General features: G+C 39.3%; 2 protein-coding genes across 2 annotated transcripts; one reads left to right on the top strand and one right to left on the bottom strand.

Annotated features, from left to right (window-relative positions):
* Window positions 1-3,669: 3,669 nt before the first annotated feature.
* pdia5 (protein disulfide isomerase family A, member 5) lies at window positions 3,670-65,474 on the bottom strand. Its single transcript, XM_018696554.2, has 17 exons — window positions 65,319-65,474; window positions 53,418-53,544; window positions 49,788-49,875; window positions 39,578-39,661; window positions 39,384-39,429; window positions 34,851-34,943; window positions 32,738-32,798; window positions 31,750-31,817; window positions 28,862-28,953; window positions 25,581-25,652; window positions 22,606-22,742; window positions 16,841-16,911; window positions 15,965-16,128; window positions 15,288-15,418; window positions 11,473-11,543; window positions 6,344-6,478; window positions 3,670-6,146 (listed from the first exon to the last, which is right to left on the bottom strand). Exons 1-17 carry the CDS (start codon window positions 65,457-65,459, stop codon window positions 6,066-6,068), a joined length of 1,662 nt encoding a protein of 553 aa, XP_018552070.1. The 5' UTR covers window positions 65,460-65,474; the 3' UTR covers window positions 3,670-6,065.
* Window positions 65,475-66,301: 827 nt separating this feature from the next.
* On the top strand, window positions 66,302-236,010 carry sema5ba (sema domain, seven thrombospondin repeats (type 1 and type 1-like), transmembrane domain (TM) and short cytoplasmic domain, (semaphorin) 5Ba). Its single transcript, XM_018696536.2, is given in 25 exon segments — window positions 66,302-66,607; window positions 109,626-109,690; window positions 139,393-139,617; window positions 152,887-152,986; window positions 153,514-153,559; window positions 182,123-182,185; window positions 183,011-183,109; window positions 183,256-183,469; window positions 188,699-188,984; window positions 200,370-200,505; window positions 201,357-201,564; window positions 201,676-201,883; window positions 212,575-212,692; window positions 213,159-213,343; window positions 215,204-215,347; window positions 215,771-215,918; window positions 216,959-217,184; window positions 218,605-218,714; window positions 218,716-218,742; window positions 218,744-218,819; window positions 222,778-222,948; window positions 224,913-225,050; window positions 226,865-226,909; window positions 227,954-228,159; window positions 233,234-236,010. Coding segments are annotated over 23 exon segments (3,309 nt in total). The 5' UTR covers window positions 66,302-66,607; window positions 109,626-109,690; window positions 139,393-139,439; the 3' UTR covers window positions 233,411-236,010.
* Window positions 236,011-251,412: the final 15,402 nt, after the last annotated feature.

Raw genomic sequence — 251,412 nt, forward strand, 5'->3', positions numbered from 1 at the left:
CAGGATTTTGACATTTTTCTTGGAAATTTAATGAAATGTATTTTTTTACAGTCTTGGGCAAGAACCAATATGTTTCATTCATTACACAATCCAGTAGCAAAGTGAGAGCTTAAACAATATACACCCACTGTTGCTTGAAGTATTGTTTGTGTCGAGGATAGTGGTAAATGCCTGTGAAATCATCAAAAATCACCCTCTGGAGAACATGAAAACCAAAACAAAATGTTATGCCAATGTGTCTGGTGGCCGTTTACATACTCTGACCCAAAATGTAGGACAAATAAGAGAAAATTGACAGACATTGCAATTCGATACATATCAATCTAATGTATTTGCTTTATTTGAAGTCAAACAGGCTAGAAGACCCCGTATTAATGGAGAAAACGCAAATTTTACAAGATCAGTTTAGTACTCACGTAGACCACTTCTCAGGCTGTGAAAACAGTGATGAAGACAATAATTTCTTATTTGGCTCTGGAGGAGCTTTGTCTAGTATGAAAAAACACTATCCGGCCAAAAATATGTGACTGAGTCCACATTCTCTTGCCTGGTGCAGTTTCTCAGTTTCATTGTTGTTCCAATGAAGGGAAATCTTAATGTTCCAGCATACAATGATATTTTACACAATAGAGAATACAACTATCACATGTACAAAGCAAGGTCCATGAAGACAGTTTGGCACAGAGGAAATTGGAGTGCCTGCACAGAAAGTTCCCTCATCCAACAACTTTGGGATGAACTGGAACCTAGACTGTGAGCCACTTCTTATCACCCATCATCAGTTGGATCTCACTAATGTTCTTGTGACTGAATGCTCTTGTGACTGAATGTTCTTGTCTCTTCAGCCAGGCTCCAAAATGGAAAGCCTGAAATCAGAAGACTGGAGGCTGTTGCACTCATGGTTTGGAAACAGTATGATTAAAAATCAAATACGGGTGTAATAGGTGTCCACATAATTTTTGATTCAAGACTATAACAGAGTCTTTAACAGAGACCTTGCATTATAAACTTGGGGCTTGAAGTTTGAATGATATATACATTTACCAGACACAATGGTGAAAGTCTTATCAAAGTACATTATGGGAAGTGCATGATCTAGTGTTTTTGGAGCTTGAGCCATAAATGTCAGTGTATCTTAGCACTGACCATTCTTTTCTAAATATATCTCTTGTAAGTCCTCCAATCTAATAAAAATAATTAATAATTGGAGTGTTCTTTTAACTATTGACTTTTGCTAATGTGGTGTGCTGCAAACATGTTGTTCTCTCTTTTTAATCAACAACTAAATATTTTTTTAAAATAGATCGAATTCTGTTGTCTGTAGAGAATCCAGAAAAGCATTTTTCTTAGATAAAATCTAAAATGAGAAACCTATTCTAGTCATTAGTCCATGGGGAGTGGTGGAGTCAGTGATGTCAGAGTGTGACACAAAATGACAAATGAGACCTGATATAGCATCTTCAGCATAAGTGAGACTAGGGTCTTGAAAAGAATTGATCATAAATAATTGACAGTAAATGTCTTGAAATCATAATCAGCTGTACATATTCATGTAAACTTGAGTCAAATAAGATTAAATATAAAGAAAAAATACATTTTTTACCTTAAAAGTCATTTCCACCAGAAACACAGACAGCAGCCAACTGTTCATTCAGAGGTCTATTCAGCCTTCACCAGTCAATCAAGAGTCAGGATTTGACATTTTCATGGTACAGATCTGATGGATTTCCTAAATTATAATCAGCAATATCATAAAAGCAGTGCTGTTCTTCTCAGTGTTGACTGACAGCTCCACTGAATGTCACAGAAAGTGAATATATGGATCTTTCAGCAAAGAATGCAAATCATTTTGATTACTGCCCCATGAGTAACAAGCTAAAGAAAATCTTTATTTAAATGTTGTGGGGTTTGGACCAATTTGTCAGCATATTGAACAGCAAAAACTTGGGATGGGACTACAGTATGTACAGAAAAGATCAACAAAATCAACAACAGGTAGTTGCTTTTTAAGGATGCATGTGAAAAAAGAAAGTGTTATGTGTGGAATTGAATATAAAATGAACAAAGGTGACTCAAAGAAGTTTAAGTGAGGTAGAGGGCAAGCAGGTGGATGAAGGCAAAGTGCAGACTGACATCACAGAGATAAAATCCTGAAGAGCTCAAAAACACAATTATCCATAAAGGGAAAATGGCTTCTGTTAAGGGCACTTGAGTTGGAGTAGACCTTGACTTTGTATTAACAACCCTCCATTTCTTATGCTCATTTTCCACAGGTTAAAATGCTTGTTCCTCCCCTCCATGAAAACCCACAAAGAAGCAATGAAGCAAAGCTCCCAGGCATGAAAAATGCTCTGCCCCTCTGAAAATCCTCTAAAGTGAAATTGGGATTGAGAGTATTTCTGCTTGTGCTCACAGGCCTTAATCAGCCTGCTATGGCTCAACGCCGCATGCATCCCAACAACAGCACTTTATCTAAGCAGACCTACGTGACCTTGCAAATACTGAACCCAAGAAACTTAAGTCTCAAAGTCACTCCTCAACTTAGGCCGAACCTTGAGGTGGAAGCTGTGAGGACTTGACTCCACACAGGTTTCTCAGGACTTTGATCCTAAAAAGTAATTCTCTGTCTAATAATTGACATGCTTGTCATCTTTGAAACACAGAAGTTCAGACAGTGGAGCTCTGACAGTTGCTTTCACTGACGTCACCATGAGTGGGGGTCACTTTTAGGCCCCATGCCATTTTCTAGCCATTTCTCATAATAAAGCCATCAGTGTCAGATCTGCTGAGTGCTGCTCATGGTCCATTTGTTTCCTGTCTGAGACGCATAACTGAGAAAATGTCAAAAATAAATAGTCCAAAAAAAAAAAAAAAAAAAAAAATGCTTTCACCAGGACTGTCCATTAGTCCAGTGACCCCACAAGGTCAACCTCTTATCTATTTCATTGTGCCAACAGTGGAGCCTGGTGCTGCTTGGGTGTTTAAAAAAACATTTTCTCAAATTCTGGATATTCCTCAGTGCTGTCTCAGTGAACAAATGATCACGTGTGTGTCTATATTGTCTTTGTTTAGTTTATTGTTTTAACAATGTTTAGACACAGAAAGAGTTGTGATATTCAGAACAGGACAAAGATCCATAAAGGGAAAATGGATCGATGATTGATATGGATGAGGCACCACAATTGATTATTTACTACAAAAATGCTTTACTAGTTTCTTAGTAACATAAATGTTGTTTAATGCTTTTAACCCTGATCCCTAATAAATTAACAAGACTAAAACTCATCAGTCACGTTAGCTCCTCTATACTAGCACAGCAGTGCTTTGGGCTAAAAGCATGTTAACATGTTCATGATGACATTAACATGTATAATGGCTACTGTTACCATGTTCACTATCTTAGTTTTGTATGTTAGCATGCTAACATTCATTAGCACAAAATACAAAGTATAGCTGTGTGTGTACCAAATTGTATGGCAATCCATCTGCTAGTTGTGGAGGCATATCATTGTCAATTAAAGCGGTGGACCAATTGACTAAACACTGCCATCCATGGAGCGACAAGTCAAACTTGGCTCAATGATTATTCAATTAAAAATTATTGTAAGACAACACAAACACAGCAGAGATGTGTACAATGTATTAAACAAAAGGGAGAAAAATTCTGGAAACGCTTTATTTATTTTTTTATTTTACCTTGCAAGGTTTTTACTGCAAGGGGCAAAACTGTACATATGGCTGGGCACAGAAAAATCAACAAAGGCAACAATGACTTCTTGGCATAAGTGTGACAAATTCAAAACATGGATACCTTTGGGATAAGACAGAGGTGGTCCTTCTATTATTCAACAAATGTGTGATGTCACTGTAGAGGTTTCTACAAAAAACAAATGGACACAGCAATCAAAGGTAATTGCTTCATCGTAAGAAGAGAATGAACATCTAAATACACATACCAACACCTATCTGTATAAAGAACTCTTTCAAAACGCTCTTGCATACCATTAAATGTTAATAGTCACATTGAACAGTGAACACAAAAAAGTGTTTGGTGCCAGCCAGAACATTTCAAGACAGTTTCACTTGGAATTAGTCCATTAAGAGTCACAACGTTATGTGTCTGAAGAGAAATGGTAAGTAACGTCTACTGACAATTATTCAATACATGATGTTCTGATATAACACAGAAAAAGGACAATTCAATATTTTTTCTTGGGATACAAACAATATTTAATTTGGTGACCTAAGGGCTCAAAATTATTCAGCTGGAATGCAAAGTTACAAACTAGTTCCCTTTAATTGTGTTTCGCTATCCCTGAGAACAGTAGTTATAATGATGAAAGAAACCAAAGTCTTGAATAATAAAACAAGTTCAGCTACAGATAAGCCTTTAAATATTTATAGCGGCTGAAGTGCGGGAGTTGAAAACACACAGCATAAACAAAAAAGAGCCACAGAGGTAATAGTAATGATGGCTCCAAATCAATGATGATGTTATGCCAGGAGAAGCGGGAGGGGGTCTGGAGACTTCACTAATTTTACATTTAATTACTCCTAGGATGTGAGGTCATTCCTTTGAATATGATGGAAGGCGTGGGAGAGCACTGTCCGAGCTAAGTGGAGCTGAGCAACACCAAGGAATGGCAGGCAGATGCAGATTGGGGTGAAACTGGCCAGAGTGTTGTCATTTTACTCTGGGATCCTCGGAGTTGTTCAGTTCAGCAGAAAGTGGTAGAAACATTTGGGCATAAAACACTGGGTAAACTTAAACCAAAACCCTGAATGCCCGAAGTGTAAACCAGACATCTGAATTATTTCAGCCTCTCCCTGAACAATGTGTGAACATAGAGAGGATTATAAGATATTGGCTGATATTTAAACTGGACAGAAGGAAGATTCGTGTTTTGGATATTTTATGATCAACGTGCAATATACTTGAGTATCTCCCATGCTTATGTTAATGAGCCCTACCCTTGTTAAGACATTGATGAAATCCCATTCTGAATAAACAAAGGAGGTACAATGGGTGTAATATCAGTACAGCTGTGAATGTTAATATTTAGAAATGTACAAAGCATGAATATCAAGGGCAATGCGCAGTAATATTTGGCATTTCATGTTTTTACTTGTTTTTTTTTTTTTTGTTGCCTTGACTTGCTCTTGTCCATGACTTACTTGAAGGAATTGCAAGGCTTCTGATTCCCCTCCACTTATCATTTTTTATTTCTGCAATTCCAGCATTTCTTTTATTTTTATATCTGTAAGGCCACAGTTTTGAGCAAACAAAAATGTATAAGTCCTTTAAAAGTAAAACTAATCATTAAAGCCTGGAAGCATACACAATATTGAACTTTGGGCATGATTTCATCTGCCTCACATCACTATAGTACCTGATTACCTACAATAGCACTTCTCACAGCTTTGGGCTGTTTTACAAGTTAGTGTTGAATGTAATTATCTTCCAACTGATCTGTGAGGATAACAAAGCAATATTCTGCATGGTTGTGGACTTGAGACATAAAGATTCTGTACAAAAATACTGGAACAGGTGTATGTCAGTAATCAGCATGTGTCTCTTTTTTGAGACAGAGCAGGGTTGATGGGACTGGATTAAGACCCCTGTGGAGTGACAGACAGTGTAGCCTCCATCTTTAATGATGCTCACCATCACCCACCATGGGTGTCAGTCAGTCACACAGACCCCCACAGGGCTAAGCAGGGGTTGGTATTGCATAGATACTATATAGGGTGTAGCTTTTCACATATGCAGTCACAGTGTTTGGGCAAAAAAAGAGAACAAAAGAAAAAAAATGATATCACTTTTTTTTTTTTGTGTATTTTCTGCCCGTTAGAATATCCATAAAAAAGAAGTCTCAAGTGGTCGGTCTGAATGTAGGTACTCTGTTGGTATTATTACAAACGTGATCACCACAATATAAAAAAATAGCCTTTCGCTGAGGTCATCAAGTCTCCCATGTCAGTGCAGATAGGGCCCTTGCCAGGGTCAAGGGTCACAGTGCAATGACAAACTGTGCAGTGCAACACCCCCTCCCTACACCTCATTCTCAAAGCTCATCCTTTCTCTTGACAACCTTTTCCTGGTCACGTCCTCTTAGGCTGCGCATGAAACCTGTGAAGCCCGCCTCCTGTGGAAAGAGGGGTAGTTACTGAGTCACTAAAGTACAAGTTTTAGTCATTTCACAACTTTATTCACAAATTTATCAGTCTTGAAATGCCTTCTTATAATCTAATATCAGAATCTCATCATTGAACATTATCTGAACTTGGCAGTATGTGACACAAATTAAATATGAGAGCAGGTGAGGTATGTAGTAGAACTTACCCCACGATCTCCATTGTATTTTTCCACAAACTTGCCATAATTGTAGTAGTTGAATGTTGGATAACCCTCCACCCCTTCCTGCTTACAAAGCTCATGGTTCTGTCCTTTAGTACAGTCCACAGCAGCATAAACAATCTGAAGAACAACAATAAACAAAGAATAAGAACAAGGAATTTGTCAACTTTATTATTAATTTTATATAATGTTATAAAATGTAAAAAAAAACATGTCTTTATTAATTTTAAGTCATAAATAGTAAAATCTCAAACTCAACAAATTAATTTGTAACAAATATGTTAAGCATGTTAACATGCTTCCCACCGTGCTTTGTATATGGGTTAAACTCTATGGGAAGCCTTCTTTAATCTGTATTTATGTGTATTTTGGCATGTTATGAACAGGTGCAGTTAATTTCTCTGACAATAAAAACAATTTTGATTATGATGAAGTTTGATGTAAGTACTTTGTCCTGCCTGTGGATATAAAAGTTGGCAAAATCTGCAACATGTCTTGCCTCCTAAATGCTTCTGAAAGTAAATTTATTTATGATTTGTTTCACATGATAATATTTCTCTGTTTTATTATTCTATGAAAATGATTCATGTCCCACATTTTTTCATTGTTTGGGTTCACTTAGTTATTGTTTCTGTGTCTCTGAAGTAATCAATATATATTTGAGAGCAAATAAACTTTAGAGTAATTGTAGATCAATTCTATAAACATGTACACACGGGATATTACAAGAAAAAGTAATAGAGAACTCAATATTTATCCACTAAAAACGGGCATTTACAACAAGAGCTTAAATGTATTCAGCTGCTCTGGCTATCAGCAGGCTGAACACACTTGTCTCGTCCAAATTTACGCCACTACTTTCTCTCTCCAGGTTACAAAAAAAAAAAGAATGATGTATAGCTTTTCAGCAAAACTGTTTGGAGTGTGTGGTGGAGAAAAAAATCCCACAACAGTCACTCCTACATAAAAACAACAAGGGAGATTTATGTTGCGAGGCTGTTGCATCGATTAGCGACAAGCCGCCAAATGAGGCGTAAATGCCGCCTCACTGATACATGGCTCACTCAGCGTGTCCTTTTGGACAGCTAAAATGTCACCCTCTCTCAGGGTGCTGAACGCTGCACATTGAACTTGTCAACATCAAATAATCGCTCTCTGTCCATCTGTCTGCTCAGGCTGAATGTGGAAATGACAGATCTGCTGCGGAAGGAAAACAAAGTAGACACTTTCTCTGCGCGCCCCTACCGTGAAGTGACACTCAAAATTTCTTGTTCTAATTACAAAATACAAGTGCCTCTTTTTTTGTTCTTATGCAAATACAAATACTCAAATGTTGAGAAGCACCAACATACTGTTAGATGAGAACACTGTTATTGAGTGGTGGCTTCCTCTGCATCAGCAGCAAAGACATCTGTGAACGCAAAGGGAGGAATGGGCAAAAATTGAATCTACTATACAGAACCTGTAAAGGGATATTGTTCTTCTACCAGTCTGTTAAACAAGTGACTTAGGCCTCTATGTGCCTTCTCAACATCAGGATTTCACAGACTTGCTGCAAGCTGTGTTTATTTAGCAGGACTGAGGTGTTTCACCTTTGAGAAAGCAAAACAGTCAACAGAAATTTAGCTGCATAAAAATGTACTTGACCAGTTCACAAAATTTCACAGCCTTTTTTACCACCTCTGAGTAGTGACAGTCTGAGATACATAGAGTACTTTAAGCAGCAGCAGAAGCAGCACCACCACCAAGGGACATTATGTAACTACAGACTCCATCCGACTGTTCATGTGTAATCAATCAGAGTTGCTGTGACAGGATGAAATGAAGTTGTAGAGACGTTGTTCTTCAAAGTCCACAGCCAGTTCCATTATTGATCCATCTTCAAGTGACAGAAAACCACATATCATGTCATTGATCCAATGGCAAAATTTCTGAGGAGCAGCATATTACCAGTTGACTTGATCTCAATCCACCACCGTCACACTGAAGAGTAGAGTGGTAATCAAACTATACAGATAACACTCAGAACATGCTCTGTTCTCACAACAAAGATCCTATACTTTATACTGCTAAATATGGAGGTCTCTGAGCTGGTCTACAATACTGTTACTACAGTAAATCTATCCATCCATCCATTATCTATACCACTTATCCTAAAGGGTCACAGAGGGGCTGAAGCCAATCCCAGCTGACATTGGGCAAGAGGCGGGGTACACCCTGGACAGATCACCAGTCCATGGCAGGGCCAACACATATAGACAAACAACCATTCATACTGACATTCATACCTACGGGCAATTTAAATTTACCAGTTAACCTACCATGCATCTTTGGACTGTGGGAGGAAACCAGAGCGACCCAGAGAGAATCCACACATACAAAGGGAGAACATGCAAACTCCACATAGAAAAGCCCCAGATGAACCGGGTTCAAACTTGGAACCTTCTTGCTGTGGGGCGATAATGCTGACCACTGCACCCATGTAACTAGAAATATTTTAATTGATTAGTGTCAGTTGAGACAATGTATATCTGAAATAAGAAGTACTGTAACACACTCCCTCTTTTATGTTACTTATTTATCCCTGCATTATAATACATATCAAAGCTGTGATATAGGCCCCTTTTTTGCTCAAATACATCACAGGAATACACTGAAACAGCATGTCACTGAGACAAAACTTTCTTTACTTTCAAAAGACAAGAGATATTTCCTGCAAGCTAAATAAATAAAGAACCAAAAACAATGTTATTATATTTGTAATTGGTATTTATGGAATTTTTATGGTTTGTACACAGCTCTCAGAGAAACTTTCCTAAAAAAAAAAATTTTTTTTAAAAATCTATAAATGCTGTATCCAGTTCTCCTTACTAAATCCATGGTCCTTGTGCATGTGCACAGGATTAACACTACTAGAGATCTACAGTAAAACTCCACAGTCATTGTTATCCAGAATGTGACATTGTTACAGTAAGCCTCCATTAAATGGGGTATTTAAGCGTGTACTGTGCAGCTGCCTCATGTACAAAATACAATGTGTAGCTGGTAGAAACTCCATATCGCTACATACTCAGTTTTAAATAGGTGAAATTGTGTTCTCATTGCAGTGGCAACAGACAGCTTTTGGAAAAATGCAGCTCCAGCCAGTGTGCACCTTTAATGCTGATATTGATTTGACTTTGGAGAAAAGGCAAACAGCTCAGAACAAACCCTGTACACAGCTCCCCCACTGTCATACAGCACAGAATGCAGAGTTTTAACTGTTTGTGTCTTCAAAGCCAGAGCTAAGCTTGTGTTTGTCTTTGGTAAATGAAGCAAGGGCAGCTAATAGACTGTGATCAACAACGGTCTGGTACAATACACTGGGGCTGAGCCTTACGAAACACACAGCATAATGTGTTTGCCACACAGCACATGTGTTTGCCAAACAAACACGTCAAGCTCTCAGATTTTCTCCTGCTCAAACACAACTTCACACCTCCACTGGCCACTGGGGGGAAAACAACAGGGAAGAGATCTTCTGCACTGACATAACCTTCGCAGATATAAGGGTCCCCTGGTTTGGCAGCTTGTGGAGGTTTCACCATGAAGGACACTGATCCAAACACCACAGCTGATGGTGAAGCAATGCCAAAGTGCCTTAAGCTGTTGTGGCACTAGATACTGGATCGCAAAAAGTTTCTGACTGTTTTGAAGTTCCATTAAGGATATATATCAAAGCTGTTATTTTGACTGATCTGTGTCAATAATAGTCTACTAGTCAAACATTTTTTATAGTCTGTTTATATTATGGAGGACATACTGTAATTTTACTGCTGATGGCATATTGATATATTTCAGTGTTTACTCTAAGAATCAACAAAGTAATGTGCAAGTTAAATAAGTTGTAGCTGGGGCCCCACTCAGACTTGTACAAAAACATTTCCAGCTCATCTGTTGAGATTTAATGCTATGGGGAATTTTACAAAGGATTGCCTCAGAAAAATGGATGACTAAATTGTTGAGGACATGTCACGGTTTCATACCATCTGACAATGATTTTGAAAAATTCCAAACAAATGAGGGAGCAACACTGCCTGAGCACTTTTGGAACAATGTGCAGTTAAAAAGTCAAGGATTTGATGTTTTTTTTTTTTTTGATGAGAAGATGAGTGTCACTTTGAGATGATAAATTATACCTCAGAGTTTCGCCAGACACGTGTCCACATTTTTTAGTGTATGTGTGAGTCACACAGTTAAGGAGGCTTGGAAATATTGAGCCCTGCAGTCAGAGGGTATTAACAGGGAAGAGCAGGAGTGGGAGGGTGCCAGGACACAAGTCCTGAGGGAGAAGGAATGAGAGGGAGTGGAGATGATGGAGGATGAGGATGAGTGTGTCCTGTTGTGACTGCATGAACCTCCAATAACCCCAAAGCCCCATGTGAGCCGAGTATTTGATGAGATTGTGTTGGCTTTAGGTAAGTGGTCAAATTCCTGTCACTGGGAGACAAATAGTAGGAATGAGGAGGAAGGAGTTCTAAGTTTTAACTTACCACTGTTATGTTAAGTTCTTATCAGATACGCTGAGTTTTAAATATGAGTGCAATCACTCTGCAGGGCTTATTGCTAATTTCAGATTGCCCGCTCATTTTATGAAACTCAAAAAAGTTTAAAAAGTATGTGCGTGGAGTACAAAGTTGAATTAATAGAGTGTCACAAATTTTGAACATTTGACACCACATACAGAATCTAAAGTGAGTGGTCCATATTTCACGTGATGAATATGTAGTGCTATTAGGTTTCATGCATGCAGGTTTCAAGAATGCTCTTACATTTTGGGAAATATGCTTGTTTGCTTTCTTAGCCAGAGTCACATGAGAAGACTGAATTTCCCCTCTGTGAGTCCAGTGCTGTGCAAAAGTTTTAGGCACTTTAGATGTTTCAACTTGTATCTGTTCATACAATATGTATGCTCTTTAAGCTAGGCTATATACATCCCAGCGTTAAACTGCACTGAACACACAGAGGTATAATCCATTTTCATGACAGACAACTAGCATTGTTACTTGAAGAGTCAGCTTGAGCTTTGCCATGCCACCTTGTGTAAATGTGTGTATTCAAAAAGCAACACTAACCTTACGGTCTTCTTTGAAGAGCTCTGCTGCTGTGGTGAAGTGGGGGACAGCGTTTTTACAATGTGGACACCCTGCAAGAGGAGAAAATACAGGTGGGACATTATTACAGCTCATCACGCTACATTTTAAACCTCAACATCTAACTTCACATCCTATACAGCACCACAGCGCGGCACACATGATGCCACTAAAATGCACAGGTTCACAGATACGGCCAAAATTACTTTAATACATCATTGACTCAGTCTCAATCATGTTCATAAAACATGGTGTCACAATCCTGCAGTTATTTAGAGTCTTACACCATATTAGAGATGGTTCGCTTGTATGTTATGAGACTGTAAATCTCTTTATTGCTGCCATAAACACAACCTCCCTGGAGCTTTCTCTGCTCCAGTGTCCATCCATTTACAGTATGTCAATATTACACAAATACACTCCTAGGTACTGCAACTACAGATGATGTTTAGAGACAGCAGATTATATGGTAAATATTAATCTGTGAGGGAAGATTTTCTGATCCTTGCTTCATCTTACAATGGAGGGAAAGATGTGTTTTTGTACAGAAGTGGCAATCAAGTGATTGCTGTTATGACATCTTTTCCTTTGATTTTCTGTTGACACTTGTCTTGCTCTTTTGTTGGTAATGTCAAGTACCAAGCTCTTCTGTTCATTTCAATCAAATGGTTGTTACCACTGTTAGAAATAGATTTTTTTTACTGGAAAGGTGAATAATGGAAAACACTACACTTCATGTAGTGACAAACAGATTTTCCAAAAGGAAAAAAAAAAAAAAAAACGTTTGTCAGCGGGTGATAAAAGCTGCAGGATTGTAGTGAAATGACCAGTCCATCAGCCCAAGAGTCACAAATGAACAATATTTTTAAGAAGGTATGCAGATTGTTACTTAGATTTTTTGTTACTTAGATTCTTTTTTTAGGGAGTGTCTTTGACTCACAAGTCATCTGTGAAAATTTTCCCATAAGTTTACTAATGCTAATTCTGATGCAAGAGATGCTACAAGCTAACCGTAGATAGAGTGCTAATCGTTAAGCTGGTCAGTGTTCAGTGGCTAAAAATATGCAGATATCCAAACATTATACCCATCTGTGATTGTTGAACATGTTATTCCAAAATCAGGGGCATTAATCTGCTGCTGTGAGAGCCTCTAGTCTTCTGGTTTCAGGATTTGCACCAAATTTTGGAAACTGGTTGCTAGGATTTGCCTGCATTAAGCCATTAGTGAGGTCAAGCGCTAATCTTTGGTGCTAAGGCCTGGCTTGCAGTCGGAGTTCCAGTTGATGAAGCTGAGGTGTTGCTTGCACACCAAACTGGGAAAAAATAAAATATATGGACCTGGCTTTGTGCATCCATACACTGTCATGTTGAAAAAGAAATTGGCTGAACATGAACTGCTGCCACACAGGAATACTATTGTCTAAAATGTTGCACTATTATGATTTCACTTAATTCGTCATGAAATGTGCTTGCTTTAAGTAAGATTAAAGCCATTATGTAGATCACCCATATAGTATAACAGACTATTAAAGCATAAATGAAAAGTATTATCAAACTGTACAAAACAAAATACATTCAATTACCTGCTGTTGACACTGGCCCTGTTATAACTAAGATCTCAGGATTTGTTCCCATGATTCATTAACAATATTAACATAATAATCCCACTGTAAATGGATTTTACAGGCCACAAGTGCACTGACTGATGGTGGCCACAGTTATAATGAAATATTTTACTGTTGTGTGTATGCCCACAAGCATTCACATACACATAGAGTAACTCTACCTTCAACTCAATTATACATCAACTCTGCAACCGTCCATTTATCTTCCTTTCCAAAGCCACTTCTCTAAGCCTGCATTCAGCACAGCTCAGAAAACCATTTCCTGCTGAAGTTCCCTTTAGCTACAACATTAAATGGCCTTCAAAGGTTCTGTCGCAACTCTAAAACTGATATTTCACAAAAAGCAGCACAGATGCCTATGCTATGTTTTTTCAACTCACTCGAAGACAACAGACTGATCAGACAGGTCAGTGTAACTGCTCAGAGATTGCCAAACAATGGAGACAGAGAAGAAAACTAAATAAAGGGGCAAGTGGCATCTTACTGCACACCAAGTACTGTATAGGAATATTTTAGTTTTCATATCTCATATGCCTGTCATCCAAGCTGCTTAAATGCAGCTGAAAAGGTAGGTTGGCTGTTGATAATGAGAACCACCACTCTCATTTCTCTCCTCTACCTGCACAGACACTTTCACTTGTCTTTCTCATAATTACCAACTGAAACAGACAGTGAAGTAGAGAAAACAGCAGACAAAGAGACTGCCAGGTGGATGTACTGTAGCAGCCTTGATTCTGTGCAAACTACAGAAGTAAGCAAGACCTGGTAAGAATAAGAAGATATGACAGCATTTAGTTTAATTTCAATTGTGCTAAAAGTTAATAACCCAAACCTCTTGATTGTTCTGTCTGATGTATCTCCAGCCTTGATGCCTTAGCAAGCAGCTGTAACTAATCAAATGCTCTATTAGACGCAAGCTCCCTCTTTGATACAGTGAGACACCAGTAAGCAGCATGCAGATGGGGTGGGAGGGCAGCAGGTTGCTGTTGCCTAATGTGCATCTGGAGCATCTCTGTATAGAATCAAGCTCCAAAGAGCCCAACAGAGGCAGCAACCTAACCATTGTACCCTGTCTGGCTTTGAAGCCATCATCAGACACAAAGTGCAAAAAAAACAAACCAGGGACAGAGGTGCATATGTCTATGTGTGTATTGATAATTAAGCATGTTAACTGCTACGTATTCCTCCTGCATCTCTGTTTTGTTTGAGAACTCAGATAGAGTGTGTCACAGCACTGGGTCCCTACATTTTCCAAGGAATCATTTCAAAAACAGGTTCAATGATAGACACTCTCCTTTCTCTCTATGGAAGAAAGGTGAGTGAATAAAAGCTGCTCCAGTAGTCAGACATACCCAGTTACCCAGATGAATTCAGTTTAGGTTTATGGTGCCTTTTAAAGCAGCTATATTCATATGTTGGATACTTAGAAGCAGGAGAACTCCACAACAAATTACAAAAACAATTAGTTTATTATTTACATGGATTTACTTTGTTCCCAACTGGAAGATTGTAAGTCTATTTAGTTTTAAGAAAAATGAGCTGGAAAAAATATTTGGCTCTTTTGCTGCTAGATTTCTTCCTATTTTCCTTCACCAAATAGCCATTAATTTATCTGTCTGCGTGTGTGTGGTGGTGGTGGTGGGGGGCAAACAGCAAAATAAAGCTAATTTTGTTGGCAATTAAAACATTTAAAAGGACAGAGATTTATTGGTCAAGTTTGCTTCTGTTTAGGGCTAAACTATAAAGCTGAATTATAGAAATTAACGTCTTCTCTGAAATATGAAGTGGGACACTGATTTGTTCTTTTTTTTTTAACCTGAACAAATCTATTCTCAGTCATGAGTTATTCCTCAGTGTCCCTATGGCTTAGGTGGAGTTTATTTACTGTGTGATGAGGAGCTTGGCAAGCTGTTCTGAGTTACATATGCACACTGTTTAGACCCAGGATATGATCATACAAAGCTCAACTGAGCAGGACTGTGATCACACTTGGTTGCAAAAACTTCACACACACTTAATATTTAGATTAAAACAGCCAAGCACATGGAATTCAGCAGTTTGTGAAAACTGCCTTGTGCCAATTAAAAATGACCCTTTCAGGAGTAATTCCAGACCTTTGTGGAGGGTTATTTAACAGGTGTTAAGTAGTGTTATTATAAATTAAGCTCTTACAGGGAGCGTAGAACATGACCAGAGCATGTTTTTTCTTTTTCAGTGCCTCTCGGAAATCCTCTGATCCAAGATGGCTGACACTGGAGGGCTTCTCTTCCCAAGACTGCTCTGGTGGAGGAGGTGCCTGGGGACTAGAGACATGAGACAGCACAACAATATTAATGATGTATTCAATATGGAGTGAAAAACACCGACTTTAAATTTATTGTAGGTGGTAAACATAGTGTAAATAGACATACATAGTAGGCATATATAGTATGGCTGTTTCTGGAAAAGAAAAATGGTCTCATGTGAATAGTAGTGATGTAATAGAATACTCAATAAGTGAGACTTTATGTCAGCTTTATATAAAGTGATGTCTGTTGACCTCTGGTCACAGACTTTGCCTTTACAGACTCTGTAATTGCCACAGCTGGACTGACGTCATCACAAGTTATTTTTCACAGTGACCCTTTCCAAAGATTAATCTATTACACTGGGAAGAAGTTATTTCAAAAATATTGCAGCTAATCAATAGAGACAAAAAAGAGTGCAGATAAAATGTTAAAGCTAAGGACTAAACTATTGCAATGTACATGAGTTTGAGTTTGTGTCTAACTGTGTTAACTTTGCATGGGCAACATGTGTTGGACATAGGTAAAGAAGTGATTGAGCTACCTGTTAAGTGTGTGACTCACTTGTGCATGAACTCGATGATTTTGTCTTTGCTTCGGAGTTGTGGCAGTGTATACTTCTCCTCGGCTTTCTCAAAATACTTAACAGTTGGGAAGCCAGAGATCTTGAAGCGATCCCCAACAGCCTTGTGCACTGTGGCATCCACTGCTGCCAACACACCTGGACTCTGTGGAAAAACAGCAATAGTAAATGCCAAGTCACATGGGACTTTGGTAAAATAATCACTATAGAGGGATCTGTCTAATGAGACCAGAAAAGACCCCCTTTACATGACACCAATTAACACCACCTACTTCAGAAACCTTTGCAGACAAGCACACAGAGCGTTTTGTGTATGTAAAAGCCCTGCATTAAAAAACACGAGCAGAGAAGCGAGGCAGAGAAAAATAAATGATATGCTGGGCCTTAAGGGGTCAGGGTGAGAGAGGCTCTAGTCCATCCATATTAAATAATGTCCATGCTTTTCCCATTGACCTCAAGTGCTGGGCAAAGAGCCACAAGGAGAAGGTCCAAGTGTCGGGCCGGGGGGAATCTCATCGATGAGATAATTCTGACAGTCACCAGGCTGGAGTTTTATAGGCCCTGCCCCTGGCCGGGGAGTGTTACATTACCACAGAGGACCGAATAGCGGAGAGGAGAGGTGAGGAACACACCCAACTAATCAGAAACACATCGAGAGCTGGGCTGTTGGACAGACTAACCAGCGTTTCAGTTGCATCAGCCAACAGCCTCCAAGCCAAGAGGAGGGATTATGGTATTATGATCTGTTACTGAGGTATTGCTACACCCGTGTAGTTCTGTACATATCAAAGTGTGAGATATGGAAATAAACAAAACACTGTGCACACATAAACACAAGCAAAGGTCATGAAACTTACGTCTGCACCCCTGTTGAGTATTTCAGCGGCTTCATCATACTCTGGCTTCATCTTCTTGCAGTGGCCACACCCTAAAAGATTAAAATCATACATTAAAGCCTGACCGATGGACAGATTTCTGAGGCTTATATCAATATTACTATTTGAGATGCAAAAAACTGATAATACCATGTCTGCCAAAAAAGTTCTTATTAAAAACATTTTTGGTAATAATCTCTTACAACTTGTTATTTAAATATTGGCACAATGATAATGAACTGAAGCAGGATATCTTAATGAATATACATTTTGAATGGTAAAGTTCATTCCTTATACATAAAAACTGAAGTAAAAATAAAACAAAATGTCAACAAAAAAAGTACTGAAAACTATATTCATATCCAATACCAGCTGATAATATCAGTTTGCTATCGAAAACAATCAGTGATAATAAATAAGAGAGAAGAGGGAATCACCTCTCAATCTTGAAGAACATATAGACAAGAAATAACTATTTATTTCTGAGGAAATTATTTCCATAAAACCAACGCTAGGGGCTATCTTGGAATCTTACAATCTTTGCACAATATTACATCCACAGAGCTGTCATGCTGAATCAAGGCATGAACAGTTATAATTCTCTGGTGTCTTGCTGTTTAACCCTCGTTTGGCAGGGTTTTACTGCTGGCATGCTGAGGGTGAAACTGTAAATGAAATGACAAGAGTCTCTCATGTTTACCAGGAGAGTTAAGTCATGTTTGATTGCTTACTACATGTTTCACTCTCAGGCACGGGTGTGTGTTTGCATCTGAGTAAGCATGGTAGAAACAGACTGAGCTGGGTGTGAGTAGGTGATGAAACAAACTGGTGGAGGTGTTGGTAGAGCGGGGCGATGTGGTTGAAATCAATATTATGACTTCTCATGGTAATACCAATATAGCAAGACAATTTTATTATGTACTCATTTACATAACATACATAATGCATAACTAAGTAACTAAGTATGGCAGTAACAAGCGTAGTAGAGACTGAAAGCAAAACTACTGATGGCTCTGCTGCAGAAGAGTTCCTTCCAAAAAAATATAGTGACTTTGGTACAGCGAAAATGTTTTGTATTTTAACTATACAACTATATATACTACTATACAACTGTCAGATTTAAAATAAACCATGACAATAAATAAATAGTGTGAGAAGACTGTAACAGTAAATGGTGGCTAAACATCAAATTTATTTCATCATCTCAAACAGAAGCACTACCTGAGTACAAAGAGAGCAGGAAATCAAAGTGAAATAGGTGATGTGAGGTCTAATCAACCAAAGAGAGAAACTACAGTGGCATAACCTAACACAACCGAATCGTTTGTGACTTGTACTCTTTGACAGAGAAAGCAGAAGTTGGAAAGAAATTTCTGAGGTAGTCATGTTTTGTTTGGTTACTGATATGTTGGCAATTCAAGTAGTGAAAAGGGAAGGCTTCAAACCTGGACTGTAAATATAATATCCCTAAAAGCAATTAAAAAAAGACATAAATGAAGAATATTGTGATAACACAGCAGCTACATGATCTTCTGTGCACTACTGCACCTTGACTACAGATGTGCATGTGGTAAATGGTACACAGACTTTTTATTTATATAGGCCTTCTAGTATATTGACCACTCAGTGGTCTACAATGTATGTCTCATTTACCCATTCACACTCACATTCAGACACTGATGGAGCAGGAGCAGTTGTGGGTTCAGTGTCTTGCTCAAAGACACTACAACACACTTTCTAGTAGGGCTGAATGATTTATTGAATCTTAACCGAATTCGCGAATTAAACTAATATAATTTGCAAATCACAAAGATTGTGATTATTTTTACAACAGCATATCAGAGGATTCGTAACACTTTTTTTTAAAGCTGCCTCTCAGTTTACACACAGAGCACTGCAGGAGCAACAGAGAGACAGGCTGTAAACTTTACAACCAAATCTTATCTTAAAATGATCAAACCACAAAACTAACTGTGGAGTTAGATACTTAATGAAAACGGAGGGCAGAGTGACAGCGTGATACAGGCAGTGTGAGTTCCACCTGCCTTCGGAGACCTGCAGGCCCATCGGTGTTACCACCGGTGTTATGACGAGTTAAAACCAGCTGAAATTGTCAGCACACCAGCAAAAGAGATAACTGAGCTATCACCAAGATGTCAACTTTATGTCTGCAGCGTTTCCGTTATTTTGTAGCAGTGGAGAAAATTATTGCAAAATACCCTGTTGCACCAAGGAGAGAGAGAAAAAGAGGAGAAATAAAGAGAGAAAATGGTAGAATGAACTAGCTAACATTAAGTCAGATTTGTATCTGTATTTTGTATTTTCTTCCGGCAGATACGATAGAGTTCTTATTGGCTGTGTCTGTCTCTACCGACTCTCTGTGTGCCTGTCAATCTCCTGTTATTCACAGCATTTGAAAAATCACCAAAGGCAGCAGTATGACGAATGTAAAGTTACTGCAACATAGTGCTACTGTTTGTTTTGTAAGAACTGTTGTATGGTTCATTATGTGCATATTTTATACCATTATTCATTAGAATAAACATTTTGGATTCATATATTATACATATACTGCCAACCATTGTCCAGTCGATGTAACTCTAACACAAATTTCTCAAAACAACAGGTGGACTGGTGGATGGCCAGAAATGCTGAGCAGCCTGAGAATATCCTGCCAATCCTTCTGTAGAAGGAGGCCCCTGCAGGTAAAAAAAAAATTGATAACACCAAGTGACATCTAAGGAATAATGCTATTGTTAAAATTTACAAATATTGATTTTATACTAGGAAATTACAATTAATCATCTGTTTACTAGATTGGACATCATGTATCACTGGCTATACTTGAACTGCACTATACAAATACTTTATCTGCAGTATCTGTTTTGGCTGTGAATCAACTGCTTAATGTTATTAGAATGTAACTTGCAGTTTTTGTAACAAAAACAAAATTGTATGCAGATTAGTTCCATTATGAAAGCAACAGTTAGCGTCTTTTGATGAATGGCTGCAGAAAAGAAGTACTGACAAATGCTAGCAGTAGTGACAGTGGAGCTGAGGATGCTGAGAGAACTGAGGATACTGAGAATCTAAGGAGTCAGGAGCAAAGTTCAATGTTTTTACATTGCGCTGAAGTGTATTAAAATATGTGAACACATTAGTTTAACATTATTAGAAATTCATATTATTCTATAATTTTAACATAATATATAATTTTATTGGTTGGTTTGTTAAATACATAGCTCTTCAACTGAAAACTCAAATGCATGCAGTCCCCCAAGTGGAAATGTGAGAAACTCCTTGAAAAAATTGTCTTTTAAAAAAATGTTCAAATTTTTTTGTGCCTAAAGGATAAAAACACTTAGGAAAAAAGTCCTGACTGTGAATTTCATAATTCATGCCTGAAAGGGTTAATTGAGGAACAGGAAGATCGTTAGTGGTATTCTTGCTCTGTAGAACTCTGTATTATCTGGAGGTAGTGGTGTCTGTATGCGTGTGCCTGTATGTGTGAGCTAAAACAAATCTGTTTGAGGTCAAAGCATCACGAATAAACTCTATGTTTGGTGTGTGTTTAATATTGCATGAGCAAACTGGCAAACATTTTATGTTTGAATCTAAAATGACTTTCAAATACATAAAACAATATTCATCTCACACAATGTACAAGATGTTTTGTCTTAAGATGTAATAAATATGCTGTTTGATCAGGGATGAGCAGCGTGCGTGCATGTGTGTGTGTGTGTGAGTGCTCACAGCACTGCTGTGCACAGATGCATGAAACAAACTTGGTACATTTCCAAACCTGGTAAATTGCCCTTGTCATAACAGTTCAGGAATTCCTTTCTTCAATATATAATGCAGTGCTGGCGTAGGCTATAAATCTAGGGTGATATGCCTCATCGAAAAAAAAGCTGCTTCTCTTTCAACTCAGTCACTGTAGTGTGTGATCATGCAGATTGTGTTGAGGCTGAACAGTGAAACAGAGTGACTAAAAGGACTTTGTCCGACCCTTCAAAGTGATGAGTAAGAAAGAAAATCAAATGTCTGTCCTGTGCTCTGCATCAGCCCTGCTGCGCATTCAGAACAAGTGGTGCATTAGGGGCATGGACGGTGTGTGTGTGTGTGGTGTGAGGGAGGGAGGGGCACGAGGATGGGATGGGGGGTTCAGAAACACACTGAAACATTGCTGATTCAGACTGAGTGTGGGGGAGGAGAGATCAGAATCAGGAGAATGAACAAACTGGCCACACACCACTGTAGCTGTAATAAAAACTGATGCACACTAGAAAGTAAAAAGCCTGGTAAGTTCAGCTGTGGCTCAGGAGGTAGAGCACTAACCCACCCACCACCCAACCAAAGATCAGTGGTTTGATTCCCAGCTCCTCCGGTCCACATGCCGAAGTATCCTTGGGCAAGATACTGAACCCCAAATTGCCTCAGATGTGTGTCATCGGTGTGTGTATGTGTGTGTCTACGTTAGAAAGCACATTGTATAGGACAAGTGCTGTATAAATGTGTGTGTGAATGGGGTGAATGTGATCTGTAGTGTGAAGTGCTTTGAGTGGTCGAAAAGACTAGAAAAGCACTAGATAAGTACAGTCCGTTTACCATTCCATTTCCCTCTGCTTTACAGCAAATGTTGGGTGTTAGGATGTTGTGAGGACATCTTCTCTGGGTGCCACTGCAGCAGTAAGCTGAGCGTGTGGCTACTTGCTAAGTGACCAGTTAAGAGAGATGTTAAAATCAGATCTAATAACTTCTTGATTCACCAACTGCAGCCCAACCATAAACATTTAGGGATCAAACACTGACACTTACAGCAATACCTGCTAGAGCAACATTCTGGAATCAAAATTTTGCCGTGCTGTGAACTTTTGTTTTGGCCCAGGCCATCATGAGGTTCACCATGGGAAATGTTGTTCAGTTGGAGGTTTTGTCACTGTATGGAGCTGCACGCAAATAAGCTCCACTGAGCGCTGTTGAGAGGAAGGTGAGAATGGCTGTGCTGAGTGGTGGACAAAAATGCAGGCTGATGGTGGTGGTTGGGAGACCATTAATCTCACTCTGACAGCAGAGCCATTAAGAAACTGCACTGAAGCAGCAAGGCTGGGCATCTGTGTGTGTGTGTGTGAGAGGCAGATAGAGAGAGATACGCAGTGTAATTGTGTGCAATAAATGCTTGTGTCATGGTGTGAAATATGTGTTTGATATGTCACCGGGGTACGTGTGTGTTTGCATTTGTAAGTGTGTGTTTGTGTGTGCAAGTTGAAAATATTTGATGCAGCTTGTTTCAGCTGACTGCCCTTGACTTGAGTGAGTGGGTGACTGGCTACTGTCCGCAGGCTGAGTCAACTGCAGGACAAGCATCTTAGAAGCCTCAATACTGACACTACCCACTTTTTTATGCTGTTGAGAGGATTCACTGAATAGAGTATTAGTCGACTGACTGGAAAGTGATCACCAACAATTCTGATAATTAATTAATGACTTTAGAAACTAATTTGCCAAACATTTGCTGGTTTCGGATTTTCAAATGTGTGAAATTTGCTGCTTTTGTCTCATTCTACATAATTGTAAAATTAATCTCTTTTCAGTTTTGGGTTGTTGGTTGGATAAAACAAGCAAGACATTATTTTGGCTTTGAGTTTTGATGTTCATTTTTTGACGCTGTAAAGATCAAATAATTGATTGATTATGAAAATAATCATCTGTCCTGCTCTTTTTCTTTTTTTTGCTTTCTTACTCACAAGGGGCATAGAACATGACCAGTGCTGTGGGATGTTCCTCCAGAAAGCTGTCAAAGGACTCATCGGTCAGGTGGAACACTGGGGAGTCCGTCTCTGACCACGGCACCTCAGGGGTCTTTGGCTGGGGGGGCTGAGGGCTGAAACAGGAAGGAGAGACAGAAAGGGAAACAGAGGTGAGGGACGTTTAAAAAGCAGACAAATTCCAGCTGGCGTGTAATCTGTATGGAGCAAAAATCAGACACAGCTGTAACCCACACTCCACCCAATATGTCTCACACACACATGCACAAACATACATCTGGACTGAAGCAGCCCCGCCTTGATGACGGAGCACAGTGGTGCATTGCCAAGAACGAGTGGACACAGATATAAACAAGTACACATTCCCTGCACTTGTGCATGCATACACAGACAAGTCATCTAAAAGACACATGTACAGAAACACTCCCCTCCTGCAATCTTTTCTCATCATCACAAATTGTGGCCTGAGCCAACCTGTTGAAGCCACATAAGACTAGATTTCTTTTAAATACACTAGATTTGTGCAACTGGTATGCTGCGAAATGCTGCTTTTCCTCCAGACACTTATTTTTTATCCAGAATGTGATCTGTTTAATACAAATTTCTTTGATACATACAAATTGCAGGATCAGGGTTTATCAGGGACTGAAGTTACACTTATGTCTTATCAGATGACATCTTTGGTTGCTCCTCTGCAACATGAGGTGCTGTTCCCTCCTGTCACCATGCAACCACACCATTTTTGCTGTACCCCATTATTGGTGTAACACTGCTGCAGAGGATTGATATGATCATCAAGGATACTGACTCTTCCCTGTACATCCATGTCGATTTACTGCCTTAAAACTAGACTCTAGGGTAAGGACGTAAGGATCAGTATCAAGTAGATGTCATGTTATTAGGGCTTGGTACGAAACTTTGGTTCTTTTATGGCACCGACTGAAATGCTTCGATGCTTCCCGGTATTGAAAGATGCTTTGTTTTTTGTTTCGATACCAAGGAGTTAATCACGTGATAATGCTGCCGGTGATTGGCTGTAACGTTACACGCAGTAGAGGCATGCAGGAAAAATACTTATGTGGTTATGTCCACAGACGAGGTTCACGTGTATCTGTGTTGTGAACTACAGTGTGTGTGTGTGTATGTGTGTGTGTGTGTGTGTGTGTGTGTGTGTGTGTTGAAGCGGTTAAAAAATGTGACCAAGGTCAAAAGCGTGGCTCCATTTTAGCAAGATTGATACTATATTATAGATAGTGCGCAATGCAATATTTGCAAAAAGGACATCGTTGCTAAGGCTGGCAACACGGCCAATTTGATGAAGCATTTGAACACGCACTGAATTAATTTAAGAGCAGAAAGTTGCTCCGTGTTCAACTGCACGAAGATTTAAAGGTCCTTAGTATGCAGAAGTGAGCATTAGACACTGACTTGTCACTTTTGCACTCACAGTTCTTTTCCACTGAAACTTATTTGTTGTATATTTTTTGTTAGAAAACTGCTTTGAGTGGAAAAATGCCAAAGCTGAAAAATAAAACTCAAGATTTGTAACATAATATGTAATGTCATTTTCTTTGTTAGAATTGATCTTATAAAACTGGTATCAAAGAAGTATCGTTCAGGAACCAGTATCAAAGTCAAGGTATTGGTATCAGTACCGGTATCAAAAAAGTTTGAACGATACCCAGACCTACACGTTATAATGCACAAGACACAAAAGCAAAGGAGCAAAGTATTTCAGTAGCATGGTTTGACAGTAACTGTCAGAATCTGGTCTCTATTGTTCCCGCTAGGAAAAAATAAATAAATAATTAGGCCAGTGAAACTGGATTAAACAACTGAAACTGAGTGGGTAATCAAAAAATTGAAACAGCTGAATCTTAACATAAGAGAAACTTCAGCAATAAATGAGGGAGAAGAGATAAATCTAAATATGAATGCAGCAAATTAGACTATTCTGGAAAAATCTTTCACCACTTTACTTCAAAAAACCTTTTCAGCTTTCCCCCATCTGCAGCATCTCCAGATGAAAAAAGACGTGACAAACTGCAGATGTGATGAGGCTAGCAGGAGGCTGGTCCTCTGTCTTTTTACCATATGGAACATTTTTGTGCAAATTAACAATATAAATTTAATGGTCTAAGGTCAGTCCATTCATGTCAAAATTATGTTTTGCTTTGTGCCGGAAAGAGGGGGAGAAATGGATAAAAGAAAACAAAAATGTATGTTTGTTAGACTAAACTGCCACTTTAAAAAACTGAAATATAAGGTGCAATTATACTCAGCATTATCACTCAGTTTGAAACATGTAACCATTCTGTCAGTTTGATTGCCTAATTCCCAGACAACTACTTCTAAATTATACTGCTCGGCCCTGAATAAGCAGAGTAGTAAAAGCTTAGGACTGGGGAGGGAGTTGTTTTGCCTTTGGGCTAAAGAGACTGCTGGAATGCATCCTCTGCCTGTCTTGCTCCGTTTCCTGTGATAGCTGTGAAAGCCCTGCTCTGTGCCCTCTGGCTGCAACCTTGCGGACAGTCGTGGCTTTTCTGCCAGGCCCTTAATGCAAGTGGAAAGGGAGGTGGAGGAGAACGGGAAACAAGAGAGCCAAGCTGAGGAGAAACACAGGGAGTTATGGGCAGAAAACGTGAGGCAAGGTGAGAAAGAAAAATGAGACAAGAGCAGAGCGGGTGTAGATTGATGACACAGTGCCAAGGTGATTCAGGGTGAGGAGACAGGGAAAGGTGTGATGAAGACCACAGAGAAAGAAAAAGGTGATACCCGACATTTAAGGTGAGATGTACAAGCAGTTTACTTATTGTAGTAGAAAGAAGGCAGAATGTGACTTGGAAGCTCAGTTTAGTTTAGTTTTTTATGTGCTAAAAACAAAACAGTACTGGACATAAACAGCTTGAATTCAATACTTGATAGAAGGTGAAAGTGATTAGGACCATACTCACTTCTTCATCCAGTCAGCGATATCCTTGGCTGTAGCGCCATAGTTTTCATAGTGATGAAGGAACTTCCCCTTCCTGAGAGACAACAGAGAGCAAAACAAGATGATTTCTAAACCATCTGTCTGCAGTGGACACAGTTATGGCCTGGTGCTGTTCTGGAGTTTTAAACAACCATTATGGTAATTGTCATTTGATAGAAAATAACAAAAAAGGATTACTCCACTGAGAAGACTCCTTTTGAGTAGCAAAAACTTGCTACCTATAGCATTGAAAGATGAATCAGAGAAGTTTGCAGCAGGTACAGTTAGCTTACACATTTTTAAAACTACTCCTGTAGCATTATACACTTCTAAACTGACCCACATAATGGATGTTCAGTATGTTACACTACTTCCAGCTGAGATCTGGAGATATGAGGAGGTAACACTGCAACACAAAAGCAGTGTCTAAACAGTTTTATTTGCAAAGAATCATTGTTCTAAATCTAATCAAAATAAGAACCCACAATAGTGGAGCGGACAATGCTGCACAAGTGGTTTGTGGTTTCTATGGAAGTTTTTTCTCCAGGAAACCGAGTCACAGTTGGAATCCATTGTTACTGTTGTTAATGAAAGCTGACTACAGCTGCCGTCCTCCAAAGAGCCATCTTTCCAAGCCTACAGAGGGTGAATAAATAAAATGTTATTCCAAAAAGATTAATTTTCAGTGGAGTATTCCTTTAACAAAACTGAAATACAAGTATGTAATATTATTATCAAAAATCTGAGCATAAATGATCAAAAAATTAAAAAGCAAGCCTAAGAATCTGACCAAGGATTTGATGCCTTACAGTTATTTTCATTTGATGCAATGGACGTATCTCAGTCAGTATTCAAAAAGCAGTGATGTTCAATTTCTTGTCACTTTCTGCAGAACTGACATTGAAGAAACCCAGTAATCTAGGTCATTTGTGATGGACAAAGAGACACGATCGTAGACACAATCAAAGCAAGTTTCTACAACAAAGAGCTGGGTCAGACTCCTGAGAAACAGAGCAGTTCCAATGCATATAAGAAAATGCCAGTAGCCCATTGTAATGCATTTGAAATGAGCTAAAGGCATCTTCTCAGCTTTACAGGCTGAAAAGATTCAAAACATAAGCAGATTTTCTTCATAGGAATGACTTTATCTACTCTATTTGCTGTGACTAAATGAAGGCTGGAAAGTGGATGTGGTGTCTCAGCCCAGTGCAGAAGGATCAGTGTCAGTAGTAACCGGCTCCGGGCAGCGTGATCCTGCAAACACAGAGGGTGAGGACGACCAGCAGTTATAGCTCCTGAGATACAGTGGACACTATCAAAGGTAATACATGATTACACACACTGGATTTGAAGCTTAAAACTTGCATTTTAAGTGAACTGACTACTGTGGCGGAGAGTGGCTGCTTGGAATTCAATCAGTGAGATTTATGACCAACTCTATATTTGTCTACTTTATTTCTGCTGCAGTTGAGTACACCAAAACCTTGTAAAATCAAGTTAAGGAAATATGAAATAAATATCATCTAACATCTGACAGTTTTGAGTGTTTCTCTTTGTTAAAGTCAAGTCAAGTCAAGTCAAATTTTATTTATATAGCGCCAATTCACAACAGAAGTTATCTCGAGACAAAGGCACTGAAACAGTTTTACTTTTATTGTTTGTTTAATTGACAGAAAGCTGAGGTGCGGTGCTGTGTTTCAGTACTAAGGTTCTTAATCTGCAAGACAGAAAAGGTAAAAGACCTTGAACACTTGGTCTTACAGCGGGTGCAACAGTGAGATAACTCCAGCGTTGTTGATGCCGATTTACCCTGCAGTGATTAGCTGCTGTTTATCAGTGAGGGGCTCATTACTGAAGCCAATGGGCTTGGATGGTCGTTAGCTAGCCCTGCGCTGACACTAATGTACTCCTGGCAAACAGACTCTGGCTCAGCTACACATCAGTGCATAGGCATGTGTGTGCGTGCCCACATTCACATAATACACACAAGAAAGAAGTGTGCACACACACTGACTAACCACAGGGACACTTAATCAGTCCCGGTCTAATTAAAAGGCCAGACTGGAATGAGAGAGTGTTTAATGTGAAAATGGGGTTGATAAAGCTGGTGCAGGAGGAATAAGAAGTGGACAGAGTGTGAGCTCTAGCACCAGCACACAGTTAACAACGCTGTAAATATGAGGACAGTGCAGGGATGCTCTGGCTTGGGGGTCTGCATTAACAAATACTATCACTTACACACTTAGCCCCTACTGTATGTGGGTTCAAGCTCTGAGTTTGCGTGTATGAGAGTCTGTATGCATATTAAGACAGTAGACACTAGGACTTAACAGTAAACTGAAATTATCAGATTACCAACATCTTAAATTTGTTCCACAAAATAAAAAGAAATGCATAGGCCAAGCGCTAAATCAATGTCACATGCAGCCTTAAGGTGTTCTTGAAGATAAAAAAAACTTGGGTACAGTAAATTAAAAGCCTTTACTTAGTCTGGCATATTAATAATTAAAACCACTGACTCATTTAGAGACTTCAGGCAAACAACAGCTCTGCATGAAAAAAAAAAAAAAAATGCAGCCTCCTCATTCATTTCAGTGAGGCACAGTATGGTTCCTGAAGCAGGGTGCTCTGGCAAATAAAACACAGGATTGTTCAGCAAAAAGCTAAACTTTGCTCAGCTTTTGCCACAGTACATTGCCTTGTCTCTGGCAAAGCACTGCACTGGCCAGTCTAAGTTGCTCATTTTGTCCAAACAAAACCAATGCTAAATATTCAGTTTACTTTCAAAACTGACAAAGAAAAGCAGCAAATCCTCACAACTGAGGAGCTGAGATGAGGGGCCGTTTGGCATTTTTGTTTGAAAAATGACTTAAACATCAATAATCAGTCAGTGTCAACTCCACTAATTGTTTCAGCTCTACCTCATAGCCAACCATACAACACCACTTGTGAGTCTATCACACTCCTCCGATGACAGCAACCAGCTGCACCCACCATCCTTGACCCCCTCCTGTGAGTTTACTTCCTTCAAAGAGAATACCAGAGGATCCCAAAGCTTGTCAGAAACTTTCTTCTTTCCACCTGGCATCAAGTTCTGAACCTTAAGGGTCACCTTTGCAAGCTTTAAGTTTGCCACCATCATGTCTGCTGGTTTTTCAGAGGCCTGGACTGCACTTTCTGTTTGAAGTGGCCGTACTCTTATGTTGTGAGACTTGGAAGTGAGGAATGAGCCTGAAGTGAGACAGATGAGAGGACTCCACTCACTCAAAGTAGCAGAGGGTTGGGTAGCCTTTGACGTTGTACTCCTGCTTAAGGCCATCAAACTCAGCCGGGTGCACATTCATCCCCGCCAGTACCTTAAAAAATAAATTAATTAAAAAATACAACAAAATAAAGGAGAAAAGGAGGCATGATTTGTCAATGAGGTAAAGAAAAGTGAAGTCAGAGAGACAATAAAGAGAAAGGACATCAAACATCAAAACAGGTTAGTCATCATCAAAGGGCTCCAAAATAAAAAGATGGATTACTCAAAGTATGAAAAGAGACTGTACTGCACTGCAGCACAGATAAAATGATTGTTGATTCATTATATCTGCTGTATTCACTCACTTTTTATGATCAGCCAGAACAAATTTGAGAATTTGAGAAATTTGCTTCAGCCACATGTCCTGCTCATTTCACTGCAAAAACATCACTCAAGGGATGACTTTTAGATTTTGCAAACATCTGAGACAAAAAAACTATTGTTTTTTTATTGATTGTCCTAAATATGGCACCAGAGGAACAGCTATATTGTTAACTAAATACAAAGCACTTATCCATTGTAAAGTGGCTGTTTTAGAGAATCTAATGCTAAGCTCTTCCCTCCATTTATGTTGGATTCTCAGCCTCACCTGTACTTTGAATATTGGAACGTTAATGTTGGCATTCTGGTCAATGCAATGCTAATTTTAGCCTGATAATCTCTTGCCTCAAAGCAAGAAGGTTCAAGGTTCAATGTAAGCTGGGATTGGCTCCAGCCCCCTTACAGATAAGCAATAATGGAAAGATGGATATTCTGTATAAATGTTTGGGATGTTAGTTTGTTAAAATGCTGACATAACTTTGCTAACATGTCTGAGTGGTTAGCATATTAAAATATGGTATATGTGTTTAGCATTTAATGTTTAGCATGATATCATGTGTCCATTTACTCAATGTATACTGTATATATGCATGCAGCACCAATGTTAAGCATGTTTGCAGTGGGCATCGTATATTAGCATTACAATTAAGTAGAGTTCAGCATGACAAAAATTCAGCCATTAGCTTTGGACATATTTTGTCATGTACTAAGGTTTTGGGCAGTCCAAGTTGAAATATGTCACTCTGGACCAAACTGTTGGACTGGAAGTAGAAATATTGATAGAAAGAGACAATATCAAGTCCCAAAATGATTTCTACAAAGGCAGGGCCTGAGGTATTTGTTTTGCTGTCCAGTGATATGACAGAATCATATGTTTTTCAATGATCGGTGGTCTTCCAGTCATAAAATTATATCCTGAGTATGAGTCAGCAAGGTACAGTTACACCAGCAACTTCGACAAAGCTAACAGTGAAAAATCCAAAGCCTCCACCACTGCTTTGTAGGGAAATAAATGATGAATATGGGGAAATATTCTTCTAATACAGACATTTCTTTGATATAAATCAAACAACTGCAACTTCCCAGGTTCCCTCTGAGGAGATATCTAAGAGCATGTCCATGAGTCATGACAAGCTCTCTGTGCCTTCTCCACCTATTTAAAGTTGACAGTGTGCTTCAACCATATGTGTCATTGGTGTTTAGAGAGAACACTGGATAAAAAAAGCATAAATGATGCAATCAAAACAAGCGTTTTTTCAGCTATTTTAGCCTGACGAGATGCAACACTTCAGAAATCGGCATTACACCTTCCTGTGTCCATGACACTGAGGCCAGAAATATGTTCACAAGTTTACAGATTGGCTGACCGCCAATACAGTATTCAACTTTTCACTTCTCAGCAGCAATACTAATCTCTTGCAATAACAGGCACACTCCCTAGAATCTATCTCAGCCTTACACACACACACAAACCCCTCTACTCAGACGAACATGCAGTTAATTATCTTTTCATTCATTTCCAGCTTCATGTGAGGCAAACATGATTGCTGATTCACTGAAACATGATTCACTGCTCTACTTTGCTGTCTCCTCAGGCAGCTGCCTCCCTCTGCTCTCATTGTACAGGATGTTCGCCCTATGACTTCTTCTGGTTCTTGAGGAGGAGTGTTTATGAACACAAAAGATTTGTTTCCCTAGATGATCACACATGCCTCTGGTTGCTTTTGTGTGTGCTTCTCTCCAGTGCTGTTAAAAACCATTTCAACAGCTGGGAACGGAGATACCCTCCTCCCCACCACCCTCCCAAGTTACAAAGTTTGCTTGATTGTAATGCTTTCTGTTTGCAAACCAACAAAATGGGTCTATAGGGGACCCATAAGACCTGGGTGGAGAAGAAAATACGATGAAAACAGGAGGAAAGAAAAGGTAGGGGGTAAACACCAGACTAAAGACTAAACTGACATTTAATCTATACAGAGGTGGTGAACTTCAGCTTCAGCTTAATTGGGGCTGCAGGTACCAGGTAAAAACCAAGTAAGAAACACATTTAATATAGTCTCTGATTACAGATCTGCACTATATTGTGAATAACTGAAATCATTAAACCAAGATTGCTGGGCAAGGCTGGTAGGATTTTGAATGAACCACTGTCATTGCTGTGATGTGTTGATACAAACCAAAACTCAGATAAAATATAAATCAAGCCCAGCAGTTAGTGGATCAGGGCTCCTGAACTTCCTTTAAAGGCCATCTGGGTCGTTTTCCTGATGAATCAAAACCTATGGCAACAGTTGCTGAGGTACTCGTGAGAAGTTTCGTAAGAAATACAACTAAGGATAGCTTTCATTTAGGTCAGACTGACAGATTGCACTCTTGCAGATTGCCAAGGTAACCATCTATGCATTCACTGCTGACAAAGCTCATCTAATCTAATCAAACATCAGAAAAGGATGGCAGCAGATCAGACACAGTTAAGGCAATAAGACAGATGACCAAGTGTGCAGGGAGGAAGATTCAGCAGACTTACATATTTTCCTTTTGTCTCTGTGGCTGCTTGCTGAAAGATGGGCTGCATTCTCTTGCATACGCCACACCCTGCAACCAAAACACAAAACAGGACACATGTTGTACAGAGAACTCAATATTAACCAATTCTCTGCTGGTATGACAGCATCCATATGACTTTCCCATTATCTGCCAGGGGAATTGTTTTTTTGTCAACAGCAGCTTGTAGTGTGTTGTGAACGATATGAGGTACTGAAAATCACTGACCATAATAACTGAACACAAAACATGGAAAAGCCCATATAAAGTATTGACTATTGACAAACAACAAGAAATAAGACAAATAAGTCCTCACTGACAAAACATGACTTTGTTCTTTAAGTGTTGTTTAGTGTGTTGAAACAATCAGAAGTTTGGTCATTTAGCCAAAAGAAATTAATTGCCTACAGTTTAAGTGATCAGTTCATTCTTTAAGTCATTCCACTGTTTCCAGTTCAGAGGTTGTGAGGATTTCCAGTTCAGAGGTTGTGAGGATTTTCTGTTTCATATTACTGTAAATGGAATGTCCTTGTGTTTGGACTGTTGGTCAAACAAAACAAGCAATTTGAAGATGTCACTCAGGCATCTTTCACAAGAATTTTTTGAAGTTAATGATTAACTGAGGACATAATTGAGAGATTAATCAGTAATAAAAAATGATCATTAGTACTCATTAGAAAAACTGTACAATATATTTAAAGATGCAAAAGTGTGTTACTAGGGATGATGAACATAGAAAAACTCATCTCAGTGTTGACTATGTTTATTGATCTAGTCTATGCACTGTATACACTCTCTTCAAATGAGCCATCTTGGTTAAATTAATTGCATACTTTCTTGACAATAATATCTGCTGTCAGTTCCTCCTGGTACACTGTCATCCGATCACAATGAATCTGGCAAGGAAATCAATACTTGTCCCTGGTACTATGAGCAACTCAACATATAATAAAGATGATAAAAAGACTCACAAGGAGCATAGAACATCATGAGGATCGGCCTCTCCTCCCTCTTCAGCAGCTTCCTGAAGTCCTTGAAAAGGTTAAGAGTGAGTAGGAGGCAGGAAGATGATTAAGAGGCTTTAGTATTTACAACAAATATATACTAACAGTACATAAAATGAATGCAAGTTGTAATGCTTTCCAAGAAATATCACTAATATTGACTAAACATCAGTGAACAATAACCACAACAGCTTGACTCCTCTGACGGCTTCCTGCAGCATAGTTTTCCTACGGTGTCTCTCCGTTTAACATGCAGAACCTTAAAATAACTATGCACACCACCATCTTAGCTGTCAGCAGTAGACTGTGTGTATTACACAGTCATCACATCAGCAAAGAAAGAAAAGAAAGGTCTTTCTTTTTAGGACAGCAGGTAGATCAGCTCCCATACCAGTTTCTCTTCCTCATCATCACCTTCATGAGCTCAGCTACTTTCTAAAAAAAAAAAAACATATTCAGCACAATCTTTTGTTGACAAGTTCAACAAGCCTCCGGGCATGAGTGGATGGACAGGAAAACCGACAGGACAGCTGTGTTTAAATGAAAGAGCTCTCAAAATTCAGTCCATCTATAATCTATGAGTGTCTTAGGTTGTCAAGCTGTGGATGAATGTGTTGGGGGGGGGGTTCTGGGCTGTAAGGACAGGGTTCTGTTAGTAGACTTCATGAACTACAGCCCTCTCATACTAAAGCCCTGATATGCTGCTTTTATGAGTAGGGTTTTGTGTTGCAGAGATGGACATAATGCTGTGTCAGCTTCAGAGGCTGATCAAATCCTCAATGGGAGAGAAGGGAGGAGGCGGACCCTGCACCGCATTAACTGCTTCCTCGCCATCTTGTAATCACATCAACATTGTTCTGCATGTCTTCAATTCAGTCAATCAACTGTACTAGGATGGGCAATTTGATTACTTTTTAAAGTCGATTAATCAAGCCAATTGAAATCAATTAATCGATTAGTCATGATGTCATTGTTAAGAGGTGCCCTCCATCCAAACCAGAATAACAATATGGTCTTCTCAGCAGTCTGTCTCTCATCTGTGCTGTGAGTCTGGAGCACAGAACTGGAAATGTTCCAGTCACTGTCCATGTAACGGCAGGTTACAGTGACATAAAACTCAGATTTGAGAGCTGTCCATGCATCGGTTATTATTGCTACTTTGTTGGTTTCCGTCAAGTTCTTTTTTAGAGCTGTAGCTGCCTCATTGTACTTTTTCTCAATGGTCTTCCATGAAGACACAGTGTATTCGGGTTCTATGAGCCTTTGACAGCTCCACTCCTGTGACAACGCTAAGAGGAAACATATTGTCCAAAATCATTTAAGTAACAAGCTATTTATTATTTGTTCCTGTCGTTTGTTGTCACATGAGCATTTAAGTACAACAAATTCTTACTTTCTTAATGCTTCAAGTCACGTTACCGTCACTTTTTATAACGTTATAGCTATAATCTTAAACCAGATGAAGGATTTCTGTCATCAGACATCTGGATCTTAACTAACCAGAGAAACAAACTGAGCAAACAGCCCCTCTCAATGTCCTGTGTCCACGTCACGGAGAAACATAGATATTTTTATACGAAACTGCTTTACTCAGTGTTTCTACCAACTTTAATTACTTGGTCCGTTTGTTTCGAAGAGACCTCTGTTGATAATTCAGCTCTCAGTAAAAACCTCCTGAATGACACACACACTCATTCAGGAGGAGGACAAACACTCGCGGAATCCTAACCTAAAAACAAGCTAAGCATCTAGCAACAACCTGAGCTAACGTTAGCGGCAGCTTCTTCTTATTGCCAACGTATGTTCCAGTGTTTTGCTTGTACCACACAGAGAGAAGATACGCACTCGGGCAGAAACAGAACCATAAACATCTAGTTCCGGGTCTCTATGAAGTAAAACATAAATCTCCTCCCACCCCAACCAAATAAAAGTTAGTCAAATAAAAATTTGTCGATTCTTAAAAAAAAAAGGTGTCAGCTATGCTTAACGTTTCGACTATTTGTGCACATCCCAAACTGTACAGTGCGAAATTCTTTACAACTTATCCAAAGCCCAAAAGGTTGTTATGGTCACCGCTTACTTTTTCTGTCTCTATGTGGATGACATCTTTTGCCTCAGGGTTCTCCTCCCACAGTGGGGGTCCTGAGGGGTCTTTCAGGAATGTTACCATGGACTGAATGGGAGAAAAACAGAAAAAAGTCAGAATGATAAATCTTTGAGAATCTTAACAAAGGTAACACTCAGATCCTGCGACCTGTTGTGACTCGCTGGCACAGAATTATGCTGAGAACAATAGAGTGGCTGGGGATGATATACGTGAATGTTGTGGAAGTCATTCCTGTACGCAGTGCCAGATGGAGGCTCATACAGACTAACATATCACCCAAGGGGTGTCAGAGCTATTTCAGTACCTTTAAGTGTCTTGTAATGGGCTTGGTAAAGCTTCCTGTAAATATACTGAATCATATGTCTGCAGAGGCAACAGCAACAGCACTCAGCAGCACTATAACAACAACAGTGTGGATACAGGCTGAATATTAACTGATTATGATGTTATTGTTGGGATTATTTTATAATGGTTTTAACTGAGATTTTTGGTGTTTTATTGTTGTTGTGTTGTTTATTGTCAGAGGCATTTCCATCTGTCAGGAAAAGAAATATGGGTAAACATTAGCAGACAAAATAATAAAATCACATTAGACAAATAGCAAAGACCAACAGCTGCCCTAATGATGGGTTTCTCTTAATAAAAATGAACAGAGGAAGTCACTTCTGCATATTTTAGAGAATCTTAATTAGGGCTTAACAGTTTTGCATTTTTATATCTAAATTCACAATTTAATTTTAAAAATCAAAAATCGCACATTAAGTGTCTTAGAAAGAGGGGAGAGTTTTAGGTGGAAACCATTGACTTCTCTGACTTATTTAATAACACCAGCAAATTTAGTGGGCTGCAGCTAATTAAAGTTAGACTAATTCTCTAGGTAAGTAACTATATAATGAAACATAGTCTTTATCTCTGTATATACTAAATTATATTAGTTATTTGCACTATTCAACTGAAATATACCGTCAAATGAACATGTTAAGCAGAGATAACTGGGGGCAGTGAGAGGAGTCTGGTGGGTGCTGCGTCCAGCTGAGAACACTTCGACAGTAAGGTTACAAGAGAAACTGTGTGTGTAAAGCAACTAATGTGCTGCAAATAGCTTTTGTGAGAATTTATTATAGAACTGTTAAATGCTAATATTTTCTGTCAGCATAAAATGCTAACATTACATTAACTTAGTTTAACGTCAGCATGCTTACTTTTTGAAAAGATAATTTGAAAAAGTTTTCTGTGAAATGTCCTTCACCCAAACACCAGTCCAGTGGCTAACAAGTTAATGTTGGGTAAACGATAATGGTATCTTTACTTTTGTCATAAGTGAGCATTCTAAGGTTTTTATATTGCTTTGTGGCTTAAACTGACAATATAAGTCATGGGGTAAACGCTATGTTAGCTTAACGTTAATGATAGCATGATAATTCGTGACTGAAAAGGGTCAAATGTTATTGGTATCTTGTCAGGTAAATGCTAACGTTAGCTCAATGGTAAAGTGTTAACCTCGACTTTTCTGTCAGCTTGTGGTTGTAAACATTTGTCATTCATTTGAAAAAACTGTGGGTCTATGAAAGTACACCAACTAAGATGTAGTATGTTAGTTTGTGTGTTCATAGCTGCTTCAGTGTTAGCTCAGATTCACTTGAGGTAATTTTACATTATTCTTTGGGGTAAAATTACTTATTTTTGACAAAGGAACCTGGTGTTGTACCTTGTTCCTCTCCTTCTGGGACCAGTAGTTATAGTCATAAAATTACGTTCCTTTTCAGTCGATTCACTTGGTACAACACACAAAGTATGGGACATATATACACGCCCTGCAATGCAGGCACCAAACCGGGGTCAAACCTCCAGCACATTAGTGCATCAGAGACTCAGCAGAAAGGACAGCATGAGCAAACGAAGCAGCTGTCACATCCAAACGGTAAAACTGACCAGCTAGCTGCAGCACAGATATCACTTACAGATACCCCTGTAAACAGTGCCCATGACGTTGACATGCCCCTGGTTGAATGTGCCCTCACACACCTAGAGGCAATGGAGACCCCTGTTGTTGTAAGCCAGAGAAATAGCCGCTACAATCCAATGAGAATGCCGCTGTTTAGGGCTTTGCCCCTGGCTGGGTTGGCAAGACAGACAAACAACTGCTCACTTAGATGCATTCTCTGAGTACGGTCTATGTAGGTGCAGAGCACTGGAATGCACTGGAAACAGGGAATGCAACCTCCTTTGTTCCTCTGAAGCAAAAGGGGTAGACAAAAGCTCAATAGCTCAAAAGCCATAGAGCTATAGGCAGCAAGGATAACCTTGGGTAAATACACTGCATTTGGGATTAATGTAACCTTGGAACCATCCGAAGTGAACTGAGTACACAAGGGATGCACAGACAAAGCATGAAGGTTGCCCACCCGTTTTGCAGAGGACAAAGCTATAAACAGTGTAGTCCTGTATGGGAGAAATTTAATAACCACAGATTCCATAGGCTCAAATGGGGGGCCACATTGGGAGTACATTTCAGTTTTGATACCACTGCTCAAATACTGCTGAAAAGAAGAACCAGGTATTCATAGGCAGTGCCCTCGAATGCAAACCTGAGAAGTTGCTGGTAGCCCAGGTGTATCACTACATGAAAGTAATTGTCAGTGAGATTGATATTTGCAAACAAATCTCCTGGGCTGACCACAGTCAGTAGCTGTCTGAGTGTTAGCATTTTGAACTTATACTCTAAGGTGCTTGTTAAACACTGAGAGGTAGAGAACAGGATGAAGATCCCCACCTTTCTTCGGGACAACGAAATAACTTTTTTGAACATGAAGCTTTTATTGGTTTCGATATGTGAACATTCACGACATGTAGACACAGAGTGGTCAACTGAGAAACATTTCAAGCATCCAAACTGGGGGCTACCACCTGAGACAACAAAAGTGCACTTGTGTGTATGGGGGGGTTTGTGCTTGGGAGACTGTGTTAGGGGAACGCAATGCCGTTTGGGATTGGGCCCCTGAACAGAACTTGGCAGCCTTCTCTTTGGCGGCAACTGACAAGGGGGAGCAGTGTCTCCGTGCTGCTAGAACCCCTCTCCACTCAGACCCAGACAGAGAAGTGTTTTCTTCCTCATAAACGCTGGATCCTTGTGAAGGCCCGGGGGTTGACCCTCACTCCAAGCTGTGTGGCACGGAATGAGACAGGGTGGATGAGCAAGGTGGATGAGCATGCTGTAAGCCCAAACTCACAGCCGGAGCTGATCTCTTAGGGAGAGGCTGTGGTGGCGATTGATATGTTTGGAGCATGGTGACAGAGCTCAGTACACAGACAGTGCCAGCCTGAGCTCTGTAAATTTTGTCAAGCTGAGAAGCAAAGAATCTGCACCCACACCATGATTATGACATGGGGCCAGATAAGTAGCCAGGGACAGTTCCATGGGCGGGGAGTTGACCAAGCCAGCGTTCTCTCCCCAATTCAAATCCAAATACTGTCTGTAGCCGGGCACCAGTGACATGGGTGGACAGCGGTTTGTTCCAAGTAGATGTCAACTCCGTGACAAAATGTGGGGACATGGGAAGGCGGTTGTCGGCTCAGGGAGAACGAAAAGTCCCGCAGACCATGGTGGTTTCTGAGCCAGTGGAGGAGAAGCCCACTCCACTTCCAACTTTTCAGCAGCACGGCAGTACAGTGATTAGAAGGAGGTGTAATCCAGGCTAACCTGGTTACTGATACATGCTCTGGTAATAAACAGATCATTTATGTGTGTGGTTTTATTTTAAAGAATATTATTACAATCTACATGAATGATTTAAGCTGCCTTTTAATATAGGGGAAAGTAAAGTAATCCTACACATTTTTGTGAGTGATCGCACTGTGTGCCATAAAAAATTAATAATCACAAAATATTTCTGGTTAAACAAGACTAGTGAAGAGATTTGAACTGTGATTTGCTCATCTACCCAAGGTCTCCCAAATCCAGAATGAAGCCACAAACCAACTGTAGGGACAGATATATTTAAGATTTTATCTTTGTTTTTTCTATAGAAAATTAGGGTTTACTTAGGGTTTGACTCCTCTTCAACTGACTGAAAAAAGAACCAGAGAGAACCTGAACATCAAACAAGCACAACATTATATCTGACTCTCTTTGTGTAGAATCAAGATATGATTATGCTTAGTACAAACCTATCTAGACAATCAATACAGACCTGGAGATTCTTTTTTCGAAAATAATCAGAATTCAAATTGCAACAATAGTGAGAGAAATCACATCTATAAATTTTCCCTAAATTGTTCTTCCATAATCTTAAAACAGAGTGAAGTTGCTCTTATCTAACTTAATTAATTAATGAACGCAGACACATTGGGGCCCCACAACAAAGTATAATATGGTTACTCACTTACAAAAAAAAAAAAAATGTTAAGAGCCACTAATAAATACTGAACAGACACAATAAGAACAATTGTGGTGCACTTAAGCTGAAGGTCCATGTACAGAAGGCAGGATGGTGGCTGAGCACTCACCTTGAAGGTAGCGGGCCTGTTGTACTCGGTGTGAAACGTCCCATCCCTACAAGACACACCAGGCACAATGCTCACAACACCAAGAGTAAACAGTGACTAACATGCTTCTTAATCTGCAAACACGGCATTACTCTCCAGAAAGCAGTGAAGTGTGGAAAAGTGTCTGACAGCCAGCTGAGTTCCTGGTTACTCACTTGTAATGTAGCAGCTCTGCTCCTCCACGTTTGGAGCTTGGGTCCACCTTCACTTTCTTACAGAGCTTACGACCTTCTGAATCTCTGAAAGAGAGATTATAAATTAAAATAAAATACAAAGAGAAAAGAGAGAAAGAATTCAAATTCTCACTGGTATTATATGTATACCAATAATAGGATATGTATATGTTTTCTGTTGATATCACAGAGTATGTTTTGGTCTTATGGTCATACATGAAGGTTATATAGGCACTTTTCTCTTTTATCCATAGTCCTGCCTCTTCTTTCAACAGAGGATCTCATTTAAAGTCTCCCTGGTGAAACTGTTGATGTGACAGAGGTCTAGAAGAACAGTAGGAGAATATATATCTGCCTAAATTTTATCATCTTTCTGAGCATGTTTTCACGTAAGGCATCATTTTTCTGTCTTCCTTATATATAACACATGATTTTTTCGTCAAAAACTCCTTCTTAAATTACTTGTATTGTGTCTATTATTCATATATTCATTGTTTGAATTATGTACTTAATAAGGTTTCGAACATGCTTTGCCACTGCCTTGTTTTTTGGTCAAAATGTCTTCCTAATGAGCTTTTCTGAAAGAAGATGCTGCATGAGGACATAACTGCATCACCATTTGGTCAGATCAACCTTATCACATGTACAGTGGCTCACTGCATTTATTAACTGTATGTTCATACACAAACACATACATATTCAATGGGAATATAATGTTGATTACAACCTATACTGTGCAGCATGTCAGCATACAGAAACACACTGTTGGATAGAGGCTTATTTCTATAATTGAAAAAAGGCTGTAGTTGGAAAGGAAATAAATATGCATCTAGCCACCTACATATACTTCAAACTCGATACTATGAGGCACTACCAGCAGCATGAAGTACTCTTCCTCTTCTGCAATAAAGAGCAAGAGAATTTAGCATTAAATAAGAGAGAGAGATGGAGAAAGATCTCTGCTGGAGAAAAGGACTGATGCTAACAAATTCAAAGAAGAGGAATTCAATTATGGCTCCCAGATCCTCAGTGAGCCAAATATATGTTCAGAGTAGTTTTGCATTATACGAAGAAGAGTAAATCTGTGTGCACATGTACTGGCAGACAGTATTTCAGGTGATGACTGTGTGCTTAATGCCATATACTGCTGACTCATAAAGGCAGATGGCACCAGTCAGGGCACACCAGGAGCAGATGTGACCTCGAGGCATATTTGGAGTTTGGACATGATGTGCAGTCATCCATTTCAAAACCAGTCTGCTGCTTCCAATTCCCTGAAACACTGCCATCAGTAACAAGATGTAATCAAAAAGCCTTGTACAGAGGATCCCAAAAACTAAAAACTGTTGTTGAACCCTTGTTCAAGTACAGCATTAGCATTCACTTATCAGATGTGAGTATTTGCTGCTTTCTTTGTTTTATATCATTGTAAATAGAAGTTCTGCTGCTGAATTGCTGGTTGATTTAAACCAATTTAAAGAACTCATCTTGGACTAGGATAATGTGGTGGGATGTGATTTTTCACCATGTCTGTTCCGACATTAATAAAAAAATACCAAAACTAAACTAGATTAATCAAAAATAAAAATATGCATAAAATGAAGACTGGCCAAACAGTAGTGACGTCCTGATTGTGTCTTCTTGTTATTAATCCAGTATCTGCAGACACAGCCTGTTGTGATGCTGTTAAACATACTTTTCATACATGGTACAGCCTACAGTGCAGATTCAAATTACTACAGCAACCTAAATATCTTTGTCAACTGAAGAGCTATTCTTTAAAACATGTAACCTGTATCATAGTCTTTATTTTATAGTTTCCTATTGTATTTTTTGTCATGAACCAAATAGTTAAGTTCAAATGCAGTTTTGAACACCAATAACAGCAGTTTTAAGGGTCTGTTGCACTATCAGACACTATGTCAATGAAATGTAATGTTAACTAATTACAGCTCTAGATGGATTGCTTATGGACATGTATGTTGTCATACAAATGAAGGATTGATATCGATCTATTTAAAAATGTCAGGATCAGCTTGGAACATGCTTACCTATCAGAGTGTATTTTGTGGTACTTTATACAGTCAGACTAGTTTCACATACTTTCTTTATGAGCTTTACTTCTTACTTTTTAAAGTTAGCTTTTTTCTACTATCAGATTTTCTTTGATATGCATCTACTTCACACAGTACTGTCAACCTTACTGCACTGTACTTGTGCAACAAAGAAATGCTCATCTTTCTCTCTTGAAGATCTCTAACACTATTTTTACACATATGAAAATATAGTGACATTTTTTACCCACACAATGTTTTTAAGACACATTATACAACAAATAGTTCCGACCAAGCAATCTGACTGGTCCACAAGACATTTAGAATGTGCTCAAATCAGCATGACAGCACGCCTTACTCATCACTAAAAATATTACACAGCGCTATAACTTAAAATTCATGTAAAAGTTTGCAGTTGCAGAAGCTACATCTGTGTGAGTAAATAAATGTAGCGTCTTTGTGGTTGATAAAAGTAAGCATTTATTTGTGCAGTAGGCTATAGATTTAGTTCGGTCAATTCCAAGACCTCGAGAAAGCATTAACGTCAGCTCAGAGTTCACTCATCTGGGACTAGAAAATAATTTCTGTTGCTAGGTCGTTACTAAGGGTCTGATTATTTGCCGTAGTGGTAAACTCCGTTCCATTACACATAGGAGTCCATGGCGTGACTGATTGTGTTCCAGTTCATAGTCAGACCCCATGTATTTCCATGGAAACGGGAAAAACACTCACCAAAACCTTTTGAGAGCAAATTATTCCTCAACATGAACAGATTTTGATTATACATTTTGCTTAGTTGGTAATGGTTGGTAATACTTCAGTAATGCTTCCTGACCGCATCACTGTCATGCTCAAATGACGTTAAAGCACACCCTCTCGGTTAATATTGCTTAAATGTACAACTGACCTGTACATGCAGGCATTAAATATCACCACGTATTGTTAAATGACAGTTTTTGGAAGGTCATATGCACATGGTAAGGCTGACTCAGAAAAAAGGCTTCGTGCCATTGTTTTTCTGGACTTCCATTTCTGTGAATCAACCACTGAAACAGCAGTACTCTTCAATCACAGAACAAATGGAAGCCTGCAGAAGTTAGAATGACTCACTAGCTAATGTTCAGTACAGAAAGAACAAAGGCCATGAATAGCAGCTCATCAGAGGCCCATCCACCAGATGAACACAATTGCTGTGCATTCCTCTCTAAGGTAATATCAGTCAATGCATCAGCACCAAAGCACCAACTGTGTCTTCATGGTTGGTGAAGAAAGAATGTATGAGTGGAGGCAGAGCAAGAGGATAAGGTAGGTAAGAAGTTACAAGGGGCTGACGAAACGGATGATATGTTCAGAACACGTGTGATCGGTGTAAAAAACACACCTGTGATCTGCTGTGGCTTCATCTGAGTTAATAAAGGGAAGTAAACAAATGTTAGGGTCCTGGTAACTGCATTCTGACCGATGCACCAGAGCGAATGTCCTACTCGAGAATCAGCTGCAACAGTCCTACAGTCCCACTGCCTTACATTGAGGTCCTTTGAGCCAGTTGGTCAGCCAGTTTACTTTGGAGGCATGGATCCTACATATCTACAGGAAACATCAGACCGCCCCTATAGACAGACTAAATTGCAAATTTATCCAGATGACTTTGAGGATGGTCTCACAACTAGTAGTAAAAGGCACACTTTCTTCCCTCAAACGGGACATATGGCCAAGCAGACACAGAGACAAGGAGAGGAGGACCAGGAGGATACTGCCAAGGATATCACCCCCTGTGCCGCCCCCTGAACAGTTCATAGACCTCCCCTGAAAGTCACCCCCATACCTGCACCAAGGATAAAATACACCCAGCCAGTTCATCAGAGTTCACCCAGTCTCAAAGCAAGCTATATCACTAAGGAAGACAGTGGTTCAGCAGTACCTCACAGAGAGTCTGAAGTCAGTAAAGGATTACAGAGGTCCCCTACAAGAACAAAAGATTTCCTAAACACAGTAATGAACAAGCTGCAGCTGATTAAAGATGAAAATGAACAACTATCTGACCATATGGAGATGCCAACCAGAGCCCATTTGCTTTTCTATGCAACACCACCTGGTGAGCCTCCCTAACCTACACAGAGACAATATCTGACAGCATAACAGTAGCGGCAGCTCCCAGTCAGCAGGTGCCCCATGCCATACAGAGTGCTACTGGACAATTTGGGCAACACCAAGCTCCCTGCAGCTCACAAGCTCCCCCTGTTACTCACTCCAGTTACGATCAACAACCAGGGACAAACGCCAAACCTTTCCTGATCTCTGATCCACCAATAAATCAACTTCCAGTGTCCCAGATGGAGTACATACCAGTTCGACAAGCCACAGTCAGGGAGGCTTCTTATCGTGGGCCTAATCCCTCAATCCCATACTTTCTTTACTTTTTCCTGACTGAAAATACCCCTGGAGAACCTCCTGCCTCCAGATGGGACGGAGTTGTTCAAATACCAGATACCTGTAGACCATCTACAACTGGAGGAGACCTGTTTGGTGGCTGATGCCTATTTGAACTCTGCTACTCCCTATATAGATACCATGGCCACATTGAACAAGAAATTTGACCAGCCTCACCAGCTTGCTCTTAACAGGATAGCTGCAGTGATGAATGCTCCTGATATCTGCAGAGGTGACTTTGAAGCCTTTGAAAGATTTGCTCTACAAGTCCGAGCCCTGGTTGGAATGCTCAAAACCTTTGGTACTGCCCGTGTTGCCGAACTCAGGTGTGGATCACATGTCTCCCGCCTTCTCTGTAAGTTACCACCGGAGCTGAGAGCATCCTATTGCCGCCAAATGTTCCATAGACCATGTACAGTCTATACACCCACTGACTTTGCAGACTGGCTCCAGTATGAGTCCTGGTGCCAAGATGAAGAAGGGGGAAGGAACACAAGCAGCAGAGACTGTAAGATTACTGTAAGATCTACTACCATACTACATGGATCAGGGGAGCCACCAAGTGTTTCAGCAAAGAACCCAACAGCACAACCATAGTCAGCAGTAGATAAAGGAAAGAAATTCAAAACATACTGCCCTTTCTGTGACAACGAAGAGCATTACTTGAGCAGGTGTCCTTCATTTCAGTCTTTTACTCCTGAGCAGAAAACAAAATGGATCAGAGAGAACAAGAGGTGCTCGATCCCACCAGGTGACTCAGTGTACCTTAAAGAAGCAGTGTAGCATGTGCCAAGGTAAACACTTCCAAATACTCCATGAGATGAACAGTAAGCCATCTAATCAAGGCACTTGCTTCGTCAGCTCCCTGCCTATGACCCTTTACCTGGATAGACCGGGAGACAGCAGTTGAGCCCTGTTGAAAGTATTTCAAGTCCTATTGCATCACCGCAACTGTACTCTGGATATCTGTGCTGTTTTAGACGACAGGTGAGAACACACCATCCTCATATTTGCTGCTGCCAGCAAATTAAGACCGCAAGGGACCCCAGAGAGTTTCGCACTGAGAACCATAAGACAGGATGTTCAGACAGTACAGCACAGTAAAAGGTTTCAGATCAAGAAGGCTTTTACTGCTGAGACTCTTGGGCTAGCTGACCATTCCTACCCTTTGGTCGCCCCACAGAGACGGTATAAACACCTACAACACCTTTCCATTCCGTCCTTTGAGCATGTCAGCCCTTTATTGCTCATAGGAGCAGATCATCCTCACCTCATCACGCCTATTGCCCAGTGTGCCTGGAACCTCCAGGAGGGCCAGCTGCTATAAAGACTAGGCTGGGGTGGGTTCTGCAGGGCCCCACAAAGTTAGTTTAGCAACTTCTCCCACCTCAGTAGTGCCTTTTCACATCAGCTGACCCACTGTCAGCACAGCTCCACTGCGATGTCGAAAGACTATGGCAAGTGGACACAATGCTATACCACAATGAGAAGCAGGTGACAAGGTCTAGAGAAGACCAGACAGCTACCCAAATACTGGAAACCAAGATTGTTCGAGTTGGGGTGAAGGGAGTATGGCCTTAAGCAATGCCCTTGTTTGGGAGAAAGGATATGCCCCAGTTTGAAGCCAAAAAGGAGGCTGTTATGGCACTCTTACAAAACACAGAGAGACGTCTAGTTTGAGACCCAGCTAAGGTGGCCGTCTATAATGCTGAGGTCCAGAAATTGGTGGATGTAGGATATGTGGTGAAGCTCCAGCCAGAAGAGGTACAGGAGGTTACAGGCAAGCATGGTATATCCCCCACCACCTGGTAAAGCACAATGGGAAGCCATGCATCATCTTCAATTGCTCTTTCCAATCCAAGGGCCTTAATCTGAATGACACGTTACTGCCAGGATCTGTCGTAGGTCCATCTCTCCTGGGGGTTCTCCTTGGATTCAGAGAACATGCAGTTGCTATCGGTGGAGATATAAAGGGGATGTTCCACCAGATTCATCTCTTTCCTGAGGACAGATACCTCCTGAGATTTGCGTGGCATGGAATGAACACAGCTGCTGTGCCTGATGCATATGAATGGCAGGTCCTCCCATTTGGTGCTACGTGTAGCCCATGCTGCACTACATTCACCCAAAAGCAGTTTGTGAGGGACTATGTACTAAATTACAACCCCATCAAAAGCAGCATCATACTGCGGTACCCTTCACAGTTGGCCAAGTGGTCATGATGATCGATCTACACATTCCAAGAGCCTTTTGGCCTATAGGCCGAGTTGGTGTTCCCCGGAAAGGACAGTATGGTGCAGTCAGTAGATTCAAGCGAAGGACAGACTCTACACAAGACCAGTTGCACTGCTTGTACCACTGCCAGAGATCCCTGACCCCAATAATGATTAGTTGTCAAGCCTTATTTTTTTGGAGCAAATATGCATGCCGCATATTTGGGGGTGGCTGTAAAAAAGGCATATAATTATGAATGGAAGTCCCTCAATAGACGGCAGTAACATCATGTGACATCATTACCACTAAGTTGTGTTTTACAACAGTAGATGCCAAGAAATACTCTTATTCAATCATTTATTGAGGTTGTTCACCTACAGTTCAGCTTTGTATGCCTTAGGTTTATACAGCATGGTTAACAATTAAATTCACATTTGATTCACTGAATGAAATGTCTCTTTTTAAACCTTTATCAATTTGTGGAAATTTCACTGAAAGGATGTCTCTTTTGCTAGGAATGCCCTGATCACATTCACAGTTACACACGTAAACACCTGGAAGCTGCCCTGTACAACCACAGTCTGATCTGCTGGCCAGGAGCAGTTCCACTGGAGTGGTTGGAGCTAAGGGCCTTGGTCAAGGGCACCACAGTGGTGGTAATGAAGGAGGGGCGAGCATTTGCTTGCATTGCTTTTTCACTTTCCCAACCCAGATTTATCATGATCTTATCTTTTTAGCTTTGGTTGTTGGTGCTATTGGATAAAAGTGGACTCACCAGGTTAATTGTATAGATTGGGGAATGTGGCGATAGTTTGACATAAATACAAGCAGTCAGTTGATCAGACAGTTTTGAAAGACATCTCCACGGTAGCCAAACTTATTTGGACAATAAATAAGCAGGAAATGCAAACAATAAAATTATAATACAGGTTTTGACTTACATTTGGTGTGCAATCATTTTTGGTTTGAACAACAAATAAAGTGGCAGATAATATGGCTTAGCTGTTTGTTACAACCTGTTGGATTGCCTGAATGATTGCCTTTCTTGTCCTAGGGTCAAATGCTGTGTTCTCAGATCTCAGCAATTGATTGCAAATCATAACTTGTAGAAAAGATTTTTAATAATATAATAAATATGTTTCAATAAACAATTATAGAACAGTGAAAAACTTTTCTTGTACTTTTATGACATATCATTAATTTGGACGTACCCGACTAAAAACACTTGAAACAATGAGGTAGGTGAGCAAGGAGCCCCACAAGAAAGGAGAATTGCTGAAACTCAAAAAAGTTGGAGCAAACACTTTGTATTCAGCCAAAGTCAACACGGTCCCTTTTGTAAAGGATTAGTAATAGATTCATAATGCAAAGAGGATGAAGCCCTGCATGCCATTTAATTAACACTCTTCCAAAACACAAATCCTGATCCATGCTGTGATTGTTTGTGCTCTGCTATTCTCACTGATCCAGACAGAACCATATTTCCTAGCACGTTCTATATCTGTTCTAAATTTTAAGAGGAATGGAAGCAAGGCAGCACAGTCCCTTACTGTATGAAATCATCCATCCCTCTGGAGGATCCCAGTTGGCCAACACTCAGGCCCCTGTCATCTGTTCAAAGTGTGTCATTCTGGCCTTGGTGGCCCTCTTCCTTGGCAGCACTGACCATTCTCACGCTGTGATATGCGCTCCACTCTCTCTCTCCCTCTGTCCACAGTGAGCTCTCAGCCGAAGCTTCAATTTGGAGCTGGTCCATTTGAGATGGTGGTGAAATATGCCAAACAGCACAATCCCTCACTATAGAGCCTGGCACTGGACCCATATGTCCTGCAGCGATGAACCTGGCTCGCACTAGCTCCCCCCTGGCAGAATCTGGCTCGGTATAGATCTATGCTTAACATTAGCACACTCTCAAGCATGTTGGAGTGGTTGAGGAATAGAGAGATGACACCATACTCTCCCAGACAAAAACAGTAACTGAGTGAAAAAGCAAACAGCAAAAAAGGAAACGTATCATGGAGTGCCTTTGAAGACAAATGTGGAGACCAACACTTCTGACAGTTCATCAGACTGTTTTGAGTTTAGCTTCTCTTCCCTTCTGTCCTCATGGTCCTCTATCCCGGATAAGCTTGTGAGAGATTATGAATGTTGCAATGAGCAGTAGGCGTCAAAGGGGAGTTACTGCCTTCCTCACAGTTTCCTGTTATATGATACATTCTTTCCTCTCTGATGAAAATGCCGGTTCATGCAGCTGATGGGTTGACAGGTATAAAAAAAATTAAATTAAGTGGAACTAAACACCAGGAAGGGCAGAAAGAACAACAAACCAAAAATCAGATCACTGGGGAGCAAAGCAAGCTGTACTTAGAGAAAACAATTTTTGCTGGTATCTTGGGAGAATCTAGCAGTTGCTTAATGTAAACACTTCCACAATGTGGGCTGGAGATAAATATGCTTCAAAAAGGCAGATGACAGATGTATTATTCTATCTTTTAGGGAAAAGAGTGTGTTAATTGTGTAGTCTACTTGGGCAGGGTATTGAACCTCAGTGCCCAACCCAAGAATGTTAGTGTGTCTGGAGCACAGAAAGTCAAGTACTGTGTCAAGTAGGGCTGAGGCAAATTAATATCTTGATTACTGATAAACCGATTAATGGTTCAAGTTCAAACAGAACTCTTCAAATATCTTGTTTTATCAATTTTCTGTCACATTAAATAAAGAAAAGTAGCAAACGTCATTGTATGTTTGTCATTTCTGCTTGAAAGAGTGACTTAATTTATTAATAATCATCACTACTCTTGTGTCAGGTAACTAAAGTTGGCATTAAATGGCTGGCTAGATCCATAGTCTTGTTTACTTAGTCTTTGAGTGCTCCTGATCTAAGCAATTTTAGACTGTTTTAGTTAAGCTGGGTTTTGGTATGGCTGTTTTTTTCTAATGTCATCATTTTTCAAGTGCCCTAGCACTGGAATTGACTAATAGCGTCATTGACTAATCATTTCAGCACAAGACTGATACCACTTATCAGTGATACTTGCAACATACCACTTCTTGCTGGAAGGCACAAAACCAAATTTAAACATTAAAACTAACAGATACTAAAAGAACAACATGAAACATCATCCTCTGGCTTCACCAGAGTGTCTTCATTATCATTCATTTATCATTTCAAGTTAAAATTTTCACAAAGAAACCCTGAGAGAACTGAGATGGTATATAGAGACGTAACACATTAGAGCTTCAAAGCTCCAATACCTCCAATAATGAGTGGCCTCTTGTCAAATTGTGCTCATACAATAGAACCAGTGGAAATAAGGCCATTTACACTCTGGTGGAAAAGCCATAAATTGGATGGCAGCAGAGACATTCTTGGGAGAAATAAATTGCTCTGCCTTTATAATGGCTGTCAGAAAATTCTTTGGACAAAAGAGGCCGTAATGTCGACCCAGAATGTTTTTTTTTTCCTTCTTTTTTTAAATTATGCCATTACTTACCCACAGTTGACCCAGGCAATAGTCCCTTGGCCTTTTACTGTCTGGGCCACATCTGATAGCAGTTTCAGGTGAGAGTCCCCTGATGTAGCTACAGACACAGAGAATAAACCATGGTCAGCCTTGTTACTGAAACCGTTCAATAGCTCTGGACAACCAAGAGCCTCAAGACACAGAGGACACTGTCATGTCAAACACAGCAAAGTGGAATTGAGTTACAGTGGAGCTCAGTGTCTTACTAAAGCACTAGGTGATGAGGAAAGAGATCACTGAGTTTGGGTAGAGGGGTGATGGAAGAGTTTTCTAATACCTTTCACTGGATGGGTTTTTGTGTGTGTGTGTGTGTGTGTGTGTGTGTGTGTGTGTGTGTGTGTTTGGAGGGGGGTGTTAAGTTACATCAGCTTTCAACATTTTACAATAGCGTGACTTAGCAGGAGATGGGAGGATTATATGGTGACACAAAGACTCTGCAAATGTTGAAGCAGATCAACTTTTCAGCAAAAGAGGAAACAACAGCAGATATGTTTTGGTACACTATAGCTTGTATCTGCTGTATGCCACTTACTACCTTACTGTGAGCCATGAACATCAAGTGTAGAGTTCATAACCACTGGAGACTTGCACAATTTTACCGTGTCAGAGAGAAAATACGGCTGAGATATACAGTTTGCTTTCTGTGTTCGGAAAGAGGAGAAACTAGTGTGTAATAAACTGTACCAGCTACAACAACACACACATGGTAATATTGCTGATTCTGATCAGATATGGCAAGCTAAGTAGATCCCTTTGAGTAAAGTAAACAAAACATAATATTCTAGTGCTTGAGTAACACAATACATCATTTTTATACCCAACTTTTATACCAAATGTGTTTTATTCATTGCATTAGGAGAGCAATTCCTCTCACCGCTCCAGGCCATGGCTATATTTAGATTTAGGGGCACTGCCATGACTACCCAGGGTCCCGCCTTGTACTGGCTCTGTATCAAAAACATCTGGCAATCCAGTGTCAGTTTATTATCATGTATAGAGCAGAAGGTGAGCAGATACTAGCTGGGAGATTTTCTAATAAGCTCATTCTTGAGATTTGATGGGCACTAACAAGAACAAAACTCAACAGGGATGTGACTGACTGCAGAGGGTCAGAGGCTGGTGATGGGTAAGGAACAGGGCAAGATTGTTCTTATTCATGAGAGCGAATGAATATGATGTGGCTAAAAGCAGTCAGATAATTGGTTGGTGAGGAGGACATTAACCAGCATGGAGGGGAACCTTTGCTGTTTTTAAAGAAGGAATGGCAGCAGCCAGTGACCAATCAAAGCTACTGATCAATACATGGAAGCCTTGTCTGATAACCTAACACAGACTGATATGGACCGTGAATTATGAAACAAATAAATCTGTGGCCCTGGGACAAGAGTCCTCAGCTGCTTACTGAGAGTTCGTATGATCTTCTGAATGGAAAAATTAATAATATAAAGCAGATCCTTCTACAAGCCTGCTGAGCACATTTTGCTCCTTTTCAAAAATATGCAAATGAAAATGGAATAAAAATCTCCTGGGTACATTAAAGGTTCCCTAATGGTTGGAAAAAAACAAAGTTTTTATAACACTGCTTGATGCATTAAGTGTTTTAGTTTCTATTTAACAACTACTCTCTTAATTCTATTGGATAAGTAATTCCAAGTTCATTACTGGGATAGACTACTGTGATCACTGCTGTGAAGCAGCCTGCAGGCTAAAGCTGCACAAAACATTAATGCAAAATATATTAAGCTACTGTGGTAAAATGTTTTAATTAATTAATTATATCAGATCTGGGAAAAGTGCCACTGCATCACTCTTATTACAGAGTGATCAAAGGATTTTTAATTAATTTGGTTTTCATGATGCATAACTACTGAATTTTAAATTATGACATACCAATGAAGACAAATAGCTGCACTAATGTCAAGTCAAGTCAATTTTATTTATATAGCGCCAATTCACAACAGAAGTTGTCTCGAGGCACTGTACATATAGAGCAGATCTAGACCGTACTCTTTATCTTTAAAGAGTACGGTCTTTTCTTTAAAATCTACAGAGAGAGACCCAACAGATCCCACTATGAGCAAGAACTAGGCAACTGTGGCAAGGAAAAACTTCCTTTTAAGAGGCAGAAACCTCAAGCAGAACCAGACTAAGGGTGGGCAGCCATCTGCCTTGACCAGTTGGGTTTAGACAGACAACATTGCAAATACACAGTCTAAGTCAAAATGTAAATAGTAATAATAATAAAAATAATTATAGCTAAAGGAATAATAATGACAGAACAGTGAAACATTAATAGCAATAACACTACCACTAACACTAATAAATATGTAAATGTTGTAACATCATCGGTTGAGCTGGATCATGGGAGCAGCAGGAGACTCTACAGCTCCAGAGGATGTTAAGTTAAATTTTGGGTTCTCTTACACTAGGTCTCTAAATGTTCTCACTGTGTTTGTGTTCATGAAGTAAGAACTGTTGGTATCTTAAGGTATAATCATACATGTATCATATGTATCATACTCTCCCGCATTTGAAAGAAAATTGCATTTAAATGGCATCTTACATGTGTAACTCAATAGTCTCAGTTCCCTAAATTAGGATATTGGAGGCAACACATAACGTGGGGAGAGAGTCAAAAGGTTTCAGTTGTAATTATTTTGTGCACCACCCTTTGTCATCATGCATTTCTTTAAAAACCTTAGCTGTTGGGATGAGTCTTTCAAACACATCTAAAGGCTGCAGTGAGGACTGCTGCTGCTAAATGAGTCACTTTTAAAATGTTAGTTTCACACTTGCCTTTTCTGATTATGATAAAAACGATTAAATTGTTCGTAATTATGCACTTGTACAAGTACATAATGATGTCAGCACTGAAAGGATACCTTAATAAAGGTGTGAAGAATTTTATGTAATAAGGTAACATAAAAATGTATAGTTAAATGGGGTATGATGTTAGATATAACACTACACGTTCAGTGTTTCTTTTATATTTATATCATAGTTATATACAGATGCCATTGGACAGCTAGCCTCCTTGCCAGCAAAGCTACTGTTACCCGAAAAAAAAAAACTCTTGTCAGAACTTTTCGTACGCTTAACAGTGAGTTGTCTACCTGTCTACTTCTGCAGATCTTCCGCTCCTGTGTGCAGACGATGCAGAGACACATTCGAAACAGAAAGTGGGGAGAAAACACAAACGTAATTAATCTTTTAGTTGTTGCATTTTTTTTCCTTTGCTTTTCTTGGGAGAGTGGGGGGTCCCGTTGCCAGGGCGGGCCGCCCTGCCAAGATAATGGTAGGGGAAACACTAATTTGGCTTTCTGGTACACCACAACGACCTCTGAAGTGACAAGCTGTTTTGGAGTCATTGAGGTAATATATGCATTAATATATGCACAATGATTGTCTGGCAGGTCTGCTGTTCCTGCCTCCACCTTGAGTGAAACAATGCATGCTAAACCAGAAGTTTATTTAATATAACATCTCTGACAGCAAATTCCACCATACAATGAGACAAATGCAATTTTTCTGATATTATCTCTTTTAACCAGGTATATATTCTCATCAAATCTACAGCCTGCTCCAATATCCATTATCTACCTGTTTTTGTGTAGAGCACCAGAACGTTGGTTCTCGTCCTGAGAAGCTTCTTGAAGTCTTTGTGGTCACCGACCTTCTCTATGAGAGGAGACACCTTCACCGCCTCTAGCACTGGCAGCAGCCACACCTGGTGAAACACACATACAAACACATGGTGCCATCACCATTCATTAAAAAGCCCTTCCATTCTGCGTACAGAGAACTAAATTAAACACCAACAGTGCACACTATGAAATCTCACTACTTTTTTGTTACCAAAATACTTAATCAATTTCTTGTACAGCTGCTGGTGTTACAATATTTGAGAGCTTTTGCTTAACTACACAAGAAATATAAACATATAATGCACAGATTGCCATGACATTTACTGGGCACATTCAAGCTCTCCAGAGTCTATAAAGCATTGATTGGATGCTACTAGTCAGCTGGTAGCCAATCAGCACATGAATGAGCCACTGATAGTGAAGAATAAATAAAGCAGCTGATGCACTCAGGTAATGCAAATGCATCTTCAGTGCTCTGCCTGAACTAATGCTGCATTTATGAAATTAATGCTTATCTGCTACACGCCATGTAGCAAATGAACACATTATTTTTTACATTTTCATTTAGACACTGGGTTTTATTCCATTTTCTAACACTACAGCAGTCCATAGCACTTGTTTATAACTGCCATTAAAAAAATCAACATTTCTGAAACTAAAAGCTATATGAGACAATGCATTTATATAATTACTGGTTTCTTCTCACTTGCTATGGCAAACAAGACAGGATGTTGCTTCAAATATCAACCTGTACTAAAGGTGGCTTCAAAAACAGCAAGAGCTGGGTACATCTGCATCATTAGTCTGAATTGCTCTTCCAAACACTGGTAGTTGGGCTAATCATGTGAAACACCTAATATGAGAAACAAAGCCCATATTGAGAAGCTTGCACTTTAATCAAAGATGACTAAGAAAAAAAAAAAAGACTAATTACACTCAAGCCATATGAAGTTAATTCCATGCATTCTAATTGTCTCTGTGCCATCACTATTCATTAAAAAGCCCTTCCATTCTGCCTACAGAGAACTAAATTAGACACCAAACATTGTCTGCTCGCTCAGCGGATATGAATGACATCACCTGGAATGAAAACAAACACCTGTCAAGCTCATTTTCTAATTTTAATTCCCAACTGGTTGTTCTTCTGAGGTGAGTCTGATAGGAATTACAAGACACTACACTTTACACATCAGTAAATTTCACAATTAACCTAGAAAAGCCAAAGGGCTTAGAAAAGAATAAACATACAAATTAAGTTCTCAGCTATGTATATATACTATATATTTGAGGTAAATAGTTAAGTCTTTCTAAACCTGAGCTGGGGTGTTGATCTGTGTTCACTTTTTCACTTGAAGTCAGTACATGATTCCCAGTAGGTTAATGTGAAAAGATAAACACAGACTGTGTCAGGAATATGCAAAGGGTGGACTAATTAGAAGCAAGCTAGATGACATTTAGTCTGTATAGGTGCACATTCAGTGGTTATGAGAGGGAGGAGCTGGGGACAAAATTAGGAAGAGATGAGAAGTGACGGCAAGCGGTCTTACTCATCCAAGTGAGACAGGAAATGTGATAGGCTACCTGATGGCCTGCGAGGAGGATTAAATGATGAAAACTGAACAGGACTCTTAATCACTCACTCTCTTTGTAAATAGTGTACCATTTACTGCTATTGTTATTCTGGCACAAATTATGACACGCTAAAGTGGCAACAGCTATGGTGCACATGGTGATGGGGGATGTGGAAACATATTGTGTGATACAATATTTTACAACACAGAAGAGCCATGAGGTGTGTCATGGAACTAAAACATGGATCTCGGTATCAAATAAATTGTCTTGTTTTAGGTTCAGTACCCTCTATGAAAGATGGCACAATAACATTAACACTATAAGCATGACCATGACATGGACTAGGTAGTAAGCACTGTCAGTTTCTCTGAGGATGCTTAAAGGAATACTCCACTGACATGTAGGCTTGAAAGGAGCTTTGAAATGTGTGTAGTAGGGCTGAAGGATTTGGGGAAAAAATCTAATTGTGATTTTCTGACAGATACTGCGATTGCGATTCGATTTGCAATATAATTTTGAAAGTCAAGCTGCAGTCCAGGATTCACTATATACATATAAAACATGTGATGGAGCATCTGAGTAGAATCTATTCAGATATGACTCTATCTATTCAGATATCATTCATTCATAAATATGAACTGCTCTGTGTACTAATCCAAGGATGAAGATGAAAATATACAAATCCAAAATGTATTTATTCTAACAATAAATGGTATAGAAAATACACATAATGAACCATAGAACAATTCTCACAAAACAAACATCAGCACTATGTTTGCTTGGCTTCTTTGCAGTAACTTTACATCGGCTATACTGCCGCCTGTGGTGGTTTTTCAAATGCTGATACACTGAGGGGGAATGATTAAAACTCTACAGGATTTGTCCTGCTAGAAAATACACAATACAAATACAATCCTAACTTAATGCTAGCTAGTTCATTCTACCATTTTTTCTCATTTTCTCTTCTTTATCTCCCAACCGTGTATTCTGCAACTTCATATATATATTTTATAATATCAGTGGCAATGATTTCCCGGCAGTAGGCTGCCACTACAAACTATGTATAGCGGAAATACTGCAGACAAAGTTGGCGTCTTGGTCACAGCTCAATTATCTCTCTTGCTGGCCTGGTGACACTGTCAGCCATTTTTAACTCATCATATCATCTATAGTTTCAGCTCTAGCTGTGTCTGTTCTCAGGAAGGGCATGCAGGTAGAACTCTCGTGACACTGGCGCGGAATCTGAGTGACTCACACTACATTGTACTGTCGTTCTGTCCCCCATTTTCAAGTATCTAACTCCACAGTTAGTTTTGTGGTTTGGTCATTTTAAGACAAGATCTGGTTGTAAAGCTCCTGCTCCTGCTCCTGCAGTGCTGTGTGAACTGAGAGGCAGCTAAAAAAAGTGTAATGGCACGTCCACTGACTCTGTATTTATAAATCGCATTGGTTCAAATAGCAATTGTGGTTCAATTTCGATAAATCGTTCAGCCCTAGTGTGCAGCTTGCTAGATTTAGAGAAAAAGAACCCAATGGTGACCCCGAGAAATGGCAAAGAACATGTTAAAACATATAAAATAGAACATCTCAAACCACCCCAGAAGTCTAATCCACTTGTCTACCACTGACCCATCCATGTTCAGTATGTATCAAAGAAGTTTTTTTTTTCTCCAATAACTAATAAACTCTGATAAATACTCTATGCTTCTTGCAGTGGAACTTTGGAGCTTGAAATGTTTCTACACACGTTTCAATAGGTTTTGGTGTGACTCTGCTTAGCTTTGGAATCATAATACACAGATAATTACTATTACATCAATATGCAACAAATGCATATCTAAGTACTTTTTGTAGCATAGCTGATACTATAGTCAGTAGCTGAGATGACACTGGTTGTCAAGCCACCACTGCCAATGGTCCTGATATGATATGTGTCTTCCACTAACTGAAGCATGCGTCAGAATAGAAATATCTAGACTATGCTGACAGTCTCCTTCAAAGCATTGTAAGTGACTATTAACGATTGAAACTAGAGTTTTATTCCAATGATGAACAGGCAGCTAAAATAGAAAACACGAATGCAGCAGAGCAATGTTATGTAGAATCTATTCAGATAATGTGAAGGGTGCAAGTAACATAAATTAAAATGATAATAAAAATTGTTGTGATGAGAATCTGATTTATTTCCATGGTGTCATATCTGGTGAGTGTTGGTGCTCCCCTCCTTTCTAGGGGCTGCTTGCCCTCTACAATAACTGAAAATGATACATGCAAGAAAGTGATGATAAACCACAGAGCACAACTCCATTTTTATCAGATAACAGTGGTCTTAATTAAAACACTTGTCTAGTTATCTCTCAATAGTTAAGTTCACATGCACTGTAATCGCATGTTTTTCTTTTACAATAAAATCTTTTGAAAATGTAAATTTGTAAGAAGAGTGTAAAACAAATTTAGAATATATCAAACTAAATGCACTGAAAAAAATGCAATGAAATAAAATTGTAACCCTTTAAAGTCAAATTCACTAATGAATATCTGTTGTCTCACATTCAGTGCTATAATTTATAAGCTGCAGCAGTGTGGTCTCACTGTACATTGTTCCACTTAAAGCTCATCTAATTCATGAAACCTGCACAATGGATAAAACTGGAGTGGAGAGAGGGCACGGTGGATTCAGTACAAGAAAAAATTAGCATACTCTTGAATTTAGCCTTTTACTTAGTGATGATAATGATAGTCTGTTTCCATGGATTCAAGGAAAAACAGTTAATTGTGCCCTCTTCATGAAAAAAAACAAAAAAAAAACACAAATGGTATACCTTATGTTTCTCACACCAATATCCCCACTGACTTTCACAGCACAACTGGGATGATGGCTGAAATGCATTTATGCAGCTTCATGGTTAACAATGGGACCCTGATGATCTATTTTTTCTTGAATTTCTAATAACTGACCCTCATTACCATCACTAAATGGGGTGAAAGTTGAATGAATATGTGCGTGTTTCTGTCACAGAATTCATCATGCACTCTCCAGTCTACTGTGAACCATTATTAAGACCTGATGGGCAAAATTAGAAGCTGCTTAAAATAGAGCATGATTTTGATTATTTCATTATACGATTTAATGTACTGACTACAGATAATTTTTAAATGTGTAAATCATGACAAATGCCCATTTACCAAGCTCAAAGTGATGTACTTTTACTTTTAATTGTTTGATTAATGGTCAAAATGTTTGATGAAATTAATATCCTGATGATTTAAAAAGGGAAAGAAACCCTTATATTTAAGAGACTGTAGTTTGAGCTCATTACTTGGTTAATCACTTAATCTTTTGTACTCAATGCTATTTTTGCTTGGTTCATTTACAGGCCTTTGGCATAGTCATAACATGTTTTAGCTAGGCATGTGGAAAATGGAAAACTATCTGTATATGATTAAGGAGGATGCCAGTGCTCCACTGATATAAGAACCATGTTAATGGACATTTTAACCCTAAATACTGTCAAAAATGTACTGCTTGTGAAATACAAAAAAGCCAATTAAATTATTTTTTCTTGTTGTAAGTTGTTGTGAATATGTTTTGTTTCCAACATGATTCAAACAGGAAAAGAACAATAACATATAATTGTTGACATCATCAAAACTATTAATCAAAGGTCAAGGTTGGTAACAGTTAATATTTTCCCATTACTGTTTGATTTATTTAGCTAAAATTCCAACTACTAATAATTCCAAATCTTGACCTACAAATAATTTTACTGTCAAAAGAGCTGAAATGTGCCCATGGGTTAGGAGAGCAGTTCAGTGAGATTTACTGTACATTATGAAGCAGTGTTTTAGTTTTGTAAGGACCTGCTGACTTGAGAACAACACATCTCATTCACTGACCTCTGCCCCCTGTCTCAGCTGGCAGGGGACTGATACAGAGAAATACCACCAAGGGCTACCAATCAATCACTGAACCGTGAGCCACATCTCCGAAAGCCTTCCTCACTCTGCCATCACTGACAGGCATTGTAATTTGTACCTTCCCAAAAATGCCTTTCCCCATTATCAATAGCTCCTCAATGCACACTGCAGGGAGACAGTCTCACTGGTATAAAACAGATCAATGGATATAAGACCAGAATAGAGCCGCACAATTTGGTATAACATGCACAAACAAATTTTTCACACAGTTACACAGGTGCTGGGTTCCATCAGGAATGCTAAATGAGAAAGAGGAAAACAGTTCAGGATACCAAATTTCTGAATCACTGGCTTCGAAGCAATCCTATTCTTCGAACTGATGATTCGATTAAAGAAAAATAATTGTTTTTCTTTATCAATCTGATGTAGCAGTAATTAACCAAAATTGTATATTAATTGAATAAACTTGAGGACAATAATATGAAGTATCCTAAGTATCCTTATTCCTCAACAAGGTACACAATAAACTTCTGTTAAAACAATATTCAAGAAAAGAAAAGCACAAAAGCCGCCAGCTCGCTCTGCTGGTAGTCACAGGAAGACAACAGCTAAAATGATTTTTCTTTAAATCCATCCTCATAATGGTAATCTGCCTGAAATTCTTTCATCACCAATCATACCACAACCTTGCACATGATGACTCTGTTAAACTGGCGGCTCAGTGCAGGACAAACCCAGACTCGATTCTCTGAAGAAGTGCTTTACGCATCAACCCTCCTTATCTGCCATAAAGGTATGTCCCTTCACATTACTGTAAAAAATGTAATGCTTACGAAGGAGCAAGTGCCTAGCCCCTGCCTGATGAGTCCACAACCCTCCATCTGCTGTGACAAATCTGCTTAAAAAAACTTCTAGGGGCAGTACTGAATCAGCTCAAATCACGCCAGTGTTTGTCAAGGACTTGCCTTGAATTTCTTGTGACCAATGAGCCAGACAGGTGTGTGTTGGTATGTGCGTGTGGACCGGCTGATTGTAACAGAGCTACATTGCATCTGATAACACACACAGAGCTCTGATTTAGAGGCTTCTTAACTCTCAAAGGAGCAGAGGAGCAATCAATTAGCAACTTTAGCAACTATCACATTTCAGCTATCGGCCGTGGAAGACAGAGGAGAAGATGAGCCTACTTACATGCTACCAATCGGCCAGCTGCAACAGTTTTTGAACTGCAATACTGTTTTTGTTCACAACAAAATGTGTCCACAGAAATGGAGTATCAAAAAAGTGCAAATACAGAGAGACTGCATTAAATATCAGGTTCGTAGTCTCATGAATCATTCTTTGATCGGATATTCACAGCTTTAAAATCATAATTTTGCTGATTATGGACTATGGTCCTGCCTTTGTTTAAACAGCAATTGCGATTTAGGATGTTTGACTAAAAGATTATTTCAAAATGGTTGCGCATTTAAAGAATGCACATTATAAGCTTTTGAGGATCACTATCAGGAATACCAGTTGTATAAAGCAAACCAATTTTGAGGAAATTGAGCACTTTATTGAGAGTCCCACAAGCTCATAGATACCTTATCTAGAGGCCAAATGCTTAAAACTGTTTGGACTTTATGTGTTTCTGAGTGCAGTTTGATGTGTGTTAAGACTGGCCTAGTTTAGCCCAGCACTGTAGGCTCTGTAGCTCACAGATAAAAGCAGTATTAAATAGTTTGTCCTTGTGGTTTGTGCATAGATGTTGTGTAAGGCATATGTGGCTCAGTTCCTTGACTTCATCAAACCACTAATCTAATACTGACATTAGTACATTTATGAATATAAAAATCATAACATCTTATGTTAGCCATTTGTCTTTTGAAAAGTATTTCATATCATTTGAGATGTGTAATTACTAATCGTGCTGACATTTAATAAAGCTAAGCTAGGCTACTCTCACCACTTGTAGATTGTAAAATAATTTAAATTGATAAATTCATAGATGATTAATCAGCTGAGTCATTTAAAATGAGTCAACAAAAATGCCAAACATTCACTGGTTCAAGTTTCTCAAATATGAAGATTTGCTGCTTTTCTACTATAATTTTAAATTTACAATCTTTGGGTTTTGGACTTTGGGACAAAATTTTTGGCTCTAGGGAATTGTGATGGGCCTTTTCTGTTATCATCTGAACATTTTAAAAACTAAACGATAAGTCTGTAGCTTGATTATTCAAAGAAATAATATAATAATATACATTTTACATACATAAAATACATTAATCAATAATGGAAATAAGTTGTTAACCTTAATACTAGCATGCCTACAAACTGCAAACAAACATGAGAAAGGCATTCACCAGTTTGGTGGTGTGTATCTAGGTAGGCAAATGACAAAAAATGTATCTCTTTCAGATTTACAGCAAACAGGAAATAAACATATTATTAACAATAAAGCTGCAAGCAGCGCACTTGCACCCTGCGGCCGCTGGTCCCCCGACAGGTTGCACGACGCGGTTCTGTGACTGCATGAGCACCAGACACAGAACGAATGAGTCAGAAGTCCCTTACTGCCTCCATCAGGTGACGCTATGACTATACCTGAATATTGGCACGTAGATGTGTTCAGGCCATGACACTTAGCCAAAATGTCAAGTTTGGGGTAGATTGGATAGTGCATGCGGGATTTAAAACAACTTCCTTTTTTAATGGCGAAGCATCGAAATTTGCCACAGCGCCACAGATATGCCCTTTAACGGAACATCTAAATTTTCACAATAAGACAACATGAAGTCCTTAAGGCTTTCCCAACCATGTCTAAAGTGGATCACGTCAACCTGCTAGTAACAGGATGTTTTTGGTGACTCTCGGCATGTTACATAATGTCTCTGAATTTCATTCACCTCAGACAAACTAAGCCCAATGGCAAGGAGGTTTTAAATATGTCCAAGGGTGCGCTATGGAGCGATTTTGTCCCTCCCATAAGCAAGACCCATGTAGATGTGTTCAGGGCAGGACTCTTATCAAACACGTCAATCAATCAATTTTTGCGCAAGTTACAGTCACTTCCTGGTTAATGGCGAAACATCGAACTTTGCCACCGCGCCACAGACATGCCCTTCAACGGAACTTCAAAATTTTCACAATAATGCATCATTTCCTGACCAAATCTGAAGTGGATCATGTCAACCTGCTAATAACAGGACGTCAAGTCTAAAACATGTAATTTCCTGCGGCCAATAGGCGGCGCAATAGCTTTTTGTGAATATGGACATGTGGTGTTCATGTCGGACCTCATCATCACTGTGAAACTGGCAGACTGAATAAGCATGCTGAGTTACAGCAACTTAAGTGCATTTCTTGTTTCATGGTGAGACATTGAATTTAGGTACCACCACGGCCACACCCTTCGACGCAAACAAAATCTTTTAATAACTTTTAATCACAAAGGCCGTGAGAGTATCCTGACCAAGTTTGAGGTCAATATGATAAAAATTGTAGGAGTTCAATGAAATATAACGTCCCCAAAGGCCATAAAATGGCCAAAAATTAGCAAAATTTTCAAATTAAAATTAAAATGACTTCCTGTAGGTTTGAGGCCATGCTGTCAAAGAGACTTTTTGGTGCGTCTTGGCATATTACATCATGCCTCCAAATATGGTTCACCTCGGACAAACTAAGCCCACCGGCAAAGGGGTTTTAAGTATGTCCAAGGGGGCGCTATGGAGCCATTTTATGGTGCCAATGAACGTGAAGTTCAGTGAGCTTTTAAGCATGTTTAGGCCCTCAAAATGTGATTTTAGCGTCACAAGAATAATTCTTATGATTACAATAATAATTATATTCAATAATTATATTCATAAAAGAAAAGACACGAGTGGACATTTGTTAAAATGTGATTATGACAGTGTGTATGGGCAGAGTGTCTGAAATACTTGCCAAGGAGCAACTGCCAGTAAAATCTGTCATTGGGGGACAAATCAGTAAGGGCAACCTGCCCCATGGCTGTCTGCTAACACTGCTTATCTTAATAAAATGTCACCGAAAACAGGCAGGGTCACACATATTGATCATTCTGGCCTGAAAAAAAAATCACTTACTGGGAGACAACATTTTGAGTTAGAGGGAGTTTGGATGACATTGTTTTGACAGGCAGGCCTCTTCCACCCAGACAGCTGCCCTCCAACAAAGTGCTGCAGTGGAATCACCTCAATACATGCTTCACTGCTACAGTAGGTCTACTGTACCAGTACACACAACAACACTAAAACAGTGCCATCTTCAAATGACTTGTTTTGTCTGAGTAAAAGTCCCAAAGGGCATTCACTTTCAGTCAAATAAAACTGAGAAAAGCAGTACATTCAAAAGGAATTAAAACCTAACTAATCCTTATCACAATGTTTAGATTGTCATGCTGCAGACTTCAACTAGTAAGTAAGTAAGTAAACAGTGTGAAACAGAGCTGAGAGTCATTTGAAAGCCAATGAGCTGTCTGTGACATACTGTCAACATATCTGTCCAGTTGCATAAAGGACACAGTGCAATGTACATACACACCCAAACACCACCCTTATTTGAAAAGACAAGAGGCAACAGGAAGCAGAGCAGGAAAATGTCCGTATCAGTATTAAACACAGTTGCTAATGGTGTTTTCGGGTTTCTATTACTATCCTCTTTTGAGAAGTCAAGACATTTTCATTTAATCTGGATTATAATTAGTAGCTTTTAGTGTGTGTACGTGTATGCATTATCTTCCTGTATTGATATCATAACTGAAGACTTATTCTTATCACTATATAACACATTTTGAACTGCTTTTGTATGAAACTCTGCTCTGGAAACTTTAACTTGGAAGAAGGCTGACAGACTTGTTCAAAAGCCCCAGAAATAGCTACATAAGTGGGTCATATTTACTGTTGACCAATATAGCCCTTTCCCAGACATCCATTTCAAGAATTGTACATTTTGGGATTTTGAACTGAAGCACATTATTTACATCTTCTTGTATGTGGGAAACTTCAATGGGCATTTTTCACTACTCTCTGACGTTTCTATAACAAACATTACATTTGATTCAGGAGTAATAAAAACCACTTCTTAGCTGCAGCTTGACTTAACATGATCACAATTAAAATATCACGATTACAGTGGCCCTGCTGCTGCAGTTGGAGGGGGGGCGCACGGAGAACACTGGCCTTCATATTATGTCCTGTTAACTCACTCATTCATTCATTCATTCATTCATTCATTATCTATACCGCTTATCCGTTTGGCACCGGCTTCAGCGCTCAGGCGCCAGGTGTTGGAGGCACTGAACAGCCGGTGCCCCTCATTTTAAGAAGAGGGAAAGCCTAACCGCTTGTTGTAATGTTTTGTGAAATGTTGTAGTGCTTTCTGAAATATTGTAGTGCTTTGACCATCAGGGCCACCGCACCAGATCGCAGGAACTGTATTTTTTTGATATGGGTAAAATGTGTCACAACATAAAATTATAGATGAAGCACTGTGGTTTCGCAGAGATGTCCCAGACTAATAATCATATGCTTCAGATGTAAGGGAATATAGTTGTTTGGTACAGACTGCAGCAAAAATCATAAAATGCACAAAAATCATCATCATTTTTATATTCCTTTCAGTGAAAAGTAAATTCAAAAATTCCCGCTAAAATTAATCGCAGTCTCAATATACTGTTCAGGAGACGAACAGTTCAGCTCGGAAAGTCACATTACAGGGAAGTATGTTGTGCTTCTCCTAAATGGTACTTTTGTTCTACCACAGTATCTAGTAACTCGTTACACACTTTTGATTAAGTCACAAAGTTCTGAACTTTCATTTCCTTTTACAAACAGATAGCTGAGCAGATTCGTTTCTGTAGCTCTGAATCTTGCCGTGTGAAGAACAATAAATGCAACAATGACCGTATGAATGAAACTAAAAGCTGCAGAGCTTTAAGGTGGGCTCGAAAGAAAGGTTAAGTTGGCTGGTCAGGTCTGGTTCCCCTGTGTTTACCGTTTGCACTGGACGTTAGTTATGGCTCAGACACAGGGGAGGGAACCACTTCAGCTACACAGGCGATCGTTAACCAGAAAACCGCTCTCTGTAAGCGGTTACATATATGATTTTACCTGCGCCACAGAAACTGCAGCCCACCCACAGGCATTAATGCTAGCTAGTCAAATCCGAGCACCAAGTTCAGTCAGGGGCTGTCAACTTTGCCTCCTGCAAGGACAAGGCTAAGAGACGCGGTGAAGAGTGATTTGGATTTTTTTTTTCCCTCCTGAATCTCTAAACGGACACAAACACCCTCCATTGCTGACGGAAATGTCACAGAAAGCCGCTGCAGATTTACACGAAACACAAAAAGGTTCCTTTAACTCACCAGCAACACCAACACGAACATTTTCGCCTCTCGAATCCGACTCCTGTAGCGGTTCCAAGAGGCCATGATGCCGTTGCCACGTCTGGATACGCAGGCGCAATCGGTTTTCCACGGATTCTTGGGCACGGCGCAGGGCTCCATGGGAAACGTAGTTTTGAGGGAGGTGGTGCACCTGCCGCCTCCACCCCTCTTCCAACCAGCTTGAGATCGCTTGTACCATGTTATTAGGGTGGTGATGAGTGTTGGTACTATAGTCTACATGATTTCGTTTTTATCAGCAAGATGCAGCCATATTGCAAGACAATTAATTACACAAGAGGGCAATTAGTAAATTGGCTTGTGATTGAATGGCTCTTAATTAGCTATTTATCAATTCGACTTCCTTTAGAATATTTGGTTTTTATTATAGCTGCGAAGCATCTGATTTATGGAGCGTTTGAACCAATAGCCCTACAACGAAGTAAATGCATAGAAATGGATAATGAATTCAAGGTAAAAAAATAATAACAAATAAATAAATAAAAATTTAAAAATTTAAAAAAAAAATACAATGTAGCCTACAGAAATAAATAAATTCCGCTACGAAAGGTTCATATTTGAAAATAGTGGGAAGAATAGGACAGAAATCAAGTTTCGTTCTATTGTATCCAACTGAGGTAAAGAGAAAGAAAACAAAAATGGCTGATAGAATAGAATGATTAGGTCCAGGGTATAGCCATTAGATGTATAATGTTTGAGTTTCACTGTTTACTTTGGACAAAACAACAGAATAGCTCATAAATAAATAAATAAAACACAAATGCCCATAGGAGTTATATTGCCAGGTTACCCCGCACACAGGCTCACAACAGGTACTGTGTCCCACAGAACACAACAACATGTAGGGCAAATCTTTCCCAGAAGCCCTCCTGCCTCTCTCAGGTCCAAGCTGTGATTCACTCTTAAAACACTGCCTGCTCTTGCTCTGGACAGCCGCGCTGTTGCGACACTTCCTCCCTATTGCGCTTGCAAATCGGCCCCATCTTTGCCTTCTCTCCCTCCCTCCTCACTCTACCCCACAACCCCCACACCCCCACCCCCTTAGGCTGGTGGTATCGTCCGACAATCAAGGAGAGAGGGAGCGCAGTTGTCTGCTGCAGGTCGATCGGAGAGGGACGCGCATAGCGACTGAAGACACAACATTAGACCCCGTGTCTGTTTTGTCTCTACTGTTCAAAGTGCGAATCTGATTTTCTCCTTATCGTTGCCTGGCATTGTCATAAACTTGGGGAATACTAACATCTGCGAAGGTAAGAGGAAAATCACTTTTTCTTTTTTTTCTTCGTCAAAATACCTGAAACGACTGATACAAAAGCACTTTTTAGGTGTGTTGTACACCAATTCGCAGCCTGTAGTCGCGTCAGATCTGCCCTTACAGGCGAAATTGATGTTGTTTGACTTTGATTGAGGTCCTGGATTTTGCACTGGAGACAAAGGCAAACACAATACCCTGCTTTAGCCTGAGTAACCTGCTTCGGTAAAATAAAAAAAATTTCACCCTCCATCACCAACGGATTGGCTAAACGAGAGCTTTATTCAGCCATGCGGTGAGGTCCGTTTTTCTCTGGACCAAATTTCCATCACAGCAGTGTTTGAGTAATGTGGCGATTTTTATTGTAAATGCCAAACACTTTTCTATCTCTTTTCCCACTTTGATTGTTTGAGGCGAAGTTTTTTGTCCGTTGATAATGCATATGTTTTTCAGACAGTTAGCAGTTCCTTTATGCCACGCCAGCTTTACTTTCCACTCACGTTTCATCCCAGGATCAGAGGAGCATTTGTGGGCTGCCGGAGCTGCCTGTGTCTGCCACATTAGCACTGTCTCAAACTAACTTTGTGCTGCACGGTGCCCTGTACTCTTGGTAATGACCAGATGTGAACTTTTAAACATAATTCCAAGGGGAAAATTCACTGATATCATCTCTCGGGAAATGGGGGTCATCTAAGAGTTGTGCGTTTCAATTGCAGTTTTTTTTTTTCTCATATTGACCATTTTTAAACGTGGTAACCTAATTTGGTCCAGACATGTGACGTAAAACTAACCGTTTTGTTGCCCCTTTCCCAAGTTTGCAAGTCAACTTCGTTGACCGACTTGACCGGCTATCCACAGTGGCCTAACTGCTTATCAATTCCAGTTTTAAGATTGACTTTTGCGTGCGGAATGTGCAGCCCTTGCGCAAAACATTACGAGTGATTTACTGTCTCTTATCCTTTCCAAATCTGAGCAAACGTTTTTGGGACTAATTCTGCATGAAAACATTCAAAGTCAGCTCAGAGTCATTATTCATGAGCTTGTCACTTAGACGAATTGCTTCTCCATTTCTCCAGCTTACAGAGACTCCAGATCGGTTTCATTTTAAATTCTAAAGAGGGATAAGTGTCCAGCAGAAAGCTTCCCAGAGTGGGGAAGAACAAATAAGTACAGTATTATAAAATAGAACATTTCCTTCTTGCATGCATTTAAATCGATTATTCTGAAATGCATTGTTAGAGCGGGAGGTTGTTGCAGAGCAACAGAGGGCAGTGTTGAGCAGCGCTTTACAGCTGTGACAACACCTTGCCAGGTGAAGCTTGCTGCAAGTGCGGGACTATCTGCTGTGCTCTCCATAAACCAACAGAGACATACATGGTACTGCAGACCAGGTTGTTTGTTTGCTGAAGCAAAGGTGCAGCACTATTTCAAGCTTGGACAAATTAAAACATATGAGCACAGTAATTTAATGAATAATCGCTTTTTGATTTTTTTTCTAAATTGTATTTTATTTTTTCTTTTGTTATTTTTTGCTTTAGGTGATCGAATATCAAGCACTTTACATTAAACAGCTTTCAGAGATATTATGTCCAAAGCTTTTTGAGGCTTGAGATATTACACTCACTGTACTAAATTTATCAAACATTCACTTGAAAGCGATTTTCAGTTGGCACAACTCTTGTTTTTACTTTGTTCATTAATCAACACATGTGAAAGTCCCATATCTCCCCCATCTTTTGATTGATATTCATATATTCTTACAGGTTTTGTCAGGCCCACATGCTTGTCTTATGGATGATTAACGCTTTTGTTATTTGAAGAGCTGTTTTAGTATCCTGGGTCAGTCCATTCAAATGGAAAATAGGTTTTCATCTTTGATGAACTTATGAGGGCTCTTGACAGCTCCTGGTGGGAGGAACCAGACCAGCAGAGCAAAAGAGATCCAAAACAAAACACAAACTGGATGGACCCCCCCAAAAAACTCCTCTCAGACCATCTCTATATTCACTCTCTCCTTGATGTCTTTGTAGTTACAGTGTGTGAAAGTGTTTTGTTTTTGATTATATGTAAGGGTCTGTATCTTCGTGGCATCTGATCTCGACATGAATAATTCATTTTCATTAACAAATATGATAGGTGGGCGGCATGGAGGTGCAGTGGTTAGCACTGTTGCCTCACAGCAAGAAGGTTCCAGGTTTTTTTGTGTGGAGTTTGCAGTTTCTGTGCCTTCCCTGGTACTTCGGCTGCCTCCCACAGTCCAAAGACATGCATGTTAGGTGGTAACTCTAAATTGCCCATAGGTGTGAATGTGTGGACTGGCGATCTGTCCAGGGTGTACCCTGCCTCTTGCCCAATGTCAGCAGGGATAGGCTCCAGCCCACTGTGACCCTTAACGGATAAGTGGTATAGATAATGAATGAATATGATAGGTGTGGAGTAGATGAGCTGACAGCCTCTTTATAAAATTTTTAATGATGCATATTTAAACTGTTCTATGTGGGTTACTTTTGTTGTTGGGCATCATTTGAGAGGGGACAAAGGGATGTAAAAATTTAATGTCTGCAGAACTTGATCTGTCCTCTCCTCTGTCCAATATTACCCCTCTAAGAAAAAAAAACAGGATGAGGGTCTTACCTCCATGAGTGTGTGTCTGTCCAAAGAGATAACAAACAGATACAGATAACAAGTAAGATTCAGTCTGGTCTGAGGTCACTTACTTCATAAAAGAAAAAAAACTAAAAACTAGAAAATAAGTTTGAAGAAAAAATAACTTGTTTTCCTAGTGTTGACAGACTGTTTTTTTTTTTTTCATTTCAAGGTGCAGATTTTCACCCACCCATAACCAAGGTGGAAAATGGAGAGTGACAACTTTTACAGCATGATATTTTTACTCTTCAGCTGTTTGGCTTTTCATGCATGTTAAACAAGTGCTACAGGATATTTGTCAGCACTGATATGAACCAAACCTCAGTTTATTTATGTGCTGAAACACCTCACACACTTTAAGAAAAAAAAAGAAAGAAAGAAAAGAAAGAAAAAAGATGCATTTCCACTCTTTGAAACCTGGGACGGATGCTCTAAGAGCTGCTGTGAGGCAATGAGTGGCTAGCTGAGACGTGCTCTGCTGACCGTTGATCTTGATTTTGCTTCTTTTTACAAAGCCTGAGTCTGGTATCTGAAAGTGAAGCAGAGAGAGTTCAGACTTTTAAAGTGGCTTTCTTAAGCAGGATTCGCATGGTAAATAGGTCAGGGGACACTGAGGAAAAATGTCGAGAGAGCAGAAAACATACCATGTTTTTGTTAAGATGTTTCTAGACAAGAGGAGACACAGAGAGATGCTTCCTTAAAGTGGCTCTATATATTCTGAACACTACAGCCACATTGGAGTGTCTGTTACTTTGTGTTATGTAAATATAATGCCAGATTTGAAATCACAGCTTCAGGCGTTGTGACTTGTGGTGGCAGCCCTCGCCTCAATATTCACCGTGGTCTTTATACTCAGAATACAAAGCTTTGCTGCCTTGTCACCTGAATGTGATTATGTTGTCCCACAGTGCTGACATAAATGTTGCCATTTTCCATTCACAAGCTCTCCGAAGCCTGATTGAGGTCCTGTGCCTGAGTACACCTCGTTTTACTTGAAAAGAAATCATTCTACAGCTATGTGATGACTTGTGCAGAAACATGCAAATTTTGGCTGAGGTTCGATTTTCTTTTTTCCTTTTCTTTTGGTAGGCTGATGTGAGCATTCTGTGGCCAATTTTACTAGGGAACTGTGGCTTGACATAAAATTTGCCTCACTCCAGCAGCACCCTGAGGAGAATCTGCCTTCAACTTTAGTTCAGTCTTTTGTTCCTGACAGAGGAGGTTGGATAGAGAATGTGCACTTGGGATAACCAGACAGTTTGAGCTGTCAGCAGAGGGAGGCCAGCAGTCTGCGTGGTGCAGTCTGAGCCAGTGGGTGGAAATGAATAATTCCGCAATATCTGTCTGGGTCCCCTCAGCCTCCCAGGATATCATTGTTTCTGAATGCAGAATGCACATGCCGTGGCCTTCTCTTGCAGTGTCTGTCTGTTTGTAACCTGGTCTCTCTCTGCCTTGACACACAACCTCGCCGTCTGTGAAATCTGATATGGCTGCAGCGTCTCTGCACTCTGTCTGCAACCCTGCTAATGAATGGGTGATGCGACCCAACAGTCTCAATTTGTCTCTGGAACTTTATCATCATTGTTTACCCTCCTTTTCCCTGTGTTTTTATTACTGTGCCTCTGCAAATAGGGAGAACAGAGATAATAAGGGCAAGCAGTCTGTCAGGCAGAAAAATTAGCTAGAGAGAAAAAAATTCCACTCAGGAAGTTGTTTTTGTGGTATTTAGTGTAGTTCTAAAATGGTTATTTGATTAATCAATAAGTTGATCATTTTTTAATTTTGAGAATCAATCATGCATTGTCAAAAATGTGTTGTTTCTATGTGTTCTTTCTCTGTTTAATATAATTGTAAATTGAATTTCTTTGGGTGTGGACTATTGGTTGGTCAGAACAAGCATTTTGAAGATGGGCTCCAGGAGTTTGTGATGCAGAATTTTATAGATATTATAGACTGAATAATTAATTGAAGTGAATTAAAAACAAGCAAATAACAGATTAATTGGTAACAAAATTGTGTTTTTTTGCAGCCCTGATTTCTCTTGCAGCCTGTGCTTGAAAATCATCAAGAACATACAGTAGCACTGTGTTTCTCCTTTATTAGTCATTTGAAGGACAGTTTTAAAACTGATGGTCTTTTCCTTACAGTGTCAAACTGTTCAGTGTTTTTCTTCTTTTCACACATTCTTCATTTTTCCCCTCTTGGTATTAGGTGAGGTGTTGTGTGCAAGCATGCGCTCATATGTGCATGTGCGCATGCGTGCATGTCTGAGTAATTAGATTTTTCTCTTTGTAATGCGTGTGAAGCGGACGTGAAGGCATGTGCCTTTTCTCTCCTGTTCCTCCTCTGTTCAGCCCCAGCAAGGTCTGAGCAGGATGAGAATAAAAGGGGCGCAAGAGGAGGAGAAAGTGCTCCCACAGTTGATTTGGCCATTGTGGGGGAAGGAACACTATTCCCATTGATGCTCTGGACGCATGGCTGAAACCCCCAGAAGCTTTAGGATGGGAGCTTATTCAGGGCTTGTTATGACCTGGAGGACTGGGTTGGAAGATGGGTGTTGAGCCCATTGTAGGGACGGTGGGAACATTGTCCCTGCTCCACTGCTTTAATACCACTCTGAACCACTGGCTCTGTGAGCTCTCAGGTTGTCTGTTTTTCCTTTGCAAGACACTAGAGAGGTCTCATATGTTAGAGGTCTCATGAATTTTCAAAGTCCTCAAAGAGATCTGAGAAACATTTTCCTGGAGTCTCACAGAGAATCTATTGTGATTTTAATTCAATTTATAGATTGATATAGTTAAGGGTTGAGCTGGGCTTTGTATCAGTATAACGGCAATATACTGTTACGCAGCTTGACATCCTTTTGAACTTTGTAATATGGTGGAGTAGTTTTAAGTTTAATAGTTGTGCAAACACAAAGTGCATATTGAGTAACAAAACTGGCTGTTCAAACTTATTAAAACCGTATATGTTTATCTTTTCTTACAAATGTCACTTTAGATGCAAAGTGATGTTGTTATATCACTACAGAAACTTTTAAAAGGGAGATCAGTATTCAGGTCATGGTCCTACCAACAGTCAAACAAGACAAATCTATTTCATTTATAATCTGTACAGCATCCTCTATCCTCAGACTCTCAGTTCAGAGAGGGAAAAACTCCCCCCTAAAAATCCTTTAACGGGGAACAGTCAACATTGCTTTATTTTATCCATGAATGCAGTACTTCTTTAACCTCAAGCAAGTAGTTTTAGTTACCTGAACTTAACCAGACGGGTCATCTTGGAGGGTACTGGCAACATATGAGTACTTGTTTCAAATTTCTGTGTGTATGTGGAATTACTAAGTATAATGAACTACAGGTGTTGATATGATCTGCAATCACCAATAGTTATATTGATTGTCACATCAAAACAATATAAAGACAGGTGACAAATTAATGGAAAAAAACACAGATTGTGTGTGAGGTGTTGCTCCATCATGAGCCTCTAGAATAGCTTTAGTGGTCCTTGTCATATTCCAAGTCTGAACTCCACTAGAGGGATGAACACTATTATTCAAAAACATATTCCCTCATTTAGAGTCTTGATGATAGTGATAGTGGGCTGTTGAACACTTCAAAATCTCTCATAGCTGTTTCTTGATATATAGTTATATAGTTATACCGGAGGAGAGGACTAGGGCTAGCCTCCCTGCCAGCAAAGCTACCATTGGCTGGGAGTTGGCAGGCAGTCCATAATTTGGACTGACTTTCAAACGTCTGTCCATCTATGATTTACAGAGACAATGCTCGTCGGAGCTTTTCATATACTTCATGTGGCGACTTTTCAGCCTGTCTCCCCTTTTAATATATATATATTTTTTTTGCTGTTCTTGGGAGGGCTGGGGGTCCTGGTGGGTGGGCCACCCTGCCAAGACAGTGATAGGGGAAACTCAGTTTTGTTGAGATGAGATCTGGTGACCGCGAAGGCTGTAGAATTCACATTGTTGTCATACCATGATTCTTCATGGTCCCTACGGAAGTAGGCTATCTGCATTTGTTATGTCTCTCCCTCCATTCATTCAGTTAAAAAAAAAAAAAATAATAATAAAAATATATATATATATACATATATATATTGTGATAAATGAACAAATACTTCAGTATACAGTGTTGTACAGTGTCTTTCTGCTTTGAAATTACACTACAGGGGATGACTTTAACTTATATCCTTTAAAGATCACTCGCCATTGTAACCACTGGCCTGGGAACATTTTAATTTGGCAAATAACCGTAAAAAATGTACATTCATTATGAAGAAAATGTTTTTTTTGCTCTCTGCCTCTTCAAACACAACTTGTGTGAGGCACTGTTTTCATGGGGGTCAAAGCTGGTGCAACACTCTGCTATTTGACCCTTGAAGAGTGGAGAAACCCAACAATAAACAAATGCTTATGAGAATAATTATTATGCACTTTCTGTTTGCCCACCATTGTCAGCAGACAGTATATTTAGCCAGCCCAGCATTGTGATTGTGCTACCATAGCTACAATACTAATAGCAGATCTCCTGATTGATGACACATCAAAAAAGATAACATGCCATTTCCTACACTGTGTGAGCATTTTGCTGTGACACCTCGGCTAGCAAAAAAACTGTTAGCCGGCTTTTAGCCAGTATCATGCGTTGTTGACCATCAGGTGAAAACAAAATGTCCGGTGGAAAATATGCCAAATTATTGTATAGTCTGTTGTGTGACGTATAAAATATGTTGACAACTGAAAGGATAACTTGTTTTGGACTTTGATGCGGACAAGTGCACCATGCAGCAGGTATTGACGGTGTCTGGGTTCACTGTTGATCAATACTCCACCGACTCCAACATGTCTAAGCAGACATCCCTGGGAGAGTTCAGTCGTGTGGACTATTTTAAATAAATTATATTTGTTGGGTCATAACGTTTGTGCTTTATTTATTTATTGTTGTTTAAATGTAAGCTGTTATATGGCTGTTTAAAACATAAACAAACAAGTAAAGTGTGAATGCAGACCACATGGAAAAAATACCATTTATCGCAGCTCAAGCAGTCTTTGTGATATGCATATTGCACATGTTGATATCAGGATAACGATACATTTTCAATGTATTGTGCAACTCTAGTGAGAATTATTATACCCTATATAGTGGACTCATCATATCCCACAATGTATTGTAAAAAAGTAAAAGTAGTGAACAACTAATGGTCTCTAACCAAGCAATATATACCATCATGCATTGTGCTGGCGCTGAAAGAGAGGCGCACTTTGATTGTGTGACAGCAATGACATAATTAATGGTGCAAAGAAAATGACCTAATGTCTGCAAGTTTTTAAAAACATTTTGCAGATTAGCTCACTAGCTCACTAGTCCTCTACATAGAATTCCCGAGATAGTGAGTAAGGAGTAGTGAATGGGTAAGTAATTTTGGACACAGCCACTGAAATTCAAGTGATAACTTCATCAAACTACTTTTGCTTTCAATTGTCAGCATTCCTCTTAAGGATCTTTGGGTTTCAGGTATTTTGCTTTGAAAAGCCCCATTGTAGATTTATTTAAGAAATCCTCCAAATGGAATAAGGCTCATTTTTACCTTGATGTACCCTCTAAAATGGTTACATCTCTTCTAAATGGAGTCACGGGGAGAGAAAGCTAAACTCCTTTCTTGAGTCTGTGCTTAGTGAGGTAATGGGTTTGCAGTAAGCCCTCCAAACAAAGCTTGGATGAAGATGCATTGGCAACTCCTGGAATATTTATCTAGCCATGTATTTACACTGACAGGAAAAGAGTGACTTTATAACAGGCTATGTTTAACACTTTTGCTATAGTGTTGGGGATTATTTGGCAGTATAAGAGGCTGTTGTGATTCAGTTTGTCATTTCAACAATACCAGCTGGTTTGGATGCCATTAGCTAAAGCAGACCAGAGTTCCTGATGTGTTTACTTTAACTTTTATCAGCTTTGGTTTGTTTTCACTATTAGACTTTGATTAACTGCCTCTGATAGGTCGCGTAACTGGCTCATTAGAGCATAGCACATGCATCTCTGCTGGTCAGCAGTCTGGTGTTTGTGAATGTGCCTGTTTGTTTGCATATTTACGTGTTTGTGTCCATGTGTGCATATGTGTGTCTGCTTCATTTTTTAATATTTGCAGTAATGGCCAGGAAATCAGCAGTTAGTGAAAGCAGGCAGCTGGTCTCTGCTTTCACTGTTACCCACAACCCTGTAGCACTTGTAATTGGACAACCACATGTCAGGCTGCGATTTGCAGGATGAGCCTAATGATTTTGCAGCAATAAATATGATGAGAGCAGTTGTCTCTCTGTCAGATGTTGGCTGGAAATGTAATGCCATGGCTAAATTCACTAGAGAGCAGAGGGTGACTTATAGGCAAAAAATCTCTCCTATCAGTTCCCATCAATGTTTTTCCAGGTTTTCCTCAACTCCTGAGTAGATTTGTCTGATAGTGCTGTTTGTCTGATTTTTGCCTGATTCTCACACAGTTCCTCTGTCATGACCGGAAACAAATATTTTCTGGACCATATGACCTAAAAACCTTTGACACGATGAATTCTCATGTTTACCTAGGTAATGAGAAATGTATACACATATATTGGTGCATAGTAGCTTTGATTTGTTTGTTCTGATTAATTATTTTATGACCAGTTAAAAAATATTTGCTGAATTGTTTGCTGAACAGCTGGTTGAACTACTTATGTCATTGTAGCTGTTTTCACTTTAATAATATTTGATTCCAACAATTCATTTGTTTTGTTGTCCAGTGTTATTCTGTAGTGAGCTGTGGTGAAAAGAACTTGACCAAAACAAACTATTCTTTGGGAAATTTCATTGCAACCAATCTTTTCCTCATATTTTCTTCTCCCGACACAAAACTTTGACTGCTGTCCCATTAAGCTGTCAGCCCGCAGTAAACAGCAGAGTAAAGGATGCATTACAAATAGCCTGCTATTTGAGCTACACATTTTCCAGTTTCCTTTTCTGTGATAAGTTCATTTTTCCCTATTAGAACACAAAGCCTGCTTGTTGGATAGTTACATATCTCCTCAGCTACATCACTGAAATTTGAAAAACCTTTCGTTATCTGATGTTCACTGCCTTCACTATATTCTGTACCCACTCAGTGATACTTGCTATCATGCTGACTTGATAATATAATTTTTCTTGTCATTCATACTATGTTTTTCATTCTCCTCAATCTAAAATAATCACCTGCAACAATAATGTCCACAGTCTACTTTCAAGGCATCTGGTCAAATTTCTGTGGAAAATCAGCGATCAGCGAGTGTTTGTGTACAGACATAGCCTGGTCCTGAATCAAGGATTGAGTAATAAAAGGGAAGTAATAACAGAGACCACATACTATTTTGTGTGGCAGCCACAGCTGTTTCATATCTCAGATGCCAGAACATCTCAACGATTCACAGAGAATCAGACCACACTATTATTCAGAGTCTCCATCCAGCTTTTCCTATTTGACCTGAGTAGCAATGAGCACCTAGCTGTACTCCAGATTAAACCGCCAGACATTCAGGAGAAATTATTCTGCGGCATCTTTTGACCTTTTTGTTTGGCCCTTGCCAGAAATCTCTTGGTCTTAAGCTACCAGACAGAGCAGAGTTTTTCTCTGCCAATGGCTGATTTGTGATTCATGTTGCATGTGAGATATAGGCTCATTTCTGGAGTTTAAGCTTGCAGTGCGATGGTGCTGCAAGAGTAGCCCTAATCAAGAGCTCATTACTTAACTGGTGCTGAACAAGGAGAACATGTACAACCACATGTCTCTGGAATAAGTGTAACAGAAAACACTTTTAGTGCAGACCCTTAAGAATATGACCCTAGTCCTCATTTGATGTTTGACTGCAGTGCACCATACAAAGGTTGCTCTGTCTGTCACCAGTGACAAATCTGAGGAGTGAAAAAAATGTTAAAGTCAACAAAGTGGAACAAAAAGTATGATGCATGTAAGTTTTTCCCCTTCAAGCACCAAGTGTTCAACTGTAAACACATTTTTTTGTGCCACACTACCTCTACAGCGCTGCTGAGTGAGGTTCGCAGTTGGTTGTGGTTACTATGACAATAGAGGTGGTTCTCCATGGGGGAAGGAGGGTTTGTTTCAAACTGAGGCAGACAGAGAAAGAGAGGAGTGTGACAGTGATTAATGTCCTGGCAGAAACAGAGACAGTCGACTCTTAGGGCCCTGTCATCACCATCAGAGTGTTGAGAAGCATGCCGGCCTGTGACCAAAACTGTGCCTCACTAGTACAAGAACAGAAAGAACTTAAATCACAATCATGTGAATTATTTATTACACAAAAATCTATTACTTTTCGACTTGATGGATCAAAGCAGGAGTAAATTGAAATGTTGGATTAAGCCAAGAGGGAAATGAGATTCACCAGTGTGTCTCCTAAAATCAATCCTGGCTATCCAGCTGATTAATTGCAAAACATTTGTCTCATCATCCACATCAGCTGCCAGCCTCTTATTATGAAATATCAAACAAGTTGTGGTGGCCTTTCCCACATGGCATGGTGGAGAGGGGCTACTAGTCAACTGTTGAGAGTCACATGTTTGGTCTGGTTAGTGTGCAGCCTGTTAACAAGGAAGTGAAGTGATGGAAGACCGGAGGCCGAATGTCTGTATGATAGAGATAAGCAGCCAACCGTGTTCCTTCATTCCACCCCCCACCCCAACAAAAAACACTATGGAAACACTGCATCTTGGATTTTTGACCAGCAGTGTTTGCATGATGGAAAGCATATGCTATCTGCTTGCACATATAACCACACACACAATTATTCACATCTTATTCTCTCTACATTTTGGAGACACTTTTGTATAAAGAAACAACCTCAAAGCTTTTCTTTGGTACCTATTCCGCTTTCATGTCCCCTACCTAGATCTCAAGGTCCATTAGAGCTCCTTTTGAGAATCTTGGTCCCTGCCTGGGTTTTTGCACTTCATTGCACTTTCCCTCCCCTGCCCCTTTACTCCTCTGCTCCCCCATATCACTGCAGCTGAAAGGAGCCTCTGTTGGGTTGCTATAGTGCATAATGTGTGTGCACCATGTACCACAGTTAAAGCTTGTCCTCAGAAGGAAAAAAGCTTCTTCTTCTTCCTCTTCAGTGACCTCCACACCTGATGCCCCCACCCACCGCCTTCAAACACTCTTTGCTCTCTGTGACTTGACCCTCTGGCTCTCCCATTCTGTATTGGTTGTGGTGTAAAGGAGCTCAGAGTACACAAATTATGTGATCCTGGTGTAAGAGTTAGAGAGGGCATGATGAATGAGCTCCAGACATACACACATTCCATTGAGTTTTCATTCAACAACTAAAGGTAACATTACCATGTCATTTTTTCCATATCTCAATGGAATAACTGTGTGGGCCTGTTTTCATATTTCTGTTTACAAAATGCCACAGAAAGTTTCAACAGGAAGGAAGTGGAGCACTTTCTAGCAATGTGTAAATCAGCTTCTGGATATTTGATAGCAGAGTAAATGTCTAACCCTGCTCATGGCAGATTGCTCTAGTCTTGGCCAGCCACCTCATTCATCACCCACCACGATAGCAGCTTTAGTCAAGCCCTTTTTAAACTATGTCCCAATAGCGGCCGTGATCCTACAGTGTGTCTCTAAATGACAAATACATTGTTAAAAACCACCTAGACAGAACACAGGGTGAGCTGGGTGTGTAAGTCTGCTGCATATTTGCTGCATTTGCCTTTTTAAAAAATATGTTGTCTTCAGCTCTCATCACCAGGGAGGACTAATCTGTGACTGTACAGATGTTTTATCAGTAGCAAATTTATATAAGTTCAAACATTTACTTGTCAACCACATTTCACAGTTTTCATTCAGTGAATAGAGAGGGCTCAGGTGTCATCATATAACCAAGTGTAGAACTTCAGTCAGGAGATGATAAATGAAAATGTGCTTTATGCCTGAAAAAGTGTTGAAGGATTCATCACTATATAAGCAAGAAATAAATAATAAATAAATAAACAAGATAAGGGAATAGAATATTAGATGAATATTAGATAAATACTTACGTTATGTCATTGCAGCAGCACTAGCAATTATGACAGGGTCAGACAGGCAGGTGTATGTGTTATTTGTATATGCTGCTCTCTCATTTTCTGCAGTGCTCTTGATTTAGCCTCTCATTTTGGCTCCAGTGAATTACAACACCCTCGGGGAGCAGTGGGAAGACAACAGGAAAGAACTTCTCTTCGCTCAGTTTCTCAGATATGTGCAAAGACCCTCTGTATGCAGATGAAGATGTCTATCTCTCTGCTCACCTTGAAAGAATAAATTGATTTACCTCTTATTGTCTGCAGTATGCATAGAGATGCTGACTTTTAACCTGTGGGGCGTCTGCTGCAAGTTCAGGATAGGTTCATGGTGTATTCAGCTGAAATCTGTAATCCTTGTTTTTGGAAAATAAAATGTGTTTTGCCCAGAATGAAGACCTTCTGTTTCTCTCCTCCTTGTTGCATGGCTGTCCTTTGTTTTGCTGTGTTGTACTTTTTGCCATAGTCCATGTGTATTTTACAGTCAATACACACAGTGGAAATAGAAACTTGTTTCTCTTATGGCCCACTCTCTTAGCTTCAGTCCTGTGCTGACAAACCTTTCAGACTGACCTGTGTCACCTTTGATGCCCCCTGCTGCTTCCACAGTGTGCCCCTGCTGGCGTGACGCCCGGACACACTTGGCGATTTACAAACCAGTGGTGATGGCGGCCGTGCCCACGCGTCTTTGACTTTGCTGAAGACGTGCCCCTATTCACTAAGGCGCCACAAATGACAGAGGGCCGCTTGTGTTCTGCAGCAAGAGGGATAAACAAGACATAAAACATGGGGCTGTTGTTTGGAGAGTAGCAATTTGTGGCAGTTAAACTATGTTTAATTTCAGGGGTCCTCTCCCATGTCCCTCTCTTTTTCTCTCTTTCTCTGTGATTGTGTCTGTCTTCCATGTAGAGATTCGATTTTGTATCTAAATTAGTGTTTTCCAGTTGCTGCATATTGCTGTGAGAGATTCATGTTAGCAGGGAGCTCTTGGTGTGCCTTCAGCTCTTTGTTCTTTCATGAGGTGTGTGCCTTGGATTAGTTTCATCAAACACTAAAAATTATTTTTATAATCTTCAGCAGATAATGCATTTGGAATCCTGGCACTCTCTAAGATATGAAAGTGATTGAAGTTCTAACCTGCTTGTTTGATGAACTCATGTATGGTGTCAGGGGTTTTATAAGATTTTCAGTGAATGTACCTTTGTAACAATCTGTCATTAGGAAACAGAACAAAATGTCTGCAACACTTTCTATATAATATTATACATATATATTTGTGTTTGCGCCTTTTTGTAATTGTAGTGTAAAATTTTATGTATTAATATTCATCACCTTATTTTGATCTTCTTAATTATATTAATTATGGTACCATGAAAATCAGTGGTAGCATTATTCAGAAAGGTGCTGAGAATGATGTCGGGAACACTGTGGGCATCCTCTTGTCCTCCATTTTGTCCCTATAGTTTTTCTATTCATTCATCACCTATATTAAGGAATTCTGAAATTTGACAAAGTGATGTTTTAAATTGGTTTTTAGATGGTGAATATAGGAACCACCGCCAGTTCGTGTAGTACTCAATTAATGCTTGTAATATCACTTGTTGGTCCTACTCCTCAGCATTTGGTCTTTAAGCTTATTTATATAAGCAGTAATGCACAACAAGGCCTCTTGATCTCAGAAAAAATTTGACAGTATGGAGGAGGTCCAGTGAATCATTCAAGTAGTACAGAAATTCCTATGGCTACATGCAGTTAAAGGTGCCTCACATGTACTGAATTAGCCAAAACTGTTGAGTTGTCAATGAGTTCTATCGTTTATTTTAATGGACAATTGTTAGCCGTAAAGAAGCAACATTTTCTATGACTGTGGTATAGTGATTCAAAGCCCCAATTGTAAGCAAGCCTCTGTTTCACGACTGTGAATGAAATATCTTTGAAATTATCTTTGTTAGAGTGAGTGTTTGGATTTTATTGTCCAGTACAATAGTAAATACCCATTTCACTTGGAATATGGACAGAGAGCTAGAATTTGATCTTTTCCATGACAGATTACATTTTATTAAAACTAGTGTCACAGAGGATAACTTTGAATTATAATAAGAACATTTTCCTGTAAGTAACTCACTGAGCTGATATGATTCCATTAACTGTGATTCCATAACTCGTGAGCACTGTAGTTTTAGATCAGTACTAAAAGCCATAATGGTGACTTTGTGATGAGTGAGGCTGCTGAGCTCTGTGATGCAGCAGAATGACCTCGCTGCTATGAAATATTCTGAAATGAAACGACCTGGCCTGGATCCAGTTTAGGGGCCCTGACTCTGCTGACAACAACCGTTTGATACTGAGGACAGAGGACAGGACAAGTCCTCTGTGCTACTGTATACATGTGTGTGGTTGTGTTTCTGACACTCCCTGTGATCTAGTGTGGTGGCTCTGGCCTCCAGGGACACCCAGACAGCTGGTTGGCACAGGGATGTGACTAAGACTAAAAGACTTAAGCCACCCCAAGCCGTCCTCCTCTTCCTCTCCAATGCCACTTCTCGGTTTTTGTCTTTTCTCTCTTTCTGAGCCAGAGCCACATGCACAGGTGGACAATTTCAAAGCCTGCTGTACACCCAAGGCTATGAGAAAGGAATCTTAGATGTGCAAAACTGACAAGACTGAAAAGGTGAAAGTTTGGCTCATGATAAAAGCATTATTTTCTATTCAATCAGAGGTATCTGTAAGCACCACTGAATGGAATGATGCAACATATGCGCTCTGAAACTCATCTTTTGTGATGGATGCTTTAGCTGTCATGCTTTAATGTGCCTTGTTTTAATTTTTTTTTTATGTTTGAACAACAAATTGCTGCTTTTTATGGGCTCTCTTGCTGACTGAGTTAATCCCATTTCAGGCTTATTGTTTTTCTTATAAATGATTCATAACAGTGCATTAATTGTTGTGCATCTATCAGAACCCATCATCCTGTCTCCACCCTTTTTTCAATTAACTATTAAAAGTCTTTATTGGCTTCTTACTTATGGCTCGGCATGAAGTTAACTTTATTATTATTATTTTATTATTTATTTTATTGATATTTCCCAACATCGCAGATTTGTCTTACAGGGTATTATGATCTGACACCCCTTATCCCTAGACAGGTCAATGCAGATGTGAAAATATTACTTTTTTGGTAGCAACTGAATTGTGCCAGACCATCAAGAATGGAAAACTTTTACAGTACTTAAAGCTGTCATCAAATGTCTGGTCAGAACTTTAACCTTATTTTCTTACTCACTGATCAGATAATTCGTGATTTGAACCAATATTTTGCCAGTTTTAGTTTTTATTTAGGGAAGGATTTTATAAGGCTGCTTACATGCTTAGACAGCATGTACGATTTGAGAATTTTATCTTCTCTAGCTAAAAAAAAATCAAGAGAAGTATATCTTTGCTCAGTACTGAAATACAGGTATTGCACTGCCATGTGATACCCATCCCTATCACTTTTGATTTAAATAAAGGGGTTTCTAACAGCATCTAATCTAAATTCTCCAGCAGATGCTGTTTAAACATTGACATGTTCTTGGACACTCATTTATTACTTCCCAAAGTTTAAAGCCACACTTCTTGTTTCTCATAAGCGATTTCAGTATTTTTATATTTTTCCTGTGCTCTTTATCACTGGTTTGAAGTGGTGTCAAGTATTTCCATTAGAGCAATATATGAATCAGAATTTTCTTTTCATTTTGTTGAGGTTTCTCTCTTCTTCTTCTTCTTCTTCTTTTTTTTTTTTTTTTTTTTAAAAACTATTCTTAGTTAACAACTAATGATGTTTATTTCTAGATTTTTAAGGGGTTATAAAATGTTAAGCTGAGTTTATGCCTCTGTGTCCTCAAAAACTCAAAACTGTTTTTCACTGTGCTCCTGGGTGCTGTGGAATGAAATGAAGCAGAAATTGAATAAAGGTGTGTTAAAGTTGGAAGCAACATTGGAGCGGTCTCGTTCATGCCAGTCTGAATCCGAGCAAGCTTTGATCTACTGCTTTGAGAGGCTGACTTAAGATGGAAGCTTGAATCACAGCTTTGATTGGCTTGTAGTGTTGTGCAAAGGAATGTCTTCTCTTTGCTTGCCTGATGAAACCTGAATTAATTATGTATCACTTGCAAACTGCCTCATGTTGACTTGTGCAGGTTCTGCAGAGAATGCCTTTAGTTTATTCAAGGTGTTGTCAGAAATAAGCTAACGCTAAGCTTATGTTGTGTTGGCTTGAACATTTCTTCTGGGTGAGTTGGAAATCATCATCATTGAGAATGCGCACTGATACCCGTGCACATACACATTCAGACAGTGTAACATGCTTTAGTGCTTCCCTTTATTCCCCCTCTAGGCCATGTTCTCTTTGAACCCAAATTAATAGCCTCCTTTACTGCGTCACATATAATTTGAACCTGTCTCTCCGTTCTGCAATTCAGTCTTAATTGCTAAGTACTTCCATTTCAAGAGTTGTTAAGCAAACGGTGCGTATGACAGATGAGTCTGTGGTAGTAAACACTGAATTACTTAATCAAATGCTCTCCATCTTCCTGCTGCCTTTCACAAAGTCAGGAACTATTTGCTGTCCTCTCAGAGGAAGACTTCAATAACAGACAGGGGCACTGGTTACCTGCCACTTTCTTTTCTTTAGTTATATCATCACACCACAGTGATGAATGGGGGTTTCATTCCTGCACTTTAGAAGATGGATTGGGAGCTTGATTCCCAGCTCTCGTTTGTTAAATAGTCTAATTCTTGCTGTCTCCTGCCCCTCTTCTTGTCATGCTTTCAACATTTATCTCTTTCATTCTCTCCTATTTACCACATATCATCCTTATCATCAGAAGCTGCTTTTCCTGACATCTCTCATTTTGGGGCTTCCTTGTGGCACTCTTTTCATTTCTCGCTTCCTCTCTCTTACAAATTTTCTGCTTTTCACTGAGCTGTTCTCTCAATTTTTTGGCTCTTTCAGCCTCTGCTCCAGGTGGAATTTCCATTGATTAAAACCAGACGTGTCCTGCACTTCTGTGTCCACCTAACCAAGCCCAGCTCAGGAAGATGAATCACCTGCAGCCCTTTTCTATCAGTCCACTTTCTTTCTACATCCATTGCTCACTCTCCTGGCTGTCAACTCCAAAATGAAATCAGCCCCGGAATGATTGTATGTAGGTTTAGGAGACAATAAGGTGGTCAGCTCTTTTTTTTCTTTTGCCAGGTTCAGTGTTTGTATGCAGGGTTTATTTGAGGTAACTGGTGCTTGAGATTCTTTCAGTTTGGTTTAGTGTGTGTTTTCTGCTTAACTCCCAAAACAAAGAGTTAAAGGAATACCGAAAATCAATCTTTTGAGTATCAAATATTCACAACCTGAACACTTGAAAGGTGGCTCTTAAAAGTCAGCTTGGACTCACAGCAGTTACAAGGGATTTCAATAGTGACCCAAGGTCATGGTCAAAAAAAGTGTCAAAACATCCTCAAAAGCTTGGCATTTGAAACATGCTGAACATACTCATAGTTTCTTCACAGTATAACTACGTACTCTATTTATGTGCTGCATTATTGGGTCATCATTGCGCCAATGCTCCTATGGAATGTATTTATTGATTTATTAATGAAATGTGGAATGTTAGAACCATGCTAAATATATGGATGTGATTTAGGCTGCAGGAGTGGTTTGAGCAGTTTCTACACACTGTACTACATTTTGACAATCTTTTTTGCAGAGTCTGGGTTGCCCTGACTCTGAGTCACTGTTATTTTAACTGCTGTGAATCCACAGTTGCCATTCTCCACAAAGGAGCAAGCTACAAATATGTCAGAGCCACCTTTCAAGCCCCCATTCTAAGTGTTTGATGTTCAAAAGGTTAAAATGTCTAACACAAAAGTATATTTTTGATCTGGAGCTTTAGCCAAGGCCCTTTAGTTCCAATAAAGTGAAATCTTAATGCTGCAAAATATGATGATATTTTATGTGCTTTCAACTTTGTGGCAGCAGATTTGAGAGGACCCTTTCCCATTTCAACATTTCAAAGCCCCCAAACACATATTCAGGCAGCACATTCCTGACCTCATCCAACACCTTTGGGATGAACTGGACAGCGAGCCAGGCCTTATCAGTGTTAGACTTCAGTATTGCTCTTGTGGCTACAATGGAAACAAATCCCTGCAGCCAGCCCCAAAAATCTGGTGAAAAGTCTGAAACCAGGAATGTGGAGGGAGTTAAAGCAGTAGATCAATTCCCATGGTTTGGGAGTGACATATTAAACTAGTACATAGTGGTGCATGGCCACATACTTTTGAACATGTAGCGTAGATTTTAAGGGATTATTAGTCCCAAGACATCAAGGGTTAAAAGGTTAGACCACCTCATGTTTTGTTCATCCCTGGCAAGGCTAATTCTAATTCTCCACTTGTTTCTATGTGGGGAGAGTTTCTTTGCTTCAACAGTGCAGACTGAAAGCTGTGTTAGCTTAATGCACATAATACATTAGACTGATGGGAACATTTCACTGAATTTTCAACTTGTAATTTACATAGTGGAGGGTAAAAAAAAGCATATGAACTGTGCGGCTTCAGCAGCTGAAAAGGCTACTGATTACCATAATACAGCTGATTCCCTCTCTGTTTGAGTTTGCTTTGATGCAGCAGCATACAGACAAGGAAAATAATTTAGTTTTAGTTCTGTGTAAGAATTTTGCAGGAAAATTCCCCCTTAAGGTGTATATTTCTCTGGATTTGCGTGGTCTTGCAATGCGCCCTTCCCTTCTCGTCCCTCTTGTTTCCTCCTCTTCATTGCTCACTCTCTTTCTTTCTACCTCAGTCTCAGTGATACTTACTGCTGTTCTGCTCAGCTCACCTCACTTCTTCCCTTGATGGCATCTGACCAACAGGAAAAAGACGAAGTGTTTTCCTTTCTTTTCCTCTCTCTGGAAGCCGGTGTCCTTTAGCTTAATGAATAATTCCTTGCCCCAGTCTTTTCTGTTCCTTAACCTCAGGGCTCTACACCTAAAAGCCCAATGTCTATTGGAGTAAATACGCATGTGAACAGCAGGTGCAAATGGTTTTATTCTCCTTTTCAATGCCACAGCTTGCCCTCCTAAGAGAGATGTAACCACTTTACGACTGATGAAAGAATCAGTTCTGTCTTTCTGTGCTGGGGCTCTCCACCCACAAAGTCGGGGGATTTAGCTGAATCCTAGCACTGTGCATGTTTTAATGATACAGCTACTGTCAGTGTTTTTCTTTGCTGAGATGTGAAGTAGAAGAAAAGTGAGAGGGAAACGGAGATCGAGTGTTTTAGATAATGAGGGATGGAAGGTTTGAGTGTGCACTGTTGGGGATATTCTCACAAAGCTGTGTTCAGGTTTCAGGATTAGAAGTGGGGAACACATGCTGTAAATTGTGGGGATGCCAACTCTGACTCCTATGGTAATACTACCCAACTATACAGTATGTATTGCCCTGGTTCACTGTCATCTAAAGGTTGTGGTTTAACAGCATTTTATCAAATTCAGTGCATTCAGTGATATCAGACAACACCTTGGTGGGATGGAGGGGGTGATGTTTGGTATTCTGTAGCCAGCCCAACTCAGGATCACTTACCAAAATTCGGAGAAAACCCTCTCCACGCTGGAGGAGGCCCAGCTGTTTATTTCACAGAACATTACAGGACGTTGAACAGGCGCTAAATGATGCTAATGGTTGTAGTAATAGAAGAGATACAGGACTGTGAGTCTATAAAAACAGCCCCTTTATTATTCTGAGTTATGTAAATAATTTTTTCACTTGCTAAAAAATATTATATTCCAACCTGTTCACTGTCTGCCACGAAAATGGTTTACACAAGTTGTAGATTAATGGATGTGGTTCATAACACTTCAAATTTTAGGTAAACTATTCAAGTTATACTTTGTAATTTTCAAACAATTTTGTGTTGTAAGTGATGCTGAATGGCTTTAGAGGTGAAGGAGAGGCAGTTAGCTTTTCATCTCTGTCTATAATGCCAGTTCAGATGTACCCTATTATTATTATTTTTATTGTTATCATTATATATATATGCACATAACTTATTTTCTTTTTGTTCTCTATAAATGTTGCTCTGCTGCGTCGATCACATAGAATTGTAGTTAACATTTGTGCTTAGTTTGACTTTTGGTAGGAGCGTCGGTGCGATCTCTCACTGTTTGGAGAGATCAGCACAGGTTCAGGGACCTGGGAAGTTGTTTTTTTCTCCTTTCCCCTTATTCATGTCTGGGACTCCATTCATACTCAGGTTATCTAACATATGACTGGGCCTAATACACCGTCTTCTGGCTCTACACACGTTATAAGCTGAAATTGTAAAGGGATACACCATCCAATAAAATGCAGCAGGATTTTCTTGCATTTGAAAACCTTGGGGTCTGAAATAATATTATTGCAGGAGACTCACCTCTGATCTAATGAACACTCAAAATTAAGGAGAAGCTGGATAGAACAAATATACCACTCAGAGTATGGTGATAGATCCAGAGGCACGTCCATATTAATAAGAAAACATGTTCCATTTGTATCAACAAAAATTATACCTGATACCAAAGGCAGATATGTCATAGTCGTGGGGAAAGAGTTTGGAACATAGTTCTAGCTAATATTTAACCCCAAACTGGGACGACCCACAATTCTGCAACTTTTTTTCAAATTTACCAGATCCTAACACATATCACTTAATTTTAGGGGGTGATTTTAACTTGGTGTTAGAGCCAAATATAGACAGGTCTAATGCTAAGTTTCTCAATAATGTATCTAAATCCGAAACTGCAGTCTGATCGCTTATGGTGTCTTACAAACTATCTGACCCCTGGAGAAATATCAATCCCGCCTCCAAAACAGTTTTCTTATTTTTCACCCATCCATCGTTCATATTCAAGAATAAACTTTTTTTCTGGCTGATAATAGAATTCTCCCTATTGTCATAGCATTGGGATTTCAGATCACTTTCCTGTCCAAGTAGACATTAGTTTCCCAGATAATATTGCATCCCAATGCACATGGCGTCTGTATCCATTACTGCTGTCTTACAAACCATGTCAATATTTTATTTCAGATCAAATTGACTTTTTCCTTGAGGTTAATTGTACTCCTGCCATCCATTACTTCTATCTGGGAAACATTCAAAGCCTTTCTTAGGGGTCAGATTATTTCATATATGACTCATGAATGGAAAAAACATGGCCATCATCTTGCTGATTTATTCCAACAACGCATTAGACAATAAATATGCTCTTTCTCCGAATTCAAATTTGTATAAAGAAAGATTGCTATTACAAGCTGAATTTAATAATTCTTCAATGGAGCAAACTGAAAGACTCTTATTGAAAACTAGGCAAACCTACTACGAACATAGCGAGGTTGGCAGACTGTTATCTCATCAGCTTAGACAAACGTCTACTAGCCGCATGATAACCGAAATCTGTACAACACAGGGTACAACGGCTACTCATCCAGTAACTATAAATGAGCAATTTAAAATATATATACAAATCTTTACACACCACAGGCTCCTGTTAACCCATTGGAGATTCATTTCTTTCTTAAACATCTAAAAAATTCCAAAGATCAGTCTGGAGGACCAGTCCCTTGTGGACAGTAGAATATCATCTGAAGAAATAATACAGGTTATAAACTCTATGCAAAACTGTAAAACACCTGGTCCAGATGGATTCCCAATAGAATTTTATAAGATCTTCTTGTCTAAATTGTCCCTTGTCTTGTGTAAACTTTTTGAAGAAATTCTGTCTACACAAAAACTACCTCATACAATCACTCAAGCTACCATAGTAGTTTTGCCTAAAAAAAGTAAAGACCCCTGTGACTGTGGCTTATATCGACCAATAAGCCTCCTCCGCTGTGATTATAAAATTCTCACAAAAGTTCTCTCTCAATGCCAAGATACAGTGATCCCTAAAATAATAGACCGAGTTGAATGGGTGTATTTATTTACTGTCCTGGAAACATTTGGCTTTTGCCAGACATTTATTTCCTGGGTTAAAACAATTTATTCTTCACCTATGGCCTCAGTATGTACTCATTTTGTAACGTCAAGTTACTTCCCACTGCATCGTGGTACGAGGCAGGGTTGTTGTCTGTCACCATTTCTTTTTGATATAGCTATAGAACCTTTAGTTATTGCCTTAAGGAAAGATGAGAGGGTCACTGGAGTGACAAGATGTAACATAACACATAAGCTCATCAGTTTATGCGGACAACCTTTTAATATATTTATCAGATCGTTTGGAATCCCTCCCGACCTTCATCAATATATTATACTCGTACAGCAAAGTATCAGGCTACAAACTGAATTTCTCCAAAAGTACTCTTCTCTTGTCAACCAATTGCCAACAACATTGGATTATAGCCATTTGACTTTTAGCCAAGCCATGGAACTCACCTGTCTGGGAGTTGAAGTCACACGATCATATAAATATAATTAAAAAATTTTGTTAGAACTCACAAAACAAGAGTTGACACAGTGGTCCCTACTCCCTATTTCTTTGGCTGGAAGAGTGAATGCAGTCAAAATGACAGTCCTGTCCTGCTTCTTGTACCTTTTCCAAATGACTCCTTTTTTACCTACCCAAGTCTGTGTTCAACTAGATGATGTGATATCTTCTTTTGTATGGAACAAATCTGTCCCACGAATGAGAAAAAATTTCTTGGAAGCACCTAGGAGGTCTGGGCTTGCTCAGCTTCATTTCTTACTTTTGGGCGGCAAATATAGTTAAATTAATGGAGCAAAAATCAAGGTCCTGTCTGGTTTAGCATGGAATTAGATATCAATTCAGCAACTTCTTTTATATCACTAATGAGTTCAACAATACCTATGGGCCCACATCTTCATATCTCTAACCCACTTAAAGCATTCCTTAAATTTGGTTCCAGTTCAGGAAACATTTTCATATTAATCAGTTAAGAACAACCACCTCTTTCTGCCATCTCAAACTGACACTGCCTTACATATTTGGCACAAAATGGTCTGGTCTTCTTCAAAGATCTCTTTGCAAAAAGAACACTCAGGTCATTGGAAACATTGGAAAAAAGTTACAATACTCCCAAATCCCATTTTTTCAGGTTTCTACAAGTCAGAGGCTTCGTTAGTAAACATTTTGGATTTCCATATCTGCCAGCTAAGATTGGTACTGATGATATGCTTGCCTTAAATCCTTACACAAAAGGTAACATATCTAAAATCAACAAGAAGAACATTATGGGGATGTATTCATACCTCCTCCTTTTTGTATTAGACAATGCCTGATTCAATTTAAAGTATTACATCGTTTACATTACTCAAATGATAAACTTGCAAAAATATACCCCGATGTTAGCCCAGCATGTTTACGATGTCATCAAGGCTTAGCCACTGTGGCTCATATGTTTTGGCTCTGTCAATCTCTGTAATAATATTTCTGAGGTCCTATCATGCTTGTGTAGAAAAACAATAGCTCCTTTCCCATATATTTCCATCTTTGGGGTTCCTCCCCCAGACATTAGTCTCTGCATCACTTGCAAAAGCAGTAGCTTTTGCTTCATTAATGGCCAATGGTGTATTCTTCTGCAGTGGAAATCAGACAAACCTCCATCTTTCAACAATTGGATTAGTGTAATGCTCTCCATGCTGCAGTTAGGGAAACTGAGATACAGTAGAGCCAACTGTCAGGAAAAATTCAACACAACCTGGTCGCCTTTCTTTGAATATGTTAAAAACTGGTGCCCATCGAATACAACTGATGCTGTTGATGTTAAATTAAGGAGAAAGCACCCCCCACCCCCCTTCAGTGTATGTGGATTTTGGGTGGGTGGGTAAGGGGGTTGTATGTTGTTGCTGTTTTTGTTTTTCTTAATTGTAAAATTTATAAATTAAGTATTAAAATAATAATAATAATAATCATTTTATAAAATGATTTTAAATTACGTTATTTACTCAGCATTTACTTATTTATTTACTTGCCATTGTAATTCACATTAGACTGAATATTTCCATTGATGGTGAACAGAGACAAGGTGAATGAGACTTTGATTTTTTTTGTCTGTATTAATCTGTTCAAACTGGTAACAAAGTTAGTGTTATCACTGCTGCTTATTGTTAGGAGCAATAAACTAGGAGAGGCTCTCAGCAGATCTGCTGCCATTGCCTGGAATGGAGGATACGATCATGCTCCACTTTTCCCCATTTGTAATGGTTAGAACCCAGTTGTTCCGGAGGCTGCCCTCACATCTGTGCCCGGTCACAGACATTATCTCCCTACTCTTAAGACCAGCCTAAGAGAGGAGTTTGACAGCTATGCTCCTCAAGCAGTGATTGGTGTATCTCCTTGAAAGTTAATTTTACAGGACTTCTATCTGCAGATTGATATGATTGGATGCAGTCCTCCAGAGTCTATGATCAGAACATAACAGACCGTTGAATGTTGTAATTGACCAGAATCAATCATCAAAATCATACAAAGCCATGTAATCAAAAATTTTAATGAATCAGAATCCAATATTAATGGAAATTAGCCTTTACCATAATGTTTTATAGTAACAAAAGCTTAACAAACAACTCTAACTCAAAAGTTCAGTTGAGATCTGAAAATCACACTGTGTTGTCTAAGAACGCAGAAAGAGATTTAATGAATGCCTCATTAATCTACACAACCTGTAGCTACAACCTGAAAGTGAGAGGAGCAGCAGAAGATATGAAATACTGATTAAATAAGTAACTGACACTGAACTTCTTGCTTGTGAAGGTGACAGTCAGCTCCAAAATGAAAGTGTATCCTCAGTGATTTGTACAATGCTCTTTGCTAATAAAAAAAGAATTAGAAGAGAGGTTTAATAAAAGATTTGACAATTTAAACAATTTGCAACCCAAAATTATGTTGAGCTTTTAACAACTTTTTATATAAAAAGTTATAAATAACGTAATATTTAACTTTAAAATTCAAACATTCAAAACATCTGAAGTTTTGCCAAATAGATTACATATTTGCTTGACCTGTATGTGCTACTAAAAAAGAATGAAAATAAGAGACTTCATGAGAGATTGGCTCTGAATCAGCGCTTTAAAAAAACTGATATTTTACCAGCTTGGAAGTGAGTATAAAATGGAGCTGGCTATCTGAACCCAGTGCTAGTGATCCAGTGTTTCTGTGTTGTTCATGTTCAAAGGATTAAAAGAGGGAAGGAAGGATTAATTTTTATAGCAGCAAGTGTGAGGATTAGACTATTTTTAAACATTATGAAGGCTCCTGTTTCATTGATGTTCAGTTCTAGTTTGTTTTTCATTCCCTTACAGTTCATGACCAAGCCTGACAGTACCATTATGTAAATTTGTGTTAAAGAATATGCAGTTTGAATGTAAAGCACAATCACTCATTCAAACCACACTCAAGAGTCACATCATGTCTGCTCTTTTAGCTAATTAGGGTTAAAGCACGCAGACGTAGCATAAGTCAAACTAATTACTACAACACCCCGAAAAACAACTGATGATTTTAGTGATTTTAGTATTTATTTTGCAACACACTTCATCAGCCTCACAATAGGATCTATCAATAGGAACACAACAGTGTATCATGTGTTCTTCCTGTTTGTGTCAAGCGCTGTAAAATGGATCCAGGTCTCATTCTGCGGGCTTGGCACAGCCATTTGGCTGCTACACAGTTTGGATGTGAAGATCAATATTTAGCTTGATAAGTATAATGTTGGTCTGAAGCTGAGGTTGCTACTTCTGGCTGTCTGCAGACAAGTCAATCCCCCTGCCGTGCACTTCACTCTGGACCAACACAACAAAGTGTAACTGTAACAACCAAGTTCACTTACTGACACATGCATGTAAGCAGCTTTTCTACAAACAAGCACTCAAGGACACAGAAACAGGGAGGTGTAAAGAACACCATCACACACCTAAAAATGTTCTATAAAAGCACCCAGTTGTGTAACCACGTTTACTCCTGTAGCAGACTAATCCACAGCCCCAGGACCACTATGAAGACACTGTTGGAAAGACTTTATCCCACAGCAAACACCCGGTCCAGGGGAGTACATGCATTCACTCAAGATATCCACACAGACACATAGCAGGATTGCACCACCAGGACTGAAAAAGCACAGAGTGAATAGAAGAGGGCAGCTATGGCTCAGGAGGTAGAGCAGGTCACCCACTAATCAGAAGGTCAGTGGCTTCTCCAGTCCATGCCGAAGTATCCGATGTGTGTATCATCGGAGTGTGAATGGGCGTGGATGTGTCAGAGCGCCTTAGAGCAATGTGTGTGTGCATGGGTGAATGTGACGTGTAGTGTAAAGCGCTTTGAGTGGTCGATACAACTAGAAAAGCACTATATAAGTCCATTTACCATCCAACACATGCTGTAGGTCTTTTCTTTTTCATGGTCTTTCCTCTTCTTAACTTCAGTGTTGCATTGTTCCCTATAACCAAATTCTCAATTAATCCCAGTGGTTCAAATTCTTATAAAGAACAGATTTTTTTTAAATCAGTATTGTCACAGTTATGACAAAATCTATGTTTAAAGAATGTCAAATTACAGGTAAAATGGTCTCTTATTCTAGATTCAAAATAATAATTTTATGCTAGAAAAATGTTACTATGATATATATAATTGACTAAGGTCAAGGTGTGTGATTGTCTTATACAAGGCAAATATAGAAAATCCAGTCAGCTGAGTGAATCAGTATATTTAGCTAACTCACTCGTCATCACTGGTGGTACTAAATCACAGAGTGCTCTCCTCTTCCAGGTGTTAGGTGCTCAGCTAGGGCTGAAATGATAAGGAAGTCGAATGACCTTTTTCACAGCAGACATTTGGACTTTTTTGTTAAAGTCCAGGTGGAATTAACATTAATGGTGGCTTGCATTTAGGTGACCTGGTAAGTTCTACCAATGAGTCATACATAATACCAGGTCCCTGGAACTGACATAGCTAAATAAAAAGCACCCATAATTAATGTATTGATTACACCTGTGTTTTTCCAGCTATATGTCATCAACTGTTGTGCTTGCCATTGTTATCGAGCAGATAAGTAGACAAGTACACAGAGATCACTCCCATACCATGCAAGTTGTGAATAAGAAGCTGTCAAAGTCTTATAATAATATAATTAGTTTGAAAGCTTTGAATTTTGTTAACCCAGCCTGTGTACCTTCTAGGACCTACCAGCAAAGAGCTAATGGATAACCCTAGCTAGGGTTGTATTTATCTATGGCAAGCCCTGCTAACTTAGCTAACAAGGACCTGTGATCTCTTAAATGTGCTCTACTTTGTAAGTTTTTGCTATCACTACATAGACAATGTTAGCATTAACAGCTGTTTACTTACCAGTCTTGAAGAAACGTTTCTGAGTTCTGCATCAAACTTAATTCTTTACTCTCAAGGAGTAGAAAGGAACACCAATGTTAATTTGTTTTGCTTCTATTTCTGTCACTTCTTTTCTTCTACTGAAGTTAGTGTGCTAACTACCTAGCCCCATCCCATCCCAGCTCAGTCCAACATGATATATCAGTGGTAAATAAAGATAATGATGACTAATAATGATAAATATGATTTGAAATGAATAATTGTTCATTTTAAAAGAGGCCCGCCCTTCTAAATTTTTCTGATACTAACTATTTTAAATAAGATAAAGAAATATTTGATTAATTGAAGAACAATATTATAAAACTGTGCAGTTTGTAGTGTTAAAGCAAACGCTGATGTATTAGCAGCCCCAGGCTTCTTTAATGGAGATGCCACTTAATTACGGCAGAGACCCTCACTGAGCAATCAAATAGAATGTCTGAAATTGATTTCCATGAAGATGGAAGTGCAGGACCATACATACAACACTTACAGTATATACATCAAGATGTGGATGTATGGGTGCATTCACACAAACAGCTGCCCTGTCCATGTTTACATTAGTGATGCTTTTATTCTCTCTATGGTCTTTGAGCTCCTTGTTTACATCTTAGCTATATCCTTTAGCCGTTTGTCACCACTCTCATAATAACAGAAGTGACCTCTCCACTAACCTGGAGAGATTGTGTCTAAGAGCAGGGAGTGTGGGTCAGCGGTCATGCTGTATATAAACAGGTGTCAAGTGCTATGATGGAAAGCCAAGGACATATGAAACTGGGATGGAAACTCAGCCAAGCTGCTGCTGCCACTGCTTTAAAAGCATAGGGGAATGGAGCACTGGATGATACTACTACTACTACTACTACTACTAATAATAATAATAATAATAATAATAATACCACATATCAAATATATTTACCTCAGTAATATCATCAAACCTTACTTGACTGGATGTAGTCTGTGGGCTCAGATCCAGTAGTGTGGTTTCAATAGTCCTGCTGTAGTGAGCAGGATTCTTGAAATTATCTGTGTATGTGATGGAGGAATGACCAGTGCAGGGGAGAAATTCAACTGAATTTACGTTAAATCTGGCTGTTTTAACCAACATTATGCTGCAAGATTTTTTTTAACTACATTCAAAGTCCCTGTTATAGGCTAACCTGTGATTTTGCAAATTTCCAGTTTCCAACTCTGAAAATTCCCAGAATTCTTTAACGCTATTTAGAACCATTCACCCTGTTCCACTAATGGAAAAAATAACATGGATTCATTGAAACTGAAATTAAAACTAATGGTCATTACTGGCACAACAAACATGTAAACATTTTTTGGCAAATCTTATCAGATTAAGATCTGATTTATTGAAAAATGATTCAAAATTTAAAACTGTACTATTATTACTAGAGATACACAGATATGGTTTTTTCAGGGCCGATACTGATACTGATTATTAGTAGTCAAGGAGGCCGATAGCCGATATTTGGAGCTGATATTCATTTGCAGTAAAAGTGTATTGGCGTCAAAATTTTGAATAATACAAACTCCAACACTTAACTTCATTTAAATGCCTTCAAGCATATGTTTATTAAACAGCTTCTCAGATTTGAAACATGTTAAAGGTTTTTTTTTTAATCTTAGACAATAGACATCTTTGTTTTAAAATTCTAACAAAAAGTGCAGGGAGCTCCCAGGCTCAGCAGTATGTCTTATAAAGTTAAATGAAAGCTTAAACAAATAAATAGCTAAAGTTTTCTACAGTAAATAAAGTTTTCCAAAATTTCAATATAACTGAAATGTTATAGTATCTTTCACTTATCTTTGTTTTAAGTTCAAACAAAAACAAATAGTGCAGGGAGTTTCCACGGTCAGCAGCATCTTTTAGCTTTGAGCTTGTCAACAAAACTTTTTCTTCTCTCCGCCCTGTGTATGTGAGCACTGTGCACGCACAGCTTTCACTGCTGATTGGCTGTTACCCATGCCGTGGCTCTACGTGTAACCAATCAGATGGTGCTGTGGGTGGGACAATGCTGGAGACAAAGTAGTGACTGCAGTCAGAGAGGCACGGCTGTATCAGTGCCAAAATAATGCAGTGTTAAATTTATCTCTTATCGGCTGTCGGATTAAAAAAAAGGCTGAAGCCAATATGTGTAAAAATGCCGAATATCGGCATAATTAATACTATTATGTACTATTATAAGCTTTGTTTTTGAAGTGTTCATCACTGTTTATTAGCAATTTCTTTGATTACAATTATCGCAGATAATGGTGAAATCCATCGCTGTCTGTGATTACAGCTTCACTTCTCTTTTTCCAGCATCTTGCCTGTTCTCCCTGTGACTGCTCTTGGATGTTTTGTTCCTCAGTTTGTTTTTGTTGTGTTTGGTTTACTCTGGATTTGTCCTGAGGCTGTGAGATGTAAAGATTCAGTTTAAATGTTAGGGCAGTTTCGTTCTTCCTCAGTGCTTGGGCTTGTAATAGTTTAAGTGGATGACATTGTTTTACAGATTTGTTGACAGAATGTGATTTCCCTTTTCTGTATTCTCATCAGTGCTGAAAAATTTCCTGTTTGTCATTTTCTCCAATTGTTTCTTACAGAACTCTGCAGACAAGCTGTCAAAGTTGATGGTGTCTCATTTGCTAAGGCTATACCAACCTTTTGGTATTTGTGTTGGTCAGTACACAGAGAAGTGACAGAACATAATGCAGACACAGTATCATTACATGCTTTATCCAGCAGACTCATTATTTACTCTGCTGAATGTGAGTGGGCAGGGAAGCAGCACAGCAGAGCAGAGAGAAACCCAGTGTGCTTTACTTCTCTCATAAATGTGAAGCAATTACATAGATGTACTCACAGAGCACTTTATTAGGAACACCTGTACATCTGCTTATTCATGCAGCTATCCACGCAGCTGATCATGTGACAGTAGGGAAATGATTAAAATAGATACAGGTCAGGAGCCTCAGTAAAAGTTCACGTCAAACATCAGAATGGAGAAAAATATGATCTCACTGACTTTGACTGTGGCATAATTGTTGGTGACAGATGGGTTGATTTGAAGAATTCTGACAGTGCTGATCATCTGGGATTTTCATGTGCAACAGTCTTTTAGAGTTTATTCAGAATGGAGCTATAAACAAGAAAACTTCCAGTGAGTGCAACTCTGCAAACAGAAAACCGCTATTAACTGTAGAATGTACAATATATCAAAATTGTACCCCGGGCTAGGGTTTTTAATGCTGATTGGTCAGTTATTTGATTTGTCAGTCAACAAACAATTTAATTGGGTGATTAATCGTTCATTATCTGATTTTTCAATGAATTATAAAAGACAGTTTGAACCTCTAGAAAAAGAAGAAAAAAAGAAGAATTTAATACATTCAGGTACACTGACGATGTTAGAATTTTCTAACTGTAGTATTGCGTATTGTGAGATTTTGTGTGAGTGCCATTGTCATATGGAGCGCCATTGACATATGGCATTGTGTATATCATGTAGTGTGTCCTTGGTGCAGTAAAACTGGCATCTGCTGTGTTTCACTTTGGGTGCCTTCACCCAAAAAGCTTGTTTAGCAGCAGCATGCTGCTACTGTCTGATGTAAACTGGAAAGCTGCAGGCAGTAATTTGCTCCTAATTAGAAATGTTTCCTTTCCTGTCCTGAAGGAGGAACTACACAAGTATAGGCTACAGTTTGAATGTGTTTTCCTGTGTGTATCTGTGAGAGAGATAAACTCCATGAGGTGCTGAGTTGTGAACTCCTGCTGTTTTGTTACTCGACTTCACCTACTTCCTGCTAAGTCTGCATTAAACTGTCTTATTCAGTTACCAGGGACTGGCGCTTAATTAAGAGAATTTGATTTTCACTGCTGGATCCAATGGTGACTGTTGCTAACCACCTCTCATGGATAGAAATGAGGGAGGTGCACTGCAGTGAGTTGCAAAAGTTTTGACAGGAAACAGGACCTCTTGACTGCTTTGTTGGCTTCACACTGATATCAGAAGGACTGCTGGTTATAGAACATCTGAAGTTCAGCACATACCAAGAGAAAACACACACACACACACACACACACACACACACACACACACACACACACACACACAGCTAACTGTCAATTTCACTGTACATACATGTAATTTCCAGGAGACAAGATTCAGCAGTGAGGCAACATGCCCAATATTGAGGACCCTAACTAACTCACCTAAATGGAATACATTAATTTTTAATGTAATCAATTAGATCTGTGCATTTACCTGTTATGAAATTCCAGAAATGTCTGCCATGAGAAGGGTCCATTAGCCACACTAGTTATGTGGCTCCCAGTTTATTGGTTGCTTGTTCCAGACTAAACTATCGCAATAGTTTCTAATGAGTTGCCATTGAATTTGGTAAAAGCATTCATGGTTACTAGTCTATGAATTCTAATAATTAGTGACCTTCTAACTTAGTATCACCATGTAGTTCACATTTGTGGTTTTAAGGGAATTATCTTAACAACTATTGAATGGACTGTCATGAAATTTGGTACACACAGTCACATTCCCCATGGGATGCATTGCAATAAGATTGGTGATTGGTATCATCAGGTTAAACTTATGACTAAATAACAGCAAAACAATTAGCCTTAACTGTAAACATTCCTTCTAAACATGTTGGCATTGTCACTATGATGATATGTTCGCTTGCTGGTGTTTGCATAGCAGCAGTACAACCCCACACATCTGCTACTGTAGTTGCAGCCTCTTAGTGTTGTTGTGAGATCTGCAGGATTGTTTTGACCTATAATTAAGTCTGGCATTGTGTTAATATTAGCTGTTTTCAGTTTAGGAGTGGTTGTTATTTTGGCCTAACCTATCAGCGCTAAATCATTTTTAGTCAAAAGAGATAGATAGATCAAAAGAAATATTCAGAATTTTACTTTTACAGCCCTGTCAATCATCCACATTTGTTTGCCAGTTTTCTGTTGCTGGTTTTCTTGCACTGGCACAGCTCTGACTAACTCAGTTGTGTTTTTTTCCAGCCGTGGAAACAGCCATCAGTGAGTGCAACACCAGATTTGATTTAGCAGAAACTACCTTAGATCTGGGCAGTTATTCAGAAATCTGGAGCCAGGCATTAGCTCTGATGTTATTGTTATCTGCATTGTGTTTATTGAACCACAACTCTGTGGTGTGTTTTGCATTACACGGAATGCTGCATTCCTGTCAGTTATCTGATCAGTAAGGTTTTACTGAAACTGAGCAAGTTTGAGTGGTCCCATACTTTCTTGTCTCTGGTGTAGAGGCACTGCTGCAGAAGATTTGGGGTGTGTTTGTGTGTGTTCATGCATTTATATGAGTGTGTGTGTGTGTCTGAAACTAAGGCTATAGGTCACAAACTAAGTAGTTTATGAGAATTCTTCCTCCTCACTTGGTGCAGTGTATAAAGCCTGATCCCACACTGACACTGGAGATTATGGGGGAGTTTTTTTGTTTGAGCGGACACTTCCTGCTGCTCAGCCCTAAATTCTCAGCTTAGCTCCAGAGAAAATCCCGTTTACTGCATTTGCCTACCTGTCTTTGTGGCTTTTCAGAGTCTCAACATTCAGCTGGGGAGCCCAGTAGAAGAAAAAAACCCGAACTGCATGTTTAAGTAATTGTCAATAATTTTGACAAATAATTAATTGACATTTATCATAATTCAGAATATTCTCTTGTTGCTTCTCAAATGTGAGAATCGCTGCTTTTCTCAGTGTATCATCATACTGTGAAAAATGATTTTCGAGGGTGGTAAATACAATCCATGTAAACTGGTTAAAATTTACTTTTCAGTATTTGTCAGTAAATGAAATATATAATAATGGGCAAATTCTACTCTCGCTATCCATTTTTTAACCGTAACAAATGTTGCCTAAAAAAATATCACAAGATTTACCCAAAGACCATCAACCCACCACTGAAATGTGCACTTGCATCAGGACGATTGCGTTAGCGAAGGTTAAATAGGCTTGGGTTCCCGTTGCTTGGTTTCTTTTGCTCTAAATTTCTGTGAAGATACCAAAGTATAATCCTGTTATCTGTAAATGCAGTACATTGCTGTTATTTTTTTTTTTTATCGGTAAAGCTGATTTCACACTACTACCGTATTATTTTACGGTATTTTACAGTATAATCGCTTGGAGAAATTAAAACAGTTCTTTACTGTATTTTTTGAACTGCATTTTGGGAAGACAAAGAAAACGTGAGCCCACATTTTGAATGGACGAATTTTTCACACATCTTCATCTGCAGATTACAAGGTAAGAGCCTTTTTATTTTGCTCATTAGCATCAATAGGCAAAATACATCACGACTCCTGTGTCCCGATAAGGTCGTAACCGCAAGATAACCGTTTGACTCATTAACCTGTCGTTATGTTTAGGATTGTTTAGTTAACGTTGTGCGCTGAGCTGACACACAAAAATACTACAGGGGGACATACGCTATGGGAGTATTTTGTCAGCTAACGTTAGCCACTTCTAACTACAGAGCTGTGAAGTTGCTTAACGGGAAAAATTCTTCCGTGTTTGAAACCGTTAATGATAGTTCAATATAACAGGGACCTTTTTGACATCTGTTTCAGCGGCAGTTTGAACTTGTGTCACCGCAGAGAGGAGCTGGACCTCTGATCCTGATCCTCTACAGGACAGAGTGAGTTTCAGCTTCTTGTGTTGTTTCACATTACTTTGTGTTCAATTCAATTCAATTCAATTCAATTTTATTTATATAGCGCCATATCACAACAACAGTCATCTCAAGGCACTTTTCATATAGAGCAGGTCTATACCGTACTCTTTAAAATAGGTATTTACAGAGAGAGACCCAACAAATTCCACCATGAGCAAGCACTAGGCGACAGTGGCAAGGAAAAACTTCCTTTTAAGAGGCAGAAACCTCGAGAAGAACCGGACTCAGGGTGGGCGGCCATCTGCCTCGACCGGTTGGGTTAAGAAGGAGAGAGAGAGGGGGAGAGGGGGGAGAGGGGGTAGAGAATAGCGAAAAAAGAACATAGTATAACACAGGTTCCATATCAGATGTAAGATGAGGCCAGTAATACAGCAGTAGTAATGATAGTAGTGATAATTAAAGTATTAACTGCTAACACAGCAATACAACTAATAGCAGTGTAAGTAATTTCTAATTCTAGCAGCAGGTGTTGAGTGGAGTTGTAGGAGCAGCAGGAGACTTGTCATCACAGATCAGACTCTACAGCTCCAGAGGCAGAAATACCTGCAGAAAGAGACAGAAGAGGAGAGAGAGACGGGAGAGCACAATACTACAGGAAAGGGGACATATTGAGTTAGTAACATGTAACATGGGATATGAATCCATATTGAGTGGAGAGAGGGAGGGAGAGAGAGAGAGAGAGAGAGAGAGAGAGAGAAAGGAGCTCAGTGCATCATGGGAGATCTCCCGGCAGTTTAGGCCTATAGCACCATAACTAAGGGATGGTTCAAGCCTGAGCCAACCCTAACTATAAACTTTATCAAAGAGGAAAGTTTTAAATCTACTCTTAAAGGTACAGAGGGTGTCTGCCTCCCGGACCGAAAGTGGGAGAAGGTTCCACAGTAGAGGAGCCTGATAACTGAAGGCTCTGCCTCCCATTCTACTCTTGGAAACTCTGGGAACCACCAGTAAACCAGCATTTTGGGAGCGCAGAGTCCTGGTGGGATTGTAGGGGACTATGAGATCTTTAAGGTAAGATGGAGCCTGACCATTAAGGGCTTTGTATGTGAGGAGGAGGATTTTGAATTCTACTCTGGATTTGACTGGGAGCCAATGTAGAGAGGCTAACACAGGAGAAATATGGTCTCTTTTCCTAGTTCCTGTCAGTAGTCGTGCTGCAGCATTTTGAATCAGCTGCAGAGTCTTTAGAGACTTGTTGGGGCAGCCTGATAATAATGAATTACAGTAGTCCAGCCTAGAAGTAACAAATGCATGGACTAGTTTTTCTGCATCTTTTTGGGACAGAAAATGTCTAATTTTGGAGATGTTACGCAGATGAAAAAAGGCAGTCCTAGAAGTTTGTTTTATGTGTGAGTTAAAGGACATATCCTGATCAAAGATGACTCCCAGAGTCTTTACAGTGGAGCTGGGAGCCAGGGCAATGCCGTCTAGTGGAGCTACATCATTAGAAAGTTTGTTTCTGATGTGTTCAGGACCAATTATAATGATTTCAGTTTTATCTGAGTTTAGTAGTAAGAAGTTGCTTGTCATCCAGATTTTAATGTCCCTAAGACAAGCTTGGAGTTTGGCTAGATGATTGGTTTCATCAGGTTCCATTGACAGATAAAGCTGTGTATCATCTGCATAACAATGGAAATTTATGGAGTGTTTTCTGATAATATTGCCCAAGGGAAGCATATACAGAGTGAAGAGGATTGGTCCAAGCACTGACCCTTGTGGAACTCCATGTCTAACTTTTGTGTGTATGGAGGAGTAGTTGTTAACATGTACAAACTGAAGCCTATCAGATAGATAGGACTTAAACCAGTTTAGTGCCGTTCCTTTAATGCCAATAAAGTGCTCCAGTCTCTGTAAAAGCATGTGATGGTCAATCGTATCAAAAGCAGCACTGAGATCTAACAAGACAAGTACAGAAACAAGTCCGTTGTCTGATGCTATCAGGAGGTCGTTCGTAACTTTTACAAGTGCTGTCTCTGTGCTGTTATACAGCCTAAATCCTGACTGAAAAACCTCAAATAAACTATTATCCTGTAGAAAGTCGCACAACTGTTTTGCAACTGCTTTCTCCAGGATCTTAGAAAGAAAGGGGAGGTTAGATATTGGTCTGTAATTGGTTAATACATCTGGATCTAGAGTGGGCTTTTTTAGAAGAGGTTTGATTACAGCTGTTTTATATAACTGCGGAACATAACCTGTTAACAAGGACAGATTTAACATACCTAATACAGGACTGCAAATTAAGGGCAGAGCTTCCTTAAGCAGCCTAGTTGGGATGGGGTCTAAGAGACAGGTTGAAGGTTTAGATGCTGAGATAATTGATGTGAGCTGGGCTAGGTCGATGGGAGAAAAGGAGTCAAGGTTAGGTTTTGCAGCTGACTCTATGGATCCTGTGTTATGACATAAATCTGTACTGATTGAAGGCAGGATGTGATTAATTTTATCTCTAATGGTAGAGATTTTATCATTAAAGAAGTTCATAAAATCATTGCTACTGAGGGTTATAGGGATGCGTGGATCTATAGAGCTGTGACTCTCTGTCAGCCTGGCTACAGTGCTGAAGAGAAACCTGGTGTTGTTCTTATTATCCTCTATTAATGATGCGTAAGAGGCACTTCTTGCATTACAGAGGGCCTTTTTATATCTTTTGACACTATCCTGCCAGGCCAAGTGGGATTCTTCCAGTTTGGTGGAACGCCACACTCTTTCAAGCCTACGTGCTGTTTGTTTCAGTATACGGGTTTGGGAGTTGAACCATGGAGCTTGCCTCTTTCTCTTTATTGTTTTCATTTTTAGGGGGGCGATGGAATCTAAAGTGGTACGTAATGAGTCTGCAACACTGTCTACAAGATGATCAAGCTGGGAGGGAGTAGCTTCTGCAAAATTAAGATGAGGCACTGGACCTAAGTTAGTGGGAATCATTTCCTTGAATTTAACTACTGCGTTATCGGAAATATTTCTAGTCAGGATGTTTTTTGCTGATAATACATAATCCAGCAATATGAACTCGAAAGTGATTAAGGAGTGGTCTGATAGAACGGGATTCTGTGGGAAGACTGTTACATGTTCAATATCAATACCATAAGCTAAAACAAGGTCGAGAGTGTGACTGAAATAGTGAGTGGGTTTATTTACACACTGAGAGAAGCCAATACAGTCTAGTAAAGAGGAAAAAGCAGAGCTAAGGCTGTCATTGTTGACATTAACATGAATATTGAAGTCGCCTACAATAATAACTTTATCTGTTTTAAGTACCAAACTCGATAGGAACTCTGAAAATTCAGACAAGAAATCAGAGTATGGACCAGGAGGACGGTACACTACAACAAATAGAACTGGCTTTAATGTTTTCCACCTTGGATGGGACAGACTAAGAACAAGACTTTCAAATGAATTATAATTGAGTTTAGGGTTAGGGTTAATTAATAAAGTGGAGTTGAAAATGGCTGCGACTCCACCTCCACGGCCAGTGAGTCGGGGAATGTGAGTATTAATATGACTGGGGGGGGGTTGATTCATTCAGGCTAACATAATCATCCTGGCACAGCCAGGTTTCAGTCAGACAGAATAGATCAAGATGGTGATCTGATATCAAATCATTTACTAGTACAGCTTTGGATGAGAGAGATCTGATATTGAGTAATCCGCATTTAATTATTTTATTTTGCTGTACATTTGAGGTGGATGTGCTGATTTTTATTAGATTATTGTGACTAACTCCTCTTTTGTTGATCTTCGATTTAGTTAATTTAAATGGTCGGGGGGCAGACACAGTCTCTATGGGGTAATGGAGGGGTGACTGCTCAAAGGAGGCACAGAGAAGCGTGTAAGACTGCAGCTCTGTCTCCTGGCCTGAACTCTGGATTGTCAGGGCTTTGGTTTCCTAATAAACTCTGTCAGATTTCTAGATATGAGAGATGCTCCATCAAAAGTGGGATGAATGCCATCTCTCCTAACCAGACCAAGTCTCCCCCAGAAACTCTTCCAATGATCTACAAAGCCCACATCATTTTCTGGACACCACCTTGACAGCCAGCGGTTGAGTGAAGACATGCGGCTATACATGTCATCACTGGTCAGATTGGGCAGGGGACCAGAGAAAACTACGGTCTCCGACATGGTCTTTGCAAATGTACACACCGAGTCAATATTAACTTTAGTGACCTCCGACTGGCATAGTTGGGTGTCATTAGCGCCGACGTGAATAACAATTTTATTGTATCTACGCTTATCCTTAGCCAGCAGCTTTAAATAAGATTCAATGTCGCCCGCTCTGGCCCCGGGAATACATTTAACTATGGTCGCTGGAGTCCCTATCTTCACGTTCCGCAAAATGGAGTCGCCAATCACCAGAGTTGGCTCCTCAGCGGGTGTGTCGCTGAGCGGGGAGTATCTGTTTGAAACGTGAACTGGGTGGTGGTCGGCAGTGGGCTTCTGCTTACGACTACGCCTGTCCTTACGAACAGTCACCCAGCTAGCCCGCTTTCCCGGCTGCTCGGGAACTGCCTGGGGGAATGCTAACAGGAGCTATGCTAGGCTGCTCCGCACCGGCTACAGGGGGCTGTTTAGCACTAGCTGCTGAATTAGATTCCATGGTGCGCAGCCGGGACTCTAATTCACTAAGCCTCAGCCTCGAGTACAGAAAACAGACTACATTTATTACACAAACCATTATCATTAAACGAGGCAGAGGAGTAACTGAACATTTGACACGCAGAGCAAGAGAAGGCAGGAGAGGGAGAAGGAGAGCGAGAGGCCATGGCTGAGAGTTCAGCTAAATCAGTAGCAGAAGATAGCGTGAATCGATAAAGTACCACACAGAAAGTGGAGAAAGTTGGTGATTTAGCAACTACTGTTACTGTGAAAGTGTAGATTAAATTAGTGATAGAGTCACAGAAGTAATGTCAGGTAAAAAGAAAGTATCTAGTCTGAGACAGGTATACACCAAACGATGATCTCCAAACACCGGTAACCAGAAGTGACGGAATACGCTTACCGCAGTACGTCAGCACGTCAGGCTAAGTGACATATACCAAATGCACGTCTCCAAACGACAAGGCTCGTTTTATGTTTAACAGCGGTTCTTTGTAGCGCCTGTTAGCTAACAGTAGTTAGCTAGCTAATTCTATAAAACTACCAAAATCTACAGTCAAAACGTTAATTTCGGTCGAACTGTCCCCGTGCTTGGAAAACTGAACTGTGTCAAAGCTGGGAATCAGAATTGTTAATATTATACAGCTGCTGTTCAGCTGTGGCTGGCCTGTGGTCTGATGTTATTTAGCCTAGCACCGAGTGCTAATGTCAGTTAGAGCTGGAGGAGCTGTTAAAGCTTCTCTGATAGAACCACCTCTGTTCACATGTTCTGTTCAGACTGAGTTTTCTCTGATGCTTCAGTTGTGTTCACCTTGTAAAATTTCCAGCATGTTTCCATGTCACATCTGAGGACATCAGTCTAGCACTAAAGTGGCCTATGTAAAACACTCCTAACTTAGTACTTAGGTGTTGCATCCCTGACCGCAGTAAGAACTTCAGTAAGGAAATCTGAAGGTTTGAAATCACGCTTAACAGACATCACAAGGAGTGTGTGAAGGAGCCTCGATTAAATCTATACCCCACAATGCACCTAACATGCCATGTTGACTTTGTAGTGCCAAGTGTGATTCATTGACTCACTTTTATTTCCAACTTAAAGTAATAAAGTGCTGCGTGGACTTGAGTTACCTATGGAGGAGCGTGGAGGAGCCAACATGGAGTTCTTCAAGAACCAGCCCACCACTGCAGCTGTCTGGGAGTCCTAACCTGCTGTCAGCAACTACTACTATGACTCACTTCTCTGAGACCCTGGAGGAGTTGATCCTTCTTGCAAATGTAAGTTATGTTTTTTGTTTTGTCTACATTAAACCACACACATAATGTATGTAGCATTATGTATGTACATAATGTATGTATAATACTCATCCAATTCAGAAAAGTCCACAATTCATATAATATTAAAAATACATTTCTTGTTTTAAAAGGAGGGGCTGTTGATCAGTTTCCCTGGCACTGCATCATTTGTAGTGGAATAATGACAATGTCAATGCTGAAATGGGCTTTTCTTTGTGAAGTTTCAGGTGAAACACTAAGAAGCTGTATTCACGACTGAATGATCAGCACTGAGGGGTGCGTCATTCAGGATGATGTCCAGTCAGCTTTTCTGCCTGGGCTTGCTGCTGTCTTTTCTACTCCCTACACCTTTAATCTTCACTACCAAGATGACGCTGCAGGTTCACTGGAATTTAGGTTAGAGGTTAGATGTTTACATCCTTCAGCTGGTACTGTGCTCACAACTAAAATGTAACATCAACTATGGCTAAGGTAGAGGAAATATGTGCTTTATGAAATATTTATATTATTAATATCTCAATTAGTAAACTTTTCTTTCACATCAACTCTTGTTTTTCAGGTGGTTCAATGGGATAAATCCAGAGAGAGGCTCCAAGATTGGACATGGCAAAGTCACCCAGAAAAAGATGACATTAGTCAACCCTCATGTCTCCAGTCTACTAAGGAAATTAATGGACTTTGAGTGAGACTTTATATAAGTCGGTGAACACACACACACTGTTAGTTGCTTAACTACACTCTAAGTTATTCACTCTGTTTTTCTATCCGTTTATTTGTCCTAAATGTTCTTCAGTGTTTTTTAAACATTTCAAAAGCTTAATAAATAATCATGGTTTAAAAAGACACTTTGAAGCTGTGTTATTTGTCGTAAATTTAAAGTTTATTAAATTACAAGGTTTAGAAAAAATTCTCTGTAGTCCTTTTTGTCAGCAGTTAATAATAGTATATAGTATCATGTATCTAACGTCTAAGCGTCTAATCTTCTGTGTCTGAGAATAAACTTTCAAGTACATTTAACCTTCCCTGATTAAGTAATGGTTAATGGTTAAAGTAATGGTTATACTCATATTGATTAATTGTTAACAATAATTATAGATTAACATTAACCCAATAATCAAGAGTTAATATTGCTAATTTTTTTGAGTAATTACTTGTGTAATGTATTGAGAAATTTTGGGTAGACTTTACCCAATTTTAGTATTTCATAGCTGTTGAATTCAGGCACTCTTTACTCCAAATATTGGATGCAAATTGTTACCTCAGATAAATTGGGTAGATTCTATAGGTTGTTTTTTACAGTGCATTTAAAGTTGATTCCATTTTATTTACGCACAAAACAAGAAATTTGAAGACATCATGGACTCTAGGAACTTCTAATGGGCATTTTAAAAATAATTTGTACATATAATTTAATTTTGTACAGTTATTTGCAAATAGGTTGTTAACAAATCAGCACTGATCATTAATGAAATTAGTTGCAGTCCTAAATGCCATCAGAGGCATTTGCTGAATGCTTGTTTGTCAAGTTCTTCATTCACACTAAAGAGTAGCAGCATGCTATATGAATGCACAACTGATCAAACTGTACATCTAAGAAGAAGTGATCCGTCTTACTGGAGCAATTAGATGACTATGGTCAATCCTTCTTTTATTCATTGCTGCTGCTCTCTGTGGAAGTGAAGGCAAAAAAGAGCCATATCACGGCAGTTGACGCCACAAGAGGGATGGCAAGTCTAAGCTGCTCTTTCAGGTTGCCGTAGAAACCAGCCAGGGCTATTTGTTCCAATTTGCTCTGTGGTGTTGAGATCAAAAAGCTTGGAACCAAAAGTGCTCTCTGCATATTAGCATCTGTGTTTGATTCAACACAATTAGGCATCCGTTCACCTCATTTACATCCATACTGTTAATTTACAGTGGAACATATTTGGGCTCTGTTTTCTATGCAATACAAGGCATAGCTCTGTATGTTATACAGAGTTTAGAGCTTAATGTGTTTGAACTGTTTGTACTTTGTGGTTTGTTAATGTCCAGTTAGGCCTTCACTTGATGTAAAGGCATTTCGCAGGTCCCTCTGTTCCGTCAGCCTCCAAGCCCATGAAGTCTCCATTTAAATGCCATTCCTGCTTTGCCTTCTCTGCTCCATTGAAAAGTTGGCGGTTTGTTTACGAGAGCGCCAGCACTTCTTTGTGGCTCTGCACACCACTTATGAGAAGGAGGCGAGCGACTAGTGAAGGACTCACCCCTCCCCCTCCTCTTTCTCTCTCTCTCCCTTCTTCCAGAATCTGTTTGAAAAGGACAGACGGCCCTCTTAGCCCTGTCCCCACACCCCAGTGATGCTTAGCTGGTGAGTACTTTCACTTACACTTTTTCATTCAAAACTTTTCATGTCAACTTGTGTATTTCTTCAATTGGTTACTGCATCTTTTACCTGAATGTCTGCTCCTTCTATTTTTGTGTGTGTGCACATCACTAGTGGTATCACCTTGTGTGAATGTGAACCAGTGAATCACTGGTGCACACAGTCCTAAGTCTACTTGACACTATATGGGGAAAACATTGTTCAGATGAGATGTGACAAAAGTGCAGAATTACCTTATGGTATCACCTTCACTGCAGCAGACTGGAGTCACTGTCAGTGTGTTTACATGCTGGCTATTAATTTGATTATAACCAGAGTAAGATAATTCTTACATTATTACATACCTCAACACCTGAGGGTCCTTTTGAGTTTTTGTTGTTGTTGTTGTTTCAGGCATTTAGTGTTTACTAGGGAGCAAACAGTGAAGAGCTGGCAGGAAATGTAGGGAGGGAGTGAGGGAAATGACACACATCCAACATAGTTTGCAGGCTAGAATCTAACCAGGGGTGTCACAGTCAGAATCTCAAACACCCCAGGAAACCAGGATGTGTGTTTATGTAGGTTCTTAGTCATCCAGGCAAGTGATAGAGTCAAAGGTAGCTGGACTTCATCAGTTTTCATCCCAAAATTGTACTTTTAAAATCTGATTGTTTGTATTATTATCAAAATAAACATGTTAGTCATCAGTTTTTTTTCTATATAACAGCGTACTCTGCCCTAAATACATTTTAAACAATTTTATATTATCCAATTGTATTTATTTGAAAGAGGACATTGAGGTTGCCAGTAATGGTTTACTTTTTTCTAAGAAGTGACAGTTTTAAGGAAGTTAGTAACAATGCAAACTGGGGATCTTAGAATAAAATGTTTTGTAATTCAACAGAGGCAAAATACACCAATAAATTGAACCAAACCCGATTGTGGACTTTAATTGGACTCTCAAACAAGTCAAAAAAATTTTGAAACATCTTAACTCTGGATCTTCTTTCAGGCATGAGTATAGATTTTGAATATACACATACATGTGAGAATATCATACATCCATGAAGAATATGGAGCAAACATAATGCCTGAAGCTGTTTGGAAAACATACAAATCCCCTAAACAACAAAAATAAGATCATAAAGCTTTATAATCCCTTTAAATAACCTTTTAATTTGTCTCCTGCAGAGCACATCTGCCACCAGTTATTAGATTTATTAGTACATAAAAGAAGAAATATCCTCAGGGTTTATTATCTGATCATGGCCCTGAATAACCCCAGATCTTTTTCTTTCTGGGCTTGAAACAATGCTCAAGCTGAGATTGAACATTTAACTCTCTACTGCTAAAAACAAAATCCTTGTAGAAGAGCATAGGTCAGTTTATCATGAAAAGCACAGATCACTTCTGTTCCAATCTCATCTACTTCTCATTCTCTGTATTTAGGCCAGCCTTGGCATTTGCTTATGTTCTGTTGTTATACTCCCCTTGTTCAGCACTCGCCTCCTTCTCACTTACTCTGCTCAATTCAATTTGTGCCTTAAATGTCTTTCCCTAATATGTGTCATTTGAGCAGAACGGCAGTGCTCCCTCTCTGGCTGCTTTGAAGAAGCGCCTCTGTGTTTGTCTTGGTTCTCTTTGCTCCTCTGGGAGGAGATCAGGGACTCCAGTCATGGTTGGCATGTTGTCTCCTCCAGCCCCGCAGTTGTTTGCTGATATTTAGTTGAGGATGACAATAAGCCGGAAGAAAACAAGCTCCTTTTAGGTCAGTAAGAGAGAGAAGGGGTGGACTGACAGGGAGAAAGAAAGCTAGAAAAAAAGGGGGGGGGGACTCATCCCTGGATGGGGATTCTCTTGAAAGCTTTCTGTTTGTGGCCCCTAGGGCCGAATTAAGGGAGCGTCATTATCCCTGGCAAATTACCACGCTGCCTTTGTGGTCCAGCCATGGTACATTAGGGTGCCTTAAAACGTGGCCGAGCTGTACCCATTCAGCTCACAAAGAGAGGGGCCGCTGGCAGATCCTTGGCCTGTTTCACAGAGGAAGCATTCACACCACATCGGGGGGATGGTGATGGTGAGGGAGAGGGTCTCCTGAAATGAGTAAAAATCACTCAGGCCAAGGCTGACATGACATAATTTTAAAACGCATGCCAGCTGATGATGTCATCACTTGGCTTCATCCAAAGTTTGATCAGTCGTGGAAATCGTAGATCTGATAAAGAGACTCATAAACGTTTCCATGCCGGTTCTGTCAGACCTGTATGCATACATCCACTACACATGCTAGGATTTGAAAGCAGTCTTTAATTGCCAATCAGCCACGTAGCAACAAATCCACAGCTTGCTACAATGGTGGAACATTTTTCCTTCAACTTTTGTGATTTCCAGTCGCACCCTCAAGTAAACTACAGCAACTGTCAGATTTTTGTCTCATCCTATCCAGTGAAAAGTCTCTCATGAATATCATGCACAGGTGTGTCCAGTTCATCTGTATGTTACCTGAGGACATTGCACCAGCAGTCACTGAGTCACTCCTACATGAAGAGGGAAAGACAAAATTGCAGCTGTCTGTCTTGTTTCTGTACCCGTAATATTCCCACACAGCCAATTTTGTTTTTTTCTGACATTATGAATCATGAATACAGGTAGCTCACTACTCACACAAACCAGAGGGGGAGGGGTCTTGTTAATCTGCACTGCACATGACCTGAGGGATTCCTGCACTCTCTGTCTTGGATGACTCATTTTAACGTGGGGCAGAAGCAGCTTATACTGTAGGAATGGTATGCCGGAAAATATTAGTGGTTTTGAAACCACTGACCCATACTTATTTCAATCAGTCCTTTGGTCAATTAACAGAAAATTAATTGGTTTTGATAATTTATAAATTAATCAATCAATCAAGTCTCCTTAAAGCAAAAATGCCAAATGTTCTCTGGTTGCACCTTCTCAAATGTGTAGCTTTGTTGATTTATGTTATTATAAATAAAATAAAAGATGTCACCCTTCAGAAACTGTAGTTGACTGGTGAACAACTGGGACACATTTAATTATATGAACTTGTTTGTAGAAAAAAATCAAATGCAAGATAATACTTTGCCAATAACTGATTAAAAGTTTTTAACGTCACTCTCCTGTCTATGTGAAACAATGTGAATTACAGTTTGACTTGAAACATTGTAGGGAATAAAACAGCACTCCAAACTGAATACTCTTGTCAGAAATTGTTCTCAAAGGCTCCTGGGTCCCCCTTGGGATCTGGTTAATTTTCTCAGTTAGCTAGCTACTCCAAAAGATATTAAGAATAACAGTCTTGCTTTAAAATGTAAAGTAATGAGCAGGTGCCCAGTCCGGCAAAGACAAAAGAACTGGAGATACATTGTTTGACCTGGTCAGTGCTCTAATGTTTTGGGGGTTATCTGAGATGTTTGGATGAGTGTCTTTTGTCCTCCCACAGGAGTAAAGGCACTCTTTTAGTCTGTGAAAGATTCCAGTTGTTGTGGGGTGCTTGCAACATATAAATGTCAGTGATGGATGACATCCGCTGCAAGGTTTGTTAGTTTTTGTTTCAAACATCAGCAGGTAGCTCAGACTCAATATAGAGCAATCAGAGCTGATCCTCAGGGCCTGAAATGGTTGAATCAAGTTTTTACCAAAGGCCCATAAAGTCAGAGTGCCCCATGAGCTGCAATGTCCAATTCTTCAAAGAAAACTAGCTGAAGGTAAAATTCCTAGTGTGTGAAATGTTTGTTCTTGGCAACTTGCCTTTATTTATCATCTAATCAACTGGAAGCTTTACCTCAGCGATTGATGTCTTCTTAGTTTTATTTTTCTTTCTACAATAGGTGGGAGATATCATTACTTTCCAACACTGTTTCCTGGTTTTATGAACTCAATCCCTCTGCTGAAGTAGATGAAGGAAGGGAGGAGGCTTTTGTCCAGGAGCTGTTGTGGAAACCCCCAGCCTGTAAATCCTGTGCTGATCTTTGGATCATTAAGCTGTGAGCCCTGAGTCCTTAGGTTCTTTATCACCAGGCCTGGATTCCAGGGCATAATGGAGGCTAACTGACTAATGATTAGCTGTCTTCTACAGCTACTCTACTAGAGCTGGCTGCTGCTGCCTGTCTGAATGGGAGGAGGCTATGAAAACATATAAATCTGGCTTCAAATGCTTTGTCTTTTTATCTGTTTGACTTACTGTCTTCTGAAACTATTCCATAAAGCTTAGTGTGGAATGTAAATGGTTTATGATTTTGTACAGCAACATAGATTTAAACTTAACACAAGGCAGGTTGATGCTGCTGACTAGAAATTCTGGCCATGTGCGTGCCTCAGGAGAAATCCAGATTCATCAGACCAGACATTTTTCCACTCTTTAACTGTCCAGTTTTGGTGAGCCTATGTCCACTGCATCGTCAGATTTCTGTTCTTGGCTGACAGGAGTGAAACTTGACCTGGTCCTCTTCTGTTGTAGTGAATGTTATGCATTCTGAGATGCTTTTCTTCTTGCCAAAGTTGTAAAGAGTGGTTATCTGAGATAGCGTGGCCTTACTGCCAGCTTCAATCAGTTTAGCCATTCTCCTCTGATCTCTCTTACCAACAAATCGTTCCTGTCCTCAGAACTGCTACTCGTTGGATGTTTTTGGGGATCTTTTTTTTGTGCCCTCCTGCATAAACTCTAGAGACTGTTGTGTGTGAAAATCCCATGAGATCAGCAGTTTCAGAAATACTATAAAACAACTCATGTAACTAGTCCTCAATAGATGGTGGAGTAGTTTGTGCACATCTGCTTGTGAATTTGACAAACAACATTTGCCTCCTCTAAGTGCTGCTGCTGAACAGATTGCCTTGTCTCTAAACAGTCTCTAGGTTTATGGAGCTGAGAGGAAGATGACTGGCTTCTGTGAAAGACTAAGATGCTGTGTTTTGGATAATGAAACCCCTTTTTCTCCCTTCTATCAAAAGTCATTGCTTACTTTTCGTTATTCTGTAGATGCAGGCTTGAATTAGATACAGACCAGACTTTGAAATAAAACTTAAACTAATAAAACTAATAACTATGATCATAGTCTGTCCACTTACAAATTTGACTTTGCATTAGCTACTTTTGAAGAGAGCATGTAAGGTCAGTTTTGTGAGGAAGCAAAGATCAGACTAGGATTGAATTATGCTTCAGTGTCAGGTGTCCCACCACAGTCTCTTCTAACATAGGACTTGGTCTACAGTCCAGCGCAGGATTTTATCCATTGACCGTAGAACCACCACATCAGTAGGTGTATAGCTTTTCAACAGGAAATTTGTTAATAATCAAAGTACATGACATTACATGACATTACATTATTTTATTCACTGTGATAGAGAGTGGTTATTGCCATGACAGACACAACTTTGATATTCAAAATCATAGATTATTTTCAAAGAACTTAATCCTTTTGAATATTTAATGCCAGAAATCTTTTGGATCATTTGTTTGTTTGAAATTTTTTGTTTTGTTTTGTTTTTTAACCTGTTCAAGGGGTTTCTGGAGAGGATTTAAGCCACATAAGCTGAGGGTGTAAAGGTAGAGGGTGTTGTACAGATTATGTATCCTTTGAGACAAATGTATGATATTTGATTTTGGGCTATATAAATAATCCAGTCTTTGGCGACAGGGTCCATGCATTTTGCCCATTCACCACTCTAACCTCAACACCCTTATCGTTTTACCACATATAAAGCAAACTGCTTCTTTCATTAGCACTAAACATTGACAATGAATAGAATTTCTACAGACACTTATACTAAATGTTTATACTTAAGCTCTTGCTCTCATTTTTACTGTCCAAAATACTTACTTCATAAATGCTTACAAGAAAACAGTCCAAGCTAATCAATCACAGTTATTTTGGTCTGGACTTGTCCTCTGGCTGTTGTAGCCCCAACCTGTGGTTACATATGGGGTTGGTAAGCTCCTAAGGCACAAGTATAAATCCAGCTTTAATGTGTTAACATTTCTTAAATCCTATTAGAAACCCTTGATTTATTTTGGGCTAAAGCAGACTCAAATGAATCTGACCACAAAGCAGAACTTAACTGTCCCCTCTGTCAGATATCTCACTCTGTGGGGACACCACTTTGACTTTGCTTAGCTGATCAGTTGTGGGTTCCTGGCTGTAAACTTGCTGTTTGCTACTTAATCATTCAGTAAGGATTAGTGGCTCTGTGTGTTTTCTAATTATAGACCTGGACTGTGCACTCTCCTCCTCTGTGGGGTCAAATCTAGCCCACCAAGCCCTCAGCCAGCGGCTTACTCAGAGATACACTCAACTGCTACTTTCACACATTTATTTCTGTGTTGTTAACTTGCCATCTTTTTATTGTTGTTCTTTATTTTTCTTTTATCACTCCATGCTCTCTTTTCTCTCCTTTTCTGCCTGTCTAGTTCCTTTTTTTTCTCCCCCTCTCTCCCTTGTTGAGCTCACAACAAAGACTTTTCATTTGGATAAAATAAAACTCAATGAGGTAGCTGTCAGAATAAATCACTTCCTGTATCAAGGAGGAGACAAGGAATTGCCTGAAAGAAAAGGACACCAATTCTTTCTTTTTCTTTTTTTTCACACAATCAGTCAGTTCCCTTTCACTTCTTTTCACATCTTGTCATTCTTGGAGAACAATAGGTTTGATTAACCCCTCTGGGAAAGCTCATTATCCATTTCCATTACAAAGGTGTTTGTAAGGCACTTGGATTTGAAATGCCTGAGCCAAAAAAACATAGATCAAAAGAATATATTGATGCCCATGAGTTCTGAAAGACAATATTAGAAAAATGATGGCTGCCAGTCTCAGCTCATGCATCTGTCTTAACAAACAAAAAGAAAAGATGTACCCTGCATAATGTCAGTAAAGTGTTTTTGATCATTATGACTGCTTTGTGTCCAATCAATCAAAGGGATGCTTGAAACAGAACATGAATATGAGTTGACAGATGCAAAAGATTGAAATTAACTTGGTTTTTTTTCTCTTCTGTCTCTTCTGCTGCCCACTGACATTAAAACGTTATGTTACACCTTCCCCTTCTTTCACTTCATAGATGTCATGAGCTGTAACAGTGGAGTTTGAATTTAAAAATTAGGAGTTTATTTTCATCATCAAGCCCAGTCTTTTCGGGATTCCATTGTTGAATCAATTTCTTCAAGCATCATGTAGGAAATAGTTCAATCCATTTTTAATCAAAGCATCTTAATAATAAGCAGGAGTTCAGATCAGATTGGTGTGTCCATTTTCCCATTAGTTATTTATTGAGCCTGTGATGATGATGAGGAAAAGGCAGAGTCAGGTGACTTTTCAGTTGCCAAAGCAGAGCTAGTGCATCATGTGTGTGTATGTGTGTGTTTTTTTTTTATCTCATCAAATTACATTTTGACACTCTTGCATGGATACATTACCTCATTTCACCATATGTACAGCAAACCTGCTTTTTTCTTGTCCACATGTCTTTCAAATGACTTTCTATGCACTCTCGTCCAAAGCTTAAGGGTATCTGGATTTTATTTCAGCCTCTCACTTAGTAATGCCATTTTAAAAAAAAGGTACATTCACTTTAATATATCAAAATGGGATTACATGTAATCCGTGTTCTTGTACAGGATTCCTCCTTTTGGTAGAATTAGGTTTCTTTACAGAATTAATTACTCTGAGGTTTGGGGCTGAGGAGACATCTTCGTGTTTTCAGTCTTTGGGTCATTTGTGTCCCAACTAACATCAGGGAATAGGACTTATTAGTTATTTTCCCTGTGAATAACATAGAACAAAAAATAGACACACAAGCAAACACACCTTAACAGAACCTTAATTGAAAAATGGCAATATATCAAACTAAAAAGACTGCATCAATTACTTAATGATTAGACTGGTAATTAGATCCTTGAAAATCTCTCTCTTTGTGCAGGTGACTGATAGTTTTAGCTGAGGAATTGTTCATGTTGTTACCCAGGCGATATCTTGGATGCTTAGGCATATTATAAAACCATCCACACACACTCTTTGATGAAAATATCCACACTCACAATTTACAGCTCAGCTTGATCAAACTGCTCATTTACAGAATTAATGAGAAAATGAACAAAAATTAAAGAATCATTTGGTTGTTGTATACCAAGGAAAGAAGCTGCAATTCTTTTTTCTGCTGTGGGTGATTATATCACAATTACAACACAACACAGCCCCTTCAGGCACTCAGTGAGGGTGACTGCTCTCTTTTGGAATTATCGATGTAGCGTCTGAAGCGCGTTGTGCTAGGGTGGTAAACAATGCCACCAGTGATCAGACTTGTTTTCATTTTCATCACCAAATTTCCTGGCATAACGCCTGGGTCACGCATCAAGAAGACTGTAACGAGAAATTGTGTTGTGAGACCACATAGCAATTAAAACAGCATACAAGATGTTTTTTTTTTCTAATTACATCACAATGGATTTAATTACTGCTGCATGTTTTGCATCAAAGCAACAGTGTTGCAAATATTGTTAGGCTTGATTGTCTGTCTTTGTGACAGGATGTTCTCTTGCTCCCTGGACTGTAACCAGTGTTTGAAAAGATGTTATGAAATGGGACCCAAACACTGGCACTATGTGGGAGATATAGAGGTGTTTATAAAAAGGAACAAATGATCTGCTGCAGCCTTTTCGTACTGTGTTTGATTCTAACATGTAACTGTCTCATAAGAATTAAAAATAATTTACATTTAATTATCTTTTAAATGATAACTTAATGATCGGTAAACTCAGATGATCTTTCCGTAATGATCTTACAGAGGTTAATGGCTCATTCAGAGTTCTGATACTCATCCACAAAGTTTGGATGCTTCAAATAAACGTGCACAAAGGGAGCTTTTTTCCTTAAAAGTTGAACCTGACAATTCAAAAGCATTGTACTCTTCTGACAGCTTAGTGCTCCTGCAATCTTAAATCCCTCTCCCCAACACTTCCTTTGCCTCCTCCTTTGCTTTCAGTCTTTGTGAGAACAGCAGGGTCTGACAGCTCCAAGCTTAACAGTGTGAAGTTTGTGAAATGGAAATGGCTTTGTGCTTACTCCTAAACGTCTGACCACTTTATCTCTTCTGGTGTGTGTGTGAGTGTGTGTGTGTGTGTGTGTGTGTGTGTGACGTTGTTTATATGTCGCTACATGTGTCCAGATAGTGAGATGGACTGCATTTGACTGGCAAATCCATGTCTACTGACAACTAGTGATCAGATTTTTCTCTGTATGCAAATGATGAAAAACAGTGGCAGATTTTTCCTCCTAGGACATTACAGGGTCTCAACACATTATTACAGTAGACAAAATGGCCTTGTATTCATAGAATGCCCTTAATGTCCTGTATAGCAGAAGCAAAAATGCCAGAATCAGCATTGCTAAAATATACAGACAGGTGTCAAATTGAAGGAAAAAAAACTACATTTAGTCATTGTAGAAACATAGTAACAAATGTAGATGTTTCCATATAGGGCTCAAAGGACGATTTAATGTTATCACATTCTGTCACAGCCACAAGATCTTAATCTACGCGAACACCTATGGGAGATTTTGGAGCAACGTGTTAGACATCGCTCTGGACCACCATCATCAAAACACCAAATGAAGGAATATCTTTGCAAGAATGGCATTCTTCCTTTCAGCAGAGATCAGAGACTTGTAGATGTATGCCAAGAAGAATTAATATTGTTCATGCCATTTCTGTGCGTGGACTGGTACAAAATCATGCAAGGAAGTTGAGTACAATAAAATGACTCTGTTGAGGTTGGATATAACATTATGAGACATCATCATTGTCTCTCAATAAGTTGAGTAAAAAAAATATACCTTAATGACTCAAAGCAGCACAATGTTGTCTATGATGACACCTTGTTTAAGATGCAATTTAGCTGTAATTTACCTATGCTGTTACGTGCTACTGTAATTCCATAGCCATTATTACAGTATTTTGTTGAATGCAAACATCTATTCATTTCCCAGATCACCCGCACAAGTTAAGCCAACTCTCCAATGTGCATCAGATATGTTCAGTATTCCCAATAGGTTCCAGTCACTGTGTCAAGAAATAAATAATTTTTGATAATCAAAAAATTAGGTGGTCAAGTGTGGTCAGAAATACTGTATGTATTGACTCTACACACTACGTGTTTGTTCACATGAAAATCTTGAAACCATCCCCTGGTGCAATTTGGCTGATTAGATTGTCAGAATGTGTTGATTGTGTTAACAGTTGTATTTTTAGCTGTCTAGCTGTCACTAGATCACAAGATTAATTTTAATGCCATGTGAAAGGGAACAAGATGTGTATCTGTGTCACGGGCCTTGTCAAATTCAGTAGAACTGACAGGCACACAAGAATCCAAAGTGATGTTATAAATATACTTTCCTTTAATGATTGTTTCTCACTTGCCAGTATGATAATATGTTATTCTATTGCTAGCAAATCATACAACTCAAACTCACTATGAGACATCACTATGAGACCATTTTTAAATAACATAATCTAAAATGTAAATTCAAAGTTAGTTACAAAAAATGTAAACATTCAAATAGGTGGTCCAAATTCTGGCTAATTAGTTTACATTCTTTCCATAAAGTAAATTAAAAACTACCAATGAATTTTCTGAGCCACTGTGCACATATTTATCATTTCATAATCACTGTTTTATTTTTTTTTATCAATATATTATTATTTCTTAAATAAGTTTTGAGAGGTTTTCATGTGGATGTCATGCCTTCATGTATCAAATTTGTATATAAACAAAGTTGTATATATTCTGCTGAAAGAAACTATTCACTGCTCCTTTTGTGACAAGCAAAGCTCTGGAAATGAAATTTTTTGCTGCAGAGGGTATTTTTTATAATAATAATCTGTTTCACCTATATTTTGTATTGATATTTTAATCAAAAAACTGAAAATAATGAGCTTTGTTAGTTTGGACAGTGTCCCAGTCAGTATTGTGGTGAAGCTGTGGGCATATGTGACTTGCTGAAAATGGGACTGATGCTTATTATATCACAGATCTGCCCAATTAATGAGAAAGTGATACTGTTTAGATTTCCCTGAGGTGGTGCTGCAGACGTGGCTGACCTGTTGTGTCCATTGTGCTGGCATAATAGAGACCACTGGGAGTCTGATGAGACTTGTTAAGAAGCAAAGAGCTGCTTTGCTGTGGCTGCTGCATAAGTGGCAACTGATTTTTCTCTGCACAGTCCAGAGAACTGAACACACACACATACTGTACTTCCTCACAGACATTCACACACTTGACTGCTGGTGATGGCCTGCTCATTGTTACACAGTGCCTTTATTTTTGTCTTGTTATGACTAGAGTATGTGAATGTAATTGGAGGCTTTTGAAAGCAATTGTTTGCCAGATTTTTTATATCAGCATCAACAACAAAATTAATGTCTCTACAAAAATTCCTCATTTTGGAATCACAAAGGCACTCTCGACAGACTGTGTGTGTAGTTGGTGGCTTTTATTAAAGTTTTGCAGCCAATCCCCAAGTAGCACAATGGTAGAGTGATGAATGCCCACAGCCAGAATCCAATAAGATGGATTTGGTGGGAACAGCAGCTCTTGCTCACTCATTCACACGCCATCTTTCTTCTCTTTCTCTCTTTCTGTTTCATAGTCCCTCTACCTCACTCCATCACACACGCCCAGTTGCTCGTCCACCAGCAGGGTTCCAAATCAGTTGTTCATGGCAGATCAATGCCCTGTAATCACCAGGGGAGGCACATTGATGGTGTTTAATGGAATGCCTCCTACCTGGGCGGCCCGTCGTGCTGAGCCTGTGCTCCAAGTCTGAAGTGGATTCACCGGAGCAGTCTGTCTGCTGTTGTCTCCAGTGTGCATAACCATTCAGTGCTGAAAGATTGCTACCTGCTGTACAGAACACTATTAAGTCTTTGAGAAACAGCAGCATGAATGCAGCAAGCCTGCACATAATTACATTCACACAAGACTTGTATTGGATTCCAGTGTTGCTGCCTGGCAGTGAGGATGACCTGTGCTGGCTTAATTTACATTTAAACATGTGCCTTATTGTGTTTAAAGTTTAACTGGAAGAATTATGAAAGCATAAATGAGTGAATGAAACCTCAGTGTCCCCTTAAGGGAATTTGTTTTGCACAATAGGCCATTGAAATGTGCATATAAAAACGTCAGACACCAGCAATAGGTCTACAAACAGTACAAATTACGAAAACAATAAGAAGCAATATATAGAACACTTTAAACCGTAATATAAAGAACATTCTGGTGCCAAGTCAAGTCACAGTTTGTTAAGCAGGTGACTGTTGTAGAGACAAACGGCATAATACCTGTTTTTGTTTTGGACATGATGTCTCTCCACCCCATGGGTAAAACCTTCAAACAACAAAGGGTCTGATGGATTTGTTTTGATCTTATGAGCAAGCTCTTAAATAAAACTATCTATCATTTCTCCAGTACACACACCTAGTTACCTTGTAACCTAATATGACAACCCTGTTCAGTTGAAACACTTAAAAAGAACCTATGTACTGTTTTTTGGACAAGCAGCCCTAGATGGGTGTGCAAATGACTGTCCTCATTTGGATGTAACTTGACTTTGTTCTACTGCCTCTCATCATAGGGAGGAGATTGTACTGAATGGTTAGGCGTACAAAGTGTGTACCATAGTTCACATTCTGAAGATGGTCTTTCTTTTAACTGAACCAAGTACCTATGCCTGTATGTAACACAAGGAGTGACATGCTTGAATATGTTATTTTTGGTGTGGGCACATGGTTGCAATGCGTTCTCCCAACACTTTGTGTTAATAGTTAATACATTCTGAATGAAGAAAAACTTTCAGATTCATAAAAAAGTAGCAGTGTGTTGTGACTGCAATGTTAGCATTTGCATTGCCATTGAAATTCCAGCATTATTATCATCAGTAATAATACCCATGTATTTATACTTTTGAGCACAGTCAGTGGTTTAGCATTTACAGATTTAGGGGAAAGTTTTTGGAAATCAGTTATCATTTCTTTTGTTTTCTTCATGTTTTATTATCAGGGCACCAGTTATGAAAGCAGTTTATCTCTGATCTTTAAAGGCTATCTGTACATTTTTGCTGAGTCTATGTATAATTTCAACACCATTTACAAATATACAAACATATGTCAGCACAAAACCTTTTCTCTGTCCCCAGAGGGAGGTGCATCTGTACTCTTACAGGTGTTGGACCTAAAGCAAGATATGAAACCTCAGTAGTTTTTAACATTAATGAAATGTATCTGAAACAGAGCATCAAAACCAGTCAAGTACCTGATAGTTGAATGTCTGGTCAGATTTGTAACATTTTTCATTTATAGTTGACCAGTTAGTTCCTGATTTAAATTACCATAATTTCCGGACTATAGGACGCTACTTTTTTCCCATGCTTTGAAACTTGCGGCTTAAACAATGATGCGGCTAATTTATAGATTTTTATGGGCTATCAAGCTTCATGCTGCAAAAACATTTAGACACCTGCGGCTTATAGACAAGTGCGACCTGTATATATACTTTTTTTTTCTTTTTAAATTTTGTGGGTGTGGCTTATAGTCAGATGCGCTCAATAGAAATTACGGTATATGTAGGCAAAATTCTCATGTATATGTTTGTGTCAAAACAACATTTGAGAAGTCTAACTTTCTCTGTTAAATTTTAAAAAGGGATTTCAAGAACAACAACAAAGTACTGTTTTGGTATTGATACAGAAACTCAGGTATTGTATTGGCACTAGTCAAAAATCTTCAAACAATACCCAACCCTAGTTGGAAGAAGGGGAAATTTAATCAGTGTTGTAGTGTAAAGGGTAAAATACATTAATTAAAATCTGAATCACAGAGAGGGGGTGTTTAGCTTTTGCTCTGCAGTGCTGGGTTCCTCTTGTGGATTCATACTTCCTGGTTGCCTGTAGACATCCTGAGTTGCTCCACTGCCTACCAGCATTCCAGAGGGATATCTGCTATGGGCCTCAAAGTTTGTTGTAGCATTTGCAATGCCAGCTGCTCCTCTCCCAATGGTAATGAGAGATTTTCTGCCATTTGTAAAATGTTGAATAATCCATATGATCACCAGGTCCCAACTCCATATGTTGGCATTCATATTCTGATTTTAAAGTTTGATGCCAAAATAAAAATGGAGAGACCCTTCCATAAGACTGCTCCACCTGATTGTTATTTAGCTGCAATTTTCATTAAGTACTGCTGCCAGATATGTGATCAGTCACAAGTCCCAATAACAGTGGCATTGTGTTTAAAGCTGCTTAGTTTTTACGGTTTTTCACTTTTAATTTTATATTTTTCCTGTTGGAATACTAATTCAAACATTTGCTTCCTTCGTCCTTGAAATTTACACTCCTTTGAGAGAAGACTGGCATTTGCGTTGATCAGTCATGCACTCAGATCATGCTTTCTTCCACATTCCCATGTGTGCCATGGTGTCAATTAAACCTGAGGTCTGCTGTGCTCTAGCAGGCTGACTCTGTCTAATGGGGCTCCATGAGAAGAGACTATCCATAATAGAATAAATAATGAGACACTTGCGAAAAGGGCTCAGTTATCATCACCATCTCATTTGCAGTGAATTCTTATTTGCTTTTAGAAATGAAACATTAGAAAGAAAACTGGACAAAAACCCAAGCCTGGTCATAAAATTCACTTCATGGTGCATTAAATTCCAACAAGTTCCAGCCGCATTTCCTTGTGATTAAGGCTGCTTAGGAAAGGGAAAGTGTGGTGTTGAAGAGTTACAATTCAGATCTGTCAGCATAGAGAGGAAAGGGGTTGACAAGGAGCAGAAGGGTGTCTTTCTGCTCAGTTCCACAGAAATAGAACAGAGAGAGAGTTAGCTATAGTATTGTGCAAGAGAGATCTATAAATCAAAAAATATAAGATATTTGAATGAAACTAAATGAAAGCTCTCTTAGCTCTCTATTCTAGACACCCAATGTCAGGTAGGAGACTGTCCACCCCTAACAAATGACACTATAGGTGATCCTAGCTGTAGTAATTATGACAGGAGCAAAAAAGGAACTTGTGATGTAGTATAGTCATAAAGTCAGCATTAGGAGGCTGGGATGGATGGATGGATGGATGGGTCGACAAAACACAGGACCTAGATATGGGAGACTGCTGCCATGTGAAATCATTGGTCAGCATGGTTTCTTTTAACCTTATTTGACTGTAGAGTATATATTAATGTAACCATGACAACAAAGGTACAGTATGTCTGCCATTGTAGGGGTGCTTTCAGGAGATGCACCTATGGGTTGTATCAAAAGACGAGACAAACAATTTGCATTGTTGTTCAGGTTGGAGGACTTCAGAGTTTATTAAGTGATGAATTTATATTTCCTTTAGTGCTGACAGTGGTTTGAATAAATGGACAAACTGGGTCATTGTCATAAACAGCAACTGTCACCATGGCTGACAGTTGAACACAATAGAAATACCTCAGATAAACAACTTAAACCAAAATAAATTTTATGTCAGATGAACTGGGGCCTCAAACTTTGACACTGTTCAGTGCTAAAATTTGTCATACAACATAATGCTTTTGGTGAGATTCTTTTTACTATCAACAGCCAAAGTTTGATTGATTTATTTCAGACAAGTTCAGTATAAGAGAAGATGAGAACTTAGCACCAAATAAATACAATAATAAAAACTCAGACAGTTTAATTTAGCTTATAGCTTTCAAACACTGAAGGTGATCTGGCAATGAACGGTGTTGGCCAATAAAATGAACATTGCAATGAAAAACAAAATAATTGCCTCTGTGATAATTTCCCAGAGTTGTGAAATCCTATATCAGAGTATTAGAAACGATTGTGCAATGTTTTGGCATCTGAGAAGCCTTCCCAGTCACAGATCTCCTACTCAAACTGGACCTCCTTGATCTAATTTCATGTCTCAGCGGTGCCTGAAGCTACACACCCTCACCAACAGCCTCTTGTGCTGTTTTAACACAGGGCTGATTTCTGTCTGAATCCCAGCTTAGCCTCTGTCAAAGGAACAAAATAGGTCTTGCAGTACTGTAACTCCAAAGCTTAACCAATACATCCAAGTGTCACCAGGGTTTGAGTTATGACTGCTGCTGTTGTAGTTTTATTATGGTATCAACTGATTGTGGTCCCAGTATTGCAACAGCATTAATTTGCCTTTTCTTGGAAAAGGTTTTTCTATCCTGTAGAACAAAAACAATTGTTGAAAAAGATGTGATGTTGCATTGTACTCTTAACCCCCAGAGTTTAAGGTCACATTCTCCTGGACCTGGGAAAGCTGTGGGTTTGAATGCATTTCTTTGAAAATGAAGGAATATTAGATGAAATAGGTGGCTGAATTATACTCTAAAGCGGGGTACACACTAAAAGATAATTGTGCTGATTATTACCCTGAATAACCCTGAATGACCTCCTGATCAAACTCAGCAAAGGCCTGATTATCTGATGGTTCTAAAGATGATCTTGCCAGATTCTCCTCTTGCGTGAGGTGTGTCAAGAACGATTTTACCCTCCCTGACCTGTTCCGAAGGCAATCGTGGCTGCCCTGATAAATGCTTAACATGTTCAGTATTTATGATTGAAAATCCTGTTGTGTGGGGAGTACAGCAAGGAGAGAGCATGCACAGTGTGGATAATCACATGGAATGGGGCGATAGCTGATCAGGGAGCAAGCTAACTGAAGACGGAAACACAGCAAACAAGAGACATCGTCATCGGTTTTTAGAAAACAAGCCATGATAAACTCACTGTGCACTACCTGCCATGCACCAAGCAGCAAGGTTAGAGACTACCTGGTGAACAAAGTGAGAGAAATAGCCTGATATTTTTCTCAGGACTTGATGGAGACCAAGCAAGACCTAAAAGTAAATAACATTCAACAGGTGAGCAAAAACATCTCCAAATGATGAATAATTGATTGCTCTGTGCCTGCGGGATGGGTAAATATCTATTTTCTAGCTATTTAGACTTAAACTTAGACTTAGACTTAGACGGACTTTATTGATCCCTTTGGGATGACTCCCTCGGGGAAATTACGTTTCCAGCAGCAAATACAGACATAACACATCACACAGGGCAGTACAACAGCAGTTTGTGACGAAAGACAGGGCAGCATGCAGGACAGTTAGCAAACGACACAGAATATAAATAGAATAGCAAAAAAATATAAATAGAATAGAATTAAGGGTGAACGGACTCTGTATGGCATTGACATAAATAACTATAAATATGCTGAACTGTATATTACTTGAGTGTCCAGGTGGGTTATTGCACTTTAAGGGGGGCTACCACTCCCTTCTGTCCTCCATACCCTACCTATCTCCTCCTCCCCCCAAGTGAGGAGTTGTAGAGCATGATGGCATGGTGGACAAAGGAGTTCTTCAGTCTGTTGGTCCTACACTTGGTCCTACACTTATTTAGCTGTTTTCTAATACATTAGCCTATCTGAATGAATCTGAATGAAATCTGTTCTCATAAATCATTAATTTGGTAAACTAAAACATTTAGATAAGCTCTATATAAACATTTTACTTACTGTTATGAGCTTTAATTATTCTTTAAATATTTAAAATACTCAAGTAAATATTATCATATATGGATATAAAGATAAGGCTGAAATAATAATTATTATATGCAACAGCGTGCAAACAGTATTAACACACACCAACACACATCAGCAGCTGCACCTTCATGATTAGCTGCAGAACAGTTTTGTGTGGTTCTGTACTTGTGTTTGTGTTGCATACTGTACACACTGCAGCCACACATCATGTATCTCTGTGGCTTCCCTCATCATATCAAGTGATATGTTTTTATCCAGGCTCTCTTTGAAGTTGAATGTAATAAATTTGCTCATCAATTACACTGCCTGGCTCAGCCTTCTGTGTGTGTTTTGTTTGGTGTCCAGCTTCAGTTAATTATAACAGAACGTGTCGTGTCATCCTTGAGATAGCAGCTAATAAGTGCAAGCTGTCTGAATCGCTGCTTCATAATGCCTGCTTTGCTCTCCTAGCAGAGAGGAACAGCAAGCAGAATGGGAGGGTAATTTGGTTTGTGTTCTGTATTGAGAGGGCAGCCTCACCAAGAGGTCCTGCATGGTACAAATGAAGCAGTCCAGAGTTTTATAAGACCTTATATAACTACAGCCTTGTTTATGTTGTGTTGATGTGTAAGCCCATTTAGGATTCTTTGGATGGTTTCTGACATTACAATGCCTTGATGTTTTAAGTGAAGAGATAGTCTTTTGCCACTATTTCATGTTATCAGTGGTTATTGGCCCAAATGCCATTACCCTGCTGTGTCTGTAACTCAAGACCTGAAAGCATGTAAAGACCTGGAGCAGGGAACAGAGACTGCCTGGGTCCTTCAAATGAGCAATATGAGCTATAGTGTGATTGCTATGCACTGATGTAGAATTTCCTGGATAACAATAACCAATAATTATCTGTTTGTTTTGGTTTTTATAGAGAGAAGCGTTTTCTATTTCTATTTTATAGGCAGCAATGCAATTAATTTAAAGTCATTTATTTGCAAGTTACATGATTATACTGAAAATAACTGCATTTCACAGCAATTTACATCCAATAATTATCTTATTACATTATTGAGCATAATTATATTGGCTGTTATGCATCCCTACTTATTTCACTAGTTAGTCTGTACAATGTTGTAAAAGTTCCGTCTGTTGGAATGACTACAGGATTTGTTTATTGCATTTATTTCATCAATGACAACAAACAACCCATATGATTTATTATTCCAAATTATAAACCATTGTTTCAAATTACAGATTAATTTCGAATCAATGGATTGATAAATCTGCCCGTTATTTCTGAACTAGTGACTTTATGTATATCTATTTGGGTTTTTCTTAAAGTTACATAATTCAGACATCTTGCCCTGGAAAATGTATTAAATCAGAAAAATTCTGGCAGACTTTTCTCACTTTCTTTCCTTGGTAGAACACTAAAATGTTGCTCATCTTTGCCACCCTATATACATCTAATCAGTTCTTATTTTTGAGCAAGCACAGAAGCTTGGATAAAAGCTCACACTACCCCCCTGGCCTGTCTTTTCATTGTGACCTTTGGCTCTCCAATTAACAACCTCCACTCCCCTCTTTTGTGGCTGTGTCAAGCCAGAAATGTGTTGGACAGACCTTTTGTTTGAGTGGTTACTCATGTCTCTGGCTTTTTGTTCCCTAATAGCCCATCATCTGGGCACTGTCCCTCTGACCTCCTGATTCTGAAACATTGCTCTGCTAAATGACAAGGGAAAGGCCATGACTCTGAAGACTGGAGATGTAGCACAAATCAAATCACTATGTTCTGCCTGAAAACTAAATGCACTGAATTTATGTGACAAATATGAAAGAGGCAATGTAACAGATTTGTTTTTAGTCGATTAACAAATAATACAGGTGATTCCCTACCTTTTTACTTTGTAGTAACAACCTGAAGCACTACTTGTCACCCCTCATACATACTTTATGCCAGTGACTTATGAGTAGTTCCACCAAAATTTTGCCATCTTACATTATTTCATTAAAAAATTTAGACACATGTTGTCTTCTTTCCTGTCCTGTCTTGTGATCCCTGGTTCCAGCTTCTCAAGAATATGCCACTTGGGCTGTTTTATATCATGATAATCTCTGGGTTTTGGGCAGTTGAATGGACAAAATAAGGATTCTGAAGGCATCAACTTGGGCATCTTTTAACTTATTCCATTATCATTAATCAGGTGTGATGAAAGTTTGAGAGAGATGTCTATTCCTATGTTTATAGATATAATAACTACTGACTTCTGCCCATTAAATGTATGTAAATATGTAAATGAATAAAAACTGATGACAGATGAATCAGTAATGAAAATAATAATTTCATAGTTGCAGCTGTACTCATGTTCAACATCTAAAAATCAGGACCACAATTCTTTTAAACTGTACTGCTTCCATCACCAAATAGAATGAAAAATGCTTTACAAACTGTTGATTGCTTCCTGTGAATATTTTAAGATATTATCAATGGTAATTAGACTCACCTTTTAACTAGCGTAATTGCTTTTTTATACTCCACACTCAAAACAGTGTACACTGTAGAACAGTGTTTAATATTTCACCTTTGGCATTTACACAGTGTTTTGAAAATACTATGGGATTGGTTTGCCTGTGAGGCCTGCTGCTGCAACCCATTCTCAATAATGCACCTGTGCTCAGCCTGTATAGTAACTTTCTAATGTGAAACTGGTGGCCAAAATTGAACAGTCTCTTACTCCCTGAGCTTCAATGAACTAGTTGGGTGAGTTCAAATCAATACAGGCCTGAGGGCCCCCCAGTTCACACAGTGAACAGTATCAGGTCAACACAGAGAGAAATGCAGTCAGTAATATCACATTATGGTTTCTGTGGGTCTGAATTAAGGTGTGAGACTGTGGTTGACAGTGCCAAGTGAAATCATAATAGACTTTCTGAGGGCTAGACAGAGTGTGTTATTACTGACTGGGGATGTAGAAAGGTATGAAATGACTGGCTGTTACAGGTGTGTGTTTGAAGTAGGAGACTGGTGAGATTTAAGTCTCTCTCTCTCTCTCTCTCTCTCTCTCTCTCTCTCTCTCTCTCTCTCTCTCTCTGTATGGCTCATGGATTTCCCAGAATATCCCATGAATCACACATGTAATTGTACACGTAACAGCATAGATGTGTGTGTGTGTGTGTGTAAGACAAGAAAGAAAGAGAGACAAGACCATGCCCACCCTTAGCAGTGACTGCCAGTCAAACAGCAAAATAATACTACAGTCTGATTTGCCATTTACTGACCATTAATAGCCATCTCTCTGGCCTCAGCCCACTATCCTCCAATCAACCTCTCCTCCAATCACTACTGGTCAAATCATACCCTTCTCCTGATTGTTACCGCTACTACAAGTAGCATATAATTGAGATTCACTTTTACAAGAGGCCAAAATTCATTTAAATTCAGTGTGGTTCAGCTGAACTTATACAAAAAACTTGGTGAAAGCGGGGGGTGTAATCAGCTCCAGTTTTGAGACTAGACATTGCTGCTGTATTTTGCTGGAAATAAGCACTTGTTTATCAGAGCATCATAGTTTTGTCTGAATAGGCCAATGCTTATTGATACAATTTGTTAAATTTATTGAATTTATCATGATGTTTTGTGACTGGGGCTGTTACATTTTCTGGGTTTATATGAAAATAATGAAAAATGAATTGATATTCTCATGTGCCTTTAACATCTCATGCCCAAATTCAAAAACACATTCCTGCACATCCCTGTGAAATATCACCTATTTTTTCGTACCTGAAAAATCATTGTCAGTCTGATTTCACTGGTATTTCATCAAACATTTGATTAACTTGACTTGAATGATTGATTCATTAAATTTTTGATCTTAGTAGTTTGAGGACACCTCAACAGTAAAGCACAACTACCAGTCTGCTGCTGACAATCAGTCTGCTTCCCTCTAACTGATCAGTTAACTGACCTCTAATTCAGTTCTGACTGTAAAAGTGACTTAATGCCATCAGCCTAATTTCAGGACATGATTTCATGCACTAGTCAGGGCACTAGTTATTAATTTAATGGAACAAATTACAAATTAGTGCACATAGTATATTAATTTGTGCAAATTACTCATATGTGAGCACAAATGTTTTTAAAAAATTCTACCCACTATCCCTACCAGATATTCTCAACTCAAAGTCGGCTTACTCACTTGTTCTGGAGCTTCATCAACAGTTTCAATTATCATGGATTCTGTAAAGGTAACCTTTCTGCCATTATTTGCGGATGTTTGAATGTAAAATGCACAGACTATATAGAGCTCTCAAATATTATCACAATGGAATGAAAAAAGTGTTGTGCATGGTATACATACTACTCTCTGCAAATAAGTCCACAGTGCAACACATGCCATTTTCAGCGAGAACTGTTGAGGATATTATAGGAGGTAGTGAATGAATGAACAAGGGAGTGATTTAAGACACAGTCATAACATCCACAATTTGATGACAAAGGAGTAAACTTGATCTGCTGTGATAGTCAAAAACTATGAAACAAGCAAGTAAGTGGATCTTCAGTTGAGACTGTTTTGTCAGCTACTGTTTACAAAAAATGGACTGTCAAGCTCAAAACTGTTGTTTTTGAATGAAGAGTCTTTTTTTTTTTTTTACTTTTGTTGTGTGATTCAGCTACAGATATCTGCACAAAATTTATTGCAAAAGAATTTCTTAAAATCCTCTGTAAAGAACAAAAATAACTTCTTATACAGTGCCTGTTTATCCCTGCTACAGTCCCACAGATTACACACAGATACACACATACTCAGGGAGGTCTGCACATGTACATAGACACAAACATGAACAAAATATCTGCACACATCAAGTGTCTTTTTCTCTCTGTCCCTGCTGTCTCCTCTCACATCATGTCTCAGTTGACAGTCCCATCGCTATATGAGTATATCAGATGCCACCTTCCCTCAGGCACCGTAATGCCTTGATTCCACCACAGCCTCAGATTTGATATCAGACATAATCCAGACAGCGCCTGCCATGTTCGCCACCTCATCAGCCCTGTCACTCAATGTTGCCCCCAAACACACATACGCATGCACATACACGCACAGTTTTCTCCAGTCTGAGGTCAACCCTCCCTCATTCCTATAGAAGATCCTTTCTCTGGTTGTGCCTGCTTTCTCAAGCATGAGTAAAGTTACTAAATAACAAGAGAAACTTGCCTTGACCCCGCCATCACCCCTCTTTCCAAAAAGAGAAAGGGGAAAAAAAATCTTCTATCTCACCCTGTAACCATCTTCATTGCACATTCCTGCATCCTTCCCCTAAGTGTGTTGTCTGCATGTTCCACCCTGTTCCCTTAAGACTCTAATGAGGCCCCCATTGCCCCTGCCCACCCCCCCATCACAGCCCAGGTGTAGCCTTGTTGTAACATTGGTTTGATTAAAGAGAGACACATGTTAACACATATGTCCTGTGCATGTTTTTTGTGTGAACTTCTTCAAGTGAGCAGAAACAATGATGAAATGAGATGTGTTGCATTTTATTCTTTATTCTGTCATAAACCTGCTTAATTTATACTCAAAATTGGAGGCACTGATCTTGTATTTAGTTGTTTGAGGAAACAGGTGTTATTTCTTTCTGTTGTAATTCATTTTTGTGTGTGAGAGACTAGAATTCCTGTGAGCTTTTGGATGAGGCGATATTGGTATTCCTGTGCCATAAAAGCTAATGATGAGCGTCACAGCAGGCTCTGTAGGAACAACACATTTTTCATTCACTTAAAGCACTGGAGGGGCTTAACTTGAAATCCTGCTAAAAGATGCCTAACAATGAAGTCTAATGACTTCTAATGAATCAAAGGAAAAGGGAAAAGACTTCTGCTCTGGGAGCTTCTCTGCAGAAACTACCAATTACATTTTTACCCTTCTCGTCCTACTCCAAAATGGCATAAAATAGGCAGTTCTCTTATACAGGTGGCAACTGCTTCCCAATGGGCCAGGGGCAATTTAATCAGTGTCGCAATAGATTTGGATAAGATTGTGCTGAAGGAGTTAGCATTGACTTGTAATTAGGGGTACTCCTCTTGCAGGCTAGGTTGAAATGAAGAGACAAACATCCAACATAGGTGCAGTGGACTCTGAAAACTCTTGGTCCATAACTGTCTCTGGAGTGATGGAAGAAAGAAATAAGAGGGCAGAGTGCAAAGCAAATAGGGAGTGAAAAGCAGAGGAGAGAGTTAAAAATGAGATAGGGTAGTGACTGGTATGAGGAGGACCAACACACGTGCCGAGTGGTGCTACTGCGTGGAGGAATATGATGTGGTCTGGCAATCACAAGGATGCATTTTCAAGAGCAGTAGTTATGCCCCCCTTCCTGGCCTTTTTCCTTTTCTTTAGCTGAGGGAGAACAGTAACTTCTCTAGCCAAGGTTCCTTATAAATGACAAGTGAGTCACTGTAGCTAAATGTATACAGTGCATGCATTCACTTTTGTCACCTAATTTTAACACATTTTGCTCACATTTGCCTACTTCAAGCTTTTCATTGTCCTAAGCACTTCACTTCCTCACACTGTGTTGCATCAGTGGGCTTTCTGCCATCCAGCTCCCCCCACGGGAGACTGTTGAGGTCTGTGTTGAAATACACTCAACCTGGTTCCTGCTGCTTGACTACCAACTTGCCGCTCTGTTGCCATAGATACATTCTGGCATTGGCAGGGACTTATGAGAGCCTGTGCTAAGGAAAGGTTGAGATTTACTGAGTGCCATCTGGATAAAGAGTAGCAATGTTTTTTTTTAAATAGACAGCTTACCTTGTTTATGTAGGTTGGGCTTTCCAAAATTATCTTAGCACCAAGGCACTGTAGTATTTTTTACTACAAGCCACTGGGAGAAGAAACTGAGGTGTTGTATTGCTTTGGGTTGTTTACAACAAGCTGCACCATGCTGAAGCATCCCGGTGAGATATTAATAGCAGTACACTTTAACAAGAAATACACTGCCTCTAGCTTTAGAACATTTAGGTCAAATTGTGTGTCTCCTGTAAACTGTCGAAGTACACAGCCAGATGTGAGAAAGTACATTTATTCATTACAATTTTTAGGTGGTGGTACTTTATGTAATGCCTCTGTTTCCAAATGAAAGCAAATATAGCAGCCCACTGGCTACCTAGATAGAGAACAGAGTGGCAACCTGGAATTTTATTTAATTCAGATGATTTGAAGAGTAATGTGGGTTTTTCAGAACTGCAAGCCCCTCAAACCCCTCTATGTATGTAGGAGCCACGACTACAAAAACTGGAATTTTTTTTTTCCTAAAAAATACTTGGAGTATTTTTGTTACTTTGTAAGGGCTGAAATTGTTTTTCCTCTTCTGTAAGCAAAGTTTTCACAGAAGTAAGGCAGTGAATTTCTCCCCTCACTGTTCACAAAGTTATTGACAAAGAGATGTGCCTGGACACCTATAGTCCAATCTACACAAGTACCCTGTAAGTCTTCAGCATATAGTGCACCTTTAATCGACTCACTGTATCCAGCAGGATGTCTGGCTGAATGGCTCAGTGAGTCTTTTTTAGCACATCCACTCTGTGTATGCACATGTGTGCGTGTTAGTGTTTGTAGGGACAGCTTCCTCAAAGGTATAGATTGTCCTGGTTCCGTGCTGACAAACTGTTGCTAATCTCAAACACAGCAGGACGGGAAATTGGAAGGACTCTATCAGGCCTCTTTGGAGTGTCCTTAAAGAGCCGTGCTTGGTATAAACACACACACTCATACAAGTACGCCCACACACTCAGGAGTGGATGTTGGCACATAGCATGCGTCAGTTCTGCCCACTCGCTGTGCCCCAATATGGAGTGTGACCAGTTGTCCGTGGCTGGATGTTGCCAGTTTCCAGATCTGGGGCTGTGTGTGTGTGTGCATATCACAGTTTGCTTGAGTGCATGACATGGCTTTCTACAGAAATGTTTGACATCCACCCACTCACCTCATCTTTCTGCTGACAGTACAGTTCTGTGTGTGTGTGTGTCCATGCCAAGATAGCTCACCCACCAAAGGCTGAACGTACAGCTGAGTCCTGGTCATCTGTCACGATCTCCTGCCCTTCTTGCTCTTAGTCCAGCTTTTAAACTAATGAGAGGATTTGTAGAGTCAGCTTTTGACTTTCAGGACTCAGTGATTTAATGTGAATTAAGCACATGCCAACACTGCTCCTGCAGATAGTAGAAATAAGGGAAATGGGGGTTTCTAGTTGGTGAAACTCATGCACTGTAAGAATAATGTTCTTGGTTTGATTTCACTCAGGAACCTTAATCATATATCACCCCTGCATTGTCTCTCTCCCCATGTTTCATGTCATTCTGCTGCCAGGTATCTAATAAAAATGAAAATGTCAGAAATTTTTTAAATGTAGAATCTGTTGAAGGATGATCTATGGCTCTCCCTTTAATATCTCTGGTTGTATTATACTGCTTTATGGCAATACTGGACTTACAGGATGTTTTACATCAATGTGATAAAGTGCCTTCATTTTTTTCATGAATAAATACACTGGTTGAGGCAACAGAATGTGAGGAATAATAAAACGTTTGAGTTCAGAAGATCCAGGCACAAGTCTGTGCACAGCCTCAAAAGTAACCAGCAAAGTCTTCATACCAGTTACAAAAGAAACAGACAGCCAATCAGGATATGCTAAAATTGGGAACATATGGTCCCACTTTTAGTTTTAATTAAAAGACTTGCTGTAACATTCTGTAACAACAGAACTTCCTCTGCTCACTTTGCTGAAGTAGGAATCAGGCTAGTTGAATATATATATATATATATAAAAGAATTTTTAAAATGTTCAAATTCAGACAAAAGTCAAAAATGAAAACCAGCACACTGAAAAATCAGCATTTGGTTTTGATTGAATTTATTTGTTAGGAGTTGTAGGATGCCTTCATATCAGCTAATCAGTTATGCAGACACCATTTCCCATCATGCAAATATAAAGTAAGATATTCTAATGTGGCCCCTTGAGGTTCCTGTCGACAGCCCAATGGTACTATGACCTACAGTACAGTGCTGAAAGCTAGACTCATGTCAAGTGGCACTAATACAGATCACTTTCTGCATCTGCATTCAAGTGTCGTTTCAGTTTGGTCCAGCCAATGGAAACCAGATTGAGATCATGTCCTTGTTTTTTTTTTTTGACCTCCACGAGTCAGTGATTTTGATCCTCCAAATATTAAAAACGGGCTCCCTGCTGTGCAGGCAGAGAAAACAGAGTGTGACTATTTAAAGTCATGTGATCTTGCCAAGGTTTCGGTAACAGGTAATATAACCCAAATAAGCCTACAGACAAGCAGCAAAGGGCAGTTAGGGCTAAAGGGTTGTTGGGCAGGATTACAGTCTGCAAAGGCGAGACAAGGTTAGTTAAGTGCGATATCTCAATTTGTGTACATCACACGGCACATATGCCAGGATGATGCACTTTAAACAGTCAAAACGTTGAGCGGTTACATCTTGGCTGGTAGTGGAAAGGGAGGGACCACCTTTATATTTTGCAACCTGTGAAAATGCTGGCCAAGTAAGGAGGGTTTGTAATTTGCATGTCGCATGCACACATACACACATACACACACACACACACACACACACACACACACACACACAGACAAACACAGACAGACACACACACAAGAAAGTTAATCTTAAAACTTGTGAGCAAAGTGAGCAAAGCAGCTGACTGATATTTTGATGGGCGACAATAGAGATTACATATTTCAATTGTCAAAATGACAATTGAAATATGTCAGCTGTGTTTGTTTGGAGAACACTATCCTGTAGAAATTCACACACTACGTCAGTGAGTATACTGTGTAGTATAGGTGAAGGTAAGTACTAATATGGAGAGTTTGGTTCACATGGGTGGACAAGTGATGTGCAGAAGCGGGAAATTAAGTGCACTGTGCAGGTGCTTTATCAACTTAAAACACATGGAGTAATTAAACTATTCAAGTATGTGTGGAGCAGGAAATGATTGAGAAGATACATTGCTGGATGGACGTCAGTAGTAACATTTAGAACCACTAATGCAGGGAGTGGGGGAGAAAAAGGTAGCTAGAAGATGGAGACAATACAGACGTCACCATGGTATGATCCATTTTTTAGGCTCTCAACTTGATAACACACTCCAACGTTAATGCTTGCTATGTGAACAACCAGCAACTCTTTCAAAATCAGGGATGTGTCTGCAGGAGTGGCATAAAGTTTCTGGCTTGTATGTGCCCTGTAGAGGAGATTTAAGCTTTTCATGCTATTGTTGTGACACTTCTGTTTGAATGGCAAAGTGAAAAATGTGAAAGTATGTGTGTGATTGAAACTTTGTTGACATATAAACATTATTTTCAAATACAGTAAATCTGTATTAGTGTGGAGATGGCCTGATGTTGCCTCAGGAAGGTCTTGTCTAACATTTTATGAATTTGACATGGGTCTGTACTTGGTGAGAACAGAATGATCAGTACTGTACCAGGCTTTTTAGAAAGGGTCACACACAACAATCTGAAAATATTAAGGACAGCCAGAAGCCCATGTATGAGATGGAGAGAGCATGAAAGTCTGACACTGATTGGTGTATCACTAAAACTTCACTTCCTGGATTGTATTTCATCTTTCACTTGTACCTGAAGCAACACACTGACAAGGATGCATATGTGTACATGCACGTGAAACGGGAAGTGGGGAGAGAACCGCAAACGTAAATGACCTTTTTACATTTTTTTTCTTTGCCATTCTTGGGAGGGTGAGGGGTCCTGTTGACGTGGCAGGCCACCCTACCAAGACAATGGTAGGGAAACACTGCTAAAGCAGCCATTTGCAGCACTGTTTTTGGTCTCAATATATCCTAACAGTGAGTCCTGAAACTTGAGAGGCATCCAACTTGGCTGAGTCAAGTGTGGTGCAGAGTACATTGAATACTTCCACCTGTTTCATCAACAGTATGTTTGTTGGCAGTAACTGGGGGCCTGTTGACTCCACTGTATTGTAATGACAAACATAGGCACTGTGTGCATTTGCCTAATTAGTTACCAGCTGTACTGAGAGGGATAATTGATTGCAGGGCAATGTGGTTGATTTGCAACTCAACCAAGCTAATAATTTGTTATTGATTGAAGCATTAGCAAGTAAAACACTACAGAGATATGTAACCCAGCCAAAGTGCTGCAGAAAGTTGATGCTCTCAGTTTTTAATCTGCTTTAATGATATTACACCTCGCTAAGCTAACATCGTAAGAAGTGCAGGGTGGGAGATGATGAACTGCTGGTTTCAGTTCAGCACTGTGGACTCATATGTTATGACTGGAAGAGATTACATTTATTCAGAAAGCATGAGAGTATGAGTATGTGTGTTTAGTGTAGAAACATTTGTGTGTGTGTGTCTCTTTCTGGCTTTAGTTACTTACATAATATATGAAAATGGAGGTCAGACAATGACTGGATATGTTGATATGAATCCAGTGTTGTAAAGATGTTTTTGAGGGTGCAGGAATCAGAGTAAATAGTTGTGCAAACATTTTCTCTGCACATCTCAAAGAGCCACAAATTTTAAGTTGACTCATTTCTGCTTTATTGACTTGTGAAAACTTCTGCCTCATTGAACAGTCCACTGTTGTATTCAATTTTCCAATTTTAATCAGCCATTAAATTAACTTCCAAAGTTTAATTGCACGTTTTAAATAATTATCTCAAGGTGAAAGGTTAGGTACTTCTGTCAAATGGCTCACTGCTGAAGCGTGCTGAGTTTTTTGTGCAGTTTTTTCACTTCATGTCCTTCACACTTTCTCTCTATCTTTCCTTTTTTCCCTGTATTGTAGTTTACTCAGCTTTATATCTCGTCTTTCCAGCCACCCACTAGTTACCTAACATCCTTGCTTTCATCCCACGTTTATGTCCTTTTAACCAAAATTTTATACCTGTGCATTATTTTTTACTCTCTCTCTCTGTTCTTCTATGCTGCGTTCAGAGCTGGAAGCCCTTAGGAATTTAAAGTTTGAGAGAAGAAATTATTTTGAAGTGACTCAGAGAGAGCCTCTTTTCTTTGAAGCCAGATGTAAAAATGTTGAGGTGCTGAAGACATCTCTTCTCTTCTCCAGCTGTATCCCAGAGGCCCACCTTGGCAGTTAGAGGAGAGGTCATCACCATGACAGCGTCCTCGCAGGACTCCGCACCCTCGTCTCTGGCTGGCCTCTTCCTGGTCCTTCTCCTCCCGACTGTTTTCACGCAGAACTCAGTCCTGACAACCCCAAACCTGTCATTGTTTGACCCATTGTCCCAACCAGAGTGCACAAAGAAAGAACATCCAAAGGTTTCCATTCAAGGTCAGACATCATTTATAAACACTTGTTTTATATAAACATCTGAAGTACAACATTTACATGGGCACAAGAAAAATGGTTACTGGGAGAAAGCATGTTATGGTTACTGTAAAACCTGCACTATTTTCTCCTGTACTGCTGAACAATTGGTGGCTTATTTTAAGATTTGTATATATTACCCATTTTTTACAAGCATATTTGGAGCATTTGGGCTGGAGTTACTGATACCAACTGATTTAGAAGCTTACATTCAATGTCAATTTCAATTCTAGCCTGACTTTGGATTTAATTATACGGATACAGGGACCTTCTGCTTTAAGTAATGATGTAGACTTTCACCCCATCACATTGCTACCAGTGCACTACTTTGTCTGTTTTTTTTTTTTTTACATGAACTCTTGAAAAACCTGGTTAGAAATCTGGTGTGTGCACATTAAAATCTTTCTCATCATCTCTTGTCAATGAAATGGTTTGTGCAGGCTTTATGTGTTGTCAATAAAGATAAAAGCTACAAAGTATTGCTATCATGTATCATACAGAGAACAGTTCTGTGTATATTCATAACTCAGAGTGCTGTGTACTGATCATGTGTTTTCTATATATGGAAACATATACATGCCACTTTTCACAGCAACAAAATATTTCAGCTGCAATAATATCTTACAGTTTGGTATTCAGGCAGGTCAGAATGCAGCTATAAAAGAACAAGAAAGCAAGCAAGAAAGCAAGAAAGCATGAGGGGACAAGATAGAAATGATTGTGTAAAATAATGGTGCTCACTATCTAACCCGTTCATCTGTACAGTGGGCCAAGAAACAAGGTCTTCCTCACTGTGTGAAATGGAACAGAACAGTTTTGGGCACAGAATCACAGATAGATATGGCAGAATGAAAAGTAAATATGCACAAAATTGCTGTGTTTATTTTTGAATAGTGCTGTTTGTGTTCCCTCTGCCAAGAGCAGTGACTAAGATTGGAGGGCCAAAAAAATTGCTGGTGGGGATCAACGACAGAAACACAAAAATTGAAGATGTGGCCAGAGGGCTTTCTTGTGATTAGAAATATATGCTACTCCCTCCAAACAACAGTGCAGACATTTTCACAAGTCTTTTTGTTTTTTTCTTTTTTGGGACTGCAGTATTGCTCTGTTCCAAATCTCCCACAGTGCTTTAGGACCAGCTAACCCATGTTGTTGTTCTGAACTCTGGCAAATGGAACTGAAGATGGACATTAAAAGCTCTGTACCATTTGGTCTTTTTTGTTGGACTTTCTGTGTAACAGCAGTTCTAAGTATGAAAAGTGGAACCTCTTTATTGGAATTTCAATCCACAAAACCAGTGACATGGCTATTTTTTTTAAAGTATTTTTTGGGGGCTTTTTTGCTTTTATTCAGAGGACAGTGAGAGAGAGACAGGAAACGGGGAGAGAGTAGGGGAATGACATGCAGCAAAGGTCTGGCCGGATCGGGAGTCCAACCGGGGTCCACCTGCTCAGACCACTAGGGCCATTCGGCTATGAGGGCGCCCCTTCAGTGACATGGCTATTTCCTTTAGCCACAAAGCTGGGCTGAGGTCACCTATATGCTGAGTCTTTGCCTCTGCCCTGCTTTACCCACCAGGCCTCCAGATGTCCAGATTAGTCTGAGCTCCACCAGTGCTTCACTTCAAAGGCATGAGGCACTTGAGAATAGCTCTCATGGCAGGGAGCTGCAGGGCCACCAGCCTGTCAAAGCAGGCAGAGCAGGGCATTATGTGGAGGCAGCCGTATAGAAAAGGCCTGCACAATGAAAGTGTCAGGGAGAACCTGAGATTAGCCTGCGTGATTGATGAGTGCTTTATAGCAACTTGTTGAAGCGCTACCTCTGTCACCTGGAGGAGGCCAGGGAGCTGGCTAAAAAGATTTTACTACAGGAGGAGCTTGTAACCATCTATACATGTTTTAAGTGTATGTGTCTAGAATGCCAAGTAATTGTATTTGTGTTTTTATGTTTGACTGCCTAGCTAAGTGGGTGTTTGTGTGGCAGTCAGTATGTGATGCGGTAAGATTTAATCCTTGTAGCATGTTTCTGAGCAGGGTGAAAACATCAGCTATCCTCTGGTCAACTGAGTTGGTCTATCCAATGGAGTCTATCTGAATTTAAGCCCAGCTCAATTCTCTTTAAGCTTTAAGCAATTTAAACCGACCTGAATTTATCAAATGTTGGGACAAATTTACTGATCCATCTATCACTAGACCAACTGTTGCAGTAATCTTTTCAAGGTCTTTGATAAAAGATGTACTGTATTAATGGAAAACTTTATTTCATCTTACTGATTGGTGATGTGACCAAAATGGTAGATTTATGCTCCTCAGTAAAAGTTGTAAAAACCAGATGGTTAATTGTGGTTTTAAACTATTTTGTTCCAGTCAGAACATGACAAACACAACGCAGCAGGGCATTTCACACATCTGAGGTAGAAAAATAATTATAATAATAAAATCTAAAAAAAGAAAAACAATGCATACCTGTATTCCTGTGATGTAATTTCATAATTCATTTCTGTACATGTTGTAAACCATCAGGGATGTTTACAACTGATAGTTTGGATGTAATTAGACTTCACAATTTTATTTTAATAACTTCATTAAACCTGCTATAACTAAGTCGTGTACTCCACATTGACATATCATTACCTTTTTTAATATGTCAAACTTGTTAGTAAATGGTTTCTTATTTACATATCCAGAAGATACAGAGCAATATTATCATTCATTTAGTGTTGGGCTCACCTTGCATTATTTTTACCCACACTGTTATAAAACATTAGAGAAACACTGCTTCAAAATGTGACAGGATGTAAACACTGCAGTTGACTGCAGTGATGGGTATCGTCAGAAGAATATGCAAGAGACAATCTAGACAAACATCTACCACACTGAGCATCAAACTTCTCCGTCAGCCTCGATAGCATCATATTTTTCCAATCTTCTAAAACACACCATAAACACTGTCGCTGTGTGTTTGTATGTCTGCTGTTCCAGAAGACATACCAGTGTTTTATGTCAAACACACCACAGATCATTGCAGGAATACAGCAGTGGAATCACGTAACCTCCACCCACAAGCACACACTGTGCCAGCTCATGATTTAGATGGATGATACTGGCTCGCAGCATAAGACTGTAGGTCTGATAAGAGCATGGCATGAGGGCAGCAGCTGGAACACTCTGAATCTAGATATGGAGTCTGTTTTTGAAATTTATGGAGTCAACTGTGCATTATGTTATAAGGCTCAGAAAACTGGTGCCAGTGTATGCCTGCAAAGGGGCAGCCTGGTTTGTAAGAGAAATAGACAAACTCTGCACCAGTGCAGCTATATCCATCACGGCAACACGATTTTTCATAAGGGAGTATGTATAGGAGAGTAATGGTTGAAAATCAGATGTTTGACTCAGGTTTCATTCCCTCCTTCACATAGAAGAGGAGTTGTCTGATGGCTCCACAATGTAGGTCATCTGTTCTGCTCAAATCACTGCAATATTCATCTCTGAAGAGAGACGAAGGGAAACAGAAACAACCAGTGTCATTGTTCATTTTCCGTTCAATTTCTTTCAAATCTTGTCTTTCCCATTTGATTTTTATGCCCTCTCTTATCCCCTGCCGGCCTGCATTCTCCTCTCTACCCATCTTATCTCCCTTCCTCTTTTATTCTCTTTTATTCACTTCCTCAAATTCTCTTTTTCATCTTTTTCCATCAGTTTTTCTTCATCTCTCCCTCCATCATTTGTTCTTTCTCAGACTTCTCTTTTGTACTCCATAACGGGCAGAGAAATGTATTGTTCACTTTGTATGAGTCCCTCTATCTCTTTCATCATCTGGGTAATGGTGCTGTCGTTTAGTCGTCATGTCTCCATCCGAAGGGCTCTTGAGTACCACGAGTAATGCCTCTTTACAACACAACTATTCACTTAAAAGAAAAAGTATTTTCCATGAATGTCTGATCTTATTCTTTATTTATATCCTCCTCTTACTTTGCCACCTGTCTCTGATTCCCATCTCATTCATGATTATAGTCATGGATCTAATTGGAGCTGTGGTGTGTTTGCAGCCATCAATCAGGCAGCTGAATGGAGCTGAGTTTAGCATGCTGCTGGGGCCAGCCTCTCACCCACTGATGGCATGTCAGGATATTTGATGCAGTCCTGAGAGATAGCAGAGAAGAGGATCAGTGAATAGAAAACACTGAAAGGCTTTATTGTCACTTTAACTGAAAAGTGGAGAGGCAATGGAAAAAATGCTCTTTTGTGTGTGTGTGTGTGTGTGTGTGTGTGTGTTGGTGCTTACCTTTTTAGTCTCATGCCTCATGTTTTTTTCTTTTTCCCCAAAAAGTCAAGGCTGCAAATCACTAGGTAACAACTAGTAACATGCTCTTAACACTTAAAATACAGCGCAAGACTAAATTGAATTCTGTCATTTTAACCTTAAGGCTATAGTAGCACAAGGTTAAATAAACACAGAATGATCTTCTTTCATGCACCCTTTTCTTTTCAAATACTACTCTTGGAATCAGCATGATTCACTCATAGTATCTCCAGCAGTGCCTTTGATGTCCATAGAGGTTAAATCTAATTAAATCAGTCTGCCTAAAAAGTTGTTTCTTCTGATGTGAGATGTAAAATCCAAACAGTTTTAATTTGCTTTATAGTCTTTCCACTGACCTTGCAGTTCATGGCATTATTGAGCAGCCCAGTGAAAATGCAAAAACAACCTTTGTTCAAAGGGTAAAATACACATCTTGTTTCCCCTCAAAAGTGGTGTAATAAATGTATTGAAATTATACACAGAGAAAGTAAAACCAATTTGAACTTGTCATTCAATGAAAACATGTTTTCATTTAATTATTTCCTTTCATATTTTAGGCAAAAGATTAAAAATTTCTAAAGATTAAAGAGACCACAAGTCTCACAAAATGTTCAACTTTTCATTCATACAAATGTCTTACAGTTCAATATTTTTTTTTACAAATATGCTTTATATATAGGTGAGCAAATAGTGTCACAATCTAACATCATCTTTTTTTCAACCATGTTTAGCCACAATCAGTCTGCATGAAATAGGAAGTAAAATATTTATTTTACCTAACAATTGATGAATGAGGAAGATTGTTAAATAGTTGAAAACAAGTATAATAACTGCAGAAGAAAACAGAAGCACTTTGGTATATATATATATATATATGCGCAGAATAAACTTTATTCCTTGGGCTGACATTTCAGCAACAGTGTGCCTTGTGCAGAGCTTTATCTACAGGGTGGCTTAGACTAGAATCATAGGAGAATGTCCCTTGCCCTCCAAACTGTCACCTTCAAAATAATCAGTGATACCAGTATTTTCCAACTCACTGGTCTTCTCTAATGGCGCCACCACTCCCTCTTAGTGCCAAATATCATAACAACATTGAGGCACTGTAACAGTTCTGTCATGTTTGAATAAAGCCATTTCTGAACTTTTACAGATACTTATTTTAAATCACAAAGAGTTATTACTTGAATAGAATCATGAAGCCAGCAATTTAAGAGATACCATGGCTGAACAGTTCCATTGATGATAAACCCATACCTTTGACGATAATGCTCACATTCATGGCAGTTTTTAAGGGGGCTCTGACAAATTGTGACTAGTTTCAGATGTTGCTTCACCTTTGGTTTTGTGAGAGGCAGACATCTTTACTGGTTGCTGACTGAGAGGCTATTAGCCTCCTGGCCCCAGCGCCATTCCTTCTGTGACTGCTCAGTCCCCGGTCTCTCCAGACTCTTTCTCAACACTGCCTGTAACCTACGGACTCCTCTAACTGAATTCAGTAAAGTGGGAGGAGGGGTAGGGGAGGACGGAGGAGCAGAAGAGGAATAAAAGGACAGAGGGATAGAGAGAAAGTTGTGCTCCACTGAGGCACGGCAGGCCCTCTCAAACTATCACCCTTAGCAAGCAGAGGAGAGATACTGAAGAACAGGACAGGCAAGACAGGGTGGAGGCTGGGGTGCGAGGGAGGGTGAAGAGTGATATGAGGGAGACCAAACAAAACATATTTCAGGGATTTTGGCCAGATAAGGCTGAGGTGTGAAAGATGTGGGGAAAGCTTTGCTCCTTCAGTACTGAGCAGCACTAGAAAATATGGAAATGTGGCATTTATGGTGCTACTTCAGCTTTGTTTGCACAAAAATGTGCTTACGATAAATGGATATTGTATGTAAATTTGTATTTTGCAGGGGAAATTCAGTCCTGTGCTATTATTTGACCAGTGTTGATATTTCACATTTCTCACTTCATTTAGCAAAATGTATTCAGAATGTAGTTATGTATTTTGCTAATTGACACAGGAGGTGATCCTTCATTCATGAAATCATTTGCCAGATGGCAGATCTGCGAATCTTCATGTGACCTGTTTCCTTAACAATATTGGATCGACTTCCTTGCCCTGAAGACAACCGTTTTTAATATTACCTAATTTCACCAGGCCTTATTCCTATTAGCAAGACACTGTGAGACATTGTGTACGCCCCTGAAGGAAGATGATGGTGATAGACAGCTACCTTTAGTGCGATATGTGTCATTCATAGCTCATTAAACAGTGCAGTGCTTGAGGGGAGAAATAAACTGGATGACTGATTATAATGCAAATGATAAAAATATGATAAAGTGCAGGATGTTATTAGGTGACTGTTTGCTGTAAGACTGGCAGTGAAAAAGCCAATGTGAGGAAAAAGCAAGTTTACTGAAATACACAATTTAATTTTGAAGCTTCATACTCTACCAGTGGTTTGTTGAGTGCTACTAGATTTTGTCTAGTACACAGCCACATTGTTCTACCAGGACTTCTAAATGGATCTTAAAGCCATTTCTTAACCTCTTCTCACTTAGTCACTTATTTTAAACCCACTCTCACAATCAGTGTCTTTAATGGCAAAACTTCTCCCATTTTGTATAACTACATCTCCCTCTTTCTCTTTATTTCTGTCCCTGCTTGACTTTGGTGTGCTGAAAGCTTTCTTGCATCATGCAAAGATAAATATCCATTTTGGAGGACTGAAATAGTGGGAGATCGGGCACTGCCTGACTCCTGTCATTGTTGTTTAACCATGCAATTAAAACTAAAGCAATGAGGTTAAAAATGTAAAAGAATAGCTAGAAAGTAATTTCTTCTTACCCATACTGTATGTATTTGTGAAAGACCAGTTGTACCCCAGGCAACAAAAATGTTCAATAGAGGTATTCTTATAATCAACATGTGTCCTACAGCTAATTCCTACCTATGGTCTGTTGACCAAGACTGCTGGTGTTTTTGATCATTTGGTCAGCTAAAACTTAAAACATCTTATTAGTCAGCCAGCTAACAAGTACCTAATCCATCACCAACCTTCCCATCCAAATTCATTCAGTGGGGCTTAGCCAGAGGCACCACGGCCAGAGACTAAACCTGGGCTTCTGCTTGGGAACAAGACTATGCTAACATCTCTGTGAGACTGCTTTGAGCAAAGTGCTAACATGCTGGTGCTGAGCAGGTATAATGTTTACCATGTTAACCAGCATGTTAAATACTGTTAACACAAAGTACAGCTTTGGCTGTTGTGAACGATAGCACTAGAGAAAGTCAAGAGGAGCTATAAAGTCATTAGGATTCCTCTTTTGGGGACTAGGAATGTTTATACAAAATTTCATGGAAATCAATCCAATAGTCACTGTGATTTTTCAGTCTGGACCAAAGCGGTCAACTGACTGCCATTGCCATTTATGGTGATTAGATGAAGGTAGACTAGATCGTTGTCAAATAGCCCTTTCTTTGGGCTCCAACTGGAGGGAATCTCACATTCCATTAGGTTTTAAGCAATAAATGGATCATCTGTGCTTGAGCTGTATGATGTTCATTCTGTGTGTGTATGTTTTGTTTGAGCATACACAAGATTTTTTGGAGCCACAATTTGTTGTACTTTCATTCCCTCAGCTCCATAATATGTTGCCATTTTCCACCTTTGACTGCTCTTCGCCCAGACTCAGTCTAATAGTGACTCAGATCAGTCATGGTGCCAGTTCACTCTGTCCACATGCTGGTTGTGTGGGAAGAGGCCAAATGTTTGAAAACCGTTAGATGGAGGGAGATAGAAAGGTTATGATTTATATCTGTGTGAGACGAATGTCTCAGCCACTGGCATCCCTCTCCTCATCCCTCTGGCAGCCATGGGCTAATGCATTAATCTGTCTGCCTGCTGATTGCGGGGGGAGGGAGGGAAATAATCATTTATCAAGTCCAACTTGGGCCCCATGAGTCAACCATGAGGGAGGAGGGCTTTCATATTCATCCTGCTTTATTGTCCCCTTTTTGCCCCACCACCCTGCCAGACAGTTATAAGGGAAGAAGTGAGCAGCACATATAAAACTACTTGTAGACAGAGGGATAAATGTCAGTCAATGAAAGACCCCTCACTGTCTGAAGTCCTTTCTAAGAGAGTAAACAAGCTCATGGTCCATGTTTTTTTTAACAAGCTTGTGAAGAGATATTCATGATGTGGGGAAATGTTAATATGCACATAATGCTTCTCCGTTCAAATTTCAAATGATTTACGCTCCACATTAAACTCTCTGAACTGAACGCTAACAGCTCTTGTTTTTACTGTTAGGTGCATAATGCTTCTGTGGGAATAATTCTCTTGTTATCTCTTTCTCCACTGCACATTCTTATTTTATGGTTCATGTCATATGCTTTGCTTTAATGGTCTTATTTTATGAGGAGAATAAGTCACCTTTTAACAGTCTGTCATTTGTCTGAATTATATCATTTTCTATTTCTGGATGTTTTCCAGAATATATTTATTATGTAATGTAGGGGGTGTGTCTTGAATTTGGTTTGATGGGTGCTGTATGTTAGTCCCTCTATATTTTATGAGCATGAGTCCTTTAATTAGTCTGTTATTGTTGTTTCAAATTTTACTGCATTATTAGTCTAATATTCTTGTGTCCTATACATAATCATTAATCTTGATTTTGAACATTAATGAGTAGGGGTGTAAGGATGCACCGTGGCATGATGCATTGCGATTCAGAAAATGTGACTATATATGACTTTCGACTATTCGTGATGCTGAAAAACTGTAATAGCGTAAAAACAATGTAACAGCATCTCGCTGCATCAGATTCATAGACTGTATATAAAGAGGTCAGGTTCTGTTCACAGGGACATCTGCAGACACCTCACTTTCCTAGTGACCACTTATCAGCTGACTGAGTCACTGTAGCGAGTCGATCCCTCTCTCACTTTCCTCTTGCATAATTATTTTCTCTGACAGTTTGTATTTTTCAGACTCATCATCCGTAACTGCTGTAATTCGCAACTGTTTGACAGATTTAATTTATTTCCTCTGTGGCAGAAGAAGATGTTACAGCAGCTTCACAAACTCCTGCAGGTTAAACTGAACTAATCAAAAACGTTTAGGGCTGATTTACTCTGAAAAACTCACTATACACAGACCGACAACATTTGCTAGCTTAGTAACATAATTAGGCTAAACAATCCACAATGCAAGAGTCTAAAATACCCTAGGTACGTTAATACTCACTCCATTCAAAAAGAAAATCGGTTGTAATGAATGGACACGTAATTGTACCAGGAGGAAAATACTGCCTTATAGGGCTGTATGGTATCCTGTCTTTTGCACTGTAGTCTGGAGAAAGATTTCATTTGAACTGGAATTTAGTTTACAATAAGGAAAACACAGTAAGAAACTGGGTTTTGTTGCAGTTTACACCAAGAAAGAATAAATAAGACCTCTAAGATCCTCATTTGTTTTCATTCTTTGTTCATATATCCTTAGATGTATTGTGAGTGTATCCAATTGTGAGCCCTGTATGGAGTATTGTACTTAATCTTGAGTTGATTGAATCGTTACACCCCTATTAATGAGGTGTTGCTGTGCATTTAAATGTAGTCAGTGTTTAAATAACTGCTTGAAAGAGTTTTAATGATTTCATTTGTGTGTTAGAATCATGTTCTTTACTCACATTTACAAGGACACTATGCACACATACATGCTCTGTTCACACATGCTGCTGCTTTGTGCAAACCTATGAGTATGTTGGATTCTTTAAGTCAACTTCAGGTCTGTTTACATAAGATTGTGAGGCTAAAGATGGCCTACACTCCCTGCTGCTCCCTTTGTCCATCTGGCTTTGGCCTCTGCAGCCATTAATCAGAGAGTGATGTGCAGATGGTCCTGCTCGCCTCCTTGCACCAGCCTTGCATGGTTTCTAAGCACATCAAAGATGGTCAATCTATGTGCATTTATGTAATACAAATATTTATACAGAGAGTAAGAGGTGTTCTTTTTGTTTAGTAATAGAATTACACTGGAGCGTTTAGTGATTTATTATGTGTGCTTAGGTTATCAGTGATTTAATTCTGTTCTGTGTGTTTTACAGTCTATTATTAATTTGTAAAGGTTACATTACTTCTGCACTAGCTGGTTTATTAAAAATCATTGTAGTACCCTGTTCATGCTTCTCTTGTTGTGCCCTGAATGAGACCAGGGCTGCTGTTGATATAATTAACCATGTATCATTTTCTTGCTTACGGCAGTGTATGTGATGATGTAACTTTTTCTTTTCAGAGGGCTAGAGTACTACTGGACAATTTGTTGAAAATATCTAGTTTGATTGAAATTGTGATTATTCTCTGCAAATTCAAACCCATGCCTGTATTTATGATTTACATAGTATTGTACATGATAAATTTTACCATATACAATCACATTATATAAATGTATCCTCTGGGGCTCCTCCAGTCATTTGGAGAAAAGTCAGTGTTTGAGCAATCTTATCTGTTTTAAGAGAAGAAGAGTTAATAATGGCAAATATCTGTAAGGTCACATCTGTGAAATGTGACTGACAACCCCTTAATCACAGTGTAGACAGCTCTGCAGCTTGCGCTAACATTAGCTTCCCACAGATTAACTTTAAACAATGATATAATGTGTCTAAAGCTTCAACGATGGGATACAGAGAACTGTTCACTATCTGCCAGCTGGTAGTCATTTACACTCAATAAATACTAAGCTAGTGTTAGCTGTTAAGTACCTAATATGTTACATAATGCATAAGTGAGATCATTTATCTGGAGAAAACTCACCGCTGTGTTGGTCTTTTTTTTTTTTTTTTTTTTTTTTAGCAGACCTTTTTTTTGTCTTTTCAAATAACATACAGAATGGTATTTGTATGTCAAGGAAACCTTTTTTGTCCAAGCATAAATACTGGAGGTTGACAGTTGCATGCAATTTTAACTTCTTATCGCTTGTAAAGATGTTTTTAAATTATTATTTTTTTCTCATTGTTAACAAATTCCATTAAAAGAGCAGATCCAAAGTTGAGCTTACAAGCATTGCGTATCCCAATGTACATCTTATTCCTGTGCAATAGAGCTCTATTGTTGCTGGAAATGTGTAAATGTATTTTTTCCCATTTTTTTTAGGAGGGAACAAGCAGGTTTGGGTGCCACAGACAGAGCTGAGAGATCACAGTGTTAAGTGAAGGGATAACACATTGTTTTGGTCTGTTTCATGGGATAAGTTGACAATGATAAAAACATGACAATAAATAGTCTTATCTTTTAAATTATAATTACAATTGAATTGCATTTTGAAACATGCACTCTTTTATATATTAATTTTATAATAAAATGATGACTCCCTTTGTCCTGGTTGCATCAAAACTACAAAACCTGGAGTAAAGTTCAGTCTGACAGCTACCCCTTCCTGAGCCACATTTGGAAGAAACAGGTTGTGGCAGATAATTCTCATTTCTCTGATGTCCCCTGTCAGTACTGATTCTCTTACTCACAGTATGTGTGAGTTTTTATGTTTTACTCTTCTATGTGTGTGTATTGTATCCGTATCTTGATGAAGAGCACCATACTGTATACCGGCTACAGCCTTCTGTATTTTTATCACTGGTATCTCTAGTTATGTTCTCAGGTGACTGAGCCACATGGGTCCCATCAATCCTAAAATCCATCCCTTTGAATGATAGAGAGTTGTTTCACTGTTGGCTAAGACTTTTTCAAACACTTTGATGCAATCTTGCTCCCATAGCCTTGAGCTTATACAAGCTACTTTAATGTTGAAAAAAAAAAATTGCAGGTTTAAGGGTTTAAATGTTTGATGACTGCTTCCCTAATGAATAGAGTTATTTAGTTAGTGTGGCCAATTTTTTCCCTGTGTGTTTTTTCTCATGTTTTGATAACCTTGTTTTAGCATGTAATGACAAAGTTAATAGGTTCACTATGTTGTTTAACATTCATTCACAGACGTGCAAGGTATTGAAATCATCATTCACACATTCACAGCCATTTCTTTCTTTCTCAATGGTTTTGTTGCAATAGCTAAAAGCTATTTAACACGGCTTTTCAAATTGGTTAAGGGCATCTGAATTCCTAGTAACTGCTGTGATTCTGTGTTCAACATGGGGAATATGATGAATCCTTTTGTACTGCATAAACCTCCCATGTGGTGGAATCTGTTTAAATGACTGTTTAAATGTCTGCACATGGGTCACACAAAGATTTGAGAGAAAATGCTCTTTTCCTGCAGTTTTCAATGTGACATTTAAAGCCCCTGCCAGGTGGCCCTCTGCTCTGCTGCTTTGAAATTTTGATTTGTGGAAGCCAGTGTCAAACAGTGCTGAGGTTTTAGGTCCGCACACCACACAGAGCTGTGTTTGTCCGAATGTCAGGTTGTATCAGGATTGTTGTGTCTGATGTGGCCCAGACAGTTTTGCCCCTTTCTGCTGGAACATGCATCCCAGAATAGGAAGCTTTCCCTGCTTTTTATGACGATAGCTGCAAATAACCATTTTCTCATTATGAATAAATATTTCTGTTTTTAAAATAATTGATGATGGTTTTGTCTGACCAACCACCCAAAACCCAAATATATTGAGTGTACAATGATATCAAAAGTGAAAATTATAAAATCCTCACATTTCAGAAGCAAAATTGTTTTGCTCCATAAATTGCTTTAAAAATAGATTTTCCACAATTGTCAATAATTTTTCTGTCGATCAACTTCTTGTTTCAGCATTATTTGACACATGAATTCCCCACTACAATTGTGCATAAAATACCAAACAAACAAGGATTTTGTCTGCATTAGAATTGTTTATGAGAACTGTCTATAAATGTCACAGCTTTTATCTTATAAACTATGACCCAATTTAGCTTTTGTTAACCTCTCTCTTTCTTTCTTTTGTCTTCAGCTCTCAGTCCATGGATGTCTACTTTCTCCCACCCCGGCGTGAGAGACTACTCCCAGCTCACCCTTGACCTGACGAGGAATGAGCTTATTGTGGGTGCCAGGTAAGAAACTGTAAATCCACTCAACTTTTCACCCTACAGAGCACATTACTGAGAATGCGATAGCCTTTCTGACTCACTCATACACTGCGGTTTTTGGATAATGATGGTTTTTAAGTGCTCTGCTGAAGCCTCATTGAACCAAGTCAAGCTTTGGATTTGGCAGAAGGGACGAATTTGGAAGAAATGCATCATGCCACAATAGCGCATGTGTGTGTGTGTGCACATGTTCTCATGAGCTGCCATGATTTCAACTTTTAACTGGTTTGACCCTCTTAAAAACACATGCACAAAGAAACGCAACTAATCATGTTCATGTACATGTAAAAACCACACCACTCAGACCTAAATAAAACAATGAGTTGAGACTGATGGCCTCTGGTTGGCTTTGCTTTAAGTTGACAGCACCTAAAATGCCATGTCTCCTCTGTGAAACTTAATTTGTATTATTAAACATCTTTTCTCTGGATAAAGGTCAGCCAAATTGTGCACACACTCACATATCTCCCTTTCCTCTCTCCTCAATCCAGAAACTACCTGTTCAGACTGGATCTCAGTAACATGTCGCTGATACAGGTAGGCAGACTGATGAATTTGTTTCACTCGTTTCTCTCTGCTGAGCATAAATAGTTTTCTGTGGTTTTAAGGATTATTTTTGGGAATATATCTCTCCTTTCCCCTGAAACTAGGGTTTACTTTCAGATTTTTATTATTATTGTTTTAGTAATTGTTAGATCATATGGTAATAGCTCTTTAAATAAAGATAATACAGTTCCTCTTGAAAATATAGTGAAACAGTTTGATGTTAAGAGGACCTCCTCTTGCCAGTCTCACTGTGTCTGAGGGATTCTGTTGGACCTATGGGCATGTATTTCACTGATCACTGCCTGCAGTGACATTGAAAGAGAATCTGTCACGTGCATTCATTTTGACAAAGATTTAGTCTAGTTGGTTTTATGTTTGAGAACTTTGTGTGAGGATGTCTTGTTCAAACTTTTATGACTGTTTTCTACACTTGATACTTACCTACACCTATTGAGTACTAGTCTGCTCTGTGATGGAGGCATGTATGCCTGATCAAGTTACTTGTTGTTCTGCCTTTGAGATTATATCATTCATTATCAGATATTACACATATTGTTCGACCTAATTTTTACATTAAAGGCAGCTGCTCTTGTAGTATGAAATGTAATTAGAAGAAACATCTGCAAGCTGAAAAGTTGATCCAATTTTACCACAGTAATAAAATTTAGTATTTTAGCTGCAACACCTATTGTAAACCTGATGCAGAAAGGCAGCTTCTGCATCAGTGTTATAATACTGAAAATAAGCCCAGAAGTTTCCTTTTGGTCTGGGTCTGAGTATACTCAAGAAGTACATAAAAGATCGATCAGTGCCAGTCTGTGTGTGTGTGGTGTGTGTGGTGTGTGTGTGTCTTCATCTGGGATGATTTCTAGTTGGAATAAGCATCATATGATTAGATGCTTTGGGAGCAGTTTATCACAGAAATCTAATAGAATTAGTTACAAGAGCCAGAACTCTCCAAAGACAGTTTTAAACCATACATGTTTTCTGACACTATAAAGAGTTTTTTGTTGTTGTTTGTTTTGTTTTTTGTTTGACTTCAATTTCATCAAATTACCAGAATTTGTTAGGGATTTCTTCACAACTGTCCTATCATTTAGATCGTATTTCTTAATTTCATTTCATGTATACTTCAAAAGTTTTATTATGGTTTGTTCCTTAGCAACATTATAACCAAATACTTAATGCTATAAACTCGGTTTACACTTTATTGTACATTGTGTGGTGTGCATGTGATGAATAAAAATCCTTATAAATAGTGTCATATGATGTGTTATGATAATAGCCTTTCTAATCGAATGTTTACTGTAGAGGATATGATTATGCTTTAAAGATATGTTGTTGGTTTTTATTGGTGACTATTGTTTTATGATGACTTGCACAGCAATTCCTTGAGGACAATGGCATCTAACATTAGAACAATAGCACTGGTTGTATGCTATATAACAGCTTGATAAAATTGATATGTTCAACAACAAATGCTTTGAAATCCAAGATTTTCCTGGTAATAAGAAAAGTGTATGATATGGTATGGCATCAGGTGAAATTTCTTAGGCTTAACATGCAAATGCTCACTGTTGTGATGCTCACATGAACAGGACATCACATGTCAGTAAAACATGGTTGGCAATAATGTGACAGCTCTTTCCTTTGATTTTCAGTAAAGTTGAAGTCTGTTTAGGTGATACTTTATATCTGGGGAGCCATTATGACCATCAAACTGCAGTTTTTCTTCTGTTTAGCTAGACACATTCCCAGATATGGCCAAACCACTGTTGTGTTATAATGATAGTGATATTTATTTACACGACAGTTTAAATTACCTTCAGGAGAGCAGAGCGTATGCTGAGGTAAGAACGTAAATATTTTTTTTTACTATCCTGCATGTTGCTTAGGATATAATTAAATTGTAGGAGTGTGATGAGTGTATGCACATAGAAACATACATCTCTGTGTTTCCTCTGCCTGTGGGTGTAATGTGTGTGCTCTGTGAAAGGCCTGTGGTATTGTGAGCACTGCATGGTAAAGCAGCTTTGGTATAACTGGGAGTGTTAGCTCTGGGGCACAGGGTTGCCTTACGGTTGCATCAGGCATCGCAAATGACAAGCTCATAACTCCCTATGGGACTGTGTAATCTAAACCAGTATATCACTGTCACTGAGAAAAGAAAAGCAGTCTTTATATAACCCATAGTACAGTGCACAGTTTCCATTCTTCAAATGACTGTAGGATAGCTTCTCTTTAGTTTTCAATTGCTGCAAGACAAAGCTAATCAAATATTCTGTTATGACTAATGTCATTTCTTCTAGCTCTAATTATCAACATAGAGCATAATAACACTCTGTACTCATTCAGTAAAAAAGCTGTGATACATCTTTGGTCGTGGAGAAACTAAAAATCCACTGTTGCTGTTCGAGTTTAAAGGACCATAGTAGTGGTTTTGCATGTTTCAGCCCATTAACTATAAAGCTTGTGTACCTTTGTGACTGTGTACATTTTTCCAAAGCATACAACATGTTATGAGATTGATTTCCACCTTCCATGCAAACACAGGCTTCAGTAGAGGCCAATGTAATATGAAAGTCACCAAGATAGGAATCTTGCTGTAATTTGCCACTGTGAACATTTAATGTGCTTTACTCTTTTGTTTCTAAAAACTTTTGAAAACTAATTCCTTGACACTGCACTCTAAAAACCAATGTGGTGGTTCAACAAAAAAAAAAAATTAACACAACAGTTTCCATCATCTTTTAAGTTATAACAATTTCTACTGAAATTACGTGCACTGAAGGTCAGTGCACAACGCAAGTCAGAAAACATACAGCATTCACAAAACAAAATGTATTCACAAAACAAAACGACATTCAGAAAACACTACGAAATTCAGAAAACACAAACATTCAGAAAAACAACATTCAGAAAAAAAGACATTCACAAAACAACAACATTCAGAAAACACAACGACATTCAAAAAAATACAACATAAAAAAAAAAAAACATACAACATTTCACAAAACGGAAAGGGTAGGGACAGTAGCTCTGACTGGATGGAATCCCTGTCAATTCAGAATTTATCCAGTGATGTGTTCACGGTCGGTGGGTGATAGAATTGAGCATAAGGATCGCCAGAATGATCATAGAGAGAGAAAATTTGTGTATGGGCTATACAGTGAGGGTACGTTTTACTACGTTCCTACGTTTTGATTAATTCTTGCGCACAAGATAAGTTTATAGTCTATACAGAGAGCCGTTACAACAGACTGGTTTCTCACACTTTATCTGTGTCTATACCTCACTAAACTGCTGCAGCTGGAGAGAGAGAGAGAGAGTAGATGCGCACAGAAAACTGGCCTTCATATTATGCTCTGTTAACTCATTGACATAATATAAATATAACCTAAATATAACAGTCGGTGCTCCTCATCTTAAGATGAGGAAAAGCCTGACAGGTTGTTGAGGCCGTGACACACAGTTGTGTGTGTTTATCGTGTTGTAGCTTGCACACAACTTTGTAATGTGCGATGTGGATGTGACACTGTAGTTTTTAATGTCACAGTCTGCTGAAACTGTCAGACTATCCTTCATCTTAAGAAGTGAAGCATTGGCTTTCACTGCTTCCTGACCAGCATGAGCACTGAAGGCCAGTTTTTCCTGTCTCTCTCTCTCACTCTCTGCGTACCAGCTACAGCAGTTTAGCGAGATATAGACGCAGAGATAGGATGTTGCCCAGTTTCCAGACTGATTTACATTCTCATTATTAATGACTAATAAATGGCCATATAATTAATGTTGGTACTGCAACTCGTGCCACTGCTCAGATGTCAAAGAGCTGGTATCATAAAGACTTTCTGCACTTTTCAAAGCACTACTCAAAATAGTATCATCGAATCAACTGTTGTTTTTTCAGTGCTGTAGTTTTAGCATCAGGTAGATACATGAAGGTCTGGGGTGATACGGACAGAATTACATATGCAAAAACTGAATCATGATTTTACTCTCCATAGCACAAATGAAAAGACCTAATAGGCTGAGCAGATTTGTCAAATGTAACTTTATCATTCTTACCCACTGCTGTGCTAAAGTATATGATGGCCATATACTACTAAGTATTGCTAGTGCTAGCTATGCGTAATAGAACATTCCACCAGCTGTATTAATTGCTGCAGCCTTGTACACGACTCCACTATTGGTCAAATCACAATTGAGAATATGCTCAAATTCATTGCTTTAGTGGAATTAATTTATAAATTAAATGATACTCATGTTGAAAATATATGTTCAGCTTACAGATCCACTAATACACAATCCTAACTGTTTGTTAAGTGAGTCGAGGAGGGGACTTAAAATCCTGAACCAAGTTTGAGAAAAATTAAGTTGTCAAGCCAATTTTTTATAGTTACCACAACTTCAAAATTTGTTTCAAACAAAATTTAAAGAAAATGCAGCAATTAGAATTTAAATAAAACACAATATTAAAGTGATATTATTACCAATATTATTGTTTCAACACAACTTATCAAAATAATATTTGCAACTATGAAGGTTCATGTAAATCAACAAACTTTAATTTTCATTTCGCAACCATGCATTTAATTAAATGGCTGTAAAAAGTCCCCTGAATTACTTTTTAGAGTGTGCATTAAAGGAAGCTCTGACATTTGAGATTTGTGTATTGGCTGCTGAGGAACATGGAAGTGGTGTTGTTGGGTTGTAAAACCCACAAGGCAAACATGGCCTGTGGGGATATCAATTTTTTGAATCTTTTTAAAGTTACCAAGAGTAGCTTAAAAATTTAATTTGCAGCATCAGTTACATTATAATTTCAAGGACAACGGCCTGCATTATTTTACATTTCCCCACAGGATGAAAGCACATCACCAGACTCGACTTTATCTGACAAAGTCCCCTTTCACAGCAGCCACAACTGAATGACATGATGTGTACAGCTGCCACCCGTGTGTCACTGTCGATATCAATGCGCCCTTTGTCTGCATGTCCTAGTTGTCTAGTTTCGGAGGCGAGAAGTTGACTTACGAGGGTTTTCATTTGTTTTCACCCTGGCTGTGTGTTGTTCTCTGCAGCTCGGTGAAACAGTTGTCTTTACCCTGAAAAAAGCATCTGCTACCTCAGCATCCTCATGCATACATAGATGCATATACAGTGAGTGTACACACAAATACCCACAAACATGTTACCTTAATTCTCAAAATTTGTCTTTGTCCCTCTCACACGCCTACACACACATCCTCAGCTTATTGTGAACTATAGGGACAAATGAGGTAGATCCTTCTTCACTCTGGCCAATGTGGAGGTGTCATCCGTGATGCCAAGGCTGAAATCAATGAGAACATTATACAAACTGCCCAATGAAGCAGAGAGGAGGGTTTGTGCTCCCAGTGCTCATCTGGCAGCAAACAAAAGCTGTCTAAAGAGACGGAGGAGAGCAGCATCTTAAAATACTCCCTTTCTTTTGTTGTATAACCGAATGGAAAACAAAATCAAATCTCCCACTTGCCAGTCCCAGCCTCTACTTCAACATCAAAGGCTAATTTCTCCAAGGCATTTAGTTTAGATTCCTGAACCAGAGATATGTTGCTTAAATACCCAAACCACCTGTCAGAGACTAAGGCTGTTTTCACACTGGATTTGTTTGTTTGAGTCCAAACTTGAGTTTGATTGTCTGCACTCTGTCATGGACCCTGAGTTTTCCTAGTCAAATTGTAGCTCTTTATTAACATTACGAGGAAATTATATCAGCACACCATTTCAATATACACAGGGAAAAAGGAAAACATAGGGTGTATGGACTGATGGAGTGTGATCTCTAATGGTTCCAAAAATGTAAAAAAGCATATCTGTTTTATGTCAGAGATGGATGTTAACAAATCATTTGACTAATTCCTTTCATTCAGTTCAGTGCAAACATGTACATTTAATAACTATGTAATTGTTCTTTTTTTTAATTTTATATTCAGTTTTTTGTAGTTCCTGAGTGAGTATTTAATAATAAAGAACTGTTTGCTCATATATGGAATACCAAGGATCCACTGCACTCCAAGGAAAAAGACTGCATGGCAACTCTTTACAGTTTGTCAGTGAGGCATTTTGTCGTCAACAAGAGCTGCACTGCTACATTCACATGTGCCATGCCCCACTCTCTTTCAAACCTGCCCAAAGCACTTTTATAATTTTATAATTATAAATAATATATTTATCTATTATTATATTATCTATTTAAGGTGTCAAAATTACAGAGCTAACCCTCTGCCCTCCAGGTGCTGAAGCTTTGTCACTGCTCTGCAAGTTTCTCCAAAACTATCACTGTTGTCACTGAACTTTAATCAACCCCATCAATCCACTATCCACCTTCTTTTCATTCTATAGTTTCTATGAAGAAGATATCTTTTATCATCAGTCCCCAATCTCTCTCTGCAGGGTCTGCAGGGATTGTATGCTACAGGGAGTGATGAGTTCAGAGTCAAAACACTAAACATTAACTCTGCTGCTTTGCTGCATAAAATAATTTTCCTTAAGAGTTGACTGGAATCAATCATAGACCCCCTCACTCAGGTGTATTCGGTTTTGTGGTCCACACTCTGCTCCAGAAAAGACATTTATGGAAACAGATTTGCAACCAAACCAATCATACATTCAGATCAATGGTGCTTTGAATTGCAGAAATGTTAACTGTATTTATGAGTGCCTTTGAAACAACGTACTAGTATGTCGGTATATGATAGACACAAGTTGTGATGCACTGTGATGGTCTAAAAAATAATTAAAGCTACTTTTTAACTTTTGTTCTCTATCTACTTCTTTTACCTATAGCATATTATTGAAATGTAGATAACAAAATCATTAACCACTTTTGAAAAGGCAGCAAGTAGAGGTTCATTTTTATTGTCACCTTACAGTGCTCTTACGACATAAACCGCTTAAATGCTAAGCATACAGTATACTTGACTTAAGTCAAAGATATGACCTTATTTGATGGCAGTATCGACTGTCAGTGTGAAAGTTAACTGCACCATCTACACTCAGGAACCAAGTCGACCTGTAGAAATGATGCCAGCCCTGTGGGATGCAAAGCATGACTGGCTTTACCTTAAAATAAAGGTTGTCTGTTGAGAGCAGGTGAAAGTCATACTGATGCTATTTAGAAATGACTTTCTGACTGATTGAAAAGCAAACTAAAGAGGGTGGCCCACTCACAGTCTAATCACAATGCTGCATTCTCTGCTCTCCCATTCATTTATTGGGACTGGTTGGCCTGAGCTTTCCAAGTTGGCCATTAGCAGGGCCTGTAACCACACACTGCTGTCACCATCACCATCCTTCCCCCCTTTTAGTGTCTACTTTTATCTCCTGTGTGAAGCTATTAAAGACTGTATGTGTTGGAGTGTGTGGATTGTTTGTTTGCTATCCATTGGGCTATCCATGACAGCACCAAATGAATTGGCCCAGAGCAATCCGTCACACACCTGAAGCCAAAATAAGCACTGTCTGGGTGGAAGCAGAGGAGATGAAGGGCTGGATGTATTTTTTGCTTTCTTTATATATATGTGTGCGTGTCTACATGTGTGTTGAGGCAGTCTAGTGTGTACATGCCAGCTTTGCAGTTTTTTGCAGGGTCTTGAAGGCAGACTATGGCAGGGGAGGGTCAAGGTGCTGATGCCAGGGCTTCTTAGCCGGGACTGTTGTGTTCAGGCACCTGGGAGAACACCTGCCACGGCCATTAGTGAGCAGGCAAGCATAGAGGAATAAATGCATAGGCAATTCAGTGGAGAAAGAGAGTGAGACGGAGGGAGAAAAGACAAGGAGAGCCAGGGATAAAGAGGCAGGCAGGAACTAGAGAATGAAGGACAGGAAAGATAACAGGAAGAAAAGGAACAAGAAACACAAGCAGACACAAAGGGAACAACACTGAAAATCACACATACAGAGTTGGGATGAAGACAAATGAGAAAGAGAAGAGGAGTGAATATGAGAGAGAGTGTGAGGGAGGGGGCAAGCTGTAAGTCTGCTCCAGCTCAATGTTTTATCTCTGGGCATTTTCTCCAGCGAGCCTCTGTGTCTCTGTGGAGTCATACAAAATAGTTTTTCTGGTGTGCAGTTCCTGCACAGGATTCATCTGTGGACAGCATTCAAAGCCTTCAGAGACACACCCACACACACTATCTCTCTGTTGTTGTGTTGTTTTTTGTAGACAGAAAGCAGATTTGTGAAGTACCTAGAGGTTTTCAATGTCATGACAATGTCCTTCTGTCTGATAAAAAAAATCATTTGAGACATTTTACATTGTAAAAGTAAGTTTCTCCTTTTCCTACTTAAACTCATGAGATTTACATAAAATATTAGGATAATTCAAATGGTCTCAATTCTTTATGTATAGGCACAGACATTATCTTGCATCTTTACTGTAAAATACTAAAACATGACAATGGTACTGATGAAAATTTTATGTGTGTCAAGAATATTGTGTGAACTTGAGGTTTTTGCTGTAGAGGATAATTCTGGTTTATTACAACATGGATCTTAATGTTATAGTTTTGCGAGTTGTTAACAGAGCATTGCATTCAGTCAGAGTGCTGAAGTTATACTTGCATTAGGTGACTGGTGTTTAATTTATGTATTACACCTTATGTAACCTATACTTTGGCCACTGTGTTAATACATTTATGCCAACACCTAATGTGGTAAGTTTGGTTGGTATTACTTTTGTTAATATATGTGTTTGTCAATTTGAACATTTGATCAGTTATATATAATATCACAATCACAGTCACCAAGTTACTTGCTGGGATTTGGTAACTTCATCAAAATGAGATCTGATGGGGCATGAAATAAAAGCAGTCAGATCACACTGGATCAGAGAGGTTATAAACAGTGACATTATTACTCAAAATTGTGTGTTGTAAACATCCATCATAGTTTCATAGGTTCAAATTCCACCTATGATACCTACTATAGAGGACACAAATGAAGACATGCCACAAGTCAGGGACATGAACATTATGCCCTGAACATTTGAGAGGTGTGAAAAAATAACATATAATATCAGCACTGTACTTACTGTACACATAAACAGTCAGTCTACTCAGGCAGAGCTCATAGTCTCAACATGAGAAGCTGCTGCTTATTCTTAGAATTTGGCGTCTCTATCCTCCATCCATCTTCTCTTTTCATTTTTAAACTTTCCACTCACTCTCCCTGTCTTTTTTGTGAGATGCAGTGCTGGTGTTAGCACTGGTGGTGGGTCTGATTGCTGAATCCACCCACATGCTCTGTCCTAGAAGCACCCACTAACAAAGCTCTCACTCTCTCTCTCTCTCTCTCACTGATGTGCTGGGCGGCCTGATCTCTGCCGCAATCAGAATGGCAGGGGGAGATGATGGGAGGTGTGTGTGTGTGTGTGTGTGTGTGTGTGGTGGGGAATAAAACAGGAGTGGGAGAGTAGTAAAAGTATAGAAAAGCTCAAGTGTTCAGTGGTTGGGAGGGGGAAAGGGGAGCTGAGGCTGTTTTTGTCATCTGTGTCTCACATTGTTTATTTTTCTTCATATTGGGATGCAGATCTGCCAGATGTGCTATGAGCAATTCCACTGTTGTCAAGAAAGAAAAAAACCTAAAGAAATAACAAGAAACTTTTGATCGCCAAACTTTTTTATGTTTCGGGTGGGAATGAATGCTTGCCGGTCTTCTCCTTCCTTTTCTCTCACCTTCTTTTGTAGTTTCACAGTAATAGAAAATAACACAAGCAGAGCCCTGTTTTGATGGCTCTTTTCTTCTTCCACATGTTGCAAGGTTCTAACAGGAGATAGAATATTGATTTGTCTCCCACGAACATATTTGTACAAGACCACAGAGCTACAGAATAGTATGTCTTTGTCTTTGGCTGGGTTGCTTTTTTGTGAGGTTTTTGTGAGCATTGCCCTTCTCAGTTTGTGTCAGATGCTCTGTATTTTTTTTTCTTAAGCCAGACATGGCAAGAATTGTCTTCATACACTGATGCTTGAAGGCCCATTTGTTACACATATACACACAAACATGCATAATTACTGAATCTATACAGTGTTTTCCTTATCATAAACTAAAGTCCAGTTCAAGTGTAAAAATAAAATCTTTTTTGCAGTTATTCTCTTATTCTGCAGACTACAGTGCAAAAGAAAGGATACTGTCCTCATCCTCATCGCTGCTGCCTCTGTCCCTGTTTTCCTCTGAACTGTTTTTGTTAATGCCAAGTTTGTAAGTAATTCTTGAAAAACATTCATAGTATCTAGCTAAGTTGCACTAGAAAAACCAAGTACCAATGCAACACGTTACTTTCATTCTACTCTCTGCTGTACACTTGACCTTAGACAGCTAACGTAAACTAGCTAGCTGTTTACATGGCTTAAGCAATTTTAAACTTACTCTACTCTTACTCCTTACAGTGCATTTATTCAGACATATATACTTTCGTGAATTGTACTAATTGATCCATGATTGATATCTGTCATTGTCACTTTCCGTCAGCCAGGTTAGATGGTAGTGTGACTGGCTTGTCGGGTCCTGACTGCTTAACATTAAGTTTTTGCAAGTCATGCAGCAACTCCCGCCCTACTGTGCTATGATTGGCTAGTACTCTCCGGCTGTGAGCTTGAGCAGCTGTCTATCAACATGGCAGAAAACCAACCAAAATACGATCGGTGGTTCATCTGGTTTTGGCATGAGAATTGTTTGGGCAGCGTGAGAGTGTGAAATTGAGAGTGAAGGCATGCGTCACACGCCAGAAGCATGAGAATTGGCAACCCTGGTGTAAAGGATTACTTCAGGACACAGATTTCACTTCATCAGTCACATCACAATACAGTTTTTCAGCATCATGATACATATCGTCACGTTTTCTTAATCACGATGCATTATGCCATGGTGCATCCTTACACCCCTAATGATGTGTATGTGTGGATATTCTCTCTTCCTTTTTTCATATACACTCACAGATGTGCAGTTATCTGACAATGTCAAACCAAAAAAGCCTCTACTGTCTCTACTGTCAGCCTTTTGTGAGAAGATGGTGAACAATGTAACTCCTCTATCAAGCACTCAGTTGGTAGAGGGTCACAGATGGACTGACCTGACTTTTTACTAAGCTTAAGTACTGTCATTGACAGAGATGGAGGACCTATGGGATGGAAATACAGAGAGGAGAAAGAATAATAATGGAAAGGAGATGCACTGCAAGTAGAAACATGCAGGAGTGACCAGAGTAATGCTGACATTTTTGTAGAAATAAAATTTATGCATTTCATATCCTACTCAGGTAACAGCTAAGAACAGCATGCTTTGTAAATTGAAAAACAGAATAGGAAATGAAGGAATTATATCATTATATCATAGGTATAAAGGAATACCCTGCCAACTACACATGTTTTTAGTATCAAACACTTATTCCTCGCATGCGGGGATCACAGCAGTTTGTTTGAAAGATTCCACCCATTCACAAAAAGGGTATTAAAATGTAAGTAGTTCTCAAACCATTTCTTCAGCATAATCTTCTTCTCAGTAGTCTATTCATATGCTCACTGAGTTCCAAACACCCACATTTTTGCCAAAATGTAGCTAAATTTGCAGCTCATGTTTGCTGGGAGTGTGGTTAATGATTTATTTTTCACATTGATGCAGAGGCAATTTATGATAAGTGGTTACAGATATGTGAACCCCCAAAGTCCTGAAAGATTGTCCTGTACACACAAGTTCTTATGTAACAATTAATTATACAGTATAATAAAGGAAATACAATAGCATCTTCTGGGTCCATGTAATCTGTAGTAATGCTTACAAAGAGTGAACAAGCTTTGCTTTCAGCAGTAAGAAGATAAAACTGAATGTGAATACATATTGTAAGAGGTCTTAAGACAGAAGTGTGTAATAAATAAAGCAGCAAACATGCAAAATAAATGAAAGACTAAACTCACACTAAACTAATACAATTATGTGTAAGGGAAAGGTAAAGCCAAAGGAAGAAAAAAAAATCAGTTATTAAGAAAAAAAAACACTGTGAAAAGGCAGAAATTGTCAACTGATTTAAAATAAACATCTTTCTATAAACTGCCCTTGCATTAAGCAAAGTGTGGATATGACTCAAGTGGATAGTTAAAAGTACACTTGCATCAGAAAGCTTTTTAATAACAGCAACAGTAATAAACATAAATTATACAATATGTGCAAGTTTAGAGTAGTAGAGTAGTAAGGAGTAAGTAGGCAGGAGAGGGAAGGAGAGAGGAGACAGGTCTTTGTCTGTCCATCAGATAATCCCCATATAGATAAGACGGCAGCAACATGGAGGTGGAATGTAAACACCATATTAGTGTCTGGATCTCCACATATCTGTCTCCATCCATCCACCTGCCTTAACCCACTGCTCCACCACCTCCACTCTGACTTATTTCCTCTATTGACTCTTTTGCACATGCTCCATTCTCTAAATCTACTGAGAAAAACTCAAGGCCTCTGCCTGTGACATTTTGTCCTCAGGAGAAAATTATTTGCTCCTCTTGTGGAACTGCAGTTGCATTTTTTTAAGATTCATTCCTCCGTTGAACCTTTTTCTCTTATTCATTATGTCGCCGGATAGTTTTCCATTATGTGGTACAATCCAGTTGTACATCACAGACCCTTACTCCAAACGTCTATTTTATGTATGTAAATGTATTTATTTTATGTATGTATTCCAGAGCAGACAATAATAGACATACATGCCATGGCAAAGTCGCTCCAAATTGATGTTTCATGTCACTGTAAAACCAAGATGTGAGAGAGGGCTGGAAAATGTGCAGGAGTGCAGACCAGTGAAAACAGTTCAGCCTGACTTCTGATTTTTGTCTCACCCTGATCCCGTAGGTGTGCTGCTGTTGAACTGCAGTGTTTTATGTAGCAGAGCACAGTCAAGTATTTCCCTCTGATTGGTTTGCCCTTTTTGTAAATGCATTGGCAGTAATGGGGTTGTGGAACGGGATGATGGTTCTTTTTTGTGATTTAACACTTTCTGAAAGTACAGCTCTTGGTTATTCCCTTCCAGAGCTACCCAATTTCAACAGCCATTATCCCTGATATGAAGGAACTCAAAGTGGGGTCTTGTCCTTTTCCAGAGTGAGCCTTACTTGAGGTCACTTCTATTTTGTTGTGTCCTTATTTTCCAAGTGGGAGACTTTTCTTTTTGTTTGTTAGTTTTGTTGCTGAGAACATGTCAGAAGTTTTGAGACAGGAGTGATCCCCTGTGTGTTCGGGGCCTGGGATTTGTCCTTGACGCAGTGTTTGTGTTTGGGGTTGTTTGAGTTGAGCTGTGCTCCCTGGCTCCCACAGCCAGCTGATGATGAGCAGCCCCCAGGTGGCCATCCTGCTGTGCGACATGATGGTGTGTCTCTTCAAAGCCAAAGACCTCTGTACCAGATGCAAGGCTGGGATACAGGCTGACTTGGCACTTAAGCAAAACTGCACTGTGGTTTTACTCTATAATCTGTGTTATTAACTTTCAGAGGTGAAAGTATTATTTACATTTTCTATGTAAGTAATGATGGTCAGTGAAGTTCTTTTTGGGTATGTTTTGATTAATGTATGTATGGTAATATGGTTAATGCCACTTACACTTTTTGCCTTGTGTACACTTGAAACCACTGTGACATACTTCATTCATCTATTTTTATATTATATGGCATGGAGTTCAGTTTGTTACATCTTGCACACTGCAGTATATTTCCTTTATAGAAAAATATATTTTTTAATTGTGAAATTGGTTTCAACAGTATTGCCCAGGACTCTACTTCTGTGAAGAAAAACTGATTGTTTTCTTGCTCTCTTGTTTTCAACTCATCATTCCACCATCATTCTGAATGGCTGTAGTAATATATTACAGACAATCCAACAATTAAACCTCTTTGCCTCTTATTTGCCTCAAAGTTTCTCAAAATTGATATTGAGTGAAATATCTAAACCCAAGACCCTGTGTTTTTGATGGCTGTGTCATTCCCTCAAATGGAAATATTCTAGATGTCTTGTAGATCACTTTAGAAGAAGTCAAAAAGCCTGCAATATTTAGTACCTTTGTAAACTTCCAATAGAATTTAAAGTTAAGATCTGAGAATTTGAACAAATGTGGTGGTTTCACAGCATGGATTTGTAAAGATGGAAAGACAGAAAAGTAAAAGGATAAGATTTTTGCAGTTATCCATCCACATCAGTTAGATGTGAAGCCAAAGGTGTAAGCACCAAAAATGTCTGTTCTTATTCTAAGTAGTGTTGTGTAAAGAAGGAGCAGGATGTCACTTTGCGAAACTGGAATGACAGTTACAACTGGAGGGAGCAGCTGGTTTGTCCTGTTTGCTTGGTCCCATTGTGCAGTATTTCCCTGTGGTGTATCATGGCCAGGAGAGCAGAGCTGACCTAAAGGATCAATAGGTCAGCTGTCACTGTTTGTTCCTTAAACAGGAAATGCCTTAAGCAAACTCCCTCATCAACAGTGGACCAGCAGAAAAATAATGTCTGTTATTGTAGGTGTTTTTGTTGGATGCTTAAGATTTCTATGGAACAGGAGGGTGACACACTGACCTTTTCTCACGCAGGTGGTATATATTCTTCTACATTATACATGTCACATAAAGCTATAGTGCTGAAGGACAGAATAGATTCATGGAAAGAAACCGGGGATCAAAATAAATGAAAGGCCACAGGATGGACATTAAACCGACCCTCTTAGATATTCATACCCTTGATTCACCCACAGTATCAAGCTCCACTCTCTTGCCTTAAGTTTGATGAGTCATAGCCGATTTCATTCACACTCTTCATTAATTTCTGTGCCGCAATTTGGCTGGAGATTTAATTATTGATGCAGTCTTTGTCAGAGTGGAGGGATAGTGTGAGCTACAGAGCTGAGAGCAAGAGAGGGCTTACTTTCACCCTGTAATGTGCTGCAGCTTGGCCAGTGAGCTGACAAAGAACTCTCTAATGTGTGTGCAGTGGTACCTGCATGTATATACAGATTCATCACTGTTCTAGTGACATCTGGCATCAGCCTGATGTCAGCCTGGCACCTATGATCAGGCTCTCACAGAGTTCATAGAAAAGAAAAACTTGAACATGTACCCAGACCTGCACTGAGGTAAAAGTACAGTCACTGAAAATTATGACCTGAATAAAGATAGAACTCTTCCTCCCAAACCAGGGTCAAAGGTCAAATGGCCTGTTCAAGAGAATCAACTCTAATGGACCACAGTTCATTTGGACCTTAGGATAAAACATTCTCCAAAACTTAATGCATTGTCTTGCTTTAAGTATTAGTGCCACCAAGTTATATCTCGTCTTGTACAATCTCTTAATTGATCATGGTGGGAGGCAAATTTTCGATATGCGCACCTAGATTAATAATTGTAGTGTATTAAGAGATCGTATTTCCTTCTAACGGAGACAAAGAAAGTTAGGACCACAAATCCTGATTGGCTGAGACCACCTCACTCCACTTTTAAACCTGACACTATCCTCAAAGAGAATAAAAACTCTGGCATGCAAAAGATAAACGCCTTTGGTTGAAATCAGCTCCAAGCTATACAGCCACTCGCCATGCACTTTATCTTTGTACCTTTGTTCTTTCAACTATGTGCTCCGCAACTTTTTCTTTTGTCTATACGTGCAAGTGACTTTTTCTATTTCTCATGCCAAGCAACGTCAAGTTAAGCCAAAGGAACAGAAGTATCTGAATACTTATACTATATACTTATACTTATTTTTGATAATCCTGTTTTTATTCTGAAGATTTTTGACAGTTTTAGAAAGTTATCCAGCAAACATTAAGAGTACGTAAAGAGTTTATTTATCCTCAACCCGCGAGAGAGGCCCACAGATTACATGACCACCTGCAGAGAAACCTGCAAGAAACTAAGTTTGCAGAGACAGAAAGTCTACGAGTGAACTCAAATAATGCTGAACCGCTGACACACCAGCAGAATCCGTCACTGTGATTAACCGGGGACATGGCCTCCGGGAGAATCCACTTGGATCCTTCGTTTGTATGGTTACCACCGCAACCTCAGCTGCCTGGATTCCAGCCAAGTCTTCAGCTGCCGCAACTCACAGTAGTCTGGTCTTAACATTCTGTTCGTGACAAGGGTTGATGGTAAAATTTGCCATCGATAGACATCTCAAAATTCAGTACAAATAGATTATAGTTATAGACTACAGCTATTTCCTTACACCATATAACTCTGCTAATTTTACCTGCAGTTACTTCATCGTGCTAGTTTGATCATCCTTACATTTCTGTTTATCTCACGTTTCATTCCATCTGTATTCACTTTAGTAATCAATAAATTGTGAATGTACATGTAGACCCAGTAGTTTTGTGTGCGTCTGCAATGGTGAGCTGGATCCCTTTAATCAAGAAATCTTCAGACTGATTTAAATTTATAGTGTGGATATTAATACAGAATATTAATATAGGCTATTAACATTGAACTTGACATCAAAAATATTCTGGATTTCCGGAAATTGGACGGTGGTGCCCCATACAATGGTGGTGCTCCATACAATGATTTTGAATGATTTTGTGCATTTTTTGCAACAGTTCTTCTCTTTACAAAGTGATTTTAGAGTTGTGTTCTCACACTAAAAGCTGCTGTGTTGGCTGCTGTCAAAGAAATATATACATAATTTTAAGTTTATATATATTACAGAAGAGCACAGATTTGACAGAGAAGGCTTATGTACTAGAATGAGACTGATAAACAAACCTGGCTGATATATTAGCTGGTATTAGCTGTCATACACTATAATAAAAAAAAAAAAGTTGAGAAAATGTATGATTTCAAAGCAACATTATACAAGAGATTTTTGAGTTTTCTCAACTTTTGCAAGCTGTTGTTGACTTAAGGTTTTCAAGTTCTGCCAACTTGGATCTTCCTGTTCAGCCAATTAGGATAATCCTGTAAGGCTAACAAATACATTTTTGCTTCAATGCCATGTATTTCTATCTTCACCAAACACAGATATTCTTGTTGAATAAACATACAATTTAAAATGTATGTTACTGTAGATGGATACTGCATAAAATGAAGACTACAGCTAAATGTTACCTGAAATATTTATTCTGTTAAACAGTGAACACAGGTTAAGCGACTCAAATAAAACGTGTTTTGTCATATTGCAGTATTGTAAAATGCTCAAAGTGTTTTTTCTGTCTTAACACAGTTATAGAGCATACTGGGCCTCAACCACTTCACAACATTTTCTCTTTAACCTGTACACTGAAATTCAACAGCAATGTCTTCCCAGACATCATGAGCTGGTTACTCAAGATAATTCACAGACCATGTTCACAGACAATTCTGACATGAAACTGTTCAAAACAAGATTTGTGATTATCATGGGTAATTGGAGCATAACTTCTGTAAAGAGACATTGCTGACACTGCTGCAGCTGAAACTGTGGGATGAACTTCCCCTGTAGGATGGTGAGGATGGCAACAAATGCACCTTGCAGCACTGGTTCCAAAATGTCAGAGTCCTGAGGAAAAACAACAGATGCATTATTGAGAGCTAAGAAAAACATAAGAAAAAATACATTTCTATTTATTTTAAACTTAAACTTTAGTACCATGACACTGACTTGCCATTTCAAATTGCGGAGGTTTTAACCAGAAAAAGCATCTATTTCTTTAATCAATGACTGTAGCTATCACCCACCAACCTTGTGATGAGTTTAAGGTATTTTCTACTAAGGAACACTAGCCAACAATGGCCAGCTGTTTCCCTTAAGCAGACAAAAGGGAGTAGAGTTAATACATGTGAATACATGTTTTCCTGTGTGCTTTTAAATTTCACAAAGGAGTAGAAAGATCCTCCACAAAAAAAAAAAAAAAAAAAAAAAAAAAAAAAAAAAAAAAAAGCATAGTTCCATCGTTGCACTGAAATCTGTAACCCATCAGATTCTGTGACCTGCCTTGGTATTCTTTCCCTAATCATCTCAGTCTGTTAGTTAAAATTTGTCCGTTTTTCCCCAGGTGAAATTACTTTATCTTATTATGAGTTTTTATCTCACAATTTCAGTTGAGAATGCTGCTTTTTTTTTTTTCTTTTACTGGCGGAAATGGTCTTCCATGGAAGTAAGATGGTTAGGGTAAGAATATTAGCAAGGTTACAGAATCTAATGGATCACAGATTTAAATGTAGCACTGGTAGGAAGAATGGTATTTGTAAACATGGATTTTGAGGATTGAAAATTCTATGAAAATGTGACTATGACACATTCATGACAATTGCAGTAAGTGATGTATTCTTTGGGAGGACATAAAAAACACACAAAAAGGCGGCAGCGACCAAAATCACCTAGGCGGTCCACCTTTGCCTTTGATAAGCAGGGAAAATCCTGGCAGCATTCTTCTAAAGAAGTTGCATGGGGCTTGACATTAGCGTCATGTTTACGTGAACTCCCGACTGTAAAAATGAAACTCTGAGAAGTAATGCTAAACTTTAACAATGGAGACACCAGGCAGCTGGAGCGGACTGAGGTTCGGCTGCATTCACGTCATAAACGGACCGTACCCTGGGTGGCTAAAACGACACTGTCAATACAACGTTAGCTATGGTTAAAGCATTTCACAAGCTACTTACTGAGCTAACGTAATTTAACGAGATGAAAGCAAAACACACTTTGCTTACCTGCTTGATCAAAATGGTTGTCGGCTCCCAATTCTGTCCCGAAATGTCCGAACACCAACCACTTTGAGATGGCAGATAAGGCGGAAATCCATAATGCTCGAAAAAAACAATGAACAATGAATTCCAGATCTTTATGCAAAATGTTTTTGTATGTTAAAGATGAATATCTCCTGATATATGATTATCAAAACCTTTTCAACCTTATAAATCCAATATTAGGCTTTATTATGTAAAAGCACTGACAAAATGGATTGAAACACAAGCTGTTACACAAATAGAGACATTACACAAAAATACCAAGATCACAGCATGACCCTAACCCTAAATGCCAGCACAGTCGACAGATGTCTTGCCTTGTGTTATCTGTTAAAAGTTGCACATGAACATACCAATAAAGAAACTGCAACCAATGGCAAGCTGTCCATAGATATGCCTGTATGCTCTGCACTTGTTCTGCATGAGCAGAAATAACTATTGGGTAGTCTGTATTTGTAACTTGTAAATAAAAATGGAACGAACAAAAAAAAAAAAATTGAATCCACTGTGAATGTAGAATACATGATAAATATACTTGATGATGGTAAAAAGAAATGGTATAATGGCATGTGGTCCATAGGTTGTGGAAGAATAAAAGGCTTTGAAAACCAAAATTCATTAAATAGCTGAAATCACTGACTTGCTAGGTTGCACAGCCAATCAGCTCTTCCACTGACTGCCTCCACCCTCAACGCCAACTCCTCATGTTGAATTGGATGCTGATAAGACAGCCAGTGATGCCGGACAGTCCTCAAAAAGTACAGGTGATGGTCAGCCACATGCAGCAGAAAGGCACCCAGTGATAGGGTGAGAGTCCAGAGAGCTGCTGATTATGCAGATGAATGAATGAATATGAGTCCTTTAGTGTAATAATATACTTTTATGGGTTAAACTACACAGCATTTGTGCCAAATTATTTATTTCTTATATTCAAAATAATGTATGAACTATATACTTTAATACTATGTTAGTGGGCACATTACCTGCATCTTTATCTGTACCTGTGTGGGTGCACACAATACAATACAGCCAGTGTCTGTGGAAGAGAAGGAATAATCCACTTTGCTGGTTGGTTGGTCATGGAGAGACTGTCTGCTTTCACCTGCCATCCCTCCTAATGTGGAATTACAGTGAGTGGGAGGCAGCAGCAGGGTGAGTGGGCAACCACATAGAGACTGTTAGTACATACTGAACCATACAGTGTTTTCAACTCAACACTCTTACATCAGAGGAGAAAACAGCTTCTTGTTCCCAGTTGTGATCACTTGAATCTCTTTTGTTGCAAAAAAAACAAACAAAAACAAAACCTGTCATTAAGCCTGATATAGACATTAAATCCCTCTGTTTCAACCTACTCTGCCTGTCTGCATGTTGGTCATACTTGGACTTTGATAGACAGATGGATCTTGTTAGAAAATATTAGGTACTGGTGCCACTATGTATTCCAGTATTATACGAAAACAGTACTTTTGCAATGCTTTTGTTTGAGGAAAATACACAATTTCTTTCATTAAACCAAAAGTTCCAAACAGCTCAATGCATCAGTTTTAACTTTTTCCTCAACACAAGCAATAACTTGATCTAAAATTAGCTGTGACATAGATTTGTAATATCTGATCAAAGAATATGTAGACAAACAATCAAGAAGAATCAATCAATCAAGAAATATGCCTAAGCATTCCATGTAAACTTCAGTTTTTGATGCATTGGGTACATTTTGGTGTCTGTAGCTGGGTATTGAACTGAAAGCATAATTCAATACCCAACATTGTCAGTACTGCATCATATACTGCCTTATTGGGAAATTGAATCCATTGTCAAGAGGGCAGTCAGGCATATTTGTTGAGCTGAGCTGTGTAATTTAAACGCTGGATATGTAGAGCTTTATGATAAAATAGTTGTCTGAATGCTGCTTGTCACGCTTGATGTCAGGCTGAGTTGTCAGGTGTGTCTATGTTACGGCCCTGTATAGGGAAGCAACGTAGTTTCTGCTGAGTCCAGTGTTATAATGAGTTTTCTACAAATATAATTTTAACGTGCTTACAGGACTTTGAAAAACAACAATGTATCATCCTTTTTTAATAACGGCACTTAATTACACAGACACTGCTACCAAACAGGCTAGTGCAACAGCAATTCACATTTAGCCGACAAAGTACACATGAAAAGTTACAAAGTCTTGGATATATTACTCCCTACTGATTCCTTACATTAAACCGTATGTGCATCATTATACATGCTAAAACCTTAATTCTTACGTTTATAGGGGGCATAATAAGAACAACACAGAAGCAACAAAGTTTCTGGTGAGTCCACTGTTACAATGAATGAGCGCAAGCTACGCAATACGCATTCCCCACTGAATGAGGCCTTAGCAATAAAACACAGATCAATAGTTTACAATAATGATTACAATAAGAAAAAACTGTAAAGTACATCCTCCAAAACCATTTTAGAAGGTAAGTCACACTGTATTTTAAACATTATCTTTTTATGCTATTTATGTCAAATAAATAAATAAATAGGATAAGACCATTCTGTCCAAATTTTACTTCTGGAAGTGCTCTGTATATATGACTACAAAACTACTAACTACTACCAAATAATAATTGACAGTTAGGATTTTTATTGTGGTATTCCAGGTGCCAGGACATTACAGTTAGATCCAAATAATAATATTAAGAGGAGCATCTAGGTTACATTGGCAGTACACAAACAACTATAGCACTGGAGCTATAAACTGCATTTTTGATCAAGACAAGCCCCCAAGAACCAGAAATGAGAATACTCTAGAGTAACAAATTCAACCCAACAAGAGACAAATAAAATGTTTGTGCTGAACATTGACAGACTATCAATAACCCAGATGTCAATATACAAATTGACTTAACAGCCCCCTAAAAATAACAACATTCTTTACATTGCACTCTATTATGTGCACTGGTGCGCCGAGGGTTGTAGACAAGCTGTTTAACATTATACTTTTGCCCCAACGGCTGTAGCAGTAGCAATAAAATGTGTAGGTAACAGTATATATTGCCACTATTTTACAGTTAATTAAACTCATCTGTCGCTAACTTCTGCTTCGCCACCTGAATTTAATTGTTTAGCAGTTTAGTTTGCTTTGTATGCAGGACAGGCTGAAGGTGCTACACACAAATAGTTTTTCTTTGTCATTTTGAAGACACTCTTTTGAAGTTCTATGGTGAAAAATCCACCAAATGAACAACATTCTCCTTTATTACTTCTTTCCAGAAATCAGGAAGTCACTTTCTGTTGTTACTAATTAAAATAATGACAAAGGACATGCTCCACTGATCTCTATTTGGACCCATTTTCTGTGTGATGAAACACTGCCAAATTAAGTGGTTAAAACCCAGCACCTGAAACAGGAAACCAGTAACCACATAGGAGCAATTAACAACAATTTAGGAAATTTCTAAAGGCTGGTGGCAAGACATCATTCATAATCCACATCTATGAAACTACAAATTCACAATTTTGAGATCTTTGACAAAGCAGGATGTAGTATGACTTTCTTAAAGGGCTGCAGAGTGAAAGTGTGGAAGTTAAAGTGGTGGATGAGGTTTTTGCCTTTGTTGCCAGTGATGTTGTGTCAAAGTCCAATATTGGAGATAAATGATTAGAGCCAAGTATAGTATGGGATTTGCAGAACCATCTAATGTTAATGGTCTGTTTGACAAGTGGGTTAGACAAACAGATGATGTGTAACTGGCTTCCCACCTGTGTCGCTGAGTGTTTCTTCTCTGCACCACCTGGGCACCAGTTTGTGCCAGAATTGGCCATATTGTCAAGTTGTGAGTGTATGTGTGTGTTTGTGTTTATATATGCCTTATGTGTGGGTTGTTACCTTAAAATAGCACATTATGTAGATGAAGAGAAGAGGGCAGAGTTAATCACGCTGGGGGATCACATTGAGGAGTTAGGGCTAGAAATAAGAGGAAAGAATCAACAGTCTAAAAATGTGAGATACACCTATGATATACTTATATAAGATATAAGTGAGGACACCTATGATCTCTCTCTCTCTCCCTCTCTCTCAGTGAAGTGGTGGGGTGAATATGCCGATTTTTCTTCTTCCCCATCTCAATGGTTAAGTAAAATTCAGAAGAAAAGCCTGCAGTGAAGTACAGCAGGATGTTTGAGGAAGAAAACACGAGGAGCCCATTAGGTGGTTATTTATGAGATGTTGACGGTACGAAAAACATTTCCCCTTCCTACGAATCTTACAATTTTGTGATTGCAAATGACCTGCTTACTTGAGTAATAAATATACTTGTGCCCCTTTTATGCCCCAGACCATGAAGTGTAAATATTTCCAGGAAATGTTTTCATAAATCCTGTTCTTCTTATGTTTTCATTATCAGTGCTTATATAGTTTGCCAATATGCGGGGCATGTTAGCAGAATGGGCTATTACAGTGTTTAATTATTAGGCTCTGTTAAAGAAATAGTCCAATATATATATTAATATTAATATATTTGCATTGATACACAAAATCTATCTTGACTGTAACAAGTACCAGACAGCTCCTATTCAAACAACCATTACTTCCCTGACACACTTATTTACAATATTCATGAGTTATAATTAGTTGTCACACATGATGTTAGCAGTGTGTCAGTGAGAGGCAGCCTTATCAACACAGCACCACATTTCAGGAATGGCATTTGCAGCTGTCACTGCACACAAACTATCTTTACTTTATTAGTATTTCCTGCTCTCCATCTCTCTTCTTTTTCCCCCCTCTTTCCCTCTGTTTCTTATAAAAATAGTATTCAATTTCAAGCCCAGCCACTGTTGTTCTGCAGTAAAAGTGATGAATCCTCTTCCCTACTACTAATTGTATTTCTGCAGTTTTATTTGCCTATAAAAAAAATTCATGTTTTTTTCTCCTCTTCCGTCCTTTAAGAAAGATGTCGGGGGCAAGATATTCTTATTGTGTCTAAGGAGTGGTGAAATTGGGAGAAAAGCTCAGGCTCAGGTTTGGAGGGGAAATCGATGGCAGGGAGTGCACATGGTTGTTGGCCTTACTAATAGATGGAAATTAACTCTAACATGCATCTATGGATACAGGCACAAATAATAAACAGATTCTGTGGCCTTGGGCAAATTCAAGCATGAAAAATGTAACTGGTTGTCACAGAGAGGCAGACAACTCTTTAATTGTCTGGTATTTTGTGCATCAGAGACTGTGATTTAAATTTCTTGTTTCTTACCAATATTTATGCTTGATTTATGTCTATAAAATCTCCTGATTTGATACTGGTGTTTGTTCACAGCCTGTGCTCAACAGGAAAACAACAGTATTGATTATTTGTTCAAAGGCCCAAAATATCATGTTTACTTGACAGGGACCTCAAGAGGCCATGTAAATTATGAGTGTCTCTCAGAAGCAAAGGCAGAAATACAGACTTACTGACAGTGCCAGAAAACCTCACATCACTTTCATTGTTCAAATGTCCACTGAAAGCATTTAAGAAGCTGAGTATCTTTAACAATCAGTTATTCAGACACATTTTTTTAACATCCTTATTTAGCTCAATCCTGATTTTTGTAACAGATGCTTGGTGGCTGTACCCAACTGTGTGCAGCATGCTGTCTTAACTTTATCTTTATCTTGATCTTCATCTCCTGAATATTGCATATTAGAAGAAAATATGTAGCAATTTCAAAATCACTAAATGTGGATGTCACTCTTCATAGGTGCAGAAGCTGTTTAGGCAAAAAAAAAAAAAAAAAAAAAAGGGCCAGTTTAGGTCCAGGTTGAGCTGCATGAGAAGCTTTGCTCATGCACCCAACAGACATTTGCACACTGGCTAAATTGGCTGTGGATCATCTCCAGCAGTGTTAGATCTGCAATGTGATATAGCTAGGTCTGGTGGACAAGCTTGTTAGGGTTAGGGTTGAAGCCATCAAAGTGCGTGACTTTGACATCAGAGACTGTTGTTTGTTTCTTATTTCCTACCAACAGTCAGCACTGGCTTGTTTTAATCATGACCCCAGTCTTTCCAAACCTTAAATGAATAGTTTGACATTTTGAGAAATGTTTTTAAATTGGATGTTTTTTTTCTTTTCCCTCTCATTTTTTAAAATTTACCTTTATTTCATTTAATCACATATTTTCATAAGCGTAAGTTAACAGACATTTTACTGCGACAGAGAGTGAATCCTGCACATCAAGCTGTTCTTCTGCATTACAAATGAATAATTATACAGCAGATGAGAACTGTAATATCAACATGGAATAGGTCTATGTTAAATTGGTTGTGAACATTTTTTTATACTGAAAAATAAACACTGCGTCTGGCCTACACATTGTGCAGTTTGCATTCATTCTGTTGATAGCAGTCAGGCCATTCAAGTTTTGGTACAGAGTGAGAAGATGTTGAGGCAGAATTGGTATTCTCCCAGGCTCTGTATGTGTGGCTTTGTTCCAAAGTGGTGTGAAGACGAAGAGATGGACAGGGAGGGAGGAGGGGAGGGGCGCACTTTCTGGTGAAGGTCAGTGGGTTAAGCCGATGGGGATCCTCGGAGACGGCGCCCTGCCGAAAAGATGGTAATGCCCCAAGCTATGATTCATTGCAAAGGCATCCATCAATGCGTGTGTGTGTGTGTATGTGTGTGTGTTTACAATGACGTCATCCGATCTGTCCCCAGGCTGTCAGCGGCTGACAGGCAGGGGCTGTGGAGGAGCAGTGTTTTCATTTCAACCGGCAAAGTGATGGACTGCTGCAGAGAGGGCGGGACTGCTCTCTGAATGGCAGGTGCCACACTGTTCACTGTGCTCATGGGACATGGATTTGAGGTTGTTGTTGACTGTCTGTGTACTGTTTGGAGGCGGCAGCGTGACCAGACAGTTGAGCTCCTGCAGAGCACATTAACTACTTTCAGTATTTTTTTTCTTTGACTACTTTATGTTTGGCGTCTGGAGCTCAAATTTCATTTTAATCACAGTTTACTTTATATAGCTATCCCCTGCTGCTGCCTCTCTCTCCAGTGCAGTCTGAAGCAGGTTAATTGAAGGGAGCTGCTGTGGGAGACAGGGAGATGAGCTGTAACTATCAATATGGACCAGAGCCCACTTACTGGTGCTCTACCAGCTGCAGGAGCTAAACATAACTTTATCATTTTAATTAATTTGTCTCAATCTCCACCATTAACCTGTGCTTACATATGGTTGTAAAGAGCAGAGGTTTTCTCTGGTTCTTACGTGTAGTTTAGTCTGTTGAAGTTGAAGCTGCTCAATATTTTTACATTAATAATGGATGAATGAATGAGTGCAGTTTGTTGCCTATAGTGACAAACTCACAGAGTTATGACTGGACACTGTGACTCTATTCAGCTTTGTGGAGTGTTTTAGTGTTTTTCAGCACTTTTGGTGTCCTAGTGCACAGCTTTACTGATCTGGATCAGTGTCACCACTATCATTGATCTAATTTCTAGCTACAGCAACAAAGTTAGCAAACTCACAGAGTTATGACTGGACACTGTGACTCTATTCAGCTTTGTGGAGTGTTTTAGTGTCTTTCAGCACTTCTGGTGCACTAGTGCACAGCTTTACTGATCTGGATCAGTCTCACCACTCTCATTAATCTAATTTCTAGCTACAGCAACAAAGTTAGCAACTAACATAGTGGAGCATCTAGCAGCTAAAAAAACAGATATTTTCCTTAAGAGTTGTGGAGACAAAACAGAGGCTGTAGGGAAGCAAATGTTGGACTTACACTCATCAGGTAACTCTAAACATCTTTCTACATGTATGCTAATGTTGCTCAGTGTTGGCTGGATATGTAAAAACATTTACACATCAACTTAAGTATAATAATATATAATTGTTGTGATTACAGATTGTCTTTGCTGTCCACAAAGTTGCCAAAAAGTCAATTCATGCAGAACTCAAGAACAAACTGACAGACACACAGACCTGACATATAATCACTTCATAAAGTTGTTTTGGCTAATATACAGTTGCGTTCGGAGACATATTTCTGTCTCCTTTTAGCTCTTGTTTTGTCACCATCATCTCCAAAAATTATATATATATATATATATATATATATATATATATATATATATATATATCAGCTTTAGCTGCTAAAAGTTCTTAACAAGTAGTGCTAACTATACGCTGAAGTTGCATCTCAAACAATGAAATATGGCACCAGAAATGTAGAAGAATTCCTTCTTTTGGCAGCACAAATTGTTATTGTAGTGTGATCAATCAAAAAACAATCACAGAGTCATTTATTTCCTATGAATATATGCTTAGTATAAAAGCATTCAAAGGAATCTCAGGACAACATGCAGATGTTTGACTTGCTCATTAGGCTGTGGATAGTACTGTACTGTCTGGTGTTTTCACTCATTAGCAAGAGTTTATGCACAGTCTAATCATCCAAAATCATAAACTTCCAATCCTGCAAACACAGTTGAAATAATCTATGATCTGTGAAAAAAAGAGTTTTTTTTTTTTTTTTACTCTCAGCAAATTTAAACTCACCATGTTGTCCCCAGAAATTTTTTCTCAGTTCTTTTAAGTTGTCATTAACTGTGCTTATGATATTTTTATTTTAATTTAAATTCCTAAAGAGCTACATTCTCTGCACTGTGGAGATAAAAAAAGTGATTAACTCAAAACTATATTTTCTCAGCAGAATCCCTCACTGAGTCTTGGGGCTATACAGTTTTTAGTCCCTTCCGCTGAGTTTTAATTAAAGCAAAATGAGAATCCATAAAGCATGAATGATATTACTGTGGACAAAATCACACCTAAAAAAAATGTAATTACCAAGACTACATTTAGGTGTTTAAGATGAGCTACACGGTGGATCAGATTTAGTTTTTTTTACTCTTGAGTTTACGGTGAGTCCTCCATTTGGCTCCTGGAATACTGACACAGATTACTATTGACTCTCAGTTTGCCTCAGTTGGCAGGCTTTGCCGTATGTTGGGTCATGATTTTGTCCACTGGCAATTGTCCTGGGAAGGCAAATCATAAGATCTAAGTTATTATCTGCTGTCTTGTGCATGACAATAATCCCTTTGAGATAGAAGAGAAAGAAAGAAACAGAAACAACAGAAAGACATAGAATTAGATCATGTAATGGCAGACTTTTTAACTTTTAGATATTTAGGCAACTTTCCTACTTGGGCAGTGAGATCAGAGAGGAGGAGGAGATGGGGGAGGATAGTAAAATGAGGCCAGTGACACACAATGGGGGGTCCCCTGGCACCTTGTACATACAGAGTTCATGCCAATAGAGGGCCATCTCTCAATCCTCTTAACAAGAACCAGTGCAGTTCTGTAGGCCACGGAGCATGTGTATGCACATGCATTAGTGTGTTTGCAGTGTAGTTGTGCAGTGCTGCTGCCTGCATCCATAATTAAGCTCAAGACACAACCATTAACAGGAATATAAGTGGTCGGTAGGAGTGAAAGGAGAGGTGGTGGAGTGGAGGCGAGTGCTGCAAACTTTCAGAGAGAGAGAGATAGAGAGGGGATGAAAGAAGAAGAAGATGGAGAGAAATCCATTTACATGCTAATACCATCCTCAGCCCTTCAACTGCCTTGTTGGCTACCTTGCCCGCTACCCTCAAATAAGCTCTTGGCTGGCAAGCCAGTAGCCATGTTTACACAATAAACAAACAGCAATGAGGTTAAAGTCTTTTCATGCATCTTTTTGTGCGTGCCTACAGTATTAGCAACAGTCAGTTGTTGCGTAACTGTTTTGTAGTGCCTGAAGGAGTCAGCTGACTACTTTTCAGTCCCTTTGTCATCCCTGGACATTTTTTTGTTTTTGTTTCCTAGGCGACAGAATGGGCACCGGACGAGGAAACCAGGAGGTCCTGTCAGAGCAAAGGCAAAACAGAGGTAACCTCGATCCCGCCCCCAATTACAACACTTCATGTCAGCGCTGCCTGGCTTACAGAAAGGCCATCTTGATATCTTCTGGCTGTTGTGGTGAGGTCCTTATAGGCCTCATGGGAGGGCTCTGTACAGAAGAACTATTTCAGACCCTTCAATCAAGACTTGTTTTTCTTGCAGTGAAGAATGAGGACAAAGGGAAGAGAAAGAAAATGTACACAAGAGGGCCAAGGGCAAGTTAGTGAGACACACAAAAGGACTTCCTTTCAAATATGTCTTAACAGCCAACACTGATCAGCTGTCTTTATTTCAATTATTTTGGGAGAACTGTTTGCAACGTGATTTCTGTCTCCCACTGTGCCACACAGCAAAAGGGTGATACCAAATACTCAAAACAGACAATCAATGCTCTTTGAAACCTGTGTCATTGCTATTGCTTTAGTTCTTCCCCACAAACAAAGCAGCACCATTTATAAAAAATGATACTTACATAAAATGTTTCATTACCAATAAATCTATTTCATACCTTTGTTAAAACAGATTTGACGCTTTTCTGCCATACACAATTGACTTATTGTGGAGCCTCTGTCGATGTCACAAATAGGCTTCTCAGTTGCAAACGAGCATTCATATTTTTGAACAATGGACCTACAAGAGTGAACACTGCACACACTGAACTGCTTTGCTTTTTGGTCGCATGCCAGTCTGATGCCAAAAGACTTGGTTTATTGTTCTGATCAGCAAAACGTCAAAGAGTACTTAGCCAACGACCTCAACTCAGTAACTACAGTAACTTTTTGAAAGCTTTCCTCTTCTCTCACTTCTTTGCAGATTGAATGTCAGAACTACATCAGAGTTCTGCTGGTGAACAAGACTGAGGTCATGACCTGTGGAACCAATGCTTTCCAGCCGCTATGTATTACCCGAGAGGTATGGATGAGTGTGTGTTAGTGTGTGTGAGATTTTGTAGAAATTCTTTGAAAACACTGTAGGCTTGCCCTGTTACTCTCCCTTTCTCCCTGACTTTTCCTTTTTCTCTTCATCTCTGTAACACTCTATCTTGTCATCCATCATAGGTGGGCAACATGAGCAGCGTGCTGGAACGAGTGAATGGTGTGGCACGCTGCCCATACGATCCTCGTCACAACTCAACGGCAGTGGTGACAGAGAGTGGAGAGCTGTATGCCGCCACCGTGATTGACTTCTCTGGCCGCGACCCTGTCATATACCGCAGCCTGGGTGGAATGCCACCTCTTCGGACCGCCCAGTACAACTCAAAATGGCTCAATGGTACAGTAATGCAGAATACGACACCATATATGATGTTCCTTGACTCACACAAAAGTTAATTTGAGTATCATTAGGCCTTTTTTATTTGTTTTGTTTTGTTTCTCTGTGCTGCATATAATGATTATTTTCATTACCAATTAGTAATGATTATTTTTTAATTAACTGGCTAAACACCTGATCTAAACTGTGAGTTGTGTTGCTGAGGAAACTGCTTCTTTTGTCAGACCAACCAGTAACATAATTATTATCACTGATTGACTCAACATCATTTCAGATTATTTAAAGTACAACACTCTGTAAAATGAACATAAATACTACTGAAATGGTCAGGAATATGCTGGTTTGAGTTAAATGTTAAGTGTTTCACAAGGCCAGTATTTTGTCAGTGTTTCATATCACATGTGAGAAATCTAATCAAATAGGATTAGTAATTTGATCAGGTCTGAACTATTGTTTGATTATCCAATAATCCACACTAGGTTTAACTGTAGGGCAAAGACTTGTGTCAAAAATCTCTTAAATTCTTCCTGTTACTTTAAACATTTTCCCTAGACCTGCTTGGAGCAGCAGATGGGCCAAGTCTGCACTTTTGCTTCCAATGCACTTGGCTCCTCTATTACAGCCAAGATAGATCAATCCGACAGGGGCATTTTCAAAGGATTACAAAGACTGTTTGGATTTGAAGTTGTGTGTGAAACACAGAACACAGGTTAGGCATAGGAATTGGTGGGGTTTATGGAATGGTGGAGAACATGAAATGCTGTCAATCCTGCTGGTGTTGGTGTCAATAATCTCCCTGCTGGTGACACTGTGCCTTTTCCTCCAAACACACTGCAGTAGAAATCCATTCACATACATCCTGACTCCAGCACAAATGTAGATGGACATTGCATTAATGGCATTAATCAACTAATATAACAACAAAATTTTCACATATTTCAAGCCAGGTCTATTATGATGATAAGTGGGTTGCAAAAGATCTGGACTTGACAATTGGCCACAATAAAGAAGAGATAGGAATGGAGAAATAAAAAAGGCAATGCAAGTAAAGTTGGAAGGTGGGAGAGTGTGAAGGTGTGTGGTGGTAAGAGAGGAGGGATAAGAGTTGTAGGGCAGGGAAGAGGATGAGGATGGGAGAGAAGCAGAGAAGACAGACTGAAGAGTCAGTGAGCTATGTAATTATTCCTCACAGCAGGGAGAGGGTGAAATTACAACACACAGCATGCTTCACACTAGGCAGGGACTCTGCCTGTGTGTGCATGTAAGTGTGTGCTTGTGTATATGTATATGTATACATATATGTATTTACACTGTATAAGATGTGTGTGTGTGTGTGTGTGTGTGTGTGTCAGTCGCACAGAGTATGTGGGAGGGAAAAAGATTAGCAGAGTAGCAAAGTAGATAGCGTCCTCATCAGCATAATCACAGCTGGCTGCACACACAGTCAAAGACACACACATACACTGTTACAGTTATTACATACACTCACACATTCATGCCATCACAGACAAAGCCTGCTTTCCTTCATGGCTGAGTCTGTGAGGGTTATGGAGTTGTGTTCCCACAGGATTTGGAGTGTGAATGAAAATCTCATTTCCAGCTCTAAGCCTCTCCACTCCAGGAGAACCGATGGCAGGGAGTGGGTCCTGAATCTAATCAATCTGTTCCCTTATTGGATTGGTAGCCTACCAGGTGCTGACCAACTGTTTCTAACTGTTTCATCATGCACTTAAATGACACAAATCTTAATATATACCTCTGTTATTTGCTCTCACTCTCCTCTCAGCTTTTGTAATAAGTGTATTTAGGCACAAATGGAAACAAAACTAAAATCAAGAGATGTCCTAATATATAATTTTGCCATGCCAGCAAATGTGACATTTCAACATCGAAACTGAAATTTGAGATTTTATACATCTAATTTGCATCTGCAAAATACTGTGCATTATGTAGATAATATAATGCTGCAGATATTCTCTTTTTTAAGATAAACATAACAAGCAAACATTCATGCTTGAACATAAATCCTGAAAATTTCTACAACAGGTTTATATTTCATAGCTTTTTCCTCCAATATTTGCTTCTGGCAAATTGAGCATATAGGTTAGTACATGTATAGTACTATATGATTTGCCTCATTCATGCCCCACCATCAGTGGCTCATTCAACAGCTGCTCATCCACCAGATGACTTGTAACATCCAATCATATTCATACAGGTATACACAGTGGCCATTACAGCCTAATTGAAACCTCATTATTCTGCTGATTTCTTCATGTCAACACTGTCTGCTGCAGTTCCCTCCACCGCTACAACTTCTTTATGTGATAAGTCCTTGGTATTGTTGACTTTACTGTGATTTCATGTTCAAGTATATGTTTATTAGGGTGGATTACAGCCAAAACCCAATTGTTGCTTTAAGAACTGTCGCAAAAAGCAGAGCTTTTTCAAATGTAACTGTATAACCATTTATTATAAACCATTAATGTCTTGATAGAAGTGTCTCTGATAAAAATGAATAATTATTAATGTTTTTATGGTTATGTTTTGGCAACTCTAAGCACTTGGTTAAAGGAGGAGTTACAGAAAATGCTAATTTGGGAACATCTTGAAATGTACTGACTTTTTTGATAGCTCATCAAATCACTCTCTTTCCACAATCTTAATCATATACTTCACATATCCATTTTTTGACACAGAAGCTGAGTTAGTGGTTTTCTAAAAGCATGTGACTTAATGAATTGGAAAATAAAATGCCAGTGAGTGTTATCCTGCCAGTAATTACATATCATATCAGCAAAATGAATTATTGGTGTATAAATATATTTTGTTGGAGACTGTCTTCACTCAAATAGATTAAAAGTAAGTTAGTTCTACATAATAACACAGACCAAATATAACCAAATTATCAGGTATTACTCATCTCCCTCCACTAAGGGATAATTTGCTATTCCCTTATGTGAATATTAAATAGCCTTGCAAACTGTAAGTGTTTGATCCAAAGCATCATGTGATGTTAGTGATAGAGGCCTCACTCCTCCAGCACCCAACCAGCCTGCCAGATTGAGCAATCTGTTTACCACTCAGCAGGGAGCTGGAAAAACTCTGTTTGTCACATTTGCACCCACGCAGCTTCAGTAATATTATGTAGAATCTGTCATCTCCACCTGCCCTTTGGCTGACACATGTACAATATGCATAAACACAGGTATGTAAACACAGAAATACTGAGGCATGCTTATACAGACACACACACACACACACACACATCCACACATCCCTTACATACACATATCCTAGCTGAGACACGCAAAAATACAACTGGCTCCTTCTCATGGCCTTTAGATGTAGGTAAAGTAGCACTGACGCATTGTGATGGTTGTCTCTTCAGCCTCAGTTGCAGTAATTGTCATTGACCAAACAGACATGACATCTCTCACTTGTTCATCTGCATGCTTGTTAGCACGGATTAAGTGAATGTCGGTGTGCTGCACATTACAGCGATTGGTTTGACAAGTTGTTTTTTGTCACAGATATAAACATTACATTACGTGTTTAAATAAAAATTAATGATACTGACACTGGTCAGGAGAAGTTGTTTTGATCACCTGCTAAATTAACCACTGCTGCCTTATCATCTCTCCACATTCTTGTAGAATAACTGTAGTTTTCAGAATGTGAGATCTTATGGCTGCCCCTTCAATAGAACTTGATTACTGGTTCAAAAAGTTTGAAGCATCCCCTCAACTGTCTCTTTGTTGAAATGGTCTTTTTACACCAAGAGCCTGTAAACTGTGGTTGGTCCAAAGCAGCAGTTGTTGCTGTTGTTGTTCTTCTTCTTTTAATCACAGATGTGAAATGGAACTAGAGAGCTGCTACAGCCATGTTGACAGTGGTTTTGTCTCTTCCTGCCCTGTTTCAAAATCTTATTCTCTTATAAAAAGCCTCACTGGCCCCTGAGGCACATTCCATCATGGCTGTTAACAGGTCATCTCTGCTGTGTTTGTGTGTGACTGTGTTTCTAACATCAGCATCTCTCTTGTTTTTTGTTTGTTTGTGCATGCATCTATGCAAATTAAGGGTTATTCCTCCATTTGTGGTTGTGCTTGTGCTTGTGTTAGTGTGTGATATCACTTACAATTAATGGGTCCCACAGGAAAACTGAAGCTACAGCAGCAAGGGAGTATTTTGTCTGTTTCATCATTCCTACGCACAAGTAGCACTCGCCTGAAAGAACAAAACACAGCAGTAGGAAACAGAACTTCAGGAAGATGAAGCCACAGCTCAGTGACAAAACAGCACCATGGATGTTTCTTTTTTAAGACTGTTCAGCTTTAAACTACAATTAAAAATCTGTAATGTTACAAGAAGGTAGTTAAAACAAGTTTTATATGGTTAAGTTCACCTAAATTATCCAAACTCTAGTTAGGTTCTATAACAGTGATCATTCACTGTAACTATTTCTTTGCAGAAAGTGGATTAGCCAGAGTAACAGGACACAGTCTCTGCTGCTTTTGAGTTTTGCAGATTTCATTTTTAGATGCTGAGCACAAAAACATAATTCCACTCACATAGACTGTATTGCACATAGAGCTGACACTATCTGCATGATTAGATACTATAAAAGGTAAGGGGAGAAAATGTGATTTGAGGAATTTGGATGAACTAATCCTTTAAGCTGTTACAAAGACTTTTATGTGAAACCTCCAAAAATGTAGATGTTGGCCTTGAAGTTCAAGCTCTTTTTTAGCTTCACACTCACAGCAATGAATTAGAATTCTATGATGAGTCATGTGTTTACAAAGGATGACAGTAACATCCCATTCAAACCATTTTTCAGTCTACTTTAACTGATAACCCACCCAGCAAGGAAGGCCATTAATCACAGGTTGTGTCACCCAGGGCAATAAAAGCAGCACGGGCATCCAGTTAAACAGAGATAGCTGCATGGATTTACCATCAAAACATCAAACAGATTTATTAGTAACCATTTTTTATCTTCTCCTCTCCTCCCCTCTCTGTACTTTTTCTCATTTACACATTTGACATTGAGGCTCTTTTATGGACCATCTTAAACAGGAGTGCAACAGTAGAATTTTGAAGTTTTTATTGCAGTCAGTTATAAGAAGTACAGGGGTCAAGGTTACAAAATCTATAAGATAAATGCTGCAAATATTTCTTTTTCCCTGGAGTCATCATCTGCCTCCCTTGTTCTCTCTCCCCTGTTAGAGCCCCACTTTATCTCAGCCTACGACATCGGCCTCTTTACCTTCTTCTTCCTAAGGGAGAATGCAGTGGAGCACGACTGTGGCAAGACAGTCTATTCCCGGGTAGCACGAGTTTGTAAAAATGACATTGGTGGGCGATTTCTCCTGGAGGACACCTGGACCACGTTCATGAAGGCGAGGCTCAACTGCTCACGCTCCGGGGAAATCCCCTTCTACTACAATGAACTGCAGAGCACCTTCTACCTGCCAGAGCAAGACCTCATCTATGGGATCTTCACGACCAATGTGTGAGTAAATGCAAATGGACATTTATTCCAGCACTGCACCTGGTTACACATACATTTTAACCCCCTAAGGCTTCTAAAGCAGGGAAACAAATTGTGGTTTATCATTTGGTATCTTAAATATAGCTGATCCAGTTATCAAAAGCATTAATTGAATAACTTATAGGGATCAAATGACTCAATAGATAATAATTAATAAGTCTGAATGTTTATAAATCTCTCTATATATGGTAAAGGGACGACACCTATATAGTGCTTTTCTAGTCATATCGACCACTCCAAAGCACTTCACGCTACAGGTCACATTCACCCATTCACACAGCGCTTATCAGTATCTTGCCTAAGGATACTTCGGCACGTGGACTGGAGGAGCTGGGGATCAAACCACTGACCTTCCAATTGATGGGCAATGGCTCTACCTCCTGCATCACAGCCACCCACCATAAAAGGGATACATGACCATCTTAATACTGCTGGCCTTAATGCATGCAGTGGCAACAGAGGAACTTTTGTTGTTTTTGTGTTTGCACAGGAACATTGGCATTATGCTCCATCTCTGTGTCTGATTCTGCCACTTGTTGAACCACCTGCATTTACTACATTTACTATAAGAGATATTTTGCCACACAGCTGAACTGTGAGCTGCCTTTTTATCATGAAAAGTAATTGGAGGAAACATATGCAACTCAAAAGTTGATCCAGTTATTTTGTCATAATAACAGTTGTTTCAGTGCATCTTTAGTCTTAAGTGCATGACTGCACAAGCACATACGCTAAAACTCATGGGTTCTCAAAGCAAATGTTTTTCCTTGGAAATGGGAGAAGATTTTGATGAGAATTCCCAGTAATAACAGGATCTCATTTCCTGATATTTAATCTCAGTACAAATCCAGCCACAGTATATTATTGTATCTTTAAAGACACATATGCTCTCACAAATGATTTGTCAGCACATCGTCCATTACTCAAAAGCGACATACTTTATCTTTCATTATTTATTACTCATTTCAATAGCCTCACTGTCAACTTCATTATTACTCCTTTGGGAGCAGGTAAAATTTCCAGTTGCATATTTTTGTCAAAGGACTTAGCTCAGGTAATTAATCTGAATAAGCATGAATAAAAGTGGTAACCTGATCATCTATTATTGCTAGAATTTTGATTTAATAAAGTATAGTAGAGGGAATACTTCTAGCAAGAAAAAACATTTAAACCTGTTATGACATTTATCATCTAAATCACCTCAGTGCCTTTCTATGGATGATTAAAACAGATGCAGGGATGAGGGTGGGTGTGAAGATAATTTTATCTTGAGTCTGCTACTTAGCCTCTGGTTTGTTTTTAGTGTGGCAGAACTCTACATATATTAGATACAAAGTGTCTGCCATTTTCAGCCACAGTACCAACAAATCAGTACTTCTGTATCTATACATCTACGTGTATAGATATTGTAAAAGTTATATTACTGAAATGTAATACTTATCCATGCATTACTCCTCATCATTGTCCTTGCTGTTGAATAGAAAAAAATGAACAACCCCACCAAAACAAGCTGCAGCTGTGCTGAAGAGCCCTTTTATCACCAGTAGGAATATTAATGGGGGAACAGTGACACACACACCAAAACAGCCACTTCACCTTCAACTCTAGCTTCTTTTCATTTGGCCCTCAGATTTCAGAGTTTAGAGCCTCCCCGCTGCTGTTAATGATCAGTGTGAATGCATGGAGCTCTCAGCAAAGCTGGATATACAGCCTGACTTGCACTCCCTCTGGTGTTTGATTGCTCCAGGTGGGGGTGTCACACACTTCATTACAGAGGGGAAACACTGAGAGTGAGAATGTAGAGATTGCTTTTTATGTTTGGTAACTGCATTTTTGCCTGATGAGGATGCTGGTGTCTGTCACTCAGTTTGGTCAGTGTAATACTGTAGTCTAGAATGTCAGTGAAGATATTGCAATTGGCTTAATTGCATGAAACATGTATTCATGGTGCCCAGAGGATGATTCCTAATTATTTTTGTGACCTCCTGATCCTCCTTTTATCTTAAGTCATCACCAGGTCAGAATTTTCTTTTAATGCCACCAACATGCTACAGTTTCTACTTGTAGACAAGAAAAGTAGAATTTAGAACACTTTGGACTTCTGGACTCTGGACTTTCATGGCTTTTCCTTAAGTGTCAACAATTTTTTAATTGCTGAAAATAGCAAACTAATGTGCAGCACTTTCCCAGCACTTTCATATTGTGGGGTGTAATAAACATTGCAGTCTACCAGGGCATTGGAGTAAGAAATATAGTAAGAAAACTTCAAGGAATAGTTTTGGGAAATGTGCTTACTTGCTTTCTTTCCAAGTGCTGGATGAGAAGATCAATAAAAGAGGACTTAGAGTCACTACACATGGATTTGACTGAATCTGTGGCACAAACAACAAATTTAGTTCCCTTCTTCATACCCTATCAGAATGCACATGCATCACATTTAAGAAGATGCTGTCTGTTCACATGCCTTTTCACATATCATGTGTGTTTTGGAGTGTTCTCTCCCTCTCCCCTTATCTCCACAAAACACAGATAAAACTCTCACTATTTGGTTTGATAATAACTGAAAGAAAGGAAAAAGGGAAGGAAAGGGAGAAAAATAAAGGGTAAGCATGAAACAAAACTAAATGGAAACAAGTTTGGTCTCTATTTCATTATAGTTTTTTACTAAATAGAAAACATGCAGATAAAACTCTGGGCAATACAAGGATATGTTTTTCAAATTTAAAGTTACTAGATCTGGAACCAAGTCTGAGTCCAGTGTTGCCTTGGACTGTTTGTGTCTATGTTTTGTGTGTGTGTGTGTGTGTGTGTTTGTTTGTGTCAGCAAACAGGGTTGTTGGTGTTCAAATGAATTCTGCACTCCATCAGGGGAGATGTTGAATCCCGCCTCTCACTTTCTGCTCTCTCATCTGTTAAGCTGCTGGTATTTGCCACCACATGGCTGCTCCCCACTAGCCTGCAGTGAGTCTTAGGTGGTAGATAGATACAGAGAGACAGAAATGGTAGAGAGGCAAAAGAAAAGTCGAGGGATAAAGAGAGACAGAGATGGAAATAGAGAGAAGGAGGAAATGAGAGGATGTAATGAGAAAAATCAGAGAGCTCCAAGCTTTTGTTCATTGTCCTTTGTCTCCTCCTTCCTTGCCCTTCCTTTTCTGAGGCGACTTGTTGATCCTCCCTCCAAACCGCCTCCCTCATCAAGGTTGGATATGTTAATGCAATCATTGCAAACACTGCCTCTATCTGTCTGGCCTAAATTGAACAGGCTCACAGCTGCTCCCAGGAGTTTGGGCTGTAAAACAGAGCAGGAAGCAGTTGGAACAGAGTACTTATCCTGTCCGTCTGCTCATGATCTGGGCCAGGTCTCAATACTGTAGAGTGACCTCCCCTCTCTCTTGATGTAGCTTATGATGTTCTGACTCATTGTATACTATTTTTACAAGTAGTTTTCAAGAATTAACTGACAGGAAAAACTTAGAATTTTGATAATCAATTAATCATTTCATCAGTTAATTAATCAAGCAATTTTTTTGTTACTAGTCTCTGAATATAGGGTATTTGCTGTTCTCTGTTTTATGTCATTGTAAATTTAATATTTTTGCGTGTTTGATCTGACACCCCAAAGGCAATCTGAAATTGTCATCCTCAGCTGTGAGATGAGAAAGTGATAAAATTTTGCCAACCAATTGATTTAGAACGTACTCCACTGGTTTAATAATGCACTTCCATGTAGCTATAGGCAGTGGCGCATTTCACACCTAGGCCTTCACTGGTGTCCTACCTGAATTAACCCACCTCTTAATACCATCATTATGATGTCACAGCTATGTCAACAATATACAGAAATGCAGTATAACAGAACTTTGCACAGACAGGCATGTCATGTAGCTAGAATAAATGCCATTACTGGAGCAATGCTATAAAGACCCAGTTAACACAATTCAATAGGTCTCCAAACACTGCAACCACAGCTGAGCCACACCCATCATATCCAGAGGAAACATCAATAGTAACTAATAAAATGACAAAAACATAAACAATAAATTATAGGTAAAATGCATTTTACTCACTGAAACCGCTGATTAGTTGTAGACAAATTTAAAAAAAACGCTTCTGTCAAGCAGATATTCTCAGCCCTAAAGCGAATTAAAACTTGTGTGAGAAATATGACTGGGCAGACTAGACTTTCAGTATTAGCCTCCATAGCAATAGCAAAGGACTTGTTGTTGGAACTGAGACGCACAGATAACCTCTACAACAGAGCCATTGAACTCTTCCTCATCGTCCAGCTATTGTGGGTTGAAAAAACAGCTATTAAATCTATACTAACGTGTTTTAGCTTGAGCTAGTAGCTATAGATGCGGTTTGCCAGCCCTGACCAGTACTCTGACCATCCAATCAAATGACATGAAAATGTTGACGTTAGCGAAGGCCTGCTAGATGGCCCCTGGCTTCACCTACTCGAAATCTGATTGGTTAAAGGATCTGTGAGGCAACCATTTCATTGCCATTCATTTTAAATTACAGGGGCCTACACTGTTGATTCTGAAGGCCCCAAGGCAGATTTCTGTTAGCTTGGCAACACAGGGCTGAAATCTGATTGGATAAAAGCTCTAACAAAAACAGACTGTATTGGAAGCAGCATAGCCAAGAGGAAATGAGGTGAGATGAAGAGCAAAAGACTATTGGAAACAATTTAATACATAACACATTAATACATAGTATTAATGGGAAAAAACATATAAAAATAATAATAATAAAAAAATAAAAATATAATTCAGTGATTGTGACAGTGTTTGGGCCAGCAGGGTATGGCCTTGCTGGCTCTGATGGCCCACCGACTATAGGACACTTGCAAAAGAGGAAAAAAAATGCTGAAAACTGCAACAGCAGCTGAGAGGTCTTGACACTGGCACCTACACTTCCTATAATGCAAATCAATAGCATCTCTTAGTTACCCAATGTTTACACAGCCCAAGGAAGAAGAAAAAAAAAACTGGACCAGCAGCATTTTTGGTCCTCTGTCTGTATTTATACATGATGCATTAAAGTGCAGCATTGAGTGTAGATCACCCATGTTTCATAGTCCAAGAGACAATGACCTCAAGTGTAAATGTATACTACCAGTTGAAACATCAGTTGCTGTGCAGCCTGTATAGACTGCTGATTTAACATAGGAGCTTATCTGTTCCATCAAAAGCATGCGAGACAGACAAATGAAAACGTGGATTAAATGCCTCTTGTGACCCCTTGTACCTTATAAATGCCAATGTTTTTGAAGTCCACAGCTCCACTTTACAACACAAGATTTATAGTTTCCGAACAGAAGCCCACAATAGCCCCCATTAAATTATCTAATTTTGGAGAGCTTCTTTGGGGCAACAGAAGATATTATGGAATTGCTGTCACTTGCAGAGTAGTACATCTCATAAATGGGATATGATTTTGATGCATAACATGGTAAAAAAAAAAAATACAGCAGATCAATCAGTAAATCCATGCCTGCTACAGATGAGAAGAGAAGAAATGGAAAAAATGAAGAGAATGATTCTGCTGGGACGTGCACCAGCCAGCAGAGCCTGTCGAGCGGTTATGTAGTTGAGGATTTTAGCATTCCATCAAAATGAGGACACTTCAGACCTCAGAGCATGACCAGGTCTTTTAATTAACTCCAGGTCCTTATTGGCAAGATCCTTCTGTCATGTGCTCAGAGCAGCAGAGAGATTCTCCTGCTGAGGTGTCTAACCTGCCATTACTAACTAATTATGAGCCTCCTTATCTATTTCTGGGTGACTTCACTAACCCGTTCTACTTTACTAGTTCTTGGAGGGTCTCATATCTGAGAGGTTGAGGGCAGGATAAGGAGCGCTTAATTAATGGTCCTTTAATTCATTAGTAGATTGACACAAGATTATTCTGCCGTACTCAATTAAGATAAGTGAAGTATCTTTTAAGTCATTTATGAAGCAAACCTGCCAAATATTTGCTGGTTCCTTCTTCTTAAATGTGAGGATTTGCTACTGTTCTCTGTTCTCTAACATTGTAAATTTATTATCTTTGGATTTTTGGACTATAGGTTGGACAAAACAAGCAATGTGAGGACATCAGTGTGTGCAGCACGTCAGAACTTGTAAAGGGCATTTGTATTGCATAAATTGAAAAAAAAAAGCTTCTGTGCAGGACGAAGAATGTCATCTTTCTATATGTGGATGAGATCAACCCAGCTGTACTTGTCTTAAGGGCTGGATTATGCCAGAAAATAATTTGTACTATGTGTTCATACATTTGTGTTGTTTTAGCATCTCAAAAGTGTAAGGTGGAATGAAAACCTGGTGGAGATAATGTTCAAATATGGGGATAATGCATCACATTTTCATACAGTCTCTCCTGGCAGGCATTCATAGTGTTGCACTCCTTTAAACACACTCACATTTTAAACACAAGTGACAGGAATATTTGTGTGAAAATTGAAGAAAGAAAGTTCAACCCCTGTTTACTTCCTCACCTCCACACCTCCTCCTTGCCAATCACTGCATGAAGTAGGTGTGAATGTTAGATTGCTGGTTTAAAGTTACAGAAATAGTTTGTCACAGCATCAGACTCAGAGCGTCAGACTGAATAATGATGTGAAACGAAATCGCAGTTTGTTTATTATTATTAGTTTCAGCCTCAGTAAGAAGCTTTAATTCATCATTCAATGTTTTTGTGCACTTCAAATTCACTGGGATGCAACACATCTGCAACCTGACATGCACAGAACATCTCCTAGGGATCCTAAAATCCTTCTTATCCATGGAAAATATGTGACTGACTGCAAGTGAGACCAGATTTGACATGGGTGATAAATGATGTGCCGTGCAGCCAAGTGAAGCAAGTCACATAACTGTACAATATTTCTGATTTTACACAACCTGTCGTATCAACTCACTGGCATTGAATCTACCTTGAAATGAACTGCGTGCCCCCACTGAACCTGATCTGAATACAGTTTGACAGAATCTGCTGCTTGTGGACCAGTGGCTTCATATCATTCCTCTGGCACATATTCCTTTAATTGAAACCACTATTTACATTTTTTTTTCCCCTCACTTAGGGCCTATTTGCATTTGATTGGAAATGAAAACAGGTTAAGTCAAGCTTAGACTCAAAAATGCAACAGAGATTAATTTTTGTCTCTCAAATGGTTAACAATGCGACTAAGTGAACTGTGCACTTCCTTATGATAAAAGGACCAAATCTAACACCTGGGGTTTTGTACAACCTATTGAACTTGGTGGTGTTGCTTTATTTTGTTTAGTGTAGGTGTTGCTGACTCAGTCTGCTTCTGAATGTGACTGTTTTGGGCCAAAGCTGTTACTTTTGCTGGTGTATTGTTGTGCAGTATAAAAATATGTATGGATAATCCTGGCAGCCTCAGTTCAATTTCTGGTCCCTGCAGCCATGTAGCTCTGCTGAGTGGGCCTTTTTTCCTTTTCTGCTGCGATGCAGGTATTCAGTGAAGTTGAAACATTGGCCTTAATGTAGTTTTAGCTGTTCTTTTTTTTTCACATAAAATGAGATTAGGTGCATTAGCCTAAAACCAGGGGTTTCGTCTGGACTCCACTGTACTCTCTCTGCATTGATCCAATGATACAATGCATATGCAAATGCCTATTTTCTTTTGAAACTGGTTTATTTATATAACACATTAAAAACAAATGTTGACTAAAGTGCTTTTGAAGAGACATTAAAAATACATTCAGATAAATGATATTTTTTTAAAATAACAGAAAATAAATTATAGATAAAATTAAGAAAACAATAAGAGAAAACCACTGAATAATAAAGACGTAATCTGAATGATCATGTAGTCACAATAAGATTAAGAAAAATTAGTCTTTAAGAATTAAGACGATAAACTTCTAGGGATTTGGTTTAAAACATGCAGCAGCTATCCCAGTATTCAGCCAAAAAAGATAAGGTTATCAAGTGAGATGCATATCAGCCACTTGTGTTTACCAGACAGACTCACTGGTGTACTGATCTGTACTGATTGTGGCTCCCAGAGAGGCAAACCAGGCAGAGTGAGGAGTTCATTACCTTTCTGTTTTTTTGGTGCTGAGCTGAGCTACAAATCCAACTCATTGTGTGTGGAAAACAACCCTGGCATCTGCAACGATGTATCCTGCCTGTCACAGGGGGTGGCTGTGGCTCATGAGGTAGAGCAGTCGCCCACCAATCAGAAGGTCAGTGGTTCGATTCCTGTCTCCTCCAGTCCACATGCCGAAGCAAGATACTGAACCCCAATTTGCCTCTGATACGTGTCATCAGTGTGCAAATGTGTTAGAAAGCACTTATGTTGTATAGAACAAGTGTTGTGTGAGTGTGCTCTGTCAAGTGTTTTGAGTGGTCGAAAAGACAAAAAAAAAAAGCGCTATATAAGTAGAGTTGCCATTTACCATTTACAGGTGAAACAAGTATTTAGTTCATTCACTTAAAGGATAAGACTTGTGTTATTCCCCATGTTTCTCAGTGAATCTTGTGAGAGCACCAAAACCAACAATGTTTGTCTCTTGATACTTTCCGAGTTCCCTAAGCTGATTCCCAGTGAAAACATAAAGTTTTAAAAATGGATCAAATGTATAGTTTCCTTTTTAATTTCCTGCCAGTCACTGCAACAGGATGGAATTTGTTGGGGACTACTGAGTATTTCTGGCAGCAGGACAATATATGTGGGTATGACTCAAAATAAACTACAGTGTATGTGTTCATGGTAATGAAGGAGCATGTTACCCAGTTCAATAATTTACCTCATTCATGTGTTTTTGATTGTTTTTGGAGAATAATGGAGGTCTATGGCAAGGAGGATATACTGCTAAGATATATATGCTGTGGATACACACAAAATACTTGTTATTAATGTTACATATAGTACAAGTACCTTAAAATATCTATAAATAAAGTACAGCACCTTGGTAACTTTGCACTGCAGGCTGTTTTGGAAGTATAATATTGTAGGGACGCCTCTGTACACACTGATGTCTCATGTGACAAAGTAAGAAATAGTGAAAGAGAGAGCAAATGTATTTATCTGAGGGGATGAGAGAGTGAAAAACAAGACACAGAACAGAGACAGAGCCTCCTCCTGAGGTTCCTATTGATTCCTTCTCTGTCATTCCCTCTCTCACAGCGACATGCAGAGTGCACGGTGAGAGGATGTACAGAGAAATCCAAAGCAACATGGGATATAAAGATTTGGTTAAAGGATTTGAACAAATGACTTCACAGAAAAGGAAAAGGAGAGAACAACAGGGAGGTGGATGCAAATGAATTATGTTAAATAAGACAGGAAATCAAGATGCATCTGAGAGGACAACCAGTGACAGGATCAGGCTTGGGGGATGAGTTAAATCACTTGAAGAAGTAGCTTCACTCATGATGAAAATGATCATCATGGTGCAGGGCCTCAAAGAGCAGCTGAGCAGCAACAGGAAACAGCATAGCAGATGTCAAACAGCTTTCAACCAATTTTCCAGGCTTTAAAGCAGACTTAAAACATATGGGTTGCATCCATTAGTGCAATAGACTGTACTCCTTTCAGTGCTCCCTTTCATTCTGTTCTCTTGGCATTATGTGCAGCAACCCACGGTCGAAGTAGACGTCTCAAATAAACAGGACACTGTCAGCTACAGTACGACCACAAAGCCCACAGTTTAACTTCCTATCACAGTTTGTCAAACTGTGTTTGTGTGTGTGACTGTGAGAAAACCGCTGTGACTGCTGCTCAGTTATTGTAGCTCATTTACCTGTGGTTTTCTCCATTTGGGGTTTGGTTACTGCCGACTTAGCACTCACTTTGTTTTACATACTTTGTCTCTGCCTCCCCTTTACTCTAGTCTCCAGTAGAGCCATCGACCAAAAAAAAAAAAAAAAAGAACGAAAGAAGGAGAGAAAGTTCTTTTGCTGTTCCCCTTAGTGACCTGTGAGTTTGTTGATGAGTCACCTGTTTGGCTCTCCCAATTGTTTAGCCGGAACTCATTTGGGGCTATGCAGCCCTTTGCCACCCTGCAATCCTGAACTGGATCTCTGAGAAAGTGATTTTCAAAACAAAAACAATTAAACACATAACTCAACCACACTTAGAAATATCAATATTGTGCCAGAGGAGTATGAGTCTCCCAATTATTCACTTTTTTTTTTTTTTTTTTTTTTTTGGTAGATACTGTTAAGCACAGAAGACTTAAACTTAGCTTCCAATGAGTATATTTTGTGTCTGCAATCTCACCCTGTCTTTTTTAAGTGTGTTTAAGCTAAAGATCAGATTAATTACTAAGTGAACCTTTTAAGTACAGATTCTTTTCACCATATATTTTTCCCAAAGGTCAAGAGTGAACATCCATGAACAGCAAATCTGTTCTGATCTTAAATCATGTAAAAAGGTTCTCCATGTAACTTCAAATCTTGTCTCATGAACAACATTTTTTTTCTTCTGTTTCAAGACTAATCTGGTCATTGTAACTGCAGTCACTGTGAATAAATATACAGATGGACACATTTCATTGAGCTTTTTTGCCTCAGCTTTTTTCAGCCAGCAGCCTCACTGATTATACTTTACCAAGGTACCAGAACAGCTCACAAAGCACCATGATGTTCTTAGAGTAGTGGTTTAGTGGGAGAGTCCTCTCTCAGTAGCTCTTCCTGTTTCTTTCACTCTTTGTTTCTGTCTTACTCTCTGCCTATAATGTTATCACTCACTATCTTCTAACTGATGGTTTATCAGCATCTCACAAGCAAGGCATTCACTGTATGGTAAAAAGTCTGAGTCTAGTGCTGGGTGTATAGGAAGGGGAAAAAACAGTCAGCAGTGGCAGACAGCTAAGAAAGTCATTACCTTGCAGCACATTATGGCCAAAGAGCATCATAATAAGTCTACCTGCACTGCCAGTTTAGCCGGATTTTACTCTTGTATGTAATGCCTGTGAGGCTTCTGTGTGTGTGTTTGCACGTAATGTGAAACTGCCTCCTATATCCTCAGCTTAATATTGTCCCCATTCGCTGCACAGCACTGATAGCATAGCTTACCCTGCAGCCAAAGCAAGTCTGTTAAGTGCCAGTATAAATGATAGGACTTCCATTAAGAGAATGGAACACATCACAGAATGGCTTTACTACACAGCTGGAAGCTGTTGATTTCTGATATGACATTTAATGCCAACATGAAAACTGATATGAATACTATTATTGAAATATTATCTTTATTTTTACCCTCTTTCCCTTTATCCTCATCTCTTCCTGTCATTTCTCTCTCCTTTATGCTTCCTACTATCTTCCACTTGCTGTCTTATCCCACCTGTCCATCTCTCTATAAAGCAACAGTATTGCAGCATCTGCAGTGTGTGCCTTCAACCTGAGTGCCATCACCCAGGCCTTCAATGGGCCCTTTCGGTCCCAAGAAAACCCTCGGTCCACCTGGCTTCCCACGCCCAACCCTATCCACAACTTCCAGGTTAGTTTAACCACTTAAATCAATAAAGGTTAGTCATAAAACTGTTGAGCTCTTTAGGGTTGAGCACCTGCAGAACAGTAAATTGTGACAAAAAAACATCAATATTTCAAAAATTGTCAAGGAAGCAACATAGGGTCCTCCAGTCCTTTCAGGAATTTGATACATTTTTTTCAAATCCCTAAAGTTTTGCAAATCACTTTTCATCATCAATTCAGTGATCAGTTCTTTACATTTTTTTAATGCAATTTTTAAATATTACCATATTTTCAAGCAAAATAAGTCAAATACTCACATATTTTTGGAAGATTCTGAAGGAACTGGTCATTATTTCACAAGGAACATGGAAAAGATGATACACTAATCTAAGGATATAAATATCAAATGCCTTATACATTTGTAAAGTCTTTGTTGTACTGTCAAAGCTGTCTACATCTCTGAACTCCTCTCAAAAATGGAATCTATCAACAAATCAATCTCTTTTTTCAAGCCACAAAGAATAAGCAGAAGCAGCAATCCTCAGCTAAGCAAGGCAACAAAAACAAACAAAGCTTTTCAGAAGCCTGTCATTTCATATTTACTCTTCTGCAGGTTCTCATTAAGTTGTTGTGTTGTCGCCATGGTCACATCACAATCATGGAGTAGTTTTGAAAAAGTTGCATTTACATAGAATAGAAGTAAGAACTGAAACAATCTAGCCAGGCATGGTGTATTGATAAATACAATGACAGGGATGTGAGGTCCTTGGTTTTACTTCTTGCCTGCCCTCTCTTGGCCTTCCTTTTTAATTTCCCTGCACCCAGTGAACATTTTCACATCAATTTCTGACATCACACTTTGCTGTTTTTCTCCAGTGTGGTACTATAAATGATGAGGGTCCTAATGAGGGCTTGACAGAGCGCAGCCTGCAGGATGCCCAGCGGCTCTACCTGATGAATGATGTGGTCCAGCCAGAGTCTGTTGATCCACTGGTCATGCAGGATGACGTTCGCTTCTCTAATCTGGTCGTGGACATTGTTCAGGGCATGGACACCCTCTACCATGTTATGTATATTAGCACAGGTTAGTGGAACAGAAGAAAGGAACAAAACTATTACTTAATTCACATATATTAAGTAGAAATAATATTTCAGATATGTCTCTGATATCTTCTTGACCTTCTTGTTGAATCAGAATATGGCACCATCCTGAAAGCACTGGCTACACCCAACAAGAACCTACAAGGTTGTTACCTGGAGGAGATGGAGCTCCTCCCACCAGGGGTGCGAGAACCAGTCCTAAGCCTGCAGATCCTGCACAGCGACAGGTCGCTCTTCGTTGGGCTCAACAATAGAGTCCTGAAGATCCCACTGGAGAGGTGCTCCACCTACAAAACTGAGACGTAAGTACAGCATAAAGTCTCCATGTTAAATGACCAAGATGTTGTTGTTGAAGCAGATGATCATACTACATATCATGACTATCAAAAGGAACCCAAATTCAGTCATTCACAAAACTTGTTATGGGGACAGTGTTACAAACTACAAACTAGGAACTTACATGGTGGAGAAAAATCTGTCACACAGGTGTAAAATTAAAAAAAAAATTACGTTAAAGTTGATAAATGGCTTGCAGGCTGGTGGACATTATGGGAAACTGTCAAACCAAACCAACAATTCAGCTATTCCAGGAACTCAAGGAGCTAGAAGCACAATTTTTGTGGACTCCCACAGGCTTGATACTACTTTGTGTGCTGACATCACCAGATTTTGTTACTATAATCCATAGAAATCTAAAGGGCAGGAGATCATCATATAGTTGTGAACGATAAAAGTCAAAAGCTGTTGTGATGTTTCTCTGAGGACACCTGTAGATGTCTCTGGGCTCTCCTGTGGTGAAGTAAGGGCAGCTGGGGGTCTTGTGCCGAACCTGTTGAGGAACATGTTCAACTCATTGGCCCTCTCAGTTCTGCCAGCCTGATTCCCCTTACCCTAACTTGTGATCATCTTTATACTAAACCACAGATCCCTCAAGTTGTTGTACATGGAGCTTTCTCTCCACCTTCCTCCTTTAAACATCTTTGCTCTCCCTCAGCTTCAGCTTCAGTCCCCTCTGCACGCTCTTTAGTAGGTCTTTGTCCCCATCCCTGAAGGCTCTCTTCTTCCTGTTCAGCAGTTCCTTCATGGTCACTGGTGATCCAGGACTTTTTGTTTTGGACTTCCTGAAGTCATCCAACTACAAGAATAATGTGAGAGCCACAATAGGGACAGCAGTCCTCACATTGAGGACAGAGAGCACAACTGAGCAGTCATGCAGTATACACAGTGTATATGTTATTGTACATTTTATGTGTTTTGGCAATGGATGCATTGTAACCTGGTTGGTTCTCTATTGAAAGTAAGTATCTGTCCTCAATTAGGATTAATGTCTGGAAGACCTCTCCTATAATCATTAAAGTCTTTATGGAATAAGACAAATGACTGGGGTGGCATCTGCTCACTAGAGGAAATTAATTTGTTGTGCTTGGTTTTTTTTTCCCAGTAATGAAGTATTGCATAATACAGAGAAAGCACTGTTGTCGCTTTTTTTTGTGCCCGAATTGGAGGATGAACAAAAGGTGCGTGTAAAGCTACATTGTAGACTGCCAGAGAAGTTCCTCTGAAGGTGCATTTGTGTGAGAGAGAGTGGGGGGCGGAGGGAGGGGGCATTTCCAGCTTCACTGTTATTCATGTGAAAATCTCCCACCTCAAGGGTGAGTGAAAGGAGAAAAGCTCACTGGCTGTTTGTCCAACCCTCTGTGCTCTCAATCAGGATCCTCAGCTGGCCACCTCAGTTCTTCAAAGTCAAACTTCATTTTAGCATACAAATGGCTTTTTTCACTGTGTGCGAGTTTCTGTGTATTAGTGTGTGTGTCTGTATATGGAGGGCAGTCTACTCTGTGTGATTTGTGTGTGGGTTGGTGCTTGGATGAGTTCTCATATGCGCACTGCCTGATGAGTCAGCTTGCTATTTCTACTCAATCCAAACTCCTAGACACATGGGAGCAGACACACACACAAACACACACACACACACACACACACACACACACACACACACACACACACATACACACATCAAGTAGGGAAACCATTACATTTAATAAGATGTGGTTGAAATATGCAAGATGAAAGTGGGAGAGAGACACAGAAGACCAGGAAGTGAGAAAAAAGCCAAGAGAAATACAGATAGAAAGACTGAAAAAGCTAAACAAGCAGCCAGAGAGAGACAGTGGGGCGAATGATAAGAGTGGGCTTCAAGGACACCAGAAAGGGAGGAAGGGGGTGAGGTAGAATGGGTCACGCTTAATCCACTTTCGATAGTCATCTTACCTCTTCAGCTTATTCACTCTTATTACAATCTTTGAAATGCACTGCAGCCAAAGACAAACTGAGTTGCAGAGTATGACAGATGTCAACTTGTCTGTCACTGTGACACCTGAGCTTGTCTGGAAGTCAAAATGGGCTGATGGGTGACGTTGAGTTAGGAGATAAAGGGGTAAAAAGGAAGCCAGGTAAAAAAAAAAAAAAAGGGAAATATGCCTGTCATTTACCAGAGCCTGAGGGCTTAAAATTGGCTGTTTTGTCCAGCTAACAGTCCAAAATACCAAAATAATTAGTTTTCAGTGATTTATTTGACAAACTGCAAGGGTTTAATTTAGGATAACAATTTCGTGCACTCCTAACAGGTAGGGACAGGCACATTCTCTCACAACAGAAGGGGTGAATATCAAGAGAAAGCCTATTTCCTCACCCATCTGAGTTTTTCCCCAAGATGCTTTTCAGGACCTTCAGAGAAAAACTCCTGCAATCTCCTCCAGAAATTGATCAGGCTCACCATTATGCAGCACTTAAACTTGGTCCCAGGGTGATTAGTATTGCTTCATCTGAGCAGTACCAGATTAGAGTCAGATTAAAGACTTGTTGATTCAGGGCATGCAAACATGGGAAACTGAGCAACCCTATTTGCATACATAAATATCACACTTCAAGGTTAAAAGTTTATTTTAAGGTTTTGCTGGTTTTGCTCTAACTACTTTGTCATTCTCACTTTCTCTGCCTGTCTACCTGGCTGTTCACTGTTCAGACTATGTGAAAAAGATCCACCTGCCATCCTCCTCTTTGTCTGAACACACTCCACATTATTGTACTGTTGACTGAATGAGCCTTTTCTCCCTGCATTATGTGTGGTCGTCACATTTACACACAGCCATACTTCCATTCACACTCTGATAACAGCTGAATTTACTCTGATGCTTTACAGCTGACAGCAGCTCATCTACAGCCACACATGCTGCTTTTCACTGTCACACAAATGCACATACACACAGTGAAAAATGGCTGTATTTACAGTACAGTGGTGAGTGTCATGGCGACAGGGAGAACGTGGGAAATGATTTATGAATAAGTTGTAACTTATCTGCTTTGTTATAAAATATCCAGCTGGTAATAGAATAATGGATGGACTGTGGCTATGTAGTAGTTGCAATATAGAAATGCTTCACGTATGTGACTTTGTATGTTTGCAGTTGTTTAGACATGGAGTTAACATGCTGACTCTTACAATGCAGCAACAACATATGTTGGTTTAACTGCTTGTACAGTTGTTGCAGACTGAAAAGTCAATTAAGAGTAAGTCCCTTTAATGTTTAGTTTTCCTCTGTTATTGATCCATATTGGCAAGTCTGGCGAGCCTTGCAAGTGTTTTTTCTGTTACACTGCTAAACCTTTTCAACAGCCAATGATTTGTAGCCTTTTAGTGATAGCTTGCAGACAAATGCTGCTCTTTGTAAACTAATATGTGTGTGTGTGTGTGTGTGTGTGCGCGCGCACACACACGTGTGTGTGTGTGTGTAGGCAAATGGCTGTGTGTGTTTGTCCCCTATTTGTGGTAATTATATTTGACCTGGCCAATTGGCACCACTGGCTAACAGCACCACTCTGTCCTCCATCCACCCCCTATCTCTCTATCTTACTCTGTTAGTGAAGTGATTTTTTTTTGGCTGCAGCAGCTCACTAGCTAAGCCACGATGTTGCATCCGGGCTTTTTTTCCTGTTTTCAATGAAGGAAGAAAGGTAGTCCACACTGCTTGGAACAAAAGCACTATGCTATGCAAAGGCAACTTTGAAAGCAAGTGTACTACTTTCGTTTTCTGGATTTGTTTACTCATTTGTCAAAACTTGAGGTGTCAGACATGGAAAAGTTGTGTTACATGGGCTTTTCAAGTGAATGATTTTTTGTTTTTGCAACTGATGATGAGGAGTAAAAGCAAAGAGCAGAGTGGGAGAAGAAGGAACATGGAAACAGAAATAACTACAAGAAGGCAAAGGAGGAAACGCTGAATAAATGATAAGGATAATGTTGCAGAGGATGAAATGAAACAAATCAGGCTTTTTGTAGCAGCTCTATTCCTGCAGCAAAACCATTGTTCACACATCTGCTTACATAAACCTTACATTTTATTACAAGAGGTACAATTGTCCTGGTGGTGATAGTTACACTTCTGCCCAGGGGGCTTTGGCTCTATTTGTGTGTGTGTATGTGTGTGTGTGTGTGTGTGTGTGTGTGTGCTTGTGTGTGATTAACAGTGACCTGGCACCACTCATGAGGTAGAGGCAGCTTAGCCTGCCAGCAACAGGAGTTTAAAACATCAGGAAACCACTAAATGGCCATCGAGGAAAACCACTGACCATCAGCATCTCTGCTACAGTCTGTGTGTGCGTCTGGCTACTTGTTAAAACCAGCTTATAGTGTCAGTCCCTATAGGACCCCTATGCAGTGGTGTGAACTTCCCTGGTTCTCTCTGTGTGAGGGGAGCTTACCGGCCTGTCCTGTGCAAACCCGATTTACTGTTGGCTGTGGCGGCCAGCCTGTCAGAGCTCACTGCTTGGCCTCTAGAGCTCACTGCTGCTAAGCCTGTATGACCAATCAGAGGAACTCTTCACCAGCCAAGGACTGGGAGACAAAGAGTAAGATGGTGTTCACATAGTGGATGTATTTATTACTGCTCCAGAATGCTGTTACTTTTATTACAGGCTTTGTTCTGGCTGCAGCTCAATGTAATCATTTTGCTCTCTGTCTCTTTCTCTCTCCATTTTTGTCTATATTGCTAACTCGCCCTCCTCTGTCTTTCAGCCTTGATTTGGTCTGGCACTATGTCTTCCAGCTCACCATCTTTCAAATTCCCTGATGCTGAGAAAGTCAGACAACTCTGGTCCCTCTTTGGGGAGAAAGGTGTAAAATGAAATAATAATAAAAATAATAATAATAAATTAATTTATAATTAATAAAAACAAGCGAGTGGCTTTGATAGCCAGTTACATCATGGATCCAGCCAAATACCTGGATTTACTATGCTCAGAGCATAATGAATCTCTTATTGAACACAGTAATCTTTTCTGTAAAGAAAGAGAAATGATTAAGTTTAAAATTTTTAGCTGGCATTGATTGTTGCTGTCCTTGGTACATTAAGTTGGTGAGTAAGTTGATGACAGACCAAAATGAAACATTTGGCTGTTGTCTGGATAATGTGCAGGTATCTGTATTCAACCAAGGAATTGTTTTTAAGGGAGGGAAATACTACTCTGTAATACAACTCCACAAAACTCCAATAATAAATAAAAGATGTATATTCAATAGATAAATTCAGATAGATAAATTCAACAAGACCAAAAGAGTGGTGAGTCATATCTAGAGAAATAACCAAGATGTATCATGTTGCTTTCAGTCGCTAGAATCTCCAAGTTAAATTTTCATGAATATCATATTAATAATTGAAGCTGATCAATTAAGTTCTGAATCTTGAGCTTGCAAAATATAAAGTCTGCAAAGTAAGAAGGCTACACCTGTTGTTTGTGTCAGATACGTTTCAGATATGTCAAAATTTCAGATCTGCTGCACATCTTATTCTCAGGTTGGATTGTGTCTACCGACTGAATCTTTGGGTTTAGGCTCTTAAAACTGTTGCTAGTTACAAATGTTGAAGGATTACTTTATGAGATTTGATAAAGGATTGAAAAGGAAGGGTGGTATGGAGGTGTTGTGATTACTACTGTCACCTTACAGTTTGCATGCTTTCCCTGTAACAACGCTTGTATCGCTGCAAGTTGATTAGTGACTCTAAACTGCTTATAGGTGTCAATGGGTATATGTTGCTAAGTGGCAGCTCTGTGATAGAATGGCTTGTACACCTCCCCTCGAGGACAACGGATAGGATAAGCCGGTATAGATAATGAATGGATGTATTTAAAAGGATTCAGATTTGATAAGTGGACTCAATACTGGATTTAGATAAATTCACAGGATTGATAAAATTCTATCAAACTCCAACCATAGTCAAGAAATGACAACAATTCAGTGCTGCTTTCAACTTTGCCTATTTTTCTCTATGTTTTCTTGTCTTGTGTTATCTCTGTCTACATTTATATTGTCCATCTCTGCACCAAGTTTCTTTTATCTCTTCCTCTCTTTGTTTCATCCACTTACAATCTTTCTGCCATCTATCACTTTCCCTTCTAATATGTTTATATTTTCTTCTCTGTCTTGTAACCTGTCTTTGCCTCCCCATTGTTACTGTGTGATGATGCAGCTCCTTCTTATTCACCAAGGGCTAAAATTGTACATGGAGGACAGCAGGCATTTTTTGGCAGACAGCCATCTCACTTTTGTTTTTTTGGACCTGGGACCATCAGTCTTCAGCCTGGCTCCAACTGGGCCTAATTGGATGTATTAGCACTGAGTGCTAGCAGGAGTTCTCTGTGTTTCCGATTCATCATGAGCAGACTTTCTAAATGGCCAGCTCAGCCCAGCACAGTAGGTGCCAAGGACAGACTCTTTCCCTTTGAGAGAGGATGAGGAGCAAGAGCCTGTCAGAGGTGGTCTCCTGAGAACAGTTTACAAAAAAAAGACATAGCTTGCGTGGAGAGATGGAGAGAGGCAGGCATATGTAGACATATGTTTGACTTTGTCAGACCCTCCAAGATAGCCTTTGCTAACATATTCCCAAAGTGTCAGCTTTACAGCTAATTATGGCTGATTACAGTCCATAATTTATCAGTTCTGGTGATCATATTTGCAATTATACATTGACAGGCCTGCCATTGCGAGGTGAACTATTGTTTTTATGTCTAGTTGTTAAAGGGCCTGTAATAAAAAGAGACACTGGTTTTTACAACATTCACAAACGACTTAAAATGTCAATTACACTCCCACAGTGAGAACTCGGCAGATTTATCTTCCGGTGTCAATCGTCCAGATATATTGTTATATGGGCTGGTGGGTTTTGCTTCTCAGTCTGTTTAAAATTTAACAGGCCATGTTCCATGGCTTCTCTGTTTTGATATAGTGTGGCACCAGGCACACATGCTGTTGAATTAAATATCAGCCAGTGCCCTGCAGACTTGTCAAAGTGATGCTCTCACACGTGGTGGCACACCCACAGTACAAAGACATGCCCTTACAGTGTGCACAAATGGATGGGTATTCAGAATACACATTTGATTATATACACACTATGTCTCTCTCTCACACACACAGTCACATATAGTTTAGATGTCTCAGTGTATCTGCAGACTCAGCCACCTTCCAGCTGACATCCCATTACAGAAATGATCTGTCCCATCACACAGCCCTCTCCCACACAGTGCATCTAATGACTTTACAGTCTGTTTTAAAAACTGTGAGCGCAGACACGAAGCATCGAAGATTAGCGATGTTTATGCTTGCAGAAAGTCAAGTGAGACTAAATGCCTCACTATGCTCGCTTTTTCTTTCATAGTAATCTTGTTATGAAATGCTCTAGTGAAGAAATTATTGGACAAAATACTGAGACTGCAAACTGTGCTGTGTCCCAGATCCATATTATACTAGAATAAAATGTAAATAAATAATAAATAAATATAGAATATACTATGTATGCTATATGTTAGATGCTGTTTTTGACATTAGTATACAAGAAATCAATGTTGTTTACTGTCTTCCCCTAACAGACACTGATATAGTATGTATACATGTAAATCAAATTACAACTTTGGAAGTCAGCTGTATTACCACTAACTAACTATGCATACTCAAAAGTTGTCATGTTGACAAGGGGATGGCCTTTCTCAAACTGTTGCACGCTATTGTCTAATAATAATAATGTCCTTATAGGCTGGAGCATTAAGATTTGCCTTAATTGTAACTCAGGGGACTTGGATAAAGCAGCTCCAAACATAAAGTACACAGAAGTATGTCTTCATTTTGGCCATACAGTGCAGTATAGTACAGATTTGGGACACCTTGTGTTTTAGGTGTGGGTATGTTCTTGTCAGCACACGTGTGTGCCTGCAGCTGTGTTGATATAGTTTTCTTCAAGCTTTAACCCCATCTTCACCCGTATTGTTATCAGTCTATCAGCTGATACATTTTTTTCTGGTCTTAACAGCTTAAAGCATTAGCGGCTCAGTTGAGCCATAGTAATCTTTCTTCATATTTTAAGCAGCATTTTTCTCTAACTTAATGCAAACAGGGTGAATCCAGGACTAAATAGGTGTTTCCTTTCAGGCAGAAGCCTCTCAGTCTGCCTCGCAGCACACTTTACCCAGAGCTAATTAGGCCTCAAATCTCTCCCATCTATCCCTTTCATATAACATTATTTATTCCATCCTTGAAATAAGCACTTATTAATTGTTCCGCCTAGCTGATCTGGTATTGGGATTCTTCAGCCACGATGATGATGTAAAGCCACACACTAAAGCTATCAAGGATACAATATGGTTGACCTTGAGCCAAAATGGCAGCACGCTCCTCCCTCCGCCCTTTCAAATGGACTATTAGGTTCACTGAACTGTGAATTTGTGGCCAACCTCATTATGATTATTGTCTCATCTGTATTGGAGATTGCATCCAGTGTAATAGTGTCACTTAATTGAAATGACACACAAGAAGGTTAGAAACAAATGTATCATGCTCATGGAGGAAGTTGTCCTCTTCCAGTTGTGCCACAGATCACCAAAGAACATGGACTTTTTCTTTCTCATTTCCCTTCCTGTGCTCACTCACTCTTCATCTGTGGGGTCACCTCTGATGTGCTGGCTAAGCAGTAATGTCTTTATTGGATCTAAGCCGACTTCGGGTTCACCATGGAGCCCCAGAACTGGCACAGAGAGCTGTATCAACACTTGGAGATTCCTTAGCCTCCAGGCTAAAACACTGCAGGGCTCTTCAAATAAACCATGAAAGTCTGTGCCAGCAAAGAAAAAACACAGCAACAACAAGAATCACTCCTTTCAGCTCAATGGATAGAGAGGAGGAAGGGAAGTTGCAACGCTGTGAAGGTGTCAAAACGGAGAGGGAGTAGGATGAAAGAGAGGGAGGATAGATAGAGAAGAGAGACAAAAGGAGGATATGAAGGAGAGGAATGAAGGGAAGCAGAAAGTGAAGGAGCATCTTTGAGAGGAGAGAGGAGTTATTCAGATGCCTTTTATTCTGTGTTCTTGAGACATCCAGATCAGCTCTGGTGCCTTAGCCTCATTAACAGCTTTAGATTTAATTAGCCATCATTAAACCTCTGTTTTACTGGATGAGCTTACAAATATTTAATCACTGTTTGGGTGATGTACCATGTATAGTGTGTGAGAGCTGAGGGAGAAACGATGTACCAGAAAGTCTGAATTTTGTCATCTATCAGAGTTATTTATAATGTATGAATAGTGGGTCTGAAGCCAGTATGTATTGATATAACTTAATCACAGTGGTCCCCTGTGTTTAAACACACAACGTTACACACTGTCTTTATTTTATCACCTTATTTTCTTTGTTTGTTTGTTCCCCTACATTCTCCAACCCACTTTCCCAGTTTCATTATTTTGATTCTTAATTATTATTATTCTATTATAATTTATATTTATTTAACAATAAACTTGTCTTCATTGCAGTGGCAGTCCTTTGACTTTTTCTAGGGATAATTTAGTGAATTCAGTGTCTAAAATCTCTCTAAGGTGTAAAGAAATCTAGTTTGTGGTTGTCCAGGTATTACATTCTATAAGAGCATAGTTACATACCTAACCCTTGCATCAAGTTGTACTTGTGGTCTGCAATAGAATGCACTTTATTGCGTATTATATATGTGAAAGTAGATATATGAAAATGTGCTAGCCTGCTGCATCTCTGTGTGGTGCACTAAGTGTTCTGCAAAGGACAGGACAGCTCTTCAGAGCATGATCAACACTGCCCAGAAGATCATCGGCTCCCCACTGCCTTCACTGAAGGACATTTTCAGCTCCCACTGCTTTCACAGAGCAACAACATCCGCAAAGACTCATCCCATCTCAGACCTTGTGCCTGGTTACCCCCTGGCAAGCACAACAGGGCCATAAAATCCCACACCTGCAGACTTAGGAACAGTTTCTACCCCAAGCCATCTGTGAACTGAACTCTGTCAAGCCCATACCAATCTATAACCATTCTATTTGCCAGGAACCCTCACACTGATCAGTGGATGTAATGTGGCATAATGACTCTGCAAATATTCTATGTTGTGGTGCAGTATCTCTACAGGTGCAATATTACCCTGTGCAATACTATTATTCCAAGGCAATATGAGTATTTTATATATTCAATTACCATCAGCTCATGTTCGTTCATGCTCATTTAAGTTCTTTAAAAACGCTATGCTATACATCTGTGCTGAATCTGTTTATACTGAATTTTTATATTCAAGTTTTTTTTGTTGTTGTTTTTTAATGTTGTATCACTCAGGAATTTTAATGTAAATTTCATTGTGCTATTGTGTAATGACAATAAAGGAATTCAATTTTTAGCTGAGGGTGGCATGGGTATAAAGTTACTCTTTAAATGTGTTTGTTTATTTTGTTTTTAATTTAAGTTTTTGCTATTTTGGGTGTCTGTGTTTCATCTGTCGAGGGAACTCAGATGTAAAATAGACTTTTTGTCTATCTCTGGCACATCTACTGTAATGTTTATTTATGTGCACTGCCTTTGTTCAACAATTAAACCACTCACTTTGCTGACAACACACTCTTCCTCCCTCCTCCTCTCTCCTGTCCCCTGCAGGCTGTGCTTGGAGGCGAGGGACCCCTACTGCGGCTGGGACTTCAGGCAGCGCAGATGCACCACACTGGAGGACAGCTCCAACATGAGTCAGTGGAAGCAGAACATCACTGTTTGTCCGGTAAGAATGAAGGCACTGCAGCATTTTCTGTGAGAATGGCTAACACTGCACCACATCTGTCCTCATGGGGCTGACTGAGACTAAGATGCTGTCTTGATGTCATCTCTCACGGCACAGCAATTGGTTCATCCATGACTAATGACTTCTCAGTGTGTGTTGTATTAGACAGGACTGGATATAGACTGGGGAGGGATGAGTTGAACTGAACAGAAATGAATTAGATTAGATGAATTAGATGAAATGGACTGAATTTGACTGAAGTGAAGGGAACTGCAGTAAATCTATTCCCCTATTATCCCCTGAAAACTCTCTCTCTACATCTTAGAAGAAAAGGTCCTGTCTGCCCTAAGTCCTGCACTCTAAAACTACTTCTACTATGCACTTAGGGCAGTCCCTGGCACACGTTGGATGGTTGAATAACCCAGACTGACATCTGCTCACTCAATGAATGATGTTTGTTTTCCAGTTGCAGAACCAGACCACCAATGGTGGCTTTGGACCCTGGGCGCCATGGCAACCCTGCAACAATGATGATGGTGTGGATGGTGTGAGCTCCTGTTTGTGCCGCTCCAGGTCTTGTGACAGCCCTGCCCCTCGATGTGGAGGCAAAAATTGCCAGGGCCCCACCATCGAAGTTGCCAACTGCTCAAGGTAGGGACAGACAAAAGATTTTTTACATTGATTATGATCGTCATCATCACTTAATAATACATTTTTGGCATGTTTAACTCAAATATTTATTATTATAAAGGTTTAAATTACTAGGACCACATGTCCAATCACAGGCCTATAGTATTGAGAAATAATAAATTAATGACTAGAGTATAACAGATTATCTATTATATTGCTAGTTGGAAAGGTGTTTTCAATCAATTGAAAAAAGATTTTAAAAATCACTGTGTTTGCTAACAAGGAGGAAAGACTCAATGCTATTCCCTAGCTTTGCTGCAGAAGTATAAGATGTGAAGACCAAGTTAGAAATCTTGGGTGTTAATTGACCCAGCTCTTACGTCAAGGCAACATCTAAATCTGCCTTTTATTGTGTAAAACCAAAATCAAGAACTAAAAGGATTCAGACAAGAATTAGATAAACGCATTCGTGCCTTTATCCCCAGCAGTGTGAATGATTGCAACAGCCTCTTGTCCTGTATTCCTAAAATGAAATTTAGAAAACTGTAGCACATTCAGAAGTACCAGAGTTCTAACAAAAGCTAGGAGAACAGAACACATTAAATTTTGTTCTTAAATCTTTACACTGGCTCCCACTTCATCACAGAGTAGATTCTAAGATTTTGTGGTCAGTTTATAAATTAACAGCCTCTGGGCAAAATATGTTTCTGATATACTTGAGGAATATAAACCAATAAGTCCCTTAGATCTTTAGGAAGTAGTCAGACTCTAGGACCTTGAATAAGAACCAAAACATGGTTGCTTTTAGCTACTATGCAGATTTATTTATGTCTGCACTGCACTTTTCCTTGGTAATTTTGAGCATCTGATTAAATGTATTTAAACTTTTTCTCTGTACTTTAATATAATTTTATTCTGCTTTAAATTAATACAATTTTCTCTTTATTGTGTTTTAACTTTTGCACTAATGCATATTTGCCATATGTAGGGCAATTCCCCATGTTTGAAAGGTACTCATCAAATGTACAAATATGCTTTGCCTAAAACTAAACTGATGCTGTGGATTTGTAATATTAGCTCAAAATAAATTTATGATAGTATATATACTGATAAACAATTAGAATATATCATAAATAAAAAGATGGTACAAGTTGTGTGATCTTATAATGTATTTTGGCCCAGTACACTTCCCATTTTCAAGTTGAAATCCTTACAAGGCTGTGATTCAGTACATAATACTTCATTTTGCAAATTAGTCTGGTCCAGGATCAGGTGAACGCCAACATATTTTCTTAAACTCTGCTATTGTAGTAGCAATGATCTAACTGATTTTGAAGCATCCCCCTCAGACTACTATTTACACTCTGACCGAACATGAGATAGATCATGAATATAAGGAATCTTATTAGAAAATGTCGGTGACATCCAGGTTCTCCTTGTGACACCTCTCACCACCTCTGTCTGCAGGGGAACTGGCTAATCAGTGTTACAGAGAGCAAAGCCAAGACAGAGAGATTAGGCACTTTCATCCCACTGGATAGCTGTGCCAGATTTAGTCCTTGGTGTTGAAATTGAATTGTGCTTTTGCAGAAAATGGCAATTAAATCATGAGGAGTGCTACACAGGAACAAAGCACTTAAGCAAATTGAATGAATGTTTCCCAGTCACAATGTGTTCCCTGTGTGTGTTTGCATTTCTGTTTCCAGAAGCTCAGAATCAGACCAAATAATTAGACAAAACTAAAAAGCATTTTTCCCCCTTGAACATTAGAGAACACCCTGTGAAAGAATAATACTAAAAGCACTGGTGGATAATTATGCAGATTTTTTAAACCATTGTGAAACAGGTTGTTAATACCTTTCCATATGGCTGTTGCCATAGAAATGGAGGCTGGACACCCTGGTCGTCATGGGGACAGTGCAGCACAACCTGCGGTACAGGCTTCGAGCTGCGGCAGCGTTCTTGTAACAACCCTTCACCCCGACATGGTGGCCGTGTGTGTGTGGGGCTAAGCAGGGATGAGAGGTGAGAATAACTCTTATGACAGTGATAATACAATGCAATGATAATAATGCATCTTTCCAGCTGAATAACAATATCATCTTATAATGTCCTCTCCTAAACGACAGCACCTGTGTAAAAGTATCAAACTGGTGAAAATGAAAAATGTAACAGTCATATTATCACTGCTATGTTGTGATGCAATAGAGATTATATTTATTCTGTCTCAACCATATTACTCAGTAGATACCAGAACTGTTTTAGGTCTTTTGGAACAAGTGAAAGGAAGTCTCAAGTTTAATAAAAACAACAAAGTAGAGCCAAAATTAGTCTTTCAAATGTTTTCCCATCTGTCACCACTATCAGCAGCTGTTATAAAAATGATTCATATGACTATTTTCTGATCTGCCACTCCCCGCCTGCTCTCATCCATGGCCATCTCCACAGGTTCTGCAATGAAGGGGTGTCCTGTCCTCAGCCTATCTTTTGGTCTCCATGGGGCTCCTGGACCAAGTGCAGCACTGAGTGCGGGGGAGGCGTTCACTCCAGGGTCCGCACTTGTGAGAATGGCAACAGCTGCCCAGGATGTGCACTGGTAGGAAACATGCACACACAGATTTACAAACAAAGACACAAAGGAACATCTGGCCAGTATCAGCAGAATCAGTTTTTCTGCCTCTTTGACAGAGCTTGTCTACCAAATGCATCCATTCCCTCTTAAAAACAGACCTTTGTTAGTTTAAGGACAAATTAAAACATTTTTTGAACAGGGACCTGCTGTTGCTGTACCTTCGCCTGAAAATGTTAATTCCTTGTGTGTTGGAGGCATGATACTCTAATGAAGTGAGGCCAAAATCATTATAGAGGTGAGCAGGTGATGATGACAGCAGAGATACATACACACACATTTTTGATTTTCTGCCCTAACCTTGAATGGCTCAGTTGGAGTAAGTACAGTGACAGCATGTCCACATTTAGCTTTTTGTTTACAAAAATGTCTGTTAAATGTCAATGAAATCCTTGGCATCAAAACAAAATGTTACATTTCCTTTTTTATGTGAAAAATGCTGGATATTTTTGCCCCTGTGTGATGATTGACAATCCCTGGGGACAATCTGGAGCTGAATAAGAGGGAACATTTTAATTTCAATACCAGTATTTCAGTATTTCCCTCCACATAGTGCATACAGTTGCAATTTTGATGGAAACAGGACAGAAGATAACTCTTGTTTGATATTTTTATCATTAGAGACTGGGATAAAACTGATCGCATTTGAAGACTGGTATAAAAGTATTTCAAGACATAATGGACAGATTTCTTTGAAATTTGTTTACAGTTATTCAAGGATGATCCTAGTAACCTCTGGATTTCCCTCTGCTGCTATGATAAGGCCAAAATTTCCATTTGTACACAAGGAATATCAAACTCTAGAGGACAGATTGCCAGAGGACAAACCCTTCAGATTTTTATAACCCCCTGAGTTTTCTCAAGTGCCACCTTTAGGACAGCATTGCTAGTTAGTGATATAATAAATATCAATAAAATCAAACATCAAAGACTGTTGTCTTTGCACTTTGCAGCTTCTAGATATTACTACACTTGTTTTGAATTATGAATAAAACATTTTCATTCAGGAATACAAAGCCTGTAACCTGGAGGCATGTCCAGAAGTGAAGAGAAACACACCATGGACACCCTGGTTGCCTGTCAACGTAACTCAAGGCGGAGCTCGTCAGGAGCAGAGGATGCGCTACATGTGCCGAGCACACCTGTCTGATCCCCACGAGCTGCAGATTGGACGCAGGAAGGTGGAGACACGCTTCTGTCCCAACGATGGTACAGCAGCCTGTGAGACAGATAGTAAGTTAACCAGCTGACAGATATAGTGATGTGGTGAGGTCTACTGATGTCAGTAAATGATTGGTCCCTCCTCATAGATCCCTCAAAGGGCCCCCAACACACAAGCTTTGGTGGTCAAGTTTTCCTTCAGCAGATTTACAGAGCCCATGTTGCATGGTATGCAATATGCGAGGGATTTATTTTTTTAGTAGAATTTTGCAATGAGGAATTTTAATAGTTACTTCACACAGAGGCTTTGATCCCTTTGGACCCGGGGCCTGTTCAGTAATCTGTCCACAGATAACATGCAGATCTACCTCTTGGCGATTTGTTCCACTGTATATGCCACTGCATTTACTCACCACGCTCCCTTCCTTTTGAATAGGCTCCCACTGTGAGTTTGGGAGATGGCCTTTATTGAAAGTAGGATCAGAATCCATCTCTTTTATTCTGTGCTGTGATCCCTCCTAGTCACTGGCTGGATAACCTTCAGAAAACTTCTACCTGATAACTATTAACCTTCACTTGTTTACCTTAACTGAACTTACTTTAATTGTCTGTGTTATCACCATTAATTATTTATGATTGTGTGTGTGTGTGTGTTTGTGTAGGCATAATGTGTGTCTGATATTTTTATTTATTCTGTAACCTGAGCGGAGACTCCTTGGGGTGATGCTGCACTATAAATAAGCTTAACGTTAAAGGGAAGAAGTCACTTGATGACAGCTGGTTCAGCTTCAGTGCTTCAATTTCCACCTTAGGGACACAGCTGCCTGAATTAATATATATGGGAATAAATAATAATTCTAATAATTCTGTGTGGATTTTTCTCTTAACTATAATTAATCAAGTTTTAAGTGGGAATCGATAGAAGAAAATGTGCAGAGAATCCATGTATGGGAAGGCTAAAATTCCATTATCCGTTATCTACTCAGACACTGATACACATTCAGAAATAGTCACTACTGTATGAACACAGTGCAAAGGCAGCAGCGTGCTAAAATTTCTCCCAGTAGGAGCATGACATGCTGAAAGCCCTCTCCTGTTAGACCTGTTAGCCTCCCTACATGCTGTTAGTGAAGGGGTCACACACCAGTACTCCCACATACACACAGAGAGCATTACACAGGGTCATAGTCCACTGCTCGCCACTGGTGGCTTTTTCATGCTCCCGTCTCCTGAATCGATTACCTGTCTCCCCCTGTGAGCTTCCTGGGGGGCTGCATCGACTCTGACAAACTGATGAAACACCAACAGTAGGGAACTAAGGGATGTATGAGAGACACAGAGAGAGTTTAAAGAAGGACAGGGAGAGAGATTGCTTTGCAAGTCAACACGTGGACTACACTAATTCTTTAACTCATTGACAACTGCATATATTTCTGTGACTTTAATATAACCTGGAACCTTTTTTTTAACCAACTTTCTCCTATCTTTCTAGCCCTCGTTGAGGAGCTCTTGAAGACACCAGTGGTGAGAGTGGCAGGCACTGGCTGGTCATCATGGGAGACCTGGTCAAGCTGCTCACAAAGTTGTGCCAAAGGCTACCGCACTCCGTCGCCGAAGCTGTTCTGGACCAGGAGGGGAAGAGTGCCCCTGTTGCATGCCGTGGCTCACCTGTGGAGTACCAGGACTGTAACGTCCAGGCATGTCCTGGTGAGTGAAGATGCACCAAAAACCATGTCTTCATGACTCAGTACATTCATGCTTACTTATGCCTCATTATTTTAAGAGCAAAACAAAAGAAAAAAATTGTTGTGTTTTCAAATTTATCTTATCAAAAAGGGCGAGAATTTGTTACAAATTGCTCGACAATACCAAAATCTGGCTGCAAATCAGATTTTAATAACACTATTTCTGCAGCAAACACTGTAGTTTCACAATTAATTTCATTTCACAATTTAAAATTTCTTAATGGACTCGTACTATCAAAACCATGTGTGTGAAGCAAGAGGACCTTATTTACTGCCATTTAGAGTGAATAGTGTTGTCTTCTAAGAGCAGAAAAACCCACAATCATGACATCACAGTCATGAAGAATGCTGGTATGTAAAAATTTAATTGATAACAGATGAAGACAGATGACAAACACTAATATTGGGTGCCTTCAGTCTGACCAAAGACCATAGATCTCTAATATAATGCAGCACAAATAGTCAGAATCAGTAAAAAAGATTTTCACCAAATCAAGCTTTAAATTGGTAAGACAAAAATATCTTTATCTTAAAGTGCATCTCTTGTCAGATTTGACAACAACTGTTCAACCAAAGTCTTCAGAAAACTTCAGTCATCACAGCAGACAAGAAGATTGAAGATTTGAACATGTGATGTTTTTTTTTGTTTGTTTGTTTGTTTTTTTTGACTATAGTGTTCCAACAGTCTTTCTAACATGACTTGAATGCAGGAAGTTACAAACACTCAAATAGAGTGCAGAAGAGGTCAGTGATTGAACTTCTGGAATATATTAAGTTTATAAAGAAAAGGCATGCACACTGAGGCAGAGGAAGAGACTGAGAGAAAGAGGGAGGTCAAAGGTAAAATACTGCTGAGTGGATCATAAGCTTCATTAGGTAATAGTTACCAGCAGCTGCAGCAGTGCACAGAGAGTCCTTGGGCAAATGAAGTTATCTGTTTCAAACTACTAATCAAACCATAATCAGCTGACCTAGAATTCTGCTGACCACAGACTGCTGCAATGACAGGCTACACTTATTAACCTAGACCGAGGACAGGCATACACACACACATGCACACACACATACAATGGCTGGCATTAAAAAACGGCTGAGTTCATCATAAGGGGTCATCTTAAATAGTCATGGCTAGTATCTAATAAGTGAATGGTTCATGATTGGCTGGTGCAAAGCTGATCAAATTCCTGTAGTGTCAATGTCAGTTGTTGGTATCCTCATGAAATCCTTAGTGGTTCGCTTAGCTACTGACACATGAAACCTAAGGAAGCCCAGGCAAGGCAGCCTTCGTTACCTCCCACTGGGACATAGCCAGTCAGGAAGCCTTTTGCCATGAGTGCCACGTGTGCAGATGGTCTCACTGCGCCTGTCCCGGGCAGACACGCAGGTGAGAAGGACAAGGCCAGTGACAAAGCAGAGAATGAGTGCGAAATAGTAATTGATGATGAGATTAGGAGGATGGAGGTAATACAGATTGCTGAGGAGATTGAAATGAATAGTGTGTTAGTGTGTGTACGGAGCAGGCAGTGAGTGCGTGTGTGAGGGAGTGAGAAAAAGAGACAAGCAGTCATTGAGTCAGTCGGTAAGTCACAAGTAGCCTGAATTCAATAATGAGTTTCATTACAAGAAGTTCTGTCCCAAAAAAAACTGACCTTTAAGTTAAGTTTGTATTCTGAAACCACAGTTCTTGACAAGATGTCAAATGAACAACACTGTCCCTGCAGACAACAGTAGATATTGTAAGTAATAAGTAATTAGACTTTAGACTTTAGACTTGACTTTATTGATTCCTTTGGGATGACTCCCTCAGGGAAATTGAATTTCCAGTAGCTTATAGATACAAAATAGGATAAAAAAATAAAAAAACAGTAAACAATGCACAGTAAACTCTTAACAGGATAAATAATAAAACAGTAAACGCTAAATATACAAAGTATAGACATAATAAAATAAGGATGAAATAAGATAAATATGGACAACCGTATATGGTCTGTGGTTAAGTTAGATTATTGCACTGTGGCAGTGGATGTGGTTATTGCACACAAAAGAAGAGTGTCCAGATCTGTGTGTGAGTGAATGAGTTATTGCGCAGTAAGTGGCTACCACTCCTTCCCTTCTGTCCTCTGTACTCTATATCCTCCTCCCCCCAAGTGAGGAGTTGTAGAGTGTGATAGCGTGATGGACAAAGGAGTTCTTAAGCCTGTTGGTCCTACACTTGGGAAGGAGCAGTCTTTCACTGAACAGGCTCCTCTGGTTGCTGATGACGGTATGCAGAGGGTGGCTGGCATTGTCCATAATATCCAGCAGTTTGTCCAGTGTCCTCATCTCTGCCACCTGGTGAATTAAAAAGACAGATCTTTTCAAGCATGAAGTCAGTCGAGGCAAGTCTAGGTCAAATGTCGAGTCACAATTCTCGAGTCATTCAAGTTAAGTCAAAGTAACATCTCAAGTCATTCTGAGTCAAGTCTCATGTTAGTCCAAGTCAGGTACAAGTCAATTTGAAACAAGTTCAAGTCAAGTGTCAAGTCATTTGAGAGAAGCTGTACACATGACAAACACATGGAGGTTGGAAATGGCATGTTTCCCACTTTCAACTTAATATTTTTGACCATGTTGAACAGAGCAAGCCAGCAACACAGGAGAGGCAAAGAGTAAGAGAGTTAATAGCATGTCAGTCAGGTAGTCAGTGAGGTGTTCAGTAATTCAGTGAGTCAGACACTCAGCCAGTCAGCCAGGTAAACAGCCAGTTAGTCAGAAAGTCAGTCAGGCAGAATAGTGGCTGGCTGTGAGCGCTAGTCAGAGTTAAGTGGTCACAGTCTGCTTCACTCTGTGTCACACTAATCCACTCAGCTAATGGAGTTTTCTGCAGCACTGTGACGTTACCTGGCGACACTGCTTCTCTCAGTCAGTCAGATGGACAACAGCCAGTCAACCAGCCCGTCATGTTAGTCATTCACGCTTTTCTGATTAGATCAGATGAAACATTAACGCTCCCCAATGGGAAGACTGAATGAATGTAAGACTGGGCACAGCAAAGACAAAGACTGTGATCAGCAAGAGAGCAAAACCTCAAATAAATATTAATTATAACATTGGAACAGATATTGGCAAAATATATGAAAGATAAAATCTAGGTAATGTGTCGAACAATAGGGATAGCCCTGTAAAAAAAATGGGTTGAAAAAGTGTATAATATGAAATATAATATGAATTAAATTTCACATGAATAAGCATGAGAAGATAAAGAAGAATCTGTGAATGAACAGACAAAATGTTTTTATTGTTTGTAGGACCTGATAAAGGTCTGAACAGGCATTCCTGTGGGGCAACAGGTATAAATTATGCACCAGGGTTAAAACATTTACTCTCAGCCTTGAGGTACAATCAGCTGCTGTATCCACAAATACATATATAATAAAGAGACTAACAGAGCTTATTTGCATGTCAGAAGTCTTCATATGCAAACTGCAAGTTGTGATGCAAGTCTATGAATACTGACCAGTAAAATAATGTAATTTATATTAACAGTGTTTTTTCAGACCAAGTCCATTCTGTTGGCCAAATATTGAAATATGAAATATTAGATATAAAACACCCTATTTTTTGCTGCATTTTTTATTTTATTAAATTGTTATGGAATTTAATGGATCAAAACTGAAGACTTAAATTTCTTTGAAGTCTCAGCTCTATAGGGAGTCAAGTCTCAGGGACCAGTCATGTCCCAAGTCATTGTGACATTCAAACTGAGCCCAAGTTAATCCAGGCTTACTGAAGAAACAGGTTTGCCTGATGGAGTATGCCAATAAGAAGACCATTAGTCTTTACTGATAGCCAGGATAGTTTGGATTTGTGTGTGCCTTATCGCATCTACAAAGGCAGTATGTGATTATGTTGTGTCATGTGTATGTGTGTGTGTATTGCAGTGAATGGTGCATGGTCCTGCTGGTCTTCCTGGTCTCAGTGTTCAGTGGGTTGCGGCGGAGGTCATTACCAACGCACACGCTCCTGTAATAACCCAGCACCCACCAATGGAGGGGACATCTGCATAGGACTACACACTGAGGAGGCCCTGTGTAACACACACACTTGCGATGGTAACGTCACATACAATTTCACAATCTAACTCTGTCATGCCACCATTGCTTGAGGTCCTTTCATCACACTTCCAGGCAAGCAATCATCCACCCTATGTCATTTCTGTGTCTTAGATATTTGAAAAGATAATTGTGATAATATTAAAAAATAAGTTCACTCAATTTCATTCAGGTTAGCAAAAGCAAAACAGAGCAAGCATCCTAGCAAAAGACGTACTTTCCAGAAAAATTGAATTACAAATGTAATTTCTTTTGCCTCCATTTGGAAGGAGACCAGAGTCTAAGAGGTAGATATTTTGGAAAAATAAAACCAAGACTATCAAGAGTAGAGCTCAGAGAAAATCAGTTTTTAGTCATTTCTGTAAACTGATTCATTAATATTATAACTATACACATGATTAAAACGTGAACAAAAGTTTACAATAACACAAAAAGAAAAAAAAAAACAAAAACAAGTTGCTTATGCTACAGAGGGATTGAAATAAAATTAGATGTTCTAAAAGGCCAGTTTCATAACTCATAATAAAGGTTCAGTCTGATTCTAGAGTTTAATATCAAATAACCTTCAACGTTTTGTTACCACCAAACACAAAACATGTTTTTATGTATTCATTATGCTAAACAAAAATGGCCCTGGCAAATATTCATTTTCTGGGGTGTTCATGTATATGTTTCAGTGTGTGTACAGTGATGTCTTATAGTGCAGATGATTTCTGCCTGCATTAAATAGCTGTTTCCCCTTGACTGTCACTTTCCTCAGCTGCTTTTCACTTTGAATTAGCTTAACTGTCATTCACAGGTAGAGTAACGCTTACAGTCAGCCTCCCTGGTAATTATAGTCAAAGAAAAGTAAATGGCTCTCTGTCTTTTTTCCCCCTTTGTCGAGATGCTAATCAGCCTCCTTTATCAGGTTAATGTTTTCCTGTTTGACGTGGACCAACACATCCCTTTAGGCGTGTGCCAATCGACTGTCTGCTAACAACCTCTCCATCCCCGATCCGTCTCCTTGTCGGTGCATTATTGACTGGCATGACATCAGTCATCTATTGGGGGCCCTCCTGGTGCTGCTGCCCTCTCTGCATGTGTAATTAGAAGCAAGCTGGCTGTCAGTCACAGGGATATTTGATGCCCCTGTCGCAGGTCATTTGATTAAAGTGTCCACCAGTAATGGAGGACAGCAGGAAGAAGTGTCAGGACAGAATACTAATGAGGATCCTCAGGCCGGATGGTGTTCCTACTGACTCAACAGTGCGAATATTCAGGTTGTCTGGGTGACAAAAATAAATGGGAATAAATGAAGCAATTAAAGCAGGCTGCGGTGATGCATGGTTATTAAACATGTCTGAGGTGGCCTGTGTGTTTTGTGTGTCTAGATGGTTGTGCTGCAAGAAGGGAACAGATGGTGGAGTCTAAGCAGACTGTCGGTGAGCACCAGACTGATAGGAAAGGTAAAAGAGGCTTGTCCTGTGCCTCCTACCCAGGCCCTCTCTGCCAAAACTGCACACTTGAGAGCACCCTGAATAATAAACCAGCTTTTTCATCAACTTTTCATTGCAGCGGCCTGTACTTCCTCCACTCAAGTGCTTTTAAATACAGGATGAAAGAATGCAGCAAGTGCATGGCTCAAAGGGAGGAGCTGAGAGTTGGGAATTTTCTCTTTTCTCTTGGGTAGGCGCCTTTGTTTACTGCTCAGTTGCCTGCTGCGGGGAAACAGCACTAAAGCTTGGCTTGGGAGACAAACATCTCCACTATGCACTAAACAAACTCTCCAAGGGTTTACTCTCCCAGTCCTGTTTACATCACAAATACTTTTTGGTGTGTTTGGGCTGTTTGGCTGGCCAGGAAGGTTACTAGCTGCGGGTAGTGACAGCCTGAGTGAGCGTGTTGGTTTCCAGGCTGTTCCAGTTTGATGTGGCCTTGTGGTTGTTTGGGTTTGAATTGATTGTTCTTTTTTCTGTGTTTAGGTGGCTGGATGGCCTGGTCACTGTGGTCAGCCTGTGATGATTCAGGCTTGCAGATGAGGAGTCGGGTGTGTGGTGCTCAGGGCAACACCCCCTGTGTGGGGAACAGCACTCAGCGCAGAGACTGCAATGAAATACCTGGTGAGTCAGTCAGCTCTCAGATACACACTGTGCATGTGTAGATAGATAGATAGATAGATAGATAGATAGATAGATAGATAGATAGATAGATAGATAGATAGATAGATACTTTATTAATCCCGAAGGGAATTTAAGAGAGATAAACTTTGCGGTCCTGAATATCCCGAAATACACTACATGCTTTCCACTCATCATCATCACTATCATGCTTTTGGGTTGGCTTTTCTTTTTAATCTACTCATTGTTGTTTCACTGAGAGGCAACTTCTTTTTTATAGGAACACCCTGATCACAGTCACACAGTTATGCACATTAACACCTGGAAGCTGCCCTCACCTGGCAGCCACTGAGCTGCTCCACTGGAGCATTTGGGCTTCGGGCCTTGTGATATTGACATGGGAGAAGCAAGCACTGCTTTTCTGCTTTTCCAGTCCAGGGACTGAACTGGCAATCTTTCAGTCACAAAGTAGCTTCTCTACCCCTTAGGCCATCACTCCCCTTATTTTATGAGACCTTAAAGTCGAAACTTGTAAGCTTGGATTTTCAATGTAGAAAGCAGGGCATGTTATGTGCTCCTTGTTTGTTTTTTCAAAAAATATAGCTTTTCCTCGGTCATCCTAGGAAGAAATAAAACAGTTGACAACAAAAGTAAATTGTAAAAACAAAAAACTAATAGTAGTCAATTGATAAAGTCATTTTTACTATGGTGTTTCAATTGTGCAAAGCAAGAAATAAATATTTAATCTACATCAGGTTATCATCAAACCATTTTACTGCTCTGTCAGCCATCGAGGTTTACCCAAGCACATGGTTGGCTTTGTTCTCTGTGAGGTCAGACCATCTAAGTTTGTTGGGAGCTCTATAGTAAGCCCACAATCATTGGGTCCACCTTTAGGCCAAATTTTTGTCACAGCATCTTTTGGAAGCTGGTGATTTTGTCATTGTCAAATATGTACACAATATCATAGTCATTCATGTCATCACAGTCATCATCCTCACCATCCTTATTCACGTCCATACACACAAACATCTGTGTGCGTGTAGCAGATGTCTTCTTCGTGCACTAAACTCATCTGCTTCTGTTGATTAACCATAATTAAGTCCATGTGAATCCAACAAGTTAGCAGTTGACCCTGTTGATCTCAGTGCACCTTGTTATGCTGATGACAACCTCAGAAAGTTTCTCCTGAAATGATCTTTCATGGCCTGCCACAGTCAGCCTCTCCACACTCAGAATCCTTAACGAGTCCAGGCGAAGGTGATTAATATTAATGGGTTGTCACAACATCAAATCACATCTAATTTCAGTGCAAATTTCAATGAGGCGATGGATGGATTTGTTAAGGTCACCAGCAGAGGGGAGGCTGTGAGAAAGCTGAAAAATTAGGCCAAAAAATTAATCAAGAGATGTGGCACTGCAATTAAAACTGTGCACACACACACACACACACACACACACACACACACACTCATCAACCCTCCATGTGTTTCAAACAGCAACTAGAGCTTCAATATGATGAAGCAGAGCTGTATTTTTCACTCAACAGTCAGTTTTTCTCTAGAAAGTTTTGGTATTCATTGAAGCAAATAAATCTCCATGGACCATTTGTGCAATGTTTTAAACAACATTTCAATTTCTCGTTCGTTGTTTTTGTTTCTCCATGTGTCAACTCTCCAGTTTTACAGTCAGTGGTTGTTGTGTTCTGAAGGCTGTTCTCCAGGGAGAGAGAGAGTGTGTGTGTGTGTGTGTGTGTGTGTGTGTGTGTGTGTGTGCGTGTGTGTGTGTCTGACCCTGTGTTCCTCTCCTCTCTGCAGTCATTCTTCCTGCATCTGGTTTTGATAAGGACCAACACTGTGGAGGTAAGTGGATTAACAGCTGCCTTCACTCTCTGTGTACACGTCAGGGTCCCTGTATGTTTCCACAGATGTCTATCCATGATGTGAGTCCATACATTATATGTGCATCTTCATGCATGTGTTTATTTTGGTTTGTATGAAATTCTAACACCTAATGAGGAAGCAAAAGAAATATTATGAACATTTTGATGTACGTGGAACAGGCTACAAGTTGTCCTTCTATTCTCTGCAAATTGAGACGTGCAAGACAGCAGTTTTGCACCAAGAAATGCCTTACTCACATCGAAACTGAAGTCTTTTTCATAACCTCAAAATTATTGATAGGAAGTACAAAACAAACAAAAAACAAGCCCAAGTGCACATTCCCGTCCTTGAAGAGACAGATCAACACAAAAGAGATGCCCTTTTAAGTTCGTCTTCTATTCCATTTTAAGAGGAAAAAAATATTTTTGACTCATACCATCCTCACACAGCCAAATAACACTTCAGAAGCTCAGGTTGGCACACTTGTATCAAAGGACAGACCATTTATACTACAGTGTTATACAGTTAGATGTAGCATAAAAGACTCTCTGAAGGAGCAATTAAATAATCCAAGAAGCAACTAGTACTTTGCTGGGAGAACTAATCCCATTACATTTTAGTTAAATCAACCAAATGAAAAACTTGGATGAGGTTTTCTTGGAGAAAGCTGAAACAGCAAACAGTGCTGGCATGAGAATTATCAGCAGAATAATATTGCTGCTGAGTGCATACATATTGGCTGAGCTGCACACCTGTACGAATAACACTTTTTCTCTATAGGACGGCTTACAGTGTAGATATAGCCAGAAAATATAAGGGAAGAGAGAGAGAGATAACATGGAAAGGCACAAATTGAAGTGAGGAAGTTACAGTTATAAGGTATGTGTCTTAACCGTTGCCTACTATCTAATTCCAGAATGAGAATTTTGATCAATTTTGTACAGGAAACAAGTGGTATGGGAAGGCATTTTCTAATAGGATGTAATGCTATATGCTGATGTACTATGTATCTTCATTTCTCAGCGTTCACCTCCATCCACCTAATTGCCACTGGTGTATCCTGTTTCCTTGGGGCGGGCCTGCTGTCCTTCTTGATCTACGTCTACTGTCAGCGTTTCCATAAGCCTTCACAGGAGTCTGCTGTTATTCATCCCACTACCCCAAACCACCTTAACTATAAGGGCAACACCACGCCAAAGAATGAGAAATACACACCCATGGAGTTCAAGGTATGCAATCATCACAGGGCTTTGTCGTTGCAGTTTAAAATATTATATGGATAAAATAAATTGGAGTGAGAAAAGTGCTACTTACCTAGTGATACTATAATGCACAAACATATCCAATGTAAATGTTGAGGATTCAAGGACAACAAATGTGATTTATTTACAGCTTTTATTCATGCATTTATCTCAATAGAATGTTAACCACAGAAGATGAATTACTGTTCATTTTTATTCCTCCTTGCTCTTATACAGAACCTATAGGCTTTAAGCCTCTCTACCTGCCCACAAACCAAGTCTTTATTAATGGGCCCCATTAACTTTCTAAAGCATTAGTCAGCCCCCTACCTCCCACTGCTATTGGTCTACTGTGCATTCATATTCACAGCAAGTCAAGAAACTATTTTCTCAAAAGTTCATAGACTTTTGGGGCAATTTTTTGTCCTATTCTTGATAGCTTTATTGTTTGCTATCTTTCTGATTTCTGATTTGTTAAACTCAGGGAGATTATTAATTTTCCTGTCTCTGTAAAGTGCTTCAAAGCATGCTTGTGATAAACAGTTGTAGATAAATGAACTTTTTAGTTGAGTTTGAGCTTTGCCACCACCATTTCATTGGCTTCATGGAAGCTCCCATCAGGCTTACCCCAATCACAGATTTAAGTTAATTAGAATTTGCTGATCTAACACCAACCACTTTTTGTCTCATGGCTGTTGCCCACATTATTTTCCCAAGTTGAACGTAATACTCAAAACAACAAAATATATTAGTCTGCATTTCAGAAGCAGTGCGGTGATTCATTTAATTCTGTTATGCTCGGTTTCACATCATCCAAAATCAGCAACTGCATCCATCTTGACTTGAAAATGCTGGACAGGTCACCCTCCCTGCTGCCAATGGGTGATCACAGAGCAGCTCAGATTATTAAATGATATTACTAACAGATATTTTGACATCTCTTTCAGACACATAGTAAACTTACCAATCAGGAGACAACATCACATTTCCTGTTGACATTAATCCATCAGGCCTGACATAGTTGCTGCATCTCAGACCCCACTGTCTTTGTTTTTGTGGTGGTAAAACTGGATGTTACTTTCTGGTAACATTCTGATTCACATTGGCTTACTCCAAACATTAAGTTATAATGCATTAAAAAACATTTTATCCAAAAGGCAGTTTTGGACAGTGAAAAAACTGTAGTCTCAGCTTGAGTTGAGACTACTTTTTTTAACAGAAAGACTAAGTTAAAGAATTGGAGATGTGAAGTTTGAAAGATGGAGGGTACATGACAGACAGTGAAAGTATGTTAAATAGTTGCATCATGGGAATTGTAGAATCAGCGTTTTTGAAGCTTATGTCTCCACTAAGAGTCCAAGTCCTGTCCTCTGATGCTAACATTTTGATTATTTGTTTTAAAATAAGTCTCTCATGAGTCTCTCAGTGGAGTATCCATTTAATCACTACACTGTGCTCTGTAATCTTCTACTGCTACTTGTTGTTTCCTATTTATGTCTATATTCACTTTCACGGTTTATTATCTCTGTTTCCTGTTGAACAGCTGACTTATTAGTTAAATCTCATCATTTGTGTATTTTCAGTCTGAGCAGTCAGTGAGTGCCAGCAGGGATCCATCTTAACCTTTCCTATCAACATGACTCTATATAGGATCCTTCCAAATCATGACAGAAACATGGAGCATAACCACAGTGACCCATCCCGGTGTTTTTGATCATGTCAGTCTCCTGACATTTGTTGTCCTTGCTGTTATTGTTGTTGCTGTGTGGATGTGGTGTTGACAGCCGTTGTGTTGTTGAGAGCCTGAACTCATTAGCTTTAATGACCAGAGGGGGCAGCCAAACTATGCTGGATGTTCAGCCGATGTCACTGCAGCACTGTTTATCCAGCAGTTTCCCTCTCCTCCAGGCCAATTTATAATGTTCAGCGTTATGTATTTCACCGACTCTAACCTGATTATACTCCTGCCTCGGTCCCCAGAGCTGTTCAGATGAATTACATTAGTCTAATGCTTCCCTTGGAAAGTGTTTCACCTTATGTTCAGCTTTTACCAAGACTCAGCAATTGCATTAGAATAAAATGTGAGTTTTAGACTTGTTTTTATTTAAAAGAGCTGCAGTGAATTCCTGCCATCTCATATGTTAGTGTATTGAGTATGTTTGACATGAACTAAATTAAATTTGTTCAATTGGTTTGCTTTACTTCTGAATACACTTATAGTGCACAAGCTATAACCTCAATGTTAGTGGAGGTATTTTATCCACCAGCAGGCAATAATTACTCACTGATATTATTTGTATCTCTTACAGAAAACTGGAAAAAACCTCCATCAATTCTATGATTGAGTCCTCAAAACTTAATTATAACTTAATACTAAAAATATCTTCCTGTGTAAAAGAATATTTTCCAATGAAGAACCTAACCCTTACCTTTGTTAATAGGATTTTTCCAGAAATAAGAGACTGTATCTTAAAATAGAATAAGTAGGTATTTCAAAATATGCCTGAAAGTTGATTAGCAGTGGAAACAGGTTGAAGTATTTTATTGCTTTGTAGGTTTTTTCATTTGTTTTAAGGGAACAGCTCAACATTATGGGGAACACTTTCACTGAGAGTCAGATGAGATTGACTGCTCAGCCCCTCCTTGCCTTTCTCTCTGTCTCTCTTTCTCTTGCTTGCTCGCACACACTCTCTCTTGTGCTCTCATTCACTCTCTCTTTTACTCATTCTCTCACACTATCTCTCTCTCACTGTCTCTCATACTCTCAATCCCTCACTCTCACACACTCTCTCTCGCACACTCTCACATTCACTCTCTCTCTCACACACACAGTGAACTGTCAAACATTTCTCTCTCTCTCACACACACTCTCTCTCTCTTGCAGCTTGCAGTCACTCTTTCACGCACACACATCTGGCACAAACATTCACTTTTACTCTGGGATGAACTGATTAGAATTTGATGGTTAAAGGCCAAGATCACTGTTACCTCACAAAACACATTTTTGGCCATAACTTCACACACTAATTAACTGCAACTGTACTGATTAGTAGCGGTATATGACCGGTAATTCTAGTTTTGAAAATTAATATGGCATAAATCAGGGAACACAAACTATGTTTGTTCAAGGGCCAAAATTTTTCAGTATGATGGACTCCTAAACATGGGAAATCAGAACTCAGGCAGATTAAGTAGGGCTGAGCAAATCAATGCACTGCACACCCTTATATGATTAAATAAGATTTAAATATACTATAGTAAAAAATAAATAAAATAAATAAATAAGATAATCAATATGTGGTGGTCAGTGATGATGTTGTGGTGGCCATGAATAAATCAATGTATAGAAAACACTGTAGGAATAAAACAAATGCTAGATATGCTAAATACCAAAATACATTTTTTCACATTGACTGAATTTATTACATCCATCCATCCATTATCTATACCGCTTATCCATGAAGGGTTGCGGAGGGGTTGGAGCCTATCCCTGCTGTCAATGGGCAAGAGTCTTATATCCTGGTCCATTGCACGACCAGCACATATAGACAAACAACCATTCACACCTACGGGCAATTTAGAGTCATCAATTAACCTAACCTGCATGTCTTTGGACTGTGGGAGGAAGAAGAGAACCCAAGGAGAACATGCAAACTCCACATACTCCACTCCACACTGGGCTTGACTCAGGGCTTGAACCTGGAACCTTCTTACTGTGAGGCAACATTGCTAACCACTGCACCATGCTGACCTGAAATTTCATCTCCTTTTCCCCAAAATAGTAAACACAAACTCCATAATTCAAGCTACAGTCTCAAAACCTTTGACTTGTCTTGCAAAATCGAGCAATTGATTCAAAACAGTTTTAACTTCATTCAAAACCAAACTGCTGTCAGAAGACACACAAAGCCAGCTAATGCATACACACTACTCAGCAATCACTACACACTCATAAACAAATGCAAAACACAGTACTCTGGCCATAGCAGGAAAAAAATCATTAATTTGCTGTAGGATATTTGCACATTCTTGCACTTATGAAAACGTATGCAAACAAGAAATCCTGCAGCAAAAATTAAAAACCGCGTTATGATTTTACAGCAAGCAATATCATTCATTCTGCCTCAGCATCATGTCGCGGCCAGGTCAGGACTTCATCTACATCACAGGCAGTCCTCTTCTTTGCTAGGCAACGGGGAAGGAATCCTTTTGCCAAATCCAGCCTTGAAAAGATTCTACTTCTGTATCATCACATGCAGCATTCATTGACTGGAGGAGATTTTACTATGATTTTCCAAAAATCATGGAATCTGTTTTCTTCTCTGAATGTCCTGACAATGGAGGCCACTGAGAACCGGCTTAAATTTGGTTGCACGCGTTGTCTTGCTTCTCTCATAGTCATGCCATGAACAAGAACGTGATCTATGATCATTGCTCTAATTTCATCTGAAATTATAGCTCTTGTTCTTGGTCTTCCTCGTCCTCTTCCTCCTTGTCCACCACCTCTGACACGCACTCCTCTTCCTCTTCTGTTGTTGCACTCCATCGTTGAAATCATAATCCAACTCATACATGCCACTTGTATTTGAAATGGCTTATATCCCGTTTACTGAATGGGTTCCATACATCACTGACTTCGTGACGTGTGCTAAGTTTTGAGTGGTGGTGTGTTAACAATGACAACAGAAGTGTTGTGTTTGACTTTTGGGGCCTGTGTGTGCCATTCTGGGTCAAAGTGCACCACACTGCAAAATGTGTTTTGTGAATGAGAAAGTGTTTAGAGTTTTGCAAAATGGGTGTTTCAGATTTGCAAATTGTGTCTAACCAGATGAACAGTGTTTAGTTTTGCCAACTGTGTGATTGACTTGATTAAGTTATTTTAGCAGTTGACAGTTTAGTTTAGAAAATAGGCAATTCAGAAAAACTGTAATATTCTGCAGGCTAGATGGGAAGATTTGGGGGGGGGCTGCAGGCCACCAGTTGATGATCCCTGGTGTAAACTATCAATAAGCTATGAGAGTGGTAAGTTTAATGTTTCTTTTCTTCTCTGCTGTCTTTTAAGACACTGAACAAAAACAACCTGCTGCCAGATGAAAGATCCAACTTCTATCCAACACCGCTCCAGCAGACGAATGTCTACACCACCACCTACTATCCCGCAGCGCTCGGAAAATACGACTACCAGCCCAACTCCTCCCCTTCACCATGCCGGACCTACAACCACAGCAACAACAGCTGAGACACGCCTCACAACTGGCTCTCCAACCCCCCTGCCTCCGCCCCAAGCGGACACCATCCCAATGCTATGGTGACATAACTGAACCGACATGAACTGAAATGTTTCTCAGAGCCAGGTTCTTCTGTTCGCCATCGCCCCTCTCCTCACTCCTGTAGTCTCTTCTGCATTGTAGGGTTTGTGTTTTCAAGGGTGTTTCTGGAACTTTTCCATCAGGAGATTAGGGTTTTGAAAACAATGCCCATGTCCAGTCAGAAACTGATGAAACCAGCTTGGGGTTTGTTAAACTAAGAGCCTGACTTGATATAGCAGTGTTAGCTCAGCTTCATCTTCATGTGGGGACCCAGTGGAAAACTTTACTTAAGGCTTTAGACAGATTATTATGACCAGAACACTTCAGTGCAGGTGCTGAGTCGAGCATCCACTATTGCAGACATGAACAAGAACAGAACATTCATTTCTTTCGATCTGGGTCACTGTTTTACACCTCTCCATTTCAAGCCACATTCTCAGCCTGTAATGAACTTCGAGTCCCCCAACAACAAAAGCAGTTACTGAGAACAAACAGCACATATCTTTATGTCCTTGCCACACAGCATAGAGCAAGAGAACAACAACAAAAGAAAAAACTCAATGGAGCTGATGATGAAATAAATTAAAGATCAATATCAGCTATCAGTTGCTCGGGCTGGATGCATGCCCTCCATTGTTGGTGTTTCATGTGACAGAAATGATAAGAACATCAGAGTCAATAAAGTTTTTGGACGGCTGTTTGGAAGAGTCACAAAACTAAACATCAGCTTGAGTTGGAGAGAAATAATCTCTCTAAATCTGCTTATGATCGGAGTCACATCCCTTTTGTGCACAAGGACATTCATTTGTGGAGTCAAAGCAAGGGGGCTGTGAGAAGGGGTCTGAACTGTACATAAAGCTTTGGGAATGCCTTGGGTGCCTGTATGCAACAGAGGGCAGGGGCAAAATTTGTTTTCTTTCTACTTCTTCTGTTTTATTTTTTTCCAAGAACAATAAAAGACTTCTGAAAGAGAATCGATTGATTCTCCAATTGATTCTCCAATGGATACATTGATTCTACTGAATGCTAAATAGCTCGGTGGTCATATCAAATATGGCCAGTGTGCTGAACAACTGGATTAGGTTTTTTTGATGGTAGAATAAGCTAGTAGATTGGTACTTGTTCTTTTTTTAATGTTTGTTTTTTAAGACAATTGTTTTATGCTCAGATGAGCCGTAGCATAGGAGGAAATATTTTTTGTTAAATAAGATAGAGCTGATTAATTGTTGTTTCTCTAATTTCACTTCAATGAATGAACACATACCTTTGTTTTCTTGATTTTTCAGTGGTTGGGTAACCATTGCATCTTCAAATACCTGACATGATAACACAAAGAATACAATAAACATTACTGATATGGTTTTTACAAAAAAAATTATTGTAACAAAACATCTATTTGGCCCAACTTGAAAAAAGAAAACTAAACTAAATTATGCTTGCTTAGAAGTTTGCCTGTGTGTAGATCAGAATGAGTGCATGTGTGTGTAGATGTGTGTACATGCAAACACATGTACTCTATGTGCGTCTGTATGCCCGAATGAGCAAACAAAGGGGTGTTACTGTATTTTGTACAATGTAAATGCTTTCATACATATGACTATGTATGAGGAGGTCTGTAAAGGCTAGTTTTTGTTTTTGTTTGCATTTTTTCTTCCACATTCTATCACTGGCACTCCAGGTGTTATACTTGTGTTTCTATATTTCATGTATGAGTTGTTTATCATTGTAAGTTAAAGCATCGCATCTCTTGCTCCTGTGGAGGTGGAACGGATACTATTTATAGTCAAAGCTTGGTTTATAAAGGGCATTTTCACAGCTATATTTTATTATTATTGCCTGATCAATGAATGCTAACCCAGCAATGCTTTTCAATTCAGCTACTGTACATGCACGAGATGAGAGCTCTCTCTGTATATAGGAGTGACAGCCTTCTGCAGTCCATTTAATGACCCTGAAGAGGATCGTGTAAATGTATCTGTATATTGTATAGCTAACACTGTTTGTTTAAAAAAAAAAAAAAAAAAAGCCTTATAGTTGTTTTAAAAAAGTGCAGCAGCTAAGTACACACCACCCATGAGGTTTGTTTGGGGACAGAGCTCCACAATGTGACCAGCTGCCTGTGGCTTTTGACCTTTCCCAGCAGCTCAAACTTTTTAGAGATTTTAAGAGATGCATGAACCCAGGCTGAAAATAATTCAGTGTAGCACTGATAATATGAGAGATTATAGACTATTATTGACTGCAAATGGTCTATAGATAAAATATAAAAGTGGAATTTTGAAAAAGCATTTTTTGATCTAAACTAAGCCTCAATTGGCTGGGTGTGATAGCCACTCATCTGACTGGTCAGTTTTGAGCTCTGTCCCCTGCGATGTGAGGCTCTGTGCCCTTCTATGCAACTTACCAGGTGTACTGTTAGACCTGTCATGTAGACTGTAATCACTGCCTTTTAGACACTGTGAATTTTTTGGTACCCTATATTTTTGTATATTGTACATTATAAAGGATAATAAACCTTGATGCCAATGCACCCAGTATGGTCAGTGGGCTCTGTCTAAGTTACAATTTTAAGGAGGATTTTAGATTATTTAAAGGCTGAGATTTGTGGTATTTTTAAATTGAAGTTGATAAGAGAGTTATTGAAGTCAATAAGAGAGTTGAAGATGCTGTCTGACCTCTCAGATACACAGATAGTCAGATCTACAGATATCCATAAGTTAGTCTTCAAGAGATAAACATGTTTTTCTGGAGGGATTTTTTGGGCTGGTGTTGAACAGTGTGTCAAAACCAACATTTTATCTTGCTAAAAAGTATCTGTGTGGTGATCAGCTCTAAATGCTACAAAGGCATAAGCTAGACTCTGCAATGGTACCTCCAGCTTGGTTGTGTGTTCCAAAGAAACGCAGGTGGCTGTGTTTCTGGGTAGGAAGCCCATGTGGGACCATTTGGAGCTTGCACAGAAGAGTTAGTATTGATGTGGACTGTGCTGCAAAGGGCATTCCAACAGGGGCAAAAATCTACAAAAAGTAAACACAGTAAAATTTTATTCTACTCTTATGCTTTAGTGTTCTTAAAAAAGACGTTATTGTACCTATAACTAACCCTAACCCTAACCCCAACTACAACCCTAACCCTAAATATCTATATAGGCATATTAGACATATTAGAGATAAACTCCTATTCAGACACATGTCACCAAAGTGCATCCTCTCCCGTCATCCCCAGAACAAATGATTGCAGTGCTGCTGTATGAGAAGAGGAGAGATGGATGGGACAAACGAGCCAAGTAGTCAGGGTGTGTCCAGCAGAGTGCCTTTGGATCACTGCTGGTGCCTGCAGCCTAGACAATGGTACTTTATCATGACACCACAATGATTCTGATGCTGTGCAGAAAATCAAGATCAAAGCCAGAGAATAGCTGTTGTCACGCAGGACAGGAAAAGACAAAATAAAATCATAAAACACTCTGTGTACATGCAGTCTTTAGCCCTCACATAAATAACTGAGTGTACTGTTTGTATTTTACACTGGAGCAAGTATATCATTGGTCGGAGAGCAGCTCATATTCATTCTCTTCATGCATTAAAACGTACACACAAATCCACCCAAGACTTCACATGTCCCTAGTGTATATGTCTTTCTCATCTGATTCAATGCAGCCTTAGCTGTACCTCTCAATTAGAGAGAGCAGCCTCTCAGCAGTTTTATTAATGGTTGCAGTGAACGCATTAATCAGTTTGTATTCTGCTGACAGACAGATGCAGTGATCGGCACTCTGGCAGGCAGCCAGGAAGAGGTCGCCAGGAGGAAGCTGTGGGCTGGAGGCCACTCAGATAAAATAGTAGAGGGGTCCGAGTGGAGACATGGGCAAAGAAGGGGGAAGGACATTCATTCAATTTTCTAATTCAACCTCTGTGTGACAGTGAGGAATGGAAATAACACTGAACAGAACAGCAGAAAACACCAGCTCTGGCTTTATGATGATCGCTGATATTAATCAGGAGATTTGTTAAAATAGAGATAGCATGAGAAAAATGAGTCAGCATCTTCCACATGAATTATCTAGGAAATTATTGGCTGCCTAAAAGCTGTTTACAAATATGTTAACATTTAAGAGAACAGAATAAATAACCCCTTATCACATTAAATTTTGCATGTGCTATTATCACTTTTCAGTGCCTTTTAATAGGAATGAAGTTTAATGGTGAATGAACAACATTTCCTCCAGAATGGTTTAATAAACAGCTGTAAATGTTAACATTGGCTATGAAGCGACAGCAAAACTTACAAATAGCTCCTTTACAGTTGCATTCATTGATTTTATGATTGATGTTATTTCAAATTATTAATGGAGCTTTGAATGAATAACACAACTACAGATGTAATTACATATGTTATAGACAGATCATGGTACTATTATTGTATAGCACAGCCAAAATGACTTTTCAAACTTGGCAACCTAAAAGTTGGGCTCTCATTAATGAGTTATTACTAATCAGCACTAAACTTCTTACTTCTTACTAAACATTAAGAAGTTATGAATTAACTATTAATTAAAACATTATTAACAACTTATGAATTTGTTAGTGTACCTTATGGTACAGAAATTCTTTCCATAAATATTTGACAGCCAGTGCAGTAGCCTGAGAAATCTCTACGAGCGCCCAGCAGAGATCACAGTTGCATAATATGACCATCTGATGTTTATTTCATGTTGTCGTGTTTACAGAGCAAACAGCCGGTTGTTTTTGATGTGTGTTGTGGAGCATCCCAGGAGGTGGCTAGCAGACAGACATGTCTGTGTTCTCGCAGAGAACGAGACAGGATGGGCAGATCACATACTGTCTGAAGTTTCAGCCAGAGAATGCTCTCATTGTCTGCAGGGAATGAGACTTTGTTGCCTCTGCCATCACCGCTCTCCATCCTCCTCCATGGGAAAACAGGGTAATTGTTTGATATGATTCATCAGCTCTCAGCATTAATTCACTGGCCAGTTCTTCTGTGTGTGTAAGTGTAGTCTGGACAAAGCATGCCCTGGAGAACTCCTCAGGAATTGGTTGTATTGGAAATGTAATCAAAGGAGTCAAGGAGCAACCAAAGTGCAATCTGCTGTAGAACAAAATCAAGCTGTCTATTCAGGTCTGTCCCTCTAATCCGATATCAATAAAACAATCAGAGACACAGACACTACAGCTTAGTCACTTCTCAAACCACTCATATGTCTGTCCTTTTACAAGGACTATGACTATATGACTCCAAACCAAGGATCACACTTCAACATAATAATAGATAAGAAACTCAAGGAAACTGCACTAACTCCATTCAACCAACCTTTTAGTTCTGAAACCAGTCCTTTTTTTGTATAAATGTTGCATTATGGTGCATTCAGACAGAGTAAAGCATATTTTGCAAATGTGCCAAAAAGTCAATGAAAAGGCGGTATATATGCACTCAGACACACAGACATACACACACATAGTGCTTACATTTGCATTTATTAATTGAGGCAAAAATTTGGACCCACCCTTAGATTCATCGAAGAGCAAACTTAAGACGTCCTCAACTCTGTACACTGTTCTAAGCATAGGTCATGAGGTCATGTAGTTGAAGGAGAAGCTGGGGTGGCCTTCTTGCATTTCCTTGTAAGAGGAGGGTTAATGGTGTCATGAGAACCTCAGCTGACAGGGAGAGATGAGTCAGAGACACAGAACCGGCAGTGATGGAAAGTCCTCTCCTCCTCCCAATAATGCAGAGAGGGAAGACCAAATGATGTTAAATCACCTCCAATGCCTCCCTCTCACACAGAGCCCAGCCCTTCACATTCAACCATTAAAGTAGCTGCTGCAAAGTGTGGGTGTGTGGGGTTGTTGTTTCCAAGAAGCTCATTTGATGAACATTGAGGTTTATGGTAGTTGCCCAGCTCAAAACGCGAGTGAACCATTTGTGTTTTATTCAATCTACTTAACCAGCTGACGGAGGTTGTAAAGGCTGGCAGCCTCACTGAGTGGAAGCAATATTGATGACAGTGTTGTAAATAAAACTGCTGATGGCAGGAGCATATTGATAGGGACATGGGTACCTGAGTGTGAAGCAAGGTAAAATAACCTCACTGCTCCTCTTGCAGCTTGCATCAGAATCATGTAAAGGAACAGACTGCCTCCCTTTCATTTTCAAACAAATACATTTTAAACACTGTGCTTGCTTAAGTATGCCCGTAACATTTTGCTTCAAAAACATACTGTAGTAGTTCAATCAGGACATGCTTCTTGATTTACATTTGACCCAGTGCCATGGCAGGCTGTGTTGCAATACAGACCCCTGCTTCCACTCGCCTTGTGGCAGGGTTAATGCATCCAACACACAGTGAGAGATTTCCTTTCCAGATCTTAGGTGGTAACAAGTTGTCCAACATGAATCATTTATGCAGCCTGGGGCTTCAGTTTTTACAATACAGATTGAGCTTATGCCTGTATATAGGCTTGTATCTGAAGCATAGAAATTTAAAAATGCTTAAACAACAAAAAGGGAACATGGTTATTAAAGTTTCAGAAAATGAGAAAGTGACAAAGTAATTGTAAATCAGTTTCAGGCCAGGCATTTGCCACACGCTTAGACAGGCTTTTAAGCAATTTCCCTGTCCTTGTGCTTGTTTGATGCTTTTTCCTACAATGTCACTGAAACACAATCATACACACACATGCATCAAAGCCATTGTGTTCCATTAACTGACAATTTCTTTCAAAGAAAAGCAGCTATAAGAAGGTTAGAAACATTTTCTCTCCTCTGTGCCCCCAAAATTCCAACAATACCACAGCAGATAACTACAGATTATAGCCACATTCTAATTACACAGAGTCTACAAGGACAAAAAAACTTAACCATTTTATTCATATCCATGTGTTTACACAGAGAGCAGCACTTGCGTTGAGCCCTGATGGCTTGTTTAAATGCTACACACCACTGCAGAGACAGATGGGGTAATGAATGAACCACAGGGTAATTTTTCAACATCTCTCTTTCCTTCCAGCTTCAGGGCATTATTACCTTCAGTACTAATTTAGCTTCACTCCTCCACTGCCTCTCAACACCAGTAACTCAAATGTTAGGTAAAGTAATCAGTTGAAATGAGTATTTGTGCATCTCTATACCAACTGCAGAAGGAGCCTGACCTGTTTTGGTTTGGGTTTTTTTTTCGCATTCATGAGTACGCCTGTGAGATCAGCTGTGTGTGGGCATTGAAGCCAGGAATGCATAGAATTACATTCTGGTTGTGCAGTTTTGCTCTGCATCCCAGTTGTGAAATCAGTCAATCCAGAAAATGGCTGTAAGCTTCTGGGATTTGAGCATCACAGGAAGATTTGGCAACAACATTCTTCTCTGCTCCCCCCAAGCCCTCCCTGAGCCTGTGACATTTGCACCAGAGACAAACCAGGACTCCAACACGTTTACCCCAAACACGACAAACAGGTGCTTTGTTACAAGGTCTCTCATCATGTTTATGTTCTGCTCTTGCTGCCTGTTGGTGAAGGGTTTAGGAGGTTTATGGGTTTACAGCACCTTCACAGAGACAGACTAAACACTGCTGTGAAGTTACCGCATGGGGTGTGAAAATAGAGAGCTACACAAATGAAATGAATAATATGGGTGTATACTGTCTGCTGTGGGTTTTCTTGTACTTCTATCTTTCTGAGGACCATTTTAACAACATACAACATAGGACATGTATTTCCATTATTTTACCAATGCTGTGGATCTAATCCTTTTGCTTTACATTTCTAGAAGCACTGTGCTAGAAACAATTGAAAATATTCAAGGAAATCTGTTTCATTCTTTGCTGGCACCAAAGGAAACAATTGAGGAAAAAAGCAATTTCATGCAGCCATTTTCTTCTCTCCAGCAGAGAATTTAAGACCTAGTCAAGTGTTTTTTGGGCAGGTCATTTCACCCCAAATTCACTTTAGTATTCATCACCCACACACACTTTCACACATTCTCTGTTTCTAACAACCACACCACACTTTTCTCTGCCATCTCTCAGGTGGCTGTTTGGCATCTTACTGCAACTCTCTGACGTCACCAGCTGGCTGCTGATGGTCAGCAGCAGCTGTCACGATCAAATCATGTGCTGTTTCGTCACACCTCAGGGACAGAGATGGGTAATGAAACCACTAACACAGCCTGAACATCCATTGACATGTTGCACCTCCAATTTTGTCCCCAGTGAGATCACACAGGCAAGACTCACAAGCTTCAAGACAACCATAGTGAGCCTGACATCACTGTGATTTTTTGTTGTATTTTCCTTTTGCCACAGAAACATAACCACAATGCATGAACTATGACAGTGAAAAACTATAGCAGAGTGTCCATCATCTGTGGAATGCATCAGAATAAACCAGATACATGGAGGTCCTACCCCACAACCTACAGCACCCAAAGGATCTGTGGCCAATGTCCCAGTGCCAGATACCACAGGACACCCTCAGAAGTCCTGTTTCCATGCCACTACAAGTGAGAGCTGTTGGCTGGCAGCACTAGGGGGACCTACACAATATTAGGCAGGTCCCACAAATGCTGGATCCGATTGGGATCTGGGGAGTGGGCTCTTTGTCCTGTTCCTTGAGACATTGTGGTGAGGTGGGTGTTGTTGCTATGAGTGATTGTAGTTGGATAAGGCAGATGGGATTCTGACAACAAATAATATGTCTTAACTTTGAATTAGGCTGACACAGTAAGTTCTGCAGCAATCTGCTGCCCAGTGAGGATGCTGCTCTGCCTGATGTATTGAACTGCTTTTTTGCCCGCTTTGACACCCAGGAGGGGAGGCCCGCTCCACACCAACACACCAGCTGATGTGACAACACTGGTTCTACACAGCATTTTTAATCTCTCACTGCAACATGCTACTGTTCCCACGTGTCTCAAGTCATCTACCATTGTCCCAGTGCCTAAAAAACCATCTGTTAAGTGCCTAAATGACTACTGCCCAGTGGCTCCGACACCCATTGCCATGAAGTGTTTTGAAAGGCTAGTGCTTGCTCACATCAAAACCATCATCCTACCGGACTTGGACAGATACCAATTTGCATACAGGGCGAACCACAGAGCCTCCACAGAGGATGCCATCACAACTGCACTCCACAGGGCCCTGACACACCTGGAAAAGCCCAAGAGCTATGTGAGGAGACAGCCTACAGGGATAAGGTGGAACATCTCACAGAGTGGTGCGTGGGCAATGACCTGTTCTTGAACACCTCTAAAACAAAGGAGGTGATCATTGACTTCAGAAGGACAAGGACGAATGAGCACATCCCCCTCCACATACGTGGTGAGGCAGTGGAGTGTGTGTGGAGATGTAAAGACTCTTCTTCCTCAGGAAGCTGAAGAAGGCCCAGCTCCCACAGAAGTTGATGCTCAACTTTTACAGGAGCACCAGCGAGAGCATCCTCACTAGCTCCATCACTGTGTGGTATGCTAGCTGCACAGGTGCAGAGTGCAAGGGACTGCTGTGGTGGTAGTGAGGTCAGCTCAGCACATCACTGGGCTAGAACCTGAACAGCTTGATTCCATATATACCTGCAGACTGATGAAGGCCTACAGCATCAGCAGGGATACACCTCATCCAGGACACACAGGAAAGCAGTTCAAGACATTAAGATCCAGCACCAACAGAATGAGGAACAGCTTCTACCCAAAGGCTGTAACATCCATCCATCCATTTTTACCATATATTTTTATTTTATTTTTATATTTATTTTATTGATCTTATATTTTGTATTGGAGGGTAGCCACTCACAGTTTCATTGTACTCTGTATAACGACAATAAAGCTTCTTCTGATTATTCTTCTCTTCTTCTTCTCTGCAGTGGTGGAAGAAGTACTCAGTTAACTTAAGTAAAAGTACAGAAATGTGAAAATACTCTATTACAAGTAAAAGTAGAGAAGGCAAGTAACCCTAACCCTAACCCTAAGCCAGGGTACATCCACAGTTTGGTATCAAGAACTGCACATAACACTGCCCATAAGCTGAAGCAAATTCTCAAGACTAACCCTCTGCAACCTTCTAAGAGCCTGATTAAGGTCATATGCTACCCAGAGGCACAGAAGTTCACTACAGTTGTGACAAGGTATTTAGAATTTGAATTAGGATAAGACGGGGTGAAATTTTGGATAAGACTAACACAAAGGTCAACATAAGGTTTAGGCTTATCAAGTAAGGGCTGGACATAGGGATTAGAGACTCAATATTTAAACCACTGAACAGTAATAATGTTTCCTACAATACTGACCCACTCTCTAGATTCTAAACTTATCACTAAATTTGAATTAACCATTTCATATTTGCCTATTGTTTCTGTGTACTGCTTACAGTTATGGTTGCAAACATGATGCACAACTCATAACAGAATACGAGAAGCTGATGGGTCTAAAGCATGGGGGGTTCTCCTGTATGGAAACTGATCTTTGGCTGAATCCCAGGTGACAACAAATGGGAGCGTCACCTGATGGGATTGTCATTTGTGACTGTCATGGGACAGGGTTTACAGGTATATTCGATTCATTATATACATGCTAAAAAATAAAAAATAAAAAAAGACAAGACACATTAAGAATTTCACCTGAATGTGAAGATAGAAAGCATTTAAACTGTGTAAAGATACTGGGATGCATACTTGTTTACATAGTTAGTTGTTTTTTTCAATAGATGTTTATTCATTTATTGATATGTTCCAACTGCCAGGTCTGAAACCTTCATCAGAAGTAATGCTGAAGCTTCCTGTCATCTTATTTATGTGGTAACAGGCAACACAATCATGTCAACATAAATCAACTGACAGGAAGCATCAGCAGCACCTTTGATGGAGACTGCAGGTCTGCCAGTCAAAATATGTCAGGTAAAAAACATCTGTCTTTATGTAAGAATAGTGAATTAAATAAAAAAGTCAGACAAAATGATCCTCTCCAGTCAAATGTTTACATGTTTGTTTCACTATAAATTTTAGTGCCCACTCTACAAAGCAAGATCACCTGTGTGCTACAGACAAGAGATTCTGCCTCATTAATGATTGAGATGATGTTACACCAGACAGGACTTATTAATTCCACGTCTTAGCACAACTTCATGTTGTTGATTCTGAGTGTTACAACTTCATGGTGTGGAACTATAATGTCAATTTTGTTGAGAGAATTTTGCAATGATGTGATTCCCAAAGTTGAGATTTTTTTTCAGGAACATCATAATTCCATATGTTGATGTGTGAAAAAATTACAAGTGCACATTCTCAGGCTCTGGATTTTGCAAATGAAAACACATGACTTGTATGAACGTATCTTTTATTTATTTATTTATTTCAATCAGATGTTTATTTAGAAGATTAAATAAGACAAAAAGGGTACTGGTGTGTTATTTACAAGAACTTAAACAGTGAAAAAAAAAAATTGGATTCAGTTTCATGAAAGTCTGAACTTTTAAGACCTAGGGATAAATGAAGCAAAGATATTGTGGAGCATGGCAGAGCTTTGGCTTTTGTGTTTTTATGTTGTTTGTGCTGATTTGAAGTTGTGTGGCTAAATGAACTGTTCTTCATCTAATATAATTGATTACAACTAATTTGGGGTTTATTTCCACATTCGCGTGCCAGTGGATGGATGGGTGGCTGAGTGATGAGTGAAGAGTGTTGTAACATGTAATACCTAAACCAAAGAAAGATGTGGTACTGGAAAAATGGAGAGAGAGTGAAAACAGCATAAAAAGAAAAAGAATTGGAAAAAAAAAAAAAGAATTTTGAAGTCTGAGACCCAATGTAAACACTCAAAGGCTAGAAAAACACTAGAAACGTCAGATTGATTAGTTCAGTCTGATAGACATTTGTTTTCCGAAGGTTCGATTCTTACCTGGCAAAAGGAATTTTGAAGTCCAAGACCAAATACAAACCATCAAAGGCTAGAAGAAAACACCACAGAGCTTCAGACTAATTAGTCTGATAGACAACTGCTTTGTAATCCAAACGTCACAACTTTGAATCTTACCAGGCAAAGTAAATTCAGTCCAACACCCAAAGTGAAGATTAAGAAGCACTCGGAGAGATGTGCCTAAAGCAAAGGGTACTAGTAGTTTGGTGAAAATTGATGGAGACCTTAAGGCACCTTACAGTGCAGAGTCTAGGGATCAAATCCTGCATGTTATCAGAATCAGACGTGTTGCTGAAGCTTCCTGTCAGCAGATTTATGTGGACATGGTTGTCCTACCTGTCATATAAATCAGCTGACAGAAAACTTATGCAACATTTCTGATAAAGACAACAGGTTTGGTAGTTGGAACATATCAGTATTACTACAATAATTATAACTATATAAAACTGATGCTGACCCTTGTGCTAATCTTACCCAAAATGTCTCATCCCATCTCAAACCCTGAACTTGTGTGCCTTTCACCGTTGTTTCAATCAGTTCGTTTGTTTTAGTATTCAGATCCTTTACATAAGCAAAATTACCACACAACAACACAAACAAACTAACAGACTGAGTCATTGGAATCTCACCAACTCCTGTATTCTGAGTAATTTTACAGATGTGTACAATTGCCCTTTTTGTCAGTTGAGTCTGGTAGCAATATACAACAGTGTTTCTGGATAAGCAAAAAAGATCTTACTCTTCAATAAAAAGGTAGGAATCCTATTCACATTGTAGTCAGACACACATAATAACAATTTGTGCCAGTTTGATCACACTGAAGCAGCTGTTCGATGATGCAAAATATTTTTGTTAGTTATCCCTCTTAAAAATAAACTTATATTAATAGTTAGGTTTTGCCTCTGCTGTTTCAGCAATGAGAGATGGTTGAGAGTTTGGTCATGTGACTAGGCAGGATTCTGACATGGCCTCGTGTCCTCAAGGAGTTCAGTTGTGCTGACTACTTTCGATAAAACACATTTGTAAACTCTGGCATATGGCCTCAATCAGGCTCTTGGATTTGTTGCAAGGGGTCAGGGCCATTGTAATAAAGGGTAATTTTCAACTGAGGCTGTGTCAGGCAACAGAGAAAGTTTCTCTATAAATGGGAAATGTGACCACTAAATAAAGAACTAATATATAAGCTGGAAAAAAAAACAATAAACTTCTTAATGTGCTTATTTGGGTCCCAACTTTCAAATCAGGAAGCTCCGACAATAAATTCAGCACAGTACATCAGTACTTACATTTTTCTGGAAAACACAAGTCAAAAACAAAGCAAAACTTACAGCTTGAAGTTAAACCAAAATACTTTTACCTAGCTGCATTGCCAAACTTCAGTTATGTTTTGACAATGCTGTTTTCCCAGCCTAGCTGTTTTCTCTAGTCCCATTCACTGGGAAACACAATAGATCATAATACCAAACATGATTGACAGCTGGATAACCAATGAAACAGATAAATGACATGAGCTCAAGAAAATTTAAATACAAAAGTTATTAGAGGAAGTTTTTATTGAGCTAGTCAGTTGAAACAGAAATATACATGGGAAAAGGCATGTCGAACACAATTATAAAATTCAGACGCTATGGATGTTTTGGGTTTTTTTTGGCCATGACAGCTGGAGAGTGTTGGAATTTATATACTGTATTTGTGTTATCCAAGATAATTTATAGCAGGAGCTATAAAGGAGAAAATTATAGACCTCTCAGAGCCAACTTTGTTCATATTTTTCTTTTTGTGAAAAGACCACAAAGCATTGGTTTGTCTTTGAATATGTGGCCACTCTGTCAGTGACACTTAGTCCTTTGCACATTTGATTATATTGAATGACTTTACATTTACTGGCAGATGTTTTCATTAAAATTAGTAACAATAAGTGCATTCAAAGATGGGCAGTGATTCTGCTGTCCTTACTTCAGTGGGGAGTGTATTCCTTCTTTGCAAATATCACAAAAACAGGAGTAAATAGGGCATGGATTAATACACATTTGGTGTGTTTTAATAGTTTTTGGACTATAGCACATAGGAAATTGTGAGTTTTTACAATCAAAACCTGAAGGCTTAAAGGCAGTTAGTGGAATATTTGTTTAATACAAGTGTAAGACAAACTAAAAATGAACTTACATATTCAACTAAAAGCCTTGCAGCACATGCAACACATCATAAATTAACTGCAGCAGCTACAAAAGTGAAGGTGTCAAACTGTTTCACATTAAGTAAATAAAATGGGCATGATGTCTATGCTATGCTCACTATCATTTGTGTCAAAGCTGATGTGTCATATTTAATAAATATCTCCCCACAGTGTGGCACTGAGTGCAATCCTTCCTTTTCCAGTCCTTTTCTGTTAAAAAACATTTTTGTTGGTTTGTCTAGCATTGTCAGGACAGTCTGGATCCAAAGCTCAAAGAGTTTCACAAAGACTTGGATTGAGTTCTGATAGAAAGTTAATTGAGCTAACTCAGAGCTGTCATGGTGCTTCAGTGTGCCTCTGCAGGTCGTGCTACTGAGGCATACTGTCTAAATGGCCATGAAAGAAAACATCATGCCCCAAAACAAAAGCACCTTCATTCACCTTCATGATGAGGAGCAAGGGCAGAGGAAACAAATTATGTTTTATGGGTTGAAACAGCTGAATATCATGACAGAGGAGCCCACAGGAACCTCCAAAGGGCTCAAACTCCTTTTTAAAAGCCCATCTACATTAGCTGCGGATGGTGTTTGTAGTGGAGGTGAGCTGTGATTTAAATAGGCAGCCTGCTGGATCAAAGCCTGTCTCGCTGTTCTTCTGGCTACAGCCTTTCCGCTTGCATGGTTATCATAATTGCTCTTGACATGGTGCTTCCGTTAGGGCCACGTCCTTCTGCATTAGAGCTGAGGAGCCTCAGCAAAGCAGAACCTGGCTTTGCAGGTAGACACCTTTTTTCCCCTCTCCTCAGAACATCTACGGCAGTTTGACACAGCTAGTTTTAGGAATAATAAGAGGGTACTTAATCACTGTCAGCATCATGGCTTATCAGCTTTAGTCAGCCAACTCTGACTTCTAACATGATTTCATTGACCACTGAAATCACATTTTCTTTCTCTTCTGAAAGCAGATCTCCACCTAAAATCTATCCACTGAATATCAAACTTTCCCCTGGAGGCTAAAAAGTTGTCATTACACAATGAAGTGAGCCAAAAGTTGGGGGAGCATAGCTATGGTGGTGAAACATCTGTGTGCTGTACTGAGGTTGGGGTGGTTTCTATGCACATTTTGATCAAAGAATTTTTGAGCTGTGAAAACATCACCAGTGGATCCATTTGTTTTTCAGGTGACCACAGCCATGCAAAAGCAGACTTTTTGCAGCCACTTTTCAAGGCTTGATAGAATATAAGGCCGTCCACCTGATTTGTCTGACTCAAACTGAAGCCTCATATTAACTTCAGATAAAGTTTGGAACACATTTTTGCACAGAGCAAGGACTGCAGATGTATACTTCACTTACAATGAAATTCCTTCACAGCTGTTGTAACGTATGGGAGACAGTGCATGTGTGTATGTGTATATATTGCACTCAGTCGATATTTTCGTTCAGAGCAAGCTGCAACTAGTGAGCATATGTGAATTTGTCACGTTGCTTGGGACACATGGCTGTCACACAATGACTGTCACAGCCCATAAAACCTGTGACCCAAATGCTCTTTAAGCACTAAATCAGCATGCACACACGTGTGTCTTAGTCTGTCTCTTGGTTTTTAGAAACACTGGTGGAGCACTTATATCTTAATATATGCTGTGTTTTCCCACAAGAGTGGGTAAATACCTCAAATTCCCCAGTGATGAATTGGCAAATTAGTGGCCAGCTGTCAAATGCCAGTAGCCAGGGCTTCTGCAGCCAATTGCTCCTAATCAAGAGCACCTAGCACCTTTTAATGTTGAAGATAAAGTAACAGACACTGTGATGGCAGTTCTGCTAAATGAGCCATTTGAAAGCATGGCTCATTTTTCATAATCCTGGAGAAGTCAATTAAGGCACTTGTGGACCTTAGGGAGGCCTAAGGAGACAGTGAGGTGCAATGTTAAAAAACAGAGACAAGTGTGTTTTGGTCACAAGCGGTAGAGTCTCAATGGAAACACAACAGGGAAATGTATGAAGGAGTGGCTCAAAGAAGAAAGCAAAACATTGGGTATAAAAATGTCAGACAAAGTGACAGCGACACCAATTTTTGTCAGCCAGACAACTGCTTTCGTAGACTTTGACAGGCTGATGCAACAAAAGTTAAAATACCCAAATTGCTTGTTGGTAAAAGAAACGTATTGTTTCTCTATGTGTGGCTAAATCAGCTCCTGAGAGACACTAAGCAGCTACAATACCACACTCTACGCTGACAATGAGCCAGAGGAAGAAAGTGGAATTGAACTCTTGCTGAAAGCGTTGTATGAACAGTAGGAAATGTATGCATCATTAACTTATCTGCCTTTGACAAGAAAATACAGCCACCTCTTTTGTTCCATGCTTGTCAGAGAAGTTGAGTGTATTTGCTTACACACAGGCCTCATCGTACAAATACAAGTGTTTCTTTTTCCTAAATACCATCCCTTTGTATGAATAAAATGGTTCTTGTTGTAATTTGTAGATAAAACTGGATTTAAGCAGATTTTGCTGTCTCCTGCAGCTTCACTTTGTCTGTGACATGAATTTAACTTAAACAGATGAATATTTGTTTTGGTCTACCTGAAGATCTGATACATACATAATAGATCTATTCACTTTTATATGATACATGTAGACAAGTGAATTTTGTCATGACAGAAAAAATCAACAGCGGTTATCTATGACCAGGTTGATTAATGAGATTCTTTATTCTTTTGTATTTATGAGATCTTTTTGTATTCATGACTTGAAATCCTCCAGGACCACTTTAAAATAATGCCACAACAATAGTTGTTTGGTCTCTGCAACCATTCCAAATTCATTATAAAGTTTAATCGAATAACAATAGCCTTTTTTATGCAAACTGTTTTGAGTGTTTGGCTGACCATTTGAATCAACTCCAAACCTTTCCTTGGGACCATTTCTTGGATGTCCAACACCATAAATAAACACACCTACAATAAAATGTAGCAATTAATAAGTGTACAGTGGTAATAATTTCAGCAGGCTAAGTTGTTATTTTCTACATTATATTTCTGAGATTTTTGCTTTATGATGTTGCACAGAGTCTCAAGGAAAAAGTTTAATCGAAAGCAACTGGACTTAGTTGGTTAGGGCACTAATGAAGTTGAAACTAATGGTTTCTACCAACGACTGTCAACCTAACGACTGTCGTTGACACATGGAACACAAAAAGATCCATGACATCATCGGTCTGGTGAAAGCCCCCACAGAGGTTAAATACTTGGGTCTCCACACCAAAAATCAGTTGGACCAGTCCCAGCCTGGTCAGCTGCAAACACGAACTGATGAAGCCTCTTGGATGAGAGGTGAAACGTCTTCTAGACTATAACTAAGTCCAGTTGCTTTCGATTAAACTTTTTCCTTGAGATAACTATGACCTGGATGAATGAAAATATTCACAGAAATGTTGCGCAGAGAATACAGGGGACAGAAGCTGGAAGGGAGGAAAAAAACTAAATTGTGTCAAGAAACTGACTGTCAATAAACTGAAAAGTCAAAACAAAGCACGTTTCATCTCACTGCAGGATTTATGATCAATGCATGTGGCAGTGTGTCTAGAACCAAACAGATCAACATAAACCAACAGTGGATTAATTTTACATCCCCACAGGCCTGTTTTGTAAATGTCATGCAATAATTTGAGGCACACCCAATCTTAACCATCCAATCTGATCTTTATGCAAGGCCAAATTAATTTCTAGCAGTTTGTGTCATTTGATTCTTGAAAAAAGTTTCAGGTCAGGACTTACTGTCAGCTTGAATGGCACCAGTTCAAGAGATCATGAACAGAATAAAAAGATGAAATTAATCTCAGC

This window comes from Lates calcarifer, linkage group LG1, assembly GCF_001640805.2.
Source record: "Lates calcarifer isolate ASB-BC8 linkage group LG1, TLL_Latcal_v3, whole genome shotgun sequence".
NCBI classification, from domain to species: domain Eukaryota; kingdom Metazoa; phylum Chordata; class Actinopteri; family Centropomidae; genus Lates; species Lates calcarifer.

Coding starts and splice junctions, on each gene's coding strand:
- pdia5 (XM_018696554.2), bottom strand. CDS start 65,459: ATGGAGCCCTGCGCCGTGCCCAAGAATCCGTGGAAAACCGATTGCGCC. Junction 49,876..53,417: donor GGTGCTCTACACAAAAACAG/GTAGATAATGGA, acceptor CTGTGTCTGTAG/CTACATCAGGGGACTCTCAC. Junction 16,129..16,840: donor TACTCAACAGGGGTGCAGAC/GTAAGTTTCATG, acceptor GTTTTTCCACAG/AGTCCAGGTGTGTTGGCAGC.